The sequence below is a fragment of the Ovis aries genome, chromosome 6 (genome assembly GCF_016772045.2).
Source record: "Ovis aries strain OAR_USU_Benz2616 breed Rambouillet chromosome 6, ARS-UI_Ramb_v3.0, whole genome shotgun sequence".
Lineage (NCBI taxonomy): Eukaryota > Metazoa > Chordata > Mammalia > Artiodactyla > Bovidae > Ovis > Ovis aries.
In genome coordinates, this window is record NC_056059.1 from 106,502,483 (window position 1) to 106,790,840 (window position 288,358).

At 40.9% G+C, this 288,358-nt stretch overlaps 1 long non-coding RNA gene and 1 other non-coding gene across 2 annotated transcripts; one reads left to right on the forward strand and one right to left on the reverse strand.

The window, feature by feature from the left end:
* The first annotated feature begins 21,697 nt into the window (after nt 1–21,697).
* On the forward strand, nt 21,698–30,414 carry LOC121819885 (uncharacterized). The gene is made up of 3 exons (XR_006060268.2): nt 21,698–21,949; nt 27,376–27,495; nt 30,267–30,414. It is a non-coding gene; the product is annotated as an uncharacterized LOC121819885 (long non-coding RNA).
* A 179,274-nt stretch (nt 30,415–209,688) lies between these two features.
* On the reverse strand, nt 209,689–209,760 carry TRNAA-UGC (transfer RNA alanine (anticodon UGC)). Its single transcript has one exon. It is a non-coding gene; the product is annotated as a tRNA-Ala (tRNA).
* Nucleotides 209,761–288,358: the final 78,598 nt, after the last annotated feature.

The window sequence follows — 288,358 nt, forward strand, 5'->3', positions numbered from 1 at the left end:
GGTTTTATGAACACCTACAAGACCTTTTAGAAGTAACACCCAAAAAAGATATCCTTTTGTTTATAGGGGACTGGAATGCAAAAGTAGGAAGTCAAGAAACACCTGGAGTAACAGGCAAATTTGGCCCTGGAACACGGAATGAAGCAGGGCAAAGACTAATAGAGTTTTGCCAAGAAAATGCACTGGTCGTAGCAAACACCCTCGTCCAACAGCACAAGAGAAGACTCTACACATGGACATCACCAGATGGCCAACACCAAAATCAGATTGATTATATTCTTTGTAGCCAAGGATGGAGAAGCTCTATACAATCAGCAAAAACAAGACCAGGAGCTGACTGTGGCTCAGATCATGAACTCCTTATTGCCAAATTCAGACTTAAATTGAAGAAAGTAGGGAAAACCACTAGACCATTCAGATATGACCTAAATCAAATCCCTTATGATTATACAGTGGAAGTGAGAAATAGATTTAAGGGGCTAGATCTGATAGATAAAGCGCCTGATGAACTGATAGATAAAGTGCCTGATGAACTATGGATGGAGGTTCATAACACTGAACAGAAGACAGGGATCAAGACCATCCCCATGGAAAAGAAATGCAAAAAGCAAAATGGCTGTCTGGGGAGGCCTTACAAATAGCTGTGAAAAGAAGGGAAGTGAAAAGCAAAGGAGAAAAGGCAAGATATAAGCATCTGAACACAGAGTTCCAAAGAAGAGCAAGAAGAGATAAGAAAGCCTTCCTCAGCAATCAATGCAAAGAAATAGAGGAAAGCAACAGAATGGGAAAGACTAGAGATCTCTTCAAGAAAATTAGAGACACCAAGGGAACATTTCATGCAATGATGGGCTTGATAAAGGACAGAAATGGTATGGACCTAACAGAAACAGAAGATATTAAGATGTGGCAAGAATATACAGAAGAACTATACAAAAAAGGTCTTCACGACCAAGACAATCACGATGGTGTGATCACTAACCTAGAGCCAGACATCCTGGAATGTGAAGTCAAGTGGACCTTAGAAAGCATCACTACGAACAAAGCTAGTGGAGGTGATGGAATTCCATTTGAGCTGTTTCAAATCCCGAAAGATGATGCTATAAAAGTGCTGCACTCAATATGCCAGCAAATTTGGAAGATTCAGCAGTGGCCACAGGACTGGAAAAGGTCAGTTTTCATTCCAATCCCAAAGAAAGGCAATGCCAAAGAATGCTCAAACTACTGCACAATTGCACTCATTTCACACCCTAGTAAAGTAATGCTCAAAATTCTCCAAGCCAGGCTTCAGCAATATGTGAACCGTGAAATCCCAGATGTTCAAGCTGGCTTTAGAAAAGGCAGAGGAACCAGAGATCAAATTGCCAACATCCACTGGATCATGGAAAATGGAAGAGAGTTCCAGAAAAACATCTGTTTCTGCTTTATTGACTATGCCAAAGCCTTTGATTGTGTGGATCACAATAAACTGTGGAAAATTCTGAAAGACATGGGAATACCAGACCACCCGACCTGCCCCTTGAGAAACCTGTATGCAGGTCAGGAAGCAACAGTTACAACTGGACATGGAAAAATAGACTGGTTCCAAATAGGAAAAGGAGTATGTCAAGGCTGTATATTGTCACCCTGCTTATTTAACTTCTGTGCAGAATACATCAAGAGAAACGCTGGACTGGAAGAAGCGCAAGCTGGAATCAAGATTGCTGGGAGAAATATCAATAACCTCAGATATGCAGTTGACACCACCCTTATGGCAGAAAGTGAAGAGGAATTAAAAAGCCTCTTGAAGAAAGTGAAAGAGGAGAGTGAAAAAGTTGGCTTAAAGCTCAACATTCAGAAAACGAAGATCATGGCATCTGGTCCCATCACTTCATGGGAAATAGATGGGGAAACAGTGGAAACAGTGTCAGACTTTATTTTGGGGGGCTCCAAAATCACTGCAGATGGTGACTGCAGCCATGAAACTAAAAGACACTTGCTCCTTGGAAGAAAAGACACTTGCTCCTATGACCAACCTAGACAGCATATTAAAAAGTAGAGACATTACTTTGCCAACAAAGGTCCTTTTAGTCAAGGCTATGGTTTTTCCAGTGGTCATGTATAGATGTGAGAGTTGGACTGTGAAGAAAGCTGAGCACCGAAGAATTGATGCTTTTGAACTGTAGTGTTGGAGAAGAGTCTTGAGAGTCCCTTGGACTGCAAGGAGATCCAACTAGTCCATTCTGAAGGAGATCAACCCTGGGATTTCTTTGGAGGGAATGATGCTGAAGCTGAAGGTCCAGTACTTTGGCCACCTCATGCAAAGAGTTGACTCACTGGGAACGACTCTGATGCTGGGAGGGATTGGGGGCAGGTGGAGAAAAGGACGACAGAGGATGAGATGGCTGGATGGCATCACTGACTCGATGGACGTGAGTCTGAGTGAACTCCGGGAGATGGTGATGGACAGTGAGGCCTGGCGTGCTGTGATTCATGGGGTCGCAAAGAGTTGGACACCGCTGAGCGACTGAACTGAACTGAACTGCGTTCGAAATATGTCGTTAGGTTGCTCATTCATGACAGGCAATTACCAAAAAAAAAAAAAAAAAAAAGACATTCTACAAACACTCTCTAAAGGAACTTCAAAACTTTCCACAAATCAGATTTATTTGAGCAATGCATTACCTACCCTTTAAAAATAATCCAAATTATTCTCTTTGCAGATTTGTAAGACAGATTATTTCTTCATAAAAGCAGGTACTGTATGTGTGCCATGGTTCTAGAAAAGTGCTTGTGTTTAATCAGAGTCTTCTCCCCAAGTTCAAAACTTAACTTAGGGACATAAAGGGAGATGTGTCCACTGGAGTCACACTGTAATGGGTCTAAGATGAGGTATAAGTTACCTGTGATTTAAATGAGAAGCAAAACATTGACACTTGCAAACTTAATTAAATCTCTTAAAAAAGAAGAGGTGGGATGCTGAATTGGAATTCACTATTTTAAAAAAAAATGAAAATTGTGCTCAGCTCAAGGCTGAAATTTTTCATGTTTGAAATTTAAATTTACATAGGTTCTGGCAAAAACCATCTGATATTTTGAAATTAAATGAACTTTTGTATAAATGGATAAGTTCCAAGACATAAGTGACTGAATGACGTAGTCAAGCATTATCTGTGCTCGCAACCTCCAACACCCAGCTTGGTACTTGGCTTACGAAGTGAAGTTAATCAGTTCAGTTCAGTCACTCAGTCGTGTCTCTTTTCGACACTATGGACTGCGGCCTGCCAGACCTCCCTGTCCATCACCAACTCCAGGAGTTTACTCAGGCTCATGTCCATTGAGTTGGTGATGCCATCCAACCATCTCATCCTCTGTCGTTCCCTTCTCCTCTCACCTTCAATCTTTCCCAGCATCAGGGTCTTTTCCAATGAGTCAACTCTTCGCATCAGGTGGCCAAAATATTGGAGTTTCAGCTTCAGCATCGGTCCTTCCAATGAATATTCAGGACTGATTTCCTTTAGGATTGACTGCTTTGATCTCCTTGCAGTCCTAGGGACTCTTAAGAGTCTTCTTCAGCACCACAGTTCAGAAGCATCAATTCTTTGGCACTCAGTTTTCTTTATGGTCCAACTCTCATATCCATACATGACCACTGGAATACCCATATCTTTGACTAGATGGGCATTTGTTGGCAAAGTAATGTCTCTGCTTTTTAATATGCTGTCTAGGTTGGTCATAGCTTTTCTTCCAAGGAGCAAGCATCTTTTAATTTCATGGCTACAGTCACCATCTTCAGTGATTTTGGAGTCCCCAAAAATAAACTCTATCACTGTTTTCATTGTTTCCCCATGTATTTGTCATGAAGTGATGGGACCAGATGCCATGATCTTAGTTTTCCGAAGTTAATAAAATTTATTGAATAAATGTGAGGTTATATTTAAATGGTTATATACCTTAATACATTGAGTGTCTTAGTCCTTTCAGGTTGCTGTAATGAAGTATCATAGACTGGGTGGTTTATAAGGTCACTAGCTCCATTCATGATGGCTCCACACTCATGACGTAAACACCTATGAAGGCTATCACCTCCAAATACTATCTCATTGGGCATTAGATCTTCAACATGTGAGCCTGGGGAGGACACAGACAATAAGACCATAGCATGGAGTTTTATCTACAATTTCCAACAGAAAACTGTCTTACGAGGAACTATATTTTTACATTGTTTTTCCTCTGAATTAGTAAATGGAAAACCATAGTTCAGAGAAATAAAATGGTGATATGTTCAACAATCTCATTTATAGACAGAAACTCTGAAGAACATCTGAATATCATGTTTATCTCTATAAAGCCCTTTGGAGTCCAGGTTGGATTAAAAATGAATCATTCTAAGTGTGTAACAGTTAATACTCATATAACAGTTGTAATATTCCAGGTACTCTTCTGAGTGTTTCATGCGAACATGTTTAACACACAGCTCCAGTACAACTCTATCTATATCACTTAAAAAGCTAAAAACTGAGGCACAGAAAGTTTTAATTTTCCCAATATCAACAGGAAATGGCAGTTCTGGGCATCAGAACTCACACCATCTGGTTTATAAAGCACTGCTTGTATTGTTTCTCTGAAATCTAGCCCCAGAGTCCCTCTGCCTAACTGCCCTTTAAACAAGTTAAAGCTAATTAATCTCTAAACAGTGGACATTGTTACGTCTATGTTCATTTTTACTGTTGTTAGTTTTATTACTAATTACTCTGTTTCAGGAACTTACCTGAACTCTCTGGAATAATGGTCACCTAATTCTGGGAGATGGTGATGCTAATTCTATTTTATGCAGGACAACACAGAGGCAGTGAAAAGGTACCCAAAATCTCAAAGTGAGTAAGAGGCACAATTTGGATTTAAATCAAGGCAATTTTTTCCTCCCTCTGGCTACCAAGATGAAGGATGGATTTTAATTTTTCCAAACTACCAGCTTGCTGCTACTGCTACTGCTAAGTAGCTTCAGTGGTGTCCGACTCTGTGCGACCCCATAGACGGCAGCCCACGAGGCTCCCCCATCCCTGGGATTCTCCAGGCAAGAACACTGGAGTGGGTTGCCATTTTCTCCTCCAATGCATGAAAGTGAAAAGTGAAAGTGAAGTCGCTCGGTCGTGTCCGGCCCTCAGCGACCCCATGGACTGCAACCTACCAGGCTGCTCCGTCCATGGGATTTTCCAGGCAAGAGTACTGGAGTGGGGTACAATCGCCTTCTCCAATTACACGCTTGCTGATGTTTAACTTACAATTTACTGCAGATCCATCACCTCTCCTAAAATAGGAGGTGACAGCATTCAGAGAAACTGAGCTGCACCCGTGACTCATGGTGGTGGGTCATCCCTTGTTTTTCATTCTCAAAAAGGGCATCCTTCACACGCTTCTCTCTCCAGTCCCTTCCAGGGCTGGAGGTCTGTTCAAACTTGATTCTGTGCTGTTTCTTTTATTCTTCCTTCTCTCTTATTTTTGTAGTTAGTGTGTCAGTGTCTGTGTGTGCGAGTAGGGGTGGGCTGGGGTGAGGTCCCCCGGGCCCAAGTGTGTAGACACACACAGTCCTTATTTTCACAAGCCCTGTGAAATGAAGTGCCTTGGGGCATTTGTGGGCTGTTGCCTTGTTTGGCTTTCTTCTTCCTGCCGACAGCTAAAGCTGTGGTCTTTTGTTTGTGATTCTGTGTTTAGAGCCCCTGAGAAAGACTATAAAGTTGCCTGTGTGTCAAAGGCACATGGAATTGAACTGAAGGACTGCAAAGGGGCCTGGGGTGGTAGTGATTCCCGGGGTGACTCATGGAAGGAGCTTCTGAGGTTAATCAAGGAGGGGGTGGACACTGCCTCCTCCACAGTTTTGTTCAGAGATGGCTGGTGGGTATGTGTTTCTCACAAGTGAGCATTCTTTGATAGACTGAAGTTTCTCTGTTGGCAAAGGAGGAAAGCATCCCTGACTGTGCCTCTCTTACGCTCCTTGGGGCATGATTCACCCTGTCATGACACCCTGGCTGTCAGTCCTGGTCTTCTGATCCGTGAGGGCCAGGAAAGGCCTGCAGGACTCTGAAATCCTCCTCCAACCTGTCTGTAAATTCCCAGGGAGCCCTGCATCTCAAGTTACTTCTAGCTCCAAAATGCTGCCCCTTCCCCGGGCAATGTGTGTGCCTTACTTTTGCTCATTTCAAAAGTGAAACTCAACCTTGTCCTCAAATTCCAAACAAGAAAGCAAGCACTGCAGTAATATAAACAACAAATTATTCCTAAGTGAAGACACTTACCAGGAGGAAGGGTATTTTGAAGAAATGGATTTGTGTTGCAGAAAGGTATGGAAATTATGTTTTTTTCTTTAAAGTTTATTTATTTTTAGTTGGCTTTCTAGGTGGCACTAGTGGTAAAGAACCTGCCTGCCAATGTAGGAGACATAAGAGATGCAGGTTCAATCCCTGGGTCGGGAAGATCCCCTGGAGGAGGGCATGGCAACCCTCCAGAGTTTATTTCTTAAAATCACCACTGTCTCTTTACCTGGGTGACCCAAGGGACCATCTAGAAGATTCTATGGCTCAGAGTAAACACATAGATGGGATTGTGAGACAGGAATTTCATTCTTCCTGTCTTTGCTCTTTACACAGTCAGCAGCTGGCCAGTGTTTCCAGACTGTGGAGGTGTGGTTAACAACAACAAGATGTTCATCTCTACTAGAGAAGGCTTTTCAAGTAACCCCTTATCAGGTAACTTGTTTCAGTGACAATTACACTGGCGGAAAAGTTGGCCATACATTTGGAATTTGATTGCATTTTTGTAGCATGCATTATGGTTTATAGAAGGAAGTTGTGCCTGTAGGGTGATGCCAAGTCCATCTGTGTGCTCTCTTTGGTCTTCTTGGCCCTTCTGACTGGGGGGGGATGCAAGTAGCTTCCCAATCAGCAGGTTCAAATTCCTTTTTGATGACTGGTTGGAGAAAATTATTTTTTGATGACACCATTTGATATAGAAACCTCCATGAACTCAGTATAATGAGGTTAAATACATGAGGGAGCCAACTGACAAAAAGCTCAAATCAGATGCTTCTGACCTAGGTCAGACTACATATTATTGTAATATTGGCATAGACCATCTCTGTTGAGTTCTGTGGTCCAAGGTCTATACAAGCATTTTACTTATTTCATAAGGTAGCTGCCGCTGCTGCTGCTAAGTCACTTCAGTCATGTCCGACTCTGTGTGACCCCATAGACGGCAGTCTACCAGGCTCCTCTGTCCCTGGGATTCTCCAGGCAAGAACAGTGGAGTGGGTTGCCATTTCTTTCTCCAATGCATGAAAGTGAAAAGTGAAAGGGAGGTGGCTCAGTCGTGTCCAACTCTTCGCGAGCCCATGGACCACAGCCTACCAGGCTCCTCTGTCCATGGGATTTTCCAGGCAAGAGTACTGGAGTGGGGTACCATCACCTTCTCCGCATAAGGTAGCTATGAACTTCAATCTTACAGATGAGAACACTGGAGTCAGCAAGGTGAGAAATTTGCCTGGCATCACTGTCTGCTTAAATTTGCCAGAACTAGAACCCGCTCAAAGAATCCTAATGAAAGGCAATGCCAAAGAATGCTCAAACTACTGCACAGTTTCACTCATCTCACATGCTAGTAAAGTAATGCTCAAAATTCTCCAAGCCAGTTTTCAGCAATACATGAACCGTGAATTCCCACATGTTCAAGCTGGTTTTAGAAAAGGCAGAGGAACCAGAGATCAAATTGCCAACATCCACTGGATCATGGAAAATGGAAGAGAGTTCCAGAAAAACATCTATTTCTACTTTATCGACTATGCCAAAGCCTTTGACTGTGTGGATCACAATAAACTGTGGAAAATTCTGAAAGACATGGGAATACCAGACCACCTGACCTGCCTCTTGAGAAACCTGTATGCAGGTCAGGAAGCAACAGTTAGAACTGGACATGGAACAACAGACTGGTTCCAAATAGGACAAGGAGTACGTCAAGGCTGTATATTGTCACCCTGCTTATTTAACTTCTATGCAGATTACATCATGAGAAACGCTGGATTGGAAGAAGCACAAGCTGGAATCAAGATTGCCGGGAGAAATATCAATAACCTCAGATATGCAGTTGACACCACCCTTATGGCAGAAAGTGACGAGAAATTAAAAAGCCTCTTGATGAAAGTGAAAGAGGAGAGTGAAAAAGTTGGCTTAAAGCTCAACATTCAGAAAACTAAGATCATGGTATCTGGTCCCATCACTTCATGGCAAATAGATGGGGAAACAGTGGAAACAATGTCAGACATTATTTTTTGGGGCTCCCAAATCACTGCAGATGGTGATTGCAGCCATGAAATTTAAAAGACGCTTACTCCTTGGAAGGAAAGTTATGACCAACCTAGATAGTATATTCAAAAGCAGAGACATTACTTTGCCAACAAAGGTCCATCTAGTCAAGGCTATGGTTTTTCCAGTGGTCATGTATAGATGTGAGAGTTGGACTGTGAAGAAGGCTGGGTGCCAAAGAATTGATGCTTTTGAACTGTGGTGTTGGAGAAAACTCTTGAGAGTCCCTTGGACTGCAACGAGATCCAACCAGTCCATCCTAAAGGAGATCAGTCCTGGGTGTTCATTGAAGGGACTGATGCTAAAGCTGAAACTCCAGTACTTTGGCCACCTCATGCAAAGATTTGACTCATTGGAAAAGACTCTGATGCTGGGAGGGATTGGGGGCAGGAGGAGAAAGGAATGACAGAGGATGAGATGGCTGGATGGCATCACTGACTCGATGGACATGAGTCTGAATGAACTCTGGGAGTTGATGATGGACAGGTAGGCCTGGCGTGCTGCAATTCATGGGGTTGCAAAGATTCGGACTCGACTGAGCAACTGAATTGAACTGAACTGAACTGAGAACCCTCTCAGCCATTTGATGCTTCAGAGATACCACTCTGTCTCCCTGTAGCTTGGAGCTGTGCTTTATTAACACTAATGATAATGACTTCTATTTGCATTGATTTAAAAGTCAATGAGCTGGGGGTGAACCAGTGGCTTTGAGGGATCCCCTGGTGGCTCAGACAGTGAAGAATCTGCCTGCAATGCAGGAGACCTGGGTTCGGTCTCTGGGTCAAGAAGATCCCCCAGAGAAGGAAATGGCAACTCACTTGAAAATTGATGGTCTACAGTACATGGGTCACCAAGAGTTGGATATAACTAACACAACTAACACACACAGTGACTTTGAGCAAATGGCTGATTGTAGTTGTTTTACTGGAACCAGGTAATACAAGAAGTGAGTACTCGCTCACTCTGCAGTCTGAGGATGTATGGTTCTGGTGGTGGGTGTGATTCAGATTTGGGAAAAACAGGGTTTACTGATATTGGTGTAAGTCAGGTGTCAACCCAGATATGGAACCCTGAAGAAAGATATCTATTTTTCCACTGCAAGTACTTAAAATGCAAGACCATCTCAGGCTGAGAGGACCTTGAACAAGACCCTAATGGAGAGCTCCACTCTGGGTCAGTTGAGGGGCCATCCTTGACATTCATCTCCTCAATGGGAATCCCCACCCTTTAGAACTTCAATAAAAAGAAAATTCACTTCAAGAGTTTCCCCCGGTCAAAATGAAGATGCTCTGTGGTCTACGTACTTCGACTCTTCGCAACACCATGAATTGTAGCCTGTCAGGCTCCTCTGTCCATGGGATTCTCCAGGCAAGAATACTGGAGTGTGGTGCCATTTTCTACCCCAGAGAATATCTGACGCAGGGACTTAACCCATATCTCTTGCATCTCCTGCGCTGGCAAGTGGGCAAATGGGTTCTTTACCACTGAGCCACCTAGGAAGTCCAGGGGAGCTGGTGGAAGGTTGGTGAATGATGTTTAAGGGGGTCCCCTCAGACTAAGACTTGGAAAGTTGGGTAGTAGTGTTTTCTAGAACTGTCCTGTCGGGCACCACCTGGGCATTGGTCTGGAGTCTACAGATGATAAAAGGAAGGAGGTTGAACCTGGATTCACCATCTGCTTTGAGCAAATTACTTAGATTATTTTTTTAATTACATGAAATTGCAAAATGCCTGATGAACAGAAAGGCTCAAGGGCTTTTAGCTCAATGTCTTATTTAGTTTGTGACTATATCAGCTTCAACATTTGGAGAGGAGTGGAGAGGAGTCGCCTTCCAGACCACAACAGAGCAGGTGCTTCCTATCAGAGCTCCATCAAGATGGTTGACTGTGGGCGGGGAGGAGGGTTTGCCCATTTCTCTGATGGTCCCAGGGGAGGAGAGAAAGAGGCGCAGTGATGTCAGAGCTCCAGTGGAGAGGAAATGAGGACTAAAGCACCAGGGAAGACTTCACAGCCCACTTCTGGGGTCATGAGGAGAGAGGGTGGAGGACCGATGGGGACAGCAGAGGTGAAGGAGGTTGGAAGTAGGCTTTAAGGATAATGAGATCAGTCCAGTTCAGTCACTCAGTTGTGTCCGACTCTTTGCAACCCCATGGACTGCAGGACACCAGGCTTCCCTGTCCATCACCAACTCCCAGATCTCACTTAAACTCTTGTCTATCCAGTCAGTGATGCCATCCAAGCATCTCATTCTCTGTTGTCCCCTTCAATATCATTGACTCCAGCCAATATCAGGATTCCAGTCAGGATCTCAGGGCTGAGTTGGTCCCACCTCCAGCCTTCAAGAGAATCTCTTATCTGGGTCTTATCTGGGTCAGGGGATCCTTGAATTCTCCCCACCAGCCTGATAGGGATGAATCCTTCAGAACCAGGGGGATAGGCCCAGCACTTTCCCTTCCTTCTCGGGGAGGTATTGCTGTTATTCAGTCACTAAGTCGTGTCCTACTTTTTTTGATCCCATGGACTGCAGTATGCCAGGCTTCCCTGCCCTTCGCTATCTTCTGGAGTTTGATCAAACTCATGTCCATTGAGTTGGTGATGCCATCTATCCTCTCATCCTCTATGATCCGCTTCTCCTCCTGCCTTCAATCTTTCCCAGTATTAGGGTCTTTTCCAATGAGGGTGCCTGTTCTATTTCCTGTGATCCTCAGCACCACACACAGTGCTTTTCACATTGCAGGTGCTTGAGACATCTTTGTGTGATGAAAGAATCACCACACTTCTATTGTGTAAATACCTTAACACTATGAAGATTATTATTATTGTTTAAGATTATTAATAAATATTAAGATTATTAATTATTATATAATTATAATTATCATGATTATTAATAATAAAAATAATTATTATTGATTAAGATTATTATTATTGTTCAGGTATATGAACACCTATGTGACCTGGTCTATAGGTGATTTTATTTCAATGATTTTATTTCATTGACCTTCATAGCAAATACTATGAGGTTAAGTAGGGAATGGGGACATGAGTTCTACGGTGGGTAGAAATGTGATCTTTCCTCCCCAAAAGATATTCAAGTCATCACCCCTGGGAACATGTGAATGTGACCATCTTTGAAAATAGGGTGTTGACAAATATAATTGCCTTAAGAGGAGGTCATAGAAGTTGGGTGGGTACTAATTCAGTGAATATCATTCTTATAAGAAGAGGAGTGCAAACAGAAACACACAAGGACATCCTCAAATGAAGACAGAGATGGAATGGAGTGGTGCAGCAGGAGGGCAGTCACCAGAAGCAGGGGGAGAGGCCAGATTCTGCCCTGGTGACAAAGAAGGAACGGACCCTGGGCCACCTTGACCTAGGTCCTGAGCAGTGAGAGAACAAACATATGTCTGTCGTTTCAAACCACCTGTTTGAAATTTTCAGCCTCAAGAGATTAATGAAGGCTCAGAAGGGTTAAGAGGCTTGTTTGTCACAGTGAAGTCAGGGGTCTGGTGAGGATTTACAAAGTCACCACATCCAGTCTCAGTCCTATACACGATTTCTGCCTCCTGGTCTAGTTATTTTTTATTGCCCAGGATCCTCTTTAACCCTATATGTAAAACAGCAAAAGAGACGCAGATGTAAAGAACAGACTTTTGGACCCTGTGGGAGAAGGTGAGGTGGGATGATTTGAGAGAATAGCATTGAAACATGTATATTATCATATGTGAAACAGATCACCAGTCCAGGTTTGATGCATGAGACAGGGTACTCAGGGCTGGTGCCCTGGGATGACCCTGAGGGATGGGATGGGGAGGGAGGTGAGAGGGAGGTTCAGGATGGTGAACACATGTACACCCGTGGCTGATTCTTGTCAATGTATAGCAAAACCACTACAATATTGTAAAGTAATTAGCCTCCAATTAAAATCAATTAATTAAAAAAATGCACCCAGCAATGACTTCCTGGAAATCTCTGTGCTGTCCCCTGCAAGAAAGGCTTTCATTCACAAGTGCTGTTTGGCTCTCTCTCTCTTTTTTTTTAATTAGGATAATCTAGATTTTTAAAAAAATGTTTGTTTTATATTGGAGTATAGAGGATCCTGGGTTTCCCTGGTGGCTCAAATGGTAAAGAATCTGCCTGCACTGTAGGAGATCCGGGTTTGATCCCTGGGTCGGGAAGATTCCCTGGAGAAGGGAATGGCAACTCCAGTATTCTTGCCTGGAGAACCCCATGGACAGGGGAGCCTGGCAGGCTACAGTCTATCGGGCTGCAAAAGAGTGGGACACAACTTAGAGAAAGAACAACAACAGACAGTTGCCCAGTGTTGGCTGAAGCTGGCTTGAAGTGCGAAAGATAAATATTTCTGTTGCAGTGTGAGGGCTTGTGTGTGTCTTCTTTTGTCTTGTTTTTCATCTTCCTTTTAAAGAAGAAGAACTAATACAAAGAACTGATAATATGCAGAAAAAAATGTTGAAAGCGGGCCAGAGGTCAAGTCGCGTGAGGTTAACACCCTCATTTAGGCTTCCAGGCCTTTTCCTGTATGTTGTACTGATGTGAGAAGAAAATCCACAGTTTAAACATTTAGTTTAAATGTTTAAATGTTCAGTTTTCCCCAGATCCAAAGAATAATGGAGGCCATGGTAGAGAAAGAAAGCTAGGAGTTCTCAGAAATATTGTAAAATATTCTCAGAAAAATTGTAAAATAAATAGGATTTTAAGAGAAGTCAAGAAAGAAAAAAATGAATCTAATATATGGCTCATGGATAGAGAAAATGAATACGTGTGGAGGAAAATCCCATGAACAGGGGAGCCTGGCAGGCTACAGTCTATGGACTCTGTGGGAGAACTTCTGAGTTGCAGTTTTCTCATCTGTAAAATAGGCTGGTGGCTGCACCTTCCTCACAGATTTTCATGAGTGTTAAGTGAGGCCATAGATGTGACGAGCTGACTCAGCCTTACTTAGTAAGTGCTCAGAGTTAGCCCTTATGGTTATTTGAGGCTGTCTCTTAGGTTTCCTCAAACTTCTGGGAATCCTGGAATGTGGACTGCACTCGGTGAGGAACGAGAGGAAGGTCGGTTGGGTGGTGTGGGTTTCCTCCACACGTATCCATTTTCTCTTTCTCTCCAGTAGAGGAAGAGCAGGGACCCTAAGGGTCAGTGAGAGGGAGATGCAGGTGCTGGCTTCATGGGATGACCTTGGCAGGCACACTGGCACCATTTTGATAGACTAGATGACATTGTACTACCCTGTCAGCTAGGCTCATTCCTACCTTGAATTCTTGGGCAGAGCTGCTTTCATTTTTCTCTTCCCCTCCTAATAATCCCTGCCATATACTTGTCTCTTACGGAGGTTAAGACTTTCCAGGGCTCTGCTCTATTTCTCTCTCTACCTGGGAAGGGCTTCAGGGAGGGATCACTTCCCCATTTACAACTTGGATTCACTTCCTCATTCACCAAACATGTATTGAACACCCTTGCTAGTCCCAATTCTAGGCACCGATGATGTAATAATAAGAGAATTGGTTCTACCCTCGTAGAACTGCTGGTCAAGTGGGCAGGGGAGACAGACAGTAAACAAAGGCAGAAACCTCAGAGAAGGATGCTCTCGACTCTGCTTCGATCTGATGCTTTATTCTGAGTCATGGTAGAAATTCAGTGAAGGAGGGATTAGTGTTTTTTTTTTTTTCCCTGTGAGGACCAGATAAGCAGAACAAAGGTGCAATTGGATGACACCTGCTCCAAGCAAGAAGTAAGGTTTTTGAGCTTCACCTCCAATGAGAACATTTCCTGAGTTCCTTGAAAGGCTGGAGGTGAGCAGGTGGGGTTTCTAAGGTAGAAGTGACAATGCTGAAGAGGTTTCCTCTAATTCTGTGTGCGCCGCAGCAGGTTTCTCAACAGGCTTTGTTTAAGACATTGCTGGACATTTAGGGTGGTGCTGGCGGTAGTTTAGTTGCTAAGTTGTGTCCAACTCTTGCAACCTCATAGATTGTAGCCCACCAGGCTCCTCTGTCTATGGGATTCTCCAGCCAGAATACTGGGGTGAGTTGCTCTTCCCTTCTCCAGGGGATCTTTCTGATCCAGATCGAACCCAGATCTCCTTCACTGCAGGCAGATTCTTTGCCATCTGAGCCAACAGGGAAGCCCATGAAGGAGCAAACTATGTGTTAAATATTGTTCCCAGGCATGTCTGGGAACAAGTCTTTGATTGAGGCTTCTCATCATCTCCATGGAGATGAGGAAAGGAAGACAGAAAAAGGCAGCATCACTTAGCTGGACCAAGCCAGAGTAGGAGTGCAAGTTCACTTGACAGTCAGTCTTTACCTTTTCAAATACACCATCCTAGTTACACGTCTTCTGTTTTAGTCCAGAACTGCCTCTGAGTACAGAACAAAAAGATCACAAAGAAATAATTAAAAACGGACCTAGCCCTGGGAGGAAGAGACAGAGAAGCTGTGAGAAACTTGAACTTGACTTTAGACAAGTGAGCTTACGCATGGAGAGCACCCCAGGCAGGGAGGAGATTGGTTTCATCTGTCCAGAAGGCATCCGTCAATATCACATCCACCCTCCCAGCTCCTTTTCCTCTGCAGGATATGCCATTTTCTGCATATCCATGTTGATCTAAGCTAACACATGAATGTCAAACTTATTCTCATTAATTTTAATTTTATAACATTTTTCTCCATCCTGTATAAAACTTCTCTTTGAATGTTATAATCTGTTCAGCATGGGTACATTCATAGTGATTATTTAACCTTGGCTAATTTTTTGAATACTTCCCTCCAAAGCTCCCTGCACACCGTTCTGCAGTAACACAGCCTTCCAAGTAGAGTAATCAAGATTTCCTGTGATATGATGTCTTTCTTCATTTGTTCCATGTCTCTTCATTATTTGATCCTTTTTTATTTTAGGAAGTGGGAGCAAAAGATTTAAATTGAACATCAGCAATGAAGAAAAACTTAAATTCAGACCAGGGACAAATGTATATAGGCCTGAATGTGCTGTAATCCTTGGAGAACAATGGAAAATATCCTGGATGTTAAAAAGGATATGAATGAACAATGATCAAGAAGGGAAAAAAAAAAATTGGACTTAGTTGGAAATCTCAGATTTTTTTTAAACTTCATTTCTTTTTAACTTTTTATTCAGTTGCTCAGTTGTATCTGACTTTGCCACCTCATGGACTGCAGCATGCCAGGCTTCCCTGTCCTTCACCATCTCCCAGAGCTTTTCAACCTTGGGAAAGTCATTTATGTTCTCTGAAATAGAGTTTCTCTGTTTTTTTGTTTTTGTTTTTGTTTTTTTTTCCTCACATCAGTTCAGTTCAGTTCAGTCCCTCAGTTGTGTCTGACTCTTTGCGACCTCATGCACTGCAGCACGCCAGGCCTCCCTGTCCATCACCAACTCCCGGAGTTCACTCAGACTCACGTCCATTGAGTCAGTGATGCCAAACAGCCATCTCATCCTCTGTCGTCCCCTTCTCCTCCTGCCCCCAATCCCTCCCAGCATCAGAGTCTTTTCCAATGAGTCAACTCTTCACATGAAGTGGCCAAAGTACTGGAGTTTCAGCTTCAGCATCATTCCTTCCAAAGAAATCCCAGAGCTGATCTCCTTCAGAATGGACTGGTTGGATCTCCTTGCAGTCCAAGGGACTCTCAAGAGTCTTCTCCAACACCACAGTTCAAAAACATCAATTCTTCTACAAAAAGAATGCTATATAATTACATAGTCATTATTAAGATTGTAAAAGTGCAAACTCAAGTAAAACCATACACCATAGATTTGGGAAAGCTGGACTTTGGACCCATATTATATCCAGCATCAAAATTATATTCATCCCACAAAATCACAGTCAAGAAGATTACTAGAATGTATAAGGCATCAAGATCAAGGCGGACAGTAGGTCTTAGCCAGGTAAATAGAAATCAGAACAGAAATGCCAATAGGTGCTGATCTCAGGCCACTATGAGCATGGAAACAGGGAGGATAGGGTTAAGTCAATGTTAGGCCTAGATTCAGAGCATCCTGTACTTGCCAGTCTTCAGTCATTGAGATTTCCAATTGCATGAGTCAAAGACTTATTCAATGCTTTCATTAAGAATCCATCCATCCATCTACCCATTCATTCACCTGCCCATCCATCCATCTATCTGCCCACCCATCTACCCTCCACTCATTCATCCATCCATCCATCCATCCGCCCACCCCCCCACCCACCCATCCATCTACCATCCATCAGTCCAATTACTCATCTGATGTATACAGAGCTCTTTTTAAATGGCAGGTGAGTGATACAGGCAAGTGTTACAATTCTGTGCAAACTGGCTCAGTTCCTGTTTGCTTAGAGTTTATAACATGATGAGGTCTCAAAAATTATTAACACAGTGTTGTGTTAGTCACTCAGTCTTGTCCTACTCTTTGCAACCCCAGTGAGTGTTGTCCGTCAGGCTCCTGTGCCCACAGAATTCTCCAGGCAGGAATACTGGGGTGAGCTGCCATTTCCTTCTCCAGGGGATATTACTGACCTAGGGATCAAACCTGCTTGTCCTGCTGGGCAGGCAGATTCTTTACCTCTGAGCCACCTGGGAAGCCCCCCTGTAAGGTGGACTTCTACTTTTAACTTCCTGTGCACTTAGAATATCTCCCACAAAGAGAGATCTTGGGGTGATCACTCATGCATCCAGAGAGTCTTGGATGAGGGTCTTCAGGAGAACAGGTCAATGATCTAGAATTTCTCTCCTGCCATTTTATTAAGCGTAGTTTGCAATTAGCCTTTGAACAATACTACTCTCTGACATATTTTAATTGTTAAAAATTATATAATCAAAATCTCCATTAAAATAAGTAGGCGTCATTAATGGTACAATTAGGTTAACATGACAGAGCTTTAGGGAAATTGAGTTTGCTGTTTTCCTCTCCTTCCATCTCTCTCTCTCTTTCTATTCTTTCTTTTTTCTCCTTCCTTCCTCCCTTTTCATTTCTTCTTTCTTTCTGTCTCCTGTATATGTGAATTGTGGGTGTGAGTTTGTGTTTGTATGTGTGTTTGAGAAGAATAACAAAAATACAACAGGCACTCAGCATTTTACTATAGGTCTGATTCTTGGTCAGGTAATAATACTATGCTTTTCTTTTTTGGGGTCTTATTCATGAGAAGCAAAGACTCCCCATTGCTCTTAAATCAATCTCAAGAAATTACCAAAAGAAACAGAGATTGGACTTCACATTTCCTAGATCTGCACTTCATCGCCGCCTTTGTTCTTTCTTTAAATAATCGTTTTACCTTTAATGAGACAGTGGCACACAGTAGAGAGAGTAAAGGCTTTGAAATCAGAGGCTTAATGCAAATCCTGATTCAGGCACTTTCTAGTGGTTTGATTTCTTGTTTCTCTTTCTCCATCTGGCCCTCAAACTCATTCATTTAATTGAACTTTCACAAACACTTACTGAACACCTTCTTATGCACTATTAGGTACTGAGAATAAAGCAGTGGAGAGGATTGTTTCTCAGTGTACTTACAGTCAAATTTTTCATTTTGTGTATTTTCTGCAATGTTGGAGAACTCTTTTCTCTCAGGTATACGCAATGCATGATGTCATCCAAATCCATAGCCACCACGTAGAGATGAATTCCTGATGTTATTTGTAGTTCTCCTTGAAAAAACACCCTGTGATTTTAATCTCCCTTGGCCTTTTTCATCTGGTTGTCCACAAAAACACATTATGGTGTCACACAGAGTCGGACACGACTGAAGCGACTTAGCAGCAGCAGCAGCAACAGCAGCAGCAGCAGAGCTTCTGACAGACATGCCAGCTCTTTCTTCTCACAACAGGTGAGACCACACTGGTACTTAAAGTTGCTGCTGCTGCTGCTGCTAAGTCGCTTCAGTCGTGTCCGACTCTGTGCGACCCCATAGATGGCAGCCCACCAGGCTTCCCCGTCCCTGGGATTCTCCAGGCAAGAACACTGGAGTGGGCTGCCATTTCCTTCTCCAATGCGTGAAAGTGAAAAGTGAAAGTGAAATTGCTTAGTCGTGTCCGACTCTTAGCGACCCCATGGACTGCAGCCCACCAGGCTCCTCCGTCCATGGGGTTTTCCAAGCAAAAGAGTACTGGAGCGGGGTGCCATTGCCTTCTCCATACTTAAAGTTAGCTGTAGCCATATAACTTCTTTTAGCCTAATAACTGTGTACCTGTTGGGTGGGAGTTATAAGAATCAGTGCAACTAGCAAAGCTCCTGAGATGGACATACAGCATGTGTGGGAAAGGAGTTTTTATTTATAAAGGAAGTGTGTGTGTGTGTGTGCGTGCGCACGTGCGTGCGTCTGATACAGCATAACCTTATCTGTACTGATAATTCTTCCACTCTCCACGTCTCTGCATCTGCTGTTTCTGACTCCTCTATTGCACATGAGGGTGGAAGAAAGAAAAGAAAGTGGTCCAGTTTTATATCTCCTGCACTCTCCCTTAAAGGGCCTTTGACGTGGCAAAAGTCTAAATGCTGAGTGTTCCCTCATGGGGAATTGGAGGAGTTTCTTATAGTGCCATGGCTGTCCTTTTTTAGTAATTTACTAAGAAGGGTGATGCTTGATTCTACTAACGTCTTTTGACTCCACCCTTGTATGTGCTTCTGGTAAAATTCCTCCAGTCATTTTCTGCTGCTGTCTGCTGGCCCCTGCAGGCAGACCTTCTGAAGAAGGTCTACTTGAGGCAAGCCTAATCTAGCTGCTCTCCGAGACCTCCTCCAGACACACAGGAAGCGTGCTCTTGCTGCATTGTTGGGGAGGTGCTGTTCCCACCCAGCTGTCTGTCCTTTTTCTGCTGCTGGAGCAGCTCCAGCTACTCTTCCATGTGGGCGAGGGTCCAGCACCACCCCTGTGCCCTGCCACTCTTTAAGGCATGACTCAGTGCCTTAGAAAGCTCTCATTGCACTTTGTGGATTCCAGTGTCAAGAGTGGACCTCAGGGCCTCCTCACCCACCTGTTCTCACCTCCCCAGAGAGAAGAGGAAAATTGCCTCTACCCTCCATCTAGACTGATGACTTTATTGAAAAAAATTCTCCAATCGAGCTGCTTGCTGACTTTCTGGGCTGTTCTTGTGAACGACTAGGTTGGTAACGAGTTTGGGGTCTCAGGATTTGGTTTGTCCATCTCTCAGAAGAGCTGGCAGAGATGGGCTTATATCCCGTTAATAGTCGCTGTTGCTTAGTCGCTAAGTCGTGTCCAACTCTTTGCGACCCACCAGGCTCCTCTGTCCATGGGATTTCCCAGGCAAGAATACTGGAGCTGGTTGCCATTTCCTTCTTCAGGGGATTTTCCTGACCCAAGGAGCAAACTCATGTCTCCTGCTTGGCAGGCAGATTCTTTACCACTGAGCTATCTGGGAAGCCTCACCCCACCACCCACCTTGATAGTACATATGGACAATTAACCTCTATTTTCCCAGCTTTGGGATCTCAGTAGAAATTACAGAGACACACATATCCATTTACCACTTCACAGAGATTTAAAAGATTACCATATGTCCCAGGAGAGGTAAGAAATTCCGTGTGAACAAAGTCAGTGTTTTTTCAGCTGGAAAAGAGATGGTGTGGGGATGAGCAGGCAGCCTGGACCTAGCAGTAAAACATGTATTGTCCTGTTTTCCTTGATGCCTGGTGCCCTATCTTCTATTCCATCTTGTTCTGAACTTATGGGGGTTCACAGTGCAACTCAGGTCATACCTCTTTCCTCAGTGTCATTTTTATTACCTGTAGTAGGTTAACTAGTGTTCCCCCATTCTCCGAAATCCACACTTACTCAGGACTTCAGATTGTGACTTTATTTTGAAATAGGGTTTTTGAAAATGTAATTAAATTAATATGAAAGCATACTAGATTAAAGTGGGTTTTCCAGGGGCTGGTATTCTTATAAGACAGAATTGGACCCAGAGAAGAGTACCATGTGCAGATGGAGGCAGGGATTGGAGTGATGCTGTTACAAGTCAGTGATCACCAAGGATGTCCAGGAACCAAAAGAAGTTGGAAGAAGCAAAGGGGATTCTCCCATAAGGCCTCTGGACAGACAATAACCCTGCTGATAGCTTCATTTGAGCTTCTGGCCCCTGGAATCATGAGAGAATACATTTCTGTGGTTTGAAGCCACCCAGTTTGTGGAAGCTTGTTATACTAACTGCAGGAAATATATATTGTCATGTATCTATTTTCTATTTCCCCCTCCAACTAGAACAAGTCCTTCAGATGGTAGGAGTCTGGTTCTGATTTCTCTTTGGGTTTCACCAACGTAGTACATTGATATGGAGGTATTTATCATGTTTGCCGCAATAAAAGCATTAATATCCAGTTGATGATTAGCTTTAACTTGAAATCACTTCACAACAAAATGGAAATTTATAACAGACACAGAAGTGTGAATGAAAAGAATGAATCATTACATGTTATTACCTCCTACTATTGTTTCTGCCTCATGATAGATCCCCTCTCCCGTTAATTTCAGATTCTCACTCAATTATCTAGGTCAATTCATATTCTTTAGAAAGAGTTTACATCTCTGGTCAACCCATTTATGATTCATCTGAAGGAGTGAATGGATTTTAAAAAAATGGAGTGAAATACAAATTATTTTGAAACTGCAAGTAAACAGGAACTTATTAAAAATAACTTGGATAATGGATTTAGGAGAATGTAATTTCATTTCAATTTACTTGCAGAGTGCTAATTATTCAATTATTGGAGACACACAAAAGGAAAGATAACGTGGATCTTCAATAACAAGTGCTTTACATACTTTATTTCTGTGACTTTCTCAGAGAAAGGTACTATGCCTAAAACCCTTATTTCATCGCGTTTTTACCTTAAACATATATTTAAAAATATATATCTGCTACTTAGGCAGAAAGGATCTTTTTGAGGTAAAATGGCATACAATAAAAAGGAAATTGTGTTTATCATATGAAGTGGTGTCAATTAAAAATGAGGAAAGGAGGATAAAAATTACCAAAGCAACAGAGATGTGAGAATTTTCTAAAAAGAAATTAAATACATTCATTTTGCCCACTGTTTGCATTGTAGATATTGTCTACATGAACATGTATGAAAACCAAGAAAGAAGTGGAGGAAAACATACCTGATTTGCACTAGAAACTTTAAGGTCCCAAGTTCAATGTCTTGGGTAGAATATTAAGGTCACAAATGTCACCTCTGAATTATCACAAACTCCCTGTTTAGGGGCTCAGATTAATGAGGCCTGGCTGCACGTGTGAAAATGGGAAAATATTACACGGGCAGTGTTTCCTTCTTTCTTTTCTAATAAGTCATTCCCAGATGGTAAGCCGCACCCCCAGAGACTGGAGTTTTCAAGTTGTGTTAATTTTTTTTTCCTTCGTACTTCCTGCTGATCGATAGTGCTACCAAAAGCTGATTTCTGCAATGAATACAGTTTAGCTAATGAGGAAGTAGGCAGCACTTCTCTGTGAATTATGGATCGTGTGCTGAGAAGAAGCCTGCTCCATATGTCACTTTCATCTGAGTGAGTGAAGAGAAGATGCATATTATTATTTTGTTTTAGCCAGAATGGCTTACATGCATAGCTGGCTGTCTAGATTTGGGGCTGGTTATGAGGATGGGTAAGTAATCTTTGTAAATTTATACTTTACGCCCAGAAAATGGTACCAGCTAGTGCAAGTCAGGAAATTAGGGTCCTGCTCCAGTTTCTTCCCTTATTTTCTTTCTCTTATTTCCAAGAGTGACCTTGGGCCAGGTGTTTGATCCTTAGAAGTGGCAAAAGATTCTCTCCTGACCAAATTTTAGCCAGGCTCTGCTGAGCATTCTTCTTGACTATACTGGACCACTCCCCCTATTGCAATGCTATAGTGCTGGTTAGAATCTGCTCTTGCCAGAGACCATAGTTGTTTTTCTGGAAGAGGTGGATAATAACCAAAGTTCTCATCAGCTCTGGTATTTTTTGATTCAATATATTCATTTCCAGGATCAATTCTGTGTGGAATTTGGCACCTGTGTCCTGAGGTTTCCTCAACCCCCTTAGCAAAGAGAGTTGGCCTTTGTGAATCTGCCTCATCTAAAAGTAAAACCCTGCCATTGTCCTTTGCCAAAAACCCATTGAATGAAATTCCTTACATTGCTGCAAATTCTCCAAAGTCCTGGGAGGCAGGAAATAGAACCAGTTGGGAAGGTCAAAGATAGCATTAAGCACTAGCATTAAAAATTTTTTTATTTATTTTTAATTGGAAGATAATTGCTTTATAGTATTATGTTGGTTACTGACATACTTTAACATGAATCAGCCATAGGTAAGCATATATTCCCTCTCTCTTGAACCTCCCTCCCACCTTGCATCCCATCCTACCCCTATAGGTTGTCACATGGATGACTTCTGCTTGGAAAGTAAATATTGGAATAAAAAAGTGGAATAATTCCTCCCACTCCTCATAGGAGAAGCCAGCATACTAGGTGGGCTCACTCAGATTTCACGGGGATAGTAAGAAGCAATATTGTTGTCCTCTGCCTAGTTTTCCTTGTTGTTCAGTCTTTAAGTCATGTCTAACTCTTTGCAACCCGACGGATTGCAGTATTCTGCGCTTCCCTGTCCTTCACTATTTCCTGGAGCTTGCTCAAATTTATGTCCATTGAGTTGATGATGCCATCCAACCATCGTACCTTCTGTTGTCCCCTTTTCCTCCTGCCTCAATCTTTCCAAGCATCAGAGTCTTTTCCAATCAGTTGGCTCTTCACACTGAGTGGCCAAAGTATTGGAGCTTCAGTTTCAGCATTTCTTTCCAATGAATATTCAGGGTTGATTTCCTTTGGGATTGACTGTTTTGATCTCTGTGCAGTCCAAGGGAACCACAAGAGTCTCCTCCTGCACTACAATTTGAAAGCATCAATTCTTTGGTACTGAGCCTGCTTTATAGTCCAACTCTCACATCCATACATGACCTCTGGAAAAACCATAGCTTTGACTAGATGGTCCTTTGTTGGCCAAGTGATGTCTCTGCTTTTTAATATGCTGCCTAGGTTTGTCATAGCTTTTCTTCCAAGGAGCAAGTGTCTCTTAATTTCATGGCTGCAGTCACTATCAACAGTGATTTTGGAGCCTAAGAAAATAAAATCTGTCACTGTGTCCATGTTTCCCCATCTATTTTCCATGAAGTGATGGGACTGGATGCCATGATCTTAGTTTTTTGAAAACTCTTTTAAGTCAGCTTTTTCACTCTCCTCTTTTACCTTCATCAAGAGGTTCTTTAGTTCCTCTTCATTTTCTGCCATAACAGTGGTGTCATCTGCATATCTGAGGTTATAGATATTTCTCCCAGCAATCTTGATTCCAACTTGAGCATCATCCAGCCCTTCACTTTGCATGATGTACTTTGGATATAAGTTAAATAAGCAGGGTGACGATAAACAACCTTGACAGACCCCTTTCCTAATTTTGAACCAGTCCATTGTTCCATGTCCAGTTCTAACTGTTGCTTCTTGACCTGCATACAGGTTTCTCAAGAGGCAGGTAAGGTGCTCTGGTATTCCAATCTCTTTGAGAATTTTCCACAGTTTGTTCTGATCTATACAGTAAAAGGCTTTAGTGTAGTCACTAAAGCAGAAGTAAAAGAAAGTCATAATTTGCAAGTAATGTCTGTATGTGTACAATACTGTGGCTAGTTGTATATTCCAATGCAGCTTCACCAATGATGCCTCATAAAAGCTGCTTAGCAAGTGATTGACACTCCTCCCAGAGAGAGGTGGCATTTATGCTCCCTTTCCTTGAATCTGGGAGGCTATCTGTGACTACCCAGCTCAACACAGTCCAGGAGAAATAGTGCTATGGTTCTCTGTCTCTCAGGACACTTATTTTGGTGCCCAACCACCTTATTGGGAGGAAGTCCAAGACACAAGGAGAGACCTCATGTGAGTGTTTCAGCTGATAGTCTCAGCTAAGGTCTTAACTAAGAGTCAGCATTAATTGCTGGGAAGTGAATAAGACTTTCAGTTCAGTTCAGTTCAGTTCAGTTCAGTTCAGTTTAGTCACTCAGTCATGTTCAACTCTTTGCAACCCCATAAATCACAGCATGCCAGGCCTCCCTGTCCATTGCCAATTCCCAGAGTTTACTCAAACTCATGTCCATCGAGTTGGTGATGCCATCCAGCCATCTCATCCTCTGTCGTCCCCTTCTCCTCCTGCCGCCAATCCCTCCCAGCATCAGAGTCTTTTCCAATGAGTCAACTCTTCATATGAGGTGGCTTTAGCATCAGTCCTTCCAAAGAACATCCAGGACTGATCTCCTTTAGGATGGACTGGTTGGATCTCCTTGCAGTCCAAGGGACTCTCAAGAGTCTTCTCCAACACCACACTTCAAAAGCATCCATTCTTCAGCACTCAGCTTTCTTCACAATCCAACTCTCGCATCCATACATGACCACTGGAAAAACCATAGCCTTGACTAGATGGACCTTTGTTGGCAAAGTAATGTCTCTGCTTTTCAATATGCTATCTAGGTTGGTCATAACTTTCCTTCCAAGGAGTAAGTGTCTTTTAATTTCATGGCTGCAATCACCATCTGCAGTGATTTTGGAGCCCAGAAAAATAAAATCTGACACTGTTTCCACTGTTTTCCCATCTATTTCCCATGAAGTGATGGGACCAGATGCCATGATCTTCGTTTTCTGAATGTTGAGCTTTAAGCCAACTCTTTCACTCTCCTCTTTCACTTTCATCAAGAGGCTTTTTAGTTCCTCTTCACTTTCTGCCATAAGGGTGGTGTCATCTGCATATCTGAGGTTATTGATATTTCTCCCAGCAGTCTTGATTCCAGCTTGTGCTTCCTCCAGCCCAACATTTCTCATGATGTACTCTGCATAGAAGTTAAATAAGCAGGATGACAATATATAGCCTTGACGTACTCCTTTTCCTATTTGGAACCAGTCTGTTGTTCCATGTCCAGTTCTAACTGTTGCTTCCTGACCCGCATACAGATTTCTCAAGAGGCAGGTCAGGTGGTCTGGTATTCCCATGTCTTTCAGAATTTTCCACAGTTTATTGTGATCCACACAGTCAACATCTTTGGCATAGTCAATAAAGCAGAAATAGATGTTTCCAACTCCTAGCTGTCCATCTGGGAACAAGGTGGAGGAGAGACATCTTTCTCTGCTGTATCCCATATGAATTACTGACCCACTGAAAGCATAAATAATAATAAATTATAATTATTGCTTCTGACTGCAAGATTTTGGGGATAATTTATTATGCAGCAATAGAATGCTACAAATATTAAAAGAAACTATAGCTACAATATTAGAATTAAGAAGAATTTAGCACAGCTGCTGGATACAAAATCTATTAAAAAATCAATTGTTTTCTATATACACTAATACAAACTGAAGTCAAATTAAAAAGCTTGCAATAGTATAAAAGCATAATTACCTAACAATAAATACAACAAAAGTCATACCAATCCTTTAAAGAGACAGTTACAGAACACTATTCAAATATTCTAAAGATCTGTGTGTTTTAGTTGCTCAGTCATATCCAACTCTTTGCGACCCCATGGACTGTAGCCCATCAGGCTCCTCTGTCCATGGGGATTCTCCAGGCAAGAATACTAGAGTGGGTTGCTATGCCCTCTCCAGGGGATCTTCCTGACTAAGGATTGAACCCAGGTCTCCCACATCGCAGGCAGATTCTTTGCCGTCTGATCTGACATAGGATTTCTTTGAAGTGCAAATGGAAGTCGCTCAACTGTGTCCGACTCTTTGCGACACCATGAACTATACAGTGCATGGAATTCTCCAGGCCAGAATACTGGAGTGGGTAGCCGGTCCCTTCTCCAGAGGATCTTCCCGACCCGGGGATGGTACCCAGTTCTGCAGTATGGGGTATCTTTTACATCTAGGAAAATTTCAAAAACACATATTATGCACAAGGATACAGAGTCTACACTGTGTACATATCTTATGTCATATAAACCAAAATCACAATTATGTTTTAACATAATGATATGATTCTAGAAAATTATATGGGGATTGCAAAGGCTATGCCTATTGGTGGTTCTCCAAGAGGAGAATGAAGTAACTACTTGTTCCACCTGATTATACAAAAGGAGTTTAAGGACTTAAGACTCTGGATTACCGATACAAGAACTGTGGATTATAAATAAACAGACCATGACTGAAAACTTAGACACCTACATAGATTCAGAGGCTCTAAATATGGCAGACATGGTAGTGTAGATTAATGGCGAAAAGACAGATTTTTCGCTGAATGTCATAGACACAACACTGGTAATCAAATTAAACAAAGATGAAATTAACTCCACCACACCAAAAACCAATTCCAGGTGAATCAAAACCTATACATGAAAAAGTAAAAAATTTAAAAACGTAGAAACAAAATAAAACCTTTTTTTTTTTGGTAAGCTTGTAGTAAGAAAGTTTTTTTATTTTAAGTCATCTAATAGGCTGCATCTTCTCAAATAAGAGTGATTAATGTGATCATTTTAAATTAAGAGTATCTTTTCATCAAAAATATTTTTATAGATTATAGATGGAGTCATATAAGCCTTTAAATTAAGTGGGGCCAGAGTAGGAGGAAGGAGGTAATATTTAGCTCAAGTGCAGCCATGAGAAGGTGGGTGCTGTAGCTGGGAAATGTTCATAATAGTAAAAACTGGCAACAGTGCAAATGCCCACAAATAGCAGGGATCCAAAAAGCAAAAAAAAAAAAAAAAATGAACACCATCACACATGCACACAGCAGGAGGGAGCTAAGATTCAAGAGACCGCTGAGAAGTGACTGGAATTAAGGATTTATTCCCTTGGGTATGGTGGTTATTAAACATTTTGATAGACTTGGCAGATAAAGAAGAGAATGATCTGTGTAAACTGCTCAAAAGGATTACCTGAATTTTTTTTTTTTTCTTTTTACCTTTTAAGTGATTGTGGTTTATTTGTCTCCCTGCAAGAGATCCACAGGTGTCCAGTCTAGGGCTGGGGAAGACGCTGGCTGATGCTGTCAAGAGCTCATAATCTTCTACTCTTGCAGAGCTATCCTAAGCTAGTGGCTCTCCTCATGGTCCCTGGAAAACTGCTATCCCTCTGGACATCACACTTGAGTTCCAGTAAGGAAGAAGAACACAGGGCTATGCATGAAAAGTCACACTAGGTGAGTTTCACTTTCTGTCAAGCAAGTGAGAGCTTTCTTGGAAGTTGCAACCAGAATTTTTCTGCTTGAATCTCATTGGTTGGAATGATGCTACATGACCACCTTGGGATGGGAAGAGGGTAGGGAGAGGATGAATAGGATATAGGGTTGGTCATACACAGTGTCTGACACCCCCAGAAGATAATACCTTCTTTTCAGCCTTTGAAGATGTCAGCTTATGTGTTTTCTAGAATATGTAGCTTACTTAGGGAAAGATTTCTCGTGATAGATTTTAACATGACACCTTGCATAGCATCTCACAGCAGGGCAGGAAAGCTACCTCCTCTGTTGTGAACTCATTTCTTCCTTGTCTTATATATGGTAATTAGAGTGCTGTCTTTGAAGCCAGACCCTGTGGGCCTGTATCTCAGCTCTTCCTCTTATTTTCTGTGTGACTTTGGGCAAGTTACTTGCTCTCAGGGTCTGAATTTCTCCATCTGTAGAAAAAATATTAAAAATGCCTCTCACTTTATCAGAATGTTGTGAGAGTTAAATGAGCGAATCCCTGTGAAACAGAGCAGTGATCAACCCACAGCAAGCACTTGATAAGTGTTGGCAATTATTCTTCAAAGTTTAGAAATTTACATGGTGCCAACTCCTATCAACAGGCTTGCTTGAAATGCCTTTTATTTCCTTTTGACTTATTCAAAGCATCTTATTTTCCATTTTCCCTTTGAGCTTCTTGTTTCTGAAACCCAGAACTGCTCTGTGTGAGCTTCTTCTTTTTTTTTTAATGTGTGTAAAGTGTGTTTTATTTTTTTAAATATAAATTTATTTATTTTAATTGAAGGGTAATTACTTTACAATATTGTATTGGTTTTGCCATATATCAACATGAATCTGCCACAGGTATACATGTGTTCCCCATCCTGAACGCCCCTCTCACCTCCCTCCCCGTACCATCCCTCTGGGTCATCCCAGTGCACTAGCCCCAAGCATCCCGTATCATGCATCGAACCTGGACTGGCAATTCATTTGAGTGACAACAAGGCTATTCTCCCTTAAGCAAGCATTCCTAGCTCTGACAATAAGTTTGTGGTCATGACTTCCCATACCTTCTCTTCATTGTTCAGTTGCTCAGTCATGCCCGATTCCTTTGTGACCCCATGAACTGCAGCATGCCAGGCTTCCTAGTCCTTCACCATCTCCCGGAGTTTCCTAAAACTCATGTCCATTGAGTCGGTGATGCCATCCAACCTTCGCCTCTTCTGTCATCCCTTCTTCTCCTGCCTTCTATCTTTGCCAGCATCGGGGTCTTTTCCAATGAGTTGGCTCTTCCCATCAGGTGGCTAAAGTATTGGAGCTTCAGCATCGGTCTTTCCAGTGAATATTCAGGGTTGATTTCTTTTATGCTTGACTGGCTGATCTCCTTGTAGTCCAAGGGATTCTCAAGAATCTTCTCCAGAACCACAGTTCAAATGCATCAATTATTTGGTGCTCAGTCTTTATGGTCCAACTCTCACATCCATACATGACTACTGGAAAAACCATAGCTTTGACTAGACAGACCTTTGTTGGCAAAGTGATGTCTCTACTTTTTAATACACCATCTAGGCTATCTTCTCTTAGACCTGTAAAATCTGCTTCCTGGAAAAGGTTATTGCTCAGACCCACATTTGTTCAAGCTGGGACTCAAAACACCCCCAGTGGACTGCTGAAGTGAAGGAGTTGATGTTTCTCCAGTGCGTATTTCCTGGAATTCCAAGAGTTCCAATACCTTTATCCTGTGTTCCTCAAGATACAGTCTTTCTTGATCTTTAAACGCTCCATGCTTAAAGTAGCATTTTTATCTTCTTAATTTTCCCTTTCTGTTCCAATGCTCCTTCAGGAGGATTCTATGAGGTTTCCTTGCCTGGAGTTGTATTCCTTTAGAAGGTCAGTTTCCTGCTCAAGCACTGGTTATTGTATCTGTGAGCCTTCTTTAATTTACCTACAGCTTTCTGGCCCAGATATTTACATCACTAATGTTCTCCTATAGATAATCTCTTTAATGTTCACCATAGTAAAAGACTTGAAAAAATCAATGAGTCTTGGACCTACAAAAAAAAAAAAAAACAAAAACAGGAGTCCAGATTTGGATGATCCAAACACAGAGAGATTCAATATCTAGCCCAGACCTGATCTTCCTCCATTATTTTCCTGAATGGTTTCTCTTAAATATTCCAGTCTAAATATATTGTGCTCTATATCCCTAATTCCATAAATTCATCAATCATATCCTTTCAGGCACAAAGAATACCTCCATTGCCATTTCAATAACTAGGGCCTTGAGATATACTCAGTGATTCCTAATCAAGCTAAAAATTAAAAAAATCACCCTGTCTCACTTTTATTCACTGTGATATGATGCCAGTGTATGAAATATAAGCCCTTTTGTCCGGGAAACATCAATCCCCCAAGTTTCAAAGTTAAATTACTTGGAAAAAAAATCATCATCTTCCTTTCAGGTAAACATGGCAAGAACTCCTGGGTTGATTATGTGATCTTTTGTATGAAAATGTCATTATAACATTTCTAGTAAATGTTTGATTAGTTTCCAGCCAACCTATGTAATAGAAAATCTATTTAACATATTAAAAAATGAGACTTTAAGTAAGAAGGTATGCTCAAATCACTTGTTATAAGTTATAGAGGATACTTTAGTTCAATTTTATTCAACTTAACACTCAGTTCTGATTAAAATTTTCAGAAGGGCAGCAAACTTATGCATTGACATTTTTTCTGTTTTTCAGGAAAAAAATAATTGCATTTACAAGAAAAAAGATAGGAAAATGAACACTGATGCCAGTGAATTTCATGGCAAGTTACCAGAATCATATTTACTGTTTAAACCAATTTTCATACCCAATAAACAGAAAATATGTTGCAAGAATTTTATAATCTTTCTATTTTTAGGGGAGGATGCTTACCGTGGGAAAAAATGAAATAATCTAGTAAAAGACTAAAAATAATGTAATCAACTTAAGTAGCATATGACACTTCTTCAAATGCTTATTATTAACATTTCAAAGTACACATAAATTCTCTTGGTATGACAAATCATATATATTCAATTGTCAACAATGTTTTCTATGCATATGTCTTCTCAATACAAATAGAAAACAAAATGTTTAAGGTCAAGTACCAAACTGAATTTATCTTTTTATTTTTGAAAGTAAAACTCTATTGACATCTCTCACACACTGAACGTTTTTTCGAAACAACTAAATTGATGAGACCATGGTTAAAGTTTCTGAAATTCAGAATTCCCTTTTGAGAAAAAAAAAAAAAAACAGCTCTTGACCCTGCTGATCTATAGAGTGGAGGAGAAAACGGTGGACGAATTCTTTACTGCAAAATTAAAAAAAATATGCATGCATAGTATTCCTCTTCGAGCTTGCCAATACTTATATAAAAGAAATATATCATTCATATCTCAATTTTACATGAAAGTAAAATATTATTGGAATTCTCAGGTGGCACTAGTGGTAAAGAACCTGCCTGCCAATGCAGGAGACATAAGAGATGCAAGTTCTATCCCTGGGTCAGGAAGATCAGCTGGAGTAGGTCATGGCTACCCATTCCAATTTTCTTGTCTGGAGAATCCCATGGACAGAGGAGCCTGGTGCGCTATGGTCTGTAAGGTGGCAAAGAGTCAGACACAACTGAAGTGACTGAGCATGCGTGCACACAAAATATTACTGCTGATTGAGAAACTAAGACAAATTTCTTTCTTACATACCTTAATCTTATAAAATGTAACGCATAAATTCCTTACTGAAAATACTTTATTTTCATAAACCACTTCATCGTATTTTATGTAGTTCTTCAATCATTAAATCATGTCTGACTCTTTGTGACCCCATGGACTGTAGCACTCCAGGCTTCCCTATCCTTCACTATCTCCCCGAGTGTGCTTAAACTCATGTCCAATGAGTCGGTGATGCCATCCAACAATTTCATCCTCTGTAATCCCCTTCTCCTCCTGCCTTTGCTCTTTCCCAGCATCAGAGTCTTTTATAATGAGTCAGCTCTTTAGATCAGGTGGCCAAAGTATGGAGCTTCAGCTTCAGTGCTGCACTGAAGAACTGATGCTTTTGAACTATGGTGTTGGAGAAGACTCTAGAGAGTCCCTTGGACTGCAAGGAGATCAACCAGTCAATCATAAAGGAAATCAAGACTGAATATTCACTGGAAGGACTGATGCTTAAGCTGAAGCTCCAGTACTTTGGCCACCTGATGTGAAAAGCCGACTCACTGGAAAGGACCTTGATCTGGGAAAGATTGAAGGCAGGAGGAGGGGACGACTGAGGATGAGATGGTTGGATGGCATCACCGACTCAATGGACTTAAATTTGAATAAGTTCTGGGAGATGATGAAGGTCAGGGAAGCCTGGCATGCTGCAGTTCATGGGGTCACAGAGTTGGACATGGCTGAGCAACTCAACAACAATTTGCCATGAAGTGATGGGACCAAATGACATGCTCTTACTTTTTTGAAGGTTGAATTTTAAGTCATCATTTTTATATCCTCTTTCATCCTCATCAAGAGGTGATTTTTTTCTTTTCGTAGTTACTACTTTGAAGTACTTATTACCAAATATAATGTGATTTAACTACATTCTAAAATTTATTTTTTTGTCTCCAAACAAGAAAAGAATTACTTGTATGAAATACTTAAAATAATACCTTTACTCGTATGTTTTTCTGTAATAGATAATTTCCTATTGCTGGTTTAACAAATCACCACATATCAGCTTCAGACAACACAAAAATGTTGTCTTAGGATTCTAGCTGTAAGAAGTCAGAAATAGCTTTCACTGACTTAAAATCAGGTGTCAGCAGGTTTGCAGTGTGGTTACTTTTTGCAGTTATTAGTGGTTGCCAGCATTCCTTGACTTGCAGCCTCTATCGCTCCAACCTCTGCTTCCATAGTCACATCTCTTTCCCTGACCCTGACACTCTTTCCTTCCTCTTATAAGGACACCTGCGATTATCCTGGTCCCACCCGTCTAATGCACTAAATTCTCTTCGTCTCAAAATCCTCATCTAATCACATCTGTAAAGTCCCTTGCTGCCACGTTACATAGCATGCACACATGTTTTGGGGATTAGCACATGGAGGCCTTTGGAGGTGGAAGGCGTTATTCTGTCAATGGCATTTGTGTTTCAGGTGAAATGTAAAGTGAACTGTTGGAAGCTACTTTTGAGTGAGTGAAGCTATGCGGCATTTTCCCCACTTCTCTGACCTGGATGTAGCAAAAGTTTGCAGGTACAGACACATGAAGGGTCCAGTGGGCTTTGGGGCCTTAGCACATTTAATTTACCCAGCAGGAATAGTTGTCATTTTAGAGACGAAAAGGATTCCCACAAGCTTATTTAACAACTGAAGGCCTGAGTGTGCCAGCTGGTGTGATGCTTATCCACTCTTTTTTCACATATCCTGATTTTTTCTTTTCTTTTTTTTGTTCTTAAAGAGTTTAAATACTCTTGATTTAAAGACAAAAAACAAAAAACAAACAAACAAAAAAAAAACAAAAAAAAACCCATATCCTGAGAATAACTCCAGAACTCCTTTTTAGAGCAGCTAAAGCATTTTCCGTATCCATCTGTTACCTGAAGTTCATGAACATTTGGTGAAATGAAGCATTAGGTTGTTGGAGGGTAAATGCGCAGGAGGAAAACAAGGATCTCAATGTTATAACAAATGCTCTGCCATAGCTTACTCCTTTTAAGATGTAGAGTGAACACCCATGGGGTGTGCAACATCCGTTTCCTTCTTTTGCTCGTGAGTGTATGTATGTTCTTGTGTGCCTGCTTAGTCATGTTCAGCCCTTTGCGGCCACATGGACTGTAACCTGCCAGGCTCCTCTGTCCATGAGATTTGCCAGGCACGAATACTGGAATGGACTACCATTTCATCCTCCATGGGATCTTCTTCCCAAACTAGGGACCTGCCTCTCTTGCATGTCTTGGATTGGCAGGCAGGTTCTTTACCACTGGCACCACGCATCTTTTGCTCAATTGATATAAAATATGGTTTGGCATATGATCATGAAGTAGTATAAAATTCTATAATAAAAATATAATATTTTGTATGCTAAATTGGCCTCCAATGCATAAGCTTTCCAAAGAATTGATGTTCAACTATTAGAGGGAAACCTACAATGAATTATTATATAACATTGCTTTTTTCCCTAATGCTACTTTTGCTGGCTGGCTACTAAATAAAATATACATTCATCTCTTTATCTCCTGAATGATATGGACAATAACATCTATTTTTTTTTGTCTGGAGGGAAGCTAGTTTTTATGTGACTGTTTTCTCTATATGGTCAAACATTTGACAAATATATATGGCCAAAACTATGACAAACATAGTATTATCTTATTGCTTTATCTTCCCAACGTGTGCTGCTTTCATTTACAGTGTTGAAACTGGCTCACAAACTTTGTGTCTATGTTCTAACCCTTGAAGCGAAAAAGGGAAGGTGAAATGCAACCTGATTTGTCTCTGAGGACTTAAGTTTAACCTGCATATGTAATTTCAGATGACATTCTATTGGTCAATGGGTTTTCACAAGATTCAGACAATCTGCCAAGGAAGCTGTGAGTTATATTCAGGTGGGTAACCATGAGCACATCCAACCCCTAGGGGGTGGTAGATAGAGAGAGTGACAGAGACAGAGATAGAGACAGAGAGAAACGGAAGGAGAGAGATCCTGTAACTACAGTGTTCATGCGCGCTCATTCAATCATGTCTGACTTTTTACAACCATGAACTGTAGCCCCCCAGGCTCCTCTGTCCATAGAATTTTCCAGGCAGTTATATTGGAGTGGGTTGCCATTTCCTCCTCTAGGGGATCTTCCTGACCCAGGGATCAAACCCACATTTCTTGTGTCTTCTGCATTGGCAGGCAGATTCTCTACCACTGTGCTACCTGGGGAGCTGTAACTACAAGATAGTAGGCTTTATATCAATACTAGATGCGAAGGCAAACTATTTTACTTAGAGATAGAAGTATAAATGGAAACAGAGGGCCATATATTTTGAAATGTTCATTCATTTCCCTCCCTCCCTTCCTTGTGTCCTTCCCTCCTCCCATTCCTTCCTTAATTAAGCATTACATCAGATACTATTCTAAATATGGGGGCAGGGGTGAGGGATGTTAAGAGATGGGATAAAAAGAAGAGCCTTGCCATCATGTAGCTAACCATCCAGGTATCATGGTGGTTTTCAGTCTTGACTGATTACTAGAATCACCTGAAGAAAGTTTACAAACTGAAGTGCCCAGAGTGTAACCAAATGCATTGCATGGGGCTCTGGGTTGGCACCCAGCACCAGGATATCAGACAGTGCCTCAGGTGACGCCCACACACAGCCAAGCTGAGGGTCGCTGAATGGAGATGAGACTGTCTCCAATGCTGACCCTTCCCATCTCTTGGGAATCGAAGTCAGCAAAGCAACCTGGTAGTGAAGTCAGATGATTGGAGGCTGTGGTCTTCCAGATGGAACCACCCAGTGGATCTTCCAGAGTCATTTTCTGTTACTCTTATAGCCTTCTCCCCTGATGTGTTTTCAGGTTCCTCTCATGCTCATTCTTCCTTCAGGCTTTATATAAGCTTCTTTTCTTTAAATTTAATTTTTATTTTATATTGGATTGTAGTCGATTAAAAATGTTGTGTTCGTTTCAGATGTGCAGCAAGTGACTCCGTTGTACATGCATATATATCCCTTCTTTTTTCAAATTCTTTTCCCATGTAGGCTATTACTGAATACTGAGTAGAGTTCCCTGTGCTATACAGTTGGTCCTTATTGATTGCCTATGTAAATAGTGCGCATATGTTAATCTCAAACTCCCAATTCATCCCCTCCCCCACATTTCCCTTTCAGTAACCATAAGTTTGTTTTCAGGGTCTGTGGGTATGTGCTGGTTTTGTAAGTAAGTTCAGTTACATGAGCTTTCTACCATGAGCTCCCACTCTCTTACCACCTACCTACACCCAGGTAACTCCTGCTCTCATAGGATCTGGTATCAAATGTCGCTTCCTTAGGCAAGGTTTTCCTGACTACTGCCCAGAATAGGTCAGTTGCCCTATTACAATCTCTCAAAGAACCCTGCAGTTACCTTTCACAGCATTTATGACAGTTTCAGATAGAAATCTAGCTCGATAATCATTTCACTTATTTCTAGTCTTGTTAATAGAGTGTAAAAGCTCTATGGAAGCTGATATTTCCATTGCACTCATTTTTAAACCTCATATACCTAGAAAGATGACTCCTGCTTACTAAGCATTAATTTTATTTATTTCTTGAATGAATAAAGCAGGCAAGAAGCTGATCTCAGAAGGGTTGATAGGGTATTTAACACATTGAGGAACTATCGTGACAACACCACAATCGACAGAGGCAGGTACATAAACTTCCTTTGTGGTATCAAGCCTGGGTGACTGAACAAATAGTCATATTATTAACAAAAATCGGTGCGCCAATTCCAAAGGGTGATTAAACAATGTTTGCTTTTTCTGGCATACCAATTTTCGTTAACGATTTGACTATTCGTTCAGTCACCAAGGCTTGATACCACAAATGCAGTTTATATGCCTGCTTATGTCAATTGCAATGTTGTCATGATAGAAAGCAATCATTGTTCAACCAACTGGTAAATGGTTATCTCACTGGAAAATCAGATGTTGAATTCCCAACCCATTTAAAACAAATCTATAAGACTGGGAAGAGGAGATAAATAAGACCACAAATGCGGGATTCTAACATAAAGCAGTATTGCTTCCAGCATTTTCTGGATGTTAGGAATGAGACAGAGACACCAACAGAGGAGCCTTGGGAAAGTTAAGCCTCTTGGGTTCCCCTATCAGACACACTGTACCACTAGGTTCTTCTTGCCAGGCCTCTTCCAACCTGAGTCTCCTACATCAGCAGGCAGATTCTTTCCCGATGCACTGCCTCTGAAGTCTCTGTTACAGGGCACCTGTTAGGTATTGTTGTTCAGTCGGTAAGTTGTGTCCAACTCTTTGCAACCCCATGGACTGCAGCACTCTAGGCTCCTCTCTCCTTCACTATCTCCTGGAGTTTGCTCAAATTCACATCCATTGAGCTGGTGGTACTGTCTAACTATCTCATCTTCTGCCTCCCGATTCTTCTTTTGACTTCCATCTTTTCCAGCATCAGGGTCTGTTCCGATGAGTCTGCTCACAAACACCAGAAGCTAAGAGACAAGGAAGGAGTCTCCAGAGGGAGCACTGCTCTGCTGATGCCTTGATTTTGGACTTCACCTGAGGTGGCCAAAAACTGGGACTTCAACTTCAGCATCAGTCATCCAATGAATATTCAGGGTTGGTTTCTTTTAGGATTGACTGGTTTGAACTCCTTTGAGTCCAAGAGACTCTCAAGGGTCTTCTCCAGCACCACAGTTCAAAATCATCAACTGGAACGCAGCCTTCTTGTGGCAAAAGGGCTTGCATAAGCAACTCAGTAAAGTTACGGGCCATGCTGTGCAGGGCCATCCAAGACAGGCCATAGTGAAGAGCTCTGACAAAACGTGGTCCACTGGAGAAGGAAATGGCCACCCTCTCCAGTATTCTTGCCTGGAGAACCCCATGACTTTTGAGGTAGCCTTCTGCCAAGTTCTCAGAGAAGTTTGGTGAGAGGCCCTCTACTCCTACCCCGGTTACCTGATTTTCCCACATCCTTCAGGCAGAAGCCCAGAGTGGGAAATAAGGACACAGACATTCACCTCTTGCTTTCTTGCTTTCATCCTTTTTTTTGTCATCCATAGTACTTGTATTAATTTCCTAGGGCTCTGCTAAAAAGTTATCATAAATTGGGTTGCTGGAAGCAACAGAGATGAATTGTCTCATAGTTCTGGAGGTCCAAAGTCCAAAATCAAGGTGTCATCAGAGCTGTCCTCCTCCTGGGAGACTCCTTCCTTGTCTCTCTTAGCTTTTGCCGCTGGTGAGCAAGCTTCGGCTTGTAGATAAGCCACATTAGTCTCTGCTTCCACGGTCACATGGCGTCCTCCCTGTGTCTGTGTCTTCACATGGCTTTCTTCTATGTTTGTGTCTTCATATGGCTGTTTGTTTATTTATAAAGACCCAGTCATATGGGATTATGACATCATCTTAACTGGATTAATCTGTAGAGACTATTTCAACATGAAGTCACATTCACATGCTATCCCTGGAGCTGAGAACCTCAGCTTATCTTTTGTGGGGACACAATTCAACTGTACACGGTACTCACATCTTGTCTGTTTCTCAGGAAATGGCTGGCTTCCGACCCTTGCTGCTATAGGTGAAATGATCTCTCTTTGCATTGCTAGAGACCACGATGACAATGGAGCCTATAGACAGTCTTGTTCATAGACCAAAGGAGAAATAAAGATTTGGAAGCTTACTCTCAAGACCATTGCCTGGCTTGCAGAGCCCTCACTTTAGTGCCTAATCCTGTTTTTGCATGACAAAGCTGACATATCGCCTTGCCTTGTTCCTTCTGTTTGCATTCTGTCTGGGACAAGGTCTCATTTTGCCTCCAGCCAAGTGTATGCTAGTGAGGACAAAGTTCATGCATAAAGGCAAAAGAATAAAAATTCTGTTAATGTAATAGTTAATACCTAAACATCTCAGGTCAGTTCAGTCATTCCATCGTGTCCAACTCTTTTTGACCCTATGGACTGCAGCACACCAGGCCTCCCTGTCCATCAATAACTCCTGTTCATTGAGCCGGTGATGCCAGCCAACCATCTCATCCTCTGTCATCCCCTTCTCCTCCCGCCTTCAATCTTTTCCAGCATCACTGTCTTTTCCAATGAGTCATCTCTGTGCATCAGGTGGCAAAGTACTGAAGTTTCAGTTTCAGCATCAGCCCTTCCAATGAATATTCAGAACTGATTTCCTTCAGGATGGACTGGTTGGATCTCCTCGAGAGAGGGACTCTCAAGAGTCTTCTCCAACACCACAGTTCAAAAGCATCAATTCTTCAGGGTTCAGCTTTCTTCACAGTCCAACTTTCACATTCATACATGACCACAGGAAAAACCATAGCTTTGACTAGATGGACCTTTGTTGGCAAAGTAATGTCTCTACTTTTGAATATGCTGTCTAGGTTGGTCATAGGAGCAAGTGTCTTTTCTTCCAAGGAGCAAGTGTCTTTTAATTTCATGGCTGCAGCCACCATCTGCAGTGATTTTGGAGTCCCCCAAAATAAAGTCTGTCACTGTTTCCACTGTTTCCCCATCTATTTGCCATGAAGTGATGGAATTAGATGCCATGATCTTCATTTTCTGAATGCTGAGTTTTAAGCCAACTTTTTCACTCTCCTCTTTCACTTTCATCGAGAGGCTCTTATAGTAAAGAATCCACCTGCAATGTGGGAGACCTGGGTTCGATCCCTGGGTTGGGAAGTTTCCCTGGAGGAGGGCATGGCAACCCACTGTAGCATTCTTGCTTGGAAAATCCCCATGGACAGAGGAGCCTGGCGGGCTACAGTCTATAGTGTTGCAAAGAGTCAGACATGACTGAATGACTAAGCACAGCACATTTCTGAATAATCTCAACTCTGTGCTCCTATAGCCTGGCTCAGTTTTTGTTTGCTTGTTTGTTTACTGAGGTATAGTTGATTGACAATATTGTGTTAGTTTTAGATGTACAGCAAAAGTGGTTTTATATATATATATGTACTGTGCTGTGGTAAGCCACTTCAGTAGCGTCTGACTCTTTGCAACCCTATGGACTATAGCCCACCAGGCCCCTCTGTCCATGGTGTTCGCCAGGCAAGGATACTGGAGGGGTTGCCATGCCCTCCTCTAGGATGCGTATATGTATATATTTGACTATATCTATATTTTTCTATCTATACATATATATATATACATATATATTCTTCTTCATATTCTTTTCCATTATGGTTTATTATAAAATATTGAGTACAATTTCTTATACTATACAATAGGAGTTTGTTGTTTATCTGTTTTATATATAGTAGTTTGCATCAACTAATCCTAAACTCCTAACTTACCTCCCTCCCCATACCCCCACCACTATCCACTTTGATAACTGTCAGTTTGTTTTCTATGTCTGTGAGTATGTTTCTGTGTTATAAATCAGTTCATTTGTATCCCATTTTATTTTGCACATATAAATGATATCATATGATATTTGTCTTTGTTCTAACTTACTTCACCAAGTATAATATTCTCTAGGTCCACTCACGTTGCTAAAAATGGCAAGATTCCATCATTTTGTATGATTCAGTAATATTCCATTATATACATGTTTGTGTGTATGTATACACACCCATGTATATGTATGAGTGAGTGAGTAAGTGAAAGTCTTTCAGTCATGTCTGACTCTTTGCAAGTCCTTGGACTGTAGCCTGTCAGGCTCCTCTGTCCATGGAATTCTCCAGGCAAGAATACTGGAGTGGGTAGACATTCCCTTCTCCAGGGGATCTTCCTGACCCAGGGATCAAACCTCTGGGTCTCTGTATTGCAGGTGGATTCTTACCATCTGAGTTTCCAGGGAAGCCACATGTAAAAACACGATTTCTTAAGCCAGTCATCTGTTGATGTACACTTGGATTGTTTCCACTTCTTCATCATTGTAAATAGTGCTGCTATGGACACTAACTTTTTTTTTCTTTTCTTTTCTTTTTTTTAATTTTTTACCTTACAGTATTGTATTGGTTTTGCCGTACATCAACATGAATCCGCCATGGGTGTACACGTGTTCCCAATCCTGAACCCCTCCCCCTACTTCCCTCCCCATACCATCCCTCTGGGTCATCCCAGTGCACCAGCCCCAAGCTAACTTTTTGAATTGTAGTTTTATCTGGATACATGCCCAGGACTGGGGTGTACTAACTTTACAAATTAGAGTTTTTATTTTTTCCAGATTTATACCCAATCTGAATCATATGGTTCAGTTTTCAAAGTAACTCAGTATTCGTCTTAGATTTAGGTGCTTCTACGAATGACGGCCTCATTTAATAGAACTGACTTTGGTCCCAGATCCTAAGCTGTTTCCATCTGGAAGCCGGAGACTGAGTTCTGCTATAGGGATTAAAGTAAGGAAGAGCCTTCTTATCTGATATGAGGGCTCCTCATCCTTCAAAATCTTCTCCTCCCTGCCTGGGATTCTCACTGCCGTGTCCAGTGAAGACAGGCTCTGTGTCATTAGCTGCTTGTCCTTAGAGGACCAATGCATCTGTTGGATTTGGGAAGACAAATTAAAGCATCTCACCAGCTGCTCACATTGTGTTGACTCAACAACTAATTGAATGGTCAGAAGAGTTCATTTTTAATTTAGCTGTACTCATCTTGGTAGGAGTAGTCACAGCTCAGAGGGAAAAAAGACACTTGAAATAAAAAGCCTTGAGCAAAGGACTTGAATTCCAGACAGCCTTTGACCAGGAGGAGATTAGGCATTTTTTATTTTGTGAATTTGGTGAACTTTGAGTAGCATTTGCAAGCAACATAGAATATAGAAAATCCTTGTTCAGTTTCATGTCTTTTGTCTTTGAATCAGAAACACAAGGAAAACAGCTTCCATATGGTCTCACTTTCAAAATTGTGGGATAATTAGTGCACTTTAAAGAGTCAGTAGCTCTGACTTCTGTACGAGCGTCATATGGTTCATGTAGTAAATTGATAGCTTTCAAGTGTCTCAAGCAAGGCCGGATGTGGGATTGGGGTTCAGGTAGATGGAGGGCTCTGATGATGGGCTATTATTTATTCTTCCTTAATCAGGTGACTGCATTTTGCATGTGCTCATAATAAACAACTCATTATCAAGCTCCTCCCTAAATACTCCAAAAGAATACTCAATAGGAAATACATATTTACTGAATTAACTGACAGCCTTGTTCACAAATATAGCCTAACCTCATGTTTGTGTTTTTTATTTTAACTTTTACTTTTTCTAATGCCCCCTGAAATGTCCATTTTTTCCTATGGATCAATTTTGTTTTAAATCAACTTCTAAATATTCTTTCTATCATGATTGTTATCACTGACTGTTTGGAACCTTATCTCATGAGCAAAGAAGGCTGTCATAGATGGAAATTGCTGAAGAAATTTTTTTTTACAGTGAGAAACAAAACAAAAGCCTTTTATTTGCCAGGCTCATTTGTCATTGTCTATAGGTCTCACTTCATGTTTATCCTGATATTTTTAAACATTTATTTTAGTTACAGAATGAAGGATCTTTTGTTGTAGTGTACAGTCATAGTTGCCCCATAGCAGGTGGGATCTCAGTTCTCTGATCAGGGAACCCATGTCCCTTGCACTGGAGTGGGTTGCCATTTTCTCTTCCAGGGGATCTTCCTGTTGCAGGGATCAAACTCACCTTTCTTGCATTGCAGGCAGATTCTTTACCACTGAGCCACCTTAGAAGAACCATAAAGCCAATCAAAATCATTCATTCCTAGGAAAATTTTAGCCTGCAGTTGTTCTTTGCCTGAATTCTTAACCATCAGGGTAGTCACCCTATCCTGATCTTTAAAGAGGGCAGAGCAGGGATCTTTTCCCTGATTACACATGAGAATGTGAAAGCTTAGTTACATTCATTTCTTTATTTAGTTTGTTTTGTTTCTTATTTTACTCAACCAGGCAATAAATTGAGACCTTGCCTCTGTCTACATTACGCTTATAGAGATAAAACAAGCAAGCATCTAGCATTAGACAGTGTTAGGAATGCGGTGTGATGGGGGTGAGGGGGCTCTCTTATTCAAGAGATCTAGTAGGCTTACCTGAGGAAGAGAGTTTGGAAATGACACTAGGAAGGAAAGAGATGAGTAGGAGAGTTAGGTAGGGGAAGGTAGGCCAGAGGGGAAGGAAGAGTATCAAGGGCAGGGGAAGAGCATGCGTAAGTTCTGGGAGGCAAGAAAGAGATACTAGCTTGAGGAGATGTTTTGGACAAACAACAGCTAGAAATGACTGAGAGAAGGTTGGATGAAGTGTGTTGGGGAGATGAGTGAAATCAGAAATTTAATTCTTTAGAATGAACTAAAGAGATTAGTGAATATCCTTACCATGAAATGATGGGTCATCTAGGGATTATCTGATTCTATCGGGTTGTGTATAAATGTGAAAGTTGTACCATAAAGAAGATTGAGGATGAAAGGATGCTTTTGAATTGTGCTGGAGAAGGCTCCTGAGAGTTCCTTGGACTGCAAGGAAACCAAACCAGTCAATCCTAAAGGAAATCAACCATGAATATTCATTGAAAGGACTGCTGCTGAAGCTGAAGCTCCAATACTTTGGCCCCCTGATGTGAAGAACTGACTCACTGGAAAATATCTTGATGCTGGGAAAGATTGAAGGCCGAAGGAAACGAGGGTGACAGTGGATAAGATGGTTAGATAGCGTCATCAGCAAAATGGACATGAATTTAAGCAAACTCAGGGAGACAGTGAAGGACAGGGAAGCCTGGTGTCCTGTAGTCCATGGGGTCACAAAGAATTGGACACAACTTAGTGACTGAACAAAGCAAACAAACAGAATCATATTGTAATCTTCTGTCTTTGATTAGGTTGCTTTATAATTCTGAAAATAGAAGGTAGTTTGTAGAAAACTGAGAGCAACACAAATAACTTTACCTAGATAAAAGCTGATTACCTGCGTCCAGTGCAATGGCAGCCCACTCCAGTACTCTTGCCTGGAGGATCCTGTGCACAGAGGAGCCTGGTGGGCTGCTGTCCGTGGGGTTGCACAGAGTCGGACATGACTGAAGCGACTTAGCATGCATGCATGCATTGGAGAAGGAAATGGCAACCCACTCTAGTACTCTTGCTGGAGAATCCCAGGGACAGAGGAGTCTGGTTGGCTGCCATCTATGGGGCCGCATAGAGTCGGACACGACTGAAGCGACTTAGCATGCATGCATGCATTGGAGAAGGAAATGGCAACCCACTCTAGTACTCTTGCTGGAGAATCCCAGGGACAGAGGAGTCTGGTTGGCTGCCATCTATGGGGCCGCATAGAGTCGGACACGACTGAAGCGACTTAGCAGCAGCAGCAGCAGGAGCAGCGCAATGAAGTTTGCAAATTCATGTTAACATTTTTTACTCCATGTACATTTGTGGTTCTTTGACTTTCCATCTAAACAGATTATAATTTTTTCCAGTTCCTTTTTCCAGTATTAGATAAAGTCTTTGACTCATGCTAATTTTATATATGTGTACCCAATAATCTTAGTTTCCCACAGAAGTTTAGTTCAGGCTTTGTATAAAAATTGATAGGCTTATGTTTGTATTTTCTTTCTTTTGTCTTCACAGAGTGGTTCACAGAACACATATAGTTTTGTACCTTCAGACACCAGGTAAATGTTTTCCTATAAATGAATGATTTTGATTGACTTTACAGCACTTCCAAAGATGCTCAGTGGAAAAGAATCTGCCTGCAATGCAGGAGATGTGGGTTTGATCAGGAAGATCCCCTGGAAGACAAAATGGCAACCCACTCCGATATACTTGCCTGGAAAATCCCACGGCCAGAGGAGCCTGGTGGGCTACAGTCCATGTGGTCACAAAGAGCTGGGCATGACGGAGGAACTCAGCATGCACACACAGTGCTTCTCCGGTCACTTTCTGTTATCCACGCTAATGCATATTTCTTCTGCCTGTTCTCCTCTTTCTCACCACTACACAAACACACACACACACACACACACACACACACACACACACACACACACACACACACACAGACTGTGCTCTGCAAAGGGCTAGAGTTCTACGGAGGATCCTAAGGGGCAGTTATGGGCTCTAAACCATCCAGGTGAATAGGCTCCAGGCCTTTAGCTGGATATAAGTGATACAAATAGCAAATGCTATACATGTTTATGGGCTTTCCAGGTGTCACTAGTGGTAAAGAAGCTGCCTGCCAAAGCAGATGACTTAAGAGATGCAGCTTCAATCCCTGGGTTGGAAAGATCCCCTGGAGGAGGCTATGGCAACACACTCCAGTATTCTTGCCTGGAGAAGCCCATGGACAGAGGAGCCTGGTGGGCTACAGTCCATAGGGTTACAAAGAGTCGGACATAACTGAAGTGACTTAACACATATACATATGTGTTTATAGAGAAGAGTCCTTCCTGAAGGTTGGTGTTGTCAGACAAAGACTTTTGAAGGAGATAGGGCTAGTTCTTGTGCTGGGACATCAAGGATGAAGAGGATTCCAAAGTGGAAACGAGATTATGTGGCATAGAAAATTAGAACAAAGGAAGAAACATGTGCTTGGGAGGGAGATCTTTGAGTTGATTTAGCTGGTCATACAGAGGGCTCTGATCAAACTGGAGAAAGAGGCTGAGGGGCCCACTGCATTCCTTTAGTGGGATATTCTGGAATTGCACATGGCAATTCTATTTGCAGCTCACCCTCTCCAGACAAAACTGACAGGGGAAGCTGGAAAATGAGTTTTAGATTAGAACTTGTACTTTTAGTTGATTTCGATACTGAGCAATAAGGGAAGACTTGTTGCGAATCAACTATAGTGTCTGCTCTAGTCCAGCCCGAGGACCACCTTGTTATTGCACTTGGCTGTTATGATTATGAAGGATCCAGCTGTGCTGCTTCTGATATTAGAGCTGGCCTTCTCAACGTAACAGGCAGATTATCCTTCCAAAACTCACAGCTTTGAGCCAAGGATCTAACACTTAGAGACACTCTCTTGGCCTTTCTGAGCCTCTGAGTCTTGAAGCTTCTTGTTCTGCATCAGTGAAATGAAGCAGATGTTTTGAAAATTCTTCAGCACCTGTTCCAGATCTCTTGTAATGGTACTTGTCCCTTTTCTTAAACCATAAGATGTTTTAGGACAAAGACTACAACCCTTTCCTCAGGCTTGGTGGTATTTCATGTGGAGAGATACTCAGGAAAGCAATTTCAATATATTCTGGTTGGTTAAAAGTCTAGATGAACGAGTGGATGAATGGGCAAGCCAGATGTGTGTTGTCTACTCTCTCTGTTTTAGTTCTTCATTTATATAGAGGCAGAATTGAGCTTCTCATTGAGTTTCCTAACAAGCATCCATTTATGCAAAAAGCTCTAATAAGCAAAGTAAGTTCTATAAAGGGTTTATGGGAGTGTCAAAGCAGGGAGCTTGGATCACATGCTTGACAGCCAGTGGCTTCAGAACTCATAAGGATATTTCTAGTCTTCAAAGTCGTTGCTTGGCTGTACCAGGGTGGTATGTACCAGGGTGGTATGTCCCCTGTCCCTACCTTGCTATTGCTCCAAGCAGGTCCAGCTTTTCTGGCTCGTCTTTTACCTTTTACTTGGGCTTCCATCCCCAAACTACCTCCAGAGCAAGACGGCAGAACAAAACAGCAAAAAAGAACTGCAACTTTCTTCCAACTAAATAAATCAGTTAGTGAATTATCCCTGCAACATGTTATTTTTCCAAGCAAAATGGAGGGCCAAGTTCACAGAGACACTTTATTTAAAAGGCAGGTGGGGTTATAAACATTTTATTTCTGTTACACTCTAGTGGATAAAGAGATAAAGATGAGGTAATGGAAAGGAGAGCAAGGATGTGTTAGCCATTTTTAACAGTTGACATTTACTGACTGAACACTGTACACCAGGCTTAATCATCTAAAATGTATTATTATCCTCCTCCTGTGCATACAAAATACAGTGGTATCAGAGCAGTTTGGACTTGTTCAAGATGATAGATTGTATTTGCCATAAAAGGAATTAAGCCCAGAGCCATCTGATTCCAGTGCTTATCCTTTCCTTCCTCAAAATATTGCTTTGCTGCCTTCTGTATGAGTTTATTCCATAATCAGGGCAGCCATCTCTCCGAATGCCTGACTTCCCCAGGTAAAGAAAGGGCACCCAGAAGCAGCTAATTATACCTGAGCAGCTATAGTTGCCACCAAATTACTCACACTGTCTTGGCTTATGCTTCACCAATGATCCCCTACAGGACTCTGTAATCTGATAACAATCAGAAACTCAGCAAAGCGCTTATCAGCTATTTCACAATGACAAATGTTTGCCAGCAGAGCAGATGAAAAGGAAGATCACAGAGGCGGTTCTTTATGTGGGAAAGGTAGAGAAAGCATTCTGTTTAGGGGAGGTGATTTCAACAACTGGGATAACTATAATCCGGCAAAAGAGAAAAATAAGAACTGCTGTGAGTGGAGAGCTTTTCTTCTGTTTTGTCAAAATTATCACAGGCAAAGTTCATCCAGCAGTAGAGAAAGATTAACACAAAAGTCTGCGTGTGTGCATGCTTGGCCATTTCTGACTGTTTGCGTCAGACATGGACTGTAGCAGGCAAGACTCCTGTGTCCATGGATTTTCCAGGCAAGAGTACAGGAGAGGATTGCCATTGACTCCTCCAGAGGATCTTTCTGACCCAGGGGTTGAACCCAAGTCTCCTGCATTGGCAGGCAGATTCTTTACCACTGCACCACCTAGGAAATTAAACTAGTATTAATGTAGAAGGCTCTTGTGGCTGCTTGGAACTACTTAAATTTAATTCATGATATTTAGATAAAAAATGTAGATCCTCAGTCACACTAGGCACATTTCAAAGGCTCAGCAGCCATACTACTGGTGGTTACTGCTTTGGACAGCTCGGTTATGTACTAATCCCATCATTGCAGGAGATTCTATTGGACAAGGTCTCCTTGGACTGCAAGGAGATCAAACTAGTCAGTCCTAAAGGAAATTATCCTGAATATTCATTGGAAAGACTGATGCTGAAACTGAAGCTCCAATACTTGGGCCAGGTGATGAGAAGAGCTGACTCATTGCAAAAGACCCTGATGCTGGGAATGGAGGCAGGGGAAGGGACGACAGAAGACAAGATGGTTGGATGGCATCACCAACTCAATGGATATGAGTTTGAACAAGCTCCGGTAGGTGGTGACGAACAGGGAAGCCTGGCGTGCTACAGTCCACAGGGTCAAAAACAGCTGGACATGACTGAGCGGCTGAACAACAACAACTACTGAACAACCCTTGTCCAAAGCATAAAGCACTGCGAATAAAGGAAACTGCTGATGATGGTGCAGAGCTAATCAGTAGAGGGAAGATTTGCTGAGCAGTGAATAGGATTTAAGTCCTGGAATTGCTCCGCTTCACCCATCCTTACATGGCATTGTCCTGGCCACCTTTTTTTTTTTTTTCAATTTTGATGCAGTGCATATAACATAAATTTTATCATCTCAATCATTTTAAGTATACAGTTCTGCATTTTTAAGTTTATTCACAATACTGTGCAAAAAAATCTCCAGAATTTTTCTTCTTGTAAAATCACAACTCTGTACCCTTTAAACAACTCTCATGGTCCTTCCCCAGCTAGTACCTGACAACCTCCATTCTACTTCATGGCTTTATGAATTTGGCTACTCTAAATTCTTCCTCTAATGGAATCATACAGTACTTGTCCTTTCGTGACTGGCTTATTTCACATAGCATACTGTCTTTGAGGTCCATTCATGTCATAGTATGTGTCAGAATTTCATTCCCTTTTAAGGTTAAATCACATTGAATTGCATATACCACATTTTATTTACCCGTTAGTCCTTTAATGGATGCATGGGTGGCTTCTATCTTTTAGCTATTGTGAACAGTGCGTCTGTGCATATCAGTATAGCGATATCTCTTTGGGACTCTGTTTTCAATTCTTTTGGATACTACTCAGAAGAGAAATCGCGGGTTGATACGGTAGTTCTGTTTCCAATTTTTAAGAAGCGCCGTATTGTTTTCCATAGTTGCTGAGCCATTTTACATTCCCATCCACAGTGCACAAAGATTTCAATTTCTCTACATCCTCACCAACAGTTTCATACGTTATTTTCTGGTTTTACTCCTTCCTTTTTGGATAGTAGCCATCTTGATTGGGTGTGGAGAATATCCACCTATTTTTAAGGCTAGTGTATTTTCCATGATGTGAACATTGTTTGGCAAAACATTTTTTTTTCCACATTTTTAGTTAAAATAACTGCATATTTATCATAGAAAATTGAGAAAATATGGTGAAGACTTTGGAAGAGAGTAAAAAAAGTAGGCATAATCTTACCATTGAAAGATAAGCACTACTAATATCTTGATGCAGATTAAAATATATACATTTGTAGTTTTCCATATGGGAACTATATTTTATGTGCTGCTGTGTAATTTATTGTTAAAATAATACTTATTGGTATTTTTATGTCATTAAATAAATTAAATAATTTTAAATGTTTTATAATAATGTGGTATAGATGTTAACATACTACAGCTTAAAATTTTTTGAACATATGTAAAAACCATGTTTTTATTTGTTATTTTAAATATATAAATAATGAATACTCTTAAGCTTAAATCACTACATAACTGTATGAAAACATTCTAGGACACAATTCAGAGATTTTTCTAGTCATGGGGTTTAGGTGTTTAAAAAACTTTTTTTTTTTGAAAAATAATGTACATGGAGAAAACTAAAAATAATAATTGCCCAATAATCTATTCTAAAGTGAACACATCAACATTACCGGCATCCTTCTGGCCCAACTAGCTTCTTCAACAACAGCTGGCTATTGCCTTCTGACTCAGGCTAGGTTTCCCAGAAGGAGATGCCACAGGAGAAATTGTCTGCAAGTGAATTACTAAGGAAATGGTCCCATGGGAGACAGATGAGGGAAGGGGAGGAAGGGGTTCTCAGAGTGAAAGGCCCTCCTCCCCAGGTCGCTTCAGTCTGAGCCGAGAGGAGAACTCAGGGGTGGGAGAACTCAGGGGTGAGTGGCCTCAGCATTGTTCCCTGTGTGTCCTGGGGGCTGAACTTGCTTACTCCCAGTGACAGGAAAGTCTCTGCAGGAACAGAAAGCACAGACTTCAGACCCTTCTAGCCTCTGTGCTTACGGTCAAAGGCTCCACAAGGATGGCTGGTCTAAGAAGCCCCGCAGGTACTGTCCACTGAAAGGCCCGCAGAGGGACAGGGTGAGCTGGGTTGTACCGAAATGATAAATGGAATCTGAGGGGGCTTAGGGGAATCCATCACACTGTCCACCACACACACACATCAGGGGCCCCTCTTGCCAGGAGGAAACTGACCAGCTGGAACCTGGGCTCCTTTGTCGCAATGCTGTGACGTTTGCACCTGGACACACCTCTCCTTGAGCAGCAAAATGCAAAGAAACTGTCAGACTAAAAAGGAACAGTGTGGGTATACAGTTGGGGCAAATTCTGGACAAAAGATACAAAATCACCAAAACAAAACAAAACAAAAGAACCTACTACCACTTCTGAAGAGCCAGGAGCAAAAGCAGGGTACTGAGTAAGCCCCCTGCCCTCAGTACCAGCAGAGAGGTGAGCAAACCAACTAAGCCTCTCTCAACCAGACCCCTGGACATATTCCTTTTCTCATTCCATGTAAGAAACAAACTCACGCTCTCTCAGTGAGGGGGCAAGCAAAGGAGCGTGTTACTTATTCTCACTCCTCCATACTGCAAACAGGACCCTGAAAAAGTCTTGCCTGAATTTCTTGTCTGGGTCTAGTCAATTTCTGCTGATTAGGGAAGACCAAGAACCCTGGTGTGCTGCAGCCCATGGGGTCATAAAGAGTCAGACATGACTTAGCAACTGAGTAACAACAACAAAGAACCCTGGTCAGTATCAAAACCATGATGCTGATTGTTACCAGCATAGGTCAGTGTGGCTTGCTGTTGAGCTCTATGTAATAGAATCACACAGATGGTTCTCCTTTGTGTCAGCCAGTCTTTCCCTACTGTGATGTTTAGGAGACCCCGCCAAGAAGTTGCACACAGCAGCAGCATGTGCATTTCCTCATATTGTGGGATTGTTTACTTATATCACTGTTTATTTATACAGTTTACTCTTGGATATCTGAGTTGTTCCTGCCTGTGAAACATTATTGAATGATGTTGCCATATTGACTGCAAGCTCTCATTTTCATAGAAGTTGCTGGATCATAGGGTAGGCAAGATTTAGCTTTAGTAGGCATGACTGGAAACACTCCTCCAAATTCATTACATCAATTAAAATGTTTACTAGAAGTTTATATTAATTTCAGTTTACAGCCTCATAGTACCTGGTAAGGCCAATTTCTTAAATTTTAGCCATTTTGGTGGGCTGGTTTCTCATTATGATTTAACTCCATACTTTTTAAAAAACAAAAACAAAAATTTCTAGGTTGTCATTGCTTATTGGCGGTTTGGATGTTCTCACATATGGAATCAGTTCAGTTCAGTTCAGTTCAGTCGCTCAGTCATGTCCGACTCTTTGTGATTTCATGAACCACAGCACGCCAGGCCTCCCTGTCCATCATCAACTCCTGAAGTTCACCCAAACCCATGTCCATGTAGTCGGTAATGCCATCCAGCCATCTCAATCCTCTGTCGTCCCATTCTCCACCTGCCCTCAATCTTGCCCAGCATCAGGGTCTTTTCAAATGAGTCAGCTCCTCGCATCAGGTGGCCAAAGTATTGGAGCTTCAGCTTCAGCATCAGTCCTTCCAATGAACACCCAGGACTGATCTCCTTTAGGATGGACTGTCTGGATCTCCTTGCAGTCCAAGGGACTCTCAAGAATCTTCTCCAACACCACAGTTCAAAAGCATCAATTCTTTGGCACTCAGCTTTCTTTACAGTCCAACTCTCACACCCATACATGGCCACTGGAAAAACCATAAACGACTAGATGGACCTTTGTTGGCAAAGTAATGTCTCTGCTTTTGAATATGCTGTCTCGGTTGGTCATAACTTTCCTTCCAAGGAGTCTTTTAATTTCATGGCTGCAATCACCATCTGCAGTGATTTTGGAGCCCAGACAAATAAAGTCAGCCACTGTTTCCACTGTTTCCCCATCTATTAGCCATGAAGTGATGGGACCAGATGCCATGATCTTAGCTTTCTGAATATTGAGCTTTAAGCCAACTTTTTCACTCTCCTCTTTCACTTTCATCAAGAGGCTCTTTAGTTCCTCTTCACTTTCTACCACAAGGGTGGTGTCATACACATATCTGAGGTATTGATATTTCTCCTGGCAATCTTGATTCCAGCTTGTGCTTCCTCCAGCCCAGCATTTCTCATGATGTACTCTGCATATAGGTTAAATAAGCAGGGTGACAATATACAGCCTTGATGTACTCCTTTTCCTATTTGGAACCAAACAACAGTCTGTTGTTCCATGTCCAGTTCTAACTGTTGCTTCCTGACCTGCATACAGGTTTCTCAAGAGGCAGGTCAGGTGGTCTGGTATTCCCATCTCTTTCAGAACTTTCCACAGTTTATTGCGATCCACACAGTCAAAGGCTTTGGCATAGTCAATAAAGCAGAAATAGATATTTTTCTGGAACTCTCTTGCTTTTTCCATGATCCAGCAGATGTCAGCAATTTGATCTCTGGTTCCTCTGCCTTTTCTAAAACCAGCTTGAACATCTGGAAGTTCATGGTTCATGTATTGCTGAAGCCTGGCTTGGAGAATTTTGAGCATTACTTTACTAGCATATGAGATGAGTGTAATTGTGTGGTATTTTGAGCATTCTTTGGCATTGCCTTTCTTTGGGATTGGAATGAAAGCTGACCTTTTCTAGTCCTGTGGCCACTGCTAACTTTCCCAAATTTACTGGCATTTTGAGTGCAGCACTTTCACAGCATCATCTTTCAGGATTTGAAATAGCTCAACTGGTATTCCGTCACCTCCACTAGCTTTATTCATAGTGATGCTTCCTAAGGCCCACTTGACTTCACATTCCAGGATGTCTGTCTTTAGGTGAGTGATCACAACATCGTGATTACACAGGTCGTGAAGATCTTTTTTGTACAGTTCTTCTGTGTATTCTTGCCACCTTTTTTTAATATCTTCTGGTTCTGTTAGGTCCGTACCATTTCTGTCCTTTATTGTTCCCATCTTTGCATGAAATGTTCCCTTGGTATCTCTAATTTTCTTGAAGTGATCTCTAGTCTTTTCCATTTTATTGTTTTCCTCTATTTTTTTGCATTGATCACTGAGGAAGGCTTTCTTATCTCTCCTTGCTATTTTTTGGAACTCTGCATTCAAATGGGAGTATCTTTCTTTTTCTCCTTTGCTTTTCACTTCCCTTCTTTTCAGAGCTATTTGCAAGGCCTCCTCAGACAATCGTTTTGCTCTTTTGCATTTCTTTTTCTTGGAGATGGTCTTGATCCCTGCCTCCTGTACAATGATACATGCTTGTAAGTGTTGTCCATCTGAATTTTGGGGTTTCTGACTTTTTCTTTCTGATTATTAGAATATTTTGTTTTTGAGAGATACCATGGGGGCATGAAATGTCAGGTGATATTCACGAATAAGTCAAACCTGGGGGAAACTGGAGTGTGTTAAGAATTGAGGCAAACTCATTACCTGGATTTTGGCTGGTGTAGTCTCTTCTCATTTCTTTTCATGTGCAGATATCTTAATAAATGGTAGTGCCACATTTTAATGTTTTTGCAGTCCTCTGGGCAGGGTTTGGAGTATTCTGATTTGTAGAACAATGGAAAAGGGCTACAAAGCGACAATCAAGTGGACCCCTTGATGTCTCAAATCTGTGTCTTCTCCTTACCGCTCCTCTGTCACCTAGGGATTGATGATATCATGAGGCTCTATTCTTGAGCTAGTTGATGTTCTGGAAAGCTTTCACTCACATGTAGAAAGCATAAGCTGAGCCTGGCTGTCTGGCTTCCTATTGCTGCCTGACTCTTTCCCCTCTTCAAACTGGAGATTGTTTGTGTGTGTGCGTGCTGCATTTGATTCCTATACAAAATGGATATTTTTTGCATCCTATACAAATTTTTGAGCTATTAAGAACTCTTACACCTCAATTTTTTTGAACTATGGTGGTCCTCTACTCATAATATACATTAAGAGAGAAAACCATCTCCCCACGTGAAGAAATAAAACTGTTAGCTGCTTAGCTCTGTCGACTTTTTGTGGCCCGATGGACTGTAACCCACTAGGTTCCTCTGTCCATGGAATCCTCCAGGCAGGAATACTGGAGTGGGCTGCCATTCCCTTCTCTAGGGGATCTTTCCACCGCAGGGAATGAACCCATGTCTCCTGCATTGCAGCAAGATTCTTTGCCATATGAACTGCCAGAAAATGAATTAAGAGAGGAAACCAGCTCCCCATAGATATCCCTCAATAATGGTTTTCCCTTGTTAGATCCTGAACCATGGGAGAAAAAACCTGGAAAACGTATTCCCTTGTCAAATAGGTATGAAATATCCATTGGAAGATGAGGCTTACAAAAGAAAGATGCCGTTCTGCCTGACCTCCCTCACAACATGCTCTGGAGAGATTTCTGAACATTATTAAGAACCTACAGAGAAAAGGGGAAACTGGAGAAGACTTTCACAAATACCAAAATCCACAAGACCAAACCCTCACATACACTAAGTCCCCTACACACGGGCCTTCGAGTTGTGAACTTTCAAAGCTGTGAACATGCGTTCAGTCACTTGGTTCTATTTGAGGAGTTACTGCTAGTTTTTGAGGTGCAGCACCCAAACAGAGAACTGTGCACAGAGGTTGCAGCAGTCATTCAGAATGCAAATCAGTGATAGCGTGGCATCTATGATGAGAAAAAAAGAGCCACTATCCAGACATCTCTGGCTTGTTTTTTTTTTTTTTTTTTTAAGAGGATAGATAGAACTGAATTCAGCCAGGAGCCAGAACCTGTTCCATCAGCAGCAGGCGTGAGTGAAATTGCAGCCTGCCCTCTGTCTCCTGTTGCTAATGATTCTTCAGCTCCACCATCTCCTACCTCCTCTCCCTCTGTTGGTCAGTAATTCTTCTTGCTTGTTCACTGGATGCCAGCCCCTGTATGCCAGTTATTGTACTGTACTACTGTACTTTTCAAGGCACTCTATTGTGAGGTTTAAAATGTTCCCTTTACAATATTGTGTTGGCTTCTGCTAACAGTAATACGAACTAACCATAATTATAACTAAAATTAACGTAAATATATATGTCCTCCTCCTCCTCTGGCAGCTCAGTTGGTAAAGAATCTGCTTGCAATGTGGGAGATAGGGGTTCGATTCTTGGATCAGGAAGATTCCCTGGAGAAGGAAATGGCAACCAACTCCAGTATTTTTGCCTGGAAAATCCCATCCCTGGTGGGCTACAGTCTATGGGTTTGCAAGAGTCAGTCATGACTTAGCCACTAAACCACCACCACCATATATATCCCCTCCCTCTTAAGGCTTCCTCCCATACTACCCTTCATCCTATGTCTCTGGATCGTGAAAGAGTGCTGGACTGGACTTATTGTGTTATATAACAGCTTCCCACTAGCTATCTATGTTACATGTGGTAGTGGATGTATATAAATGCTACTTTCTTTAAATAAAGGGCATTATGTAATGATAAAGAAGTTGATGATGACTGCAGCCATGAAATTAAAAGACAATTAGAAGAAAAACTATGACAGACCTAGACAGCATATTAGAAAGCAAAGACAACACTTTGCCGACAAAGATCCATATAGTCAAACCTATAGTTTTTCCAGTAGTCACATATTGATGTGAGAGCTGGACCATAAAGAAGGCTGAGTGCTGAAAAATTGATGTTTTTGAATTGTGGTGCTGGAGAAGACTTTTGAGAATACCTTGGACCGCAAGGAGATGAAACCAGTCAATCCTAAAGGAACTCAACCCTGAATATTCATTGGAAGGACTGATGCTGAAGCTGATACTCTTAATACTTTGACCACCTGATGTGAAGAGCTGACTCATTGGAAAAGATCTTGATGCTTGGAAAGATTGAAGGCAGGAGGAGAAAGGGACGACTGAGGATGAGATGGTAGGATGGTATCACTGACTCAATGGACATGAGTTTTAGCAAACTCTGGGAGATAGTGAAGGACAGGGAAGCCTGACATGCTGCAATCCACGGAGTCACAAAGAGTTGGACATGACTTAGCAACTGAACAACAACAACAAAAAGAGTTTATTCTTAAAAAAAAAAAAGAAAACTTAATGTGTATACACCTAATGAAAGTTCAAAACACATGAAGAAATGTTTTTTTGTGTGTGTTTATTCATTTTAAATGTAATTTGTGTGAAAAGCATTATAAAGCTATAGTACAGTACTACATAGCTTATTGTGTTACTTGGGTGCCTAGGTTAACTTTGTTGGACTTATGAATAAATTGGACGTATGAATGTGCTCTTGGAATTGAACTCATTTGTATGTTGGAGACTTATTTTATTTAAAAACTTGATCCATCTATCATGGCAAGTTAGGAAACTGTCACCACTGAAGAATGCAAGCATTGGAACAATGAATGTCCAAATAAAACCCAGTCACCTTCGTGTTTTTCTCATGTGCTTAAAACCATACTTGCACCAAGTGCCTGCACTTCTGTATTTTCCTTTCCAGAAGAAGATAGAATCTCCTTTATGAAATTGTCTGTGTCAACATAAGAATAAGCCTTTCAAGCATCATCACTAAAGTCTCTGAGCCCCTAAGAGTGCTCATTCTAGAAACCATAGCTGGTAGTCCCTCTTCTAACTGTAATAAATGGGCTACAGACTTCTTGCCAGACTGAGTTATTTTACTGAAATGACTTCTTCTATTGTCCAGGCCTTTATCTTTTATTATAACTTTTTACTTTGAAATAGTTTGTCTCTCAAGAAGATTCAAAAATAATACAGAATTCCTGTGTACTTTCATCCAGCTTCTCCCAATTGTTAATATAATAAAAAAAAATCATAGTGCCTTTTCAAAACTATGAAACTGGCATGGATACAGTAATAATAACTCAAGTGCAGACCTAATTCAGATTTTGCAAGTTTTTGCATGAACTCTTTTAAGTTTTATTTTTGGTGTATAGTTCTATGAAATTGTACCACATGCATAAATTCATGTAAACATAACCACAATCTGTTCCACCACTACAAAAACTTTTTCATTGTTGACTTAAATTTTTGAAAGCTACTAGTAGAAATAATTCAAGGTAGAGTGACTTCCTTTGCTTACATTAATTTATTATAAAGATTCAAAGTGAAAGGAAGAATTAGTAAATTTTAAAAGGTCTTAGTGTATCAGGAAGCACTTAGAAGATACTAGAATGTAAATATGTTTAAGAACTTTCATTCAGTTGTAGATTACAAAATTGTAAGTGGTAATATTCTAGCTATTTTTTGCTGCAGAGTAAATTGCCCCAACTATGGATGGAGGTTCATGAGCTTGTATAGGAGACAAGAATCAAGACCATCCCCACAAAAAAGAAATACAAAAAAGCAAAATAGCTGTCTGAGGAGGCCTTGCAAATAGCTGTGAAAAGAAGGGAAGTGAAAAGCAAAGGAGAAAAAGAAAGATATAACCATGTGAATGCAGAGTTCCAAAAAATAGCAAGGAGAGATAAGAAAGCCTTCCTCAGCAATCAATGCAAAGAAATAGAGGAAAAACAACAGAATGTGAAAGACTAGAGATCACTTCAAGAAAATTAGAGATACCAAGGGAAAATTTCATGCAAAGATGGGCACAATAAAAGACAGAAATGGTATGGACCTAACAGAAGCAGAAGATATTAAGAAGAGGTGGCAAGAATACACAGAAGACTACAAAATTAAAAAAAAAGATCTTCATGACCTAGATAATCATGATTGTGTGATCACTCACCTAGAGCCAGACATTATGGAATGTGAAGTCAAGTGGGCCTTAGGAAGCATCACTAAGAACAAAGCTAGTGGAGGTGACGGAATTCCAGTTGAGCTATTTCAAATCCCAATAGATGATACTGTGAAAGTGCCGCACTCAATATGCCAGCAAATTTGGAAAACTCAGCAGTGGCCATAGGACTGGAAATGGTCAGTTTTCATTCCAATCCCAAAGAAAGGCAATGCCAAAGAATGCTCAAAATATCACACAATTGCAGTCATCTCACACGCTAGTAAAGTAATGCTCAAAATTCTCCAAGCCAGGCTTCAGCATTACATGAACCATGAACTTCCAGATGTTCTAGTTGGTTTTAGAAAAGGCAGAGGAGCCAGAGATCAAATTGCCTATATCTGCTGGATCATGGAAAAGCAAGAGAGTTCCAGAAAAACATCTATTTCTGCTTTATTGACTATGCCAAAGCCTTTGACTGTGTGGATCGCAATAAACTGTGGAAAATTGTGAAAGAGATGGGAATACCAGACCACCTGACCTGCCTCTTGAGAAACCTGTATGCAGGTCAGGAAGCAACAGTTAGAACTGGACATGGAACAACAGACTGGTTCCAAATAGGAAAAGGAGTACGTCAAGGCTGTATATTGTCATCCTGCTTATTTAACTTATATGCAGAGGACATCATGAGAAATTCTGGGCTGGAGGAAGCATAAGCTGGAATCACGATTGCCGGAAGAAATATCAATAACCTCAGATATGCAGCTGACACCACCCTTATGGTAGAAATGAAGAAGAACTAAAGAGCTTATTGATGAAAGTGAAAGAGGAGAGTGAAAAAGTTGGCTTAAAGCTCAATATTCAGAAAGCTAAGATCATGGCATCTGGTCCCACCACTTCATGGCTAATAGATGGGAAAACAGTGTAAACAGTAGCTGACTTAAATTTTCTGGGCTCCCAGATCACTGCAGATGGTGATTGCAGCCATGAAATAAAAAGACACTTACTCCTTGGAAGGAAAGTTATGACCAACCGAGACAGCATATTCAAAAGCAGAGACGTTACTTTGTCAACAAAGTCTGTCTAGTCAAGGCTATGGTTTTTCCTGTGGTCATGTATGGATGTGAGAGTTGGACTGTGAAGAAAGCTGCGTGCCGAAGAATTGATGTTTTTGAACTGTGGTGTTGGAGAAGACTTTTGAGAGTCCCTTGGACGGCAAAGAGATCCAACCAGTCCATCCTAAAAGAAACCAGTCTTGGTTGTTCATTGGAACAACTGATGTTGAAGCTGAAGCTCTAATACTTTAGCCACCTGATGTGAAGAATTGACTGATTTGAAAAACCCCTGATGCTGGCAAAGATTGAGGGCAGGAGGAGAAGGGGATTACAGAGGATGAGATGGTTGGATGGCATTACCGACTCGATTGACATGGGTTTGGGTGGACTCTGGGAGTTGGCGATGGACAGGGAGGGCTGGCGTGCTGTGGTTCACGGGGTCACAGAGTCGAACATGCCTGATCGACTGAACTGACTGAACTGAAATTGTCCCCAAATTAAGTGGATGAAATAACAACCACAATTTTTTTGGCTCACAAATTTGTAATTTGGGGAGCAGGGACTGTTTGTCTCTGGTCAATGCTGCGTTAGCTGGTTGGTACAATGGGGACCTGAGGACTCATTTACGAGATTAGCGAGTCACCTGGCTGTCCGTCAGCTTTCTCCCATGAGGTCTCTTCTGTGGAGTGGCTTGCTTGTCCTCACTGTCTGGTGGCAAGATTTTTAAGAGTAAAAGTAGAGACCGGAAATAGTAGCTATCAGTTTGTGAAGGTCTAGGCGCAGAACCTTTCCAGCATCATTTCCATGTATTAGTCAAGAAGACACAGAGACTAGATTCAAGGAGAGAGGACACATATCTGACTGTGGGAAGGGAGGAGAGTCACCATTTTGGGGACCCTGTTTTTAAACCACCATATTAGTTTTTGTATAAAGAAATTTGTCACCTAAAAATGTTTGGAATTTAAGAACATATTACAAATATGTCGCAATGAAAATGAAGTTCAGAAATTGCTTAACCTTGAGATATATTTGTTTGGAAAAGAACCCTTTCCCCAAGAAAATTATTCAGATATACAAGTTGAAACATATGAGACATGTGTTTGTGAAACATGAAATGTGATACATTTGAAGCTGAATATTTTCATTATATGTAGCTAATGATTTTTATCAAAAGCAATGGGATAAGAGTAAATGTCTGAAACCAAAAAATAAAAGAATTAAACATTTTTAAAACTAATAATCTTTTTTTTTTTCTAGTGGTGTTTTAACTTGGAGTGATAAAACAAGCCACAGGGCAATGAATTGACAAAACAATTGGTCCTGATGCCAAGAATCTTAACATCTTGCTTAATAGCAAGGATAGTACCTCCTCTTTCCTTACAAAAGGCCCTTTTTGAATTCTGTATTTTTCAAAACATTAATCCCAAAGTTAAGGACTTTGTATTAAATTCTTTTTAAATATGAAAAGATGATAAAAGTAAATTTAAAAATGAAATAAATTTATTTATTGACTTTTTTTATTTTACAAAGCTGTATTTTGTGTGTTATTCTGTAGTATTAAATGAGTTAACACAGAAGGAAAATCAGAAAAAGGAAAAATCAGTTTTTGGCTTATAGTATATTTGGTTTTACTTCAGAATTTAGATTTCTGCACCCAAACTAAACTAAATAGCTAAAGCTTTATGCAAATAACCTAAAATATGGGACTTCGGTTGAAATAAATTTTTCTATCCCAGAATCCATCCAGGATTCCACATCACAGCTGCTGATCATGTTTCCTTAGCCTCCTCTTGAAAAGTGAGATGTTGTCTGTGAAGTCTTGTCCCTTGTCCTAGCACTTGGAATTCCAAATAAACAACATTAAATATGCATTTATTTATTTATCAATTTTGTGATCTATTTATTTATTTTTCTATTTAACAAACATTTATGTATCCAGAACCTCTATACATGCTGAAGTGACAGACCAGCTCCCTATCGCATAGATTTTGTCTGCTTTGTCACAGACAGTAAAGAATCTGCCTGCAATACAGGAGACCTGGGTTCGATCTCTGAGTTGAGTAGGTCCCCTGCAGAAGGGAATGGCTACCCACACCAGTATTCTTGCCTAGAGAGTTCCATGGACAGAGGAGTCTGGCTGGCTACAGTCCAATGGGTCACAGAGAGCTGGACACGACTAAGCGACTTAACACACACATTTGTTTTTTTCAGCTCTTCAGTAAATTCTACATATATATATATATATGTTTTTACATGAAAAGGCATTTTATTTTTAATACAGCACTGTGTACCTGTCAATTTCAAACTCCCAATGGGCTTCCCCAGTGGTTCAGTGGTAAAAGAATCCACCTGCCCATCAGGAGACATGGGTGGACGCTTGTTCAGTCCCTGGTTCAGGAAGATGCCCTGGAGGAGGAAATGGCAACCCTTTCCAGCATTCTTGCCAGGACAGTCTCACGGACAGAGGAGCCTGGTGGGCTACCGTCCATAGAGCTGCAAAGAGTTGGACAGGTCTGAGCATGCACACGTTCGGTAATCTTTCCCTCCCCACCTTTCTCCCTGACAACCATAAGTTTGTTCTCTATATCTATTTCTGTTTTGTAAGTAAATTCTAATAACATTTTTTAAAATTGAGATTTTTTTGAGGTCCCTTATCTCATACACCCAGGAGGATGCTGGCTTTCTTCTGCTTGGTAGTCTTCCAGCTGCTCTTAAGAAATGATGAATCCAATACACTTTTCTTTTTTTTTTAATATAAATTTATTTATTCTAATTGGAGGTTAATTACTTTACAGTATTGTATTGGTTTTGCCATACATCAACATGAATCCACCACGGGTATACACGTGTTCCCCATCCTGAACCTCCATCCCTCCATCCTCCCCATACCATCCCTCTGGGTCTTCCCAATGCACCAGCCCCAATACACTTTTCAATTCATGAGATGAAAAGTAGCGCCAAATGTCGGGGTCACCTGTATGGACTTTGGGTCAAGTAGTTGCTGCTTTAATAGTGCTTTGATGCTTCAAATATATATATTTTACAGTGTGAATGTCCATCTGCACAAAACTGGTTCACGTTAACAATAATGGGCAAAGGCATTTAAAAACATTTGCCCTATATTCAAACTAGCTTTCCCAAACATTGTGCCTATTTGCATTCTTGCCAAAACTTTATAACAGTAAATATGTCTCCAAACTTCGATGACAATGTGTATAAGAAGTATTGTTTAATCTTTTAAAAAAAAAGAGAATCAGGATTCATTCATTCATTAGTTTATTAAACACATACTTTTGAGTTCTTACTGTGTAGCAGGCATTGTATTTCTTTCCTTTTACTTTGAAAGGAATTTAGACCCTAGAGGAATTTTTTCCATCCCTCTCTCCAGCAGTCTTTAAGCTGCAAGAAGAAGTTACATTCTAAGGAAAAAATCATGTTAATATTTCTCTGAACACCTACTTAATATTCACCAACTAAAGAGTAACCTTAAGGTCTTATAATTGAAAGAACACCATGTACTCCAACTGATACTCTTTCTGTTTAACTAAACACACACACACACTCAGAATAGATGTTCTACTAGCAATCTTTACAAGAAAGTTTCTCTTGCCAAACAAATGAATAAATAAATAAACTATATAAGAGAAGGAAGAGGAGACTATTTGAGATCTCCTATATGGTTTGAGTTGCTTCATTACAGATACATAGCTTGGTGATCTATATGATTTATTTTTAAATAAGGTCATAATAGACATTCACTTAAGCTCTTTAATTAAATAAGGGTATATCAAGATACAGGACATTATGTCTTAATATTCTTTTCTTCACCCTCAACCCATAAATCTTTTATCATGTATCATTTAGACTAACATAAGATAATTTAAAATTATTGATCAACTACTTTTGTGGGCTACACAATGTTCTAAGGGCTTTCATGAATAGCAGCAATGGAACATAATTAAAATAAAAACAGTATTAGTGGCCGCCATGTATTTATCGAGCATCACGTGCAAGGCTCGCTATAAGTACTCTACAATCATGATCTCAGTTAATCCTCACATCAGCCATCTGAATTAAATGTTTCTAGTTTTCACATTTTCTACTGATCAGGGAGCTGTTGCTCACTTAGAGGGAATTTGGATATCAACTGAAGCACCAAAACACTTCAGAGAATAATTGATATGAACACAAATACCAAGTTATAGCTAATTTAATTAAACAATAAATACAACTTTGTGTTCATTACATGATAAAATTTATGAGGCATTCAAGCCTTAGAAACTTGGTTTTAATTAGGCAGGGCTAAATAAATGACTAGTTCCAAAGATAGAAGGGATTTGTTCTTCTCGTATGCCATTCTCTAGAAATTCAATCCTTTTTTTCTTTTCCTCCATAGTAAACGCTTCTGTTACAAGGACAAGCCCTACTGATCCATTTTTTACTTAAATATAGCAATGACATATAGAAAGGGACACCATTTCCACTCCATAATCCCCACTCTATAACTGGGGATTACAACCCTAATAGTCCTCTAATTTATGATCTACCTTAGAAAGCATCACTACGAACAAAGCTAGTGGAGGTGATGGAATTCCAGTTGAGCTCTTTCAAATCCTGAAAGATGATGCTGTGAAAGTGCTGCACTCAATATGCCAGCAAATTTGGAAAACTCAGCAGTGGCCACAGGAATGGAAAAGGGCAGTTTTCATTCCAACCCCAAAGAAAAGCAATGCTAAAGAATGCTCAAACTACTGCACAATTGTACTCATCTCACATGCTAGTAAAGTAATGCTCAAAATTCTCCAAGCCAGGCTTCAGCAATACATGAAACGTGAACTTCCAGATGTTCAAGCTGGTTTTAGAAAAAGCAGAGGAACCAGAGATCAAATTGCCAACATCTGCTGGATCATGGAAAAAGCAAGAGAGTTCCAGAAAAACATCTATTTCTGCTTTATTGACTATGCCAAAGCCTTTGATTGTGTGGATCACAAGAAACTGTGGAAAATTCTGAAAGAGATGGGAATACCAGACCACCTGACCTGCCTCTTGAGAAATCTGCACGCAGGTCAGGAAGCAACAGTTACAACTGGACATGGAAAAATAGAGTGGTTCCAAATAGGAAAAGGAGTACTTCAAGGCTGTATATTGTCACCCTGCTTATTTAACTTTTGTGCAGAGTACATCATGAGAAATGCTGGGCTGGAAGAAGCACAAGCTGGCATCAAGATTGCCGGAAGAAATATCAATAAAATCAGATATGCAGATGAAACCATCCTTAGGGCAGAAAGTGAAGAGGAACTAAAGAGCCTCTTGATGAAAGTGAAAGAGGAGAGTGAAAAAGTTGGCTTAAAGCTCAACATTTAGAAATCTAAGATTATGGCATCTGGTCCCATCACTTCATGGGAAATAGATGGGGAAACAGTGGAAACATTGTCAGACTTTATTTTTTTGGACTCCAAAATCACTGCAGATGGTGATTGCAGCCATGAAATTAAAAGACACTTACTCCTTGGAAGGACGGTTATGACCAGCCTAGATAACATATTCAAAAGCAGAGACATTACTTTGCCAACAAAGGTCCATCTAGTCAAGGCTATGGTTTTTCCAGTGGTCATGTATGGATGTGAGAGTTGGACTGTGAAGAAAGCTGAGTGCCGAAGAATTGATGCTTTTGAAGTGTGGTGTTGGAGAAGACTCTTGAGAGTCCTTTGGACTGCAAGGAGATCCAACCAGTCCATTCTAAAGGAGATCAGCCCTGGGATTTCTTTGGAAGGAATGATGCTAAAGCTGAAACTCTAGTACTTTGGCCACCTCATGCGAAGAGTTGGCTCATTGGAAAAGATTCTGATGCTGGGAGGGATTGGGGGCAGGAAGAGAAGGGGACGACAGAGGATGAGATGGTTGGATGGCATTACTGACTCAATGGACGTGAGTTTGAATGAACTCCGGGAGTTAGTAATGGACAGGGAGGCCTGGAGTGCTGCGATTCATGGGGTCTCAAAGAGTCGTACATGACTGAGCGACTGAATTGAACTGAACTGAACTGAAGAATGAATTAAGGGACACCTGGCTTCGATCCCTTGGTTGGGAAGATCCATTGGATAAGGGCATGGCAACCTACTCCAGCATTCTTGCCTGGAGAATCCCCACGAACAGAGGAGCCTGGCGGGCTTCGGTCTGTGGGGTCACAAAGAGTTGGACATGACTGAGGACTAAGCGCAAGAATGAATTAAGAGCATACGCAAGGTAAAAATATAGTGCTTTTTATAAATACCTTTTCACAAAACTATATTGTTTCTTAAAGGAAAAATAATGCTTTTAATAGGAATATCATATCATCCATGAAAAGAGAATGATTATATCCTTTTTGCAGGTGAGAAAACTAAGGCCTAGTGGAGTTAGGTGAGTAGGCAGTTCTCTAAATTCGAGAATGTAAAGAAATTTTATCTAAAATAGTATTAGTTCTGGTGCATTTGATGTTCATGTGTGAGTTTATAGGGAAGGCATAAAGGAAATAGAAGGAAATGTCTGCTTTATGTGACTGTTGGAATTCTCATATAGTGAATCTGAGTTCTGATTCCAAAGCTATCAACACAGCCACTGTCTTTTGGACAATTTGAATGCCAAGTCATTATCACTTGGCTATCATTTCTTTGAAAAGAGTTCAAAAGTGTGTTTTTAAACGTTTGATTCTGTTGACTACACAGATTTAAAGAAATACAGAAACATTTCCAGTATTGTTTATCATAAGTAAATTAATCAAGTAGGATTCCTGATAGCAAGTCCTTACAATTCTTTTTTCACTCCTTGTTTTTGAATTGCTTTTCTTTGATTGACTTACCTGTGTCTGTATACATAAAATGCAATGCTTCACCAGAGTACAGCCCTTTCCAGTCAAATAAAGCATCATTGTTAGAGTGCTAGGATGACTATCCCCGCACATTTCCTATCTTATTATGGCTTTTGCCCAAATGCTTCGGGAACTCCCCTTATACTCAGTTCAGTTCAGTTCAGTTCAGTCTCTCAGTCATGTCCGACTCTTTGTGATCCCATGAATCACAGCACGCCAGACCTCCCTGTCCACCATCAACTCCTGGAGTTCACTCAAACTCACATCCATTGAGTCAGTGATGCCATCCCCATCTCATCCTCTGTCGCCCCCTTCTCCTCCTGCCCCCAATCCCTCCCAGCATCAGAGTCTTTTCCAGTGAGTCAACTCTTCGCATGAGGTGGCCAAAGTACTGGAGTTTCAGCTTTAGCATCATTCCTTCCAAAGAACACCCAGGGCTGATCTCCTTTAGAGTGGACTGGTTGGATATCCTTGCAGTCCAAGGACTCTCAAGTGTCTTCTCCAACGCCACAGTTCAAAAGCATCAATTCTTCGGTGCTCAGCTTTCTTCACAGTCCAACTCTCACATCCATACATGACCACTAGACAAGATCTAAACTCCTTCTCGTGGCGTATCTCCTGCCTTCTCTCTCCAGCTTTATATTCTGCTACTCTCTCCCTCAAAATTCATGCTTCAGAAAAAATGGATAACCCATAGTTTCCAGAATATGCCTTGTGTTGATGTTACACTCTCTGCAACGCTCCTCCCCTTCTTACCACCTTCCTCTTGTTGGTCTTTGTTCAGAGCTACCCTGAAATGTGTGTAGCAACACATTGTAATAGTTTTTTATCTCTATGTCCCTTTAGACTTTAAGTTCCCATCCATTCATTCCCTCAGTATTCATTCAACACTCATTGGATGTCCAACATTGTGCTTAGGTCTGGAGACAACTGGGGCTCTAGGGTTAAAACAGTTAACAGGAGGCACAGTTCCTGCTCTAAAGCAGCCCCAGTTCTAAAGCAGAGAAAAATACTTAATTCTGTATCTTATAAAAGTGCTTTGATATAGCCATCCACTAGACATTAATGCCCTGTTTCAAATTGATGATCCTTTACATTAAATTTTCCCTGTTTGATTACTCATGTGATTTCTGCCTCCTAACTGGACCTTGAACAATACAATAGGGGAGCCCACGAGCATTGGAAGCACATGTAGGACTTTTAACATAAGACTTGAGGGAGAATACAGCGTTAGGAAAGCTTCTTATTGAAGATACCCTTCAATTACTAGAAAACATAGTGCTAACTAGTATGGTCCACTCCAGTGTTCTTGCCTGGAGAATCCCAAGGACAGAATAGCCTGGTGAGTTACAGTCCAAGGGGTCGTAAAGAGTCAGACACAACTGAGCAGCTAACACACTCATAGTGCTCATAACTGATTAATTGTTTTTGAGTGAATACATAAATAAAAGCTTTTTAATGTTTTTTTGCTACTTACGAGTTCTATAAAGTAGGTAGAGGATCAATCATTATTGTCTAACAAATAAGTATGGTGGAAGCCAAACTGGTCAGGTCAGTTTACCAAGGACACCTAATAATCACCTGACAATTTTACCATTGGATTTAGCAATCCCACTTCTGGACATTGTCAGGAGGAGTTGAAGTCTGGATCTCAAAGAGCTATCTGCACTCCCATGTTCATTACAGTGTTAGGAACAGTAAAGATATGGAAACAACTTAAGTGCCGATTGATAGGTGAATGGAAAAGAAAATACAGACTGTGGAATATTACTAAGAGTTCCAAAAAAAAAAAGAAAAAAAAAAGATCATCTTGCCATTGCAACAACATGTCTGGGTCTGGAGGACATTATACTAAGTGGAATAAGGCAGACCCAGAAAGACAAATTCTGCCAGCTCTCACATGCAGAATCTAGTCAAGTGAGATGGAAATAGTCACATTCATAGAAGCAGAGAATAGCTTCCAGGGGCTACGGGGGTGGAGGAGGAAATGGGGGAGGTGTCAAAGGGTGCCAAGTTTTAGTTATGTAATGTAGGTAAATTCTGGAGATCTACCACACAACATGGCACCTATGGTTAACAATAATTTATTGTACACTTTAAATTTTGCCAAGGTGATAGTTCAGTTCAGGGGCTCAGTCATGTCCAACTCCTTGCAACCTCATGGACTGCAGCATGCCAGGCTTCTCTGTCCATCTCCAACTCTTGGAGCTTGCTCAAACTCATGTTCATCAAGTTGGTGATGCCATCCAACCACCTCATCCTCTGTCATGTTTTTCCCACAAAAGGAGAGAGAGAAAACAAAAACAATAACAGCAACAGCAATAACAGCCAAAAAAAAAAAAAAAATGAAGAGGACAGGCAAATTTTTGGAGGTAATGGATAAGTTTATGCCCCTGATTGTGATAATGGTTTCACTGCTCTGTGTTTAATGCCGAAAAATCAAGTTGTATACATTAAATATCTGCAACTTTTTGTATGTTAAAAAAAAATCATTGTATGGCAATTCTTGGACCAAAGCACTGTTCTCTTCATGTCTGTGCAAGCGATCTTTCCAATTTTTCAAAAGTGTTTAAAAAACTATATTTAATGTATAGGTCTTAAATGTGGAATGAATTTTTCCTTTCATTTAAGGAAGTACGGGAAAACATTTTGGCTCTTCAGAAATCTGATTCAAGGTCTTTGCTTCACTTGACAGCAGTGAGAATACACCCAAGAGTAGAGTGCCAAACCTGATTTTCCTGTCTTCAGACCTAGTTTAGTCTAGCTCTTTTCTGTTTCATATGGAAATAGATTTTGTTCCTTGAAGGCTACATTTTTTTTTTTTTTCTGGCTCCCATGACAGCTGGCTTCCAGCTTGGTTCATCTAATGGGAGGCATTAGTGGAGATTGTGTCCTTGAGAAAAAAAGAAGACAGGTTAAGTCACACTTCCGGTCTGCCTCAAGAAGCATCCACACAGCAGCAGCATTTTCCCTGTGATTCCAGCTTGTGCCCAACATGCTCATTAATGTCCCAGTGTCTGCCAAGGGACCCTGTATCTCTGCTGACACTGCCTCTCCCATTTGAACCTGCCATCCCAGGGCTCCATGGTGCTGGCTGCTGCTAATGCTGGGCTCACTCACCATCAGTTAAACCTTTGTCTATGCAATCCAAATTCTCTCCATTAAAAATAGTTGACAATACCTTTCTCTCTGGTGGAGCTTTGACTGATTCAACCAGGCTAGGGTTATGAAACACCCTTTAAAGTTGAGTTAAATATTCAAATATATTCTTAAGTAGGCAGGTGACAAATGAGTGAAGCAAACCAGGTGTAGAAAAATGCATTCCAAATATAAAAGGACAATAGAGGAAGTGTAATGATAAATGACACCTGTTGTTTAACATTGAGGTTGGAAGACAACAGAGAAGGGAAGAAAAGAGAGTTATAGTGTGCTCAGGCAGTCCAAGCCTTCTCTACTCCAAACAGGCTCCACCCCAACCTGTGTTCATAGTTCAGCTGATAGAAATATACAAGCTGGGGCCCCATACTGGATCATCTGCTTTTAAACAAGGCGCCCGGGTGACAAAGATGTACTTAAAACTTTGAGAGGTCCACAGGCTCTTTTGCTAAAAGTATGCCTCAGTTCCAGGTGACTGTTGCCACGTATAAATGTGTTCTTCACATTGACAAATCTTCCAATATTTTCATGGTAAATTGGAAGTTGCCAAAAACATTGTGGAGGTGGGGGGAAGGGATAGTTAGGGATTTGGGGAAGGTTATGTACACAGTTATATTTAATGTGTACCAGCAAAGACCTATTGTATAACACATGGAACTCTGCTCAATGTTCTGTGCCCCAGCTTGGATGGGAAGGGGTTGGGGGGAGAATTGATACATGTATATGTATGGCTGAGTTCCTTCACTGCTCGCTTGAAACTACCACAATATTGTCAATCAGCTATATCCCAATACAAAATGTTTTTGGTGTTAAAAAATTAAAATTAAACAAACAAACAACAAACAAAAAAAACATGAAATTCTCTGATTTTCAATACTGTACTTATTTTTTAAGGGTGTGCACATCAGGTAGAATTCTCTGGGTCTCAGAGGACAGCAGGGTCAGATGGTCCTATGCTAAAGGAAACAAAGGATGGAGCTTAGAAAACATGCCTGCAAGGCATACTGGCATCTTTTATCTTAGTGAAATTTACCTTCATTTCACAAAGTTTTCTCCCCCTGTGGATAGGGAATCACAAAGAACCTGGCTCCCCCAACAGGGGAGTGGTTCAAAGGCACACAGTGTGTAAAAAGAGGCTTAGCCAGAGCTTCACAAACTCCAAATGCCCCATTTCTTTCACCGCAAAATTGTTTCCAGAGTTAATAGGTCAGTGCCCTGGTGACCTGTGATCTATCCAAGGGCTAAAATCCTGGGCTTTTATCCCTGTTGAATCTCCAGCAAATAGAACAACGGTTAAGTGCAAAGACTTCCTCACCGTTCACAAAGTAGACGTTTAATTACCAGAAGCTTCTGTGTTCCCACAGCAGGATACATAAAAGGAAGTAAGGCATAATTGTGGCAGTGCGTCTGGTTCGGAAATTAGAAGTCAGCAAGGAAGGGCGTGCAGGGAGCCAGATGGTGTGAAGCATAAGGTGGTGTGCAGTGAACCATTTCCCGCTCAGCAGATCTCATTGGGACCTGATTTGTCTGAGGCTGTGCTGCCTCTGGCCAGGCTTCTGGCTCTCTGTTTGGGGATTGTCAGTGCCTGTTTTAACAATCCTTCCCTCTCTGGCAGATTTTTTCCAAAGAGGCTCAGATGTTTTGTTGACAGTTAGGGAGCAAAATTGCCAAGTCTTCAGGAACTCCTGGAAGATGGATGGACAGAGACGTGCTGGGAAATAATAGTTCTGTGTTTCTCATCTTCCTCAGGTGACATATTTAAGACCCCACCTGGGACCTGGAAGGATGTTTAGGGTAAAGGAATTGCTCCACCCTGTGCCCTGTATTTGTGAATTTAGACTCCTGAAGTGTCTGAACTTGCTTGTTCTATATGAGATTCCTTGCTCTTAACCTCTTAGATGTTACACAAAAGCTTCAAAGGATGGAGGAGAATATATCACAGCACATGACAATGGCTTTCAACCTCATCAAGCCTGGTTTGCAACCACAATTTCTCACCACGAACATTAAACATACTTCCTCACTGCAGCCATAGTGTGTATAATTCAGAGGTGTTCCTGCTCCAAAGTTCATCTCCCAATTCCTTTTTCTACCAACTCCAATTTATTCATATATTTATTCTTCCTTTCACCAAGTATTCAATGAGCAACTATTATATGCCAGACATTATTCTCAATGCTGGGAACAATGTTATGGATAAAATACATAATGAACATAGACATGTCAGTTTTGGAAAATAGGAGATTCTGAGCAGACATGCATATCTATGCATACATATGCATGGACGTGCTCACACCTCAGGACCCTGGGATAGAGTGGGGTCATTCATTTAGGTAGGATGGTGAATTCAGGCATCTCTGGGGATGGGACATTTGAGCTGAGGCCACAGTGATGGGGAATCTAGCCATAAAGATGAGACAATGGAAAAAGAGGGAAGAGTTCAATAAAGAGAAAGGACTGAAATGAAAGTTTGGATGGAGAGGTGGGAATGACTCTGCGTGTTCAGGACTTGGGTAGACGTGCTGGTGACTGGAGAGAATGGCAGGAGGTGTGGCTCGAGAGGATGACAGAGGCTGTATTACGTAGGACCTTGTAGTCCAAGGCAAGGATTTTAGTGTCCTCTCAGTGAAAAATGTACACAAAGATCTCATATCCTAATCTAATCTGAGTCTTACAGAGATTGTTCTGGCTGTAGGGATGGTCAACTGTAAGAGGGATAAGAGTGGGAAGAGCAGTTAGGAGGTTATTGCAGAAATCTAGGTGTGAAATGATGGTGGCCTGGCTAGGATGAGAGAAGTCAGGAAGGTGAACAGTATCGGACTTCACTCCAGGAAGCCCTACCTTGGTTATGCCAACCTTATTTTTTGAGTTGCCCAGTTCCAGCAGGTGTTAAATAATATGGGTCCTTTCTATTCTGCATGTAGACCCCTTCACAATTCAAACAAAATGGCAAAAGTGATTACTTGGTATATTAAAGACACGTACTATTCAAGGTCCAGCGCTGGGTGTTGGCTTCAACTTATTGTGTTTTCTGAGGGAAGCACTATTCAAACCCTAAGAAGGACCAATTATCAGAAGTTGAGAGAAGGCAAGCATTCAGAAAGCTTGCATTGATTTATGCGCACAGGCAGAGAAGGGCAGGAGATTGCAGCAGAGAGCAGGTCACACAGCTGGGCGAGCACAGACATTAACCTGGAGAGGAAGAGCCTTCAAGATGGAACAGGTGAGCTGACATCAAGTGTTTGAAAGATCATGTGTGTAGGAAAAGGCAAACTGTTAGGCACCTGAGCAAAAACGACCGGGCTGTATTACTTTTCTAAGGGTGCTCTAATGGTTTCACAAGCTGAGTGGCTCAAACAACAGAAATTTGTCTCACAGTTCTTGAAACTAGAAGCCTGAGATAAAGGTGTTGGCAGGGTTGACTCCTTATGAGTCCATGAGGGCATCTGTAGTAGGTCTGTCTCCTGATTTCTGGTAGCTTGTTGGCCATCTTGTTATTCCTTGGCTTATAGAAATGCCACCCTGCCTTGTATCTTCACATGGCAACTTTCTGTGTGTCAGTTCAGTTCAGTTGCTCAGTCGTGTCCAACTCTTTGCGACCCCATGAATCACAGCATGCCAGGACTCCCTGTCCATCACCAACTCCCAGAGTTCACTCAGACTCACGTCCATCGAGTCAGTGATGCCATCCAGCCATCTCATCCTCTGTTGTCCCCTTCTCCTCCTGCCCTCAATCCCTCCCAGCATCAGAGTCTTTTCCAATGAGCCAACTCTTCGCATGAGGTGGCCAAAGAACTGGAGTTTCAGCTTTAGCATCATTCCTTCCAAAGTATCTGGCTCCAAATTTCCCTTTTGATAAGGATGTCTGTCTTGTTGGGTCATGGTCCACTCTGATGATCTTCTCTTGACCTGAGTACATCTGCAATATGCTGGGTGTCGGGCTCAACATATTGCGTTTCTGCTGCTGCTGCTGCTAAGTCCCTTCAGTCGTGTCTGACTCTGTGCGACCCCATAGATGGCAGCCCACCAGGCTCCCCCATCCCTGGGGGAAGCACAATTCAAACCCTAAGAAGGACTAATTAGTAGAAGTTGAGAGAATGTGGGATCTATTTCATTGTAAAGATTAAATAGTCAGAATCTTATAGCTATAGAGAAGGTCTGCTTTTCTTAATAAGTGAGTTCCTGGTGCCTGCAGATTTTCAAGAAAAAGTTGGAAGATATTCCATCAAGGATATTGAGAGCAGCGATGTCTACACTGCATATCATGATGGGTTGAAATGATCTCTAGGCTTCAAAAGCTAGTTGTCCACAGTTCTATAATATTTATCTTATTAATAATAATAGTTGACATTTACTGATGCCTCACAGAAAGCCAAGCTCTAGATTGAGAGAGGTTTTTTTTTTTTTTTTTTTTAAATTACAAAACCTCATGAAGTTACAACGTGGATGAACTTTGAAAACATTATGCTAAGTGAAAGAAATCAGACACAAAGGGCAGCACATTGTATAATTCCATTTATATAAAATGTCAAGAGTAGAAAAGTCCACAGGGAGTGAAAGAAAATTAGTGGTTGCTAGGAACTGGTGAGGGGCGATGGAGAGTGATTGCTTTTGGGTAAAGAGGATCTTTTGAGGAGGGTGATGAAAATATTCTGAAATTAAATAATGATGATAGCCACACAACTTTATGCATAAAACCAATGAATTGTATACTTTAAAATGGTGAGTATTAAGGCACAAAATTGCATCTCAATAAAAGATGAAAATTTCATGAGATGGGCACTATGGTTCCCATTTTACAGATGAGAAACCTTGGATTTAGAGAGACAAAAGACTAGGCATGCTCAGATGGGAAATGAGAGAGATAGGTTTTCTATTATCTTTATTTGTTTTTATTTACTGGTTGATACTTGATCACTTGCTAGGAGTACCTACTGGTGATAAATGCATCTTTCCTTGAGGAGTTCTATAATCCAAGCTGTCTGGTTCTTTGAGCTATCCCTGGACTTGAGGTTATGGATATTAAAGTTTTCTTTCCTTCATGGTCAAAGAGAGACAGAGATAATATTTTTTCTTTCATCAAGTGTTATGATTCTCTACCAAAAGAAGAAGGAAATTCTGTGATGAGATAAGACTTGATGCTAATAAGACATAATTTCTTAAATATAGTGCATGTGGCTATATGTGAAAGTGTGTCTGTGTGTGGAAGTTGAGTAAGAAAGAAGAGAACCAGCATTCTGGCTTTACATTAGTTTCCTATCTCTGAAGTAACAGATTACCATTAACTTATTAACTTAGCAGTTTTAAGCAACCAGGTTTATTGTCTCAAGATTTCCTTGGGCCAAGAGTCTGAGCCTAGGTTGGCTGAGTCCTCAACTCAGGGTCTTAGGTCAGGTCTGACTGAAATCCAAGTGCTGACCACAGCTTATATCCTATCTGGGGCTCTATGTCCTCTTCCAAGGGCTTCCCCGGCGGCTCAGTGGTAAAGAATCTTCCTGCAATACATGAAATATGGGAGCCATAGGTTCCATCCCTGGGCTGGGAAGATCCTCTGGAGGAAGAAATGGCAACTCACCCAGTTTTCTTGTCTGGGAAATCTTCCAAAGCTATCTGAGCTCTTCAAGAGTTCAGTTCCTTGCCTTTGCAGGACTTGGGTTCCTATTTTCTTTCTGTGTTGCTCTCGGCACCTAGAAGCCAACTCACACCATGATCACATTGTTCCTTCCCAGTGTGGCCACTTGCTCCTTCACAGCTGGAGAAACTTGGTCTTCCAAGTCAGATTCATACATAATATAATACTGTGAGAGTAAGTATTTCATCACTGTTACCATATAACATAACCTAAGGAAATGGCAACCCACTCCTATACCCTTGCCTGGAGAATCCCATGGACAGAGGAGCCTGGCGGGTTACAGTCCATGGGGTTGCAGAGTCGGACATGATTGAGCGACTTAACTTAACTTAACTTAATCAAACCATAGTTCCACTCACTGCCAGAGTGCTCAGCTACTCACTCATGTCCAACTCTTAGTGCCCCAGGCTCCTCTGTCCACGGAATTTTTAAGGCAAGAATACTGGAGCGGGTTGCCATCTCCTCCTCCAGGGAATCTTCCTGATCTGGGGATCAAACTCACGTCTCTTGCATCGGAGGTGGATTCTTTACCGTTAGCACCATCTGGGAAGTCCATACTCTCAGAAATAGGAGATTATACTGGGCATATACACTGGAGTGGTGGAGGGGCCATGGGGGGGCCCTCTTGGAATTCTACTTGCCACAGGCACCTACTTGTGTAGATCCGATGAGCTCAGCTTGCTTTGATCCCATTACCAAAACAGTGGCCTTTGAAAATCCACTATTTAGAACATTGCACATAAAGACCTCACATACAAAGTATATGGAAGGCAGGAGAAAGTAGTGGACATGACTTCTAAAGTGTTCGTTTTGCACTATTGATTCAGAAAACACGAGCATAGAGCATCTGTGTCTGCCAGTCTCATTTGCGGCTGTCAAAAAGGCTCAAGAAGTGTCACTTATGGAGCAGGTGCGCAAAAATGATCACCTGAGGTTCTCAGGTTGTGACTATAGTGGTGGTGCTGGGGCCACCGTAACAAAATATCCCAGGCTAGAGGACTTCAAGGTAGATTTATGTTTTAATAATTCTAGGAAGCTAGAAAGTCAAGATCAAGGCGTCCGCAGGTTTGGTTTCTTCTGAGGTCATGCTCATCTTATGGATATTTGTCTTCTCCGTGCGTCCTCACATGGTCTTCCTTGTGTGTGTCTGTGTCCTGATTTCCTCTTTTATAAAGATAGCAGTCATACCAGATCAGGGTCCACCAATTGCTTTGTCAACTTAAAAAAAAAAAAAGTGCACAATGTGAAAGTTGCAAGATAAGTTTTATTTGGGGGTAAAATGAAGAGAATAGCCTGAGAGACAGCACCACAGAGAGCGCTGAGAAACTGTTCCAAAGAGGCACTGGGGAAAGGTCAGTATATATGTGATTTCACTGAAAGGGGGATAGATACAATCAAGCACATGCTTTTCTAGACGATTTCTGCTGGTTTCGTGAAGATTTCCGCTAGTCATGAGAAAGTCATCACCATGAAGGATTTTAGTGCTTCTCTAGATATGAGGAGATACAAGGATTGGGCTCATAAAATCAGCTTCTGAATATATCTAACTATCTGAAGACCTGTGCTGCCAGTTTTTCCTAGAGCACAGAGTAACTCATTTCTGCTCTCCTTTCTGGACTTCTTTCAGGAGGTGTTGAAAATCAGCAGCTGAACCACCAGCAGCACATGGTTTAGTCCTTGTAGAGGTCCCTGGTAGCTCAGCTGAGAAAGAATCGGCCTGCAATGCAGGAGACCCCAGTTTGATTCCTGGGTCAGGAAGATCCCCTGGAGAAGCGATAGGCTACCCACTCCAGTATCTTGGGCTTCCCTGGTGTCTAAGATTGTAAAGAATCCAGCTGCAATTATGGAGACCTGGGTTTGATCCCTGGGCTGGAAAGATCCCCTTGGCAAGGGCATGGCAACCCACTCCAGTATTCTTGCCTGGAGAATTCCCATGGTCAGAGGAGCCTGGCGGACTACAGTCCATAGGGTCGCAAAGAGTCGGACACGACTGAGTGACTAAGCACAGCACAGCAGAGGTAGGTGGCAAATGCCAATGGCAACTGGCAATTTGTAGCTGACAGCTTCCCTAAAGACCCCAACTCCAAATACCGCTATTCTGAAATACTGTCGGTTAGGACAACAGTGTACGAATTTTGGAGGGAACATAATTCACCCATAACACCATCCAAGGGTGAAGCACACAGAAGAGCTGTTAGTGTCTTCATGCTACTAATGAGAAAGCTAGGGCCCAGATAGAAATGGCTCAAAGTCAAATAAGTAATAAAGGTCTGTACAGGCATTCAAGCACAGGGCAGCACAGCTTCAACCTCTGGGCTCCTTCAAGTGTTCCCAACTGTGTGGCAGCTTGAGATTCACCCCTGAGATATCAGAAGAAAAGCTATTAGGAAGCTGCCTATAAGCACAATGAATTAAATCTCAGAACATTGAGTTAACTCTGTAGCTCTTTTTTGGGATGTGAAATTAGCCTTGCTTTCTATGCTGCATGAATATTTTTCAAAGACTTTTTGTTTTACCCCATCCTCTTGTTTTGTGATGAATTTGTGCGTGAAAAGACTCATTAAAGACATCATTATTCTGCATTTATCAGTAATGAACTGTCTGTGGCACCTATTAGCGGGAAAATGGTCCTAGTCCCTTTTTGTATCTGTCTACATTCTTCTTCATTATTTACTGCTCAACTCTCATCCATTTCAAATGGATTTGGCTGCATGCAATTTTCCCCCCAATTGTTCTTTTATTTGAGAGACAAATATTAATAGAATTCATAAACCTTGAAGAGTCCAGTATGCATGTTCCAATGTTAAAATGACTTTTTAATTTTTAATATCAGAAAGGGGTAGGGGAGACTCACCTGAGGAGCCGACAATTAAGCAGACCCTTCAGATTCCTCAGCCTACTCACTTTTCACAAGAACTCAGAGATGGATATTATCAACCCCATTTTACCAAACGGACACTGGAAAAATAGAGATGCAGGCTGCCTTGTTCTGGTCACCCAACAAACAGTTAAAAGTGAAGCTTGAGGCTGCAGATAATTAAGAAACCCACAGCCAAACTTTCTGTTGCAGGATAAGTTTTCTCCGACTTCTGCATTCATGCTGATTCCAGTGTACCCAGACAGTCTTAAACCTTGAACTTATTAAAATGTGTGAGCATTTCTGCTGACTGCAAGCCCCATGACACCTTTGGCTCAGCCTAGTTCATTTCTGTAGTGTTTTATGATGCAAATGACTCCGTCTGGTATAGTCTGTCACCTTTTATGTAAGAAAAAACATTCTTTTTTTTTTTTAAAGAATTTTTTTTCATTTCTTTAGCTCCTTTGCAGAGTTTTTCTCTTATCTCCCTTTGCAATGATTAGCATTCCTTTTGAAGACACTGGGATAGGAATCACATCTGAGTCCCCATCCTGTGACCTAAAGTAGTAAGAGTTTTTACATAGAACCTCTCCAGCTTCTCCTGCCCTAGGTGGTAATGGTGTGATTCGTCTAGTTTCACTTTGTGTGATTTGCTCAGAATGGAAAAAAAATGCAATCAATTGTTAATAAAGCAACTCGTAAAAATGATTTTAAAATGGTGACAAATTATTATTTATGTGTTTCTGCCCGGCTAGCCTTCAGAGTATGAGAATTTTTGTGGCCATCTGCTGACATGATGATATCATCTGAGGTCCTGAGTCGTCCTGTGCTAGAATTTCAGCCTTACCCTCTCAAAAATGTTTAATTACACATCAATGGATTTCCTTTTTCTTTTGAATCTTGAGATACAGACATCTAATTTGAAATGGCTTCAACAAAGGAGTTTGTCAAATATCGTGTCTACATCTTTCTCAAATTTTGATTTTAAATGCTCCATAGCACCTATATTTCTATGCACAGTAAGATCATAAAAAATATTTAGACTGACCTTCTATATGACATTGATATATTTGTATTTATTTCTGCAAATTGTTATTCAGTAATCTTAATAAAATTCAGCTGAACATTTCTATGACCTCAGGTCATTCAAGGGCCTTTGCAGCACAAATCTGAAGGTTCCAAAATAGCACATGGAAGGGAGGTGGGTTCCATTCCCAGGCACCCTGAGCAACACCCCTGCTCATTCTGATTGTATGACTTTAGGAATGCTGTAGCATCTCAGGTATGGAAGGCAAAAAAGAAAAAAAAATCTTCCTAAAGGAAGAGATTTCAATTAATGTACAGTCCATGGAATTCTCTAGGCCAGAATACAGGAGTGGGTAGCCTTTCCCTTCTCCAGGGGATCTTCCCAACCCAGGAATCGAACCTGGGTCTGCTGCATTACAGGTTGATTCTTTACCAGCTGAGCTACCAGGGAATACCTAATTAACAATATACCTATCTTTAAATGGAAGATCCAGATAAAGAATTTCTGTTGTTCTAACAAATGTGAAGAAAGAACATATGTATATGATTTGGCAAGGAGTTCATTGGATATGAAGTCATATAGAAAAGAGATTCAGAGAGGTCGAGGGTGACTAACAAGTTTGAATTTGAGGACACATACGAAATTGTGAGATGTATGCATATTCAATTGATCCAACCATCCTTGTTCAGATTTTGCACTCTCTGATTCACATACTAATTACTATTTAACTTTTCCTGTAGGTCAGCCCAAAGGTGATAATGGTTGGCCTTATGAATTTAAGCATCTTTACATTTATGATTGGTGCTTCTCATTCAGTTCAGTTCAGTTCAGTTCAGTTGCTCAGTCGTGTCCATCTCTTTGTGACCCAAGAAACGCAGCATGCCAGGCCTCCCTGTCCATCACCAACTCCCGGAGTCCACCCAAACCCATGTACATCGAGTTGATGACGCCATCCAACCATCTCATCCTCGTCATCCCTTTCTCCTCCTGCCCTCAATCTTTCCCAGCATCAGGGTCTTTTCAAATAAGTCAGCTCTTCGCATCAGGTAGCCAAAGTATTGGAGTTTCAGCTTCAGCATCAGACCTTCCAATGAACACTCAGGACTAATCTCCTTTAGGATGTACTGGTTCGATCTCCTTGCAGTCCAAGGGACTCTCAAGAGTCTTCTCCAACACCACAGTTCAAAAGCATTCATTCTTCAGTGCTCAGCTTTCTTTATAGTCCAACTCTCACGTCCATACATGACCACTGGAAAAACCATAGTCTTGACTAGATGGACCTTTGCTGGCAAAGTAATGTCTCTGCTTTTTAATATAATGTCTAGGTTGGTCATAACTTTCCTTCCAAGGAGTAAGCGTCTTTTAATTTCATGGCTGTAGTCACCATCTGCAGTGATTTTGGAGCCCTGAAAAATAAAGTCAGCCACTGTTTTCACTGTTTCCCCATCAATTTGCCATGAAGTGATGGGACCAGATGCGATGATCTTCGTTTTCTGAATGTTGAGCTTTAAGTCTGCTTTTTCACTCCCCTCTTTCACTTTCATCAAGAGGCTTTTTAGCTCCTCTTCACTTTCTGCCATAAGGGTGGTGTCATCTCCATATCTGAGATTATTGATATTTCTCCCAGCAATCTTGATTCCAGCTTGTGCTTCTTCCACCCCAGTATTTCTCATGATGTACTCTGCATAGAAGTTAAATAAGCAGGGTGACAATATACAGCCTTGACGTACTCCTTTTCCTATTTGGAACCAGTCCGTTGTTCCATGTCCAGTTCTAATTGTTGCTTCCTGACCTGAATACAGATTTCTCAAGAGGCAGGTCAGATGGTCTCATATTCCCATCTTTTTCAGAATTGTCCACAGTTTATTTAACCTCTCTGCCTATATGTATTATAACTATGAATGTAGTTAATGTGAGTAATCCACAGAATGGGGAATTTTCACTCAATGTGCTAATATAAATCAAATTTCTAAATCTCTAGGACTCAGTTCATGTTAGTCGCTCAGTTGTGTCCGACTCTTTGTGAGCCCAAGGGTTGTAGCCTGCCAGGCTCCTTTGTCCATGGAATTCTCCAGGTAAGAATACCGGAGTGGAGGACTCAGAGCTCCTTTAACTCTAAAACAGGGCAACCTGAAGACTACCAGAATGCCACTTATCCAAGTGTGTCCTTAGACCAGCAGCAACAACATCACATCCAAAACATGACTAGAGGAAAAACCATGGCCTGGACTAGAAGGACATTTGTTGGCAAAGTAATGTCTCTGCTTTGTAATATGATGTCTTGGTTGGTCATAACTTTCCTTCCAAGGAGTAAGCGTCTTTTTATTTCATGGCTGCAATTACCATCTGCAGTGATTTTGGAACCCAGAAAAATAAAGTCAGCCACTGTTTCCATTGTTTCCCCATCTATTTGCCAAGAAGTGATGGGACCAGATGCCACGATCTTAGTTTTCTGAATGTTGAGTTTTAAGCCCACTTTTTCACTCTCCTCTTTGACTTTCATCAAGAGGCTCTTTAGTTCTTCACTTTTTCTCATAAGGGTGGTGTCATCTACATATCTGAGGTGACTGATATTTCTCCTGGCAATCTTGATTCCAGCTTGTGCTTTCTCCAGCCCAGCATTTCTCATGATGTACTCTGCATAGAAGTTAAATAAGCAGGGTAACAATATACAGCCTTGACATACTCCTTTCCCAATTTGGAACCAGTCCATTTTTCCATGTCCAGTCCTAACTGTTGCTTCTTGACCTGCATACAGATTTCTTAGGAGGCAGGTCAGGTCGTCTATATGTGAAGAAATAGGAATCCTGGGGTTACAGTTTTGAATGTGTAGTTTGATTTGACATCAATTGCCTTAAGGAAGATCACAAGTCATTGGGGGAAGGGGTGCTTTTTATTAAGGCATCAAGGCATCACTAATTATAAGAAAAAGACCAAGATGTTTTCAGATGACAGGAGTAGATGGAGCTATAGCCCACAAAGGAATTTTGCACCTGTTCGTTAGACTAGTTTTACACTGGAAGTGACAACTTCACTCATCCCTGTATCCCTTACAGTGACAGAGAAGCTCGTATGCAGTTGGTTTTCAATTAGGCTGGTTGCATAAATGAATGATAATGACAGTATCTCTTGAGGGATCTTTGTTTTCAGTGTATCACATACATATGTTAAAGTGCAATTCTCTTCATAACCCAACAAAGTCCTGCTCCTTCTCTCCATCTCCTCCCCTAATCTACCTTCCCCTCTTTCTTCCCCCATACTTCTCCCCACCGCCCCCAGCATTGAATAATGAAAGTCAAAATAACATTGAAAGTCACTCAGTTGTGTCCAGCTCTTTGTGACCCCATGGACTATACAGTGCATGGAATTCTCCAGGCCAGAATACTGGAGAGGGTAGCCTTTCCCTTCTCTAGGGGATCTTCCCAATCCAGGTCTCCTACATTGCAGTCAGATTCTTTACCAACTGAGCTATCAGTGGCTAATGTAAAAAGAGTAACTCACCTAAAGCGACGTACCATGTGAATCTCAGAGATAAGTTTCAAACCCAGAGAGTCTGACCTTGTATCTTACTCTATGAGGGAAGAATGAACAAATATGACAGAATGTTTGCATTCAACCACAGATCCAGAGCAAGAAAAGAAAAGAAAGTGAAAGTGAAGCCACTCAGTCATGTCCAATTCTTTGCGATTTAAGGGACTGTAGCCTAACAGGCTCCTCCATCCATGGAATTTTGCAGGCAAGAGTACTGGAGTGGGTTGCCATTTCCTTCTCCAGGGGATCTTCCTGACCCAGGGACTGAACCCGGGTCTCCTGCATTGCAGGCAAAGCTTTACCATCTGAGCCACCAGGGAAGCCCCGGAGCAGAGAGCCATCTTATTCCTTGGTGACAAGCTATGAGCCCACGTTCATGTTTTCTCATGGTGGTGTGAACTTATATGTTGAATCAACTTCTTAATGTCTAGGTGGCTTTGACATGAAATCACTTGACTTTTCTCATTGCAACATACTCATTTGAAGTCACAAGCTGAAGTGGAAATTAAGAATGTGAGATGGCCCTTTCACTAAAATGTATACATGTATCTGTAGAATATATGTTATAAATATAATTAAATATATATATATATATATAATTTAAAAATGTTCCCTTACAGCAATAATGGAGATGGTTGGGGTTCTGTTTTTGTTACATTCTTCATACTTCAAATATCATACTGATTAACCTGACATATTTAAAAATGTACATTTTAAAATGAAAATATATAGTAAAGAAGAAAGGACAATTATTAGAAGAAGAAAGAAAATATGGGAGAATAATTCTACAATATTATAACAAATGAGTATCGATATCCACACCCATTTTTTAAGTGTAAGGTAACCTTTTAACTAGTAACCTTCAGACCTAATAATGTACAGCACACCCTGCAATGTCTGCTGAGCCTGTGATCACTTCTTCCCTGGCACTCACGGCATCGCGTCCCACCCCACCCCCCTCCCCCATAACTGTGTGTGTTCTGAGAGCACAGAAGGGGCTTTTCTCTGCTCTTTGTCCTCAATGCTTACAAATCCTCCATCTACCCTACTCTGATCTTTTTCAAGCTGTCTTGTATATTTTTTATTCCTTTCTGTGTCCTCAAACTACATTTTTCTGATAATGAGCCAGAATACAGAAAAAGTTTGGCCTTAGCATTGAATGATATTGTCCATCTTGGTAATAGCTGTTGCCTTGCTTTGATGTTATGACACTTTAATGGACATCCTAAAGCTTCTCCGAGATCTTTGATAGCTCTGAGATGCAATGTTCTCTTCTAGTCATTTTGGGTTTCAGATGAGTGTGTGTGTGTGTGTGTGTGTGTGTGTGTGTGTGTGTGTAAGAGAGGGAGAGAAAGAAAAGAGAGAGATTTCTCCCTTCTTATTTTTTCTGATGATGTATAAAAAAAGCACATAAAACAGAGTAGGATAAGATAGAGAGCAATAATAAAATAAAAAACATTTGAGAGTGTGTGTGTGTGTGTGTGTGTGTGTGTGTAGGAAATAATTTTGTTCCCTGAAGGAACAAAATTTCCTTTAGACTCCACATTAGCCTCCCCAGCTGTGGTCTTCTGCTGCTTCTTTGGCTTAGCTCTGAGCACTTTGCTGAATGATAAAGCAGTGCTTTTAAGGGCAAAAATCCCCCCTCAGCTTCAGTGATGCTTTTATATTGTTGGTACAGCACCAATGGGAAACTCTCTGCTCCTCTCTGTAGGTCTCAACAGTTGAGCGCCCAAGGCAGGTTCCTGTTTCCTCTCTGAACAATCTACACTCTTCCCCGAATGATTTCATCCACAGCTTTAAATAACATCAACAAGCTGATGACTCCCCACTTTATGCCTTCAGTCTTGAAAACTCCCTTGAGCTCAAGAATAGTTTTCTAACAGCTTACTTGACTGTTGCACTTGGATATCTAAAAGAATTTCAAATCTAACAACATCAAAACAGAAGCTGCTTTCTCTTGTATCCCCAAATGTATTCCTCTTGCTGATCTCTCTGAGTGTGTAACACCAGCACACCTGTTGGCTTAAGGCGGCGAGTGAAGTTATTTTTTATTACTTATCTCGTTAACCTCTTATCTAATCCATCAGCAGATTTTCCCCCAAGATTCGTCCTAAATCTATTCATGTTTCTCCATTTCCACTGACCTACTTCAGCCCATACCATATGACTTACTTCACTTTGTATGAGCTTACCTGGTAAAGAATCCACCTGCAATGCAGGAGACCCTGGTTCAGTTTCTGGGTCAGGAAGCTCCCTTGAAAAAGGGATAGGCTACCCACTCCAGTATTCTTGGGCTTCTCCGGAGGTTCAGACAGTAAAGAATCTGCCTGCAATGCAGGAGGCCAGGGTTCGATCCATGGGTTGGGAAGATCCCCTGGAGGAGGGCATGGCAACCCCCTCCAGTATTCTTGCCTGGAGACTCTCTGTGAACAGAGGAGAGCCTGGTGGGCTACAGTCCATGGGCTCACAAAGAGTCAGACACAACTGAGTGACTAAGCACAGCAGTTTAGTTCCAGCCATGTCTCTACATCCAATTTCATTCATTTTTGTGGCTGAAGAATATTGATACTATGGATAAAATAGGTAACTAATGAGAATATGATGTATGGCACAGGAGACTCCATGTAATGCTCTGTGGTGACCTGGATGGGAAGGGAGTCCAAAAGCGAGGGGATACATGTTTACGTGTGGCTGGTTCATTTTACAATACAGTAGAAACTAACTGCTATAGTAAAATAGCTATGTGCCAATAAAAATTAATTTCAAAAGTGTCTTGCTTATAGTGATTATAATAAAACAGCATCATTTTCTCCCCTACAATCCGTAGCTACAGAGATATTTTAAAAGTAGCTACAGATTATATCACCCCTCTTGCTGTTTAAAGTTTTTCTGTGATTTTCCTTTGTACTCAAAATAAATTCTGACCTCTATATCATAATTCTTAAAATATGACAAGACCTCTGCCTCCTTTTCCTAAAAAGTCATATTATGCTGCCTTAGTTTTACCTAGCAGTTTTTCCTTTGCTCTGTATTCCCAGCTTGGTTTGCCTCCCGAGCACTGGACTTGCTGTTTCCTCTCTCTGCCTGCTCTCATCTGACTAATTACACACAGGCCTCAGCACATGGGATGATCTTTCCAAGTAGGCTTCCATCTTTGAACAACTCATGGAAAGCCACTTCTCTCCACTGGTGGCTTAGCATTTTGCTTTCTTTTTTATGTTTTGATTTCCATGATAGTACTTGGAAATGAATGAAATGAAAGGAAGGGCTTCCCCGGTGGCTCAGACGATCAAGAATCTGCCTGCAGTACAGGGGTCCCAGATTTGATCCCTGGGTTGGGAAGATCCCCTGGAGAAGGGAATAGCAACCCACTCCAGTATTCCTGCCTGGAGAATTCCATGGACAGAGAAGAATGGTGGGCTACAGTCCATGGGGTTGCAAAGAGTCTAATACTTTCATTTTCATAATACTTGAAATTGTCAGAGATAATTTACTTTTAGCCTGTTTCGTGTCTCACTCTTTCAGCTGGAATATTCCTTCCCAAGCCCAGGAGCTCTGCTGCTCTTATGTTTACTTATATCTTAGACGGGACTTGGTATAGAAGAGATGCTCACAAAAGATATACTGGTAATGAATGACTAACTGAATTCTTACTTTAAGTTTAAGCTTTACTCTTACACAGGTGAACTTTGCTGCTCTTGGGAGGGTATATTTCTTCAAAATTTTATTAACATCAATGCTTTCCTACTCAGTGGGAATTTAGAAGTATTTTGAATTATTTTTGCAAGACTCCAGGTATGAGAAATAAAGATATTTTGTCCAAATTTCAAAGCCTGTTGTATATTCACAAGTGTTCATGGCTATAAGACAGCAAAATATGGCTTATGCAACACACATGGCTTATATTATAAGGCAAAATGGCAGGAGTGTGATTGAAAACACTAGTTCTCTGGGTTCATTGCTATGGATAGTGGTCCTTACCTTTATTAATAGATGGTGGCTCATGCATCTAACCTGGCCTTCCCTTTATCCAACCTTTACTTGCTCTAATTTTCATAATTTGATTTTTATGTGCAGGCTCTGTTTCCAGGCTCACTCCATTGGCTTGGACTTTCTGGCCAAGGTGTCTTATCTTTCAACTCCGGCTAGTAATCAGTCTTTTGGTTCACTCCATCATAGCATATGCTGTCATAAGAGGACTTAATGGTCAAGACCGTTGGTTTTCATCAGCATCTCTACCATGTATCAGCTCAGTTCAGTTCAATCGCTCAGTCGTGTCCAACTCTTTGTGACCCCATGAACTGCAGCATGCCAGGCCTCCCTGTCCGTTACCAACTCCCGGAGTTCACTCAAACTCACATCCATCGAGTCCGTGATGCCAACCAGGGATCTCATCCTCGGTCGTCCCCTTCTCCTCCTGCCCCCAATCCCTCCCAGCATCAGAGTCTTTTCCAATGAGTCAACTCTTCGCATGAGGTGGCCAAAGTACTAGATTTTCAGCTTTAGCATCATTCCCTCCAAAGAACACCCAGGGCTGATCTTGTTTAGAATGGACTGGTTGGATCTCCTTGCAGTCCATGACTGTTAATTTCCAGATATTCAAGCTGGATTTAGAAAAGGCAGAGGAAGCAGACAAATTGCCAACATCTGTTGGATCATCAAAAAAGCAAGAGAGTTCCAGAAAAACATCTATTTCTGCTTTATTGACTATACCAAATTCTTTGACTTTGTGAATCAGAACAAACTGTGGGAAATTCTTCAAAAGATGGGAATACCAGACCATCTGACCTGCCTCCTGAGAAATCTGTATGCAGAGCCAAAAGCAACAGTTAGAACTGGACATGGAATAACAGACTGGTTCCAAACCAGGAAAGGAGTACGTCAAGGCTATATATTATTACCCAGCTTATTTAACTTATATGCAGAGTACATCATGCGAAATGCTGGGCTGGATGAAATACAAGCTGGAATTAAGCTTACCAGGAGAAATATCAATCAGCTCAGACATGCAGATGACACTACCCTTATAGCAGAAAGTGAAGAAGAACTAAAGAGCCTCTTGATGAAAGTGAAAGAGGAGAGTGAAAAAGTAGGCTTAAAACTCAACATTCAGAAAACTAAGATCATGGCATCTAGTCCCATCACTTCATGGCAAATTGATGGGGAAACAGTGGAAACAGTGACAGATTTTATTTTTTGGGGCTCCAAAATCATTGAAGATGGTAATTGCAGCCATGAAATTAAAAGACACTTGCTCCTTGGAAGAAAAGGCATGGCCAACCTAGACAGCATATTAAAAAGCAGAGACATTGCTGTCAAAGGTTTGTCTAGTCAAAGATATGGTTTTTCCAGTAGTCATGTATGGATATGAGAGTTGGACTATAAAGAAAGCTGAGCACCAAAGAATTGATGCTTTTGAACTGTGGTGTTGGCGAAGATTCTTGAGAGTCCCTTGGACTGCAAGGAGATCAAAAGGAAATTGGCCCTGAATATTCATTATAAAGACTGATGCTCAAGCTGAAATTCCAATACTTTGGCCACCTAATTCGAAGAACTGACTCATTGGAGAAGACCGTGATGCTAGAAAATACTGAAGGCAGAAAAAGAAAGTGATGACAGAGGATGAGATAGTTGGATGGCATCAGTGACTTGATGGACAAGAGTTTGAGCAAGCTCTGGGAATTGGTGATGGACAGGGAATACCTGGCATGCAGCAGTCCATGGGATCACAAAGAGTCGGCCATGACTGAGTGACTGAACTGAATTGAGACATCCATGGAGGTGAGGCAGGCTGGGGAGAAAGTATGGAGGTGAAACACAAGATTAGATGACAAAAGACACTATCATTTTCTTAGAGAAGCTGGGAACCTTAGTACTGGGTGTCAGTTACATTAAGGATTGATTGGTGGAGGCACAGAGTCTGGGTGAGGGTAGATTATAGCTCTGCCTGATAAAACCCTAAGAGTTTGTGAACCAAAGCTGTCCACCCATCCCCCGGCCCCTCAACCTGAGCCCGGAACTGAAATCACACTTTATTTTCCATAGTAAATTGGCTTTGCTATTTTACTGTCTTCAGGACACCACCTGACTTTACTGGAATTGTTCTGCTCAAGCAAACAACTGGATTGTTCATTTCAGGAACTTCCTGAAAACCCCATTGGCTCTTCAAAGGAAGGCATCAACAGATGGCTTGCACCCTCAAATTCTGAGTCCTGCACCTCAAAGTCCCTGCTTGCAGTCTCCACAAACTGTGGGTTGTTTTATCATGATCCTTAGCCAATCCTTATCCAGTCACTGCATTGAAAGACTTTCTTTCCTTAAGCCAAACTTTCAAGTCTTAATGAATTCTGATCTTACCATCCCTATGCTGAGACACTGCCAAATCTTTGCAAAGATGGTATTCTCCTTTACCTCTGTAAGCAATAAACTCATTCTTGTCTTATCAACAGGTTATGTTGGTGATGTTTGGATAGCCAGGTTTTGACAGGTTCCATGAAGGGTCCAAGAGAGGTTAACTGCAGACATCTGAATCCTACCTTAAACAGAGTAGTTTTGCTCATATGTATTGTTGCCATGTCACATTTCATTAGAATACAAAAATGAAAAATAATAATATAAAATAATTGTTTAGACAATCATTGTTACATTCAAAAGAAACATAGCCTTTAAATGATTCCATCTGAGTCTGGTATATTTCTCCATCATTATCTAAACAGTTTCAAGGAAATTTTGCCCATACAGATCTCCTGTCCCTTTCTCTATGTAATAGAGGTGTTAACCAGAAATCCTCTAAGGTACCTTCCATCTTTAACATTGTCTGGTTCTAAAATGGCTTTGCATGGATGCCGTCTGTCAAAATGACCTCTTATGGCATAAACTTCTGTTCCCAAAATGCTAATTTTCCTCACAGCATCTCATGGAATGCTAGGCACATACCAGTCGCTCAATAACCAGCTGTTGGTAGTTTGTACAATTGGAGCTGGATCCAATTCAATGTCTGGGGTTTTTTTATTTTCACTGCCTGATTCTGTAATGTGCCAAGATAATTTTATATCAGAGACAAAGTTGATTGATGGAGGGAGAGAGAGTGCACATTTCTTGAATGTCTGACAATAGGAGGCCCAGTGTTAAAGTTTTTATGTGCTGGAGGAATCATCTCACTCTATTCCAAAAGTTTGAAAACAGAGGCCAAGGCAGTCTAAGGAAATTTCCCAGGTTACTAATCTATGCAAGGATCAAAACCATGCACCTTTAATTCCCAAGCTCTATTGAGCATCAGAACCAACCGAGTCTTTACTAAATGCACAAGTCCTTGAGCATGAAGGCTAGGTTTTAGGATTTACAGATGACGGAAGGGACCTGCATTTTTTTAAAGATATTTTTTTGATGTGGATCATTTTGAAGTGTTTATTAAATTTGCTACAATATGGTTTCGGTTTTATGTTTTTTGGTTTTGGGGCCATGACGCATATGGGATCTTAGCTTCCCAACCAGGGATTGAACCCACACTCTCTGCATTAGAAGGTGAAGTCTTAACCACTGGATCACCAGGGAAGTCCCAGTGACCTGCTTTTTAACAATTTCAACTCAGATAATGGCTGAGAAATGCATTACTAAAGACTTTTCTATGTGCATTTTAGTAGTGAAAGCATCATAGTTTGTCCTTCTAAAACTGCAAAATGGGCTTAATTATCTTCATTTTATTAAAAGAAAGGGAACTGAGATCCATAGGTGTCTTGAAAAACACTTGTAGTTGATGGAAGTGTTTCCACTTAAACTCAGCCCCCTCCAGATTCTTAAGTTTAGGATACTTTCTTAAAAAAAAAAAAAAAAAAAAGAAGCAGCAGCAGCTTAAAAAAATTATCAGTTATGCAGGCATTTAGTATAAAAAGTAAAACCATTCTACAAGTACAGTTATGGAAGAGATTGTCCTTAAATGCCTTTCAGTTTCTTTTCTCCTCACTAAGAATAGCCACTTCTGTCATTTAGCTCCATGTTTATATAACAAAACTCAATGTCTGCTTATTGCTTTTACAATTTTTAAACTTTATGTAATGTGTTCTTAGTATGGAAAATGAGGATTTTTTCTTTTCTTTTACATCTCCTTTCCCTGCATCAATCATCAGTTCATTTTCTGGCTTTCCTTTGACCTATGGTATATATACCATATTTTGATTTTAATCAGTATTGAGAATTTAAATTATCATGGTCACATAAATCTATTGATTGCTGGGTCACTTAATAAGCTATGGTGATTTTAAATTTTCCCTGTGCAATATTTTGTCTTGTTTGTAATCATCTATGCACTTGTTACTAATGTGTTCCCCATAGTAGTTTCATAGTTCTCTCAACTACGAACACTTTGCTGCGTTGAAATATATAAGGCTTGGTGCTGCCTTGAGATTTCTAACCTGTTCTTATCTGTGCTGATCGATTTCTGGTTTCGTTGTACAGATGAGATCTAGAAAATTTCTTTAGCGATTTTTCTGGGAGTTTCATTGTCTATTATTTGCATCTTCTGTGCTGTGGATCTCATGCCTTCTGCATTTTGTTTTGGTTCCTAATTTTTTTGAAAACAACTTTCAGCAGCCTTCTATGAGAGAGTGCAAAGAAAGTAACATATTAAGAAGATACTTATCTGAATACTCGTCTTTAGTCTATCTTCACTTGCAGTTGATGTCTGAGGTATAGAATCCAAGGTTAAATATTTTATTTTCACAGTTTCAAAGGCATTTTTCACTGCCTCATGGCTGTCAGTTTTTCTTTTTGCAAACATAATTGTCTTTCTGATTCCTGATCCTTTGAATAGTCTGTTTCTTGTTTTCCTTCCTAGAAGCATTTAGAAATTTCTCTCTCTAAAGTTTAAGTGAAACCGGTCAGATGTTAACTAAACATTTTTGGTAGAATGTATTGTTTTGGTAAGAGAGACAAAGATTTCAAACTTGAGTAAAAACAGTATTTCTTTTTTGGTGAAAGATGGTGCTTACAAAAAAATTCTGACATGTTTATGAAATGTTTTTATGAATGCTAAACTTATTTCCTACAAACACACCACAACAAATTCAAGGGCAAGAAAACATTTTGAATAGTGATAGGAAAACATATTTCATATCAGTAATATGAAAATAGATGAACCTCCACCTGTATCTCACTTCATATGGTACTTAAATTCAAGAAAGATCAGAACACAAACTGTAGCTAAAATTATAAAATGTGGGAGTTGGACAAACTTTTCTAGGACACAAAAAGCACTAACTCCAAAAAATCAAAAATTGAATTTAAAATATTAATATGTCTGATTAAAACAAAATATTTGGGTTAAAAGATAACAAGAAAGTTTAAAGTGAAGTCACTCAGTCGTGTCCGACTCTTTGTGACCCCATGGACTGTGGCTTACCAGACTCCTCACTCAGTCCATGGAATTTTCCAGGCAAGAATACTGGAGTGGGTTGCCATTTCCTTCTCAAGGAGATCCTCCCAACCCTGGGATCAAACCTGGGTCTCCCTCACTGCAGGCAGACGCTTTACCTTCTGAGCTACCAGGGAAGCCCTAAGAGGATTAAGAGGACTAAGAGGACTTCCCTGGTGGCTCAGATGGTAAAGCATCTGCCTATGATACGGGAGACCCAGGTTCGATCCCTGGGTCAGGAAGATCCCCTGGAGAAGGAAATGGCAACCTACTCCAGTATTCTTGTCTGGAAAGTCCCATGGGTGGAGGAGCCTGGTGGGCTATATAGTCCGTGGGGTCACAAAGAAGGTTTAAAATAAAGTCACAAAGTGGATGAGGGTGATGTTCACAATAAACACAACTGGGGGGAAAAAAAAACTTGAATAAATAAAGAGTTAGTACAATTCAGAAATAAAGATACAGGTACCTCAAATTTAGTCAATCCATTCAAAAGAGATACAAATGGAAAATAAGCACAGGAAACTGTGCTTCACATCATTTGTCAAAAGGGGATGTTGGGTAAAACCCAAGTGAGATACTATTTCATGTTCACGAAAAAGGTTAAAGGTTTTAAATGACAATACCCAACATTAGCGGGAGGGCAAAATAACCTGAAGTCTTTTGCATTGTTGGCAGGGATATAAGGTATAGACCACTTTTGGAAAAAAATAATTTTGGAATTTTTATAACAGTGAATACATATGTACCTCATGGTCCTGCAAGTCTACTTCTAATACGTACCCAAGAGTGATGGTTACATATGTTGGTAAAAAATCCCTTTGTACAAATAAATGTTCAGAGCAACTTTGTTCTTTTTTTTTTTTAATAATCTACTTTTTTCTTTTTTTAAATTACTTGTTTATATCTTTTGGTTCTGCTGGGCCTTCACTGCCGTGTGCAGGCTTTCTCTAATCGCGGTGAGCAGGGCCTACCCTCCAGTGGTGGCGCTCGGGCTTCCCACTGCAGGGGCTTCTCTCGTTCTGCAGCGCACGCTTCGGGCACGTGGCCTCAGTAGTTTGGCTCACGGGCTCTAGGCTGCAGGCTCACAAGTTGTGGCACTGGCCTCAGTTGCTCTGCCGCATGTGGCATCTTCCCAGACCAGGGATCGGACCTGTGTCTTCTGCATGGGCAGGCGGGTTCTTATTCACTGCACCACCACGGAAGTCCACAAAACAACTTTGTTCGTAATAGCTTCAAAACAGAAAAAAACTAAATGCCCATTATTAGGGAAAAGAATTAAGAGAGAAAAATAAAAGATGGTATAATCTTACACTGGAATACTGCTCAACTGCAAAAAAAAAAAAGGAATTGTTGATCCATAAATAACATGGATGAATATAAATGTGTGTGTGTGTATATATATATATATATATATATATATATATATATATATACACGTTGAGCAAAAGAATCAAGGCCCCAAGAGAATAGCCAATCTTCATATGAATAGCCAATGTTCATATGAATAGCCAATGTTCATCTGTTCATATGAAATGATGAAAATCAAATCAGAGACTGCTAGGGGGAATCACCGGGAAGGAGCATGAGATACATACCTGAGTGACGGGAAACATTCTTGATGTGGTGGGAGGTAAGGATGGTTTGGTTACACATGTCTGTCTAAACTTATTGACCTTTACAACACAGATGAATGTATATCTTTGTATGTAAATTATAACTCAATTGGAATTATTAAAAAATAAGAGTTTTCAGGAATGGCATGACCTTCCACTCAAGTTGCTTTAACCTAGAAGCATAAAAATCGTGTATTAGCAGCAGCAGCAATAGCATTAACACAAAAATTCTGTCCACTTACAACATAGTTTTCCTATATATGTGTGTGTGTGTGTGTGTGTGTGTGTGTGTGTGTGTGTGTATATCTATAGAATGGAACTATTGATCCCTTCTCATCAGGATGCTCTTAGGATTAAATGGTACTCCATAGGTGAAGATTTTCTCTTGTGTTTCCAATGGCATTTGAGTTATTTCGTTGATTTAGTTCTTTTCTCTTCCACTCCTATCCTGAATCTCAAGTTCACACTCTGAGGGGAATTAGTCTGGACTGTCTAGAAGACACAGTGTGTCATTCCTTTAACTGACTGCAGTAAAGTCACAGCTCTCTGTTACCTGAGGTCCTATACCGTGTTTGTTTTTTAATTCGCAGCAGTCAAAAATGCCTCTTAAATGAAGGAAACCCTCAGCCCATCTACTCTTCTTAAGAAGAAGGAGAGTAAAGGGCAAAAGAAAGATCATGGACTAACACTATGCCAAGTAGGCTGGCTGCCCCTCTCCCAGGTCACTTTGGGGCCAGGGGGCTCTGTCCTTCACCACTGTTGATGACCCAGCGGACAGGCAGCTCACCCCAGCTGAACTGTTCTGTCTCCTGGGATTGTCACATGAAAATGGAGAGATATTGGCGCTGAATCATGTTAATGACACCACGGCGCTGGTTTAGAAGACCACCCAGCCCTGTGCTGAGCTCTAGAGAACCCTTGCCAAGTCTGGGACTTAAACTCACCCTCTGAGTCTTCCCAGTATCTTCCCCTCGAGATATTGAGTTCTGTGATTTGTGGCTTACAGAACCAGAAATATGGTAACCATTAAAAGTCGCCTATTCATTAAAACAAACAAACAAACAAACAAACAAACTTTCTTCCTCCTATGTCTTCCAGATTCCAAATTTGTTAACTTCCCTTCCCTCCCCACCCACTTGTAATACCCAGAAAAGGAAGCAGAAAACACCTACCACACCCCCTCATCACAGTGTAGCATCTCAACTTGAAATCCTCCAGAGGGTCTCTTCTTCTCATTACATTATACAATGCACCCTCCCCATCTTCCTGAGGCTATTGAATTGAGAGGAAAACATGGGAGACTCTGGGGCCAAAACCCTATAAATATTTGAAGAGTAGCTCTCTTTTCATCTCCTGCTTGAAGAAAAAAATCTTTTTATGTTTTTTTCTTCCTTCTAATTAGTTTATTTTTTGTGGAGGGCTGGAAAGCAAAGCCATTCTGTTTATATATATATATATATACACTAAAATGTGTCCCTGGTGTTTGAAGACTTATTTTCAATAACATCTGTACTTTTCTGGGTAGTGTGGTGAAAAAATACAAATAAGGAAAAGTCAAGATAATGTCCTTCGGAGTTTTAAGTAGATTTTTGGTATATATACATTTAGATTCAGCAATGTTTGTTAGGCACTCCTGTGTGGAGGCTGTTGTATCACTGCTGCTGCTGCTGCTAAGTTGCTTCAGTCGTGTCCAACTCTGTGCGGCCCCATAGATGGCAGCCCACCAGTCTCCTCTGTCCATGGGATTCTCTAGGCAAAAATACTGGAGTGGGTTGCTATTTCCTTCTCCAGTATCACCCTAAAACTAGCTTAATAATAACAATAATAATGACTTATCATGTAGATGAACTTGGCGGTATACTAATTATATTATTTTATTTAATCCTTACTACAATTCCAAAAGGCACATATTATTCTAATATCCATCTTTTAGGGGAAAATCTGGCTTAGATACATAAGTAGGGTGATTTAAGTTCATATCATGTATGGATGAAACAGGTCTAGTCTTTTCTCCTCACTTTACTGTGATATAATTGACACATAACATCGTGTATGTTTAAGGCATACAGCATGTTGATCTGGTACAGTCATATTTTGCAATCTGATTACCATGGTAGAGTTAGCTAACATATTTATCACATCACATAATTACCATTTCTTGCTTGCAGTGATAACATTTAAGATTTACTCTCTCAGCAACTTCCAACTATATAATGCAGTATTATTAACTATATTCATAATGGTATGCATTAAGTCCTCAGAACTTATTCATCTTCTAACTGGAAGTCTGCACCATGTGATCAGTATCTCCTCATTTTTATGTTGTTGAAAATGGCAGATTTCCTTCTTTCTGCTGACTGACTAATACTCTAGTACGTGTGTATATACACACATATCTCACTTCTTCTTTACCCATTTATCGACTGATGGACACTTAAGTTGTTTCCATATCTTGGTTATTGTGAATGGTTCTATAATAAATATGAGGATACAAATATTTCCTCAAAATCTTGTTTTCATTTCCTTTGGCTATGTGCCACAAAATGAAATTGCTGGATAATATGATAGTTTTATTTTTAATTTTTAGGATCGTCCTATTGTTTTCCATAGTGGCTGCACCAATTTACATTCCCACGAATGATGTATGAGAGTTACCTTCTAATCACCACCAATGCTTTTGATCTCTTGACTTTTAGATGGTCAGCGTTTCTAATAGGTGTGAAGTGATATGTTATTGTGGTTTGATTTGCATTACTGGTCAACATGGAAATCAGATAGATTATAGTCCATGCAGCCAAAAATGGAGAAGCTCTATACAGTCAGCAAAAACAAGACTGGGAACTGACTGTGGCTTAGATCATGAACTCCTTATTGCCAAGAAAGTAGGGAAAACCACTAGACCATTCAGGTATGACCTAAATCAAATCCCTTATGATTATACAGTGGAAGTGAGAAACAGATTTAAGGGACTAGATCTGATAGATAGAGTGCCTGATGAACTATGGAATGAGGTTCGTGACATTGTACAGGAGACAAGGATCCAGACCATCCCCATGGAAAAAAAATGCAACAAAGCAAAATGGTTGTCTGGGGAGGCCTTACAAATAGCTGTGAAAAGAAGAGAAGTGAAAAGCAAAGGAGATAAGGAAAGATATAAGCATCTGAATGCAGAGTTCCAAAGAAGAGCAAGAAGAGATAAGAAAGCCTTCCTCAGCAATAAATGCAAAGAAACAGAGGAAAACAACAGAATGGGAAAGACTAGAGATCTCTTCAAGAAAATTAGAGACACCAAGGGAAAATTTCATATAAAGATAGGCTCGATAAAAGACAGAAATGGTATGGACCTAACAGAAGCAGAAGATATTAAGAAGAGGTGGTAAGAATACACAGAAGAACTGTAGAAAAAAAGATCTTCACGACCCAAATAATCATGATCGTTTGATCACAAACCTAGAGCCAGACATCCTGGAATGTGAAGTCAGGTGGGCCTTAGAAAGCATCACTATGAACAAAGCTAGTGGAGGTGATGGAGTTCCAGTAGAGCTATTTCAAATCCTGAAAGATGATGCTGTGAAAGTGCTGCACGCAATATGCCAGCAAATTTGGAAAACTCAGCAGTGACCACAGGAATGGAAAAGGTTAGTTTTCATTCCAATCCCAAAGAAAGGCAATGCCAAAGAATGCTCAAACTACTGCACAATTGCACTCATCTCACACGCTAGTAAAGTAATGCTCAAAATTCTCCAAGCCAGGCTTCAGCAATATGTGAACCATGAACTTCCAGATGTTCAAGCTGGTTTTAGAAGAGGCAGAGGAACCAGAGATCAAATTGCCAACATCTGCTGGATCATGGAAAAAGCAAGAGAGTTCCAGAAAAATATCTATTTCTGCTTTACTGACTACGCCAAAACCTTTGACTATGTGGATCACAATAAACTGTGGGAAATTCTGAGAGAGATGGGAATACCAGAAGAATATGAAGTAGGGAAAGAATAATCTCTTTATTAAATGGTATTGGGAATACTGGATAACCACATGCAAGAAAATGCAATTGTGTCTTTATCTTATACCACTAGTAAAAAGTAACTTGAAGTAGATTGTAGACTAGAATATAAGATCTGAAACTGAAAAACTCCTAGAAGAAAGCATAAGTAAAAAGTACCTGAACTTTGATATTGGAGGCCATTTTTTCGATATGACACCAAGCAACAAAAGCAAAAATTTGTAAGTGAGACTACATCAAACTAAAACGATTTTGCATCACAAAAGAAACAATCAGTAAAATGAGAAGGCAACTTAGAGAATGGGAGAAATTATTTACAAAGCATTTATCTGATAAGAGGTTAATATCCAAAATACATAAAAAACTCATACAATTTTATAACATAAAGCAAACAACCAACCTGATTAAAAAGTGGTCAGAGAAACTGAATAGACTTTTCCCCAAAGAGTCTAATTTTAATTAATTATAGTTTTACGTTTATAGGGGCTTCTCTAGTAACTCAGCTGGTAAAGAATCCAGCTGGTAAAGAATCCAGCTGGTAAAGAATCCAGCTGTTAAGAATTCAGCCTGCAAAGTGAAAGATCCAGTTTGATTCCTGGGTTGGGTAGATCCACTGGAGAAAGGATAGGCTGCCCACTCCAGTATTCTGGCCTGGAGAATTCCATGGACTGTACCGTCAATGGGGTCACGAAGAGTTGGACATGACTGAGCAACTTGCACTTAATGGCAGAAGCTGTCCTTGCCTCTCTCACAGTCCCTCCCCATGAGTGAACGTATGATAAGGCACTTCAGTCCTGTTTGACTCTTTACAGTTCTATGGACTGTAGCCCACTTCTGTCCCAATGAATTTCTAGTTGCCAGTTTCTGATTCCTGAAAGCCTGAGTTCACTCTGCCTATGATGTGGCTGAATAGAAATACTAGAGAATTCATGCCAACTCGCCAAAAGTCCTCAAGTATGGCAGGAATTTGTATTGAAATATTCCAGCTCACTAATATTGTAAATGGGCTAACTCTTAGAAGCGTCATCTTCATTGTTCTAGAATTCTCCAAAGTGATAACAAACCCTTATTTCTTGCTTTCTGTTCCAGGTTCTAGTGCTTTTTTTTTCTTTTTTTACTTGCACCTGCTTACCTGATACCAAGTCTGCATCTGAGTGAACTCAAACTGAGATGGCTATTGTGCTGAATCCTCATGGAAGACCAGCATCCACTTCCAGGAAGATAACCTGGAGCCAACAGAAGGGGGTGAATGCTTCAGTTTTGTAGAGCTCTGATGAGGATACAGTCCAGGAGAGGTCTTTAGTTCCATATGTAGCACCAGGGATGACTCATTCACAGGAAAACACAAGTCAGTATGAACCAAAAGCTAAAATTCAAGTACTGAATACATGATAGGAAATGAGAGAGTACAAAGAGGGGTCAAGACATATTTCGTGGAGAGGAGAGGCTTGAAGTATAATGTGAGGACAAGAAAGAAAACATTACAGAACCCAAAGACCTTGTGAGCATAAGCACAGAGTAACTGACAGATGTTCATCCACTGATTAATATATTTACTAGAATACACTCATTCATTCACACTGAAAGACATCAAGTTTGTAGAATAGACCTCTTATATATTTGCCACAGAGCTCTGGACATGTCACATAAACCACCAGTCACAGGCCATCCGTCAGTATGGGCCACAGCATTTGAATTGTGTCTTCTGATAAATTCTCTAATTTTAGTAATCCTGTGCTCAGATGCATAGTCATGTCTGACTGTTTGTGATCCTGTGGACTATAGCCCTCTAGGCTCCTCTGTCTATGGGATTCTTTGGGCAAGAATACTGGAGTGCGTTGCCATTCCCTTCTCTGGGGGGTCTTCCCAATCCAGGAATCCAACCCACAGCTCTCACCTCTCCTGCACTGGCAGGAGGATTATTTTACCACTAGTGCTACCTGGGAAGCCCACTTTAGTAACTCTAGTAGGTATTATTCTACCCTTCAGTTTGGAAAAGTGAAGCTTCTAGAGACAAATCCAGAGGTTACACAGCTGGTCTGTAAAGTTATGTTATTGAACCACAATGGAGAAAACCATTATTTGGAACTACATGCCAAGAATTATGGAGAAGGAACTGGCAACCCACTCCTGTACTCTTGCCTGGAAAATCCCATGGACGGAGGAGCCTGGTAGTCTACAGTCCATGGGGTCTCGATGGGTCGGACACAACTGAGTGACTTCACTTTCACTTTTCACTTTCATGCATTGAAGAAGGAAATGGCAACACACTCCAGTATTCTTGCCTGGAGAATCCCAGGGACAGAGGAGCCTGGTGGGCTGCTGTCTATGGGGTTGCATAGAGTTGGACACGACTGAAGTGACTTAGCAGCAGCAGCGGCAGCTAAGACTTAGGGCGAGCTCTCTGCAGTGTGAATTGTATGCCATCCAATTCTCCTGGCAATTATCTCTAGGGCATTGTTATTTCTATTTTTCAGGTGAAAAATCAAGGTCCAGGATGGTTAAGTCATTTACAGAGCTGATGAATGCTGTATATCTGAGTGTGAGAGAAAGAAAGAGAACTTGGAGTCAGTTTAACTTCCCTGGCCCTTTCATTTTTACAGATCACATGATTTTGTACGTTACTTCTGAATTAAAACATTCTCATCTCTTCTGCCAAGGTAGAGATTCCTGTCTCCTTGGCCAAGTGCTTTCTTCAGACTCATCCTGGCCCAAAGAACCAGTGCGGATACTTTGCTGTATAGATCCTGCCAAGGCAGGGCCTTTGGGGCAGGGCCTCTGACCATCTTGGTGGAGAAGATCATCAATCAAAGAACACTGTTTCTGTTGTCACTCACATTGACTGTCCTGTTATCTCCCTGAGAATTTTGTTTCACAATCACGGGACTCCAGTTTCTATTGAATACAGTTGGGCTGTGGGTCGGTAAGAGACTCTGACCTCTCCTTGTCTGTGAGAGGCTCTAAACTCTGTCAGCACTCAATAAAGGCAGAATATCTACCATGTGCCTGACATTATCAATCAACAGAGAGCTGAATAATATCCTCTCCAAAGACGTCCATGTCCTAATCTCCAGATTACCTTACAAAGTGAAAGAAACTTTGCAGACATAAATAAACTAAGGATCTTGAGATGGGGAGATGATGTGGGATTATCTAGATTGATTATCCAGGTTGGCTTACTTATTCAGGATGATTCAGTGTAATCATAAGGTCCTGATAAGGGTAATTCAGATAGACATAAGTAAAAAAGACATGATGACAGAAGCAGAGGGGAATGGTGGGCTTTAAAAAGTGGAAGAAGGGGACATGAGTCACCCGTTTTGTACCTTATGATAAGTGTATATTGGTTTAATCTAACTAGTTAGAGGTGCTTCACTATAGTAGCAACCGAAAGCTAATGCACTAGTTAAAAATGTCACCTGCTCAGTCTCAAGTCAACCATGAATTAGTACCAGGATCAGAAGGGCTGAGTTAAGGGTCAAAATCAGAGTTTAATGGTAAGATGTCTTGAATTTGAATCCTGGCAAGGCCTGCTTGCTAGCTTTATGATTTTGGGCGTATTGATTACACTCTATATATCTTAAATTACTACTTTGTAGCTCAGAGAGCATGCTAGCTTTCTTCAAGTGTTATTATGATTGAGTAGTATAATAGATTAATTCATCTTGGGCAGTGGCATCTGCATTCTGCATTAGCTTTATTTTCATTTCTTTTCTTTCCCTTCTGCAATTCAGTAAGAAGCATCTTTTCCCATTTCACACTATCCAGGCACCAGAATTTTTGCTAAAATTCTCAATAGCCTCACCCCTCTCTTGTTTGTTTGACAACATTCTTGGTTTAGGATTTCACAAAGACAAACCATTTGTTGAGAAAATGCATACCTGTATAATAAACTGTTTCTAAATTTTCTACTGTAATTATGATCTGACAGATACATTCAGCCACCAAACTCTCCTTTCAAGAGCTCTGATGCTCTGCTTCTGTATCATCTCCAACCTCACTGGTCCATCTTGGAAGTGCCGCTTACATTATTTCTGATATCTTAACTGATGAGAGAGTTTTAGAATTTTCTGACTTCTGAGCTACAGGTGCTCAAAGTTCAGCCCTCATGGCCTTGGTGCAGTGGGGTTTCTATGTGGCTTGTGAAGATCCTCCTGTAGCATGTGCCCCGTTTCTCCTGTCCTGTCCTCCTCCCCTGATTACTTCCGTGGTCTCTGCTTCCTTCTTATGTGAGAGTAACTTTATTTGCGTCCTCAGAAAGACAGAAAGATGACACCTTTGGGGATCAGCCCTATCTCCAGAGTGCTCCGTTCCCCCGACTCCAAATTTCTTCCTGCTATAGATTCCTGTCTCTGTTTGCAAAGGTGCTCTGGTAATACTACCCTAGAGCTGAGTTAATTTGGTTTCTGCCTGAGGGTCTCCTGATAAGCCCATTTAGACTCCTAGATGTGGATCTCAAAACAGGTTACTGTCTCAGAACTGAAAGAAGATTCAGTCTCTGATATTTAGCTTTGATTAATCTGACAAACGTGACTTGACACTTCCCAAACACAAAGCAGTCCTGAGCTGAACACTGAAGGCAGAACCAGGAACATGAGGCACGATTACCAAATTCCCAGAAATCCTACCCCTTTCCTTTGCAGGGTGCAGAGGAGAAGAATAAATGTAAACCCACACACCATATGTCTAAATATTTAAAGTGTATAAATAAAAATAATAAGCTGTTAAAATATGCTGTATTCCTTACCTATTTCTTTTCATATCTCCAGTACCGTTAAATAGAACAAAAAGGACTTCTGTTATGACTACAAAACTTTTCTTTATTGTGCAATTTTTTAATGTACTCTTGCCATCTGAAGGGAAAGATGTGATTAACTAATAAATCTGTCTTTTCTTGGTACTTCCTCTGCTCAAATCCTCCTTGGATTCTGAAGGAGCAACCACATTCAAAGTCAGCAGTTGGTTTAACCCACATACCTTCAAGTCTCTGGGGTGTAGTCATCTCTTATTCAAAGATACAGGAGAGAGGATATGGGAAGCATTTTTTCCAGGGGATGACTAGTGTGTTATGAGAGAGGATGTTTAAGGTTAAGGTTCATACTATATCAGCAGGACAAAGGTCCATGTAATCAAAGCTATGGTTTTTCCAGTAGCCATATAGGGATATGAGAGTTCAACCATAAAGAAGATTGAGCACCAAAGAATTGATGCTTTTGAATTGTGGTGCTGGAGAAGACTCTTGAGAGCCCCTTGGACTGCAAGGAGATCAAATTAGTCAGTGCTAAAGGAAATCAACCTTGAATATTCATTGGAAGGACTGATGCTGAAGCTGACGCTCCAATATTTTGGCCACCTGATGTGAAGGACTGACTCATTGGAAAAGACCCTGAGCTGGGAAAGATTGATGGCAGGAGAAGGGAGCAACAGAAGATGAGACGGTTGGATGGTATTATCAACTCAAAGGACACGAGTTTGAACAAACTCCAGGAGATAATGAAGGACAAGAAAGTCTGATGTGCTGCAGTCCACGGGGTTCCAAAAAGTTGAACACGACTGAGTGACTAAACAACAACAATGTACATGAAGGGAAGCACCTGATTCAAAGTAAAAGAGGCATCTCTGTTTCTTTTACTAAATTTGTGTGTGTGCCTGTATGTGTGTGTACTTTAAGGAAAATCCTAAAGCATGGAGACCTGGGCAAAGGCCCAACACTAAGCTTTGAGGAGTATACTTTTTCAATAACTTATATTCTAGTTGAACAAATATGAACTAGGAATATAAAACCATTATGAAGCATCATAAGGCATCATATGATTTAGTTAACAAGTAGTGGCAAGGATGATAGCTTTTATCATAGTGTGGAGTTGCAGGCATGGGTCTCAGGAAAGATCAACTTTTGTATGTGGAAAAAAAATTGGATTGAATTGGAGAAGCAGAGCATAAACATTACAGTGCACAAAATTCCAATAAAGGCATCCTGCCATATTTTATGTTTTGTTATCACATGGGATGAGAATCCAAACCAGAATTGTGACATTACTCATCATAATAGGGTTTATTAATACACAACCAAGAGGTTCTGAGACTGCTGCCAAGTGGAAATGGGAAAGAGGAACCTGGTGGAAAAACAGCATGATGGGTAGCCCAGGAAGATGAGAGATGATGCTGGATCAAGCCCAGAGAGTGAGTAAATCTAACATGGTATTGGGTTAGCACTAAGAAGTGAAGAGAAAATTCAAAAAGCAAGTCAGAGGCAAGCATCCACCATTCAATGCTGAGATAATAGGAGCCTGAGCTAGGGAAGGAAAATTTAGAAATCATTCACAAAGCTGAATAAATATCAAGTGGTTCAGAAGATAGTGTCGTGAAAGCAGTTAGACACATCCTGGTCCATTCATAAAAGAATATCACTGTTATCCAAAGAGCTGATATAAGAGATAAGTTTAAAGATACAAGTATATATGTCAATCCCAATCTCTCAATTCATCCCCTCCCCTGTTCTTCTCTGTCCAGAGGGGTGGGGTAGGGGTAGGTGGGAGGGAGATTCCAGATGGGAGATATATAGTTGATTCACTTTGCTGTACGGCAGAAACTAACACAACATTATAAAGCAAGTATACTCCAATAAAAAATAAAAATAAATACCATGGAGGCAAAAGTACTAAGAGTTTATCATAACCTCTGGGATCTTTTGAGTTCTAAACATTAAGAGTGAGAAACAAAGACGTAAAACATACAGAGATCCAGAGATCTATTTCAATACTGATATGGACTTCCCTGGTTTTCCCTTGTGGCTTAGCTGGTAAAGAATCTGCCTGCAATGCAGGAGCCCTGGGTTTGATCCCTGGCTTGAGAAGATCCCCTGGAGGAGGGAAAAGCCACCCACTCCAGTATTCTAGCCTGGAGAATTCCATGGACTGCATAGTCCATGGGGCCGAAAAGAGTCAGACCCGACTGACACTTTCTTGGCTTCCCCTGAAGTGGCTGGTGGCTCAATGGTAAAGAATCCACCTGCCAGTGAAAGAAACATGGGTTCAAACCGTGATCTGGGAAGAATCCCTGGAGAAGGAAATGGCAACCTGCTCCTGTATTCTTGGCTGGGAAATCCCGTGGACAGAGGAGCCTGGTGGGATACCGTCTATGGGGTCACAAAGGATCAGGCATGACTTAAAGGCTGAACAACAGCAACAAAAAATGGAATGGAAAAAAGTGACATAAATATGCAAGCAAGTGGGCTCCTGACCTTGATCTTGTTAGACTGATTCATTTACCCTAGCATAGTCAATGCCAAATGCTCCTGCCCATGTGGAGGCCGCCCCTGTAAGGACTGTGACACGGAGAAGCAGGGTCAGTCACGTGATCCTAGTGGATGCTTTACCACCAAGCGAAAGGGACTGCATTATATGTATTAGTTCTCTCGCAGCTGCTGTAACAAACTGGGAGGGTAGTTGCTTAAAACAACGGAAATCTCTTCTCCCACAGATTCAGAGTCCAGAAGTCCCAAAACAAGGGGTCAGTAGAATTACATTCTCGGTGAAGGCTCTAGAGAGAAGATCCTTCTTCCTTCCCTCTTACAGCTTCTCCAAACATTCTTGTCTTGTGGCCACATCATTCTAATCTCTGCCTCCATCCTCACGTGGGATGTCACGTTTATCTTATTTTGTATCTCTCTGTCAAAACTCCCTCTGCTTTCCTTTCAAAGGATGCTTGCCATTGGGTTTAAATGGCAACCTTAAATCCAGGATGACCTTATCTCAAGATTGGCAGAAATGTCTTTGCTAAGCAAGGTCACATTCATAGGTTTCTTGGATTAAGACTTGGGCATATCTTTTTTTTTTTTTTTTTCGTAGGGGGCACTATTCAACACACTTTGTTATTGCTCTTCAGTTGCAGTTGTGTCCCCAGGAACTGCAGCAAGCCCAGCTTCCCTGTCCTTCACTGTCTCCCATAGTTTTCTCAAAGTCATGTCCATTGAGTCAGTGATGCCATCCAACAATCTCATCCTCTGTCATTCCCTTCTCCTCCTGCCTTCAATCTTTCCCAGGTCTTTTCCAAGGAGTCAGCTCTTCACACCAGGTAGCCAAAGTATTGGAGCTTCAGCTTCAGCATCAGTCCTTCCAATGAATATTCAGGATTGATTTCCTTTAGGATTGACTGGTTAATCTCCTTGAAATCCAAGTGACTTTCAAGAGTCTTCTCCAGCACCGTAGTTCAAAATCATCAATTCTTCAGGGTTCAGCCTTCTTTATGGTCCAACTCTCACATCTGTACAGGACTACTCAAAAAACCATAGCTTTCACCATACGGACTTCTGTTGGCAAAGTGATGTCTCTGCTTTCTAGTATGCTGTTTAGGTTTGTCATAGGTTTTCTTCTAAGGAGCAAACAGCTTTTAATTTCATGGCTGTAGTCACAATCTGCAGTGATTTTAGAGCCCAGGAAAATAAACTCTGCCACTGTTTCTAGTTTTTCCCCATCTATTTGTGATGAAATAATAGGATTGGATAGCATGGTCTTAGTTTTTTGAATGTTGAGCTTCAAGCCAGCTTAAACCCCACTACACTGCACATGCTCATTGCTTCTTCCAAATTCCCATGAAAGAAGGTCCATCCTCTGAAGGGTAGCAGGAAGGAAAGGCATGGATTAACCAAAGGGGTCCACCAACAAGAAAGTCCATATTAGGCACAAGGATGTCCCCTCCTAACAACCTTGAACTAATAAAAACACCTTAATGCAGCAGAACTATCATAAACCAGCTGCAGATATTAAGTCATTTAATCCTTCCAACAACTCTACTTTTATTATCCCCATTTCAGAGATGAGGAAATTGAAAATCAGCATATTACAGAACTTGCCAGAGGTTATGCACAAATCAAATGGTTCAGGCTGAATTAAATGCAGATGGGGTGGTTGCTAAGGGCACTCTGAGCTCCCGCACCTTCTGACCTCTGACCTCTCATGTCATCTGGTCCACACGCCATCTGTACAGCAATGAGACCCAACCTACGGTATCAACTGTTCTGGAAGAGCTATGACCACTGAAGCACTGATCTAAATAGACAACAACAGAACAATGATTGAGTAAATTATTGTCTTTTCATCAGAGAGGATATTATGCAGCAACTTTAAAAGCATATTTTAGAAGACTTTAATGATAGTCTAAAATATTCATGAGACAATGTTAGAAAATATCAGAATATATATAATACAAAAGCATCAGATTGCATATCTATGAATAATATATTCATGAAAAAATAAGACAGAAAAACAACATATTTTTGATATTGATTGGCTCTGGGCTGGGGATTTTGTTTCTTCTCTGATTTTTTTTTTTTGCATTTTTCAGATCATGTATAATAGACATATATTGATTTTAAGGTAAGTTAAAATCAAGACTGCTATTGATTTGGGATAAAAAAAAAATTTTTGGATTGGTCTTGGGGGCTCCTAGGTGGCACTAGTGGTAAAGAACCAGCCTGCCAATGAAGGTTATGTAAGAGACATGAGTTCAGTCCCTGGGTTGGGAAGATCCCCTGGAGGGCATGACAATCCACTCCAGTATTCTTTCTGGGAAAATTCCATGGACAGAGGAGCCTGGTGGTCTACAGTCTGAAGTGGTTTAGCACAGGAAATGATAGATAAAAAAGCAAAAACAAAACAATGAAAAGTCCCCACTTACGGGCCTATGAAGGAGCATATGGAGGAGAAACTTTAGGTTTGAAGGATCTGGGTTACAAGGAGCCAGAAAGGGGCATTAAGGTGTGGTGGGATTGCAGATGAGGGGATATACCACAAACCACACCAAAGTCTCAGAAGCCTCTCAGCACTGAGACTGTCACTGTTTTTCTGGCTTAAACTCAACAGCTTCAGAGAGGCCAGTAAGATGGCTCAGCATTTTTTGTGACAATAGCCCAAGCTTAATCTTGCTCATGAAGGTTTTATATTTTCCGAATGGGAAGATTGAACTGGGCTAGGTAAATATTTCTCTGTGGCTTCCCTGGATGACTCAGCTGGTAAAGACCTCACCTGCCAATTCAGGAGATGCAAGAGATGTGGGTTCAATCCTTGGGTTGGGAAGATCCGCTGGAGAAGGAAATAACAACCCACTCCAGTACTCTTGCCTGGGAAATCCTATGAACAGAGGAGCCTGGTGGGCTACAGTCCATGGGGTTGCAAAGAGTCGGACACAACTGAGTGACTAAGCTCAGCACAAAGCTTTTACTCGTCATAAGCAGAAATCTTTGACCAGTTCCTGGATTTTTGGTTTAACTGTTTAATAGTCGCAGTGACTTGGACACGCCTGAGCACCCATGCAGACAGGCACACACCTGTCCATCATGCAGCCTCACTGGGGGGCTTCGGAAGAGCATACTTCCTCAAGTCCAGCCCTTAGGAGATCACCTCCAGATCTTACAGCAGTCTCCCTTAAAATTTTTAAGGCTAGGTTCAGGGTGGTTTCCATTCCATAGCACATTGCCAACGTTCCCATAAAGAACCTGACCTCTCTCCAGCTTAAGTGAAAAGCAGGTTGTAAAGATGCACATGGACCGGGACAAAGGTAGGATTCAGAAGACCAAAGGGCCTTCAGGAACCAAGGCTGTGCCAGGGACCTGCGTGGTTTCATTCACTGTCTTGGGGTGACCCCACATTCTACATGGGCTCCTGCCTCCTCTTGCTGCCAGTGGGCTTTTCTCACCCTTCATTCATTTGTCTGTTTTATAGACTCATCGCTTTGCTTCTTTTACTGGAGATCCAGCATGGGCCCTCTAACCTCACACTCTGCTGAGGCTTTGAGCAACTGCTTCTTTGCTCAGGCTGCTTTTGTTCAAAATTTCTTTTTGCATTGCAGAGAGGAAGAGCATTTGATTGGCTCAGCCTGACTTTCCACTTAAATACAAGATAGCCGAGCACTGCTTTGGCCATGGACTGGCTGTCTTGGCCAAAACCCAGTTCTTCAGGTCCTGTGGGTGTCAATTTCTTTTTAAAGGGGCTGTCTGCATAGAAGGAACTGTGATCAAGGTGTGTTCTGTATAGTTCATACAGGAAAGAATATTTTATTTAAGAAATAGCATCATACTGAATGAAGTAACTCAGAGAAGCAGAAACATTGTAAGACATAACTTGTATGTGGAATTTTAAAAGACATGATAAAATGAACTTATTTTGTTCAGGATAAAATGCACAAAACAGATTCACAGACTTAGAGAACAAGTTTGTGGTTGCCAGGGGGAAGGATGAGGGGAAGGGATAGTTAGGGAGTTTGGGATGGACATGTACACATCGCTATATTTAAATGGATAACCAGTAGGGACCTACTGTAAAGCATAAGGAACTCTGTCCAATGTTATGGCAGCCTGGATGGGAAGGGAGTTTGGGAGAACATGGATTCATGTATATGTATGGCTGAATCCCTCTCCTGTCCACCTGAAACTATCACAAAGTTGTTAATCAGCTATTGTTGTTCAGTTGCCCAGTCATATCTGACTCTTTGTGACTCCATGGATTGCAGCACTCCATGCCTCCCTGTCCCTTACCATCTTCTGGAGTTTGTCCAAGTTCAAGTTCATTGCATCGGTGATGCTGTCCAGCGTCTCATCCTCTGATGCCCTCTTTTCCTTCTGCCCTTGGTCTTTCCCAGCATCAGGGACTTTTCCAATGAGTCATCTGTTTGCATCAGATGACCAAAATACTGGAAGTTCAGCTTCAGCATCAGTCCTTCCAGTGAATATTCAGGGTTAATCTCCCTTAAGATTAATTGGTTTGATCTCATTGCTGCTCAAGGGACAATCAAGAGACTCCCTATAATTGGCTATACTCCAATACAAAATAAAAAGTTTAATAAAAATAAAAAATAAGAGGGTGGCATGATTTGGGAGAATGGCATTGAAATATGTATAATATCATATATAAAATGAATCGCCAGTCCAGGTTCAATGCATGATACTGGATGCTTGGGGCTGGTGCACTGGGATGACCCAGAGGGATGGTACAGGGAGGGAGGTGGGAGGGGGGTTCAGGATGGGGAACATGTGTATACCTGTGGCAGATTCATGTTGATATATGGCAAAACCAATACAATATTGTAAAGTAATTAACCTCCAATTAAAATAAATAAATTTGTATTTTAAAAAATGGAATTATACAATGTATTGCCTTTTGTGTCTGATTTCTTTCACTTAGCATAATATTTTCAAAGTTCATCCATGTTGTAAACTCATGAGATTTTGTAATTGAAAAAAAAAGAAAAAACCTCTCTCAATCTAGAGCTTGGCTTTCTGTGAGGCATCAGTAAATGTCAACTATTATTATTAATAATATAAATGTTATAGAACTATGGGTAACTAGCTTTTGAAACCTAGAGATCATTTCAATCCATTATGATATGCAGTATAGACATTGCTGCTTTCAATATCCTTGATGGAATATCTTTCAACTTTTCCTTGAAAGTCTCCAGGCACTAGAACTCACTTATTAAGAAAAGCAGACCTTTTTTGTTTAAAAAAATAAATACATAAAAATATTAAAAAAAGAAATAGCATCTACATGTCAGGTGCTTAAAGCTAAGTGGATTCTTTAGTCAGCAATCCAATAAAGATCTTTTGACCAAAAGGAGAAGAAAAGACAGGAAAGCTCTCATCATCTATGGAAAGTTTATCTCAAAATATGAGAAGAGGGGTCAGACAAGTCAGGGAAACAAAACCTTACAGTGTTTTCTTTAGCTTATAGCATTAAGAGAAATGGCAAGGTTTTTAACACTGATACATCCCTTTCAAGGACTGAATAATTATTTTTCATAATGAATATGAAATATAGATTTTACCCTAGTAAATTATTTTGAAGTGTTGTCTTGAGGGAGCCTCTAAAGAAAATATATCTTGACCTTATGCTAGCTTGGTTACTCTATCTACTGATTACCAAGTTGTGGCTCCAGAAATTTCAGACAGAGCTGGCCTAATTGGGGATACTGCATGTGAAAATGAATTGCACAGCTGGGACCCTCAAAACTGCCTGTGCTAATTAGCAGGAAGTAGCTTTGAACTTTTTGCTCTACTGGGTTTCCTGGTAGTTACTAAATCACTGGATCAGGTCCAAAAGCAGCTAGAAAGACCCAAGAGTTAGAGGACATATCTCCCAGGAGTGTGCCTTATGGAGAGTGGGAGGATGAAGGCTAATGCTATTCCAAGCATAGAGGACTTTGAATTTTTTAAAAAAAAATTATAGCTCATATATAAGTCTGGGGGTTGGGTAGGACTATTTAGCTCAGTGAGGGACACATGGATTATATACTCTTGGCTTCAGCTCAAGTCAGTGAAAAAGGATTTGAGAAAGATTAAGGCTGCTCTGAAGGCCCAACACCTTTTGTTTCTATCTCCTCTCTCTATCTCCTGACTTCCTTTTGATTCTAGGGCTAGATAATCCTTGTTATACCACTTACTGGCTTTCGGCTAACCTCTGTGATTTCAGCTTTTGTCATATGTTAAGTGGGTCCATTCATCCCTACCTTTTATATTTTGTATGTTGTTGTCATTTAGTCATAAATTGTGTCCAAGTTTTCTGGGACCCCATGGACTACAGCCCATCAGACTCCTCTGTCCACAGGTTTGTCTAGGCAAGAATACTGGAGTGGATTATCATTTCCTTTTCCAGGGAAAATTCCTGACCCAGGGATCACTTGGGTCTCCTGCAATGGCAGATGGATTCTTCCACTGCTGAGCCACCAGAGAAACCCTACTCTGCATGACTGTTGTATGTTTCCAACGATGTGGTAAGCTTCTCCACGTGTTGTTTTTCTAGGTGTGCCAGTTAGCCACTGTAATGTAATGAAAAGTTCCAAAACTTAGTGGTTTACAACAGCAGTGTATTATGATCCTCCGTGGCGTGGACCACTGGAGTCAGCGGAACTGTTTTGCTTGAATTCTCTCATGGGGTCACAAACAGATGGCAGCTGGGGCTGGAGGCTCACAGCTGGACTGAGACACTTGAGGCTGGTCAAGTTTCTCTCCTTCCACATGGCCTCTTGACTTGCCTGACTTAAGCTTCTTCCCATCGTGGAGGTCTTACATAGTCAGTTTAACATCGTGGCCTGCTTCTCCAGAATGAGTGCTTTGAGAGCTGTGAGATGATGTTGCAACGTTTTTGAGTCATAGCCTCAGAAGTCTCACAATTTCACCTCTGCCAAGTTACTCTGACAGCCAAGTCACGACAGCCCACCCAGAACACAGAGGATGGAAACTGCTCTGCTTTCAGGCTGTCGCAGATGTCCATAATGGGAGGGAGGGATGGGTGTTATGGCACTGTCTTTGGAGGCTATCAATCACACCATGTTCCTCCTAATTTCTGCTCCATCCATCCATCCACCCATTCATTTATTAAACAAATATTTAAAGTCTATTATGAGTCTATCTCTCCCTGGGTGCCAGTGATACAATGCCAAAAAGACAGATAACTACTATCCCTGTATCTCATAAAGATGATGGATTAGTTGAGGTTGGGGCAAGGACACGAACAAATAATCAAATAATAGATGGTTTCAGACTATGATAGGTGTAACTTGTCAAAACACACTATAGGACTAGCAGACCTCATCTGGGTGGGTGATAGGTAACAAAAATTCTCTTTGAGAGAAGGGCCACTAAGAATGAGTAGAAGCTGGTCAGGAAAGGAGTGAATGCAGAGCTTTCTATGCAGGAAGAGCTGTATGGAACAATTTAGCCTTTGCCCAGTGTCCATGCATGCTTAATTGCTCAGTCGTGTCTGACTCTTCGCAACCCTTTGGACTGTAGCTTGCCAGGCTCCTCTGTCCATAGGATTTTTCAGGCAAGAATACTGAAGTGGGTTGCTATTTCCTTCTTCAAGGGATCTTCCCAACCCAGGGACTGAACCTGCGTCTCCTGTGTCTCCTACATTGCCAGCAGATTATTTACCCACTGAGCCTTTGGGGAAGCCCTTTTTTTTTTTTCCCAGATATTGCTGCATAGGGAAGTGTTTCCTTCTCAAATTATAATTCATATCAATTCTTCATATGTTCCTTACTCCCTTTCTCTGCATGACTTTTCACTGTGGCACTTAACGTAATAGGTACCTTATTTATTTCCAGGCTTATTTATTATCTGTCTCACCCATTAAAACATAAGTTCCATGAAAGTGAAGATATTTTTCTATTTTGCTTCCTGTTTCATATAAAACAGTGTCTAGTACATAATAAGCATTCAAGATATTTATTGAATAAATGCATGACATCATTAGTCTCTCTATTCAATTTTTTATTATGCTTCATGGACTATAGGTCACTTTTATACAAATATTCTCTTTGATGTATACCAAAAGCACTGAACAGATGCTGAGGAAACCTAGATTCTATTCCCTGTTCTGCTGCTAACTTCCTGTTAGACTTTCAGCAAACTGCTGAGATATCTTCTGTTGAGTTCCTCATCTCTAGAATAAAGATGTTAGCTTCTGTTGCCTCCTTCTATTGTAGGCATGCTAAGTTGCTTCAATTGTGTCCCAATTCTTTGTGACCCCATGCACTATAGCCCACCAGGCTCCTCCAGACACGGATACCGGAGTAGGTTGCGATGCCCTCCACCAGGGGACATTCTCAACGCAGGGATGAAACCTATACCTCTTATGTCTCCTGCTTTGGCAGGCAGGTTGTTTACCACTAATATCACCTGGGAAGCCCTTCTTTTCTATGCGACTGTAATTCTTTGACTTTTATACAATGAAATTATCGCACAGGGACCAAAGACTTACTTGATCTAATTCACAAAACAGATGGCTATGGTGGGGGTGAGAGGAGGAAAAAAAAAAGATTCTTGGGGAACTCAGGGTTTACAAGGTGTGTTTTTTTCTTTATAAGAAGAGAAAAAGAACTTCTTTCCTGAGACTTGGGTACTAACATGAGAGTAAAAGTGTTAGTCACTCAGTCGTGTCTGGCTCTTGGCGACCCTATGGACTGTAGCCCGCCAGGGTCCACTGTCCATAGGATGGTTCTTCAAGCAAGAATACTTCAGTGGGTTGCCATTTCCTTCTCCAGGGGATCTTCCTAGCCCAGGGATTGAACCCAGGTCTCCTGCATTTCAAGCAGATTCTTCATCATCTAAGCCACCAACGAAGCCGCTTGGGAACTAAATGCAGTTCAATTCAGTTCAGTCTCTCAGTTGTGTCTGACTTTATGCACCTACATGGATGCCAGCATACCAGGCTTCCCTGTCCATCACCAATTCCCAGAGTTTACTCAAACTCATGTCCATTGCATCGGTGATGCCATGCAACCATCTTATCCTCTGTCATCCCCTTCTCCTCCTGCCTTCACTCTTGCCCAGCATCAGGGTCTTTTCCAATGAGTCCGTTCTTCACATCAGGTGGCCGAAATATTGGAGTGTCAGCTTCAACATCAGTCATTCCAATGAATATTCAGGACTGATCTCCTTTAGAATGGACTGGTTGAATCACCTTGCAGTCCAAGGGACTCTCAAGAGTCTTCTCCAACACCACAGTTCAAAAGCATCAGTTCTTTGGTGCTCAGCTTTCTTTATGGTCCAACTCTCACATCCATACATGACCACTGGAAAAACTAAGGAGCAACCCAAAAGATTCATCAAACACTTTTATGACTGACCAGCAGGCAGTTTGGTGTGAACTGACATGGCCCAGCTAACTCAGAGGCAAGAATTTCTACTAGGGGTTTGGAGGAAACTATTAGGACCTTTAGTCTGGGAGTTGGGAGACACCATCCCAGCAGCTCACTGCTATTTCTGCCTATAAGGAAGCTTAATCAGATGGCCATGCCATGAGCCACATGGTGGGAGGGCCACATCCATGGGCAAGACAGGAGTAAAGCCTCAAATTTCTACAGTGTGCTCTGCAAGCAGTCATGGCAGTACTACTGAGGCAGAGGGAGGTTTCTTGCAGATGTGAAAGCTCCATATCCAATGGTGAGGAGCATCAGGACTATTTTCCAATGAGTTGCAAAGCAAAAGATAGAGGTAAGTCGCTGGAAGGGAACCAAAAGCCACTATTAACTTAGACCCAAGCTGATGGCTGGTAAAACATGAACTCATTCTTAGATGTAAGCCTGACCATATATTCTAATAACAAAGAAATAGCTTCAGTCAGTTCAGTTCAGTTGCTCAGTCATGTCCGACTCTTTGTGACCCCATGAATTGCAGCACGCCAGGCCTCCCTGTCCATCACCAACTCCCAGAGTTCACTCAGACTCAAGTCCATCGAGTCAGTGATGCCATCCAGCCATCTTATCCTCTGTTGTCCCCTTCTCCTCCTGCCCCCAATCCCTCCCAGCATCAGGGTCTTTTCCAATGAGCCAACTCTTTCCATGAGGTGGCCAAAGTACTGGAGTTTCAGCTTTAGCATCATTCCTTCCGAAGAACACCCAGGGCTGATCTCCTTTAGAATGGACTGGTTGGATCTCCTTGCAGTCCAAGGGACTCTCAAGAGTCTTCTCGAACATTACAGTTCAAAAGCATCAATTCTTTGGTGCTCAGCTTTCTTCACAGTCTGACTCTCGCATCCATACATGACCACTGAAAAAAACCATAGCCTTGACTAGACGGACCTTTGTTTGGCAAAGTAATGTCTCTGCTTTTGAATATGCTGTCTAGGTTGGTCATAGCTTTTCTTTCAAGGAGTAAGTGTCTTTTAATTTCATGGCAGCAGTCACCATCTGCAGTGATTTTGGAGCCCCCAAAAATAAAGTCTGACATTATTTCCACTGTTTTCCCATCTATATACCATGAAGTGATGGGACCAGATGTCATGATCTTCGTTTTCTGAATGTTGAGCTTTAAGCCAACTTTTTCACTCTCCTCTTTCACTTTCATCAAGAGGCTTTTAGCTCCTCTTCACTTTCTGCCATAAGGGTGGTGTCATCTGCAAATCTGAGGTTATTGATATTTCTCCGGCAATCTTGATTCCAGCTTGTGCTTCTTCCAGCCCAGCATTTAGCTTATGTATTTGCAAGTCCTTCTTTGGGACTGAAGCATTGGAGATGGTTTTTTAAACGTTACCTGGGTTCTCTCAGAAGCAGATCCTGAGACAAAGATTCAAGTACAAGTTTTTACTTGCGGTTGATTCCAGGTAAATGAGACAGGAAGGAATTCTCACGTGATATCAGAGGGTTAGGACTAAGCCACTGACTACTGAGGCTAATAGAGCTTGAATTTTTCTGGGAAACTCTGGGCATCAGAAGACAGTGTGTGTCTCAGAGCCATCCTAGAAAAAGGGAGGGTGCTGTTGGTTCCTACCAATTTCATCCAATCATTTGCTGAGTTTTACTTCCAGAGAGAGGGTGGACACCCACTTGTAGTATTTTTAGATTGTTATATGTATGGATAGAGTGGGTCTGGAGGCCAGAGGAAACCTTAGATAAAGGCTATGTGGGTGATAATAGCTGGAAATGGTATGAGATTGCCTGGAATGGTAAAGATGGATGGTACAAGGGCAGCACATAGTACTCTCTGCTCCAACTGGCTTGGTGTTAAATGCCATAGACCAGTACCTGTCATTAATAGCTTCTTTAAGATTAATTAACAGAATAACAAAAAATATTTTTAGTTTTTTGTCCATCAGGATTATAAGGGGATGACAGATAAGCTTGGTATATGTTGCTAAGGGGAAGAGAGCACTGTGGAATTACAGCTATACTTTTATGTCAAGAAAAAGCAATAGTGTAGAAGGGACTTTCCTGGTGGTCCAACAGGTATTGGAAAGACTTCATATTTCCACTACAGGCATGGGTTCAAGTCCTAGCTGCATAGTGCAGCCAAAGGAAAAGATAAAAACATTTTTGAATTTAAAAACAAAACAAAACAAAAGTGAGGGGATTCTCTATCAGCAAACATTTAGTGCAATAAATGCCAGAGGATATTTGTATTGGGAGTCCTAGCCAGTACGGCAGGGCAAGAAAAAACAAAGGTGAAAGACATAAAGATTGAGATTAGAGTAACAAAACTACCTTTTGATGACTTGATGGTATACTTACAAATCCCAAACCAAACTATAAAACCCTGAGGCCTAATAAGTGAATTCAGCAAAATCTCAGAATACAAAGTCAGTACACAAAAATCAGGCCTATTTCTTCATATCTGCAAAAATCATCTGGGGAAAAAATGCTTTTAACTATCTTAAACTTTAATTTATTTTTAGATATGATTTTACTTATTTAAGCTGCATAACGGGATTATTTGATATGCATATATGTAGTCAAGTGATTACTACAGTCAAACTAATTAACATATCATCTTCACATAGTTACCATTTGTGTGTATGTGTGTGTGCGGTAAGAAAACATACTTTGAGGAAGGAGAATCATATTTCCTAATTTCAAATTATGTTACAAAGCTATGATAACCAAAATAATACATCACTGGCATAAAAACAGACACGTAGAGTAATGAAATGGAATGAAACAGAACAGAATGCCTAGAAATCAAACAAGCATATATGAGCAACTGATTTTTGTCAAGGATGCTGAGAATACACAATGAGTAAAGGGCAGTCTCTTCAATAAATGCTCTAGGAGTAACAGATATCCACATGCAAAACAATGAAATTGAACCTTTATCCTGTACCATACACAAAAATAAAACCAAAATGGATTAAAAGCTTAAATATAAGACCTGAATCACTAAAACTCCTAGTAGAAAACATAGGGAAAATCTCCCTGACTTTGGTTATGGTAATGACTTTTGAACATGAAATCAAAAGCTCAGAAAACAAAAGCAAAAACAAACAGGTGGCAGTATATAAAACTAAAAAGCTTCTCCATAGCAAAGGAAACAGTTAACAATATGAAAAGACAACTTATGAACTGGGAGAAAATATTTGTAAACTGTATATCTCATAAGGGGTTGATATTTGAAATTTAAAAAGAAATACCACTTAGGTCATCCCTAAAAACATAACATATTTAGGAATAAGATTTATGAGCTTAATCAGAAATTATTGCTAAAAGATAGTTTTAAAGAACTCTCTGTGTTAAGGAGGATAAGTACTATGCTTATGGGGTGGAAGACTCAATACAGATGTCCATCTTCTCAAAATTAATACATAATTCCGTGTAGTTCCAATTCCATTCTCATAGAATTTTTGTAAAGTTGACAAGCTTACACTAAAACTTATCTTGAAAAAGACAAATAAGGTAAGAGAGCACACACTATCTGATTTTAAGACATTATAAAGCAGCAATAATTAAGATGTGTTATGAAAATAAACATAGGCAAATAAATCAAAGGAACATAATATAAAGCACAAAAATAGACCAGACAATGTATCCAGAAATATCCTGCCAAATGGTCTTTTATTAAGATGGCAAATCAGTTCAATGGGGTATGGAAAATATTTTCAATAATAGTGTTAGAAGACATGAACTTCTCTATGAAAAAATATGGGTCTCTAACTATACTTCATAAATCTCTTGCTTTGTCAGCACATGCGTCTCCTCAGACAATTCATTTCCAAGTGTTAGACCAGAGCCCAGTTTCGGGGTCCCCCATCCTGCAACAAATGGTGACTCTGGCGGGGACTCTTCTTCGCCGAGACTGACATCCTAACCACTCGGGGTACTCAGGGGCCAGCTTGCCTGCCAATGGACCAGACCCAGCGGCCGCAACTGGGACCCTTTTGTCCCTGGTCTCCTCCTGATGTGGACAACTGGCCAGAGTGCCCCGACCAGTAAGGAACAAGAGACTTTATTGATCTCTCTTCCCTTCCCTCTCTCTTTCCTGTCCTTAACCCTTCCTATCCTTCCCTGTTTTTCTAGTCTCCTGGTCCTGGACGCAGGAATCTGGTCAAAGGGCCCTCAGCCTGAGCTGAGGATTGGAGACTGATCACCTCCTCTTGGCAGATAACTCGAATTCTGGTTCTGGTCTGGTCTGATTTCTGGTAGGGCCGAGTTCCAGTCCTCCCTTCTCTGGAGGCCCAGGGAAAAGTCCCATAACACCTGGGCATCTGTAGGTGGTAGAAAACATCTGTAAGGCCACCCCTTTCGCCTCCCCCCTCCCACCTCCTCCCCCTTCTTCCTTCAACCTGGCTTCCTTTTCTCCCTTGAAATCTTTGATGTTAGTACTTGGATTCTTGTATTTAAGGGCTTCTCTGGTGGTGCAGAGGTTAAAGTGTCTGCCTGCAATGTGGGAGATCTGGGCTCAATCCCTGGGTTGGGAAGATCCCCTGGAGAAGGAAATGGCAATCCACTCCAGTATTCTTGCCTGGAGAATCCCATGGACGGAGGAGCTTGGTGGGCTACAGTCCATGGGTCACAAAGAGTCGGACACAACTGAGCGACTTCACTTCACTAACTATGCTTCATACTTCCCAGGAGGTACAAGTGGTAAAGAATCCATCTGCCAGTGCAGAAGATGATCCCTGGGTGGAGAAGATCCCCTGGAGTAGGAAATGGCATCCCGCTCTAGGATCCTTGCCTGGAAACTCCATGGAGAGAAGAGCCTGGTGGCTTACAGTTCGTGGGGCCACAAAAAGTTGGACATGGCAGTGGCTGAGTACCACAACTAGCCACACTTCACACCATAAACATAAATCATAGCCCTACGTGTAAAAACAAATAACTCTGAAGTTCATAAAAGAGGATATGGGAAAATATCTCTTAGCTCTTGATGGAGGTAAAGTTTTCTTAGAATTCAAGCAGCAATGCTTTTAGAGAAAATCAATTGACACCTTGGACCTCATGAAGAATGAAAACTTCATTAAAAGTTAACTTTGAAAATGAAAAGGCAGGCCACAGATTGGAAGAAATAATTTATAATCATATATTTGGCAATGATCTTGTATCCTTAATATATAAACTCCTATAGCTCAATTTTATTTTATTATTTTTGTTTGCTTTTTGTTTTTACTTTACAATATTGTATTGGTTTTGCCATACATCTACATGAATATGCCACAGGTATACACATGTTCGCCATCCTGAACACCCCTCCTTCCTCCCTCCCCGTACTGTCCCTCTGGGTCATCTCAGTGGACCAGCCCCGAGCATCCAGTATCATGCATCAAACCTGGACTGGCTATTCATTTCATATAGCTCAATTTAAAACAGATAAAAACCTTGCTTTCCCAGTGGCTCAGTGGTAAAGAACCCGCCTGCCCATGCAGGAGATAGGAGACATGGGCTTGATCCCTGGGTTGGGAAGATACCCTGGAGAAGGAAATGGCATCCCACTCCAATATTCTTGCCTAGAGAATCCCATGGACAGAGGAGTCTGGCAGGCTACAATTCATAGGATCACAAAGAGTTGGACATGACTGAAGAGACAGCATGATTCAGTTCAGTCACTCAGTCATGGCCGACTCTTTGCAACCCCATGGACTGCAGCGCGCCAGACTTCCCTGTCCATCACTAGCTCCTGGAGTTTGCTCAAACTCATGTTCGTTGAGTCAGTGATGCCATTCAACCATTTCATCCTCTGTCATCTGCTTCTCCTCCTGCCTTCAATCTTTCCCAGCATCAGGGTCTTTTCCAATGTGTCAGCATCAGTCCTTCTAATGAATATTCAGGACTGATTTCCTTTAGAATTGACTGGTTGGATCTCCTTGCAGTCCAAGGGACTCTCAAGAGTCTTCTCCAATACTACAGCTCAAAAGCATCAATTCTTTGGTGCTCAGCTTTCTTTATGTTCTAACTCTCACATCCATACATGACTACTGGAAAAACCATAGCTTTGACTAGACAGACCTTTGTTGATAAAGTAATGTCTCTGCTTTTTAATACACTGTCTAGGTTGATCATAGCTTTTCTTCTAAGGAGTAAACATCTTTTAATTTCATGGCAGCAGTCACCATCTGCAGTGATTTTAGAACCCAAGAAAATAAAGTCTGTCACTGTTTCCACTGTTTTCCCATCTATATGCCAGGAAGGGATGGGACCAGATGCCATGATCTTTGTTTTTCGAACGTTGAGTTTTAAGCCATCTTTTTCACTCTCTTCTTTCACATTCATCCAGAGTCGCTTTAGTTTCTCTTTGCTTTCTGCCATAAGGGTGGTGTCATATGCATATCTGAGGTTACTGGTATTTTTCCTGGCAGTGTTGATTCCAGCTTATGTTTCATCCAGCCCAGCATCTTGCATGATGTACTCTGCATATAAGTTAAATAAGCAAGGTTACAATATACAGAGTTGACATACTCCTTTCTCAATTTGGAACCAGTTTGTTGATCCATGTTCAATTCTAACTGTTGCTTCTTGACCTGCATACAGATTTCTCAGGAGGCAGATAAGGTAGTCTGATATTCCCATTTCTTTAAGGATTTTCCACAGTTTGTTGTGATCCATACAATCAAGGGCTTTAGTGTAGTTAATGAAGCAGAAGTAGATGATTTTCTGTAATTTCTCTTGCTTAATCTCTTTCATGATTAAGGAGACAGTATCAGCACAAATTACATTAGTATTAATATATTACTTTCAAACTCTCATCTTGCTTTCATATGATCACATATGAACTGGGTGATCATAGAATTTTATGAGACAAATCTTCATATTTATGAGAGTAAAAGGACATCATCACTTAGGTGAGGCAATGATCTGGGATTGACTTGAGCCACTGGTTTGATACTGGCTATAGGATTACCCCAACTAGGGGCTGAGATCTATCTGAACAAGTATCAGTTTTTCTTAGCAGATGATGAAATTGAATGTCATGTCTTGCTCAATATCATCTGTGAGTGAAAGAGTCAGGATTTAAATACAGATACTCTGAAGCTGAAACCTGTGAATTTTCTAGAATAATACAATTTATTTTAAAAAGAGTCGTGCAAATGTCTACTTTTTGTTCTGCTGGAATTTTGCTCTATTAAATATTGCATTGGCTAGAATTCAAACACTTTTTCATATATAACTTTATGGCTTAAGCTTCATTGTAATTAGACTTAAGAAGCATCATAAGTATCTTTGCCCACTGGGGTACTATTAAGCGTCTTACAACATTATGGAAATGCAAATTTCCATAGCTAGGAGTAATCTTTGCTACTGAGTTGAAGTATAATCGCTTAGCCTGATACTTAAAGTCCATTATTATTAGACCAGAACTCCCTAACTCTTCTCTCCATGCTTTCACAGAGTGGGAACTTCCATAGTCTACTGCAGGGAGACATATAAGGGGGACATTCCTGGTCTTTCTTTTTTCACTCTCTTCCTCACATCTCAAAGGAGTTAACATACCTGGCAAGTTCTGGAGTCTGCCTTACAGAAGCAGGTGTGTGTTTTTGAGTAGACTGCACATCCTGACAGCCTTATGATTTACTGTAATTATCCTACAGGAATGATTTACTGTAGGTAGATCCAGCCTGAAAAGTTCAGGGGCTGGGGTGAATTCCCTGGCACGTCAATGGATAGGATTCAGGGCTTTCACCACCAGGGCCCTGGTTCAATCCCTAGTCAGGGAGCTAAGATCTTGCAAGCCGTGTAACATGGCCAAAAAAAGTAACAAATAACATGCTATTTATTGTATTTAAATGTTAGTTTTGGAAAAGTCTGGGGAAGTGGGGAAGAAAACTTTATTTTGCCCCCATTACAAAATTCCCCAGAGACTACTGGATGAGGGGTTGTAGATAACTTGTGAACATGCCTAGAACTGATATTTATTTCCCTTTTGCATAAATTCTATATGTGTTGGCTTTCTAGGCCAAAAACTTGGAGAAAAGGAAGGATAAAGGGATTGATACCTGAAGCCCATACAGTCACTCTAAGACATCCACCCGAGCTCTTTGTCACTGAGCCCATAAAATAGATCATTATTCTTAAGCACAACATGACTTTTATGTCCCCATAACTAAGTCACTCCTTTTCCTGAAATGGCTATGGATGCCATTAAGGCTAGTTTATTATTTTCCTAGGGGTGCTGAAACAAAGTATCAGAGCCTGAGTGTCTTAAAACAATAGAAGTTTATTTTCTTACATCTCTGGAGACTAGAAGTCTGAGATCAAGATGCTAGCAGAACATTCTCCTTCTGAAGCCTTCAGAGTAGGATCCTTCTTTGTCTCTTGTTGGTTCTGGTGGTGGCTGAGCATCTACGGTGCTTCTTAGCTGGTACATGTATCATTCTACTCTGCTTACATGGACACATGACATTGAGAAACTGTGTCTTCATACAACCTTCTAAGAAGGACACTAGTCATTGGATTTAGGATCTACCCTAAACCAGTGGGACCACATCTTAACTGGATTGCATTGCAAAGATCCTATTTCTAAGTAAAGTCCCTCAGGCACTGGGAGTTAGGCCTTGAACATGTCTTTTTGAGGGACACAATTCAACTTGATACAGCTAGTATTTCTATTTGTATGTCAGATCCAACCTCTTCCCTACTTTCCAAGAGTATCACTCCAGCTATTCTCCCCTGTCTTCCAGTATCATCAGTTCTCTTACCCTCTCTCCAGGGTCTTCTTTATTAGAATAAAACATGTGGTTAACTGCTTGCATATTTAAACAAACAAACAAACCTCTACCTCTGTGCTAGTCAAGATCCTCTAGAAAAGTAGAAGTTATAGGATGAGTGTGTATATATACATATATTATATATATATTAATATTAATATATTAATATAACTGTAACTATTTGGAAAACTCAGCAGTGGCCACAGGACTGGAAAAGGTCAGTTTTCATTCCAATTCCAAAGAAAGGCAATGCCAAAGAATGCTCAAATTACCGCACAATTGCACTCATCTCACATGCTAGTAAAGTAATGCTCAAAATTCTCCAAGCCAGGCCTTAGCAATACGTGAAATGTGAACTCCCTGATGTTCAAGCTCGTTTTAGAAAAGGCAGAGGAACCAGAGATCAAATTGCCAACATCTGCTGGATCATGGAAAAAGCAAGAGAGTTCCAGAAAAACATCTATTTCTGCTTTATTGACTATGCCAAAGCCTTTGACTGTGTGGATCACAAGAAACTGTGGAAAATTCTGAAAGAGATGGGAATACTAGACCCCCTGACCTGCCTCTTGAGAAATCTGTATCAGGTCAGGAAGCCACAGTTAGAACTGGACATGGAACAACAGACTGGTTCCAAATAGGAAAAGGAGTACGTCAAGGCTGCATATTGTCACCCTGCTTCTTTAACTTCTCTGCAGAGTACATCATGAGAAACACTGGACTGGAAGAAACACTGGGCTGGAAGAAACACAAGCTGGAATCAAGATTACCAGGTGAAATATCAATAACCTCAGATATGCAGATGACACCACCCTTATGGCAGAAAGTGAAGAGGAGCTAAAAAGCGTCTTGATGAAAGTGAAAGAGGAGAGTGAAAAAGTTGGCTTAAAGCTCAACATTCAGAAAATGAAGATCATGGCACCTGGTCCCATCACTTCATGGGAAATAGATGGGAAACAGTAGAAACAGTGTTAGACTTTATTTTTTGGGGGCTCCAAAATCACTGCAGATGGTGACTGCAGCCATGAAATTAAAAGACACTTACTCCTTGGAAGAAAAGTTATGACCAACCTAGATAGTATATTCAAAAGCAGAGATGTTACTTTGCCGACTAAGGTCCATCTAGTCAAGGCTATGGTTTTTCCAGTGGTCATGTATGGATGTGAGAGTTGGACTGTGAAGAAGGCTGAGTGCTGAAGAATTGATGAGTTTGAACTGTGGTATTGGAGAAGACTCTTGAGAGTCCCTTGGACTGAAGGAGATCAGCCCTGGGATTTCTTTGGAAGGAATGATGCTAAAGCTGAAGCTCCAGTACTTTGGTCACCTGATGCAAAGAGTTGACTCATTGGAAAAGACTGATGCTGGGAGGGATTGGGGGCAGGAGGAAAAGGGGATGACCGAGGATGAGATGACTGGATGGCATGATGGACTCGATGGACGTGAGTCTGAGTGAACTCTGGGAGATGGTGATGGACAGGGAAGCCTGGCATGCTGCGATTCATGGGGTCGCAAAGAGTCGGACACGACTGAGCGGCTGAACTGAACTGAACTGATATGTTTATCTATATATCCAACTACTATATGGAGACAGAGAGCGAGAGAGAATTAAAGAATTGTCTCACACGATTGGGCTTCCCTTATAGCTCAGTCGGCAAAGAATCTGCCTGCAATGCAGGAAACCTGGCTTCAATTTCTGGGTCAGGAAGATTCCCCTGGAGAATGAAATAGCAATCCACTCCAGTATTCTTGCCTGGAGAATCCCATGGACAGAGGAGCCTGGTGGGCTACAGTCCAAAGAGTCAGAAGAGTCGGACATGACTGAGTGACTAACACACACTCACGGGATTATGGAGGCTGATAAGCCCCAAAATTTGCAGAGTGAATTGTTGGTAAGCTGGAACCCTGGAGAGCTGATAGTGTAGATTCCATTTCAAAGGTCATTATGGAAGTGCCAGTGTTTCAATTCAAGTTCAAAGGCAGGAAAAACCCTAAGTCCTAGTTCAATGGCTGGCATACATAAAAATTATTTAAAATAATTATTAGTTTACTCAGGGCTTCAGCAGTTGCAGCTTGCGGACTCTAGAGCATGAGCTCAGGGGTTGTAGCACATGGGTTTAGTTGCTCCGCGACATGTGGAATCTTCCCAGATAAGGGACCAATTCATATTCCCCGCATTGGCAGGTGGAATCTCATCCACTATCACCAGACAAGTCCCTTTGGGTGTTTTTAACTCAGAGGCTGGGGGAAGAATAGGAAACAATAAAGAAGAATGAAAAAGGACATCCAACAAATTGGGAAGAAAGCCAGATTTAGCTTGGAAAGCTAATGGGAGACACAATTTAAAGAAGGGAAGATCAAATGTGTTGAATGTCAGTGAGAAGAAAAAGTTATTTCTTAATTCAGCAAATACTAACTGAAGACCTACTAGGCACTAATCAGTCTCCTAAGTGATAAAAATAGAACCGTGAAAAAACAGCTCAGTCATGTCTGACTCTTAGCGACCCCATGGACAGCAGCCTACCAGTCTCCTCTGCCCATGGGATTTTCCAGGCAAGAGTACTGGAGTGGGGTGCCATGAATGGGATTAGTGCCCTTATAAAAGAGACTCAAGAGGGTTATCTCATCTCTTCTGCTATGTAAGGTTTCAGGTAGAAGAGCCTAGGAAGCAGATTCTCAGGATACATCAGAAGTACTTTGATCTTAGAATCCCCAGCTTCCAGATCTGTGAGAAATAAATTTCTGTTCTTTATAAGCTGCCCACAACAGGGTGTTGTTTTTGCTTTGGTTCCATCTTTTCATTCTTTCTGGATTTTTTTTTTAATCTACTGATCTCCAGTAGCATGTTGGGCACCTACCAACCTGGGAAGATCATTTCTCAATGTCCTATCTTTTTGCATTTTCATACTGCTCATGGGGTTCTTAAGGGAAGAATACTGAAGTGGTTTGTCATTCCCTTCTCCAGTGGACCATGTTTTGTCAGAACTCTCCACCATGACCAATCCATCTTGGGTGGCCCTATCTGGCATGGCTCATATTTTCATTGAGTTAGACAAGGCTGTGATCCGTGTGATCAGTTTAGTTAGTTTTCTGTGATTGTGGTTTTCATTCTGTCTGCCCTCTGACGGATAAAGATAAGAGGCTTATGGAAGCTTCCTGATGGGAGAGACTGGCTGAGGGGGAAACTGGGTCTTATTCTGATGGGCAGAATAACAAATCTTTAATCCAGTTTTCTGTTGATGGCAGGGCTATGTTCCCTCCCTGTTGTTTGACCTCAAGCCAAACTATGGTGGAGCTAATGAAGATAATGGCAACCTCCTTCAAAGGGTCCCAAGCACGCACTACTGAATTCAGTGCCCTGACCCTGCAGCAGGCCACCGCTGACCCATGACACTGATGGAGACTTCTGGACACTCACGGGCAAATCTGGGTCAGTTTCTTGTGGGGTCACTGCTCCTTTTTCCTGGGTCCTGGTATGCACAAGGTTTTGTTTGTGCCCTCAAAAAGTCTGTTTCCCCAGTTATGGAAGTTCTGGCAGCTCTATGGTGTGGTTAACGGTGATCTCCTCCAAGAGGGTTTAGGCCTTACCTAGGTTTGCTGCACCCAGAGCCCTTGCTCCTGCGACAGGCCGCTGCTGACCCATGCCTCCACAGGAGACACTCAAACTCAGTTCTGGCTCAGTCTCTGTGGGGTTTCTGGGTCTTGGTGTGCACCCGGCTTCTTTGAGTCCTCTGAGCATCTCTGGTGGGTAGAGGGTTTGATTCTAAATTTCACCCCTCCTACCATCGTACTGGGGCTTCTCCTCTGCCCTTGTACGTGGAGTATCTTTTTTTGGTGGGTTGCAACATTCTCTGTCAATGGTTGCTCAGTAGCAAGTTGTAATTTTGGAGTTCTTATAAGGGAAGATGAGATCATGTCCTTCTATTCCACCATCTTGTCAATCTATGTCATCAAACAGGAGAAGGCAAGAGTGTGCATCAACATTTTAGGAATCAGTAAACTAAAATGGACTGGAATGGGTGAATTTAATACAGATGACCATTATATCTACTACTGTGGGCAAGAATCTCTTAGAAGGAATGGAGTAGCCATCATAGTCAACAAAAGAGTCCAAAATGCAATACTTGGATGCAATCTCAAAAACAACAGAATGATCTCTGTTCATTTCCCAGGCAAACCATACAGTATCACAGTAATCCAAGTCTATGCCCTGACCAATAATGCTGAAGAAACTGAAGTTGAATGGTTCTATGAAGACCTATAAGACCTTTTAGAACTAACATCTAAAAAGAATGTCCTTTTCATCATAGGGAACTGGAATGAAAAGGTAGGAAGTCAAAAGATACCTGGAGTAATAGGCAAATTTGGCCTTGGAGTACAAAACAAAGCAGGTCAAAGGCTAACAGAGTTTTGCCAAGAGAATGCACTGGTCATAGCAAACACCCTCTTCCAGCAACACAAGAGAAGACTCTACACATGGGCATCACCAGATGGTCAATACTGAAATCAGATTGATTATATTCTTTTCAGCCAAAGATGGAGAAGCTCTATACAGTCAAAAAAAAAAAAAAAAAAAAAAGCCAGGAACTGACTGTGGCTCAGATCATAAACTCCTGATTGACAAATTCAGACTTAAATTGAAGAAAATAGGGAAAAACCACTAGACCATTCAGATATGACCTAAATCAAAGCCCTTACAATTATACAATTGAAGTGACAAACAGATTCAAGGGATTGCATCTGATGGACAGAATACCTGAAGAGCTATGAACAGAGGTTCATGAAATTTTACAGGAGGCAGTGATCAAGATCATCCCCAAGAAAAAGAAATGCAAAAAGGTAAAATCATTGTCTTAGGAGGCATTAAAAATAGATGAGAAAAGAAGAGAAGTGAAAGGCAAAGGAGAAAAGTAAAGATATACCCAACTGAATGTAGAGTTCCAAAGAATAGCAAGGAGAGACAAGAAAGCCTTCCTCAGTGATCAATGCAAAGAAATAGAGGGAAACAATAGAATGGGAAAGACTGGAGATCTCTTCAAGAAAATTCAAGATACCAAGGGAACATTTCATGCAAAGATGGACACAATAAAGGACAGCAATGTTATGGACATAATAGAACAGAAAATATTAAGAAGAGGTGGCAAGAATACATAGAGGAACTGTACAAAAAAGATCTTAATGACCCAGATAACCACGATGGTGTGATCACTCACCTAAAGCCAGATATCTTCAAATACAAAGTCAAGTTAGCCTTATAAAGCATCACTAAGAACAAAGTTAGTGGAGGTGAAGGAATTCCAGTTGAGCTGTTTCAAATACTGAAAGATGATGCTGTGAAAGTGCAGCCCTCAAATTTGGAAAACTCAGCAGTGGCCACAGGACTGGAAAAGGTCAGTTTTCATTCCAATCCCAAAGAAAGGCGATGTCAAATAATGTTCAAACTACTGTACAATTTCACTCATCTCACATGCTAGCAAAGTAATGTTCAAAATTCTCCAAGTCCGGCTTCAACAGTACATGAATCATGAACTTCCAGATGTTCAAGCTGGATTTAGAAAAGGCAAAGGAACCAGAGATCAAATTGTCAACATCTGTTGGATCATAGACAAAGCAAGAGAGTTCTAGAAAAACATTTACTTCTTGATGGTAAATTTCAATAGGGATTGCATTCTTTTGTTGATGATGATACTCATGGCATCCAGAGCACTGGAACATAGTAATTGCTAAATAAATATGCTTTGAATAAATACATCCCTTCCTATTCCTTTTAGGAAAATTTTTTCCCCATGACTTACTTTAATTTCTTTAATGCTGCTGCTGCTAAGTCGCTTCAGTTGCGTCCAACTCTGTGCGACCCCATAGACGGCAGTCCACCAGACTCTCACGTCCCTGGGATTCTCCAGGCAATAATACTGGAGTGGGTTGCCATTTCCCTCTCCAGTGCATGAAAGTGAAAAATGAAAGTGAAGTCGCTCAGTCGTGTCCGACTCTTAGTGACCCCACGGACTGCAGCCTACCAGGCTCCTCCATCCAAGGACTTTTCCAGGCAAGAGTACTGGAGTGGGGTGCCATTGCAAGATCAATATATTTATTTATCTTTCTTTTTAAAATTTATTTAATTGGAGGTTAATTACCTTATAATATTGTGGTGGCTTTTGCCATACATTGACATGAATCAGCCATGGGTGTACATGAAATTAAAGTCCTATCTCATCTTCCAAGATCCTGTTTATATCACCTTTTCCCTAAAGATATTGTAAGTCTTTTCAACTAGAATTAACTACACATTCCTTGGGCTTTCCCTCCCAAATCTTGCTTTTATATTTTATCAAATGGCTTCTATGCCCTAGACTCACATATGCCCTCTCATTTGATAATTTATTCCAACCAGTAATACAATGCTTATGAACTTTCAACAAATGTTTTGCAAAGGATGAATAAATTCTCACTAAAGCCTTATAAGATGAAACTAATAATGCCTAATAAAATGTATATTGTCACTCTGATTATTTAACTTATATACAGAGTACACATCGTGAGAAATGCCAGGCTGGATGAAGCACAAGCTGGAATCAAGACTGCCAGGTCAAATATGAATTACCTCAGATATGCAGATGACACCACCCTTATGGCAGAAAGTGAAGAAGAACTAAAGAGCCTCTTGATGAAAGTGAAAGAGGAAAGTGAAAAAGTTGGCTTAAAACTCAACTTTCAGAAAACTAAGATCATGACATCTGGTCCCATCACTACATGGCAAGTAGATGGGGAAACAATGGAAACAGTAACAGACTTTATTTTGGGGGGGCTTCAAAATCACTGCAGATGGTAACTGCAGCCATCTGCAGCCATTGCTTGCTCCTTGGAGGAAAAGCTATGACCAATCTAGACAGTGTATTAGAAAGCAGAGACATTACTTTGCCGATATAGGTTCATCTAGTCAAGGCTATGGTTTTTCCAGTAGTCATGTGTGGATGTGACAGTTGGACTATAAAGAAAGCTGAGCGCTGAAGAATTGATGCTTTTGAACTGTGATGTTGGAGAAGACTCTTGAGACTCTTGAGTCCCTTGGACTGCAAGGAGATCAAACTAGTCAATCCTAAAGGAAATCAGTCCTGAATATTCATTATTAAGACTGATGCTGAAGCTGAAACTCCAATACTTTGGCCACCTGATTCGAAGAACTGAGTCATTGGGGAAGACCCTGATGCTGGGAAAGATTGAAGGCAGGAGAAAGGGATGACAGAGGATAAGATAGTTGGATGGCATCAACCAACTCAATGGAAGTGAGTTTGAGTAAGCTGTGGGAGTTGGTGATGTACAGGGAAGCCTGGCGTGCTGCAGTCCATGGGGTCACAAAGAGTGGACGCGACTGAACGACTGAACTGAACTGAATTGAAGAAAATGAGTGTCAATGGCGGTAAGCATCTCATAGAACATTTCGTAGTTGGTGAGTGAGACTCAGGATGGAACTCGAGGTCTCTGACTCTGATTCTAGTGCATCCATCGCTTCTGTATACGCTTTCACCCAGATGGGTCACAGCTCCCTGCCTAGATGTGAATGAACAAGTTTCCCACATGGACTGTAACCCCAGTGTGCTTCATTCTATAGGAGAAATGTTGAGCTACTTTATGACTTGGGAAGAAAAACGCCAAGTTTTGTATTGCTAAATCAAAACCTTATATCACTCACCAGTTTGGTTCTATGACTTTCTTGAAAATCTTTTATTGCTATGAGAAACGATACAATTAGAAGAAGTGAGTGTGGTTGAGAAGGGAAGGCTGGTACTACCAGATGTCAAATCACCAAGAAATGAAAACAAAACAAATAACAATAATAGGAAAAAATAAGTGTAATAAGAGAGGTAAGGAAAAGATCAACATTAAGAAAGTCATAGTAGGAAGAATGTACAGAGAGAGCTAAGTCTTATGTATTTATCTAAAATATGAGAGCAATTGTGCTTAATGAGACAGAGGGCTGTATAGCATAGTTTTTCAAAATAATCTCATTATGTCATCCTTTCGCAGGTACATATGGTTCCTGATTGCTCTCAGTTTGATCTGAACGTGAATCAAATCTCAAGTTTATCGCTAAAATTATATAACTTAATTGTGGCTCAAAATTACTTTGGAGAGACTTTTTTAATATAAATTTATTTATTTTAATTGGAGGTGGATGAAACTGGAGAGATTTTTACATCTGATAAAGATGAAGCTATCTCTCTTAGAAAAACTAATGATTTAAAGAAATACTACAATGGCTTTTGAGACACTAAACTTCAAGCAGAGTAATCACTGAGAGAAAGCAAATGAAGTAAGTGCTAAGCCTCCCTCAGCCTACTGCAGTGGGATAATTTCTATTTAGTAACATGCTCCTAGTGAGTTCAACACTGTGTCTTATCTATCTATCTATACATACATACATATATATATATATATATGTGAAATATACACTGAACTTCTACTGTATAGAAGATACTGTTCTAATTGTTTGAGGAAGAATATACACAAGCCAGAAAGGTAATAGGCTGCATATATGTTTTGGTTATTTGTGTAAGAGTGATCAAGCAAAGGTTCAAGTACAAGCAGAAATTTCACTGGTCTCCATCCAAAATATGCCATTGTCTGTAGGGACCATATCCATTCAGGCAGACCCTTCATTTAATTCACAAAGGACTTATAATCGGATCTTAACAGACATAGGTCATATTCTTATTCAGCTTTCATCCTTGTGGCAGGGATGTGTAATAGATATATGAGGAGGACGATTATAAGCAATAAGTGCTATGCAGATATCATATTCAGGAGTGAGAAAGAGAGTCACTAAAAGGTTACCTTATTTATTTATTTTGTTGTTGTTTAGTCACTACATCATGTCCAACTCTTTCCAACCCCATGGACTGTAGCCCACCAGGCTCCTCTGTCCATGGGATTTCCCAGGCAAGAATACTGGAGTGATTTGCCATTTCCTTCTCCAGGGGATCTTCTCCACCTGGGGATCAAACCACACCTCCTGCTTGGCAGGTGGATTCTTTATTACTGAGTCACCTGGGAAGTATTTATTTACTAATTCCTTTTGATTTTTTTTCTTACAGCACTTATGTTATAGAAGTCAAAGAGATGAAAGAGGATACAAGAAAAACTAATACTGCGTTTTCTCTTCCCTCATGCAAGTTTCAACTCACCATTTCTCCTCTTCAGAGATAACTAAAGTTATCAATTTCCAGTGCAGTGAGTACATATTCTTCTATGCTTATGAAACACATGTGAATGTTTTAAAATTTTCTTAACAGATGGTAATATATAAGACACGTGGTTCTATATCTAGCTTTTTCTCCCTTTTAAATATATATATATATATGTACATATATGAAACATATAAAATAAAGATCATTCCAAATCCGTATACAGAGCTCTCTCAGTCTTTTTAATGGGTGATTAATATAATATAAAGGGAAGAGTCTAGGTTTACTTGGTTGTTTTCATTGTTTGGTCACTAAGTCATGTACAACTCTGTGATTACATGAACTGCAGAACGCCAGGCTTCCCTGTTCTTCACTGTCTCCTGGAGTTCAGTCAGCTTCATGTCCATTGAGTTGGTGATGCTATCGAACAATCTCATCCTCTTAAAGATATTTCTATCTGCTTTTTATCCTCTGCATTTTCACTTTGCACTAGGCCCCACAAATTACATGCATGTATGTGTTATTCATGTCCGACTCTTTGTGATCCTATGGACTGTAACCCACCAGGCTTCTCTGTCCATGGAATTCTCCTGGCAAGAATATCCGAGTGGATAGCCATTCTCTTCTCCAGGGAATCCTCCTCACCCAAGGACTGAACCCATGTCTCCCACATTGCAAGCAGATTCTTTATGATTTGAGCCACCAGGGAAGCCCCAATTTATTTGGCTAGTTTTACCTTAATGGAGTTTTAGGTCATATTCTACTTGCTGCTGTTAAAAAACAAAATAGCATTGAATACTGTTGAACATACATGAAGGCTTACCCATTATTTCCTCAAACTGAAATGCTGAGTCAAATTTTATTTGGACTTCAATTTAATAGAAATTTCTAATTTCCCCCTGAAGTTGTACCAACAGAAACTTTTATCAGCCATCTATAAAAGTGTTCCCCTATATGAGAGTATTATGAAATTTTAGATTTTTCCCTATAAATCAGGTTTAAAAGATCAAGTCAGTTCAGTTCAGTCACTCAGTCGTGTCCGACTCTTTGTGACCCCATGAGCTGCAGCACACCAGGCCTCTCTGTCCATCACCAACTCCCGGAGTCCACCCAAACCCATGTCCATTGAGTCGGTAATGCCATCCAACCATCTCATCCTCTGACATCCCCTTCTCCTCCTGCCCTCAATTTTTCCCAGCATCAGGGTCTTTTCAAATGAGCCAGCTCTTCTCATCAGGTGGCTAAAGTATTGGAGTTTCAGCTTCAACATCAGTCCCTCCAATGAACACCCAGGACTGATCTCCTTTAGTATGGACTGGTTGGGTCTCCTCGCAGTCCAAGGGACTCTCAAGAGTCTTCTCCAACACCACAGTTCAAAAGCATCAATTCTTTGGTGCTCAGCCGTCTTTATAGTCCAACTCTCACATTCATACATGACCACTGGAAAAACCATAGCCTTGACTATATGGACCTTTGTTGGCAAAGTAATGTCTCTGCTTTTTAATATGCTGTCTAGGTTGGTCATAGCTTTTCTTCCAAGGAGTAAGTGTCCTTTAATTTCATGGCTGCAATCACCATCTGCAGTGATTTTGGAGCCCAGAAAAATATAGTTTCACTTTCAGTTATGTACTGAGATAGTTTACTTCTCTATCTTAAACAGCCTGTGCACATCCTTAATTTATTTTTCTGTTAGGTCTTTTTAAAAATTATTTATTTATTACTGAGTTTTAGGAAATCAATGCATGCTTAGGACATTAGACATTATTAAGTCTATGATGCAATCTGTAAATATTTTCCCCAGTGTATCTGTGTGTTTTAGTCAATCAGTCGTGTCTGAGTCTTTGTGACCATATGGACTGTAACACTCCAGGCTCCTCTGTCCATGGGATTCTCCAGGCAAGAGTAACAGTTTGGTTGCCATTTCCTTCTCCAGGGCATCTTCACAACCCACAGATCGAAAGTGAGTCTCCCACATTGCAGGCAGATTCTTTACTACCTGAGCCACCAGGGAAGCCCAGTGTATATACTTCCTCTCGATTTCCATTTGTGGCGTATTTCCAGTCCAACTTTAAGGTATATATTTTTTATGTAGTCAAGTGTTTATACTGAGTAAAATTTGAATCGAGGTCTTGAGAGGACCAATAGTACAGAGGAGTTGGTTAATGGATTGGTGATCCGAGAAGGCACAGGTATTAACTACTGGATAAGGGATCATAAGTTTGAATGAGCTGGTAGATTCAGGTGGAGCACATGGGGTAGGATGATGTCCTATTCATGCTGTCAGAGGAGTATTGGTGATGACTAGCTTAGCCTGTGATCTTGGGGATGGTGGCTGGGAGGAAGTTGATAACTGGAGATACTCGGGGGGAAGAAAACATAGAACTGTGCGTTAGGAAACATTCTTCTACAAACATGGAAGTGACAAGTGTATTGGTGGAAAAGTAGGAAGGAGTAGTGACCTGTAGGATTGAAAGCAACATAACAGGACTTACTAAGTGCTCAACCACAAGAGGTAAGAGGCCAGCATTTTACTTCATGTCATTGTTTAATCCTATCATGGTGTGACAGCATAAGCACTGTGGATCAACGTTTAGATGGAGTCAGAGAATAGGTCTCCTTTGTAGGCTTCTTCGCTTCTCTGAGCCTCAATATTCTCATTTGTAAAGTTGGTCTGTTGGACTAAGTGAATTATGTAATAATGTCTAACTATAATATTCTATGAATTTACAGTGTTCTGAGCAGCATCACTACAGACTGATGCATTTCATACCATACGCATGATGGGAGCAGGCCTGAAACCCCAGCACACTCACCAAACCATCAGATGGGGTAGACCAGTTTTCCTAGTTGGCATGGGGCCATCTTCTAAGTAAGGCTGGCTCCAAGGGAGCTTTTGAAATATTGACAGCCAAGTTGGACTGAGGCCCAGAATTGAAAAGAGATCAAAAGCCTAGCTTTAAATAAAACCAGCTGGAAACACAGCTATTAAAAAAAGGAGAAAAAAAAAAACAACAGATATTGTAGGCAGGGACCTTATTTTAACATGTAAAACACAAACACTGGAGGCTGAGAATCAGACCCTTTGCTGAGCATTTATAGAATAGGTTGAGCGAGCATTTTGATTTGTGTAATGAGAACCGGCTGTTTAAACATGTTTAGTCTCATTAACCATAAGTAGGAAGAGATGTCTTTCTCTTGTGCTTGACAGGACTGTGGCAAATGTGTTTTTGCAAAAAAAGAGAAAAAAGAAAAATGTCTTGGAGGTGAAGTGGATAAAGCTGCCTCCACATTATCTCATTTAATTTTCATAAGACGAAGAAATAAAGCTCAGAGTGGTTGAGTATGCTTCTGAGCAACTGAGGCCCAGAATATTTCATTAACTTTTCCCAGTAAAGGTCCAGGTGGAAGCCCTTAAAACTATAAAACCAGCTGCAAGAATGAGAAGTACAGTTTAGAGTCATGTTAACAGAGAGGCTGGGAGAGGATGTGCTCCCACTGCCAAGCCATGGATCTGGACAGGATGTCTTAGCCTCAGCACTAGTGACTCTGGGTGCTCTGACATTGTAGGGTGTTTAGCAGCAACCATGACTTGGTCAATAACACTCTTTCCCCTTGTGATGACAACGAAAAATGTCTAAATGTCCCCTGAGTAGGGGCAGAATTGTGTCCTGCTACAAACTACTGAGCTGGAGAATGAAACAGCTCTGTGATGAGAAATGGTGGGGACTTGATCACATTAAGAAAGAAGTTTGTTTGCAAGAATAGAGTCCTGAGGGAGCTCTCCTACAGTCCTGGTGTAAATGTAAATTGGTACTGCCACTATGGAGAAGAGCATGGATTTTCCTTAAGAAACTAGAAATACAGCTACCATATGATCTAGTATCCCCAGTCCTGGATATATATCCAGTGAAAAACATGGATCAAAAAGATACCTGGGCCCCATGTTCATTGCAGCACTGTTTACAACAGCCAAGACATGGAAGTAACCTAAATGTCCAACAACGGGTGAATGAATAAAGAAGATGTGGTACATACATACAATGGAATATTACTCAGTCATTAAAAAGACTGAAATACTGCTGTTTGCAGCAACATGGATGGACCTAGAGATTATCATACGAAAAATGGTTGTCTGAGGAGGCCTTACAAATAGGTGAGAAAAGAAGAGACGTGAAAGGCAAAGGAGAAAAGAAAAGATACAATCATCTGTATGCAGAGTTCTAAAGAACAGCAAGGAGAGATAAGAAAGCCTTCCTCAGTGATCAGTGAAAAGAAATAGATGAAACAATAGAATGGAAAAGATTAGTGATTTCTTCAAGAAAATTAGAGATAACAAAGGAATATTTTAAGATGGGACAATAAAAGGCAGAAATGGTATGGACCTAACAGAAGCAGAAGATATTAGGAACTGGCAAGAATACACAGAAGAACTATACAAAAAAGATCTTCATGACCCAGATAACCATAATGGTGTGATCACACACCTAGAGCCAGACATCCTGGAATGAGAAGTCAAGTGGGCCTTAGGAAACATTACTATGAAAAAAGCTAGTGAAAGTGATGGCATTCCAGTTGAGTGCTTTCAAATCCTAAAAGAAGATGCTGTGAAAGTGCTGCACTCAATATGCCAGCAAATTTGGAAAATTCAGCAGTGGCCACAGGACTGGAAAAGGTCAGTTTTCATTCCAATCCCAAAGAAAGGCAATGCCAAAGAATGCTCAAACTGCCACACAATTGCAGTATCTTACACACTAGCAAAGTAATACTCAAAATTCTCCAAACCAGGCTTCAACAGTACTTGAACCATGAAATTCCAGATGTTCAAACTGGATTTAGAAAAGGCAGAGGAACCACTGATCAAATTGCCAACATCCACTGGATCATTGAAAAAGCAAAAGAGTTCCAGAAAAACATCTACTTCTGTTTATTGACTATGTCACAGCCTTTGACTATGTAGAACACAACAAACTGTAGAAAATTCTTCAAGAGATGGGAATACCAGACTACCTGGTCATGGAAAAAGCAAGAGACTTCCAGAAAACATCTATTTCTGCTTTATTGACTATGACAAAGCCTTTGACTGTGTGGATCACACAGTGATAAACTGTGGAAAATTCTGAAAGAGATGGGAATCCCAGACCACCTAACCTGCCTCCTGAGAAATCTGTATGTAGTTCAAAAAGCAACAGTTAGAACTGGACATGGAACAACAGACTGGTTCCAAATAGGGAAATGAGTACGTCAAGGCTGTATATTGTCAACCTGCTTATTTAACTTATACACATAGTACATCATGCAAAATGCCAGGCTGGATGAAGCACAAGATGGAATCAAGATTGCCAGGAGAAATATCAATAACCTCAGATATGCAGATGACAGCCCCTTATGGCAGAAAGCAAAGAAGAACTGAAGAGCCTCTTGATGAAAGTGAAAGAAGAGAGTGAAAAAGTGGGCTTAAAACTCAACATTCAGAAAACTAAGATCATGGCATCTGATCCCATCACTACATGGCAAATAGATGGGGAAACAATGGAAACAGTGACAGACTTTATTTTCCTGGGCTTGAAAATCAGTGCAGATGGTGACTGCAGCCATGAAATTAAAAGATGCTTGCTCCTTGGAAGAAAAGTTATGACCAACCTAGACAGCATATTAAAAAGCAGAGATACTATTTTGCCAACAAAGGTCCATCTAGTCAAAGCTATGGTTTTTCCAGCAGTGCTGTACGGATGTGAGAGTTGGACTAGAAAGAAAGTTGAGCACTGAAGAATTGATGCTTTTGAACTGTGGTGTTAGAGAAGACTCTTGAGAGTCCCTTGGAGTTCAAGGAGATAAAAGCAGTCAATTCTAAAGGAAATCACTCCTGATTATTCACTGAAATGACTGATGCTGAAGCTGAGATTCCAGTACTTTGGCCACCTGATATGAAGAACTGACTCACTGGAAAAGACCCTGATGCTGGGAAAGATTGAAGGCAGGAGGAGCAGGGAATAACAGAGGATGAGATGGTTGGATGACATCACCAACTTGATGGACATGAGTTTGAGCAAGCTCTGGGAGTTGGTGTTGGACAGGGAAGCCTGCCGTGGTGCAGTCCATGGGGTCGCGAAGAGTCAGACACGACTGAGGGACTGAACTGAAATGAAATGAATTAAGTCAGAGAAAGACAAATACCATGTGATGTCACTTCTATGCAAAATCTAAAAACATGACACAAAAGAACTTATTTGCAAGACAGAAAGAGACTCACAGACTTAGAGAATGAAACTTTCTTTATCATTAAGTTTGTAATAGTAGTACGTAGTTTTCAGAGTTGTTGAGAGGTTTAAAAAACAGAAGAGGTTGTATGTAAATGCATCAGCATGTAATAGCCTTTCAATGAATTTCGGAGATGTGAGTGTCTGAGTATGTACATTTGTGTATGTGAGAAATGATGAAATTTTTTAAAATATTTTTTCTTCTACCTTTAGAATATTTAGTTTTCTGATTGAAAGCCAGGTTTTCACAAGTTTTGAATTTTGGAGGTTTTGCTTAATTTTTTACTCATTAAAGCAGACTTTGCTTTTTGAAGATATAAGAGTAGCTGTGACAATAAGTTAACTGGTGCATGCAATAGGTTTCTGAGATGGACCGAACCTGACTTTCCAGTAAAGTCACAAAAGGAGACAGAGAAGCCCTGATGGAGAGCTGATTTTCAAAATCACCCTGGGGCAGCATGAGGCATGGTCTTACCAGAAGGAGCTGTTGTTTTTATCGGTCAGTTGCTAAGTCGTGTCTGACTCTGCAGCCCCATGAACTGCAGCCCATCACGCTCTCCTGTCCTCCACTATCTCCTGGAGTTTTCTTTTTATTTTTTTAAATTATTTTTTTATTATTATTATTTTTTACTTTACAATATTGTATTGGTTTTGCCATACATTAACATGAATCCACCACAGGTATACCTGTGTTCCTTATCCTGAACCCCCCTCCCACCACCCTCCCCGTACCATCCCTCTGGGTCATCCCAGTGCACCAGAGCCAAGCATTCTGTATCGAGTTTGCTCAGATTCATGTCCATTGAGTCAGTGATGCTATTTAAATATCTCATCCTCTATCATCACTTTCTTCTTTTTCCTTCAATCTTTCCCAGCATCAGAGACTTTTCCAAACAGTTGGCTCTTCGCATCAAGCGGCCAAAGTATTACAGCTTCAGTTTTAGCATCCATCCTTCCAATGAGCATTCAGGCTTGATTTCCTTTAGAAATGACTGATTTGATCTCCTTGCTGTCCAAGGCACTCTCAGGAGTCTTCTCCAGCATCACAATTCAAAAGCATCAATTCTTCTGTCTTAGTCTTCTTGATGGGCCAACTCTGACATCCACACATGAACTACTGGAAAAACCATAGCTTTGACTACACAGACCTTTGTTGGCAAAGTGATGTCTCTGTCAGGGTATAAAGGAAAAAAAGAATAGCATAGTGAAATTAGGATAATTGAAACACTGTTACCTATAAGGAGGTTAATTTAAGGTGCGTGTGTGGTATAGGGAACTACAAAAGATTGTGCAAAGATCCTGTTCACAGCAATGACCTTGAAGGGGTGAGGAGAAGGGGATTTACTGAAATCTGGAAGGCCAGAGAGAGTTCATGTACAGAGCTGACTGCCTTGGAGGGGCAGTGAGCTGGAAGGGGACAGAGCTATGTTGAAGTAACCAATGGAAGAAATACCCTGACCTCTCTCTTCCCTTTAGTTTCCTGCTGAGCTTCCCTATTGGCTCAATTCAATCAGAGGTCAAAGGGCACAAGAGACAGCCAAAGTTGCTCAAGAGATCAGCCTCCCAGATGAAGAGCTAAGTGGGTCTTGATGGACAAATGGAAGATACCTGCAGTGACCAGGTCGCAGAATGCACCTGGTAGAGGAGGCATTAGAATAAGTAAGAAGTGAGATTGAATGGGGTGTGTGTGTGTGTGTGTGTGTGTGTGTGTGTGTGTGTGCGTGTGTGTTGAGTCTTGCCTGATTCTTTGCAACCCCATGGGCTATAGCCCACCAGGCTCCTCCGTCTATGGAATTTTCCAGTCAAGAACACTGGAGTCAGTTTCCATTTCTTCCTCCAGGGGAACTGGGGTGGTTTGGGGCTAATATTTACAGTTTGTCAAGCAAGAGTTCAGTACTTGTTTTGACAAGAATGCTGTCAAGGTGAACAGCAACCTGGTCTATTTCATTTTAACTGAAGTTTGTTGTTTAATTTATAAAAATAAGTGCACACCTTAGGTTGGGACTCCAAGTACTGGTTGGTTGGGGATGCATTTGCAGACAGATTCTGAAAATTCTCAAATAACTCTTAGCTGGGTGTTTGTATGTTTGTATTAAACATTTGCATAAAGACCTCACTCATTTAAAAGTAATTATAAGCAAACCTCTAAAGAACACCTACTATATATCGGCCTCTATGACTGGGGTGAGCGGTGTACAAATGCATATTTTGTGGTTATTGTGAAAACGGTCACAGCCCAGTGCAAGACACTTAAACCAACGATGTCCCTGAGTTTAATGCTACTTTAGTAGAGGTTTGTACAAGAGAAAAGACTCAATTATATATGAAACTGCAGAGGTCAAGTATGCTGTTTTCATCTCCAAGAATACTATTAACATGATATTTGAGTGGGTTGTGTGTCCCTTCAGGAATGAATGATCTTACTCCACTAGAGCTTTATCCTTTGGCTTTGGAGAATCGAGTAGGTTTAATAACATATAAAGAGGCTGAGACATTCCCCTTGACCCCAAGAAATGATTTTTCTTTTCGTCTTAAATCATAAGTGTAGACAATCTTGAAAGGCTTGAAAAGGATTATTTCTTTTTATTTATTTACATGGTCATCATCATTATTGCCACATTTAATATTTATTGAATATGGAGCAATCTTGTGCTAAGAATAGAGGAGAATAAAGGAGAAAGCTAGTGGGATGACATACGAAATGAGGCTCCAAAATGGAAACTGTGAGATTCATTTGTGATGAGACCCAGGGTGAGAATTGGCTGGATTCAGGACAAGAGTAGACCATACAAATGGGTGTAGATCCTGTTATGGATGATATTGCTCCAGTTGGATACCTTTGGGGGCTACTTGCATTTCTTCATAAAGAACCAGTTTGTTTTCAGCCAGTCTCTGTTTAACAAAATGGTTATTATATACTTGCACTTTGTTCAGGAACTCAGGCTAGTTTTATACAAGATAAAGCAAATATCTATTTCTCAAAGGGAAAGATAATGATATCGTGAGCAGACACAGAAGGCAGAGAATAAAACAGAGGCTTTGAGTGTGATTTAGTCACTTAGGTTTTAAGTTTCTAAGAAAAAAAAAGAAATAAAGAAAAAAGAAAAGAAGAGAGAAGCAAAAAACAAAGGAAGCTCAGTTCTCACTCACCATGTTGGTAAATGAGAGCTGGTCTGTTTTCACTGAAGATGTTTTATTTCAGTGTGTGCCTGAGTACTAAGTTGTTTCAGTGCTGTCTGACTCTGTGACGCTATGCACTGTAACCCACCAGGCTCCTCTGTCCATGGGATTCTCTAGGCAAGAACACTGGAGTGGGTTGCCATGCCCTCCTCCAATGGGATCTTTCTGATCCAGAGATTGAACTCGTGTCTCTTATATCTCCTGCTTTGGCAGGCAAGTTCTTTACCACTAGCACCACTTGGAGGTTGAGGCAAAGCAGAATGAAATATAGGGGGAAAAAAAAAAAAAAACGACTGTGAGAAATTTCAGGAGATTAAAGCTTAGAAAAAAACAAAACTGCTTAGACTCATTTGCCTTCAGAATGTGCAAAATTGATGACAGTACTCTTCAAACACTATTGGGGTTGCGCTACCTGTAGTAAGTCCCCTGTTGGTTGCCCCATCGGTGTCAATTTCTTCATTGTCTCTATTGGAAATGCCTTGATTTCTATTTGGGGACCCAGGTGGGTTTAGAGAAGCTGACCCCCCACCTGTCTCCAAGACTTGTATTTGGCTGATATTTGATTCAGTAATGGAGACGTAATCTAAACTAGTGTAATTAGGGTTAGAGGTGAATCTCTTTTGAGTGACTTCCCAGATGGGGCCAGTGGTAAACAGTCTGCCCGCCAATGCAGATGATACAAGAAATGAGGGTTCAATCCTTGGGTGGGGAAAATCCCCTGGAGTAGGAAATGGCAACCCACTCCAGTATTCTTGTGTGGAGAATCCCATGGACAGAGGAGCTTGGTGGGCTACAGTCCATGGGGTCACAAAGAGTCAGACATGTCTGAGCTTGTGTGTATGTGATGTGGAACTCTTGCATGAGCTTCTGGGACACAGAGGCCTTCTCTGCCTCTGAGGGTTGTAAGTTGTAGAGATGAGGCTAAAATTGCCCTAGCCAGTACTGATAGGAAGCCGGCCTGAGGATGGTATCACAGCAGAGGGCAGAGTTCAAGGTTCTAGTTAAAATTATTTTTTGTTTTTTAGTCAGTTAAGATGTGGCCTTTATTATTAATAGTAATAAAGTGATTCTAACTGATACATGTTTAGAAAGGACAACTCTTTTTTGCCTGTTGTTGTTTAGTCACAAAGCCATGTCCAACTCTTTGGCAACCTCATGAACTGTAGCCCACCAGGCTCCTCTGTCCATAGGGTTCTCCAGGCAAGAGTACTGGAGTGGATATTCCCTTCTCCAGGGGGATCTTCCTGACCCAGGGAGCGAACCTGCATCTCCTTCATGGCAGGGTTCTTTGTTAATACCACTGAGCCACCTCTTTTGTACTTGCTGCTGCTGCTGCTAAGTCACTTCCATCGTGTCCAACTCTGTGCGACCCCATAGACGGCAGCCCACCAGGCTCCCGCATCCCTGGGATTCTCCAGGCAAGAACACTGGAGTGGGTTGCCATTTCCTTCTCCAATGCATGAAAGTGAAAAGTGAAAGTGAAGTCACTCAGCTGTGTCCGACTCTTCACAACCCCATGGACTGCAGCCTTCCAGCCTCCTCTGTCCACGGGATTTTCCCGGCAAGAGTACTGGAGTGGGGTGCCATCGCCTTCTCTGTGCTTGGCCCTGTGCTAATTCTGGAAGTTACAGGGAATTACAAATACTCTGAGTCCATTCTCCCCTCTTTCCTCAAAAAGTTGAAAAATTCCTAAAAACCCTTTATGGCTTAGTTCAACTTCCTGCTCTTATGTGAATAAGCCCAATCTTGCTCTGATCTTAATAAAACAAGTTATATCCTTTTTACACTCTCATCATTATAATTGCAATTTACAGGAAGCACTCACCACATTGTCTTCTGGTTGGTTGTTTACATGATTACCTTCTCACAGAGGTCTCTCAATCCTGAGGGCCTAGAACAGAACCTTGCCTGTAGTATGTGCCCAGTTTAGTCAACATTGTACGAGGCACTTGCAATTCAAACATGAATGTCCTGGTCTTGGCTTTTAAAGAGACTATAGTCTAAGGATATGAATTTTGGGGGGATTGTACTTTTCTAGTTGTTTATATATTACTTGTTTCTGCATACAATAGTAATTCAAACACAGCTGCAATATTTAACTTTATTTATAAATTATACAGAATACAACTACAAAATCTACTGTGCTATTATGTTGTTCTCATTACAAATTTAAAGTAACACTGTGTGTATTAGTTGCTCAGTTGTGTCCAACTCTTTGCAACCCCAGGGACAGTGGACCAGGCTCCACTGTCCATGGGATTCTCCAGGCAAGAATACTGGAGTGGGTTGCCATTCCTTTCTCCAGGGAAAGTAAACATTAGATGGGCTAAATGAAGCATAAAGCAAAGGCTTACTGATTTAGTGACGCTTTCTAATGAACTGTGTTACATATGCCCTAGATCCCCATTCCATGATGGAGATCACTGGGTCATCAACTCAGAGATCTGTGGGAGACAGACAGGTTGGGTATTCCAGCCTGTGAGGCTTTCCCACTATGGAAGGGAGCACATGGAAGATGCACCCCGAATGCTTTGAGCCTGAGGCTTCTGGGATGGTGGGAAGAGCTATTCAGATGGCTACACTTCTTCACCTTCCTTCTCTCAGTCTTCAAAGAACGGAAAGGCTTGAGTCTCCCCTCCAACCCAGAAAAAAATATCAAGTTTCCCCTCCTCCCAGAACAGTCCACAAAACGCAGGCTTCCTGTGGGGACTAAAGGCAAATGTCCTCCGGTGAAGATTAATCCTGTTGTTTCCGCAGCATTCTGCTTGCATGGTTCCTGGCAATACAGAGTGCAGAATGTGTCTGGAATTCTACACCACCAAAAACAACAGTCTTTTCTAACTTAGCCATTAGCTCTGTGTCTGTCACCCATAGTCAACACAAAGGGCTTGACTTTAACCTTGACGCCAGGAGACCTTTATTAGCTCCCTGACTCCCAATGTCTCCAATCAGGCAGAACTAAGGGGGTTCAGTATTTCATTTGCCATATGCCCGCTGGATATTTTTTAAAAGGACAGAACAAATGAACTAGAATGCAGTGTCTCATGGATTTTTCTCCCCTCACGGAAGTCCCATGAGGGGTTGTATTATCCCATTTTACAAATAAGACAACCGAGGGCAGGAACATTTAATAAATTCCTCTAAAGTCAATTGATGTGCTGGAGAATCCAGATTCAAACCAAGGCTCTCTGGCTTTGGTTTCTTCTTTTCACTACACTACACTGCTCTACTTCATTAATGATGGTGGAATTATTTGTTATAAAAGGATTAGATTCTATTTTATTTGTAAGTGGATAGCAGGTGCATGGAAATCACTCAGGTTCAGAGTCTGAAAGGGCTGTAGAAATAGCGTATTCTTCCTGCAGTAGCATAGTATTCTTTTTGTTTGTTAAGTGAATGTTTAGTTCCCTGGCAAGGGGGAATAGCTGACTCACCTGGCGGTGGCATTGGGAGTACAATCAGAGTCCTTTCTTCATGCCCACCTTTCCTTTTTTGCTCCCTCTATTCTCTATAGGATCTCAGAATTTAGCACATTCTTTCACGTTCACTGAGGCTTCCCTGGTGAATCAGGCAGTAAAGAATTTGCCTACAATACCGGAGACCTGGGTTTGATCCCCGGTTCCAGAAGATTCCCTGGAGAAGGACATGGCTACCCACTCCAGTGTTCTTGCCCGGATAATTCTCTGGACAGAGGAGCCTGGTGAACTATAGTCTATGGGGTTGCAAAGAGTTAAACGCAATTGAGTGGCTAAAACTTTGTGTATATTATTTCCTTTAAATCTTATCACTACTTTGTGAGGTAACTATTGTTCTTCTCCACCCATTGGCAGGTAAGAAAACAGATTTGGAGACCACAAATATGTTCAGTTATATGACTGGGGAGCCAGGACTTAAAAGCCTCAGGATTCTGCTGTCCTCAGCTAAGTTGGTCAAAAGATTCATTTGGGTTTTTCAGTAAGATCTTAGAGAAAAACCCAAGCAAACTTTCTAGCCAACCCAACACACCTAACACTAGTTGTCAGCTTTATATTTTATTATGGAGGCGTTTATCATTCAAGGCATTACTTCACCATTTCATCAGCTATTAATATCAGCTCATGCATAAGGAAGACAGCGACACAGAGGGTCAAACTGACTTGCCCCAGATCATATTGAGTGACTGTTGAGACTGACTTTTTATTTAATTAGGAGACTAAAAGGGATCCTAGTTATCTCTAATAAGACACTTTATTTAATTTCCATATTGAAGCGGCCATTTATCTCTAACTAATAGAAAGTAAAAACATAATAAAAATTATGAACATATAAAAGATGCGGTTGAGGACACGGGAGCATCAGAAGCCAGACTCGTGGGGATGAGCTGCGGCTTCCTTCTTGTATTACTGATGTTAATAGACACATTTGTGGTCTATAAGCATGGTATATATATTGTATCCACACATGCTTACAAAGTCCTGTGAAGTCGTAGGTTGATATTATGGTTATCATTGCTCTAATTTTAGAGGAAAGACAGCCAAGCTGGGCTGGAGCTCCATAGGGTCTGTTTGAGCTCACAGTGTGGATCAGCTAAGTACGGCCCTTTATTGCAATGCTTTTGGCATACTCTCCCTCTTTGGTGATAGGTTCCTACCTTGTGAAGTAAGAGCTTGTACATACCCTCATCTTCTTTATTGTCTCTCAATGTTTATTTATTTGATTGCTCTGGTTCTTAGTTGCAGCATGCAAGATCTTACATTTTCTCTGTGGCATGCAAGATAATTAGTTGCGGCATGTGGGATCTAGTTCCCTGACTGGGGATCCAACCCAGGCCCCTTGCATGGGGAATGCAGAGACTTAGCCACTGGACCACCAGGAAAGTCCCACCTCATCTTCTTTTAAAGATTTCTTTGACATTCCAAGACCCAAAGAACAATAGATGTGAATGCTTTGGGGGATAATATTCTTGCCAACCTAGATAGCATATTGAAAAGCAGAGACATTTCCAACAAAGGTCCATCTAGTCAAGGCTATGGCTTTCCCAGTGGTCATGTATGGATGTGAGAGTTGGACTGTGAAGAAAGCTGAGCGCCAAAGAATTGATGTTTTTGAACTGTAGTGTTGGAGAAGACTCTTGAGAGTCCCTTGGACTGCAAGGAGATCCAACCAGTCCATTCTGAAGGAGATCAGCCCTGGGATTTCTTTGGAGGGAATGATGCTGAAGCTGAAACTCCAGTACTTTGGCCATCTCATGGGAAGAGTTGACTCCTTGGAAAAGACTCTGATGCTGGGAGGGATTGGGGGCAGGAGGAGAAGGGGACGACAGAGGATGAGATGGCTGGATGGCATCACTGACTCGATGGATGTGAGTCTGAATGAACTCCGGGAGTTGGTGATGGACAGGGAGGCCTGGTGTGCTGCAGTTCATGGGGTCACAAAGAGTTGGACACGACTGAGCCACTGAACTGAACTGAATTGATTCTTGCCAAAGAACTGGGAAAATAATGTCTCTTCTGTTATCATGTTTCCAATCAAAATGGAAGCTTAAATCATTTTTATAGGAGTGCTAAGACCAGGTACAGCCCTAGATATTTAATATAAAGCATTACATTTTCGCTATAGCTGTGATATAGACAGGTTCAGAGAGCAATAGTGCTTGTGTGAGAAAAACTAGAAAGAAGCAGAGAATAGTCTGATGTTTAAGCAGAAACTTTCTGAACCCAAGAACTGTGCATGATACAGAGTCAGTGTCATTTCAGTCGGTTTCAGCAAACATTGAACCCCCATTTTATGTGAGAGCAGTGCTTTGAGGAAACAGATGAAGAAGGACCAGGCTGGTTATGCTCAATAGGATTAAACATTTCAAAGGCAAGTATGACTGGTATTGTAAGAGCCACTTTGACAAAGTTTCTGGGTAAGAATGAATGGGGAAATACCACATAATTTGGGTGGAGGACATACTGTGGAGTGAGTTAGAAGAGGCTTTGTAGACCAGGAAGTGATTGAATTGAATGCAGAAAAGGAAACAGGACAGAGATGAAAAATTTCCTTAGCAAACCCAAACATGCAGGAAAGGAAGGGGGCGTATTTAGGTTCCTACAAGTACTAATACAAGTAGTAATAGCCACAGTAGTACGCAATAAGGCTGGACTGGGTTGGTTACAATCAGAGAATATCTTTAGTTTTCATCACCTCTCCTCATCAGTCTCACTCTCTGGACTATTGGTATATCCGGGAGACCCAATGCCTCTCACTTCTCCTCCCTGTGGGAGCTTTGCACAGTTTGAGAAATTAGATGAGAGTAAACACATGGAGACCCATACCCATAGGGTCTCCATGTTACAGAAAGGCTGGTTGTAGGACTTAGCTGAAAGTGAGAGCCAAACGCATCAGATAAGTGAATTTCTGATTTAAACAGATTCCCCAGTTGTCGCTGGTATGCTGTCCCAGCATGGGTATCCGTACGAGGGGTGAGCAAGGTGCTGCCCAGGTAAGACTCACTTCCCAGACCTCAGAAGGTTTGTGCTCTTCAGAGCTTGCTCCCAACTGGAGCAGATAAGCCAAACATAGCCAGTTTAGTCTTGCAAATATATCACTGAGAGAAGCCACTATACCTGCAATAAAGAAGGTGCCAAAAGGTATTAACAGTCTGAAATTTATTAACTCCCTCCTATGTGAGAAAGATCCTTACATGGTTCTATGATTTCTTGCCCTGGATCAAGTCTCAGCTATTCCCGTACTTTCTGGGGTGACGTCACAGTATAGACCCTTTAGAATCATAAATGTCCAGACCAGTGCAAACATCAAAATTTGAGGCTTATTCAAATATACAACCCTTCCCCTGCCTGAATCAGGCCATCTTTAAGTTTGGATGCCTTGGTTGTTACGTGGGCAAGTGAGCATTACTTTTACCTCCTCACTCTGTACTTTTCTCCCTCCTGCTCTCTCTAGTGTAGGTTTCTGATGCCTCCATGATCAAATGCAAGAGGAGAGGGCGACAGGGAAAAAGAGCTTGATGTAACATGTGGCCAATGTGATGGGCAGACACATGGCTGAGTGTGGTTCCCGCAACACGTGAAATAGTCACTCTCTGTCCCTCAAGGCGACACATTTAAGGACTCATTTCAGAGGTCTTCCTGCTAGAGGCTCAGTACAGATGATCCCATACCTCTAGCTGGCCACTTCCAGCTTTTCCTCTGGTGCCCTTGTCTCCCAATAATCCATCCCCCAAAGACACCAGGCTAACTTCCAACCTTGCCGTCATATCTGGTGCCCTAGAAAAGGCTTCTTGCCTCATGGATGGGACTCCATCTCCTTCCCAGGCTGGGAGGCATACTTCTGGCCACAACTCTCCCAACTATGGTCTTCCCCAGGCAAAGGCCACGTGTTCCCCAAATTCCACATCATGTAGGAACATCAGTGCTCCTTTAAAGCCCCTTCACTTGGTTTGAAGTAATGGCCAAACACTCCCCTCTTCCTTATTGTTTTTAGGAGATGGCACATGGCCCCCACAGACACGCTCTTAAAAGGGGGAACCTCTTTCACCTCTTTTCTCACTCAAACCCTTTATTCCTTGGAGTCGGGTGATGGTGTGTTTTGTCTCAAATATGGTGCAGCCTTTACTTAGGATCCAGGTGATTGGTGTCCATTATTATAGTCTTTGGGCAGTCAAGAGAGGCCCCACTTATAGGCCTTTTATGCTAGCATTTATTAAGGGCTTATGACATGCCAACTACTGTGTTAATCTCAGGTTATTCATTTAATCCCCAGAAAAGCCTATTGGGTAGGCATTGTTTTACTGACTAGGAAATGTTGGCACAATAATTCAAGTTAACATAGTAGCTATGAGCACTGGAGCTGGGCATTATTCCAGGCCATCTGATGATTCCCAAATAAACACTGTGTTGGATTCCTACTTTCCCTACAATAGCAGCAGGGTTGGGAATCATGCCAAGGTCAACTTCTTGGAAGGAATTCATGCTTATATTCCACTAGTGCTGAGCACAGAGGTTGATTTAGACAGAATGTAGAGGACTTGAGGGGAAGAAGGTGAAGAGGAAATGGATGGGTGTCCTTAGGAACCACAAGGCCCAGCTTGATCCTGAACTTTGTCTTTACTAGGAGAGTGACTATGACAAATTAGCCATCAGCTTGAGTCTTGCTTTCAATTCCATAAAGCAAGGATAATAGTATAAGTTACAGGAATGATCTGAGAAGTCAAATTTGGGAAATAGTAGATGATCCAGAGCTGTGATGATGGTGATGGCAATGATTATAGTTGCTTACATAATTAACATTTATTAAGCCATGTTTATTTATTAAGCCTTGCATTTATTACATGCCAGGTGCTCAGATACACTTGAATGTATTTACTTGGTTAATCTCCACAGCATAAGAGACAGCACAATTCCTAGCTCCATTTACAGAACAAACCCAGGTATGGGTGAATAATCTGCCTTGTGTTAACACAGACAGTGAGTGGCAATCTTGAGGATGGGCACAAGCAACCTGTGAATGGAGCCTGCTATAGCAATATCTAGAACCTTCTAGGGAAGATCCATGAGTATTCTTAGCCAAAATAAACAATAATGTAATCATTATAATTCTTTTTACACATTTTTTTTTCAGGCAGTAGGAAGTCACTTGAAGTATAGCAGTTTCAAAGTATACCAATATTATCAGAGCATATTTGAAGTATGAGTAGTGAAGAGTGAATTATTAATTGTCTATCACCTGCATATTTTTGTATAAACTACTTGAAAACTATTTGGTGGACACAAAGAAGTTATTTAACATTTTACTTTGGGTATAAGGGGGAAAACCAGACATATTCTGTAATTTTGCAGAGATTCAAAGTTTGTTCTTGATCAATACATTTGGGATATGTTTATCTGAAGAATACCTTGGTTTAAGGTTCATATAGCATAAATGCTTCCAGTAGCAGAAATAGATTTCCCTTTGTTTCCTTGCTCACTAACAGAATCCAATCTGTTTGTAGTGATTTAATCAGCAACTGTGAGTTGTTTACAGGAAAACTCCTACATAAATCAAAAAATCCAGTACATGTTTGCTCCTGATTTTTCTGCTGCCCTCTGACCAAACTAGTTAGCCATTTGTAACTCTATTTGTCTGTGTGTGTGCATGTGTGTGTGTGTGAGAGAGAGAGATTTTACATATATATATATATATATATATATATATACATACACACACACTGAATAATTATAACATCAGAACATATTATTTTTTAAAGTCTGATGATCACTGGCATTTTAGCTGATTCATGTATGCTCTGGTGTTTGAAAAATGCATTTTCCTTTAAATGAAGAGGTCTGAATTTTTTTCTAGAAGATAATTTATTTGAGAGCTGGACATCCTTCTTTCCTCTTTTCCTCCTCTCCATTTTTTCCTTCCTTCCTTCCTTCCTAGTTTGTTTCAGTTAGGTTTCTTCGGTCTCAAGCAACATTGTTGATGTTGTTCAGTTGAGTCTGACTCTTTATGACTCCATGGACTGCAGCACACCAGGCTTCCCTGTCCTTCACCATCTCCTGGAACTTGCTCAAACTCATGTCCATCGAGTTGGTTGGATGCCATCCAACCATCTCATCCTCTGTGATCCCCTTCTCCTTCTGCTCTCAATCTTTCCCAGTATTGGGGTCTTTTCTAATGAATCAGCTCTTTGCATCAGGTGACCAAAGTATTGGACCTTCAGCTTCAGCATCGGTCCGTCCAGTGACTATTTGGGGTTGATTTCCTTTAAGATGGAATGATTTGATCTCTTTGTTGTCCTAGTGACTCTCAATGTACAGCAATTCAGATTATTTTAAGTACGAAAAGAAAGAAACTTTCTGTCGGATGGATTTAGGGAAGCTGTCTGAATGGAAAAAGAAAGGAAAAGCTGAACCCCAAGATGTTTCATCTTTTACCAACAATTTACTTTTTCCAGTCTCTGACTAACACCCAATCTCAGTTATTTCTAAGCACTGATATTAAATCATTATGTTTTAAACCTTAAAGGGGTATACAGTGCTGTATATCAATGAAATCGGGAAAAAAACTCATTGTTGTGTAAGTAACCAATTCAAATCTCAATACCTTAAAACAGTAGGTGTTTGTTATCCCCCATCTGAAGTTTGGCTGGAGAGGTCAGCTCTTCTGAGTCAGGCTCAACTTTGAAGAGTGAACAGAGGTACCATCTATGTCTGTGCATCTGAGGTCAGCTGTAGGTTGGCTAACAGCTGTGAGCCAAGCTCACAGATCTTGCCTAGCTCTTCACTTATTTCTGGGATTTAATAGGGAGAAATGGACAGGCTCTGCCCCACATGGTCTCTCATCCCCAGGGGACGACTGGGGCTTGTTCAAATGAAGGTGGAGGGGGTCCAAGAAAATGAAAAGATGCCTAGGCTCAGACCTGGTCTGATACCACCCTCAACACATCTATTTTCCAAAGTAAGGACGAGGCCAGCCTGGATTCAAGGCAGGGGTGGAGCATTTAGATGTCACCTAATGCACAATCACATTACAGAGGGGCATGTTTGCGGCTATTTTTGGAAACAGTCTACACAGAAACTACAGCCCCTAAAACACTAAGTAACAGAGAATGCATGAACACATGATTTACGCATCACACTGGGATGAATCAACTCCATTCAATGCCCTCCCCCCCTTTTTTTTTCTTATTCCACTCAAGACAACACTCTCCATCCCTGGAATGGCATCTTGACTGGTGGCCTTATCAAAGTTTATGAATATTGGGAAACAAGAGCCCTAAAGAAAAAATCAAAGTCATGTTGCAATAAGAGTGGGAAAGGGATGCTGAGCAGAGACAAAGTAATGTTTTTAGATGCAGCCCTCAAGGACCTGAGGCTTTGAGGAAGGCAGTTCTTGTTTAAGTCTTCCACACACTTTCGGTGGGGCCTATTGGAGGACTCGATTTTAATTTTTAATTGGGGGATAATTGCTTTATTATGTTATGTTGACTTCTACCATACATTCACAGGAATCAGCCCTAAGCATGTGTGTTGTGTGTGTGTGTGTGTGTGTGTGCATGATAAGTAACTTCAGGCAAGTCTGACTCTTTGAGATGCTATGCACTGTAGCCTGCCAGGCTCCTTTGTCCATGGGGATTCTTCAGGCAAGAATACTGGAGTGGGTTGCCATGCCCTCTTCCAGGGGATCTTCCCGACCCAGGGGTGAAACCCATGTCTCTTACGTCTCCTGCATTCCTGCATTGGCAGGCAGGTTCTTTACCACTAGTGCCATGTGGGAAGCCCTCTGTGTGTAATGTGTGTGTGTGTGTGTGTGTGTGTGTGTGTGTGTGTGTGTATGTATAAAACTATGTCTCCTCCCTCTTGAGCCTCCTTCCCACCTTCCCCATCCCGCCCCTCTAGGTTGTCACAGAGCACCAGGCTAGGCTCTCTGTTTTGTATAACAGCTTCCCATTTGTTGATAATGCCTGGGTGAAGACTTGAAGGGTGTTTGCTAAGAGGATAAGAAGCAAGCTCAGCAGTGGTTAGAGAGGAACTCTTCCTCTTCACTTCTAACATTCCCATTCCCTTAAAGAAGCTCAATTAGTATAAATCTCGGCCTTTCTCTGCTCCTTTAGCTTATGAGTGAGATGATTTACCTGGATGAGATATGTAGAAAAAATAATGGGGGATGCTCAGCTCAGCCAAGCTGTCCATGTCGTAAGAGTTTATAGGCAGGGAGGGCTGTCTGGGCCCAGCACTGCTGGATTTCAGTGGGTAGGATTCCTTAGATCCGGAGTTTGCCATTATCATTATCAAATCCACTTAATCCACCTAACAATGTGCGTTCCATCTTGGTCTCCATCAGTAATAAGTATCATACTTGGATCCCATATTTCTTTTTTGCTTTATTCCCTACTCGTTCAAAACCCAGGTGGTGAAGGGGATTATTTTTTGGGGGGGGCAGAATAAAACAATTTGGAGCTTTTTGGAAATTATGGTTCAGATACCTGGACTAGAGATGTGGGATGGAATATAAAGCTTGAAGGGCAATGGGAAAATCAGACAATGAAAGACTTGTGTGCCATACTGAAGAGGGCAGGCTTAACACTAAGGGCCTAAGTTGCTGATGTACCTGGGTCTCTCAAGTCTCCTACACTTGCAGGCAGGTTCTTTACCGCTAGCGCCACCTGGAAAGCCCTTGATGCAGTGGACAGACAAGAAAACCTTACGTTTTTGAAAATCTACTCAAGCACTATTGCTGAGAATGTTCAATCACAGCCTCAAACAGAAGGCAATGGAGGCAAGTCATAAACATCACCTTTCAGAGTCAAAGGCATGTGTTCCTCAGAGCATTAAGCAGCTCAACTCCAGAAAAATAAACGACCCAATCAAAAAATGGGCCAAAGAACTAAATAGACGTTTCTCCAAAGAAGACATACGGATGGCTAACAAACACATGAAAAGATGCTCAACATCACTCATTATCAGAGAAATGCAAATCAAAACCACAATGAGGTACCACTTCACACCAGTCAGAATGGCTGCGATCCAAAAATCTGCAAGCAATAAATGCTGGAGAGGGTGTGGAGAAAAGGGAACCCTCCTACACTGTTGGTGGGAATGCAAACTAGTACAGCCACTATGGAGAACAGTGTGGAGATTCCTTAAAAAATTGCAAATAGAACTACCTTATGACCCAGCAATCCCACTGCTGGGCATATACACCGAGGAAACCAGAATGGAAAGAGACACATGTACCCCAATGTTCATCGCAGCACTGTTTATAATAGCCAGGACATGGAAACAACCTAGATGTCCATCAGCAGATGAATGGATAAGAAAGCTGTGGTACATATACACAATGGAGTATTACTCAGCCGTTAAAAAGAATTCATTTGAATCAGTTCTGATGAGATGGATGAAACTGGAGCCGATTATACAGAGTGAAGTAAGCCAGAAAGAAAAACACCAATACAGTATACTAACACATATATATGGAATTTAGGAAGATGGCAATGACGACCCTGTATGCAAGACAGGGAAAGAGACACAGATGTGTATAACGGACTTTTGGACTCAGAGGGAGAGGGAGAGGGTGGGATGATTTGGGAGAATGACATCCTAACATGTATACTATCATGTGAATTGAATCCCCAGTCTATATCTGACGCAGGATGCAGCATGCTTGGGGCTGGTGCATGGGGATGACCCAGAAAGATGTTATGGGGAGGGAGGTGGGAGGGGGCTTCATGTTTGGGAATGCATGTAAGAATTAAAGATTTTAAAATTTAAAAAATAAAAAAACTAAAAAAAAAAAAGAAAAAAGAAAAAGAGAAAAGAGTCAAAGCGAACTAGAGAGATAAAGAGAGAGTTTTCAAATAGTATAGGTGATCTCACTGTCCTTTCTTAACAATTATCATATTGGGCTTAGTCTGGCTGTTAAGTAACACAGAACCAAAATAACGATGTGCTCCCAATACCAAATTCAATCTGAAATTATTGACTTCTAGATCTAAAGGGACTCAGAGATGATCCATTTCTCACAACAGATTCAGTGGTTTGGCCCAAAGTCCCATAATTCACTTTTGAGTCTTTTTCAGCTCCATAAATTACTAAATTATCTAAATCCTACATTCAATATTCCATATCTATGTCCTATAAGCTGGACGTTTATGTATTATGCTCCATTCAAATTACTTTTCTTGCCTCCAATTAAATCAGTTACCTTATTACTGGTTTTTTCTGCCTTCGGAAAGTTGCCATTGCACTTCCATGGCAGTAAAACACAGTATCATTCATGGGGTCCCTGCTCAAAAGTTGTCATTCAACAAGGATGCCAAGGCATTGAAATGTAAGAGTTCGGAAGTGTCTTTTGTGGCAGTATTCCATGCTTCCTTTCACTGAACATGTCCCAGATGCTCAAGCTTGGAAGACGTGTTTGAAGGATGCCAGAATGGGAGCTTGTTGTTATTGTTCCATTGCTACGTCATGTCAGACTCTTTGTGACCCCATGGACTGCAGCATGCCAGGCTCCTCTGTCCTTCACTATCTTCCAGCATTTGCTCAGATTCCTGTGCACTGAGCCAGAGCTTAGGCTCGAGTAAACACCTGACTTGCTCTAAACCACTCCCAATTCTTGCCTCTGTTTAGGCTTTTTCTTCCACTGCACTTTCCATCTGTCTGCTAAATCCTGTAGTTTCATTAAGTCACTGTTGATTCCTTGTGGTTAAACTTGCTATTACTTTCCATTCAGAACAAGGGTTGGCAAACTATGGCCTGCAGGTTGGCCTCCTGTGCTGATAGATTTATTACAGCACAGCCTCACCCCTTCATGTACACATGGCCTAGGGCTGCTTTTAGGCTACAACAGCAGACCAGAACAGTCACGAGACAGACCCGAGAGCCCACAGAGCGGAAAATATGTGTTCTCCAGTCATCTACAGGAAAAGCATGTCGACTTCTAATTGAGAAGGCTAACCACACAGCACTTTGCTTTTACCACTCTTAATAATAAATAATAGTTATTAGCAATAGTCACCACTGATAAAGTGATTGATTAAGAACTTAGGTAACAGTTGGGTCCTTTTTTAACATTATAGCAGTCAACATTCATGACATATCTGAGCATAATTTTTCACATGATATAGAGAAGCAAAAAAAGGCTAGAGAGGCTAAGGAGTCTGCTCAATACAGCACATGCTAAGTAGCAGAAGAGAGGTTTGAACACAGTTTTTTCTGCTGTTGAAATCTGTGCTTTTGATCTACTCTGCAGCTGATTGTGTGTCTCTTCTTTCCTGGGCTGAGTTTTCTTTTCCTCTTTGTACAGTGCTTAACAGAATGTTTTGCATGGTTATGCCATCAGCCTATTCAATTACTAAATTGATGTAAGGCTGAAGCCACACAAGAAGAGGAAAGAAGTATAGATTGTTTTGAAATTTGTCTTATTAGAATCTAAGACCCTTGAAGGCACAGATTCACATGACCATGGAAACAACCAAGAAATAGCTCATTTCTAGGCTTGGGGACAAAGGTCCATCTAGTCAAAGCTATGGTCTTTCTAATAGTTGTGTATGGATGTGAGAGATGGACCATAAAGAAAACTGAGCTTCAAAGAATTGATGCTTTTGAACTGTGGTGTTGGAGAAGACTCTTGAGAGTCCTTTAGACTGCAAGGAGATCCAACCAGTCCATCCTAAAGGGAATCAGTCCTGAATATTCACTGGAAGGACTGATGCTGAAGCTGAAACTTCAATTCTTTGGCCACCTGATGTGAAGAACTGACTCATTGGAAAAGTCCCTGATGCTGTTCAAGACTGAAGGCGGGAGGAGAAGGGGATGACAGAGGATGAGATGGTTACATGGCATCACTGACTTGATGGACATGAGTTTGAGAAAGCTCTGGGAGTTGCTGATGGACAGGGAAGCCTGGCATGCTGCAGCTTGTAGGGTTGCAAAGAGTTGAACACAGTTGAGCAACTGAACTGAGGCTTGGGGAATGCTTGTGAACTAGAAACCAGGAGACTAAGTCTGTACTCATGTTTCAGCTGCAAATTAAGAGTGACCTTGAGCAAGTCATTCATCATTCTAAGCCTATTTACTAATCATATTTCAAGAGAATTTGATTAGTTGATTTTCAAGGTTGTATTACAAAGCTTATTCAAACCTAAGAGTCTGAGTATAACTGTAACACTCCTTTTGGTATATTTATCATAGAACCACCAGGTCTAAGACAGAATGAGGAAAAGGAAGAGAACTAACTTTTACATTAAAATGTCAACTGTGTGCAGGCACAGGTCTGGGTATATTTCATGCATCATGTCATTTTAACCTCAGAGCAGTCCTGAGATTGCAATAATTACTAAAATGATTTAAATGGAAGTTCAGAGGGATTAGCCAAGTTTTCTAAGCTTAAGCACAAAATGAGAGTTCCAGCAGGAATTTGAACCCAGATCAAGTTCATGACAAATAATATGCTGTTCTCAGTACATCAAGGTTTGTCCAATGAGGTCATTCCACACTGGACAATAACTGAAGGTTGTAATTCATCCCTTTGCTTTTTCAGTTCAAGGCAATTGATCTGACAGCATTGGGAGAAGTTCAAAGAACAACACAAGCACAAAGCATTTTTAGAGTGGGACTTCAATTTTCAGGTCTTCAGAATCATAGGCTGCCTGCTACCAAAGCCCATTGTGTTGCGTGGTAAATCTTATCAAAGCTCTTAAACATAACACATTTTAAAAAATCATCTACCAGTGTCTGAAAGTGGGCCTTGATGGTTCTGATTAAGACAGACCATTAAAACCTCTGCTCATTTCCTTTAAATAAATCTCAGACTTTTCCAAACCAGTTTTTGTAGTTATCATAGTAGATCATGTCAACTCCAAATTGAGGCAAAAGATACAGTCTTAGCATTTATTTTCTGAAAATAAGAAACTATTTTTACATCAAGTTTTCTGCTGATATAGAGAGTGTTACATGTTCCCTTCAACTTTGGTATAAATGCACAGATTGCAAGAAAAAAAATAATAGTACCTAATTGAGAAATATCTCATAATTTCCAAGCATATACATCACTATAATGAATCTATGGCTTCCTAGTGTAAAATGAATCTATAGACTTCCTAGCCTATGAAGTACATTTACTGATCCATATGTTATAGACAAGGAATAGAGAATCAAAAATACTTAATATGGTCCAAATATATGATCTCAGTGCATTTTTATGAGGAAACAGAATCAAACTAGAATCCAGGCTCTTCAAATCAAATTCCACCCTTTTCCTTCACTCATCATCACCTTTCATTGGGTGATACTGGAATAAAATTTTACCCATTTTGCTTATTTTATGAGTTATTTTGTCCTATAATCAGAAACAAACTATAAAGAATACAGTATGATCAACAATTGCATAGTGCTTCACAGCCTATACAACAATTTTGGTAGAAATGTTTTATGTTTTCTTTTTGTCATTATACTCAAGACTGACAGATTTTCTTTTCTTTGGCTTCAAAATCAGTGTAGATGGTGATTTTAGCCATGAAATTAAAAAAAAAAAAAGTTCTCTTCTTAGAAGGAAAGCTATGACAAGCCTAGATAGTGTATTAAGAAGCAGAAAAATCATTTTGCCAACAAAGGTCTGTCTAGTCAAAGCTATGGCTTTTCCAGTAGTCATGTATGGATGTGAGAGCTGCCCTATAAAGAAGGCAGAGCTCCAAAGAATTGATGCTTTCTAATTGTAGTGCTGGAGAAGACTCTTGAGAGTCCCGTGGACAGTAAGGAGATCAAATCAGTCAATCCTAAAGGAAATCAACCCTGAAGATTCACTGGAAAGACTGATGCTGAAGCTGAAGCGCCAATACTTTGGCCACCTGATGCAAAGAGCCAACTCATTGGAAAAGACCCTGATGCTGGGCAAGATTAATGGCAGGAGGGTCAACAGAAGATGAGATGGTTGGATGGCATCACCTACTCAATGGACATGATTTTGAACCAATTCCAGGAGGTGGTGAAAGGCAGGGGAGCCTGACATGCTGCAGTCCATGGGGTTGCAAAGAATCCAACATGACTTAGCAACAAAAACTTATTAAAACAAACAACACCAAGGCTCAGAAAAGTGTCAGCCCAAGGGTTTCCATACCCTCAGTTCTAGTCCATATGTTTTCCTCTCTTCTTGTTGCTATCTCTTTCTTTCCACCTTCTTTAAGTAACTGAGAGTTCATCTTGATTCAGTATTCTCATTCATTTTCAGAAGCTGATTAGGCAAAAGAGAAGAGAGTCACCAAATGAAATAGAACATTTAGCCAACTGCTTCTTTCTTGCCTCTGCTTTGTGTTATACCATCAGGCTACACAGGTTTCTGGAAATTAGAGAGATTAGATTTTATGATGATGAAAACTTCTCTCTGGAGGGTTGCATTTCACCTCGTGTGCACTGCAAGCCTGCTTTGACAGTTCCAATTGTAAGAAATATTCCCCCACTAACTGCTTGGCTATGACTCACCTCCAATAGTCTCTGTCTGCAACATCTGTCCACTTTGTCTTTTCTCTTTCAAATCGTGATTTTAATTTTATACTGAGCATGCTTTACAGCAAAACCCACGTATAGCTGTCCTACTGGGGAACTGATTAAAATAAGTATGGAAGTTGAAACGTGGAAAATATGTCACTCTCCAAAGTTTTCCTAAATAAGCTCTGGTCTTGCACACCATCACCAGTGGAGGGATAGAGCTAAGAGTTGAATTTTATCTCTCAGTAGCTGTGAGCATTTGGTAGACAATGTGCTTACATTCACAAACTGTAGACCTGGCAGAATAATCATTTTCTTTAATATTCAAATGCTAAGTTCCCATAGAGCCCTTAGCATGCAGTCTTCCATCAAGTCTAAGAGCTAGTTTTCCAGTATAGTATTCTTCTTCCTTTCTGTCCACCATGATTTACATGTTGCCTCTGTCATCGGGTGTATTTTCTGCAATTTTTCTCAACAATCCTGGCATGAATTATCTTCTTAAAAATTTAAGAAATACTGCAACTTAATAGGTTTCTTAGAACTCTGACTCTATTTAAAGCTAAAGCCCAGATAAATTTTTATTGCTAAACTCACTGATTTTGCATTGTTGTTTAGTCACTACGACGTGTCTGTCTCTTGTGAACCCATGGACAGTAGTCCACCAGGCTCTTCTGTCAGTGGGATTTCCTAGGCAGGAATATGGAGTGGGTTGCCTTTCACTCTCCAGGGAATTTTCCTGATCCAGGGATGGAACCTGTCTCCTGTGTCTCCTGTATTGACCAGTGGATTCTTTACCAATGAGCCACCAGGGAAGCCCTGATTTGCATAACAACATTACTGTACCAGTGTAGGAGTAGTTACATTCACACTGAACTGTATTTTAGAGGCCATGTGCCTACAGGTGAGTTCAGAAAACGTGCTGTATTCATCTCAGATTCTCTAGCACTTAAACTCAACTATAACCCATCTAGTAATGCATAGACTCAAATAGGTTAGATTTCTTAGAATCAACTTCTAGACTAGTCTCTACATAACTATTTGATCTTAGACAAGTATCTTAACTTTTGGTTTCCTCACATACAAAAAAAAGGGCTGATGGTGGCCCTTTACATAAATATTTTGGTGGCAGATTAAATGAAATTAAATGAGTTAACTTATGTTAAGAGGAGAACACACTGACTGACGAATAGCAAAAGCATAAAAATGGTAGTTGTTATTGTTAGAGAAGGAACTGATTTAAAATCTGCTGAATTAATCTTGAATAAAGTTGGAGAATATATAGTCATATGAAGTCCAAAATTTTCTGTTACTGTAAAATTTCAAAGAAGACACAGAGAAATAGTGGAAAGAATATATATATATTTATGATCGGCATCCTGGCTTGGAGTCTGTGCTCTGTGACTTATTAATGGGCAAGTTTCCCATCCGTCTGTGGTTTGTGGACCTTCGTTAGTAACAATGGATAAGATGAATAACTACTGTATGAGTTTGTCATGAGGATTGTATCTGCGGAAGCATTCCCCAAGGCAGGAATTTTCAAAATTTTAGCCCCCAGAGCTTTTTCTCCAAAGGACTTTTCTTCACAAAGAGGCCCACAGAGTAAGCAAAGAAAGCACATTACAACAGAACTGAATTTGTGGACTTGATCCTGGCATGGATGAGAGTCCCTCGTACTGATCTCACCCACTTCCCTCCCTTCCACCCCTCCCTACCCTTTTTCCAGTTACTACACAATTAGAAAAACGTTTATCTGGGATAAATAAATCCTGAACCAATGAAAGAATTATCATACCACAAAGAATGAGTGGACTGGTAATTTTTTTCTCTGTCTCTCCTTCGACGGTTCCAAATGTTTCTATAATGCATCATATTCTTCCTGGATTGGGGAAGATCCCAATGATCTTAACCAGGCATACTTTTAGGATAGCCAAGATTTTTGTGCATCTCCATGGTGACCAAATTTTGCACTAGGAATCACTATAAAATCAGTAGATATATGGCAGTATGGAAGTTTGGTGTCTGGGTAGTCACTACACTAAGAGTATCCCATAGAATTAGGATTTTGGTGATAGAATCCTGGGTTCATAAAATTACTCTCTCTCTCTTTCTGCCAAGTTCTATCCAACTGATGGAACTTGTTTCACTGAATGCCAATTTATTAATGACTGATGCATTTGATAGAGATGGAAAGATCAATAGAGGATTTAAAACTGGGAGGGACTTTTCATACCACTTCATTCTAAATCCCTCTAAATAGAGATGTTAAGACCCAGAGAATGAAGGCACTTTTTTTTCTAAAACTGTCAAGTGTAATCAAATTACTTGGACCATCTTGAGAATGGGTTGTGGACATTCATTTGAGAATCTCTATGATTATTAAGATGGTGAGGAGATATCTCTGGATGACTCTTACATCTTTAGTGTGAGTCAAAGAGAGGAGAAAACCGGTACACAGCTAATTTGGAAGGTGATGTGATCAGAGAGAGACAGATGGATAGATGGGTAGGTAGATAATTTGCATCGTTCAGAACTTGAACTTCCTACATGCCAAGCACTGTTCTAAGTGCTTTATGTATCTTTTATTTAATCTTCATCACAGCCCTATGTAATTCCTTGCTATTATCTTCATTTCACAAGTGAGGAAATTGAGGCCCTGAGAAGTTAACTACCTAGCATAAGATCACTCATTTAGCAGGGCAGAGTAGGATGGAACTGGGACAGTCTGACTCAAGAACCCGGATTCCTAAGCACTCTGTCATCCTGCTGCAGAGAGAGACCCTTAACCATACAGGGAGGGGTTGAGAGGTTGGGGAAGGTAGAACATTAGCCATGGCCCCTGGGTGTGACGAGCCAATTCTCAGGGTCACCTCCAAGGACTGTCCTCAGGGACATGCCTTCCTATGTGGCCACCAGCCTGGACTTACTGTCTTCCACTCCTTCTTCCTTCTGCACCCTACCTCACCATGCCATGTAGTCCTTGGGTTCTTCGAATCATCCCCTTTGGCCCAAATTTCACCAACTGTCTCCTCCCAGATATCTGCTTTTCTTGTCTTCTCTTGCAGCTCATTCTTGTACATGCTTGAGACCTGATTCTTCTCCCTTTCATTCGTTTTTTTTTTTCAGCTGGGATGTGGAAGACAGAGGCCAGGGGCCCTGAGGCTGACCTTCTCACCAAGTGCTGAGAGTTGGAAGGGACAGCAGTCTTTCCAAACAGGCTATAAAAGAAGTCCCCTCCATATGAACAAATTCTGCTTCAAGAGCGTGTTGGTAAGTCCAATTTGTTTTTAAGTCCAACAAAGTTAGCCCAGGCACCCAACTAACACAATTGGCTGTATAGTACTGTACTGTAATTGGTTTAAAATATTTTCATGCAAATAGTACATTAAAAAAACACAAAAAATAAAGAAAACATTTTATTTTATTTTTTTTTTAAGAAAACATTTTAAATCTTATAGCACAGCACTTTGAAGTGTGCAGTAGTATAGTACAATAGCTTGTATACAGGGGCAGGCATCAAATGAACAGACAGAAGACTGTGAAGGGAGAACAGGTGAGGGATGATAGAGCTGAAAGGTTGTCAGCAATAGGAGATGGAGGAAAAGGTGCAGTTTCATTCCCACCTGGTGTTGATGGAATGCTCATTCATATCTTTGAAAGTCTGCAACTTGAAGATTTACATGTAGGGGACTTGCTGTAGTTAATGTTAGAATCCATCAGGATGACTGCTGTGGCTTCCTGCTGTGTCTTGCTGGGGAGCAGTGGTCATATGGGTGACGTTGTTTCATATGTACCCAAAAAAGAATTGCCACAATCCGGAGAGCAGGGTCTTAGGGGTCCAAGCACATTGACTTGGATGAAGCCTGGCTGAAGAATTTTTCATTAGGGCCTAAGAATGTTTCCTGCTCAGGGAACATTTGTGGAAAAGCCCCCTCACACTGAGGAGTGACTATGAGGATGGAGGACACATTTTTGTGGTCAACCAAATGTCACTGTATAATCTCTCTGCGTCTCTGCCTGTGCTCTTGGTCCTGAGAGTTTCTATTTTGCCTGCAAAGAGATTTTCCACCACGGACTAAGAAACAAACAAAAAGAGTAAATAGGCAATTACATAACTGTGCCATGACTACTAAGATACTGCTGTAGGACTCTGGCTCATGAAAGAATACCTAACATGGGAATCAGGTGAGACTTTTCGATAATTTTAAATCCTGCTGAAGTTTTTATTCACGCCTCACACTGGTCTTCCTCAAGCTACTGTGAGCTTGGTTCTCAGCTCTTATGACCTCTGCTAGACATCCCCTTGCCCCTGTGTTTGCACTACTTGCAGATTCTATTAGGGCCCGTTTATCACCAGTGTTGCTCAGAAGTTTGCTCCATCCAGTGCTCAGCAGAGAGCAGTCTCCTACTTTCTGATGAAACCAAATATGGCTTCTTGTCTTCTGCTTCCTGGGTGCTGTAGCTCTCCCACGTTCTCTTTATCCTGGTCTTACAGATCATTTTTTTCTACAAAACTCTTCTCTGGCATAAAAAGGAAGGATATTTAAAACATATCCTGGCAGTGGAAAGTCACTTTCTACTTAAGCTCCAGTCCCACCCAAGATGGATTGCTCAATTGGCTGCGGATCAGGTTCCCAGGAAACAAACCCTGAGACGGAGTGGAGAATGCAGAATGTTTATTAAAGAGTGACCTTGAGATCAATGTCCTTGGAAAGGACAGGGAAAGCAGAACTTGGCAGTAGGATGCTGAGTTATGGTGCAGCTCATGCAGGGAACATGTAGCTGATCAATATGAGCTGTGGAGCTAGAATGGCCCTTCAGATTTGTCCCACCTTGCACCAAGATGACCAGACCTTATATTTCCACATGGATCAGCCATCAATGGTGAGACAGTGTATGTCTTATTGCAAGGTGACTGTTTACAGATAAAGCAATCCCTAGAGGGGCTGAGAGCTGAAGGTTTTGTGATGACCGCATTTTCTAGCAAATGGAGCAACGTGACCTTCATTGATGGGGACTCTGGCTCATGCACTGTGGTATCCCCCTACTTGTTAAGGTCTCCCATCTCTGAAACTTAGAAGGTATTACTATTTAAACTTCCGTGCCCTACATTGTTTGCTGTATCCTTTGAGCCTCTGGGAAACAGATGTCAAGACGGGAGAAATGGATTAGAAGGACTCTGGAGAAAGGTAAAATGGAGAACACACAAGAGGAGGTGGGAAAAGTCTGTCAACCTCAGTGCAGGTCTAGCACCTATGAAGGTAAAGAAGAAAGAAGGAGCATTAGAGGGGAAGAACCTGAAATGGCAGCGTAGCTCTGAAAGTCAGGGTCAACGACTGGGAGCCCCCGAGTGGCTCCTGCCTCAGGCACAGTGTCCTCTCTCTCTTACACCTGCTGTGCTCAGTCCTTGGTGAAACCCAGCTCAGGAAAGTGTGATGTCTGCAGGTACACTGCGGCAGACCCCAAAGGTGCAGGAGCTGGGGGCTACAACTAAATTCTCCTTGCAGCTGGAGGTTCTCTGTTGAAGGGAGATCTGGGTGCCACACTCCCATGGCTGGTACCAGGACAGACCAAAAAGGGCCTAAGGTGGCACTTGAACGTATTATTTAATAGTGTAGTCGGTCTGCTTTTGGAAATCTGTCTGGCCTACAATTCACTATTAGTCCCTCTTATGATGGGGTGAGTAAGAGGGAACACATCACACATTTTTAGATTGAGGGCAAGAGGAGAACAAGGTGACAGAGGATGAGATGGTTGGATGGCATCACTGACTCAATAGACATGAGTCTGATCAAACTCAGGAAGATGGTAAAGGACAGGAAAGCTTGGCGTGCTGCAGTCCATGGGGTCACAAAGAGTTGGACACGGCTTAGTGACTGAACAACAACAAATATTTTGTCTTTGACCTGTGATTCATAGGACAAGGAATGGAACCGCTGAAACAGTAACTCGAAATTATCCCTCTGTTTGGAAATATGAAAATGGAGATACTAGACAACAGTTCAACATATATTTTTTGTGTCTATTTAGAGTCACTGCAGTTCTGTGGTTAAGGGCACAGAGCCTGGGCAAATCCTGCTTCAGCCACTGTATAATCCAAAGTCTGATGTAACTCCTGTCACCTCTGAATATCCAGTCTACCATCAACAGAATACTTTATGCAACCCTCCGATCTGGCACCATTTCAGTTGACCAGTTGTTGGCAAGTTGTCTACATTTGTCCCTTTTCATCCTGAAAGGGCAATGTTACTCTCACAGTGGTGAGTACTGGGCATTTATTCCTGGCATAGTTTTATGTTGCCTGCCCACAGAATCTCAGTGAGCACCACTCTCAGATGCCTTTTAGAATTTCTGGTCTAGAGTTATGGCATCTTTAATACTGTAGAGTCTGACCAGGGGACACATTTCATAACAAAGGAGCTGTGGGAGTGGCCCCATGACCAAGGACCTGACGTGCATGACACACAAGATACCATTCAGAGTCTTCCATCCAATCACACATGGACAAGACCTCAGCTGAGGTCAGCTCAGAAGTAATCCGTTGAGTAAGGGGCGTCATCTTTCAGAATGCAATACACACACTGACTCAGAAATCTCTGAGCCCTGTTACCCCTAGTAGGAAAAGACATCTGAGTCTGGGTTTCAAGAGATGTGGAAGAGACTGGGACCACTTAACCATCACTCTCAATGATCCATTGGGGGAATTTATACTTCTTGTCTCTGTAACTCTGGACTTGGTAGCTTGAGAGGTCCTGCTCTCAAAGGGGGTGCAGTCCTACATCAAGGGTGCGATTGAACATGCTGTGTCCAGGATCCAGCAGGGGAGAGGAGTCACTATCTAAGTGGGAGGAATTGGACCTGATCAGCGGTGCTTGCTAAGGCTGCTGTAGCGTGATGGAGAAGGGAGGACTATGAGAAGACCTCAGATGCCCAGTTGGCTCTCTCAGGAGGTCCCTGCCCAGTCATGAGTGCAGGTCCTGCAAGCCTGGTCAGAGAAGAGAATGGTTCCCAGGGTTCAGGCCACTCAGGGACTAGGGTCTGGGTCACATTCCTAGCTACGCGGATGATTAATCTTATGTGACAGCTTGGCTTCTGTACTTGGGTTTTTAGCCAAATACTAATCTCAGTGCTGTATTGAAGGTACTTTGTAAATGTGGTTAAAATCTACAATCACTTGACTTTAAGTAAAGAAGGTTATCATTGATTATGTGGGTGGGCCTCGTCCAATCAGTTGAAGGGCTTAAGAACAAACACAGGTTTCTCTGAGAAAGAAGAAATTTTATCTCAAGGCTGATATATCAACTCCTGCCCAAGTTTCCCAACTTCCGTATGCCCTCCAGATTCCAAACTTACCCAGCCAGGCCCCACAATTGTATAACCCGATTATAATCATGTAAGACAATTCATCCAAAGAAATTTCTTTCTCTTGTATATAGATAGGCAGATAGATAATAGATGGGTGGATAGATAGATAGCATTCAAATCAATTTCAGTATCTGCCTCCAAACACATATCCTTCTATCTTTATAAGACCTTTCCCACTTCTGTGTAAGTTAGCTCAGGTTACTGTCTGTTGAATGTGCAAGGCAAACAAGCTTAGCTTGGATGTATAGGACATCCCTTTGCCTTCATTACATTTTTAGATTCCTTTAACATTCACTTGCTCTTTGATCATCTTAAATCTGACCTGACCTGGACTCAACCTTGCAACTGATGCCTATTATCTTATATGTATAGTTCATAATTTACAGCTGCTTTTCTTGCTCCTCTGACAAGGCTCTAAGATTTGAAATAAAACTGAAATAAAAAAATATATATATATAAATTATGAACTATACATATATATTATCTTATATGTATAGTTCATAATTTACAGCTGCTTTTCTGACAAGGCTCCAAGATCTGAAATAAAACTGAAATAAAATCTAGATATAGCTGCTACTTTTTCTATATTTCTTTTAAGTCCTGGACATTGCTATTGTGTGTGTGTGTGTGTGTGTGTGTGTGTCTAAATCAGAGAATGAGATTGAATAGCAAAGGTCATACTGAGGAAAGTATCAAAAAACTTCGTATCCTTGCAGAAAAGAGGCTGCACTCAGATTTGAAGGCGTGTCATTCTGAATCTATTTTTTAAAAAGTGAAGAATTTCTTCCCTTTGAGGAGCATTCCAAAGAACTGTTGCATACATAAACCTTTTAGACTGGATATTGACACTAGCCACTGACAGTAATATACTTCTAAGTGCCAACTGTTCATGCAAAGACACCATGTTATCAGTGCAAATATGTTCTGATTTTAGCTTTTAGAGGCAAACTGCCCACACTTTAGGTCATGCAGACTCAAGCTGAGTTTAGAAACTAGTTATATATATATTCCATACCAGGCATCACCTTTATAAATAGAATTCAAAACATTAAGGACATTTCTGGAGCAATCTAACAGGCTACCTGGATCCTCCACTCAGGAAATTATTTGATCAAACATATTGATCATCTTCTATGCACTAGGCATTCCCCTGGGGATTCTATGGAGATGTAATCACATAGATATACAACCTTACCTTCAAGGAATGGACAGTTTATTAAGACAGTTTTAAAATTAGGTGTATGGTCTCTTTTGGCTAATAAAGTCATTCAGAATTAGAGGCAATAATAAATTCTGTTCTTACCTGTGCTACACTCTTGGAAAGCAAATTAACTTATCTGAGCTTCTTCATCTTTAAAATGCGGATAGAATTACCTGTGTCCTAAGATTGCAGTGAATATAAGATGAGGCAATGCTGTGTATAGTACATGAAAAAATAGCTGAAGAATACTTAATATGCATTTTCTGAATTCTTGTTTCCACTCCTCACCATCCAATAATAATAATAATAAATGCAGATAGGCCAATTATATATAATTGTATATTGTATGTGCATGTACATATATGTGTATGAATGCTTAGTCACTTCTGTCGTGTCTGACTCGGTGACCATGTGGACTGTAGCCTGCCAGGCTCCTCTATCCGTGGGATTCTCCAAGCAAGAATATCAGAGTGGGTTGCTATGCTCTCCTTTAGGGGATCTTACTGACACAGGAATCGAACCCATATCTCATGTCTCCTGCCTTGACAGGTAGGTTCTTTACCACTAGTGCTACCAGGGAAGCCCATGTATATATATATATACATATATATATATATATATACATATACATATATATATATATATATATATATAAAACTGTAAAATTATCATTTTCTCCCATAATCCAGTTTGGTGGGATTTTCCCACAAAGACATAGTCTAGTTGAGAAAATACTTCCTAACACCAAAGGATGAAATTTGAACTACAATTATGGACGCTAAGAGTGTATATCTTTCTAATTCTGGCAAACTGCCAAGACAGGAAAGGTCTAAAAGAAAGGTAGTGGGACTTCCCTGGTGGTACAGTGACTAAGATGTCAGGCTCCCAGTGCAGGGAACCAGTTTGATCTCTGCCCAGAGAACTAGATACCACATCAGCAACTAAGAGGTGGCACAGCTAAATAACAAAATAAATACATAAAAAGAAAAAGGAAGGAAACAAGGCACTGGTTAGCAACATGATGCTCCTAGAAGATGAGCATGTTTGCTCATGTCCCAAACCAAGTGAGATCTCCACGATCCTCTGCCTTCAATTTGGACGCATATCCAAGTGACAGGGAATAAATGTCTCACTAGCATTACTGCTCAGGTTTCTGGAGAATTTGCCTTGCCACCTGCATCTTCTGAGAACTTGAACACATTGACAGGCCTCTCTGAGCTTCACTCCCTCTACTAAGCATAGAGAGACATGGTTAATGAGACATGCTTTCCTTGCATGTTTTATGAGAATCAAATCAGCACTAAAATGGGAGTAACCCGAGGACGAAGACGGCCTCCACCCAGCTTATAGCTCTTGGGAAACAAGTTACTTCTCTTTTTTTCTCTTCATTATTTATTTTTCTTTTTTTCTTTCATGGTCTTATGTTCTTTATCTGTTGCATGACATAATTGCCAAAGCCCTTTCAGCATGGAACAACAAAATAAAATTATATTTCCATTAAATAACCAAATTAGAGGGACTTAAAGCTCTAGTTACCCAAGCAATGGGAACTCAACTTTCCATTTCTTCAGTATTCCAGGATTTCCTTTACTGTATTGTTTAGGAGTCAGTAAGGACCTTGTCTTCTTACTGAAAGCTGTTGCTAAAAGAGAAATTTGAATCTTGCCTTCTGATGTTCATATTTGCACCCACTAACTATGTTGATGTTAATAGGCTTTCCTGCCTTTTTTTTTTTGCACCAGGGTCACCATCGTCAGCTGGTATTGACAACCTGCTGAGTTCTAAACCCTATGGCAATGTACACCCAGTTGAGCTGCTGACTTTGGCACCCTGACACGTTCCCTTCTGTCTGCTTTTCCATTTCCCAGGCCATTGTTAGTCCTTGAGTACTCTCTCAGGGTGCCTCTTAGCCATTCTGCCTAGGCTCCCAAATACATTCTCAATAAGATATTTTATATTTATGCAATCCAATCATTTCCTTCCAAGATACATATGCACAGTGCCAGAGTTTAGATTTGGACAGTTTTAGTACCAGATACACATTGGGGCAATAACTGGGCTTCACAACTGGCTCTGGTCCCATGGCCTAAAACCCTTTGTACTCTTCATAGAGGAGGGCTCCTCTTAGGGTTCCTTTTCTGAATGAAGAAGATACATGGTTTAGATTCCTGCTCTACATTATTCAAGAGAAGTTTTGAGCCCCAAATACCAGTGGACTCACCAGTTTAGGGTGAGAACAGCTCCTCTCCACCAGCCCTAGAGGAGCCAAATTTCCCTGATCTAAATTCAGGTCAACTAATCAAGACTGTTGCAATTAAGAGGGACTTGAAAGGTAAACAGAAGCAGGAAATACTAAGAAAAGCAGCAAGAATGCAGAGAATAACTATACAAAAAAAGATCTTCATGAACCAGATAAGCATGATGGTGTGATCACTCACCCAGAGCTATACATCCTGGAATACCAAGTCAAGTGGGCCTTAGCAAGCATCACTACAAAAAAAGCTAGTGGAGATGATGGAATTTCAGTTGAGCTATTTCAAATCCTAAAAGATGATGCTGTAAAAGTGTTGCACTCAATATGTCAGCAAATTTGGAAAACTCAGCAGTGGCCACAGAACTGGAAATGTCATTTTTCATTCCAATCCCAAAGAAAGGCAATGCCAAAGAATGTTCAAACTACTAGACAATTGCACTCAGCTCACAAGCTAGCAAAGTAAAGCTCAAAATTCTCCAAGCCAAGCTTCAACAGTACATGAACTGAGAACTTTCAGATGGTCCAGCTGGGTTTAGAAAAGGCAGAGGAACCAGAAATCAAATCACCAACTTCTGTTGAATTATAGAAAATGCAAGAGAATTATACAAGAGCATCAAGTTCTGCTTTATTGACTATGCTAAAGCCTTTGACTATGTGGATCACAACAAATTGTGGAAAATTCTTAAAGAGATGGGAATATCAGACCACCTTACCTGCCTCCTGAGAAATCTGTATGCAGGTCAAGAAGCACAGTTAGAACTGGACATGGAACAACAGACTGGTTCCAAACCAGGAAAGGAGTACGTCAAGGCTGTGTACTGTCACCCTGCTTATTTAACTTATATGCAGAGTACATCATGCGAAATTCCAGGCTGGAAGAAGCACAAGCTAGAATCAGGATTACCAAGATAAATATCAATAACCTCTGTTACGCAGATGATAGCACCCTTATGGCAGAAAGTGAAGAAGAACTAAAGTGCTTCTTGATGAAATTGAAAGAGGAAAGTGGAAAAGCTGGCTTAAAACTCAATATTTAGAAAACGAAGATCTTGGCATATGGTCCCATGACTTCATGGCAAATAGATGGGGAAACAATGGAAACAGTGAGAAACTTTTTTTTTTTTTTTTTTGGTTTCCAAATCACTGCAGATGGTGACTGCAGCCATGAAATTAAAAGATACTTGCTCCTTGGAAGAAAAGCTATGACCAACCTAGACAGCATATTAAAAAGCAGAGACATTATTTTGCCAAAAATGGTCTCTCTAGTCAAAGCTATGACTTTTCTAGCAGTCATTTATGAATGTGAGAGTTGGAATATAAAGAAAGCTGAGAGCCAAAGAATTGATGCTTTTGAACTGTGGTGCTGGAGAAAATTCTTGAGAGTCCCTTGGACTGCAAGGGGATCGAGCCAGTCAATCCGGAAGGAAATTAGTCCCGAATAGTCATTGGAAGGACTGATGGTGAGGCTGAAACTATGCGAAGAACTGACTCATTGGAAAATACCCTGATGTTGAGAAAGATTGAAAGCAGGAGGAGAAGAGGACGGCAGAGGACAAGATGGCTGGATGGCATCACTGATTTGATGGACATGAGTTTGAGGAAGCTCTGGGAGTTGGTGATGGACAGGGAGGCCTGTCATGTTGCAGTCCATAGCGTCTCAAAGAGTTGAACACAACTGACTGAACTGCACTGAAAGATAAACAAACCACTAAGTGGAATTAGGTTGGGAAACAATATGGGCAGAAGGAAGGTACAGGGATGAAAACTCACACTGTATTTTAAAAGCAGCACCTATTTCATTATGTGCAGAAAGTAAGTTGGGTAACTGGGTCATTAGCTGATGAGGCTGAAATTGAACTGAACTCTATAGAATTCCACCAGACTTCCCTGGTGGCTCAGATGGTAAAGCGTCTGCCTACAATGTGGGAGACCCGGGTTCAATCCCTGGGTCGGGAAGATCTCCTGGAGAAGGAAATTGCAACCCACTTCAGTATTCTTGCCTGAAAAATTCCATGAAGAGAGAAGCCTGGTAGGCTACAGTCCATGGGTTCGCAAAGAGTTGGACACGACTGAGTGACTTCAGTTTCTATAGAATTCAGAAAGATTGTGAGTGCCACGTTAAGGTATTTGGAGTTTATTCTGCGGCCAGTGGAACCACTGCTAGAGATAACTGTTAGAGATTACTTAGCATATAGCAGTGGAGCTAAGCTCAGAGAATCAACGTAGGCATTGCTAGCACAAAGTCCATTCTGTTGATAACAAGTTTTGTTTTCTGATCATCAGGTCTGTGGACTATTGTGGCCCATGCCTACCAGTAGATATTTTGCTGCAAATTAGCAGACACGAGTCTCTGAAGAGGTAAGCACCACCCCCCACCACTAGCCATAGACTTCTACATTAGTCTCTTTCACAGCCCCAGTTCAGCAACAAGATATGCTAGTTCTGAGATTCCCCAGCAAACACCAGCTGGCTCACCCCTGCCAGGGCTAGCTAGGGTAGACCAGTGGTTTAAAATCTAGTTTGTATCCAGCTGTGATTCCATAATTTTCATAGAGTTTCTTCCCTGATTGAACTTTAATATGCATGTATATCTGGAGTAGGAAATAGCAATCCACTGCAGTATATTTGCCTGGAAAACTCCACAGACAGAGGAATCTGGCAGGCTACAGTCCATGGGGTCACAAAGAGATAGGACCGAACAACTGAGCATACAGCATATGTATCACCTTTTATTTATAATATACCTAAAATACTTTTACGGCATTTTATTAGTCATTAACAGTTATCATTTTCACATTTATGAACTACTTATGATTAACTACATTTCGAAGACAGAAAGCGTAAAGCTCAGAGGGGTGAGGCGAGTGCACACCACGTGATAATGGCAGGTCAGCCCTCACTCTTAGGACTCTCGGTTTTCTTCCATGCAGCAGGTGGCCACACGCAGGTCCATTGGAAGATGGGATCTTGCTGCAGCTATAGGCTACACCTAGAGCTATTTGCCCATTTTTTTTTTTTTATGAAACTGCTTTGGTTCTCAGAGAGCCTGGAGTTTTGGTTGAGGTCATTTCACAAGGAAAGAGTAGATCCTGAAAGATGACCCTCTGACTCAGATCAGGAAAACCACAGCTGAGCACTTCTTGTAAGCTCAAGGCATGTGTTCATTGTGGTTGACCGCAGCAATTGTGTTCACATGGCCTTGTTCACTGAGAAACAGTTGGGGAGATGTGGGGGGTGGGGATGATAGATGTTCAAGAGTTCAGAGTCAGAATTAGATTGCATAATCACCAAGTATGGGTGCCCACACACACGCATGCACACACACACGCACCTGGCAGAGTTCAAACACAAAGTATAAACTCTATGAGTATTATGGAATCAGAACTTTATAGGAATCAGACTTAACACAAGTGGTCTGTACTAGACATCCCCAGGATGGGTGAAAGAGTAGGAGCGTGCAGGAATATCTCAGAGCCAGCATATTCCTGGTTTAGAAGAGTGTGGTAGGTTGTTGGCTAATTGTGGCTCTATCCCTTTGAATTTGCAGCAAAGAAATACACACACACACACACACACACACACACACACACACACTTTACTTAGTCAAATTTAGTGTGAAAAGCTCATGCTTTCTTTATGGGCCTGCCTCTTTGGAGATTTTGACATTAGCTTTTCTGGCATGAAGAGCTAATTTTCTCAGAAACAAGAGGAATGAAAACATATCGCAACAAATATTTCTTAGATTTTAACGACGCTCTAATCTTTCTAAAGCACTTTCACATTTGGTCCTAACCACAATGAATGGGAAGTGCGGCTGCAGTACCGGCCTGAGCGGCACTCCGTTCTCTTTAGCAGAGGGTGAACTGAACTGGTAAAGTGACCTAGCAGATTCGGGACTTACAGGCAGGTTCTGGTAAAGAACCGTCACGTGCGTAGTTGCCCTCACATTCTTTTTAAAAAAGGAAGCAACACGCAAGCAGAAGAGCCATGTGTGAATGTGTGTATGCACATAAAAAATGAGGATATCACAGACTACCAGCTGAGTTCTAAATAAATACAACTGATATTGATCCTGGATAAGGTAGAATCTGAAGAGGGATTTCAATGAAGTGTCTGTATATTTAGAATAAGATTTTTTGACGTGGTGCTCATCCACGCACAGGCTTCTGGGAAATTTAGAATCCCTTTAATTATATGCAACATGTTGACATACATGGACCTAAGAGCGGCTTCCACATAGTAGGTTGTTTCTGTTGAGGCCCTTCTCTAAGAATGTGGCCTGCCAGGGTAGGAGAAAGGAAGTCTGGGTCCACAACTGCTTTCTTTTTCTTAGACAATGTGAGTACTGGACTCTGGACAGCCCTCAGGCCCTGGAGGTTTAATCACTCCATTACATCTGTGTTCAGCTCCCCATCTTTGGAATGCAAGGAACTGCTGGAGAGGAGCCCATTCTAACCACCGCCCCCCACTCCCTCGCTGCCCAAAGGAGCTCCAGCTGCCCGCCTCCTCCTGCTAAAAGAGAGGCAAGCCAAAGCAACCCTCCTACCAAGGGCTCTGAACACAGCCCACACCTCTCCAAGAAGGACTTCTGGCTAAAAAGGAGAAAGTCCTAAGGTGAAAAAAAGTGTGAAGGAATCTGCTATAGGTTTTGTGTAGACTCTTTGAGTTGCATTAGATTGTGTCATTTGCTGTGTATATTTCTAGATTTTCTTTTCACTTTACACATCACTTAATCTTTGTACCAGCTTAGCTCAGGTGATGGTTTTTGTCCTTTTACTGGTGAGAAAAAAGAGGCTCAGAGAGGCAGTTGCTTTCCCTGGACCTAGCAGTTGATGAGGCATGTATCTCCCTGGTTTACAGTCACAGTGGAAAGTCCCTAGGTGGTGCAGTTGGTAAAGAATCCACCTGCCAATGCAGGAGACTCAAAAGATGCAGGTTCGATCCCTCAGTGCAGATTTCCCCGAAGAAGAAAATGGCAACCCACTCCAGCATTCTTGCCTGGAAAATTTCATAGACAGAGCAGCCTGGCAGGCCCCAGTCCATGAGGGTGCAAAGAGTTGGACATGCACACACAGAAGGTCCCACAACCAATAGGACAATGATGGAACTTGCTTTTTATTTCTTATTCTCATAATTTTTCCAAGGAAAAAATTCTAACTGAAGATCAGGCATTATTATCAAAGATGCATGTGGCTGTATGATTTTAAGGAAAAGTAGAAAATGTTATTTATTAAGTAAATGTACTTTGTCCTCTGAACATACATTTGCAAAGCATTTAGTATGACATAGAAACATTTTAAAACTAATAAGAACCATAGATACTGAAATTTCTATATTAAGCTCACTGATCTCAAGAAAAAAAATATGAGAGTCTAAGCTGGAAAAAGTAACCAGATATTTAAAATATTTATATATTAGTTTTCAGTATCTTCCAGACCTTTGGAATAGTCATAGATTAACTTTTTAATGGAAAAAATGAAATGAATTAGGATTCATTCATTCTGTTCATGCTCTTCACCAGTAGCACTGATTTGGGTATCTACCCTGCGCCAGTGTTACAGGCTCAGTATTTGCGTTCCTTCAAAATTTATATGTTGCCGAGAATGGACTTCTGGTTGCCAAGGGGGAGGGCACTAGGGGAAGGATGGAGGGGGAGCTTAGGATTAGTAGAGGCAAACTATTGCATATAGGATGGAAAAACAAGGTTCTACTGTATAGCACAGAGACCTATTTCAGCATCGTGTGCTAAGACATTATGGAAAAGAATACGAAAAAGAAAATGGATATGTACCACAGAATCATTTTAGTGTATAGTAGAAGCTAACACAACATTTTGAAGAAACTCTACTTCAACAAAATATATTTTTAAAAATTAAAAAATCCATATGTTGCAGCCCTAACCCCCACCTTCCACACTGTGTGTTGGTGTATGGAGGTGGGGCCTTTGGAGACTATTCGGTTTAGATGGGCTCATGAGGGTGAGACACCCATGATGGGATTGGTGTCTTCTTAGAAGAAGAAGATGAAGCATCTCTGCCTCCATGTGCAAGCCTAGAAGAAAGTCCTGTGAGCCCACGGTGAAAAAGCAGCCCTCTACAAGCCAGGAAGTGGGTTCTTATGAGGAACCGAATCTTCTGGCACATTAATCTTGGGCTTTGCAGCTTCTAGAACTATGATAATAAATATCTGTTGTTTAAAACACCCAGGCTATGGTGTTTTTTAAATAGCAGCCTGAGCAGACTAAGACAGCCAGATATTGATATAAGCACTTTTACATATCAATTGACAGACTTTTTCCTTGACTGAACTTTAGTCTGACTCCTCTGAGCCTTCTGCCCTTGTTGGGTCTGCATCGTTCAGCATTAGCAAGAATTCAGCAAAGCCAGTTTAGTGAGAATCCCTTCTCGTCCTTGATATATTTAATACGATCACCCTTGAGACCTAATCAAATGCCTCATCTCACACACTTAATATCTGATCATCCTGGCCTGTCTTCAGGAAGAATTCGGTAAGTCGGTTTAGCAAGAATCTCCCTACCATCTGTATTTCCTCTTAGCAATATTCCATCCAGTGATGCCCTACCTCTGATCACTGGCTGTAAATTCCTAGCTGTATTCAGAGTTGAGTCTCATCTCTCTTCCTATGATAGTCTTTACACCTACTGTGATAGACCTAAATAAAGTCTCCTTTAACATTTTAACAAGTGTCAGTATGTTTTAAAGACAATTCCTTTAAGCTTCTAACAACATTTGAAGGTGGACATCATTATCCCATTTTACAGAAGAGAAAACTGAGAGCTAGAAGTATATTGCCACTTTTTAACAGTTAGCAAGTAAGTGATCATGCCAATATTTAAATCTGGACAGACAGCCAGTACAAAAATGTATGCCATCCTGCTTATTTTAGCTGGGTCTTTTCTTGGACCACACTCCTTATTTGCTTAGGGATTTTTTTCTTAAAGTGCCTTTCCATTCACCTGATATTCACAAGATTGTTCGTTGAATGCATTTCTCCTGGGAACTCTGGGTTGGCCCTTTCTATTTTTTTATTTTCTTTTTCTTTCTTTTTTTTATTTTTTTATTTTTACATTTTAAAATCTTTAATTCTTACATGTGTTCCCAAGCATGAACCCCCCTCCCACCTCCCTCCCCATAACATCTCTCTGGGTCATCCCCATGCACCAGCCCCAAGCATGCTGTATCCTGCGTCAGACATAGACTGGCGATTCAATTCTTACATAATAGTATACGTGTTAGAATGTGGGTTGGCCCTTTCTAATTACCTCTGTTTACCAATAACTCAGATATGCAGATGATACCATCCTTATGGCAGAAAGTGAAGAGGAACTAAAAAGCCTCTTGATGAGAGTGAAAGAGGAGAGTGAAAAAGTTGGCTTAAAGTTCAACATTCAGAAAACGAAGATCATGGCATCTGGTCCCATTACTTCATGGGAAATAGATGGGGAAACAGTGGAAACAGTGTCAGACTTTATTTTGGGGGGCTCCAAAATCACTGCAGATGGTGATTGCAGCCATGAAATTAAAAGACACTTACTCCTTGAAAGGAAAATTATGACCAACCTAGATAGCATATTGAAAAGCAGAGACATTACTTTGCCAACAAAGGTCCGTCTAGTCAAGGCTATGGTTTTTCCAGTGGTCACGTATGGATGTGACAGTTGGACTGTGAAGAAAGCTGAGTATTGAAGAATTGATGCTTTTGAAGTGTGGTGTTGAAGAAGACTCTTGAGAGTCCCTTGGACTGCAAGGAGATCCAGCCAGTCCATTCTGAAGGAGATCAGTCCTGGGTGTTCATTGGAAGGACTGATGCTGAAGCTGAAACTCCAATACTTTGGCCACCTCATGCGAAGAGTTGACTCATTGGAAAAGACTTTGATGTTGGGAGGGATTGGGGGCAGGAGGAGAAGGGGACGACAGAGGATGAGATGGCTGGATGGCATCACCCACTCTATGGATATGAGTTTGAGTGAACTCTGGGAGTTGGTGATGGACAGGGAGGCCTTGGCGTGCTATGATTCATGGGGTCGCAAAGAGTCAGGCATGACTGAGTGACTGAACTGAACTGAACCTATTGAGCATGATCCCTGACATGTTGGAAGTCCTCAACAAATATTTGCTAGTTTAATAAAAATGCATATTATCATAGCACTTGGGAAATATCAGGTGACCAAAACATATACCTGTTAAAATTGTTGAACTGATAGTTTAAGCAAAGGGTATAGCAGCTCTAATACAACTCTCTTCCTCAGCCCTAGCTTTCCCTAGTCTTATACTTTTTTTGTACAAAAAAAAAAAAATGTGGTGAGATTGAAAAAAGTGTCAGATTTGTTTAAATTTGCTCCTGACTCACTAATATGTATTAGGAAATGCCCCAGAACTTTTCTGAGGTCAAGACTGCTCTAGAGAAGTTTGTTCATTCCTTTGGCTCATATAAGTAGATGTGTATAAGGTCTGTATAGTCAAAGCTATGGTTTTTCCAATAGTCATGGACATATATGAGAGGTATATATGACCATATAGAAGGCTGAATGCCAGAGAATTGATGCTTTCCAACTGTGGTTCTGGAGAAGACTCTTGAGAATCCCTTGGACTGTAAGGATGTCCAACCAGTCAATCCTAAAGGAAATCAACTCTGAATATTCATTGGAAGGATGGATGCTGAAGCTCTAATACTTTGACCACCTGATGCAAAGAGCCAACTCCTTGCAAAAGAGAGCATCCTTAGATACTGGGAAAGATGGAGGGCAAAAGCTGAAGGAGGTGACAGAGTATGAGATGGTTAGATAGAACACCAGCTCAATGGACATAAACTTGAGCAAGCTCTGGGGGATAATAAAGGACAGGGTAGCCTTGGATGCTGCAGTACATGAGGTCACAAAGAGTTGGACATAATTTAGTGACTGAAAAACTGCAAAAGATTTGTTGAGTAAATGAGTTAAGTGTCCAGCATGAGAGGAAGAGGGAGTGGGCAGAGCCAGCTCCCTGGGAAGGAGTGGAGTTTTGTTATGAGGAACATACTTGATTGTCTCTCCTCCCAATTTTTCCTGCTCTTTAATGAGGCTGCATAGGATGTGGGTGCAGAGAGGACTCTGGGGTCCTGTAATTACCAGAAGACTTTTCTTATCAATCAGCTAATAAGACGTAGGAACAAATCAAACTGAGAGGCAATGGTCCATGATGCTTTCTACTTTTACAAATGCCCTGCTCTCTGCAGATAAATGAATGAAAGAGCTAATTCCAAAAGTAACTTCCAAGGTGAACTATTGTTGTTGTTTAGTCACTAAGCCATGTCTGACTCTTTGTGACCTCATGGACTATAGCCCACCAGGCTCCTCAGTCCATGGGGTTTTCCAGGCAAGAATACCGGAGTGGGTTGCCATGTCCTCCTCCAGGGGATCTTCATGACCCAGGGATGGAACCCGTATCTCCCATGTCTCATACACTGGCAGGTGAATTCTTTATGGCTGAGCCACCTGGGAAGCGCAAAGTGAACTATGCCGCTGCTCTGCTGCTAAGTCGCTTCAGTCGTGTCCGACTCTTCACGACCCCATGGACTGCAGCCTACCAGGCTCCTCCGTCCATGGGGTTTTCCAGGCAAGAATACTGGAGTGGGGTGCCATTGCCTTCTCCGAAGCTGCCAAATGAAATATGGAGAAATTAAGGGAAGCAGGATATCAGAGCAGAGAGGCCTCCAGCTGGACCCAGAGAGAGAAGGTTGGGGGAGTTAACTCAGGTCTTGAAATGCAGCTTCGATTGGTCAGAATTGCAAATGCCTTTTACACTGGCTGCCAGCATCCCAAATCCCTCCAGCCTTATGCTTCTAGAGCTGCACAGACACCAGATACCAATCAGTCAGTGGTCCTCAGATGTGGTTGTGTATTAGGAACCTCATTCTGATCTTAAAAGACCACATGAGGTCAGGAGACAGAGTAACTGGGAGAGGGCTTAACAGTGGGGATAGAGCATGCTGATAGAGGGCTGGTGTGACCAAAGAAACAGCGGCAGGATTCAGATAAAGCTGTCAGGCAGCAGGAAAGAATAGTGAGAAGGGAGCAAAGATTGTTTACAAGACAGAGGTAGGACATGAGACGAGAAAGGTTTCTTTCTTCACGTCACTGGACGTGGACTCCATTTTTAAGCATCAGGTAAATCCCAGACATAGGCACTTTTCACTATGTCTTTTTAATCTTCGTAAGGTATTCATCTATCCATGTAACACATACACACTTAGTGTCTTCTTTAGGAGCTCTTATGAGAAAAATCAAACAGACATACTCCCTCCTTTGTTCCTTTGCGGAAGATAAACCAAAATCAAATAAGCAAAAATTAATTCAAAAATCAAGCAAGTAAACAAAGAGAAGGAAAAAAAAAAACTCCACCAGAAATGAGTGTTATGAATGAGTAAGCGGTGTGATGGAAGAGAGGTTTTCAGTAGTTAAAACCGTGCTTATGATGTGTCTTAATATTCTCTGTTCTTTAGGCGAAGGTCCTTGGTTCTTTCAGAAATTTCCATGACCCTCATAGTGCATAGCAGAGCAGTAACCTGAAGACAGAAAACTCAAGGATGGGAGAGTTTGCTTTCTGGGTTTTGATATGAATCCCAAGTTGTATCCACCAGCTGGGAGATCTTAAGAACACTGTCTGTCTCCTTACCGTAAAAAATGGAGAGAGAAATTTTGTTTCACAAATGCGAATGTCTAGATTTAAAGGTGGCAAGTATGTGCTATTTCTACCATAGTTCTTGCTATATAGAGTGTGCTGCAAAAAGGTCTTTCCTTTATACCCTCCATGTGCATGTCTACAACTGAGCCCCATCATAGACACACAGACACACACACACGCACACACACACACACACACACACACACATCCCCGTTGAGACCCCAAAGGCAGGTCTGTTATTACTTTTAAAATAAAGTGCATCCATGTCCTGGCTATTATAAACAGAAACGAATTGCCAGTCCAGGTTCGATGCATGATACTGGCTCCTTGGGGCTGGTGCACTGAGACGACCCAGAGGGACAGTATGGGGAGGGAGGAGGGAGGGGGGTTCAGGATGGGGAACACGTGTATACCTGTGGCTGATTCATGTTGATGTATGGCAAAACCAATACAATATTGTAATTAGCTTCCAATTAAAATAAATAAATTTATATTTAGAAAAATAAAAGAAAGTGCAACTATTGGGGGCACACAAGGCAGCCCATTGATTTCTGGTTGGCTGTCCAGAAATTTATTTCCAGTAAAGTCACTTACTGAGCATTAATACTGCAGAGGCACCCTTAGGCAATCTCTTCTTCAAACTAGCAAATGTATGAATTTGTGAGACCCCCTGCCTGAGCTGCAGAGAACATAAGCCCTATTAGGAGAGTGGCTCGAAAGACTGCTTCACAGTCTGACGCACTTTTGTGGTTGATCCCCAAAGATTTATCATGAAGAGTAATAGAAGTGTCTGAGGTTACACAGACATTGTTTCTGAGTCCAGGGTTCCTAGCAATGAATGTTCTCTTAGGGAACTATTAGGGTCTTGGGAAAACCAGACCAGCTTACCCACACTCATGCTGGCCTGAACCCCTTGAAAAATGGGTGATGTGACCGCAAAGCAAGTCTGTATTAGGGCACCCCATCAAGACATTCCTTAAGACTGCTTTTCTTCCTACACAAGAAGTAAAGTTAGACGAGAATGAGTTAAGAACAAAAGTCGCCTTTCTCTGTTAGCCATTATTGACCTCTGAGTTTTGAAACACTGACATTTTTCAAATGTCAACTCAATGACAATGCCAATTGTCACTATCTGGGCATGAAATTCTACTGTAATTTTGCAAAGTGCCACCATTAGGAGTGAGTGACTGAAGAGGTACACAGGGTCTCTCTATAATATTCTTACAACTACGTGAGAGCCTATGATTATATCAGAATAAGAAATTTAATTTTTAAAAGTGATTAAGTGATTTAGAAGACTATATAGGGCTTCCCCAGTGATTCAGTGGTTTAAAAAAAAAAAAAATCTGCCTGCAATGCAGGGGATGTGGGTTTGACCCCTGGGTGGGGAAGATCCCCTGGGGCAGGCAACGGCAACCCACTCCAGTATTCTTGCCTGGGAAATTCCATGCCTGGAGGGTTACAGTCCATAGGGTCACAAAGAGTTGAGAAGGACTGAGTGACTGAGCATGCATGCAGGAGAATTATCAACCAGATACAATGTGTAGACCTTGCTTGGATCTTGATTCAAATGCACACTGTAAAAGGCATTTTGGGGTTAATCAGAAAAATATGGAGCCAGAATCAGATGGTATCAGAGAAACATTGTTTATTTTGTTAGAGGTAATGACATGTTACAAAAGTTTCCCTTTTTTTTTTTTTTAATGTCCTTCTCTGTTAGATATGTATGCTGAATTATGGATAGACTAAAAAGGCATTTGATCTGGAATTTGCTTTAAAGGACTTAAGGCGAGAGTGTGGGGTCAGAGAGATGGGTACATGGTGATTTGTTATCCATTCCTCTCTACTTTTGTATATTTTTAAAAAATTCTACGATTTAAAAAGCTAAAAAAATAAATAAACAGTCAGCCCAGGGCCAAGCACAGTGCATAGGTAAATTCAGCTCCAAGGGCTGAGATGAACCTGACTGGCTGGGCCTTCAAGGATGGAGAACAGAGGTTTCTCACAGACCACTGCCAGCAGAGAAGGTGCTGCTGCCCCCAGCATGCAGTACTAAAGAGGACCAGCCAAGTCAATTACATGATGGCGGCTCTAGTGTTGGCAACCAAAGACCTCGGGTGGGGCGTGGTGTCCTTGCGTGAAATGACCCGCAGGGCAGTGGCCTCCTATGTTCTCGGTCTTCCTGATAACAGGGACTACCTGCCTTGTGCAAAGCTAGTTCTCAAAAACCATCCATTAAGTGAATGCGTGGCAAGGAACTGTGGGGGCAACGGGGGAATACAATCTGAGTAAGGAAGACCCACAAGAGTGAGTTTAGATGGACTAGACCTTGCCCGGCAATGAACTCCAGTTAAGCAGGAGAAAAAGTGTGTACCAGAGAGATCGTGAGTGTGACTGACCAGTAGTATGTATGGTATCCTTTCTCATCCTCTCCCCTTTCCCTCCTTGTCCATAAAGTGGGAACCTGCCCTTCTTGTCCATAAAATGGAAACTCCAGTACTTGGTTCACAGTTTTCTGGTGAGCACTAATCGTGTGTGTCTGTGTGTGTTAGTCACTCAGTCATGTCTGATTCTTTGCTACTGCAAGGACTGTAGGCTGCCAGGCTCCTCTGTTCATGGAATTTTCTGAGCAAGAATACTGGAGTGGGTTGCTGTTCCATTTTACAGGGGATCTTCCTGACCCAGGGATTGAACCTGGGTCTCCCACATTGCAGGCAGATCCTTCACTGTTTGAGCCACCAGGGAAGCCCTAATTGGATAACAGCAATTTCCCTGAATGTTCGATTAACTTGCCTTTAATTGCATCTGGATTATTTTGACTCTGGGCAAGTCTCTTAGCATCTGCATACTTCAATTTCCTCATGTGTAAAATGTAGCTCTTAAGAACACCTACCCCAGAGGGTGTCTTAAAGTTAGATATTCCATGCCAAGTGCTTGGCACTGCACTTGACACTTAGGAAGTACCCAATAAGTGAAATAATTACCTTCAATAATTACCACCATTATTGCCATCATTAGCAAGATACCTAATGCTAGAGGAATCGACAAAGGGCAGCTCCCGTTTTTCCTCCCATTTCTTTGCACGCAGGACAGTACAGTAAGGTTTCTGTTTCATGGAATGTGACACCAAGTTTTGAGTTTTTGAAGAATTGAAGAATCCACATGACATGCTTAATCCTTGACTTGGTACAAGATACATATGGAAGCAAAAAAGCAAACAAACCCCAGCCTTATTAGTAATAGTTGTCAGTGCTTTTAATCCCCTGTGCAATGCTCTTCCCTTTATAGTATGTCCTGGATTTGCAGAAACAATTCCAATTTGATATATGCCTTGCCATTGAGAGAGCAAATGTCCAAGGGTTCCTTCCTGAAATCTGACTGCTGCAGTCACAGTTTCCAGTATCCAAGCCAGCTAAGTCACTTCAGCTTTGAATTTCAGTGGTAAAGGAAGGAAATCTGTTTATGTATAAAAACAGATGGCTGTGTTCTGGTCTAACAACTCATCAAGGGGAAAACACACATAGGTACACTCATACACATGAAGAACACATGCACACATATACACACATCCACGCACATGGACACAAACAGTAGAACAGCAAGACTGGCAGGCCTGTTCAGCCTGACAGTTGGGCAAATGGGCCTCCAGAGTTGAGATGGAAAGGAAGTAGTTGGAGGGCACATAAACTTGCAGGGGGTCTCTCCTGAACCCTTTCACTTCTTGTTTAAGAAGAGTAATGCTGACTTACAGGCACCTTTTGCTCCCTGGGGTGGCAAAGCCCTCTCTCTGTAGTTATTCTCAGAGACGCTGATTTTGTTGACTAAGGGAGGCTTGTTGCTCAACAAGCCCTGAGCTGAATATCTGTAAATTCATTGCAGCTAAGAAAGAGCCTCAGGTCTGAGAAGCAAGTGGCCAGAGTCCATGTAGATTGAATGCTTGTACTTGGAGGAAGGTAGGGTATGATGGAATCAGTGTCAGAAGATTTGGGGTCTGACTCTTATGAGCTCTATGGGTTTGGGCAAAACGCTCCCAACTCCCACCTAAAAAGAAATGGTTGAACACCTAGAATGGAGTCATGCTTGAAAAGTGCTTAGAGCAGTCCTCAGAACATGGCAAAAATTCAATAAATAGTGCCCTCGTGACTGCGTGCATGGTGCTATGCTATGTTACTGGGGAACTCGCAGTCTTTGAGGGTAAGGAGTCACTGATCATACAAAAAATAACAAATGCAACCAGAGAAATACAAGAAACACATGGAGCAACGTAGAAAAGGATTGGATCTTTCTTTGCAGAAGTGGGAAAATAAGGGCAGTTTTCCCAAGAATGGCAATATCTAAGCCGAGCTAGAAAACATCAGTAAGAGCTCAGTTGTATAGATTTAGCTTAATTCAGATGGAAGAAAGGGTCTGTTCAAAGCTCAGAAGTTTGAAATAATTTGGTCCCTCTGGGGAGTTCCAATGATGAAGAATGGTGCTGGGGAGAGAAATGGTGGGGAATAATGCTGCAAGGAAGTCAGAGCCAAGCCATGATCTCCATCCTTCCATTCCTCACAATGTATGTGACTCTAAAACTCCCCATCTGGGTCTTCTATTGACCATATCATTAGCTGGTCAGTGTTCATCTTGACCTTGCATGGCAGATGTTTACCGTCTGTCACTGGAGCCTGGGAGCCTGGCCTGGAGAATGCCAACTTCTTCCTTTACCTTTAAAACTGGAGAAGCCTCTGCCTTCTCTCTTCATGAGACTGTTCTCATGAAAACTGCAGAAGTCAAGACGGGAGTAGGGAACAATATTATCAGCCTCCTTCAGCGTGTGATGACCTGCCCTCTTCTCCCTTGAGTGGGTGCTGGTGGAAGCCCCCTCCTCTTCTTCTTCTGTTTGCCAGTTCACTCAGAATGTTCCATGCTGGCTCTTCCTCTCTCCTTGCTCTCTGCTTTCTGATTGAACACTTGAGATTCTCTTCCCCTACAACTGGCTAATTTCTATTCAAGTTTCTGTTTAAAATTTTAGTTTTAATTTGGGTTTGGTAGATGCAAACTATTACATAAGGAATGAATAAACAATAAGGTCTTACTGTATTGCACAGGGAACTATATCCAGTCTCCTGGGATAAGCCATAATGGAAAAGAATATTAAAAAAAAAGAATGTATATGTTTAAAACGGATTCACTTTTCTGTACCACAGAGATTGGCGCAGCACTGTAAATAAACCCTTTCTGTTGTTGTTGTTCAGTTGCTAAGTCATGACTGACTCCTTTGTGACCCCACGGACTGCAGTCCACCAGGCTCTGTTGTCCATGGGATTTCCCAGGCAAGAATATGGGAGAGGGTTCCACTTCCTTCCCCAGAGGATTTTCCAGATTCAGGGATCGAACTTGAGTCTCCTGCATTGCAGGTGGATTCTTTTACCACTAAGCTGCCTGGGAAGCCCCAAGTAAACTATACATCAATTAAAAAGAATGTCAATACAGAAAGCACACAGAAATGAACACTTTTAAAAAAATAACGAAATGAACTTCTCGGTCCTCAGAATACAGCTTACAATTTGGAGCATTACCCTGAGTCTCAGAAGCCACTGGGAGTAAGCTATGAATATAGGAACATCAGTTATATCTGAATATTGTGTTGATGGTCCTGACCAGCATGAAAGTCAAGACCATAAAGCAAAGTGTATAAAGACTGGAAAGGAAGAAACAAAACTCTTTTTATTAACACAGATAATATGATTGTCTACATAGAAAAACTTAAAAATCAAAAGACAGAATTTTTTAGGATTAAAAAGTTAGTAAGTTTCCTGAATACAAAATCCATATGCCAAAATGAGTTGAAGGCCATATACAGAGTTTGAAGATGTAATTTTAAAATCTTAGATTTTTAATAGTCAGACACATACACCATCTCTATCTATCTATCTGTCCATCTAAGCACATAAGACATAAAACACTTGGGAAAAAGTTCAGTAAACTTTATGTAAGCCCATTATGGTGAAATTACAAAAACCTTTTGAAAGATACTAAATAGCCGACCGGATGAATAGGAAGACTCAATATTATAAAGATGTCTTACATCTCCCCCGATTGAGCTATAGCTGTAATGTAATTCCAATGAAAATGTCAATAGGATATATCATAGACTTTGACAAGCTAAAACCCCAAGTCTAATTGGAAGTGCTAAGGTCAATAATAGTCAAGACAAAGAAGAAAAATGGGTTGTGTGGCCTTTCGTCTGCAGATGTTATGAATTACTGTAAAGTTAGGGTAATTAAGTGATGGCGACATTAGACATAGGCAAATTGACAACCATCAGAATAAAGGGATCGCCAACAGCCCTGACGAATATGGAAACCTGATTTACGGGAAACTTGGTGCAGCGAATCAGTGGACAAAGGAGAGACATCTCAAAAAATGGTGCTAGGACTCTGGGTTGTCAATAGGGGGAAATAAATTGAACCCCTAAATCTCCCTATACATGAAAATCAATTCCAGGAGGATCAAATATGAAAGATGAAACTGTAAAACATTTAGACGACAACAAAGGAAAAAGCCTGTATGTTTCTAAGCAGAGAAAGACTTCTTAAACAAGACACAAAATGCAAACACAGGAGTAATGGCACAAGAGACCAACAGAACTAAAATTTTGTAATTTGAGAACTATTTGGATTCTGCCACTCTCTGGGCAAACTTGTGACACTTAGACTGGGGAAGAGGGCTTCTGAGAAGCACATAAACTGCATCTCATACATAGAGATTGTGAAAGCTATTATGCTTTGTTACAAAGCAATTAATCAACACTTACCAATGATTAAATAGTTTGTCAGTTTGCACTGAGAGCATTTTAGTTGCGTAAGAATGTGCGTGCTTAATCGCTCAGTCATGTCCAACTCTTTGTGACCCCATGGACTGAAGCCCACCAAGCTCCTCTGTCCTTGGGGATTCCAGGCAAGAATACTGGAGAGGGTTGCCATGCCCTTCTCCAGGGGATCTTCCCAACCCAGGGGTAGCACCAGGTCTCCTGCATTGCAGGCAGAATCTTTACCAATTGAGCTACCAGGAAGCCCGCATAAGAATAGGAAGAACATTATATTCTTTTTGAGTCTACACATATTTACATTAATTTAATTAACACACAAGGTTAACTGAGATAAGATTATATTACAGCTCCAATGTTTACAAATTGATGCACTGGTAAGCATGCTACTGACCCATCTGCTGCTGCTGCTGCTGCTGCTAAGTCACTTCAGTCGTGTCTAACTCTGTGCGACCCCATAGACAGCAGCAGCCCACCAGGCTCCCCCGTCCCTGGGATTCTCCAGGCAAGAACACTGGAGTGGGTTGCCATTTCCTTCTCCAATGCATGAAAGTGAAAAGTGAAAGTGAAGTCACTCAGTTGTGTCAGACTCTTCACGACCCCATGGACTGCAGCCTACAGGCTCCTCTGTCCATGGGATTTTCCAGGCAAGAGTACTGGAGTGGGGTGCCATTGCCTTCTCCAACTGACCCACCTAGTATGTAATATAAATGTAGATTTATCAATTACTGTATCAAAACTGATTTTCTTTAAATATTTGTGGTCAGTGCACACTGTAGCTAGATTTGTCTATCTTTGCCTTAGTTAATAGTATGTTTCTATTAATTTTTATTTTAAAATATTTATTTCACAGAAAATAATTGATATATATATATATCCTAAAGCTAAGGATAAATTTGGCAAAAATGGATCAATAATACATCCTAGAGATTGCAATACAGTCTGTGCCTTTTGGGACTGATTCTAAAGGCTTGAAAATGTTTCTTCAGTCAAAAATTTGCCAGTGACGTAAGTTTGCCTGCAGTTTACTATAAATTTCAGCATATTTGGTAAAACTTTCAAAGGTATTCTGCAAATATCAGAAAAATGACTGAAGGGTAGAAGACACTTAGACCTTTTCATCCATTGCTTTGAAAGGAGTGTCAGGTCTTGGTGAAAAGGATGCAAGCATTCAAACTTTGTTCTTTACATTATTTTCTGTAAAGCAAGACCAGCATTTTTTGTTATTTCAACCCTGCCATTCTTCTTTAAAATTTGACTCTTTTTCCTATGTAAGTGTTCCTAGTTTGCAATTAGTTTCTATTCTAATTATGTTCATCTAAAAAAAATTTCATATAGCTGTCATTGTCTATTTTATTTAAACTCAATTTTATTTTATTTTATTTATGTTTTTGGTTGCCCTGATTCTTCGTGGAGGCATGGACTCTTCCTTGTGGTGTGAGAGCTTCTCTAGTTGTGATCCACAAGCTCCAGATCATGTGGACTCAGTTCCAATACCTGCCTTTATTGTTCTGCAGCATGTGGGATTTTAGCTCCCCATCCTGGGACTGAATCTGCATCCTCTGCACTGGGAGGCATATTCTCTACCATTAGGCCAAAAGGGAAATCCTTGTGAGTGACTATTTTAAATCTACTGCTCAAACACAGGAATATGTATCAAAGCACCAGTGTTAGAGGTATAAACTTCTCCTAAAACAAGATTGAAAAATTTCAGAACATAACGTCTTATTCTTTTATAGTAACAAATGCATGTAATTGAGTTTGTGTTTTGGGGAGTTTGCTATACAAATGAACAAATGAGAGTTTTCCAAATTAACCTCAATATACATTTATTTTTAATTTATCAGAGGATAGCTAGTAAAAAATGTATTGCTATTAAGCGTATGTATATGTTGTTAAAAACCAGCATTAAATATAACAATTTTTAGAACATAGACCAATAAAATATATTTTTTCAAGAAGAAATATTTTATCACTGACCTTGGTGAGTTGCTGGCATTCAGTGACACAAAAAAAGCAAATGAACTTTAGTTTGCTCTATCATTCTTATAAATTCTCTGTATATAACATGTCATTTTATGCTTTGTCCTCTGAGAGACCACTTTCACTTCCTAAGCTTGGTTTACCAGTCTGCACAATATTAAACAAAATAACCATAAGATATACAGATATTTATATATTGAATTTTTAGCTATTTAATTCAATGTAGGTCGTGAATCTTTCGATTAAAGTCCTGCTTTGGAATTCTTCACATCTGGTGAGCCTGAACCAAAAGCAGAATGTCAATTTTGCCACCTCAAAATTTCACAAGGATTAAAAAAAAAAGTCCCCAAATCATGTATAATATCCATGATAAATCACTTTCAAGTGAGACATAAAAGGAATGTAGAGTAGGAAGAAAAGAAGAAAGTGTGTTTTGCATTTTCTTTTGTTGTTGTTGTTGTTTTAAAGAGGTACCCACAAGGATCTGGCTTCACCACGGGCTTCGGAAGGCTTTCATGTTCTCTAGTTCAGCCCTGGGGCTCTGCAGAGTCCCAGAGGGAGAAACTGCCTTTGTGCCCAGTCACTCCTCAGATTTTTCACTTTCACCTATGCTTTTGACCTCTGCAAATTCCTTACTTTCTTACCAGCTGAGAGAATGATTAAAATTATTTTCAAAATATTTTTCTCTCTTACCCAGCTTTTAAGTTGTTTGCATTTGAAAAGTCATTCAGGGCACCTACTCTGCCATCCCTCTGGACATTGATAGCTTCTGAAGAATGTTCTTTTCTTTACTTCTTCCAGCATGACTCTCTGATGTCCACAAGTGGCTCCTATCACTGCTGTCCTCTGAGCTTTGTGCACTTCCTCTTTCATAGCAGGTCCTTATAATATTTGTCTCTCTTTTCCAACAAACTTGTCAGCTTTCTGAAGCCGTTCTGCATTGCTCTCTGTACTGGCCCCAAAGCTTCACTTGGATATATTCAAGGTGCCTCTTTCTTTCTTGCTTCCTTTCTTTCCCTACTCAATTCTCCTTTCTCAGCCCCTTTTTCTTTATTCATTCTTTCAGTAAATATTTAATGAGAGTCAACTGACCTATTTAAACAAGCAGCTAAAATACAATATCTTAAGTATCATAGTCCCCTTCATGGATCACAGCCTTATTTTGGCGAAGTGGTTCACATAACTCAATGAAGCTATGAGCCAGGCCATGAAGGTCCACATTACTTTGCCAACAAAGGTCCATATATTCAAAGCTATGGTTTTCCAGTAGTCATGTATGAAGAAAGCTGAGTGCTGAAGAACTGATGCTTTTGAACTGTGGTGCCGGAGAAGACTCTTGAGTCCCTTGGACTGCAAGGAGATCCAAGCAGACAATCCTAAAGGAAATCAGTCCTGAGTATTCATTGGAAGGATTGATGTTGAAGCTGAAGCTCCAATACCTTGTCCACCTGATGTGAAGAGCCTGGAAAGCCTGGCTGCAACCCATGGGGCTGCAGAGTCAGACACGACTTAGTGAGTGAACAACAAGAAAGTGTTACGGTATGAGAATTATAAGATGACATAGATGTGTGTGTGGGGTTATCCTGAAGCTAAACTTGAGCAGTTTAGGGAGGATCCAAGAAGACTTTATACATTTCCCACAGCAAATATCCACGCATTAATACTTTTTTTTTTTTTTTCTACCTCTCTCCCTTTCTCACTGTCTTCTTTCCCTTTATATTCTCCCTGGAATCATCTCCCAAAGAAACCACCTAGATCGAACACTTGCCTCAGGCTTTGCTTTTAAAGAAAGCCAGGTGAGTAAATGGATAGACCATTGTTCCAGCCTTCCCAGTCTTTGACTCTAGTGTGACTTTTTAGTCTCAGATCTTACTGTTACCTCCTTCATTTTCACCAAGTTTTTCAAAGTAAACTTCTGAGAGAGAAGCTTATTTTTCCCAAATCCTCTTTCCTAGACCAGACTCTTCTTCCAATCATCATAAGCCTATAGACTGGCTATTTCAGGGTAGGGCCCATTTTCCCACCCCAGTTCAATCCACTGTGGTTGGCCGCAGAGGGTACAGAGGGCTGACCTCAGTATCTACTAGCAGAGAAATGATGTGGCAGGCACTCATGGAATTCTCCAGGCCAGAATACTGGAGTGGATAGCCTTTCCCTTCTCCAGGGGACCTTCCCAACTCAGGGATCAAACCCAGATCTCCCTCATTGCAGGCAGATTCTTTACTAGCTGAGCCACAAGGGAAGCCCAAGAATTCTGAAGTGGGTAGCTTATCCTTTCTGCAGCAGATCTTCCAGATCCAGAAATCAAACCAGGGTCTCTTGCATTGCAGGTGGATTCTTTACCAACTGAGCTATCAGGGAAGCCCCAATAATATCTGAGTTCAGTTCAGTTCAGTCACTCAGTTGTGCCTGACTCTTTGTGACCCTGTGGACTGCAGCACTCCAGGCCTCCCTGTACATCACCAACTCCCGAAGCTTACTCAACTCATGTCCACTGAGTTGGTGATGCCATCCAACCATCTCATCCTCTATCATTCCCTTCTCATGACTTCAATCTTTCCCAGCATCAGGGTCTTCTCAAATGAGTCAGTTCTTCTCATCAGGTGGCCAAAGTATCGGAGTTTCAGCTTCAGCATCAGTCCTTCCAATGAATATTCAGGACTGATCTCCTTGAGGATGGACTGGTTGGACCTCCTTGCAGTCCAAGGGACTCTCAAGAGTCTTCTTCAGCACCACAGTTCAAAATCATCAATTCTTCAGCACTCAGCTTTCTTTACAGTCCAACTCTCACATCCATATGTGACTATTGGAAAAACCATAGCTTTGACTGAACAGATACTTGTTGGCAAATTTATGTCTCTGCTTTTTAATGTCTAGATTGGTCATAACTTTTCTTCCGAGGAGCAAGTATCTTTTAATTTCATGGCTGCAGTCACCATCTGCAGTGATTTTGGAGCCCCCCAAAATAAAGTCTGTCACTTTCCATTGTTTCCCCATCTATTTGTCAAGAAGTTACTGAACCAGATGCCATGATCTTAGTTTTTTAAATGTTGAGTTTTAAGCCAACTTCTCCACTCTCATCTTTCACTTTCATCAAGAGACTCTTTAGTTCTTCTCCACTTTCTGCCATAAGGGTGGTGTCATCTGCATATCTGACGTTATTGATATTTCTCCCTGCCAATCTTCATTCTAGTTTGTGCTTTATTCAACCTGGCATTTCACATGATGTACTTTGCATATAAGTTAAATAATCAGGGTGACAATATACAGCCTTGATGTACTCCTTTTCCTATTTGGAACCAGTCTGTTGTTCCATGTCCAGTTCTAACTGTTGCTTCTTGACCTACATACAGATTTCTCAGGAGGCAGGTCAGGTGGTCTGGTATTCCCATCTTTTTAAGAATGTTCCACAGTTTGTTGTGATCCACACAGTCAAAGGCTTTGGCATAGACAATAAAGCAGAAGTAGATGTTTTTCTGGAACTCTCTTGCTTTTTCAATGATCCAGCAGATGTTGGCAATTTGAACTCTGGTTCCTCTGCCTCTTCTAAATCCAGTTTGAACATCTGGAAGTTCCTAATTTACATACTGTCGAAGCCTGGCTTGGAGAATTTTGAGCACTTCTTTGCTAGTGTGTGAGATGAGGGCAACTGTTCGGTCATTTGAATATTCTTTGGCATTGCCTTTCTTTGGGATTGAAATGCAAACTGATCTTGTCCAGTTTTGTGGCCACTGTTGAGTTTTCCAAATTTGCTGGCATATTGAGTGTAGTGCTTTCACAGCACCATAATACATACCGGCAGAGAAATGAGGGTAGCAGGCAGTCTGAAAATTAGTATGAATTGAATTCTTTCAACAGTACTAAAGTAATATTGTTCCACTATCAGATGAGAAAAGTGAAAGTGAAAGTTAAGTCACTCAGTTGTGTCCAACTCTTTGTGACCCCATGGACTGTAGCCCACCAGGCTCTTCTGTCCATAAGATTCTCCAGGCAAGAATACTGGAGTGGGTTGCTATTTCCTTCTCCAGGGGATCTTCCTGACCCAGGGATCAAACCCAGGTCTCCCATATTAGAGGCACACGCTTTAACCTCTGAGCCACCAGGGAAGCCCCAAACTGAGGTTCAAAGAGGTTAAGTGATCAGTTTAAGATTTCACACACGTTAATGGTGGTGTCTAGGTTTACATCCCAAACTTTCCAACCCCAGCATTGTTTTTACTATACCACAGTGTATATATAGCCTGAATGGTCCAGCATCAGCAGATTAGATGTAAAACCAATATGCCTGTTTTATGTTAATTGTAATATGTGACAAAGTAAATTATTTTCTGAAATAAGCTCATGCCTGTCTTTTACTGTTTTCATTTTGAGAGCATAAAAGTCAAAATATATAAGCAAACAATTGCATCTTTGTAGTGGAAACAGGAAGATTAGGGGCTAAGTGGTGGGCAGTGGATAGTTTGTCTTAGAATTTCATAGGTAATTGGTGACATAGTTGGGCTCTTAACAGGAGATATTATAGTCAGAAGGGGCTATAAATCTAAAGCCTGTCTCACTTAGAGTGGACATTTCATCACATCACTGTGAAAGCTGTAAGCAAAAAGCATGTCTGTAAGATTCCCCCTTGACCCAATATCTATTTTTGTGATGGGAAGCAATGGCTCTTCAAAAATACACAGAATGCCTGGCAGGGCATTTATTGTTTCAAGTGGAAAGGGAATGTATTGCCTCAGTGCAATAGAAGACCCCAGTAGGGTAAATAAACTTCACATTTGTCTCTAGTCAGGATCAAATGAGGCTTCCCTGATGGCTCAGAGAGTAAAGACTCCACTTGCAATGCAGAAGACCTGAGTTTGATCCCTGGGTCAAATAGCACCATCAGGATTCAGCTCTTCTATCTTTTAGCCCTGTCTTTGATTGGTAAAATTTTAGTCTCTATCAGATAGAAGCAGCCATTTCAGTCCCCACCCACTTTCAGGTTTCAAGTCTATAGCATCAGAGCAAAAGGCTATTTGCTAGGAGCCTTAGCACAGGTCTCCGTGAATACTGTTGAGTTCTGGGTAATGGCTTGCCCATCCCTGAACCAATCATTGTGATGAAAGAAATTAGGTTGCCTGATTGGCTGCACCTGATTCCCTGGTTTGGATACAGTGTTGGATTTACCTAAAACACTCCAATGAAGAGTGACAGGAGATGGAACCCCTAACAAAATCAAGATCCTTTTATCACAGGAAAAGAATAAACTCTTGATGGCCCCAATAGATAGGCTTTCCAGGTGGTGCTATTGGTAAAGAACCCTCCTTCCAGTGTAGGAAACATAAGAGACGTGGGTTTGATCTCTGGGTCAGGAAGATCCCCTGGAGGAGGGCATGGCAACCCACTCCAGAATTCTTGCCTGGAGAATCCCATGGACAGAGGAGCGAGGTGGGCTACAGTTCATAGGGTTGCAAAGAGTCTGACACTACTGAAGCGACTTGCCATGCACACATGACCCCAATATATGCACACGCATACATACAACAAGCATCCCTTACATAACTAACTTATGTTATCCTCACAAAGAAAGCTGTGGTTCTGATGCACTCGGATACAAACATGTTCAAAAACTTGTTGGATCTGAGCTGTTTTCAGATACTAAAACTAATTAATGGGCTGACAGATTCTGTAGGTAGAATTTAAAAGGCCAAGGGTTCAAACAACCAAGGGGAATCTGGATTGCTCTTCTAACGCCAATCTGGCAAATTCCTATTCATTCCTCTATCCTAGTTTATTTTCTATCTTCTCTGTGAAGCATTCTCTCATTCTCTAATCAAGGTCCTTTCCTTTCATAATTATAGTGGTTATTGATAGTTCTGCAAAGAAGGTTGTTGCATAACGTTTTCGATCATTCAGTTGTGTCTGACTCTTTGCGACCCCATGGACTGCAGCATGCCAGGCCTCCCTGGCAGATTTAGTTCCAGGCCACCACAATAAAGTGAATATTGCAATCAAGTGAGTCACAGGAATTTTTCTTTCCCAAAACATATTAACATTATGTTTACTATACAGTGTATAAGTGCTATGTAATACATTATGTCTAAAAAAAAATGTGTATACCTTAATTAAAAATACTTTAGTGATAAAAAATACTAACCACCATCTGAGTTTTCAGTGAGTCATAATAGTTTTGCTGGCAGAAGGCCATGATGTCAATGACTGCTGACTGCTCAGTGTGGTGGTTACTAAAGGTTGGGGTAACTATGACAATTTCTTGAGCTAAGACAAAATAAAGTTTACTGTATCAGTTGACTCTTCCTTTTACTATAGCACTTCAGGGCCATTGTAGGGTTATTAATTGGTCTAACTTCATTATTACTGTGTCTCAGGGAATAGAGAGTCCCGAAAGGTAGAGAGAGACAAGGAATAGCAAGTTGGTGAGCAGACAGAACACACACACCGCATTTGTCAATTAAGTTCACGGTCTTCTAAGGGCACATTTTGCACCATCTCAAAACAGTGACAATGGTAACATTAAGAAGACTGATTACAGATTATTATAAAAGTATAGTAAAAATGAAACGTTTGAAATATTGTGAGAATTATCAAAATAAGACAGAGATACTTGGTAAGCAAATGCTATTGGAAAAAATGATGCCAATAGGCTTACTCAATGCAGGGTTCACACAAACTCTCAATTTGTGAAAACAAAACAAACAAACAAACAAAAAAACACGGTGTCTGTGAAGAGGAATAAAATGAGATGTGCCTGTACACATTCTTGTCAAGAAAATGAGGAACATTATCCAGAGGAGATCACATATTAAGCCACAGAATAAGTCTAAACAAACTTAAGAGGAACAAAATTACACCAATTATATTTTTTGACAGTAACTGAATGAAGCCAAAAATTAATAACACTAAGAAAATAGAAGAATTCATTAGCATGTGGAAACTACACAACAGATTCTTGAACGACCATTGGGTCAAAGAGAAAAAAAATGTAAAAGGGAATTTAAGAAATATCTCAAGACAAATAAAAATGAAAACACAACATTCCAAATCTTATGGGATCCAGGGGAAAAAAGTATTAAGAGGGAAGTTTATAGTTGATAGAGATGAACATTTACAGTTAAAAGCAAGAACGGTCTCAAATAAACAACCTATTTTACACCTCAAGGAATCAGAAAAAGAGAAACAAATTAAGCCCCAAAATAGTAGAAGAAATGAAATACTAAAGATTAGAGCAGAAATAAGTGAAATAGAGAACAGGAAAACAATTTTAAAAATCAACAAAACTAACGGTTTCTTGAAAAGATAAAGAAAATCCACAAATCATTAGTTTTCCATACGTATGGATGTTCTTTGTCTTATAGACCTCTGTATGGTCACACTTGCCCAGGATAGGACCCCAACAAAGTCTTCACATGAGTTTACTAAGCAAATTGAATGAGACACAACACCCAGCATAGCCCTGACATGTTGTTAAGTATCCAACATGCTAAATGCATTGAGCACAAATTTCCCTGGAACAAAAGGCTCTGCTTGTTTATTGGTGGAAATATAATGATGTTTATTTTATTTGACATGCAATGATGAAATAGATACATCAATAGTCAAACCTCAGACATCTTGTTTACCTAAAGTTGTCTGTCTGTCTCCACAGCCCCAGAGAATGGTTCTGAGAGATTCTCCTTAGAGAAGAGTGTAGGCTGCTGCACATACTTTATTCTGATTTATTTCACCTTCAAAGACTCATTTATGGCTGATTTCTCACTTCAGTAAGGTTGTCAATGAGCGTGTACAGGATCATACGGAGCCCAGGAATTTCAACCTGAAGTCACACATACAACAAAATGCTTAAAAACACAGTCATTGTCATCACAGACACCCAGGCTAGGTCCTGACATTTCAGCACATTAATGAATGCCCACAGTGTTCATTCCTCTAGGATTGTTTCTTGTCACCCTTGAACTCTAATTTGTTTATGTGTAAAAGAAAGGAAAAAAATCATACCTAAGTCATGGGAAATTTAAGGAAAAGAGCATTAAGCTATGACAAACCTAGATAGCATATTAAAAATCAGAGACATCACTTGGCCAACGAAGTTACATATAGTCAAACTACTGGTTTTTCCAGTAGTTATGTATGGATGTGAGAGTTGGACTGTAAAGAAAGTTGAGCGCCAAAGAATTGATGCTTTTGAACTGTGGTGTTGGAGAAGACTCTTGAGAGTCCCTTGGACTGCAAGGAGGTAAAACCAGCTAATTTTAAAGGAAATCAATTCTGAATATTCATTGGATGGACTGATGCTAAAGCTGAAGCTCCAACACTTTGGCCACCTGATGCAAACAGCTGACTCATTGAAAAAGACCCTGATGCTGAGAAAGATTGAGGGCAAGAGGAACAACAAAGGATTAAGTAGTTGGATGGCATCACTGATTCAATGGACATGAATTTGAGCAAACTCCAAGAGATGATAAAGGACAGGAAAGCCTGGCATGCTGCATTTCACAAAGAATCAGACATGACTTAGCAACTGAACAACAAAGAAACCTCTAATCTGGGCTTAATAAAAGTCACCAAGCTAGGAACACACATATGGTTTCATCCTCATTTGTGTCTGACTCAGTGACCTTATGGACTGTAGCTCACCAGGCTCCTGGGTTCTCTAGGCAATAACACGAAAGTGGTCTGCCATTTCCTCCTCCAGGGTATCTTGCTGACCCCGGTATCTAACCTGCGTGTCTTGTGTCTCCTGCATTAGCAGGCAGGTTCTTTACCGCTTGGGAAGCTAGGAATGCACAAAGTAAGAAAGAAAGAAAAAAACAAAAACTTAAGGAAGATTACCAAGTGAAATTGTCTTAGGTTAAACAGATAATTTGATGTATATCTCTTTTGCAAGGTTTTTTCTTCCCTTTGTCATGTTTAACATTAAAAACCAAGCCCCTGATCCTGGTACACACATCTGTCCACCATTTGGCTTGGTGGCCCCACTTGCCTCATCTCTTACAATAGCTAACTCCTTTTTTTAACAGTGAAAACATTGACATGGTTACATCATGATTAGGTCATGTCATTCCATCTCCCTGGAACTCCTTCCTCCTCCTCTTTGCTAGATGAGAAATTCCTCCTCAGTGCCCAAGTCTCAGCTCAGCCTCCATTTTCTCCACCTTCTCCAACATGAGTTCCAAGACCCTGCTCTGTGCTCCCAGAGCACATTGGATAGGATTCTGGCAAAATGCTCTCAATTTTGTGCATACCTACATATGCTTCCCAGGTGGGAAAGAACCCACCTGTCAATGCAGGAGACTTAAGAGACACAGGTTTGAACCCTGGGTCAGAAGAATCCCCTAGAGAAAGGAAGTGGGAGCCAACACCAGTATTCTTGCCTGGAGAAGCCTATGGACAGTGAGGCCTGGCAATCTGTAGTCCATAGGGTCACAGAGCGTCAGACATGACTGAAGCAACTTAACACTTACACATGTATGTATTATTTCTCAAACTGGATTATAAGATCTTCCAGAGAGGTGCCCAGGGCTGCTTCTTTTTCACATCCCTGGGGCATAGCATACCTGCTGGTGATAACTGGAACAAAAGAGCCTCAGTGACATTGGCTGCTTGAACTTTTGCAAAGGCAAGTTTGGTCTGGCTACCTGATTTTAGTCAAACACCAGGTTTCACCCAGGGCTTTCCTGGTGGCTCAGATGGTAAAGAATCTGCTTGCAATTCAGGAGACTGGGTTGCTAAGATCCCCTGCAGAGGGCATGACTACCTACTCCAGTATTCTTGCCTGGAGAATTCCGTGGACAGAGGAGCCCGGTGGGCTACAGTCAAGGAGGTCGCAAAGAGTTGGACATGACTGAGCCACTAACACTTTCACTTTCTAGTTTTACTCAGGCTTGAGTGATGCCACAGAGCTTGCCGGTCACTTCTCGGATGGACCTTGGATGCTGTTATCCCCACAAGAGAGAACAAGCTCTGGGAACAGAGTCACACTGAAGCAGCTGAGCAGGAAACTACCATGGTAAAGTATTTATTCGCTTGGAGAAAGCATGTGGCCAATATTTCCTGTGGCCAGACTGGAGAGTCTCTTTGGGACCTTGAGCTGAGAGCTGTGGCAGCTTGCTTGGAAGCCAGTAAAGGAAAATGTCATTAATTAATGACATCCCCTTTCCACCCTCGGAAGTGTGGCATTTGGAATCAGACTGACGGGAATTTTAATTTTCATTTCAATCTTCACCTATGTGACCTTGAAAAAATTACTTAACTTTTCTAAGCCTCCATATTATCTTCATCTGTGAAACAGGAATAACTGTACTTTCCCAAGAGGGTATGTTGTGAGAAATCTGGACAGACTACAGTATAGAGTATATAGCGTCTAGAGTTTCAAATATTTAGAATATAGTTTCTGGAGGAGCTTGGCTCACAGGATCCTTGACTCAACAGCAACAGTTGTTACTGAGATAAACCAGCTTATGACGAGTTACTTGAGTCAGGCAGGGCATCTTCTGTGCTGAGATCACAGATTCCATGTAACTAACTCCCTCTTTTCAATACTCTATCACTCTCCAAAACATGAATGCATTGCCAGATTAATACTTCTCAAGACAGCTGTGTCATTACATGTCTGTGTAAGGTCTTCAGTCACATCTGACTCTTTGTGACCCCATGGGCTCTAGCCCCCCAGGCTCCTCTGTCCATGAAATTCTGCAGGCAAGAATGCTACAGTGGATTGCCAATTCCTTCTCCAGGGGATCTTCCCAAGCCAGGGATCAAACCTGGGTCTCCCACACTGCACACAGACACTTTACCATCCGTCATTGCATGGGGTCTCCTTGAAGTTGGCAGACCCAAAAATTATGAGCCCTAAATGCAAGCAGATTATTTCTGGGTTCTTGGCAAATGGCTAACCTCATGCAGCAATGAAATTCTATAACTTCCCACTTGATGATGAGACTTCTTGACTTTCTATCCTTGACAATAATCCTCACTTTTCCTATATTGTCTTCCAGATTTTTTAACATGGTTTATAAAGCCATCTACCTTCCCATCCTTAGGACTTGGTATAATTGTTTCCTCTGCCTGGAGCTTTACCATTTGCTCATCTCAACTCTCATCCTTCAGGTCATGAGTTATCTGCCCTTATGACCACCTCATGGAGGCTTCAGCAACCCTCGGTAGGTATAGGACTCAGCGAACTTGTTTTTTCCATCACTTATCATGCTTTATAGTACTTTTGGATTAAATCCCCAAACGTGGTTTAATCCGAGCCACTCCCCTTGTGCTCCAGGCACCAACACTAATAAAGGGGAAAAAAAAATCCAATTTAATTGACCTAGCCATATTCACACCCTCATAAAGCAGATATTCTTGTTTTTATATTAATTTTCTTGTAGCTCTTTTACCTCTCATGAAAATTGGGATGGTAACACCTTCCAGAGATAATTTCTTTGGCTCTTTGAGAACAAAATATAACCCTACAAAAAGAGAGGATCCCTGCATCCGTGTTATGTTTCTATAACGTTCTAACCAGGTAGGTTGTCTAACATTCAAGTCTCTTGGTTCTTTTGTAAAACACAGAGAGAAATCTTCCCTCCCTATTTCTTGGGCTTTTTAAATGGATCCAAAGAGAACAAATAATATTAGAACATGATGTGCAGAATTCTGATGTAAATGTGAGTAGTGCCTGTAACTAACACACCTTGTCTCGGGGAAAGGAGAAAACTGAGTCCTCATAGCGGATTTTCTAACAAAGTTCAGATTCCCAGGGAAGATTGGGAAGTGGGACATGGATATTTTAGTGAATATATTTATAAATCACCTGGCTAGAGATGTAGTTTGGGTGGGGAGGGTGTGGGGGAGACATTCTGAAAAGCTGATTTGGTCTCAAATCTCAGGTCTAAAGGTGCTGGGATGGGATGAGAAGGAAGGTACAGAGACTTTGTTCTCCCCATGCCAGACTTTGCCTCATTTTTGTAGCTATTTTATTCAGAGTTTAAATCTACAGACTTTAGGCGAATAATAAGCATTATTTTTTGTTCTTTTTTGAAAGTCATAAAGTGCTCATCAAACAGAAATTATCAGTGTGACACCATTTTCTTGGCATCAAATTGCAGTTTAATGGCAGATCTAGGGTAAGGCTGTGCTGATTCTCTGGCAAAGAGATTTGTGCTGTGTTTTCTTTTTTTGTTGTTGTTGTCAATAGCAATTTGGTAGAGTTTTCTTTTTTTTTTTTTTAGTTTTTTATTTTTTAAATTTTAAAATCTTTAATTCTTACATGCGTTCCCAAACATGAACCCCCTCCCACCTCCCTCCCCACAATATCTCTCTAGGTCATCCCCATGCACCAGCCCCAAGCATGCTGCACCCTGAGTCAGACATAGACTGGCGATTCAATTCTTACATGATAGTATACATGTTAGAATGCCATTCTCCCAAATCATCCCACCCTCTCCGTCTCCCTCTGAGTCCAAAAGTCCGTTATACACATCTGTGTCTTTTTTCCTGTTTTGCATACAGGGTCGTCATTGCCATCTTCCTAAATTCCATATATATGTGTTAGTATACTGTATTGGTGTTTTTCTTTCTGGCTTACTTCACTCTGTATAATTGGCTCCAGGTTCATCCATCTCATCAGAACTGATACAAATGAATTCTTTTTAACGGCTGAGTAATACTCCATTGTGTATATGTACCACAGCTTTCTTATCCATTCATCTGCTGATGGACATCTAGGTTGTTTCCATGTCCTGGCTATTATAAACAGTGCTGCAATGAACATTGGGGTACATGTGTCTCTTTCCATTCTGGTTTCCTCGGTGTATATGCCCAGCAGTGGGATTGCTGGGTCATACGGTAGTTCTATTTGCAATTTTTAAGGAATCTCCACACTGTTCTCCATAGTGACTGTACTAGTTTGCATTCCCACCAACAGTGTAGGAGGGTTCCCTTTTCTCCACACCCTCTCCAGCATTTATTGCTTGCAGATTTTTGGATCGCAGCCATTCTGACTGGTGTGAAGTGGTACCTCATTGTGGTTTTGATTTGCATTTCTCTGATAATGAGTGATGTTGAGCATCTTTTCATGTGTTTGTTAGCCATCCGTATGTCTTCTTTGGAGAAATGTCTATTTAGTTCTTTGGCCCATTTTTTGATTGGGTCGTTCATTTTTCTGAAATTGAGCTGCATAAGTTGCTTGTATATTTTTGAGATTAGTTGTTTTTCAGTTGCTTCATTTGCTATTATTTTCTCCCATTCAGAAGGCTGTCTTTTCACCTTGCTTAGCACAGGAGACTGATGCCTTTCGCCAGGTTGTGAAACAGGCCCTTGCTGATCAGTTCACTCACTCGCATGTTTTCAGCTGAATGTGTTTATTTCAATCTAGTCAATACCTACAACCACTGAGCCCTTGACATGTTGGCTTAACCTATCCCTTGGGGGCAAAAAATGACTGTAGTGAACTATATCTGAGCTCCCTTAGGCACCAGCCCTGAACCTTTGTTTTCTAATCTGCGTAAATTTGTATAAAGACATCAACAAGGCCTCTGTTAAAGTCCCAGTCCAACCTCAGTGCATCATTAACTTTGGTTTCTTTTCTATTTGCTTCTAGATCCACGCTGTCTTTTCCTGATATACTACCGCCCGTCCACCCTCTCTTGGGTACCCTCTGAGGTGATGGTAGCAGATCCACCTGTAAGGAGCTGAGATGCTTATCTTTTAACTCCCAACCCTCATTGGGTGGGGGTGCCCCTGTAGGCTGCTCTGCAGGTGGGCTCAGTGAGCACCCATGTGGAGATAGCCTCAGGTGAACTAGCAGAGAGATGCAGATGCTTGGAGAAGAATGCTGTCAGCCTTCAAAAGACCCTGTCCACTTGGGCTGCAGGTGAGCAGGGTGTGGGCCAGGGAGTGTGGGTGAGACACTGGCAGTTTGTGTCTGCTGCAGTGTGTATGCCAGGCTGAGAGGGATCAGGAGATATAAAGAAGAAGCAGTGGGTACAGAATGGAGAACACAAGGCATGATGCTAGGAGGCAAGAGGGCAGCAGACACAGAAAATGGGAGTTAGACTAGAAGACCTAAGCAGTTAGCACGGATCTGCAAGTTTCCCTGCCAAGGTGACTGTGAAGCCCCCAGGGGCCCACACACAGACCCCACCTGCCATGTCTTTGTGGTGAGATCAAATACTACTTTTCATGATACCTGTGAGATTCTGTCCTGTCAACTCATGTGCATCCTTAAACTATCTCATCTCTTCTTCCTTAAATCCACTTGAGCTCGTCTTTCTTTCTTGCCAGCCAAAGAGCCCCAGCTAAATCACTCCTTAAATCTGCAACCCGACCTCAGCTAAACCAGAGTCTCGGGCTTCATCTTAAATGCTGGTTGGTGTTTTGCTAGGCCACATGGTCGGGACATGAAGAAGGCAGACTGTGGAGTCAGACCACCTGGGTTTAATTTCCAGCTCACCTACTTTTTACTGTGTGACTTTAGCAAGTTACCTTAACTTCCTTGTGCCTCAATTTTCTTATTGCTAAAGTGGGGATAATGATACTGATACCTACCTTACTGCAATGGGGCTTCCCAGGTAAGACGAGTGGTAAAGAATGCGCCTGTCAATGCAGGACACATATGAGACATGGGTTCGATCTGTGGGTCGGCGAGATCCCCTGGAGCAGGAAAGAGCAACTCATTCTAGGCTTCTCACCAGTTCAGTTCAGTTCAGTTCAGTCACTCAGTCGTGTCCACTCTTTGCGACCCCATAAATCGCAGCACGCCAGGTCTCCCTGTCCATCACCAACTCCCGGAATCCACCCAAACTCATATCAATCGACTCAGTGATGCCATCCAACCATCTCATCTTCTGTCGTCCCCTTCTCCTCTTGCTCTCAATCTTTCCCAGCATCAGGGCCTTTTCAAATGAGTCAGCTCTTCGCATCAGGTGGCCAAAGTATCGGAGTTTCAGCTTCAATATTAATCCTTCCAATGAACACCCAGGACTGATCTCCTTGAGGATGGACTGGTTGGATCTCCTTGCAGTCCAAGGGACTCTCAAGAGTCTTCTTCAAAACCACAGTTCAAATGCATTGATTCTGCAGTGCTCAGCTTTCTTTATAGTCCAACTTTCACATCCATACATGACCACTGGAAAAACCATAGCCTTGACTAGATGGACCTTTGTTGGCAAAGTAATGTCTCTGCTTTTTAATATGCTATCTAGGTTGGTCATAACTTTCCTTCCGAGGAGTAAGCGTCTTTTAATTTCATGGCTGCAATCACCATCTGCAGTGATTTTGGAGCCCAGAAAAATAAAGTCAGCTACTGTTTCCACTCTTTCCCCATCTATTTGCCATGAAATGATGGGACCGGATGCCATGATCTTAGTTTTCTGAATGTTGAGCTTTAAGCCAACTTTTTCACTCTCCTTTTTCACTTTCCTCAAGAGGCTCTTTAGTTCTTCTTCAGTTTCTGCCATAAGGGTGGTGTCATCTGCAGCTGAGGTTATTGATATTTCTCCCAGCAATCTTGATTCTAGCTTCTGCTTCCTCCAGCCCAGCGTTTCTCATGATGTACTCTGCATATAGGTTAAATAAAGGAAATCCCATAAACAGAGGAGCCTGGTGGTCTACAGTCCATAGGGTCGCAAAGGGTTGGACATGACTTAGCAAGCACATGCATTGTTACTCTAATTTTTTGAATATCTCAATGAATAGGAGGGAAAACTTGAAGACCAAGGTCTGATCTTGAAAGTTGGCATTTTTCCAAGATTGAATGCCTCAAATGTAATCTAGGAATGCCTCACTGTAGCAAGGGACTAAGATGATACTCTTAGAGTCTCTTGGCAGAGACTTCTGTTATTCCCAGATCTTTGGAGCTTCTTTGCACATAAACGAGGGCAGGCAAGCTGGGATCATCTCATTCTCTGCTTCAGGACACCTTGCGTATATGTAGCTGGGAGTTTAGCTAAGTCTCTGCACAGGAAGATGTTAGAGGTAGCTTCGAGTCTGCTCAGTAGGAACCCCCAGCAGCACCTCCACTGAGCAGGGATACCGCTGAGGTTGACTCCCCTGGCAAGTGAGAACTGGCTGGCATTCTGTCACCAAGTCCAGGGACATTTTATTAAACTAGTAGACTTTTCTAGCTCTGTCTACATCTTGCACTGCCCATTAAATTCTGAAAGGACAGAAAAAGTGTGACTAAGGCTGGAACTCTGTCTTGTCCCTTGGTTTCTTCCACTAGGCTGTGATGCTCCTTAGGGCTGAGGCAGGTCCTGGCTCCTCTTTTGGCCCCACTGGGCTATGGTCCCTGAAGACTGGAACAGAACTGAGCTGAGAAAATACACGATACCCAAAAAACACTTGATGCACAAAGACACAGATGAAATAATATTATCACAGTCCTCCTCCAAGGCATTCACGTAGTACTGCCCCCACCCTGCCCACCTATAACACTCTTTCAACATGGCTGCCCATTGAAACCAGTCATCCTTTAGATCTCAGCAAATATATTACCTCTCAAAGGCATTATCCCAGGTTGGCCAATTAGCCAAACCCCCTTGTTATACTCTGATGTCAAACTCGGCAGCCTATCAAGATGGCTATTCAGTGGATAGGAATACGATGGTTAGTCAACTGCACAATTATATATTTAATGTCTGATTATATTTTATATTATGCTCCCCTTCCCCCCACTATAACCTTCATTTTACCTAGAAACACATCAACTTCAGGCACCGTGGCATCTTAGGTGTCCCACAGAGTGACTGGGATATAGAAAAATCACAAAACAATGTTTCCTTAGTCAATGAAAAAATGAACAAATATAAAGACGGCACACACAAAAATATGTTTACTGCAACCCTGAGTCCTAAAATGATTAAAAAGCCAATAGTTGGCTTTTATAGATCCAAGGTTGGCCGAAAACCAGCTGGAGGAGAAGTGGTTAGGAAATATATAAAAGCTTTCTAATCATCTTTGTTATGGGGGTGCTTTTAGCCAGACAATTATGTTCTCTTGTTCTCCTTTCAGTAAACAGGTTTCAGAAGGGAGGTGCATTTCCATGATGTTTGCCAATTCTATAGATTTTTTTTTTCTTGAGCTGATGAGTGAATGGTTATTTAAAAAAAAAATAAAGAAAGAAAGAAAAAAAAAGTGGTTCAAATGGAGAGAGTTTTAGCCCACTGAAGCATTAGTTTAGTGTGGTATTTTTTTTTCTTAATTGCTTTGAGAAAAATAGAGACCTTTAATAATTGGAGTGATGTGCCCTTCAAGTGTTGTATGGTTCCAATCTTTGTAAAACTACGTGCAAATATTTTTGAGATGGAATTTAAACTCATCATAGTTTCCTTTATTTTTATGATTATTTTTAATGTAGCATGAAACCAAATTGCTTGTTTCCACCACCACTGTCATGTTTGATGTTTGAAACACTGTCCATATTCAGCACAAATCCTATATATTAACTGCAATGTTCATATAACACATCCATGGAGGGGTCACTGATTTCTCTGTAAAGAGAAGTTCAAATACCAAAATGGTTATCTTTAAAGAATAGAAAGGGCATTTCCACTCACACATTGGGTATTTCATAGAAACTACCTAACCCAAACATATAGATTTTTCTTTTTTTCTATTTTATTCATGTTATTCTGAGAAACTCAGATTCATTGATTTTTACTAACCTATGCCAGTGTTTTCCAAACAGTGCTTTATCTAAGCTAGTGTCTTATCTCCTGTTTTGAAAGTCTTCATGGTAAAGCAGGAGACTGAGTGAAAATCATTTCTTCCTTCATTTATTCACCTGTTCCTTCATCCACCTATTTGTTCAAATATTTGTTCATGGAGTGAAGACAACTTTATTTGAAATCTACCACCTGTCAGAAATGGCACCAGGCTCAGCGTCATGATAGCATGATTCAAATTACCTCTTCACTCCACCTGTGTGCCCCTGCTGGAGGTCGTCCTCACACCGCCGGCAGATACTGCGGTCCTTGTAGTGTTGGTCATTACCTCAACGCGTCTCTCCTTTTCTCACCAAAGCCTTACCTCTTGGGTGCAGAGATGAATTGATTGGATCATCTGATGTTGGGTAGAAAAGGCAGGCGAGTCAACGGTCACAACTCAACGTGGTATGCGTGAAGATAGGGCTGAGAGTAGGTGTGTGAGAGAGCACAGATAAAGGGTGAATCCACCATGCTGAGGACCTAGGGATGGAAAGGGAAGATGACCTCTGAGCTGAGTGTTGTCAGACATGTACAACTGAGTGTAGCAAAGGGGGAAGGAAGGGAACTTAAGAGAGGGAGCCAGGTGTATCTGGATTTCCACAGGCTCGTTGACAGAGAATTTCATAGTCAATTGACATATTTTTCATTAGTCTAATAAATGGGGAGCCTTAGAGAGACTCAGCATGGCCCTCCTGCCTCTTTGTTTTCCACCCCAGGTTCTTCCTTTCACCTTCCATGTGGTCTCCCCTGCTCAGCTGCTTTGTCTAAGTAGAAACTCACTCGCTGCTGCTGGTGCCTGGAGCACAGATTCCATGCCCGTGTCTTTTCAACTGGCGCAATCCTGGGCTGAGCCCCCTTCCAGCCATCTGCTGATCTTGGCCAGTTGTGCAGACTCACCGCCTCTGGTGGAAGGTGATGGTGAGCCTTCTGCAAACGGGAAGCACCCGGCTAATTCTGCTGATGCTGCAAAATGGGAAAGGAAGATAGGCAGTCACCGTTTTTCAAACTGACAGCTGGAAATAAAAAATAAACAGCCATGAGGCCAAATGTTCACCGGGGCAGAGCATCTTGATGGGAAAGTTGAAACTGAATCAACTTAATGAGGAGAGGAGGTGGCTTTGGGTATATTGCCTATCAGAATGCTGGGCATAGGCAAATAAAACCCTCAAACATTGACTTAATAGACATTAAGGAAGGGGATAAGGCCTCCAGGAAGCCTCCTGTACTTCCTATCTACTATCTACATATAACCTCACTTTATCAACACCAATGCACTTATAAGCCAAAATCTGAAATTCTGAAGCAGAGATTGCCTTTTCAGACAGAGTAATACCACAGGACCCAATTAACTGGGGACGAATAGAGAGTGGGAGATAACATATTGTATAATGAGATCAGCTGGGGGATGCAAATGAAATTCCACAGTCTTGTAATGTGATAGAAAAAATATTTATATAAATCATTATATTTATATGTAGAGCATCAAAGAGTTGCCCAAATCCAGTGCCCATGTGAAATCACCCTCTGGGCAATGGAAAATTCCAGGTAAAGTTAGATTCTGGCCCAGAGATGCTCCATTTAGGAAAACCCGAACTGAATGAATCATCTATTATGAATCTGTGGTTGCACTTGGTTTCCGGAAAAGCATAGACCTGGATTCTCAGAAATGTATTCCTCTACTGCTTCAGGCTTTCATTTTGCATGATGTTACAGAAAGAGGTAACAAAGGGAAAGGAAAACCTCAGTCATTTTCACAAACCTACAATTTACCAGATACTGTTGTGTTTTTTTTTTTTTTCACATACCTTCTTTAATTTACTTCACATTCACGCAAGAAACAGAACATAGTTCTTCATTTTACAAATTTGAACTCAAGGCTGTGTGTGTGCTTAGTCACTCGGTCGTGTTTACAAACAAAAATATTGGAAGGGGTCACCATTCCCCTCCCCCCAGAGGAATCTTCCTGACCCAGGGATCAAACCCACAGTTCCAGGATCTTCTGCATTACAGGTACATTCTTCACCAACTTGAGCCATTGGGAACTCAAGGATAGCAGGTGCTAAATGACTTACTTAAGGCTGAAGAGTGGAAAAGCAGGGTCTGGGCCACCATCTCAGAAATGCTAGAAGCAAAGTGAATGACTCTGTTCTAAACAGGACGAATCACAAGTTGTTCCAAGTACTACCTGGGTACATCTGTGTTTTTAATATCTAGGTCCTAGTAAGTCCTAGTCCCCTCATCTTTATAATCCCACCCATCCTGCTGCTGCTGACTAATAATCAGTCATGTCGAACCCTGCAACCCCATGGACTGTAGCCCACCAGCCTCCTCTGACCACCAATCCTGACAAGCTGAAATAAGGTGCTTGCAGTTCAAGGTGCTAACCTGCCCCATCTCTTATCTTCAAGATTTGTGACCTAAAGGAGAACTTTTCATTCACAGTGAAGATTTTGGAATAGAAGGAGAGGTGGAATTTATGCTGTTGTTTGTGACCCTTTCTCTTTGATATTATTTAATAACCAGATAATCTCAGAAACAGAATCAAACCAATGAATACCCAAGGACACAGCTACCTAACTTTCCGTTAAATCACTCATTTTCTATGGTATGTTGGTCACTCGTCCGGGATCTCAGGTTCACATTAAGAAAGTTCCCATGTATGATCCCCATCACCTAGTGGCAGTCACGAGCTATTACAAGAGCTAACAAAATCCAGCACAAATGCTGTTTCTTGTTTGGCTCCCACAGAAGTTTTCCTTTTTTTTTTTTTTTTTTCTTTCTTTTTTTGATGCTCAAAAACTATTTTTTCTTCCAGTTTATTGTGATAATTGACCTACAGCACTGTATAAGTTTAAGGTGTACAGCACAATGGTTTGACATGCATACATCATAAAATGATGATCACAATAAGTGAATATCCATCATCTCATATGGATATTGTTGTTCAGTTGCTCAGTCTGTCGGACTCTGCAACCCCATGCAATGCAGTACCCTAGGCTTCCCTGTCGAACACCAGCTCCTGGAGTCTACTCAAACTCATGTCCATTGATTTGGTGATGCCATTCAACCAGCTCATCCTCTGTCGTCCCCTTCTCCTTCCGCCTTCAATCATTTCCAGCATCAGAATCTTTTCAAATGAACCAGTTCTTCGCATCAGGTGACCAAGGTATTGAAGCTTCAGCTTCAGCATCAGTCCTTCCAATGAATATTCAGGGTTGGTTTCCTTTAGGATGGACTGGTTGGATCTCCTTACAGTCCAAGGGACTCTCAGAAATCTTCTCTAGCACTGCAATGAGAAAGCATCAGTTGTTTGATGTTTAGCCTTCTTTATGGACATTAAATAAATAGAAAAAAGCAAATATTTTTTTCTTGGATTTACTCTCTTAACCTCATGTATAACATAAAGCAGTGTTAATTATATTTATCTTGATGTAATTTTTTAAAAATTCAAATCTATACATGCACTAGCTATATTTTGCAAGAATTAAACAAGAAGAAATTGGAGATGCTGGGGATTGAACCCAGGACCTCATACATGCAAAGCATGCGCTCTACCACTGAGCTACATCCCCATGTTGATGCAATGCTTTTAAATAAGTTTTGTCAGTGTCTAATCAAAGAAACTTGCCTAAACCAAAGTATTTTACCTTAGGAAAAAGAAGCAGTATTATGTCATGTGGATGTAATTTTGATAACAGAAATTGGAGAATATCACAGTTAGTAGCTCAACTCTGGCTTTATAAGAGATATAATATTTTATCTTCCATAGAGGCAGTAAATCCACAATTTACAAATTATTTTCACAGGAAAAGTGACAGCAGATTATATGGAGTAAGTCAGACCAAGATATAATGATCCAAGGATCTATTCCTTTATGAGGATCCAATTAAATTATATATTATTGAAATGTGTGATTATAAAAGTTATATAAGCTCATTATCAATACTTTTTAATATATATTTATACTATCAGAGATAACTTTCCCATGCAGGGTTACTGTTTCCCAGTCTTTCTTATAAAGTTAGATATAGAGTTCTGTATTCTGATTTATTGTATAATCAACACTTCCCCCACATTCTTCAAAAACCCACAGCAGCAGTTTGTATGTAACTGGCTCCAAATCTTTCAGTTAGCACAATTCAGTCCCTGGCCACCAAAGCTTTAGGTACATTCACAGCAAAGATCAATTCTCTTCTTTGAATCTCTTGTCTCTGTGTTTACATGTTTATGGCTTATTTATTTCATTTACACATAAGACCTAATATCAGTTTTCCATCTTTTACTGTAGATGATACTCAAGAAGTATGCTTGGATATGTATTGCTTCCTGCCTCTAGGATGATTTCTCTTTAGCCACTAAGACTCAGCCTGGTCCACCTCAGCCTTCGTGGGACAGTGTGTTAGTTTCAAGAGTGCCTATCACAGTAATACTGGTTTTATAATCCCTTGCTTACATGTTTATCTCTTGCCCTATGCTGTGGACTCTACCCTAACTGAAGATGGAACCTCATTTATCTTCACTCTTGAATCTTTGTCCTTTAATCGGTACACTTCATACCCAGTTCACAGGTGCTCAATAAGTGTTAACCATGTAAATGAACAAAGATGTAAATATTGAATTGGTTTGCTTTGGTTTTAATCATTAAGTTTTTTCTGATTCTGGAGCCCCATGAACTGTAATCCTCCAGGATCCTCTATCCTAAGATTTTCCAGGCAAGAATACTGGAGTGGGTTGAATATTGAATGGATAGATTCAAGTTACTAGTCAAGAGAGCCAAGAGTGAACACATAGTATTATCTATCTTGGTAGGTTTAGCATATTTGAATCTACAGACCACAGCTTGGATTCAAGATGAAAGGATAAATGGTCCCCATTGTATATGGCAAGGCATCCTTCATGGGTCTCAAAAAATTTTCCATGTTGTGAAAGACCTAAAGACAAGCTGTTAGCTTGTATAATGGTTCATGATTGTAGGAATGGCAATACATAATGTCTCTTCACACACCTTTCTATCTATAATGAAAATGCATCTCTTGAAAGCCAAGACCCTGAAGATGTCTATGGACCAGAAATAGATCTAATATACATTCAGATGACTATTGGGGCAGAATGTCAAGAGCTATCTGGTATCAATTGTTTGTATCATGCTTTCTTAAACAATGTTTTGTTTTAATCTTATAATGCTCCAAAAGCATAAATAGAGCAAGAGTTATTATTTACATTTCAAAGATAAAAAATAGGCTCAAAAAGGGAAAATAAATGACTTATCTAGGACTTAGTATCAACGAATAGGGCAACCAGAACTCAAATTGACATGTTCAATCCACATCTATAATGCTATTGATTAAGAAAAAAAAAAAAAAACAGAAGAAAAAAAAACACAAAAAAACATCCACTTATATTCTTTAGGCATATCAATTGAACTAAACTTTTCTGTTAGATGCTAAAAACTAGAAATGGTGAGTATTTATAATTGGAAATACCAGGCACGTGGAAGTCAAAACAGGTCTATGCTTGGCTCACAGATATACTATCCATTCCATATGACCTCTGGGAAATTGACTCATCTCTGAAGGTCAGTTTTCTCAACATAAAACTAGAAAAATAACACCTCCAACAAACAACTCTTCTGAAGATTGATAAGGTGATATCATTGTGTACAGTGTCTGGAACACAGTAGGTCTGCCAACAACAGTACTGATATTTACTACCCTGATTCCTACAGATAAACCAGACACTAAATATGTGTGCATGCTCAGCTGTGTCTGACTCCTTGCAGCTCCATGGACTGTAGGCAAAGGGCTCCTCTGTCAACGGAATTTTCCAGGCAAAAATATCAGAGTGGGTAACCATTTCCTTCTCCAGGGGATCTTCCCAACCCAGGGATCAAACCAGGGTCTCCTGCATGGTAGGCAGATTCTTTACCATCTGAGCTACCAGAGAGACTGACAATTTCATATGGAAAAACTCTCTTTCTTGTTGTGCAGCTGTATCTCCATGGCCCTCCTCAGCACGAAACCAGCATTCCTGTGTGTGTGTATTAATGGCTGGGAAAATGGGCTCTGCCTGGTCCATAATCTCCAAGATAAACTCTACATTCTGAAGGCTTCTTCTGAGTTCCCAGCCTTGATGCTCAACCTTGCTCCAAGAAAAGGCAGGACTGTGTCTCCAGCCAGGCAGATGCTTTGTGCTCTTTGTACAATCTGAATCAAGTTGAGAGCTTTTCACAAATAAATGGTCAGAAACTGATGTGAAGAGTTGATTAATTGGAAAAGACCCTGATGCTGGGGATTGAAGGCAAAAGGGGAAGGGGGCAGCAGAGGATGAGATGGTTAGATAGTATCACCAACTCAGTGGTCATTAACTTGAGTAAACTCTGGAAGATAATGGAAGACAGAGGAGCCTAGTGTGCTACAGTTCACGCGGTCACAAGGAGCTGGACACAACTTAGCAACTGAACGACAACTGTTTCATTGTTAAATCCCGCTTCCAGAAGACAGACCTCCAAACAATCAAAGGCATATTGTCACTTTTAATCTTTTTTTAAAAAGTGTTTTGATTTTATAATGGAGTAGAGTTGATTAACAATATTGTTAGTTTCAGATGTATAGCAATGTGGTTCAGTTATACATATATTTTTTTCTTTTCCAAATTCTTTTCCCATTTTGATTATTGTAGGGTATTGAGCAGTGGCCCTTGTGCTATGCAGTAGATTCTTGTTGGTTATCTGTGTTATATATGACAGTGTGTAGGTGTCAATCCAAACTTCCAATCTAGCATTTTCCATCCCTTGAGTCATCCCCTAGCAAAATCCTATGCCCCTTAATATCTCTGAACTCTTAGTCCCCTTTTCCATTTGGAACCTCCAAAAGTGGCTGAATCTTTAGGTTAAGGTGAGATCTTTGATTTCTCATAGGAAACAGTCCAGGATTTCTTTCCATCTGTCTGTTTGAGGTCTGTCTCTTGTACAAGGAATAGAGAAATGAGCCTATGGATGCATTTGGGCTCGGAGAGCTCTAAGATGCCTGCTTGTAAGATCTATGAACTAAGCTTCAACACATCTACCTTAGTTGCATCTTCCAGATCAAAGGAGGGATTCCTTCACCAGCAAAATTCTTTGATTTCTGTGTGTCTAAAAATGGGAGCACAGCTACTGATAAAAGCAGAAATTAGCAAAGTCTACATCAGCTGTAAATTATCTACATCAAAGCTGTGTTTTTATCATTTCCAGTGTTTTTTTTTTTTTTTTTTTGGTTTGTTTATTTTGCTTTCCTTTTTTTTCTAAACAGGCTGAGGAAGTGTTTGCAAAGAGGATGCATTCAGTTTAAGCTAAGAACAGTTCTTGCATTAACAGTAATTTCAGGGGTGTGGGCGCCACTTATAACATTCTCTGTGGTGACTTTAAAAATCTTCACAAATTCTTTGATAGTCTTCTGTTGATAGGTGGGATGTATAGCCATTTTCCCAGAATTTTGTCTGGCTTTAGTGCTCTAAAATGTCCTAGCTTTTTTTAATCTTAGCTTCAAGCACAACTAGAAACGTTTAGTTGAGATCAACATTGCACCATGCAGAGCTATAACCTTCATTTTTCTTTTGTTAAAAATGGGAGCACAGCTACTGATAAAAGCAGAAATTTAGCAAAGTCTGACATCAGCTAGTATACATTATGTAAATCAATCTTATCATTTTCATCTGTGTGTTGCCATCTTTTTTTGTGTTTTGTATTTGTTTTTTGCTTTTCACTCTTTTTCAAACAGAACTGATGAAGTGTTTGCAAAGAGGATGCATTCAGTTTAAGCTAAGAACAGTTCTTGCATTAACAGTAATTTCAGCATGTGAAATACTCAGGTCCTTTGATGCTTGCTTGTGTGTAAAGGGTTTTGCAGGGGGTGTGGGCGCCACTTATAACATTCTCTGTGGTGACTTTAAAAATCTTCACAAATTCTTTGATAGTCTTCTGTTGATAGGTGGGATGTATAGCCATTTTCCCAGAATTTTGTCTGGCTTTAGTGCCTCATTCTTAACCGTCGAATTCAGCAGATATGACCTGCCTCTTCTGAGGCTGGGTCATAGAAAGGGCAGAGGCATCCACTGTGTTAGCTGGGATGTGTTCCTTTGGAGAACTGAGCTGGTATGTAGTCAGCTGTTCTGATTTGAAATGGCTATGCCTTGAAGAAACCCAAACTATTGGCAAAGATACCACATTACTGGTATGTGAGCATGTAACTACTATATGCTTTTATCCATGTGAGGAGATGACAAGGGGAGGCCCAATGACTACAATGGACTACAATGGACAACACCCCAAAATCATTTAGCTGAGCTCTTCCCAAGTTCCCAACCGAGACAAATAGCGAATGATAATAAAATGATTGGCATTGCTTTAATTCATTGATTTGGGGCTAATTATTTAAAAAATAGAGCCTTCCCAGGTGGCACTAGTGGTAAAATAAGTAAATAAATAAATAACTGCCTGCCAATGCAGGAGACTAAAAAACACGGGTTTGATCCCCGAGTTAGGAAGATCCCCTGGAGAAGGGCATGGCAACCCACTCCAGTATTCTTGCCTGGAGAATCCCATGGACAGAGGAGCTTGATGGGTTACAGTCCATAGGGTCACAAGAGTTGGATATGACTGAATCAATTTAGCACACATTACAAAAACAATAACTAGAACATTCTCTTTTTTAAATTTACTTACAATTTAGTCAATTAAAAAGCAAACTTCCTACTGTATGCCATGATCTAGAACATCCTAGAAGTGGAATCGACTATGCAGATCACCAGAAATTCATTCTTTAGGGGACTCAAGGCTACCTTATTGAGATAACCAAAACGAAAGCTCATCAAGCAAAGAAGGTAGAGGAGGGCACTCCATCAAAGATGAACTGTGACTGGAAGTGCAGAGTTCGATGAGTGCAATGTGTCACCCAAGACAGGGATGCTCTATGCTACGGTGGAAGCTGAGAGTGAACTGTGAGCATGAATGAATCCACAAAACCAAAGACTAAAATGGGGCATTGAAACAGCTTTGTAAGGGGCTTGAATGTCATGCTAAAGTGTTTAAAATGTATTCTGTAAGTAATGGTGAGTGGAGTATTAATCAGATGCATGTTTCAAAACTATATCCACACAAATATATACACACTCTTAACTTTTTAAATTTTTTTAAATTGAACTATAGTTGATTTACAATATTGTATTAGTTTTAGGTGTACAGAAAAGTGTTTCAGGTTACATATATATATGTAATATTATCATATATTACATATAATGTATCATTATATATTACACATACAATATAATACAGTACCACACAATATATAATATATTCTGAATATATTGAAAATACATAATATATATTCTTTTTCAGATTCATTTTCCTTTTAGATTATTTCAAAATATTGAGTATATTTCCCTCTTTTATATAGTAGATCCTTGATGATTATCTATTTTATATATAGCAATGTGTATATGCTAATCCCATACTCCTAATTTATCCCTCACTCTCCGCTTTCCCTTTGATAAATGTAAGTGTGTTTTCTACATCTATGGGCATGTTTTTGTTTTATATATTAGTTAATTTGCATCCTTTTTCCCTTTGGATTTTACATACTAGTGATATAATGTGACATTTGTCTTTCTTTATCTGGCTTATTTCACTGAGTATGATAACCTCTGGGTCCATCTATGCTGCTGCAAATGGCATTATTTTATTCTTTTTCATGGCTGAGTAATATTCCATTGTGAAGAACGGTATTGATCAGATGCACATTTTAAAACTACACACACCCACACACACTTTCTATATATATTCATATATACCCATGTATACATTTTTATTTATACGTACATATGTGTAAATAAATTAAAAGGGATTCTCATAGTTAAAAACAGAAACTTGTATTTCAGACACAGAATATCACCATTATCATTTCAATACAGAAATACATAAGAAGTATATAAAGAAGAAAGTTTAAAATTACCACAAATTCCAATACTGATATAGCATTGTTAGCATTTCAGAGAATATCTACAAATATTTCTTCATGGGTATTCATTAATTGAAATAATATCTCTTGATCACCTAACATATGCCAGGCAATGATGAATGAAAGATTTTATGGTCCTTGTTTTCATTGTGTCTCAAATATAGACAGAGGTAGAAAATAAAGTCAACTCTACACGGACTCATTGGAAAAGACCCTGATGCTGGGAAAGATTGAAGGCAAAAGGAAAAGGTGGAGACAGAGGATTAGATGGTTAGATATCATCACTGACCCAATGGACATGAGTTTGAGGAGACTCCAAGAGATAGTACAGAACAGGGCAGCCTAGTATCCTATACCCCAGGGGGTTGCAAAGAGTCCAACACCACTTAGCAACTGAACAACAACAGCCCAGATGCAATTGCTGCTGCCGCTGCTAAGTCGCTTCAGTTGTGTCCAACTCTGCACAACCCCATAGACAGCAGCCCACCAGGCTCCCCTATCCCTGGGATTCTCCAGGCAAGAACACTGGAGTGGGTTGCCATTTCCTTCTCCAATGCAGGAAAGTGAAAAGTGAAACTGAAGTTGCTCAGTCGTGTCCGACTCTTAGCGACCTCATGGACTGCAGCCCACCGGGCTCCTCCATCCATAGGATTTTCCAGGCAAGAGGACTGGAATGGGGTGAGTTGTAATAAACGCCATGGAGGGAAGCAAAATGTCTTCACTGACACAGACTGGGGTGATTTACATAGAAATTAAAAAACGATATTTCAACTGAGACATAAAGAATGCCATGAGCTAGATAAGAGCAGCTCAGGCAAAAGAATGAGCAGATAAAGCATACTGGATGAGAAAGAACTTGGTGTGTCCAGAGACCCCAGTGTGGTTGAACAATATTACTTAAGACTGCAGAGACAGAGAGAAGACAGATTTGACCAGAGCAGCCTGGAAGTGGATTGCAGGACACTAGAAAGAGTTTGCATAGATTCCTAGTGAGAAGAAGCTAAATCAGTTTTAAATAGGGGTGGCTGCTTTGAAACATGTGACTACATGTTATGATCTGAATGTTTGTGTCCCCCTCAACGTTCATATGTTGAAGGCTAACCCCCAAGGTGATAGTGTTAAGAGATAGAGTTGTTGAGAGGGAAAGATGTCATCTAGGAAACAGGTCATCAACAGACACCAAAACTGCCAACACCATAATCTTGGACTTTCCAGCATCCAGAACCGTGAGAAAGAAATGTTTGCTGCTTACAAGCCACTCAATTTATGCTATTCTATTACAGCAGCCCAAACAGACTAAGACAGTATATAAATATAAAAATAACTTTAAAGAAATAGGATTATAATAAACATGCTACTTTATTGCTGCATAAAATTTCTGAATGCTTTTATATGTGAAAAAATATATCTCTACATTATTATTTAAATGGCTAGAGAGTATTCTGTTATATGCATGTACTATCATTAATTTAACCAATTTCTTATGGATGGACATTAATTTTTTGCTGTTATAACAGTTTCTGTGTTAACTATCCACTGACCACATGTTATTATGCACTTTCTTGAACAGACGTAGAGAAAAATTAACTGAAAAGGAAGTCTGTGTTAAAGGGATACACACTATAAATTTTGTATCATGTTGCTACATTCTTTACAAAATGTTATACCAGTATTTATTTTCTATAGTATTGAATAAGAGTACCCTTTTCCCTTCACCCCATAGTCACTAGTGTTGCTATTTTTAACCTTTTCCAGTATTATAGGATAACAAAGTATATAATTTCATTTCCATGAAAGTATATCACCTTTCTGTTTTCTGTGGACTTGAATGTCTTGTCATATGGGTCCCTTTTGGGATTAGGCATTTGTATTTGTTGCTCCTTTTTCCATTGATGTAGTTGTCTTTTTTCCTTATTTCTCTGTCAAACCTCTTAGCATAAAGCTATTTATTAAATTTCATATTTCAATTTTTGTTTTTATGTGGTTAAACTCACCAGTCTTTTCTTTATTTCTTTAAAATAAATTTATTTATTTTAATTGGAGGTTAATTACTTTACATTATTGTGTTGGTTTTGCCATACATCAACATGTATCCGCTACAGGTATACATTTTTGACAGAGGTTGGAAATAATAATGTTGTGAAAATGATACAGTTGCATTTTTGGAAAACCTAACAAGATCTATTGACTCATTGATGGGTATAATAAATAAGTTTAACAGTTATTTAAAAATGCAAAAGTCAATAGCTTTCTTGTAATAAAAATAAAAGGAAAATAGAACCAAAAAATCCCAGTCACAATGGTAGTAGCATCAAACAAATATAAGTAACCTTAATAAAAGATATAGCTTTTTTTTTTTTAGTTTTTTATTTTTTAAATTTTAAAATCTTTAATTCTTACATGCGTTCCCAAACATGAACCCCCCTCCTGAAAGAATCAACTTAGACTAACATGAAAAATAAGCAAATAAAGAAACTTACCTAGTCTGAGGTAAGGGAAGACTCATAATGTGAAGATGGCAATTTGCCCATCCTTAATCTATAAATTCAGTGCACTTTTAATTAAGGATCCAATGATTTTTTAAATTCATTCAATTATTCTAAGGTTCATCTTGAAAAATACATATGCGACAATGAGAAAGACAATTTTGAAATGGAGACGTAATGCAAATACAGTTTTAATGTTATAAATTAAAATATGTTTTAAATCTTAATTCCAATTAAAACAGAAATCACTACAGAAATTGGCAAAATGATGAATGAAAGAAATACAAATTAGAGCCAAATATGCATAGGAAGTTAGTCTATGGCCAAGAGAGTATTGAAATCAGTGGAAAAGCATGGATTATTCAATAAATTGTTATAGGAGGATTGGCAAGCCACTAAAAAAAAAAAGTTGAGATCACTTGTTCACTTTTTTACACCAAAATGAGTTCCAAATGAGCAAAGATTTAAATGTGAAAACAGACAAAACAAAAATTCCATATGGATGCTTAAATAAAACAAGGTCACTGTCATGGTTTAAATATCAAATGAGTGCTTTAAATAAGGCTATGGCAGTAGGGATGCGAAAGGAAAGGAAAGCCAGGCTGGTGGGGGGAGGGAGGAGGCAATTAAAAGGTGGTGTTATTGACAGGGTTGGTGATTGACTGGATGCAAAATAGTGTGAAAGGAGGGAGGAAGTAGTGAAAAAAAAAAAAAGTGACTGTTTTTTACCCTTGGAATACACTGAAGGCACACTGAGGTCATTATTGCCTGCAGGTAAATCCCCCTGCCTTTTCCAAAGCCTGATCGAGACTCTAGTTCCTTGACAGGATGTTCACAAAGCACCCCAATTTGAAATAAACTTTTTCTCAATTACAAATCCATAGATCCTTGTTTTGACTTATTTTCGCTTGAGCCAAATGACTCACCTACTTAAATTCTAGATCTTCGAGACATTTCCAATTAAGACTTGCTTGAAAATCTGGATTTGTGACAATGGGCTCATATCTAATATGTAGTGTCAATCAGCATCTCTGGACCTCAACTGATTTCTGTTTATAACTCTTCACCTTAATGGGTTGAATTAGAAAGGTAACACCACCTGATTCTTTGGATCTCAGTTCCTTCGAAGTACCACTCTCCCCATTGAGCTGATGACCCTACAAGAGCTGGGTTTCTAGAAGCTCACTGTCTACTTAGAGGTGCTCTTACAGGTTGAATTATGTTAGTTAAAAAAAAAAGATTGGACCTTTAATTGGAAGTGAATTAAATTTATATATTGAGGATGGGCCAATTGTTATCCCAAGTTGAAGTCTTAACCTCCATTACTTTAGAATGTGACCTTTTATGGAGATAGTGTCTTTACAGAGTAATCAGGTTAATGAAGTCTTCAGCCTGGGCCCTAATGCAATATGACTGGCATCCTTATTAAAAGAGGATTTTGACATAGTTACACAAACACAGGGTAAATGTTGTGTGAAGATGAAAGCAGAGATGAGGGTGATGTTTCTACAAAGGGATACTGACGATCAGTAGAAAATCATCAGAAACTAAGATGTAGGCAAGGAATAAGTTCTCTCTTAAAGCCAAGAAAGGAATCAAATTTGCCAGCATTTTGATTTGAGACTGTCTAAGCTTCTAAAACCTGAGATAATGAATTTCTGTTGTTAAGCTACTCAGTTTATGGTATCTTGTTACAGCAGCCCTAACAAGCAAATATAGGTACCTACATACTTTTCCTTCTTCCTACACTTTTTAAAGGCTAAGTGAAGTCAAAGGAACGATTATCACCGTTTTGCTACTAACCAAACTTTACAAACACCAATTATGTGGTAGAAGTAGATAAAATTAATCATGGGATGATTTTCTGAGAATTCTAGTTTTAATGGTCATAATTTTTACATTCACATGCTAGAATCCCTTAGCTATTTAAATAGAAAATATCGTTATTAAAGGATACTCTAGGGGCTCAATCAATAAAGAATCTGCCTGCAATGCAGGAGACCACACGTTATGCAGGATATTTTGTTTGATCCCTGGATTGAGACGATCCCCTGGAGAAGGAAATAGCATTCCACTCCAGTATTCTTGCCTGGGAAATCACATGGACACAGGAGCCTGGTGGACTACAGTCCATGGGGTTGCAAGAGTCAGACATGACTTAGTGACTAAACCACCGCCAGATAATACCAAGTATCCCAAGATGGTGGGAAAGTGGGTCTTTGATGCTAGACAGTCAGTGAACAATCACATAAGGGCTTCTCTAGGAAAAACCCTACTTGGTACCTGTGAGTGAGTGGATGTCAGAAGTCCCAGTGTCCCCTTGCCTGAAGGAACAGGCAACTGGAGACTATGTCTCCAGAACAGGCAGCTGGAGACTGTGTCTCCAGACCTATTGTTGCTCACACTGTTCATTTTCAAACCCAAGTCCAATCTAAAGAAACCAGGTCACATGTTTGAACCTTAGCTGCAAAGAGTCATGATAGAGATTTTCTGTCTTTCTCTATAAGATAGCTAGACTTATAAAGTTGGAATTACCAAAATAAATGGAAAGATAATCACCAAAGGTTCTAGTGATAATGGATGCAACTCCATCATCAGTCTGCAATAGCATGTGAACAAGACTCTAGTTTGGACCCTGTGTTATCACTAGAAAAATAGATAACCAGAAAACATGATGTGAAATATATCAGCATTTTTGTTTGTGTGTTTATGAAAAAACTTATTGGAAGAATAAGATACTTTAGATAGGATCCTGGAATAGAAAAGCATATCAAGTAAAAACTAAGGGAACATGAATACCAATTCATTGGTTTTGACAAATGTACTCATGTCAACTGTTAATAACAGGAGAAATTGAGTGGGGAGTGTAGAGGAACTCTGTATAATCTTTGCGATTTTTTAAAATAAACTTGAAATAAAATTACAAAATAAAAACTCTTAATTAAAATTGATTAAAGTAATTTTTTCTCTGAAAAGGGAAATAGAAGGCTGTGATAATTTATTTGAGAAAGGAAATGAGTCTTCATACTTACAGGACCTAGAAAGGAAGGGGAAAGGAAAGACTGTCATGTCAGAGAACCAGCCAACCCTTCTAGGCCACCGAAGATAAGGTGTAGGACACAGTAGCATGGGCAAAGCTGGAGGATACGGTGTTAAGCGAAAGAAGCCAGCCACAGAAAGGCAAGTATGGCACTATTCCACTTACACAAAGCATCCAAAATAGTCAAATTCGTAAACTCAGAGAATGGAATGGTAGTCATCAGGAGTTAGGGGAGGAGATGGGTGTGTGCTCGTGCTAAATTACTTCAGTCTGTGTCTGACTCTTCATGACCCTATGAACCATAGCCCTCCAAGCTCCTCTGTCTATGGAATTCTCCAGGCAAGAATACTGGAGTAGGTTGCCATGCCCTCCTCCAGGGGATCTTCCTGACGCAGGGATCAAACCCATGTCTCTTACATCTCTTGCATTGGTAGGGGGTTCTTTACCAGTAGCACCCCCTGGAAAGACCTGGGAGGAGGGGTAACTGGGGAATTACTAATCAACAGGCATAAAGTTTCAGTGAAGTGAGATCTAGAGTTCTGTATAACTTATTACCTATGGTCAACCATAATGTGTTTCACCCTTTAAAGATGTTATATTTCATGATGTGTTGTTACACACAAAAAAATGAAATTAAAAAAAATTTCAAAAAAATGTGGGACACAGATTTGGGGATGCTTAGTTTTAACAAAGCACAGGAGTGAGTTACAGGACATACAATGGTCAATGCAGAACAAAATTATTCTGAATAATAAATCTAGAGAATCTAAGTGGGACAGCCTTCAGGGACAGACAGGCATAGATGAGAGAATTTTGCAAAAATGGACTGTTTTATAATAAATTGAAAGCCCTTTTTGTGCCAAGCTCACTGAAGAGCACAGTGTTACAATGCTGGGTATGATTTTTACTTTTTCAATTCAAAGCAAAGGGGATGATTTCCCAAGCTTGTAAATTTCAGAACAGAATAAAGAGTTTTAAGTGGTTATTCAGAGAGGGAGAGCACATGTCCAGCAGAACAAGAACAGAAATGCGCAAGGAACTGCAAAAGTAAACAGCCTGTGGGACATTTGGGGTGAGCACTGTAAGTCACCCCAAATGACTTGGTTTGAATATTTCCCCTGAAATTCCTAAGTTGAAACTCGAATGCACAATGCCATTACGGGCCCAAGCTCATTCTGCTTATCACACGACAGGCCAATAACGTGGAGATGTGTTGAGGCAAGGAATACGAATTTTGGAGAGCCAGCTAATTGAGAAGATGACAAACTAATGTCTCAAAATAACCATCTTATTGAGATCTGGGTGCCAGTTTCTTTTATAGATCAGAGATGAGGGCAGTAAAGAAGCAAAATAAAAAGGCCACTAATTTTGCAAATATCTCCCAGAATGACAAATCTCAGGTAGGGGGTGTGTTAATTTTTTTCCTTCCTACCATCTACAGATGGGCAGGGTTCTGAACAAAGACACTTTAGTTTAACTGTCATGCAGAGGGGCAGGGTTCTCTGACCCAGGCCATTCTGTATGATTATAATAACAAACGCAACAAAAAGAAAGTTAGAGACACAGTTCCAATAAGGAGTCAGAGTTGACTTCTCCCTGAAACAATATGATAGTACCGGGGAGGCGGGGAATGAGGAGGTGCAGGGACTAACGTAGAAGTCCCACACAATGTGAGACTTCCATATGGATTTTACTTACACTTTAAGGATAGGGTGGCCTTAGCTGACAACTGTATTATGGAAAAAACCAAACTGAAGTCTTGTCACTATAACTGACCCACAGCTTCACGTCAGGCAGGGAAAATTTAAACTTGGCTCAGGGAGGTAGTCTCCTCATCTCTTGACGCCAAGAAGGGATGAGTATCATTTGAAGCCTCTTGGAAAGTGATCATAGCTACAAATGATTTTCTGAAACTAGTTGTTGGTAACCAGAGAACAAATCTTCTGATACTTGGGCTTTTGATTGCCTTGGTTTTCAGACCTGAGAGTGCTGAAAATGGTTTTCTGAGAAAAACAAACAAAAAAAAACAAAAAACAAAAAACCATTCTCATTTACTTTATCTTAGGTATCCCAGCTGCCTCAATGGTAAAGAATCCACCTTTTGATGCAGGAGACACCAGAGACGTGAGTTTGATCCTTGGGTTGGGAAGATCCCCTGGAGGAGGAAATGGCAGCCCACTCCAGTGTTGTTGCCTGGAGAATCTCATAGACAGTGGAGCCTGGCGGGCTACAGATCATGGGGTAGCCGAGTTGGACACGACTGAAGACTCATGCACACTTTGTTTTAAATGTGTGTATGTGTGTGTGTTCTGTCACTCAGTCGTGTCTGAATTTGTAGCCCGCCAGGCTTGTCTGTCCATGGAATTTTCCAGGCAAGACTACTGCAGCAGATTGCCATTTGCTACTCCAGAGGATCTTTCTGACTCCAAGATCGAACTTGCGTCTCTCGTGCCTCCTGCATTGGTAGGCAGATTCTTTACCTCTGAGCTACCTGGGAAGCACCTTATTTTAAATGTATTAATCTCTAAATCATCATTTTTGTAACAAGACTATCTTTCTAATGATAGAAACAACTGGACTGCCCAATAGTCACCAATGAGCCCAAGATGACTTTGTTGATGTAAACACATTCATGAGAGAAATGCATAGAAGATATGATCTTGACATGGTGAACAGAGACTCAAGGTCTCCCGGCTTTAAATAAATTGAATGGAGAAGCATGGTATATAATGGTAGTGATGAATGAAAAGTGCTCTTTCATCCATTATCTACTTGAATTCTAAAAACATTCTGGTAAGGTAAACATTTCTGGGGCAATCCCCCCCACCCCGTGCTTTATTTTGCAAGTAGGATACTGAAGTTCAGAATTCACTGAACTATTCAGGACTAACAGAGTTAGAAAATGAACAACCACATTTATAAAAAGAGAAATTTTCTTCCCTTTGGATTAGAGATGCTGTAAGTAATGCTCAAAATTCTCCAAGCCAGACTTCAGTAATACATGAACTATGAACTTCCAGATGTTTAAGCTGGATTTAGAAAAGGCAGAGGAACCAGAGATCAAATTGCCAGCATCTGCTGGATCATTGAAAAAGCAAGAGTTCCAGAAAACCATCTACTTCTGCTTTATTGACTATACCAAATCCTTTGACTGTGTGGATCACAATAAATGGTGGACATTCTTAAAGAGATGGGAATACCAGACCACCTGACCTGCCTCTTGAGAAACCTATATGCAGGTCAGGAAGCAACAGTTAGAACTGGACATGGAATAACAGACAGGTTCCAAATAGGAAAAGGAGTACGTCAAGGCTGTATATTGTCACCCTGCTTATTTAACTTCTATGCAGAGTACATCATGAGAAACGCTGGGCTGGAAGAAGCACAAGCTGGAATCAAGATTGCCAGAAGAAATATCAATAACCTCAGATATGCAGATGACACCATTCTCATGGCAGAAAGTGAAGAGGAACTAAAAAGCCCCTTGATGAAAGTGAAAGAGGAGAGTGAAAAAGTTGGCTTAAAACTCAACATTCAGAAAACGAAGATCATGGCATCCGGTCCCATCACTTCATGGTAAATAGATGGGGAAACAGTGGAAACAGTGTCAGACTTTATTTTGGGGGGCTCCAAAATCAGTGATGTTGGTGATTGCAGCCATGAAATTAAAAGACACTTACTCCTTGGAAGGAAAGTTTTGACCAACCTAGATAGCATATTGAAAAGTAGAGACATTACTTTGCCAACAAAGGTCTGTCTAGTCAAGGCTGTGGTTTTTCCAGTGGTCATGTAAGGATGTGAGATTTGGACTGTGAAGAAAGCTGAGCATCGAAGAATTGATGCTTTTGAAGTGTGATGTTGGAGAAGACACTTGAGAGTCCCTTGGACTACAAGGAGATCCAACCAGTCCATCCTCAAGGAGATCAGTCCTGGGTGTTCATTGGAAGGACTGATGCTAAAGCTGAAAGTTCAATACTTTGGCCACCTAATGGGAAGAGTTGACTCATTGGAAAAGACCCTGACACTGAGAGGGATTGAGGGCAGGAGGAAAAGGGGATGACAGAGGATGAGATGGCTGGTTGGCATCACTGACTCAATGGACATGAGTTTGTGTGGACTCCAGCAGTTGGTGATGGACAAGGAGGCCTGGCATGCTGTGATTCATGGGGTCACAAAGAGTTGGACACAGCTAAGCAACTGAACTGAAGTACCATCTTCTAAGTTAACTAATAATAGGCATTTCTCTAAAGAATTTATTTATGAGAATGTTTATATTGACCCCTTGTAAAAATTTTTGCTATTAAAATGACTTAAGTCGAAGTTAGACTCAGGGCTAGCATTTGTTTTTAGCTTTTTCAAGAAAATGTAGTTGCTATTAATCTTAGGTAAGATTTGGGAGCATTCTACAAAAGAAGAAAAAACAAAAGATCTGGACTAGTAAGAACTGTGCTTACCACTTCAGTTCAGTTCAGTCACTCAGTCATGACCAACTCTTTGCGAGCCAATGGACTGCAGCATGCCAGGCCTCCCTGTCCATCACCAACTCTCCCAGTTTACTCAAACTTATGTCCATTGAGTCAGTGATGCCATCCAACTATCTTATCCTCTATCGACCCCTTCTCCTCTTGCTTTCAATGTTTCTCAGCATCAGGGTCTTTTCAAATGAGCCAGCTCTTTACATCAGGTGGCCAAAATATTGGAGTTTAACCTTATGAATCCCTTTATTATTTATTTTTTAATTTTATTTATTTATTTATTTTAATTTAAAAATCTTTAATTCTTACAGGCATTTCCAAACATGAACCCCCCTCCCACCTCCCTCCCCATAACATCTCTCTGGGTCATCCCCATGCACCAGCCCCATGCATGCTGCATCCTGCGTCAGACATGGTCTGGCGATTCAATTCTTACATGATAGTCTACATGTTAGAATGCCATTCTCCCAAATCATCCCACCCTCTCCCTCTGAGTCCAAAAGTCCGTTATACACATCTGTGACTTTTTTCCTGTCTTGCATACAGGGTCGTCATTGCCGTCTTTCTAAATTCCATATATATGTGTTAGTATACTGTATTGGTGTTTTTCTTTCTGGCTTACTTCACTCTGTATAATCGGCTCCAGGTTCATCCATCTCATCAGAACTGATTCAAATGAATTCTTTTTAACGGCTGAGTAATACTCCATTGTGTATATGTACCATAGCTTTCTTATCCATTCATCTGCTGATGGACATCTAGGTTGTTTCCATGTCCTGGCTATTATAAACAGTGCTGCGATGAACATTGGGGTACATGTGTCTCTTTCAATTCTGGTTTCCTCAGTGTGTATGTCCAGCAGTGGGATTGCTGGGTCATACGGCAGTTCTATTTGCAATTTTTTAAGGAATCTCCACACTGTTCTCCATAGTGGCTGTACTAGTTTGCATTCCCACCAACAGTGTAGGAGGGTTCCCTTTTCTCCACACCCTCTCCAGCATTTATTGCTTGCAGATTTTTGGATCGCAGCCATTCTGACTGGTGTGAAGTGGTACCTCATTGTGGTTTTGATTTGCATTTCTCTGATAATGAGTGATGTTGAGCATCTTTTCATGTGTTTGTTAGCCATCCGTATGTCTTCTTTGGAGAAATGTCTATTTAGTTCTTTGGCCCATTTTTTGATTGGGTTGTTCATTTTTCTGGAATTGAGCTGCATAAGTTGCTTGTATATTTTTGAGATTAGTTGTTTGTCAGTTGCTTCATTTGCTATTATTTTCTCCCATTCAGAAGGCTGTCTTTTCACCGTGCTTATATTTTCCTTTGTTGTGCAGAAGCTTTTAATTTTAATTAGATCCCATTTGTTTATTTTTGCTTTTATTTCCAGAATTCTGGCAGGTGGATCATAGAGGATCCTGCTGTGATTTATGTCTGAGAGTGTTTTGCCTATGTTCTCCTCTAGGAGTTTTATAGTTTCTGGTCTTACATTTAGATCTTTAATCCATTTTGAGTTTATTTTTGTGTGCGGTGTTAGAAAGTGATCTAGTTTCATTCTTTTACAAGTGGTTGACCAGTTTTCCCAGCACCACTTGTTAAAGAGATTGTCTTTACTCCATTGTATATTCTTGCCTCCTTTGTCAAAGATAAGGTGTCCATAGGTGTGTGGATTTATCTCTGGGCTTTCTATTTTGTTCCACTTTTTAAATTGAAATGTAAAAATGTTATTGGAGAAACACTTCATACGAATTAACTTGTGTCTTTTCTTCTCAAGCAAGATGATATCCAAGCTAAAACAAAGGTTAAAGTAGTACATACTCTTTAATGCAAATACAAATTAATTTAATCTGTCCCTAATAAATGTTATCAACAGTTGTCATCTAATCATTTATTTCTAACTAGAGAAAATATATAATTTTTGTCTTTTTCTTGATTCTGAATTTCCTCAAAGCCATGCTAACATTGGGTATAATTTGAGAAAGAGAAAACAAAACAAAACAGGAAACATTTGTTTACCTTTCAAACTCTGGTTCTTAATCTGTGACCATTAATTATGTTTAATTTATCTTCTCCCAAGTGTTTCTTTTTTGTGCCAAGGTTCTTTTTCCTCCTCATAGAAAGAGGTTCATACCTACTCTCTGCAAATAGACGCACGCAGATCTCACTCGAAGGTTCTAACTCTTTTCATTAAAGTTTGGTCCAGTTTCTAGGGCTTCCCTAATGGTTCACATGGTAAAGAATCTGCCTGCAATGAATGAGACCTGGGTTTTAGCCCTGGGTTAAAAAGACACCCTAGAGAAGGGAATGACAACCCACTCCAGGTTCTAACATTTATTTTATAGAGTCCAAACATTTTCATTTATTTTTACTTGTAACATTCAAAGCAAACTTATATAATAGATTATATTTGTTTAGAGTTGTTTATATTTATGAATTCTGGCATTTCCAAAACTGAAAATATAATCTGTAAAAAAAATATAGGGTGACAAATTTTCTTGCAGAAAATGAAATATAAAAATGACATTATATAGGCATCACCTCACTTTAGAGACTGCACATTATTAAGAAAACAGTGGTAGTTTTCAAGTAAGGCAGGGCCTGGTTTGAAATATGCCTTTTATCACTTATTGGTTATATGAACTCAAAGGATATTCTTAGCATCTTAGAGCCTTCTTGTCCTCATCTGTATTAGGGTTTGGTAATAAATGCTTCAAAGACTCATTCTCTCTAGCATCTTTGTGCTTTCCTTCTGTAGTATTATGTCCATGAGAATATAAGATTCTTTTTTTAAAAATAAATCCTTTAGCATTTGTTGGAGAGCTGGTTTGGTGGTGCTGAATTCTCTCAGCTTTTGCTTGTCTGTAAAGCTTTTGATTTCTCCTTCATATTTGAATGAGATCCTTGCTGGGTACACTAATCTGGGCTGTGGGTTATTTTCTTTCATCACTTAAAGTATGTCTTGCCATTCCCTCCTGGCCTGAAGAGTTTCTATTGAAAGATCAGCCGTTATCCTTATGGGAATCCCCTTGTGTGTGATTTGTTGTTTTTCCCTTGTTGCTTTTATTATTTGTTCTTTGTGTTTGACCTTTGTTAATTTGATTAATATGTGTCTTGGGGTATTTTGCCTTGGGTTTATCCTGTTTGGGACTCTCTGGGTTTCTTGGACTTGGGTGATTATTTCCTTCCCCATTTTAGGGAAGTTTTCAACTATTATCTCCTCAAGTATTTTCTCATGGTCTTTCTTTTTGTCTTCTTCTTCTGGGACTCCTATAATTCGAATGTTTGAGCATTTCATATTGTCCTGGAGGTCTCTGAGATTGTCCTCATTTCTTTTAATTCGTTTTTCTTTTTTCCTCTCTGATTCATTTATTTCTACCATTCTATCTTCTATTTCACTAATCCTATCTTCTGCCTCTGTTATTCTACTATTTGTTGCCTCCAGAGAGTTTCTGATCTCATACATTGCATTATTCATTATATATTGGCTGTTTTTTATTTCTTCTAGGTCCTTGTTAAACCTTTCTTGTATCTTCTCAATCTTTGTCTCCAGGTTATTTATCTGTGATTCCATTTTGATTTCAAGATTTTGGATCATTTTCACTGTCAATATTCAGTTTTCTTTATCAGGTAGATTCCTTATCTCTTCCTCTTTTGTTTGGTTTGGTGGGCATTTCTCCTGTTCCTTTACCTGCTGGGTATTCCTCTGTCTCTTCATCTCGGTTATATTACTCAGCCATTAAAAAGAATACATTTGAATTCATTCTAATAAGGTGTATGAAACTGGAGCCGATTATACAGAGTGAAGTAAGCCAGAAAGAAAAACACCAATACAGTATACTAACACATATATGTGGAATTTAGAAAGATGGTAATGATAACCCTGTATGTGAGACAGCAAAAGAGACACAGATGTATAGAACAGACTTTTGGACTCTGTGGGAGAGGGAGAGGGTGGGATGATTTGGGAGAATGGCATTGAAACCTGTATACTAAAATGTAAGAAATGAATAGTCAGTCTAGGTTCGATACAGGATACAGGATGCTTGGGGCTGGTGCACTGGGATGACCCAGAGAGATGATATGGGGAGAGAGGTGGGAGGGGAGTTCATGATTGGGAACTCATGTACATCCGTGGTGGATTCATGTCAGTGTATGGCAAAACCAATACAGTATTGTAAAGTAAAATAAAAACAAATAAATAAATAAAAAGTCATTAACTGGAAAAAAAATAAAAGTACTTTATCAATTTAAAAAAGAAAAAAAATCCACCCTGACCTCAGTTTCCCTTCCAGTGATTGCTTCTCTTATTGCTTTCTACCCCATGGAACAACTTCAAAGAGCTTCAGTTTTTTATCTTTCAGTTGGTTTCCTCCAGTCTGCCTTTTGTCCCATCACCATGTCAGAGACTCTGCAACCTTCATGTGATTGACCTAGATGGACATTTTCTTATCTCATCTTTTCTTACCTCCCGGTGGTATTTGACACAGCCCATCATTCTATTCCTCAGGAAGCTGTCTTCTCTCTCTACTCATAATATGAGCAAGGAAACTGGTCTTCTTCCCTCTTTAACAACTATTCCTTATGGGTCTCCTATGCGGACTCCTTTTACCTTCCAACTCGTGAATTCTGTAGTGCTTCCAGCCACAGTCTTGGGCTACTTTCCTTATTGATCTTCCATCCCCAGGTATCATCAAAATGCTGAGGCTTTGCTTTCTGTCCATATTTGGTGAATGCAAATTTAGACATTCACCCCTTTTTTTCAAAAAAATTTTAAAGATGTTCACCTCTTTAATCTCTAGACTCATGTGTCCAGCTGCATACATGTTTATCTAAACCTCTCAAAGTCATTTCAAACCACACTTGCTCAAAGAAACGAAAACAAAAACAAAAACAAAAACAAACCCTAAAATCTATACACACAGGTCTGCTTCTACCTTAGACTTTTCCTTCCCAGGGACCACACCATTTTCAAGCCAATTATTTATTCCTCATTACTCACATTGAAGTGACGCCCCAAGCCCCGAATGTCATCCTCCAAACATATATTGGTATTACTCCATCTTTACTCATCCAAGCCATCATACCTTCTGTTATAGGTTGACTTGTGTCCCTTCAGAATTTTATGTTTAAGTCCTAACCCTCAGAACCCCAAAGGTGTCCTATAAGAAGATAGAATTTTACAGAAGTAATTAAACTATAGTGAGTTCATTAGGGTGAGCCCTAATCCAATATGGTCATTTCCTTATAAAAAACGGGCACTTGGAGAAAGACACATATAGGAAAGTGCAGAAGATGAAGACAGAGATCTGGTGATGCTTTTATAAGCCAAGAAATGCCAAAGATGTTCAACAAACAACTAGTAGCTAGGGGACAGGACTGGAACAGACTATTCCTCGGAGGGCCCAGAAGATGCCAATGCTCCCAACACCAGGACCTCAGACTTCCAGCCTCTAGAACTGGGAGACAATCCATTTTTGCTGTTTAAACCAATGAGTTTGTGGTATTTTATTACAGCAGCCCTTGGAAACAAACATATCACCTTACCTACATTCTTGCTCTTAATAGTTTCAGCTTTGTCTGTTTCCATGCTATTCCCTTACAGAGAAAAATGATGGTAAAAAAGGAAAGTAATTTCAGTCATATCACTCCCTGTACAGGTGCCTTCTCATTGTGTTTAGCATAAAGCCCAACTCTGTGTCATAGTTTATGAAAGTTAAACTGTAAAGTGTTAGTTGTTTAATCATGTCCAACTCTTTATGACCCCATGGACTATAGCCCATTAGGTTTCTTATCCATGGAAATCTCCAGGCAAGAATACTGGAGTGGGTTGCCATTCTCATCTCCAGGAGATCCTCTTGACCCAGGGATTGAATCTGGGTCTCCTGCCTTGCAGGCAGATTCTTTACTATCTGAGCCACAGTGCTAATTCAGAGTTTATGAGAAGTCCAGTGTTGACCCCATCTTATGTTTCAACATCATCTCCTAACATTCTCTCCTTCACTTACTACAGTCAGTCATATTCATGCGCAATCACTCCTTAGAATATTAAAAAGTTAATACCTGATTCAGGGCCTTCGCATGTGTTGTTTCTTCTGCCTGAGACATTTATGCCAGCTCTTTTTAAAAATATTTATTTGTTTACTTAGTTTTATTTTGGGCTGCATTGGGTCTTCATTGCTGCCTGGGCTTTCTCTCGTTGTGGCGAGTGAGCGTTACTCTTCGCTTTGGTGTGACAGGCTTCTGATTGTGGTGGCTCCTCTTGCTGTGGATCATGGGCTCAAGGTGTGGTGCATCAGTAGCTGTGTCTCAAGGGCTCTAGAGCACAGACTCAGCACAGTGGTGCTCAGGCTTATTTTCTCTTCAGCATGTGGGATCTTCTCGGACCATTGATGGAACATTGTCCCCTGGGCTGGCAGGCAGATTCTTAACCACTGGATCACCAGGGGAGTCCCTATGCCAGTTCTTTACATGACTGCTTATTTCTCCTAATTAAGTTTTCTGCTTCAGTGCTGAAATATTGTATTGGAGCCTCTCCCTAACCTTGATTCCCTGTCTCAATGCATCTTCTTTACTTTACCTCAATATTGCACAGGACGTCCACTTATTTAGTAATCTACTAGTTCATTTATGTGTATGGTTAAAGCCTATCTCTGTGAAAAATAAAAAGTGTCAGAGTAGAAGATCCTGGCCTTCATATTAACAATTTATTTCCAATATCTGACACATGGTAACTCCCAAATACTTTTTTGAATGAATAAATAAAAGAATGGCCATCAATTACATTTTCAGACTCAATTGATGCAATATGTACTTCATTTACTCAGCATGTGTTTACTGAGTTCCTTTTACATACGGGACACTATTTTAGACACTAGAATGTCAGCATGAACAACACAGACCAACTCTAAGTCTGGGGAAACAGTAAATACAGAAGCCCCAAGAAAGCAGTGTGCCTGGTGTGTGTGAGGAATGGCACGGAGCCTGCTGACATGGGAGCAGATTAGGGTAAGACTTTGAAATAAGTTAGAAGAGAGGCAAAAAAAAAAAAAAAAATTAAACTATTGGCCAGCAAGGGTCAAGGCAGAGGGAACGAACAAGGCTTTTTATACAGTGCAGGAGAGATATGGTGATGACTTGAGCCAATGGTAGTCAGGCAGGACAAGAGAAATGATCAGGTTCTAGGTGATTTTCAAAGTAGAGCCCAAAGGAATAACAGATGAATTGGATGTGGGTAGTATCGATCAAAAGAGAGCCCAGTTATGGATAATTTCCAGGTTCTTGACCTGAGCAACTTAACGAATGGAGTTGTCATTTACGAAATGAGGTCACCTAGGGAGGAGAAGGTTTCAAGGGGAAGATCAGAATCTGAATTTTGGATGTGTTAAATTAGAAATCTCTGCTAGACAACCAGGTGGAAATATGATATAAGTAGTTGCCTGTATGAGTTTAAAGGTCAATACAGGGGTCAGTTCAAATCAAGAAGTGAATTTGAAACCACAGGGTTTTATATCTAGAGACCCTATGAAGACAGTGCCTGCCATAGATTGCTATCAACAAATCATCATTGTCTATGGGTATATTACTAATCCTTCCTTCTGCATTAAATGTGAAATAAAGTTCAGGAGTGATTTTGATTTAAATAGTCTTATTGGCATCCTATGCAACTGGCAGCCATTTATTTGACTGATTAAAACCAACCAGAAAAATGATCCTAAATTTCTATAATAACTCATGTGCTACGGACAGGGAGGCATTCTTTTCCAAATGTTTATTGGATAGCCTTTTAGCCCACAGACATTTATAGAGAACCTAGTAGGTATCAGTGACTGACTGGATCAAGATTATATAATGAAAAATAATAGTCTGTAGACTTAAAGAAATCAAAATCTGTAGAAGAAACAAGTATGAGGTTTGCAGTTACTAGTCCTTGCTGCAATCATCTTAGTGAGTTGTGAGGTTCAAAATACATAATCCATGTGAAGTGTTGAATCACGGCCACATCTGTAATTAGCATCCTTTTCACATAACACAGAATTTAAAGCCAGAAATGTCAAATACTTTCCCCAAAACAAAGCTGGCCTCAGACCCAGATTTTCTTTCTTGTTTTCTTTTCTTCTTATTTCTCAGTTTTGTTGAGATATGATTGTCATACACTGTTATATAAGTTTAAGGAGTACAGCTAGTGACTTGACATATACACTATGAAGTGATTATCACATAAGTTTGCTTAATATCCATCATATCATACAGATACAAAAAACAAAAATGCTTTTTTTTTCTTCTTGATGAGAATTTTCACTATATACTCTCAGAATTTTTCAACTCTACTATACAGCAATGTGAGCGGTATCCATCATATTGTACATTATGTTCTTAATACATATAATCAGAAATCTGTACCTTTTGACCATCATTGTCTAATTCTCCCCAGATTTTCTATTTCTGTATCAGAAACCCACCCACATGACTCCCTCTTAAGACTGGCATTACTTTGGAATGATGATGTCATATGAGTGTTTGGTTCTTTTTTGAAAAACTGAGACTAAAAAGCAAATGCTTTCAAGTGTTCTATATGCATTTTTAATGAATACTATATGAATTGATGTGCAAATATGTGGTATGTTAAATGCTTTTCTTCTGGCTCTTTCTGAGCGGCTTCAGATGAGTAACTGTCACTGAACATTAATTTTCCCATGTATAAAATGAGAAGCATAAATGTAACTATTTTGTGAAGCTAGTGCAGGAATTAAACAAAACGAAGCCCCCTGTGTGGACAGAGTGCTGAGCAGGACTGGACCTAACAGTTATCATTACTATGATGATGCAGAACGAAGTGGAAGATTTCATTACACTCATTTAAATCCTCTTTTCTTTAGTTTTCCATTAGCTAGCTCACTGGTCTGAAAAATGGGAGAATAAAACTTTAGGGATTAAAAAAGAGAGAGAGACCTCTTCTAAAAGGGTTTGTTTTTCCCATTTGTGAAGCATTTTTTTTCATGATACAATCTTCTCTATTTGCTCAGGTTTGTCTTCCTTCATGGAGAAGGAAATGGCAACTTACCCCAGGATTGCCATGAACTTATTGATAAGGATGTTTAAACTGATAAAAAATTGAGTATCAGGAATTAAAACCTGCATTCCCTTTCTAATTTCTATAAACAAATTCTTATGAAAATGAAATGACTAAGGGATTGGGACTAATATCAGCCTAGAAAAAAAATGAGAGCAGCTGCTCAATTTACTCAAAATTAGAAATGGGTGTAGAGTGACTTGTGTTTGAACAACTGGAGTGAATGGGGGGAGGGAGGCTGTGATAAAGAGTATTTGTGGAGTATCCATGCTGTGTCTTACACCACAGGTCTTTCCATTTCATATTTACAGCCAGCATATTTTGACAGAGAGGAAAACTGAGGATCAAAGTGGTCATGCTACAGCCCTAAGTCACATGAGTGAAGTGAAGTGATGTGAAAGTCACTCAGTCGTGTCCAACTCTTTGTGGCCCCATGAACCATACAGTTCATGGAATTTTCCAGGCCAGAATACTGGAGAAGGTAGCCTTTCCCTTCTGCAGGAGATCTTCCCAACCCAAGGTTTGAACCTAGGTCTCCTGCATTGTATATGGATTCTTTACCTGCTGAGCCACAAGGGAAGCCCATGAGAAGTAAGTTAAATGATTAAAAACCAGGGACATCTACCTCCAAGTCCTATTCTCCTTCTATTACATCATATTACCTTGAAGAACACTATTTAACATATGAAACTTGCCATTTATTTAGCATTAAATACATGGTGACTTTGTGCTGAATAATGAGACATCACGGAAAAAGAGATAAGCTTAACTCCTGCTGTTGAAGTATTAAGATCCAGGACCAGTGATTTTCCTCCAGCCTTCAGCCAAAAAGAGAACAGGACCTGGTGGAGGAACCACTGAACTTCCCAAACTTTGGGGTGAGGTGATTCCCAGGGACCTCAAATCCACTGATCCCCAGAGGATCTCATGGGTCACCTGCCCACAAGTGCCCCCTAAGTGACCTCCTTCCCTTCCCTGTCTTACTTCCTCACCCTCTGTATTAGTCATCTAGGGCTGCCATAACAAGGGACCACACACTGGGTAGCTCAAATAACAAATATATACGTTTTTAATTTCTGGAGACTGAAGTTGGAGATCCAGGTGTCTGCAGGGTTGGTTTCTTCCGTGGCCTCTCTGTTTGTCCTGCAGAAACCTGTCTTTGCCTTGTGCCTTCTCTCTGTATTCTTGTATGCCAGTTTGCTTTTCTTAGAAGGACAGCAGTCATACCAGATTAGGACCTACCTTAAAGACCTCATTTTACCATAATTACCTCTTTTTATGAGTACCTATTATTTTATGTATTTATTTATTTAATATAATTACCTCTTTAAAGACCCTGTTTTCAAATATAATCCTATCTGTGGCACTGGGAGTTAGGATTTTAACATATGAATTTGGAGTGGGGAAGGGATGCAGTTCAACCTATAATACCCTCTCATGTATATTTCCTGCTTCATCTCTTAAATATACTTCTTGTTGTCAAATCCCTATCTATTGCTTCTGAGGGAACTCAAACTATTTTGCTGTGGTTTTACTTTTTTAATGTTTTTCAGTTCAGTTCAGCTCAGTTCTGTCTCTCAGTTGTGTCTGACTCTTTGTGACCCCAAGGACTGAAGCATGCCAGGCTTCCTTCTCCATCACCAACTCCCGGAGTTTACTCAAACTCATGTCCATTGAGTCGGTGATGCCATTCAACCAGCTCATCCTCTGTAGTTCCCTTCTCCTCCCACCTTCAATCTTTCCCAGCATCAGGGTCTTTTCAAATGAGTCAGCTCTTTGCATCAGGTGGGCAAAGTATTAAAGTTTCAGCTTCAACATCAGTCCTTCCAGTGAACATTCAGGACTGATTTCCTTTAGGATGCACTGGTTGGATCTCCTTGCAGTCCAAGGGACTCTCAAGAGTCTTCTCCAACATCACAGTTCAAAAGCATCACTTCTTCGATGCTCAGCTTTCTTTATAGTCCAATTCTCACATCCATACATGACTGCTGGAAAACCATAGCCTTGACTAGATGGACCTTTGTTGTTTTTATAAATGACTAATTCTTTAACACACTTCTGCCAGTGTGGAATTATTAACATCTACATTCTACACATTAACTGACAGAGAGGCCATAGATATTCCCAAAAATTTGTAAAGTGTGGCTGGGGGGTGGGGCAGGGGAAGAGGCCTTTGATGAGAACACAGATCTATGTGAGTCAGCAGCTTTACATTCCTTCCTCTTGCCTCTGCCATGGTCTTTAATAATTTCCAGAAAGTCTCTAGAAAACCTCAAGATAACTCATGATACTGTAGATAAAAATCTTAACTCTTCTAAGTTGCTTTTTCTGTTCAAAAAAAGTGTTGGTACTGAGACTGGAACAGAAATGCATTCCTATTTCTCAGATCAGCTTAAACAGCCTCCCTGAGCACAGACTCCAGGGAATGCATTAGTTTGGTCTAAGGGAAATGCAAGATGAATAAGATCCTCTTCCCCTAAACTCTCTTGTGAAAAATATCATGTAGATTTTAGTGCAAAGAAGCACTTCATTTTCAATGTGAAAAGACATGCTTCCTTTTGGAAATTCAGAACTAAATAACAGCTTATATTTCCCTTTCAAGCAGTGCTTCTGGGAAACATTAGGCTTATCCATATTATTATTGTGTTTGCAATTGGTTCCCATTCTCTTTGATGTATTTTATTTATTCACATTCTGATATTTCGCAGTACCAACCACCATAAAACAATGACACCCATCACCAACAATGGCAACTGTTTTTTGTTAATAAAAACACATCATGTCCTAGGCTCCATGATTTACATGCATTTTATTATTTTATGCAACAACTCAATGATGCGATTGACTAAACGAACAACAGTCAACAAGCTGTTTTAGAGAAATGGGATTCCTTTCTCAGGATCATACAACTAACCGATGAGATGCTGGGGATTCAAACTTGTATCTGTATGACTCCAAAGCCTGGGGTTAACCTCAGTGATAAATCTTCCTGCCATAGTTGGGGCCATTTTAAATATCTTGTAAAAAGAGGTGGACTTGGCTTTCCCTGGTGGCTCAGTGGCAAAGAATCTGCCTACCGATGCAGGAGACATGGGCTCAATCCCTGGCCTGGGAAGATCCCACATGTAGCAGAAAAACAAAGCCCAGGTACGGCAACTATTGAGCCTGTGCTCTAGAGCCTGGGGCTTGCAACTGTTGAGGCCATGTGCCACAGCTACTGAACCTCTGAACCTAGAGCCCATGGGAATGCCTCAAGAAAAGCCACTGCAGGGGGAAGTCTAAGCATCGCCGCTGGAGTGTGGCCCCTGATTGCCACAGAGAAAGTCCTTGCAGCAACAAAGACCCAGGATGGTAAAAAAGTAAATTAAAAAAAAAAAAAAGATGTGGACTGTATACCATGGTGGGGGTGTGTGTGTGGGTGATGTGGAGATGCTCTGCTCAGAATCACTTTCCCAGAATTGATGCAGGAAGCATAAATACCCTCAGCCCAAGATGCTACATCTTCATACCCAACACACATGGGGGTAAGAATGCCAAAGTCATGATTTCCCCAGGTTTCTTGTGGCCAATGACTGAATAAGGGGGTGGTTATCAAGCAGGCACACTCCTACTCCTTGAAGGGAAATTCTTCCAAAGGATCACTTTGGCCTAGAGACACTTTGGCTTAACTGAGACTTTCTCCAAATTTCAGAGTGGTCTGAGGCTCTTTGTATTCAACTCTTCTATCCCTCTCTCCTTTCACAAATATCAGATTTAGTCTAAGACTCTCCTTATCTACTCTTCATCCCTCCTTCTTTAGTTTCCACAGAAACTTATTTTTCCCACTATGATTTTTTTTTTAAATTTAATTTTTATTTGGCATCAGAGTATTGCAATGTTGTGTTAATTCCAGGTGTACAGCAAAGTCATTCAGTTATACATATACATATATCCATTCTTTTTCAGATTCTTTTCCCATATTATAGAATATTGAGTAGAGTTCCCTGGGCTACACAGTAGGTTTTTGTTGATTATTTATTTTATGTATGCTGTGTGTGTGTTCAGTCATATCTGACTCTCCATGACCCCATGAACTGTAGCCTACCAGGGTCTTCTGTTCATGAAATTTTCCAGGCAAGAATACTGGAGTAGGTTGCCATTTCCTACTCCAGGAGATCTTCCCTACCCAAGGATTGAACCTGCATCTCTTGCTTCTCCTGCATCTCTTGCATCTCCTGCATCGGCAGACAGATTCTTTACCACCGCACCATCTCAGAAGTCCATTTTATAGTGTGGATATATGAAGCCCAGACTCCCAATTATCCTTCCGCCTGATCTTTCCCCTCTGGTAACCATGATTGTTTTTGAAGTCTATGATTCTGTTTCTGTTTTGCAAGTAAGTTCATTTTTATAATGTTTGAGCCATCTCCCAGTAAACCTCATGTACTTCTAATCTCATCTTTCATCAGAGAGAAGGCTAGAATAAAAGAAACTAAGTGTACTCATTCTTAATTTTTTTTTTTTTTTTTTGCTATAATCTAGAAGGCAGAGCACTGAAGAATTGATGCGTTTGAACTGTGGTGTTGGAGAAGACTCTTGAGAGTCCCTTGGACTGGAAGGAGATGCAACCAGTCCATTCTGAAGGAGATCAACCCTGGGATTTCTTCGGAAGGAATGATGCTAAAGCTGAAGCTCCAGTACTATGGCCACCTCATGAGAAGAGTTGACTCATTGGAAAAGACTCTGATGCTGGGGAGGGATTGGGGGCAGGAGGAGAAGGGGACGACCGAGGATGAGATGGCTGGATGGCATCACTGACTAGATGGATGTGAGTCTAAGTGAACTCCGGGGGTTGGTGATGGACAGGGAAGCCTGGCATGCTGTGATTCATGGGGTCGTAAAGAGTCGGACACGACTGAGTGACTGAACTGAACTGAACTGAAAAGCCTGTGACATACTCAGCACTCAAGAAATAGTAATTGGATAAATGCCTTCTGCATTCCAGTTACCTGTAATATTGGGGTAATGGGTAACAGAGACGGGAGCCATGATGTAAAAAGGATCTGTGAGGAGAGAAGCATAGGTCAAGTTCTTTGGTTGGAGAAGATTATATTGGAGAGACAAGCAGAGAGCTTCATGGAAGGGAAGCATTAAACACAATGAGGTTTCCATGAGTGCAGAAAAATCAAAGATGTTCATTAGTAGAACTACAGAAACAGTGCAAATGAAGTAGAGAGGTCTTTTTCTATTACACAGCGTCTACTGGCCAAGTAAGTGGTGACACATGACTGGAGTAGCTTTACAGAGCATGAATGGGGAGCAGAATGGAGAGGAAGACTGGCGAATGGATTGCGTGTGAAATTGTACTCTTCTATGGTTCCATTTCTTTTCCTCTTTAAATTGCTTTAGACTGTTGTGTTGGTTTCTGTTGCACAACAATAAGAATCAGTCATAAGTTTACGCATACCCTCCCCCTCTTGAGCCTCCCTTCCACCTCCTGCAGTGATCCAGAAAGGACAATGTATGTAGTTTCCTCCAAACAGGGCTGCCCAGTAGAATCACAATGCAAGCTACACATGAGCCACACATTTGTGACTCAAAATTTTCTGCTATGTGCATGAGAAAATGGGTGAAGATAATTTAATAATGTATTTTAAATATCCAAAATATTGTTACTTTATCATGTAATAAATATAAAATTTATTCATGAGATGTTTTACATTATTTTTTTAATTAAGATAGAATAAATTTTCAAAATCTGACATTTTATACTGAACAGCACATGTCAGTTCAAACCAGCCACATTTGAGTGTTCAGTGGCCATCTGTGTCTAGTGAACACCTCTACTGAACACCTCAGTTCTTGTCGTTGTTGTTCAGTTGCTCAGCTGTGTCTGAGTCTTCCTGAACCCATGGACTTTAGTAAGCCACTCTTCCCTGTCCTTCACCATCTCTCCGGGCTTGCTCAAACTCATGTCCATTGAGTCAGTGATGCCATTCAACCATCTCATCCTCTGTAACCCCCTTCTCCTACCTTCAATCTTTCCCAACATTAGGGTTTTTTCTTCACTGAGTAAGTTCTTTGCATCAGGTGGCCAAAATATTGGAGCTTCAGCTTCAGCATCAGTCCTTCCAATGAATATCCAGGGTTAATTTCCTTAGGACTGACTGATATGATCTCCTTGCTGCCCAAGGGGCTCTCAAGAGTGTTCTCCAGCACCACAATTCTAAAGCATCGTTTTGCAGTGCTCAGCTTTCTTTTTGCCCAATTCTCATATCTGTACATGACTACTGTAAAAACTATAGTTTTGACTATACACGGGCTTTTGAGAGGATTGGCTTTGGAGAATCCCACCCTTGCCCTGGCTAAGTGTGTGATTGTGAGCACATTAGGGCATCTCTGAGTCTCAGTGGCCTCAGATGTATAATGATGAAAACTCTATCCAGCTCTTCTTTACCCATGAAGTTATTGTCCGTGCTTTGTTACAGGCACAATTCTATGTGCCTTGCAACACAGATTTAATTTACCTAACAACTCTATGAGGTGGGTGTACTATCACCTCGTGGTACTATTAGAGATAAGGGTTCTGTGAGAAAGAGAGGTAAATGACTCATCCAGGGTCACGCAGTGAGTAAGCCGTAGAGTCAGCATTCAAACCCTGGTCATCCAGCACCAGAATCCATGTTCTTATCGTTCTATCACGCTGTATCCCTAACAGAGCTTTGAGACCCCAAATTATAAACAACAACGGCAATGAAACAACAGCAAAGCAAAGTGCTCAGGAGGCAAGAAATTCTAGACACAACCAGGAGGTGACTCTGTAGATAGCAGAGCTGAGTTCTGTAATGGAATTTGTATAAAACTAACTCTATTATCCCCAACCTAATACGAACTTGTTTCTTGACAGGCTTGGAATTAATTTCTATCCAAATAGAGTTTTAAAAAGTTATAGTCTTTAACATTTTATAGCACTGAGCAGTTTAACAAGCACTTTTATATGCATTCACACATTCAATCACGAAGAGGGAACCATCATTAATTTTCTTTCCAGGAAAGTGAGAGGAAGTTTCAGAGTGGCAGAGAGACTTATCCATTGTCGTAGAGTAGGAGGTCTTGAAACAAGATCTCTGAATTAAAACCTGCCAATCTTCCTTGGCATTTTTAGGCCTGTTTGTAAAGCCCATGTACACTTGAACATTGTTGTACAGATTATCGTTTGAAAGAACTGTATGTCTCTACACAGGTTTTTTGTAATTGCCATTTCTTCTACTTCAACAGTAAATAATACCCATTCTTATAGGTTAAATTATTTCTCACCAAGGGATGTTGAAGTCCTAATCCCCAGTAGGTGTGAATGTGACCTTATTTGGAAATAGATCTTTGCAGGTGAGCAAGTCAAGATGAGGTCATTAGGCTGGAAGCTTTTAATCCAGTGTGACTGACATTCTTACAAAAAGGGGAAATTTGGACAAAGAGACAGACACATACAAAGGACAGATAATGTAAAAACAGACAAAAGATGGCCATCTACACATCCAGGAGCACTTGAGGCTTCCAGAAGCTAGGAAAAAGGAGGAGTAGATTCTCTTTAACAGATCTCAGAAGGAAACAACCCTGCAGTCTTAGCTCAGACTGTTATAATAAATCACCATGGAAGGACTGATGCTGCAGCTGAAACTCCAATACTTTGGCCACCTGGTGCAGAGAGTGACTCATTGGATAAGACACTGATACTGAAGACTGAGAAAAGGAGAAGGGCAGGAGGAGAAGGAGTCGACAGAGGAAAAGATGGGTGGATGGCATCACTGACTCAATGGATAAGTTTGAGCAAACTCCAAAGATAGTGAAGGACGGGGACACCTGGCACACGGTAGTCCATCGCAAAGAGTTAGATATGACTTACTGGCTGCACAACAACAACAATGGCCTCTGTGGCTTATTTACAAGAAAAATGTATTTCTCACAGTTCAAGATGTCTGAGAGCGGAGTGCCAAGGTGGTCAGGTCCTGGTGAAATCCCTCTTTCAGATGTCTGACTTCTCTTTGTGACCCCACATGGTGGAAAAGAACAAGAGAACTCTCTGGGGGTCCTTTTTATAATATAATGTCACTAATATAATATCACTAATTCCATTCATGGGGCTCTATCCTCATGACTGAGTTACCTCTCAAAAAACCTCACCTCCTAATACCATCACACTGGGATGTGGGATGTCAACAAAGGAATTTTGGAGAAACACAAGCATTCAGATCATAACATCTGCCAATAGCTTGTTTGGGTTTCTAGTCTTGAGAGCTGCAAAACACTTAACACCTATTGTTTAAATCATCATGGTCTGTGATTCTTTTCTGTAGCAGCCCTAGGAAATACAAACACTCATGGCCTTTTCGCAACTCTGTGCTGCAGTGTGATCCCTTCAAAGATGCTTTACCTGAACGTCACCTGTCTCATTACTGGGAATCAGTTCACCAGATCATTTACTTCTTTATCAAATTTCCAGAAAAACAACAACAACAACAACAACAACAACAACAACCACCTTGTCTCTCTGAGCCAAACACACCTCTTTAAATTAGAATGCTAGCATTGTGAAAGCAAGTATCACATGTGTCTTGTTCATCGAGCATACTTGACATAAAGTGCAAATAAACTAAATATTTACTGATTGGTAAAGAAGGGGGAGTGGGGAAGAAGGCCAGGTATGAGGGAGGGAAGAAAGGATGAAAGAAAGGAAGGAAGGGAGGAAGGAAGAGAGGGAGGGAGGTGGGTATTAAAGATGGAGTTAGATCTACATTCTGCAAAAGTACTTTGCACATCACAAGGAAATATGTGAATATTAGTGATCCTACCATGATTATTACTGCATTTTCATTGTGTTTGAATCCATTTGTACACCATTAGATCTGGACTTTAGTGGCTGACTTTATTTTTCTGGGCTCCAAAATCACTGCAGATGGTGATTGCAGCAATGAAATTAAAAGACACTTACTCCTTGGAAGGAAAGTTATAACCAATCTAGACAGCATATTGAAAAGCAGAGAAATTACTTTGTCAACAAAGGTCCGTCTAGTCAAGGCTATGGTTTTTCCAGTGGTCATGTATGGATGTGAGAGATGGACTATAAGGAAAGCTGAACGCTGAAGAATTGATGCTTTTGAACTGTGGTGTTGGAAAAGATTCTTGAGAGTCCCTTGGACTGCAAGGAGATCCCACCAGTCCATTGTAAAAGAGATCAGTCCTGGGTGTTCATTGGAGGGACTGATGTTGAAGCTGAAAATCCAATGCTTTGGCCACCTGATGCGAAGAGCTGACTCATTTGAAAAGACCCTGATGTTGGGAAAGATTGAGGGCAGGAGGACAAGGGGACGATGAGAGGATGAGATGGTTGGATGGCATCACCGACTCGATGGACATGGGTTTGGATGGGCTCTGGTAGCTGATGATGGTCAGGGAGGCCTGGAGTGCTGCAAAGAGTTGGATAGGACTAAGCGACTGAACTGAACTGAATGGAAGAAATCTGCTGTTTCCTTGAATGTGTTTGTCCACAGTTTTATTTCATCTTCAACTACTGATCCTTTTGACTTTGAAGTGTAGCAATCCCAAGATTTCCTAAAAATAAGTATTTACTTTATTAATATGCTTGCTCATTTACTAATTGCTTTTTTTAAATACCAGAGCCTCTTCTACAGCTGAGGTTTGTGTAACCTTTATCGATCTTACTTTACTTCTAATTACATGTGTTCCTCATTTGCAGCTAAAAGTAACTCTTGTCACCACTCCTGTCAAATTTGATTCATGACACCTTAATTATTATAATTTCTTTTTCCTGCAATAGCAGCAAAAGTGTCCACATACATTTTTGTTAGGTCAATTCTTCATGAAAAAAAAAATGGCAATTTGATTTTAAGGAAGCAGAGTTTTAGATGGGGTCCTTATGTTTGCTTTTCAATAGGTGAATCCCCTTTATTCTTTTCTCATTGGGGGTTATTTCTTGTGAGGACACTATTATTGTGCAGTAGAAAGCTGAATCAGACACCAGAAACTCAGTTTAATCTCTAGATTTGCAATATGTCCTTGTAATGGGACCTTGAACAAGTTACTTAAGTTTTCTGGCCTGTAGGTTCCTTGCCTTTAAGATGGACTCAGTGACATCACAAGTCTGGGAATAGCCCAACTGGGATGACTTTAAATGCAGATTGACATCCCCCATGAATTGCAGAGTTTTCAGAAAATGACACTGGCTTCCTTTGTGTTGTTTCTTCTTTACCTACATTTGCTTTCACTGTCTCCTAGATTACATCCGGTAAGATTAGACGGGGGCAAGAGAAAAGAAGAAAGAGACAGAGAGAGGCAGAGGCAAAGAGAGACAAAGGCAGAGAAAGCCCTCTGTGTAGCTCATCCATCCTGACATCTCACCCTAGAACAAAGAAGAGGCTTTGGTTGGAAGCAGAAAGTGATTGCACTGCTCACATAGCTGGAGGCACGTGTGCCTGTGAGAAAAAGACAAGGACCTTGCCTCCATACACCGGCTCTGTCACCAACTAATCCAGAAACCTGAAAAAGAATGATTTAACATCTCACGTCCTCTGCTTCCTTATTTGAAAACAGTATTTGTGAGGTGAAAAGAGATTTATGTAACAAGTGTTTGAGGAGTATGCCTGATCCATTCCACTTGACAGTATGCCTTCTCTCATAAATTTTGTTGAACCCTTATGGCTACAGGCTTTGGGAATCTTTGTGGATCTGCAGATTTGCAGGACTCCTTTTCCTTGCTCTTGTTTGGGCCTCCATGTTCCCATTGCTTGGGAAGCACTTTGGATGCTGAAGTTCTGGTGGGACCAGATGGGAACTGAGAGAGAGGGACAGGGAACTGAGAATTCAAGGTGCTTTTGAGCGGAGGTAACAATGCTTCTCTTGTAATTTTGTGTGAGCAATGGGAAAGCACCTTACTCCCTGGAGTCCCTTAATACATACATTAGTCAACACACATTTGGTGCCAGTTCCACAGCTGGTGGGCTTTAACACTATTATCACCTGTTTGCCGCCCATTCTTTCCAGTAAAGAGAGCATAGGGAATTGTTGTTGCTGTTGTTCAGTCACTCAGTCTTGTCCAACTCTTTGCGACCACATGGATTTTGAGACCCCATGCAGTTCCATGGACTGCAACATGCCAGGCTTCTCTGTCCTTCACTGTCTCCTGGAGTTTGCTCAAATTCATGTCCATTGAGTCAGTCATGGGGGCTTTTCTGATAGCTCAGTTAGTAAAGAATCCACCTGCAATGCAGGAGACCTGAGTTTGATCCCTGGGTTGGGAAGATCCTCTGGAGAAGGGAAAGGCTACCCACTCCAGTATTCTGGCCTGGAGAATTCCATGGACTGCATAGTCCCTGGGATTGCAAAGAGTTGGACATGACTGAGAGACTTTCACTTTGAGCCAGTGATAGGGGATAAAAGATAGTAATGGAGCCACCTCAGAAGAACTCCAACAACTTGCATTATAATTTCATTTTATACTGAAGAATATAGCCATTTGTGCTGTGCTGTGTCTCTTCTATTCCCCACTCCACTTTCTCTCTACATTTGTTTAATCTGCCCAGGACCCTGAGGCCACATTGCATGCAATACATCCATGAGCCTCTTTGTGTTCTACCTTCTGGGCAGCCCAGCCAACAGGCAGTGAGGTCCAAGTCTGGATAGAGTCAAGGACTAGGTTGAGGGTTTTTCACTTGGCTTCTCTCTCATGGCTGAGTCTCTGGGCTGAGCACTACTACTCCTGGCAGGCAGCCCCCTCCACACACTTCTCCTCCCTCTAGATCCTGGGATCTTCTTCCTCCTCTGACAACTACAAGCCTGGGAGTGACAATTCCCCTTTCCACTGCCCATGACCTTGCACCTTCCTCAAAACCTGCCCATTTCTTTGTAACTTGTTCCTTTATTAACATTCTGCACACGGCCTACTTTGCGCCATCTGTCACTGCCTAGGCTGGCCCCGACTGATGCAGGTCACAACCCACCTTACCAAGGGTCTGTTCTTCTTTCCCACAATGAAGAATTGTCGCTGGGAAGGGGACTCTAGCCAAGGGATTGCCTTACCACTCTTTCCCTCAGTGTGAGTCATGTGACCAGTTGGGGCCAATAGCAGGCAAGATGCCATGAGGAATGCTTTGTGGTATGGTCCTGCACTCTGGGTTTCTGAGTCAATTTTGGAGGCTGCTGCTTGAGGTGGAGTTCTCACAAGACGTGGAGAAAGTCTCCATTCCCACAGTCACTGAAGAAGGGGAACCCACTAACCTGAAAAATGAGTGAGAAATAAAATTTTAATATATTAAGCCACTGAACCTGCACATTGTTCTACTGGTTAGCCTACCCTGTAATGGAAAGAAGTCATTACTTGTACTTTGAATACATGATTTTTGATTTTCCTGATACACCTTTAATCTGAGGATGAATATTATCATTTCCAGATGTGGAAATGAAGACATAGTGAGTTAATCCTCCAAGGTCACACAGAGAAGCATGTGCTCTAGGCTGAATTGCGTACCTGGCCCCAAAATCAGATGTTGAGGTTCTAACCTCAGCACCTCAGAATGTGACTGGGTTTGAAAATAAAGTCTTTAAAGAGATAATGGAGTCATTAGGGTGGGCTCCAATCCAATGTGGCTGATCTTGTAAGAAGAGATTTGAACACAGACACACACAGAAGGAAGACATTGTAACAACACAGAGGAAAGAGGGTCCTCTACAAGCCAGAGAAACTTCAGAAGAACATGGCTTCAAGGCTCCCTGATCTCACAATTCTAGCCTGCAGAACTGTGAGAAAATAAGCTTTTATAATTTAAACCATCCAGTCTATGATAACTTGTTATTACAGCCCCAGCAAACTAATACAGTATCATTACTGAGGTGGAATATCACATACTCCTTTCACCCTGACTCCTGGGACACAGTTACAGTCTCAGCTCTGGAGCCTGCACATAATCAGACAGATTGGTGTGCAGGAGACAGCTGGGTCAAACTAAGAAGTAACCTGGCATGAATTTTTGAGTGTCCTCGTCTCCTTCCCAGGGCTTCCCAGGTGGTGCAGTGATAAAAGAATCCTCTTGCCAATGCAGAAGAAATAAGAGAGGCGGGTTTGATTCCTGGGTGGAGAAGATCCCTTGGAGTAGAAAATGGCAACCTACTCCAGTATTCTTGCCTGAAAAGGCTACAGTCCAGGGATTACAGAGAGTCGGGCACAACCGAGCGACAACTCATGCACACACATCTCCTTTTATCTACTCCCTCCACTTTCTCTAGCAGCGCTCTTTCCCCTTTTACCTTGGGGCAATATTTTCATGATCTGGTTCAGTCAGTGTTCCCACCCACATTTTGCTGGGTGGAAACTGTAGGTCTGAGAGGAAAAGCAACATTTCTGAGGGATCAGCTTAATGTCCTGCATCTTCACTGTTCTGCAAGGAAACTGGAGCTCACAGAGGCTGAGTGGTTCAGCCAAAGACATCAGACATGAGGTCTTTAGACCTTCATGTCATCTCTCTGTCCTTACAGAGTAGACAGAGGCAAATTGTTCTGCAAAGGATGATACCTCCTTCCAAGTGCTATGAATTATAGAATATTTTCATATTAAAAATGTTTCTGTGCTGTTTAGAAAAGGACGGAATTGATATTGAGTGATGAATGAACCCCTGCCAGATTCCAGCAATGTAAATGAGCATGGTTTTAATATGTCAAACAGTACAATGAGAACCTGAGAACCCACAATCACTTCATCACAGGGGGAGAGACTAACAGTGTGTCAGGAGTCTAACTGCCATTGTTTTTGAAGCAGCTCAGTTTCTGAGTAACATTGGGGTGAGCTCAGTTGCTGAGGAAGTGAAGTGAAAGTTACTCAGTAGTGTCTGACTCTTTGCAATCCCATGGATGGTAGGCTGTGGAATTCTCCAGGCCAGAATACTGGAGTTGATAGCCTTTTAGTTTTGAACTTGATTCATCATTCTGTTGCCTTCCGTTGGCACAGTCACCTACAGCTGGAATGAGACAGTCTGGGAGCTTCCAGTTGCAAGATCTTGGACTGATCCTTTACATTCACCGAGACTCCATTTTCTCTTCAACAAAATTGGAAACAGTAAAAATAACTAGATGGCAGGTTGGTTGGAGTAATTAAACATTTTCAGTGCCTAGTTCAGCTTTTGAGATCTCATACGTGATCCGTCAGTTTTAATTCTGTCTACCCTACACATCAGTTTGTTACTCTCTACAATGTGTGTACATAACACTTGGATTGTTTAACTCTCAAGGCAGTTGTCTGGCTTAAATTAGGTGATGTGTTTGCAGGCAACCAGATCTTAGTTGTTTTCATGTAATGCTGTAGTAGTGATTCTTCCAGCTATTGCATCTCAGATCTTTGTGCATGAAAGTGGTTCAGTAAATGCTTATCAAATTAAATCATATTAAATCAAACTGCCTTGTTTAAATTCTACATTTTAATTGACTAAAGAAATCTACAAGTATTGTTTCTGAATCAAAGCACTAAAGTTGTTAGCATTTGTATATTAAAAAAGGAAAGGAAAAACAACCTGAGTATTGACTTAAAGTTGCAGGGCCTACTACAGATGACAGAAGGACACGTTTGAAGCAAATATACACTACAGACTGCAGACCTACCATTTCCTAACACACAATCATTGCACTGCCGAGGTTCCCAAACAAATAATTTTCATTTCCCGAATCACTCTGCTTTCAGTAAAATTGCAATCATTTTAAGGAACACCCATATGAGAAAATTGTAAAATATATTTCTAAAGATGATCACTGAACGGTCCATGTGAATTCTAGGTACAGATTTCCAATCATTTCACCCTGTGAGATTGCGCAGTAATCAGATGGCAAAGTGCGGCACATCTTCACCTCAAAGCCGCGAAAGAAGCGGTGGAAATGCAATGTCTGCTTCTGCCCCACATTAAGCAACATGGTGCTGGAAAAACGTCAGCTGGATTTTTCAAAATTTTCTGAAAGAATAAAATTGCTCAGTTGGCCAGATGGAATACCTGTCTCACAGGCTCTCAACTTGTGTCTAATCCTTACACTGTTGTTGCAGTGGTTCAGTCTCTCTGTCCTGTCTGACTCTTTGTGACCCCAGTGATTATAGTCTCCCAGGTTCGCTGTCCATGGGATTTCCCAGTCAAGACTACTAGAGTGGGTTGCCATTTCCTTCTCCAGTGGATCTTCCCAACCCAGAGACTGAATCTTTATTTCCCACATTGCAGGCAGATTCTTTACACTGAGCCACCAGCGAAGCCCCAATCCTTGCATACATATATCCATTTAGAGTTTACATAGAATTTTAAAATATATTACCTTAGGCCATTCTTATAATAACTTGATGAATTATTTCAATCCTAAATTAGCAAACTAAAAATCAGATCAATTTGCTACACGAGAGACTAAGTGAGGAGCCTTGACTCTCCATAAGAATCACCTCTGATGTTTATGGGAAAATTAATGGCTTAGTGGGTAAAGAATCTGCCTGCAATGCAGAAGACACAGGAGACGCGAATTTGATTCCTACATTGGGAAGATTCCCCAAAGAAGGAAATGGAAACCCGCTCCAATATTTTTGCCTGCAAAATCCCATTGACAGAAGAGCCTGGTAGACTACAGTCTATGGAGTCTCAAAGAGTTGGGCATGACTGAATGACTAAGTGTGTGAGTCAGAAAATAAGAAACAGAAAATGAACAAACAAAAAAAGTATATTTTTAGCACTCCTCTGTATATTCAAATCACCAAGTCTGGAGGAAATGCCCAAGAACCTGTATGATTTAAATATCTCCAGGAATCTAAAATGGAGCCAAGCTTAAGAGCCACCAGAATAGTGGAAAGAACATGGATTCTGAGCTTGGATCAGAATTCTGATACAGTTTGGTTTCTCTAAAAGCTGAGTCTAAGACAGAAGTTTAAGTGTGTGAGGATTTTATTGGGAATGCGGTTCCAGGGATCAGGCAACAAAAATAGGAGAAGAGAGGAGGGAAGAGAGGAAGGAGAGCCAGTGCAAGGCTGCTCATGGGTTTGGCCTCTGCCATGATGACCAGGTACACAATCCGAGAGGCCACATGGAATGAGCTTTGGGACTGTCCATGTGGGGAGATCCATTTATGCACTGGTTCCATACCTCTTGGTTAAAGATTAGCCACAGCCTCACGTCCAGGCTGCACAGGCAGGACAGTTTAAGAACACAGAGATCTGTAGGCTGAAGGGAAAATGTTCAGGACACAATCGAATGGAGGTGCCATTAGTCTGTGCTACCTTGAAGCTGGTCTGCTTCTGTGCAGAACTGAGGCTGTGGCAGAAATAAAAGAGGATCTGAAGAGATGTCTAAGACGTACCCAACATAACCCCTGTTCCATTCCCTGCCCTTTGGGTGACCTTGGACTTCTTACCCAAGCCTTCCTCAACCTCAGCAACTGCAGGGATGAATGTTGTAGAATTTGGGGGTGGATTCATCTTCCAATGTTTGACATAACACAATCTCCAGCACACAAACCAGGAGTGGAAAACGTGAAATCGCCTTGCCATGTTTCTTTTTAAATTTTTTCTCTAATTTTTTTTCTTTTTATTATCATTATTATTTTTACTTTACAATTATTATATTGGTTTTGCCATACATCAACATGAATCTGCCACAGGTGTACGTGTGTTCCCAATCCTGAACCCCCCTCCCACCTCCCTCCCTATACCATCCCTCTGGGTCATCTCAGTGCACCAGCCCCAAGCATCCTGTATCCTGCATCGAACCTAGACTGGCGATTCATTTCTTATATGATATTATACATGATTCAATGCCATTCTCCCAAATCATCCCACCCTGTCCCTCTCCCACAGAGTCCAAAAGTCTGTTCTACACATCTGTGTCTCTTTTGCCATCTCGCATAAACACAAAGAGTTCTGAATCTCTTTGTGGAGGCTGGCCTCCTCTAGATCTCCATGGGGACCATCTATAGGAATCTCTCACCTCATCCACTGAAGAAAGGAAACAATACTGGAGGTTTGTCAGGAGATGAGGGAGAAGCCTACACTCCAGAGCCAACAACAACACAGAAAGTCACCACGTTTGTTCTTTGGAGCAGAGGGAGAGGCTTCATCTTCAAATACAGATTTTTCAATCAGAAAAACAACATGGGATAAAAGCTGGTATATTTTTTAACATAAAGGGATGGATAAAGCCTCAAACACATGCACTCAAAGAAGAAAAAGTAAAAGAGAGAATAAAAACACACTGTGAGGGCCTCTGGCACACAGATAAACACATTAATTTTAGTTTATATATGTTTAGATTTGCTGTTGTTGTTCAATTGCTAAGTCTTGTTCAACTCTTTGAGACTGCAGGACACTAGGCTTCCCTGTCCACTCTCTCCTGGAGTTTGCTCAAACTCGCATCCATTGATTCAGTGATGCCATCCAACCATCTCATTCTCTGTAGCTCCTAAGGGAAATCAACCATGAATATTCACTGGAAGGACTGATGCTGAAGCTGAAGCTTCAATACTTTGGCCACCTGATGCAAAGAGCTGACTCATTGGAAAAGACCCTTATGCTGGAAAACACTGAGGATAGGAGAAGGATGCAATAGAGAATGAGATGTTTAGATTGGCAAGACAGTAAGATTCTAGAGAGCACTACACAGGTGCACAGTATTTGACCAGCCATGGATGTCCTCCAAAATTTACTGAGAAAAGGAGAGCAATGAGTACATTCACAGGAAGAGTAGGGGGTGATCTTAGGAAGCACAACTTCATTCTGTTCAGTTCATTTCAGTCGCTCAGTCGTGTCTGACTCTTTGCAACCACATGAATCGCAGCACACCAGGCCTCCCTGTCCATCACCATCTCCCAGAGTTCACTCAGACTCACGTCCATTGAGTCAGTGATGCCATCCAGCCATCTCATCCTGGGTTGTCCCCGTCTCCTCCTGCCCCCAATCCCTCCCAGCATCAGAGTCTTTTCCAATGAGTCAACTCTTCGCATGAGGTGGCCAAAGTACTGGAGCTTCAGCTTTAGCATCATTCCTTCCAAAGAAATCCCAGGGCTGATCTCCTTCAGAATGGACTTGTTGGATCTCCTTGCAGTCCAAGGGACTCTCAACAGTCTTCCCCAATACCACAGTTCAAAAGCAGCAATTCTTCGGCACTCAGCCTTCTTCACAGTCCAACTCTCATATCCATACATGACCATAGGAAAAACCATAGCCTTGACTACACGGACCTTAGTCGGCAAAGTAATGACTCTGCTTTTGAATATACTATCTAGGTTGGTCATAACTTTTCTTCCAAGGAGTAAGCGTCTTTTAATTTCATGGCTGCAGTCACCATCTGCAGTGATTTTGGAGCCCAAAAAATAAAGTCTGACACTGTTTCTGGGCTTCCCCATCTATTTCCCATGAAGTGATGGGACCAGATGCCATGATCTTCATTTTCTGAATGTTGAGCTTTAAGCCAACATTTTCACTCTCCTCTTTCACTTTCATCAAGAGGCTTTTAGCTCCTCTTCACTTTCTGCCATAAGGGTGGTGTCATCTGCATATCTGAGGTTATTGATATTTCTCCCAGCAATCTTGATTCCAGCTTGTGTTTCTTCCAGTCCAGTGTTTCTCATGATGTACTCTGCATATAAGTTAAATAAGCAGGGTGACAATATACAGCCTTGATGTACTCCTTTTTCCCATTTGGAACCAGTCTGTTATTCCATGTCCAGTTCTAACTGTTGCTTCCTGACCTGCGTACAGATTTCTCAAGAGGTAGATCAGGTGGTCTGGTATTCCCATCTCTTTCAGAATTTTCCACAGTTTATTGTGATCCACACAGTCAAAGGCTTTGGCATAGTCAATAAAGCAGAAATAGATATATTTCTGGAACTCTCTTGCTTTTTCCACGATCCAGCGGATGTTGGCAATTTGATCTCTGGTTCCTCTGCCTTTTCTAAAACCAGCAATATGGTTCACGTATTGCTGAAGCCTGGCTTCGAGAATTTTGAGCATTACTTTACTAGCATGTGAGATGAGTGCAATTGTGCAGTAGTTTGAGCATTCTTTGGCATTGCCTTTCTTTGGGATTGGAATGAAAACTGACCTTTTCCAGTCCTGTGGCCACTGCTGAGTTTTCCAAATTTGCTGGCATATTGAGCGCAGCACTTTCATAGCATCATCTTTCAGGATTTGAAACAGCTCCACTGGAATTCCATCACCTCCACTAGCTTTGTTCATAGTGATGCTTTCTAAGGCCCCCTTGCCTTCACATTCCAAGATGTCTGGCTCTAGATTAGTGATCACATCATCATGATTATCTGGGTCGTGAAAATCTTTTTTGTACATAGCTTATTCATTCAGGGACTCATTTCATTGAGCCGTCGTTGTTGGACACTTGAAAGAAGATAGGGACAATGAAGTAAATAGGATCCTGTCTATTGACTTCCTAGATGGCTGTTCTTATACACATATTCATGATACTTGAGGATGCAAACAACAGAATTTTATTCTGTAGAAATCACACAAGTCTTCCAGGGGTAGTGATGTTTGAGCTGAATTTCAATGTTCATATGCAATTCACCTGGTGTCCAAGAAGAGAAAGAGCTCAGTCTATCAGTTCAGTTCAGTTCAGTCACTCAGTCATGTCCGAGTCTTTGTGACCCAATGAATCGCAGCACGCCAGGCCTCCCTGTCCATCACCATCTCCCGGAGTTCACCCAGACTCACGTCCATCGAGTCCGTGATGCCATCCAGCCATCTCGTCCTGGGTCGTCCCCTTCTCCTCCTGCCCCTAATCTCTCCCAGGATCAGAGTCTTTTCCAATGAGTCAACTCTTTGTATGAGGTGGCCAAAGTACTGGAGCTTCAACTTTAGCATTATTCCTTCCAAAGAAATCCCAGGGCTGATCTCCTTCAGAATGGACTGGTTGGATCTCCTTGCAGTCCAAGGGACCCTCAAGAGTCTTCTTCAACACCACAGTTCAGAAGCATCAATTCTTTGGTGCTCAGCCTTCTTCACAGTCCAACTCTCACATCCATACATGACCACAGGAAAAACCATAGCCTTGACTAGGTGGACCTTAGTTGGCAAAGTAATGTCTCTGCTTTTGAATATACTATCTAGGTTGGTCATAACTTTTCTTCCAAGGAGTAAGTGTCTTTTAATTTCACGGCTGCATTCACCATCTGCAGTGATTTTGGAGCCCCCCAAAATAAAGTCTGACACTGTCTCTGCTATTTCCCCATCTATTTCCCATGAAGTGATGGGACCAGATGCCATGATCTTCATTTTCTGAATGTTGAGCTTTAAGCTAACTTTTTCACTCTCCTCTTTCACTTTCATCAAGAGGCTTTTTAGCTCCTCTTCACTTTCTGCCATAAGGGTGGTGTCATCTGCATATCTGAGGTTATTGATATTTCTCCCGGCAATCTTGATATGGAGAAGTGGAAAAAATAAAGATCTAGAAGAAATGAAATTAAACTTTTGGTACACTCCAGCCTGTCATACTGGCTCACATACATTAAATATCACAGGTGTTAGAATAAGAGACATCTAACTTCAGTTTCTTGCTTGTTTATTTACTGATTATTTGCCATCTTTGTATCACACTAAAACTTGCAACTTGGAGAGCTTGAGTAACTTGCCCCAAATTGACCTCCCTGGGTAGGTATAGAAGTGAAGAGCGAGCAGACATAAAGCTTACTCAAGGCTTGCAAAGTGTAAGATTTCAATATCCTTGGCTATTATCACTTAGTATGATGGAAGCATGAATGTTAGTCTTCATAGAATCCTGCCAAAGCGTTTTCTATAAATAAGCCCTTTTTCCTATGTATCCATTTCAGCCAACAAATGGGAAGCTCTGGATCTTTCTGGTCTTCAGGGAAGGACTTCCAAGAGTGAAGGTAAAAATGATTTATCCAAATTCTTCATGGCCAAAATACACCTTTGCTCCTTTTTCCGTCTGCTCCCATTCTGCCTACTAACCAAGCTTCCCCAGGGAGCACTGATTTCAGGAAAAGCAAAGTTCTGCTCCATGTCAGCCCCTCAGAGTCCGCTCTATCTAATGTACTCCCAGCTTCATTGTACCATGCCATTCTTCTCTTCTGTGATGCTTAACTTTTCTTCACCACATTTAAACCTTTCTAGTATAATATTTAGTTTTTATTTGTGATTTGTATATGCCTTCACCACTAGAATACAAGCACTACAAAGCAAGGGCTTTATTTCCCCCTGCTATTTTCTTTAAAGTAATAGGTTTTCCAAAAATAATCATGGATATGTTATTATTATACATAGTAATTATGGATGTGTGAATACATGATTAATTAGTAAACATGGGAATACCAGTAATTTGGAAGGGAAATCTTCATAGTACCAGTTCCTCTTTTGTATTCTTTATTTTACTAAATTGCATAAAATTCCTTTCATGTATTCCAGCCTCAAACATGAGTAGTCTCTGATACCTCCCCTGCTCTGAAGCTCTCTCTACAAGTAAGAAAATGTTCGGTTATGTCATTAATTCTACCTTGTAATTATGTATTCCTTTTCCCCATCTTGGCTACTGGGATCATTGCTCACACGGCTCACCTTTATAACACCTGGATTGCTCTCTCTCTCTCTTTTTTTTTTTTTTGCATGTCCATCTTCTTTGGTTTCCAGGCAGTAATCAGAAAAATCTTTCCAAAAAAAGCATCTGACTGTGTTAACCTATTCAAAATCTTGACCATGTTTTAGAGGAATTTTCAGTTTCTCCAGCATTGTTCGGTTCTTTAAATTTGTATCCTAAGGTCTAGCAATAATGAACTCCTTGCAGCAATTTCAAGATTGCTTCTAGGCATTTACGCAAGCATTGCATAGCATCTGGCATTTCTACTCACTTTTCTGAGCCCCTCTTGAGCCTATAAACTTCTTGAATTAGAAGACTGCATCTTGTTGTCACTGTATTTCCACAATCTACTAGAATCCATAGCACATCTAGGTGTCAATAAATATCTAAACAAAATAATTTTTATATACCAATATCTTGTGTGTTGGTTAGAAAATATTAATCTTCTTGGGTTTGATTACCTGGGAGAAAGTAATTTCCAATTAAAATGTTGAGACTCACACCCAGTCTCTCTGTCCTGTCTGACTCTTCCTGGTTTCATGGACTGTAGCCTACAAGGCTCCTCTGTCCATGGGATTTTTCAGGCAGGAATACTGGAGTGGGTTGCCATTTCCTCCTCCAAGGACTCTTCCCAACCCAGGGATAGAACCTCTGTCCATGGGATTCTGCAGACAAGAATATGGAATGGGTTGTCATTTCCTACTCCGGGGGATCTTCCTGACCCAGGGGTCAAACCTGAGTCTCTCATATCTCCTGCATTGGCAGGGAGATTCTTTACCACTGAGCCACTTGGGAAGCCCCCAGATATTGAGGACGACACTAAAATTTTACAATACCTCTAAGGTACGTGTACTCTTCCTCTCTCTAACATCAATATTTGCTACAATTGGAAAACCAACCCTAAGAAAATCTATAGCTTGACAGGATGGCCTAAATGATGCTTTCCCTCTTTAACTAAAAAAACAAAAAGAAAACGTAAAAAATAAATCATTATTTTCTGTACTCTCCATCAGCCCATCTGTTTCTTACAGGCCATCCTGATGACAGCTACAAAAAAGGGTGGCTATGAACCACACTTCCAGCTTCTTGAGAAAGTCACAACTGTATACGCTGGTGTTCAGAAACACACAGGAGTTTGAGTGTATTTTTTCAAAAGAGTGCTGCAGCACACCACATTGAGAATCTGCAAACAAAGCATGTTTGTGTTTATTTTAAAGCATGAGAAAAGAACAAACACTTCATTAATTGGTGGATTGGAAGATATACGAAAGAGATTTATGAAGCAAAGTAAAAACTTAAGCTCAGTGGTTAGAAGCAAATTAATAATAGCCATTATTATATTAAAGAGGAAGAGAATGAACAAGAACAAGAAAAGGATGGTTGTGGGATAGAACCTATATCCCAGGTGGCACTAATTGCAAAGAATCTCCCTGCCAATTCAGGAGATGTGAGAGACTCAGGTTTGATCCCTGGGTCAGGAAGATCCCCCAGAGTAGGAAATCACAACCCATTCCATATTCTTGCCAGGAGAATCCCATGGACAGAGGGGCCTGGCAGGCTACAGTCCATGGGGTCACAAAGCGTCGGACACAACTGAAGTGACATAGCACAGCACACACTGGATTAACTGAGTTTTGTAGCAGAAGGCTAGTCCAGAGATTACTGGGTTCCATGTTTTTTGTTTTGGTTTGTTTTGCTTTTTGTACTTATGGACACAAAACCCAGATCAATGAAGTGAGTTATAAGGTCACATGGTGTAGAACACAAGTGATCAGCCAAATCAATTTTGATTTAGAAAGTGTTCTCATCTAATAACCTCACTGCACATGAGATTTCTTAGCTATTTCAAGGTAACCCAGTTAGAACAGTCAAACCTTATGCTTGATAGTTTCTGAATAATTTTCTTTTCATATTATTTTTCCTCCTGGTGAATCTAAATACTGAAGATGTTCTGAATCATGGAAGAAATACAATTAAGTTTGTATGCTCAATTCTAGAAATGAAAAGAACTTAGATTTGGGGAGTTGGACAATTCAGAACTTAGTGTCCATTCTGTCAAATACTGTCTATAAGCCTGGGACAATTTTAAACTCATAGTCTCGATTTCCTTTTTTGTAAAATAGTGATAACAATCCTCAACATAAAGGCAGTTGGTGAAGTCTAGGTTTAATTATGCACCTTAAGACCATGGTATAGTACTTGGCACAGTGTTGTTGCTCTTTAGTTGCTAAGTCATGTCCGACTCTTTGCAACCCCATGGACTGTAGTCAGTCTCCAGTGTCCATAGGATTCTGCAGGTAAGAATGCTGGAGTGGGTTGCCATTTCCTTTTCCAGGGCATCTTCTCAACCCAGGGACCGAACTTGAGTCTTCTTTGTTTCCTGCATTGCAGGCAGATTCTTTACCACTGAGCACCTGAGAAGTCCCTACAAACTCTCAAACAGCATGTATATCCATCAATATTTCTTAGCCAATGAAAGCAATGAAATTTATGATAAAGAAGTATTTCAAAATACAGCTTTGAGTGCTACTTTTACATTATCAAGTGATAAGAAATTGTTAATTTTAAAAGGATTTAAGTGTATGCTGCCAAGAAACAATACATTAAAAAAAAATCCATAGGAAGCACTTAAAAGTGAATCTGGCAAGTGAGTTACTCTGTGCAGTGCACTGGTGAGAGGTCTCAGTAGGATGGCGGGATCAAAAAGAACACAGTTTCTCAAGGAGCTATAGTACTTTATCCATTGGGAAAGCTCATAGTGATACATATACTATATATATAAACATATATGTAAACACACATATATAATTAGTTTCATGTTTAACTGAGCTAATTACATGTAAAACTGATTACTACAAAGAAAGTTAGAATCTGAGTGATTTTGTATTTTCACATCATGTAAGATGACCAGGTGGTGCAGTGGTAAAAAAAAAAAAAAACAACCCATCTGCCAATGCAGGAGATGCAAGAGACTTGGGTTCGATCCCTGGGTTGGGAAGTTACCTTGGAGAAGGAAATGGCAACTCACTGCAATGTTCTTGCCTGGAAAATTCCACGGACAGAGGAACCTATGGGCTGCAGTCCATGGGGTTGGAAAGAGTCGGCGATGCCTGGGCGTACACACACAGACACACACCTGAGACAACCGTGAAACAATTGAACATGGTTTCTTTCTTTCTTCTCCAAAAGACGATACCATAAATAGCCAGAAATCACAGAAAATCATGTTACAGTTCTGGCTTTATTTCTCAGTGAACTACGAACTCACATCTGCCACTTACACTCTCATTCTCAGTTTCCTCACTTGTGAAATGTGGGTAATGACAACTCTTTCCATCCCCATCAATTCCAGTCCTATCTTAAGTGTTAAGTGAAATGCTTACAAGGCAGACATGAAACACTAAATAGGTGTCAGTTCATTTCTTTGTATAGGCAAGGCCTCATCCTCACAAGGCTAATAAGTTAGTGAGGAAAAGAGGAAAGTGGGGAGGGAAGGACCATATGAGGACCTGAACCAGGAGGAGGGATCCTAGAAGTACCATCAGACTTCAGTTCCGTTCAGGTGCTCAGTCATATCTGACTCTTTGTGACCCCATGGACTGCAGCAGGCCAGCCTGGCTTCCCTGTCCATCATCAATTCCAGGGGGTTTACTCAAACCCATGTCCACTGAGTCGGTGATGCCATCCAACCATATCATCCTCTGTCATCCCCTTCTAACGCCTTCAGTCTTTCCCAGCATCAGGGTCTTTTCCAATGAGTCAGTTCTTCACACCAGGTGGCCAGAGTATTGGAGCTGAAGGTTCAGCTTCAACATCAGTCCTTCCAATGAATATTCAGGATTGATTTCCTTTAGGATTGACTGGTTGGATTTCCTTGCATCCCAAGGGACTCTCAAGAGTTTCAGCACCACAGTTCAAAAGCATCAATTCTTCAGCTTTCTTTATAAAGGTATTCTTTTCTACCTCACCAAAAACTCTGTCTCTAAGAATTAATTTGGTGTTGGGGTACAGAGTTGGGATTCAGCTTCAGGGCTCCAGGTAGAGGCAAGCTGTGTCTACATACCAAAGAAAGACAGAATGCTGTTCAGGGAAGGGAAATAAACTTGGCTCATTTGGATCATAGAATTCAAGGGGAGAATCTTTGAGAGGGATGAGAGTTAGATTGTATACGTCTTACCAGCCACCTTATCTTAGATTTTGGGATCAGAAGGAGTCCTTTAAAAGATTTTATGCAAAGTATTTTTTTATGATTGGTCTCATGAATCATACACGGATTCATTTGGCAACTCGAAAGCTAAAATGTCCCTGAGTCAGGAACAATGAGCTTCTCAGAAATAAAGCTCTTACTCCGAATTCCTTTATCTCTCTCCCTACCCCAAACCCGACACTTCTTCTCTTTGTCTAGACTTTTCAGTTTTGTGAACAGCTCCCATCTCTCCATACCCTTGACACTGCTTCTGCCTTCAAGAGGACTCATCTGAGAGTTCTGTATCTAAGACTGAAGCTTCTATCACAGGCTAAGAACCTTTCTCTTCAGTAAGCGGTTTTAAGATCACGTCCACCTTTTCCTTGACTCAGAGCTCTCATGCTATACCATATCGCTGCTATATCAAACTCAGAATTGCAGAGTCTAGAGATATGTTAGAAACCTGTGTTTACAGGTTCATCTCCTCTCCAGTGCCTCAAGGTGAAGGGATGGACTAAATCCTTTTTACTTCAGTTCTGTTTAATACAGTGGCTGGCCCAAGAGCAATACCATAAATGTGGGAACAAACAACAGATAAAGAAGCTGAGGCCCAGTTGTATATGAGAACTGTGGCTTCCAGCCCTGTGTGCTTTCACTTGAGAAAGTATTTGGGTCATCCTTAATGCTGGGGCATGACCATGCTTCCTCCCAAATGAGATGCTGTAGGCCACAGGCAGGAAGTGCCACGAGTCTGATGTTCTAGTTCATCTCCCCGCCATGGGACTCTATCTCTCCTGGGGAAGTGGAATGACTTAATTCCATTACTGAGTTTAGAAGTTTAGAGCAAGAAGTAAGTTCCAGGCACCCCAGCACAGCCCTGCTCAAGGCCTGGTTGACTTCCATTGTGGAAACTTAGAAGCTGGAGTCCGGTCCTTCCTGGGTTGGCCTGCAGGTCTCCACCTCTCTCTCTCTTTCCCTTCCTCACAGGATTAGTACCAGTAGGGAGGATTCTATCCCCTTGTTCTTCCTGGCAGCAGCAGTTTCTGCCCTGTAGGGAAAAGGCAGCTCTACTGGCCCGGAATCACTTGCGATTATTGAGTGGCTCCTTGGAAGAAAATCTATGACAAAGCTAGACAGTGTGTTAAAAAGCAGGGATAGATATCACTTTGTCAACAAAGGTCTATTTAGTCAAAGCTATGGTTTTTCCAGGAGTCATGTAAGAATGTGACAACTGGACCATAAAGAAGGCTGAGTGCCAAAGAATTGATGCTTTCAAACTGTGGTGCTGGAGAAGATTCTTGAGAGTCCCATGAACTGCCAGGAGATCAAGCCAGTCAATCCTACAGAAAATCAACTCTGAGTATTTGTTGGAAGGACTGTTGCTGAAGCTCCAATACTTTGGCTACCTGATGTGAAGAGGCAACTCTTTGGAAAAGACCCTGGTGTTGGGAAAGAATGAAGGAAAAGAAAAGGAATTGGCCAAGGGTAAGAGGGTTAGCTAACGTTACCAACTCAATGGACATGAATCTGAGCAGTTTCCGGAAGGTTGTGAAGGAGAGGGAAGCCTGGTGTGCTGTAGTCCATAAAGACAGAAGTAGTTGGATATGAGTTACTGATGGAACAACAGCTTGCCTTTTTATCATCTCAAATAGTTTGCAAACATATTGTTATTTCTTCAAATAGCTTTAAAGTACTATTTTCAATGTAAAACAGAGTTGTATGGTTGAAAAGAGTATATCCCATTTTCTTTTACATCATTACTCAGAACTGATGTTATTCTAAATGAATAACTTTTGTGGTAAGATAACCATTCAAAAGAAATAATTAAGCCTAATTCCACAACAAAGTGAGAATTATTTTTTAACATATATCAATAGTATCTACTGTTTTGTTGTCTGCATCCAGAGATGTGTCCAAAACAGTTTGCATGCTATTAAATAATTTTAAAACGTAACTTTTATTGGCTGAACAGTATCCCACTGTACAGGTAAAAATTCTGTCTTCCATTACAGTTTTCTCTTTTTTCCTTCTTTTTAAAGATGACTTGTGAACAAACCATGATTGGCTCCCTTGATCGATAAGGAAAAGGAGGTCTAGACTGATGAGTTTCTTTGCCAGGGTGGCAGACTTATAGTGGTTCTCAGACTAGAACTCAGGGTTCTGGACTAATGGGTTCTGACTCTGGTAGGGCATATTCTCTTCATATCATAAAGCTTAATTGAATTTATTATGCATTTTTCTGAGCACACACACACACACACACACACACACACATTTTTTGGACATAAATCACAAAGGAAATAAGCCAACACCCAAAGATTTGGTTAGCGTTTTCATGAGGGATCAATGAAGTCTGCTGTAAAAACAAACAAAGAGTATGTTGTAGCTTCACTTAGCTATAGTTATGCTGTTAAAACAGTAAAGATGGCCACATAAATCCTTTTATAGTACTCTCATTGAAAAGTTCCCTTTTCAATGAAGAAGATTCATTAGATGGATTTAAGCCTGCCCTGACACAGAGCCACAAGACACAGAGTCACAAGAAATAGACACTTGCTATGGAAACTCACTAAATGTTTGATAACGTTTATGAGGGGTGACAACAGTAAAAGCTGATTAATTTGGAAACTGATTGCAGCCATCTGAATGCTTAATGTGTGCTGGACTGATCTACTTCCAGGATGGCTTGCTCACATGGTTGTTGGCAGGAAGATTCGGTTTCTTGTCATACAGGCTTCTCTGTAGAGCTGCTTATTGGATCTTTACGGCCTGGGAACTGGTTCCTCCGGAGTGAGTAATACAAGAAGACAAGGCAAATGCTACACTAGCTCTTAGGACCCCAGTCTTGAAAGTGACATTGCCATGGCTCCCACAGTGTGCTGTTGGTCACACAGATGAACCCTGTTACAGTGTGGAGGGAAACTATACCAAGGCATAAATATCATAGGGAATTAGCAGAGGACATCTGAAAGGGTTGCTAGCATAGAACCCCCAAATACTGATGGTCAGAAAGCATGCTTAGAAAGCTGTGTAAGCCTTAAGAAGGGCATTGTCTCTATCATTCTCTTTGGATGTGGTCAAAGAGGACAATGGGAAGAGAATGCCTTCTCTAAGTTTGGATTTAAGAGCCAGAGGGCAATGCTGGGAAGCTACTCCCAGAGAGAGGAACCAGGGGATGATCAAAGCATATTTCTTAGCTTGAGACAGTGGGCACTCACTCACAATAAGAACCTAAGAAAATGCACAAATTCTACTGTCTAGTAATATGTACCGTTAATCTTCCCCTTACACATGAGGGTGTTCATTTTGGTTATCCTATCTGAGAAATGGAATATTTGCTGCTCTATCAGTAAACAAAGGATGTCACAGTCATCAGTGACTGCAGCCCTTCAGCAAGAGCCAGTGAGCCCTGAGGGAAATTGGGAAGGAAAGAATGTCTGCCATCTCAGTTCAGTTCAGTTCAGTCGCTCAGTTGTGTCCGACTCTTTGTGACTCCATGGAATCACAGCACGCCAGGCCTCCCTGTCCATGACCAACTCCCAGAGTTTACTCAAACTGATGTCCATCGAGTCAGTGATGCTGTCCATCCAACTCATCCTCTGTTGTTTCCTTCTCCTCCTGCCCCCAATCCCTCCCAGCATCAGAGTCTTTTCCAATGAGTCAACTCTTCGCAGGAGGTGGCCAAAGTATTGGAGTTTCAGCTTTAGCATCAGTCCTTCCAATGAACACCCAGGACTGATCTCCTTTAGAATGGACTGACTGCAGGCCCTACCTTCAGCCCTGCCCTGCTGCTGCTGCTAAGTCGCTTCAGTCATGTCCAACTCTGTGTGACCCCATAGATGGCAGCTCACCAGGCTCCCCCATCCCTGGGATTCTCCAGGCAAGAACACTGGAGTGGGTTGCCATTTCCTTCTCCAATGCATGAAAGTAAAAGTGAAAGTGAAGTCGCGCAGTTGTGTCCGACTCTTTGCGACCCCATGGACTGCAGCCCACCAGGCTCCTCCATCCATGGGATTTTCCAGGCATGAGTACTGGAGTGGGGTGCCATCACCTTCTCCATCAACCCCTCCCTACTTACTGTTAACCCTTACGAAACTCAGGATGTAGAAACACAGGATACTGGTCCCAGATAGTTGATATGCATGCCGAGGGAATGATTTCTGTAAGCCAAGGCTCTTGCATCTTCCCATACATAGAAAAGAGCTAAACCCTTAACCTGAGATACCTGGTTTTCCTTTCATTGTTGTTGTTCAGCCACTAAGTTGTTTCTGACTCTTTGTGACCCCATAGACTGCAGCACACCAGGCTTCCCTGTTCTTCATATTTCCCAAACTTTGCTCAGATTCATGTCCATTGAATCAGGGATGCCATCCAACCACTCCATCCTCTGTCACCCACTTCTCCTCCTGCCTTTAGTCTTTCCCACCAGCAGAGTCTTTTCCAATGAGTTGGCTCTTTGCATCAGGTGGCCAAAGTATTGGAGCTTCAGCTTCAGCATCAGTCCTTCCAATGAATATTCAAGGTTGATTTCTTTTAGGATTGACTGGTTTGATCTCCTTGCAGTCCAAAAGACTCTCAAGAGTCTTCTCCAGCACCACAAGCATCAATTCTTTGGCAGTCAGCCTTTTTATGGTCCAACTCTCACATCTGTAAGTGGCCACTGGAAAAACCATAGATTTGACTATAGGACCTCTCCTTTAATTAGCAATGCTCTTTTGATGTTCATACTACCTGCCCCTTGCTACAAAATTTCTATATAACATGCTCCCCCACCTCGCCTCCTTGATGCAGTTTTCTCAGGGTTACCTGAGATGCTGCTTCCTAGGCTTGAAGTTTAAAAAAAAAAAAAAAAAAAACTCCACCAAAGATAACATAGCTCTTAATTTTTAGGTTGTGAATATTTCCTAAGTTGACATGCCCCCGTTTCACCCAGTATATTTTGGATATGAGAAAATCACTGGTCGTTTTAGCTTATAGTTCTCTGAATCAGAGGAACCATCTTTGAATCTGATGTGGAAAGTATCATGAGATCCTGGATCGTGAGTCTGATGCCATTTTTATAAGAAGTTTTTGTTTCTGTTTTTGTGGAAAGAAAGTGAATATTTGTGACCAGAAGTATAGACTACAGTGTATTTTCTTATTGTAAAGCAAATGATAACTTTGCCTTTCCTACTTCTGTGGGAGAGGTAACTTTCCCTGTCAAGTGGTTGCTAGGTTTGGGCTTGGGCCCAATGTTTTGGTCAATGGAAAAAAAGGAAGAATTGATGTGCCATTTCCAAGCATAAAATCATAATCACTGGGAACTTCCTCCAGATTTACAAACTCTCTTGTACTCCTGCCCTCCACCATAAGAAAATAATATTCAAGATGACTCTCTGTTTTTGAGCCCTGGAATGAGAAGACAGTTCAGGCTTCCTGAACTAATTGATGGCTTAGAGCAGAATCCGAGCATCTTATATGTGTGAGAGGTAAATATTAATTGTAACTCGTTTAAATATTAAAGTTGTTTCTTACACAACACCATTACAGCAAAAACTGGAGGGCACAATGGGCATAAGGAAAGATGTTTGGAAAAGCAAGGACCTTTGTGATCATATAAAGAGCTCTTTCTTATTGTGTCTAAGACATCACTTTGCTGACAAAGTTCAGTTTAGTCAAAGCTGTGGTTTTTCCAGTAGTCGTGTATGTGTGTGAGAGGTGGACTATAAAGAGAGCTGAGTGCTGAAGAATTGATGCTTTTGAACTGTGGTGCTGGAGAAGACTCTTGAGAGTCCCATGGACAGTGAGGAGATCAAGCCAGTCAATCTTAAAAGAAATCAGTCCTGAATATTCTTTGGAAGGACTGATGCTGAAGCTGAAGCTCCACTACTTTGGCCACCTGATGTGAAGGGCTAACTTGTTGGAAAAGACTCTGATGCTGAGCAAGATTGAAGGCAGGAGGAGAAGGGGACAACAGAGGATGAGATGGTTGGATGGCATCACCAACTCAATGGACATGAGTTTGAGCCAACTCTGGGAGATGGTGAAGGACAGGGAAGCCTGGCATGGGGTAGTCCATGGTGTTGCAAAGATTCAGACATAATTGAGCAACTGAACAATAACAAGAAGTCACTGCATGTTTTTTAAAGTTGGTGAAATACATAAAACATAGAGTTTGGTATTAAATTTTAAGTGTTCAGTTCAATGGCATTAGGTGAATTTACATCGCTGTGTAACCATCATCATTATTCATCTCTGTAACATTTTATCATCCCAAACTGAAATTCTGTATCTATCAAATAATTACAATTTTTTTTTAAAAGAAAGGGTTACTCATACATTTTTGAGCTGTCAGCACTTTATGTTTGTGCCAAAGTAAATGACTGGAGTATTTTCATTGATGTTTCTGCTTCCTACATTTCCACTGACCCCAGTTCAAATTGTGGACAGGCCAGCAACCTGTTTTCCCAATGTAAAAACATAAGTTCCCAGAAATTAATGTCGCTTTTTGTTCTTTGTAAAAGTCTACACTCATTGAGAGCTGTCAGTGGAAGAGAAAGGGAAATACAGGTGGAATTTTGAGTAAGGAGGGAAAGTGGGGAAGAGAAAGAGAGAAAAAGGAAGAAAGACAAGTGGTTGTGTGAGCCTGGTAAGGAGGAAACTGCCCTGGAGATGGAGACCTCCATGTCCCTCCCACTGTGGTCAGCTCTACTCTGCAGCAGTCCCCGTCAGACAACTGTCAGCATATCTATCAGCTAAACACTGGATTTCTAGCAAAGCCATCAGACTTCCTTGAGCCACAGGAAGTGAAGACAATGGGGATGTTATGGCCACCAGACGGGCCTGAAGGCCAGAGGCCATGGCTCCTTTCTCTAAGTGCCAATAAAACCTCCAGGCTGGGGACACACTTGACGGATGCCATGGTCCAATATTCACTGAGCTTAAATTTCCTACCAAGCTGGGATAAAGGGGTCCTTTAATTTGACTTAAAGAAAATAGAATTACTATGTCTGAGCTAGTGGACAAAATTTTTATCACCTTCCGTATACATCATGCCATTCTTTGGAGGCTGGTGTTATGAACTTTAATTTTCACCAAAGCAGAAAATCAAAGCTGAAGGACGTTAGGCAATTAGGCAAAAATATTCCTTTCTTACATGGCAGAATCAGGATTAGAACCCCACACACTTGACAGATGCCTAAATGGATGCTCGGTTTCTAGATCCCAGTCAGAAGAGAACTTCAGGACCCAAAGGCCAGCTGTGAGAGTATCATCTAAAAGAATTCAGGAGGAGACACAAATGATTATTGACAGGCAGAAGTGCCCAGTCTCCTGCTTTATGCCATTTCCAATGTCATTTTCCTTGGGCCTAAAGATGAATTATTCTTTGTTTTGGAGGCTTTCTTCAATTAGCACCAGCCAAAGATTTATAAAAAATGAAACACATTGAGTGAAAATAGTGGAAGGAAAGCATGCTAAAAAGCAAAACAATAACAACTCAAACCTTAGGTAAAGTCATAGAGATGAAATGCAAAACACATTAAACACTTGAAAATCCATAGACTTGCAAAAGAACTTCAGCAGTTGGATCTTTAAGTGAAAAAGTAAATATTTGGCAAATGTAATCAGGAGAATAAAATTTTAAAAACTACACGCAAATTAGAGGTTAGAAGAGTAATACAACAAATGTGTGACTTATTATAATAAGAAAATATAAACTAAGCTCACAAAAAAATACGGTGAACCTAATATATTGTGTTGGGATGGCCAAAAAGTTAGTTCAGGTTTTTCCATAAGATGTAATGAAAAAACCCAAATGTACTTTTCTTCGCCAAACTCTATATTATAATTGCCAGTGTATTTGCCCCTCTTTTATTGTACTAAGAATTTGAAGGCAGAGATTCTATACTCAGTTTCTGTCATTGTACCTCCAGTACCAACCAAAACAAAATGATAATAAAAACATGCATTATTCCAGCACACAGAGGTCATTCAATAAATACCCATGAAAAACTTTTTTATACACACATAATTGGCAGTAACTGGAGAAAATGAAAAACATGAGTAAGACAATCAAAAGGAAGCAATTTAAAAAAGTTAGTAGGAATTATATTTTATACTCCATCAGTTATTTAAGACTTAGAAAAAGGAACAAATACATTAATTATTTTGATTTTCCTAAGTAGAAAATCCAGTCAATTATGAATAATAATTTGTTCTTATTTGAAATAGGCATTATTTGATTGGTTCATGCTTTATTCCACTAACCAGGAAATTATAAGGCATGCTTCCAGGCTATGTCAGTGTTAAATATGTAGACCATAAACCCTTAGCTCTTTGCTTTTAAGTAGCATGCATTTTAGTGGAGTGGGCATTTATACTCAGCAGTTAGTCCTTCTTCAGCTAGCTAAAGGACTTTCAGTTTCTTTATCTATTAAGTAAAAGGGAGAAAAACTATTTATTTATGCCATTCAATTTCAAAGTGATATGGAAAATATAAGTAGAATTTATACCTTAAAAAATTACACGGTTTCCATCTCTCAGAAGAAATCATGTTTTTATATTAAAGATTCCAGATATGTTCTGTATATTCTGTAATTGAGAAAAATTGCCTTAGAATGTCAGTCTCATAAACGGAATGTTTTATGCTGTATTAGTCTACTTGGGATGTCATTATGAATGCCATCGACTGGGCGGTTTTCAGCATAGACATTCATTTTCTCACAGTTCGGGAGCTGGGAAGTCTGAGATCAAAGTATTGGCAAATTTGATTCTTCTTTGAGGTTCTTCCTGGCTCATACATAGCTGTCTTCTATAACCATGGGAGAGAGACAGAGAGAGAAAAGAATGAAGCTCTCTGGAGTCTCCTTATAAAGGCACTAAAGAGGGCTTCACCTTCAGGGCCTCATCTCAACCTAATCACTTCCTGCAAACATTAATAAAGAGAACCCTCACTAAAGTGGAGTGGAGTGCCAGAAGGGCAGCTGCCACTCAACATCAATAAAGATCACAGAAGGAAGAGTGGTAACCTCCTCCTCCAGAAGGAAGTAACACTACTTTAGTAACTCCAACAGGAGAAAGAAATATTTATCTCTTTTGCTGGCAACAACTCAGTCAATGAGAGACTGTCCCAATTCAGCCAATGAAAAGCCACTGAACTCTCAGCTTCCTCCAATGTACGTTTTGTTTATAACAACCCCTCCCAACTTCCTTTCCCGTCTATAAAAAAAGTTCCCTTCCTTTTGCTGTACTAGATTTGTCTATGGTTTATCATATTTCATGTCTAGATTGCAATTTTAAGCTGCTCCCAAGTAAACCCTTTTTGCTGGCAGAAATAAATGGCAATTTTGTCATGTTAGGTTAAACACTCAAAGGCCGCCCTCCAAATACCATCACTTTGGGAGCTACCTATGGATATGATGGGACCCAATTTAGTCTATAGCATGTACTTTGCATAAGAAGAGTAGTTCTTCCTAAACATTTTGAATGTATTGAGTCCTTTAAGGAATCCAATAAAATCCATGGATCATTTTCCCAAGAACAGGAAGGAATATGGAATACATGTATAATCTTAGGGACATACACATATATGCATACTGGTGGGCATGACATTTACCTACAGATTTAGGGAATTGCACAAGCCTGGAGCATATTCAAGGCATTCCAGAAGTGCAAGGTAGGAACATTTGCACTAGGCTATCGGAGCTTACTCCTTGGAAGGAAAGTTATGACCAACCTAGATAGCATATTCAAAAGCAGAGACATTACTTTGCCAACAAAGGTCCATCTAGTCAAGGCTATGGTTTTCCAGTAGTCATGTATGGATGTGAGTGTTGGACTGTGAGGAAAGCTGAGCACCAAAGAATGGATGCTTTTGAACTGTGGTGTTGGAGAAGACTCTTGAGAGTCCCATGGACTGCAAGGAGATCCAACCAGTCCATCCTAAAGGAAATCAGTCCTGAATATTCATTGGAAGGACTGATGCTGAAGCTGGAAACTCCAATACGTTGGGCACCTAATGTGAAGAATCAACTCATTGGAAAAGACCCTGATGCTGGGAAAGATTGATGGCGGGAGGAGAAGGCGATGACAGAGGATGAGATGGTTGGATGGCATCACCGACTCAGTGGGCATGAGTTTGAGTAATCTCCATGAGTTCGTAATGGACCTAGAGGCCTGGCATGCTGCAGTCCGTGGGATCACAAAGAAAGAGCCAGACAGTTCAGTTCAGCTGAACTGAACTGAAATTAGAGAGAATGGCTGCAGATACTTCTCTTATAAAGATTCCAAGTATAGCTTCTGACTCACAGCCCTGGTTTGGTTGAGATGAAGTGATTTTTTTGAAGACCTCATGCTCTGCAGAGAGCAAACAGGCACATGAAAAGATGTTCATCATCACTAATTATTAGATAAATGCAATTCAAAACTATAAGAAAGTACTGCCTCCCACCAGTCACAATGGCCATGATTAAAAAACACATGCACACCCATGGCGGATTCATGTCAATGTATAGCAAAACCACTGCAATATTGTAAAGTAATTAGCCTCCAATTAAATAAATTTATATTAAAAAAGTCTAAAATTAAATGTTGTAGAGGTTGTAAAGAAAAGGCAGTGCTCATATACTGTTGGTAGGAATGCAAATTAAGGCAGCCACTATGGAAAACAATATGCAGGTTCCTCAAATAGTTAAAAATAGAGTGGCCACAGGATCCAGCAATCCCACTCCCAGGCATACACCTAGACAAAATTGTAATTGAAAAAGATACATGCACCTCTATGTTCTTAGCAACACTATTTAAAATAGCCAAGGCATGAAAACAACCTAAACATCCATTAACAGATGAATGGATGAAGACGTGGCAGATATACATAATGGAATACTGCTCAGACATAAAAACAGAATGAAATAATGCCATTTGCAGCCACATGGAGAGATCCAGAGATCATCATACTAAACGAAGTAAGTAAGACAGAGAAATGCAAATATAATATCATAGCATATCATGGAGTCTAAAATACAACACAAATGAACTTATCTATGAAACAGAAACAGATTCACAGATATAGAGACCAGACTTGTGTTTGCCAGAGGGTAGGGAGGGAAAGCGAAGGGTTGGAAGTTTGGGATTAGCAGATGCAAACTTGTATATACAGAATGGAACAAGTTCCTCCCTTATCATACAGAGAACTATACTCAACATGCTATGATAAACCACAAAGGAAAAGAATGTGAAAACATCTAAGACTGAGACACTTTCTGCTGTCCAGCAGAAATTAACATTACAATTTCAACTACATGTCAATAATTGTTTTTAAAGTTAGAAAGTCTAAATAAATAAATACCACATGCTCTATTTCCTCTAAAGAATTTCATTCATACAAGGGAAATCATGGCTGTCTCCTTTATCATGTGGATGTTGAACCTGGAAGAGATCTCAGGTCTCCTCTCGTTCAGACTCCCTAGTTGTCTAATAAGGAAAATGAGGCCAAATAAGGAGCAAGAATATGCTCAAGGTCACATGGCTTCATCTTAGCTTTTCTGAATTAACTTGGTTCAAACTCTTTTAAAATAATTGTAAGATTAATGCTCTTATTATTTCTTAAAACTATTTGTTGTTGTTCAGTCATGTCCGATTATTTGCAGTCCTATGAACTACAGCAAGCCAGGCTTCCCTGCTTTTTATTATGCTGTCTAGGTCAGTCATAACTTTCCTTCCAAGGAGTAAGTGTCTTTTAATTTCATGACTGCAGTCACCATCTGCAGTTATTTTGGAGCCACCCAAAATAAAGTCTGCCAGTGTTTCCACTGTTTCTCCATTCATTTGCCATGAAATGATGGGACCAGATGCCATGATCTTTGTTTTCTGAATGCTGAGTTTTAAGCCAACTTTTCCACTCTCCTCTTTCACCTTCATCAAGAGGTTCTTTAGTTCTTCTTCACTTTCTGCCATAAGGGTGGTGTCATCCGCATATCTGAGGTTATTGATTTTTCTCCTGGCAAACTTGATTCCAGCTTGTGCTTCATCCAGCCCAGCACATGATGTACTCTGCATATAAGTTAAATAAGCAGGGTGGCAATATATAGCCTTGACGTACTCCTTTTCCTATTTGAAACCAGTCTGTTGTTCCATGTCCAGTTCTAACTATTGCTTCCTGACCTGCATATAGATTTCTCAAGAGGCAGGTCAGGTGGTCTGGTATTCCCATCTCTTTCAGAATTTTCCACAGTGTATTGTGATCCACAGAATCAAAGGATTTGGCATAGTCAATAAAGCAGAAATAGATGTTTTTCTGGAACTCTCTTGCTTTTTTGATGATCCAGCAAATGTTGGCAATTTGCAGAGGTCACACACTAATTATTCTGTTGGAATTGTGTTGTGTGTCTACTTGCATTGGCCCTTTATTTGGACTTTTAGCAAAAGTGAGTTTTATTTGGTAGAATATATAACAGTATCACAAAATTATTTACTTCTTCCAAACTTTTCTTAGTGATCATCAGCACCTATGTTTAACCCCCAAACTTGTGATTTTCGGTTTCTCTACACTCCATCTTCACTTAGATGGAAGGCCTCATATTTATCCATACATATTCAGCCTTACTAAAATTGTCCTCTCTGATACATCCTTGAATCCCTGAGTTCATGGCAATAAAGGACCTTCTGTCAGCAAAGGGGGAAGAATCTCTAATTTGAAATCAGTGAAATGCAGGTTTCAAGGACCAGAGAAAGGCATAAAAAAATTCTCCTGATTGAAATGGAAATAAAAAGGGATGTTGGAGAAGAAACAGGTCCTGAGGATTATAAATAAATGGAGTAAATGGGGTGCAAATAAATGGAGCCAATGGGATGCAATGAGTATTAATCAGGAGAAAAGGTCCGTCTTGGATTCAGACACTTATTGAACTGAATAGACTTTGACACCTCTTTGAATCACTTGTATTTATTAAATGTGCATGATTTTCATAGGGAGGGCTCATGTACAACACACACACAAAGTAAGATGTAGGCCAAATTGGGCTTTTCCTGACACTGAAAGAGGAAGACTGAGTCAGGAGAGGGAGGTAGACTATCATTGTGTAAAACCCCCCAGGGCCCTAAGTGTTAGTCACTCAGTTGTGTCCAACTCTGTGACCCCGTGGACTGTAGCCTGCTAGGCTTCTCTGTCCATGGAATTCTCCAGGAATGAATACTGGCATGGTTTACCATTCCCTTCTCCAGGGCATTGTCCCAACCCAGGGACTGAGCCAGGTCGTCCTCATTGCAGTCAGATTCTTAACCATCTGAGCCATGAGGGAAGCCCCAGGGCGCAAAACTCTTGCAGAAACCCACTGAGACCCACAAAGAATAACTTCCTAGAATTCCAGCTGCTCTCCTGCCCAATTAGATTATAACTGGTGTTTATTTGTATCAGAACATTAACTCATGTTTTACTCTTTGCTCCTGCTATGTTTTTGCTCACCTTGGTTGAAGCCCGTGGGCCACTCTTTTTTAGATTTTTTGTGTGTGGTGCTGTCAGACTAAAAGCAGAATTGTCTAAAGTTAACCTCAGAGGTTAAAGCGTCTGCCTGCAATGAGGGAGACCTGGGTTCGATCCCTGGGTCGGGAAGATCCCCTGGAGAAGGAAATGGCAACCCACTCCAGTATTCTTGCCTGGAGAATCCCATGGACTGAGGAGCCTGGTGGGCTACAGTCCACAGGGTCACAAAAGAGTTGGACACGATTGAGAGACTTCACTTTCATTTTCACTTTCAAGCTTCAGCCTTTGAACAAAAACAAAAGTATATATCTTCCCTTTGGCCTTGGGAGCATAAAGGATCCTCAGTAAGGATAGACTGAAAATCACCCCCTGTTCCAAGACCTAGAGGCTTGAATGGTCAGGTTTCAATTGATTTGAGTAAGCTATTCCCACTTCTTTTAAGTAGTTGCACTGAAAGATTCCTAGGCACGACGTGTGCTTTCTCCACTCTTTGACTTCACCTCACCCTCTATTCCAACGCCTCCAGTGTCTTCTATGGTCGACTCTGAGCAGACTGGGAACTCTCTCCCCTGCTCCCCACCCCCAGGAACCAGACAGGCTTGTTTCATGGTAATGAAGTTGAAAGGGTCTAGAGGACATCTGATCCACACGCTCAACTCACAGGAAGTGCAGACTCTTGCCCACGTACCCAGGATCACAGGGGATCTCCATCCATGTAGGCTGCTGTAGCAAAATACCAGAGACTTGGAAGCTTGTAAGCAACACAATGGATTTCTCGCAATTCTGGAGGCTGACACTCAGAGATCAGAGTGCCAACAGGTTTGGGCTCTGGTGAAAGCCTGCTTCCGAATTGCAGACTGCATGACATCTCTCTGCATCCTCATGGTGGAAAACAAGCAAGAAAGCCCTCTGATGCCCTTTCATAAAGGCATGAATCCATTCACGAGAGTTCCACCTCCATGACCTAATTATGTCCCAAAGGTCCCACCTCCTAATGTCATTGGGTGTTAGGGTTTCAATGTATGAATTTTAGAGAGACATAAACATCCAATTCATTGCACACAGATACCTACTTACTTGCAGACTTTAGACTTCACTCCAAGTTTGCCAGTTCTCTCCAGAACATATATAATAACTGATGTTCCTGGTGTGAAGTTCTGTTGGTTATCTTCTGCTTAGTGAGACCATGCAGTGGAGAATGGAAAACCACTTCCCCACTTGGAACTGTCAAAGCTCTTTATCCAAGACTGTCCAAATGCCGCCAGCAAGGTCATAATCCACTACTGTCTTATCCACACGGCCGGGTCTCCTTTCCCCCATCCACTCTGTATTATAGATTATCCGTGTGTGCTGTGTGCTAAGTCGCTTCAGTCATGGCCAACTCTTTGCGACCCCATGGGCTGTAGTCCATTAGTCTCCTCTGTCCATGGGATTCTCCAGGCAAGAATACTGGAGTGGGCTGCCATTTCCTTCTCCAAGGGATCTTCATGACCCAGGGATTGAACCCGTATCTCTTACATCACCTGCATTGGCAGGCAAGTTCTTTACCACTATTGCCACCTGCTCACTTAGTCTTACAGAGCTTATGTTTTGTTCATTTTTGTGCTCCATTCTCTGGCCAGTAGAAGTTTCTTCCTAAAGGCTTGGTGAGGTGGATCTAGAGAACTGAATTTCTTCACATCTAAGATTGCATTCCCCGATGATAATCTAGATCATAAACGTCTTAAAGTGTTTGAAAAATTGTCACATGTAACTTAATACTCATAGAAATTCCTAACATTTAGTGAATAAGAATACTTATCTGCTTCAAATCAGATGATAAGTCTTACCTGGATTATCTCATTGTCTTTACAGCCACCCTGTGAAGTAACCACCTTTGTTACCTTCTCCTTATGGAAGAAAAGCCTGATACCCAGGAAGGTGATATAAACTTACTGGCTAGCTAGGAAAGCTAGGAAAGCTCATTCTTGTTCCACATGGAGCTAAATGAAGAGCTAGAACATGAACCCAGGATCGAAAACATCATGGATTAAGATTTTGGTTTCACTCAAAGGAAGCTTCCAGACTGAAGTTAGTGTTGGATTTCATAGATTCTGTGATGATGATGGCTCAGCAGGTAAAGAATCCACCTACAATGCAGGAGACCCAGGAGACATGGGTTCAATCTCTAGGTCAGGAAGATCCCCTGGAGGAGGAAATGGCAACCCACTCCAGAATTCTCACCTGAAAAATCCCATGGACAGAGGAGCCTGGCAGGCTACAGGCATAAGGTTGCAAAGAGTTGGGCACAACTGAGCAGATGTACGCAAACTCTCTTTCCCTGAACATAATTTGTAATTCCAGGAAAATTACTTGACAGGTGCATTATAGAGGAGTTCAAGTGCAAGGATGTTTAAATGTCTAAAAGAATGCCTCTCTGTCACAAAGTGTGATGATTTCTCAACATCCTCATATGTATTTATGCATCTCTCTTATCCATGTTTTGTGCATCTATTTCTTAGCTAGCCTTTCCACCCTGTGTTTATAGGATCTATTTTGTTCACTAGCTCACCAAGGAAAAGGTCAGGCCTGCTTTGTGCTACTGTCTCATATAAACACAGAATGGTTTGTTGTTGCTTTTGCTTTGAGAAACAAAGCTGGGTTTAGTTTAGAAACAGAAAACGCTTTTCAGAGAAGCTAGAGCAAAGGTCTCTGGAAGCCACACAACACAAACTGGAGGCAGGTGAAGAAGCTACATCATACTATTCTTTCAGTCTTGTTGTTTTGGTCCTGTCTTTTCTGTCCACCTGCAGTGCCATCCTGCCCCCTGCTCCCGACAGCAAAAACTGTGTGTGATCAGTGAATGGGCTTCTCATCGTTGGAGTTCTTGGATGTGGCCAGAGCCAATATCTATTCACAGGGGGGCTCTCTGGGCTCCATTCACTTCTGCAGTTGTCCACTATTTTCTCCTTTCGCAGGAAAAAACCAATTAAACAGGACATGATGTGATATTGATGGTGCCACCTAATGAATTCCTGAACTGCCCAAGCCTACCAGGAACAACTGTTAAGCACCCTTTGATGGCAGTAAGCAGGGCAAGTATAGGTGTACACTCTCCTATGGAAGGAAAGCAGGGTTCAGAGAGAGATCCCATTTTTTTGTTTTACAAAACCCCACATCTATTTCAATGAGCAGATTCATATGTTACTGATATGCAGGCTTCTTTATCACTGCAACCCTTTTGTCTGTGTCCTGAAGGAAGCTTATTTCCTGGCCAGAACTTCATTTTGTTTCAGGGAATCAGATGCTGAAGTAGATACGGCTTCTAAGCATGTACCTTTATACACCTACCTTTACTGCAAGCCACTCATAGAAGACATCTCAGCTTCTGCTCTGCGCCTTCTGAGCTGGCTCCTAAATTCTTCTGCTGCCTTTATTGTAATCACTGAAAATGTTGGTAGAACCCATATAATGCATTGCTACTGTGACTAGTACTTGATGCATTTCAAATAATTAACATAATTCTGTTGGTAGGGGCTATTCACTTTTCACTTTCGTGCATTGGAGAAGGAAATGGAAACCCACTCCAGTGTTCTTGCCTGGAGAATCCCAGGGACAGGAGAGCTTGGTAGGCTGCCGTCTATGGGGTCACACAGAGTCGGACATGACTGAAGCGACTTGGCAGGGGTTATCAGCCCCCCCCCTTTTTGGAAAAATTTAATTTTATACTGGAGTGTAGTTGATTCACAACGTTGTGTTAGTTTCTGGTATTCAACAAACTGATTCAGTTATGCATATTTGTAAAAGAATTTTACAAATTCTTTTTCCATTTAGGTTGTCACAGAGTATTGAGTAGACTTCTTTGCTGTATAGAAGGTTCTTGTTGGCTATCTGTTTTAAATATAGCAGTATGTATGTGTCAATCCCAAGCTCTCCATCTATCTATTAGCCCATTTTTAAAATGAGAAATATAAAATATATAGAAAGTAAATTCCATATCTATGTGTTAGTATACTGTATTGGTGTTTTTCTTTCTGGCTTACTTCACTCTGTATAATCGGCTCCAGTTTCATCCATCTCATCAGAACTGATTCAAATGAATTATTTTTAACTGCTGAGTAATACTCCATTGTGTATATGTACCACTGCTTTCTTATCCATTCATCTGCTGATGGACATCTAGGTTGTTTCCATGTCCTGGCTATTATAAACAGTGCTGCGATGAACATTGGGGTACATGTGTCTCTTTCAATTCTGGTTTCCTCAGTGTGTATGCCCAGCGGTGGGATTGCTGGGTCATAAGGCAGTTCTATTTGCAATTTTTTAAGGAATCTCCACACTGTTCTCCATAGTGGCTGTACTAGTTTGCATTCCCACCAACAGTGTAGGAGGGTTCCCTTTTCTCCACACCCTCTCCAGCACCCACAGAGATGTTATGGGGAGGGAGGTGGGAGGGGGTTCATGTTTGGGAACGCATGTAAGAATTAAATATTTTAAAATTAAAAAAATTAAAAACTAAAAATATATATATATATATAGAAAGTATACAACTTTCATGAAGTTACAAAACTGCTTTTGGAATAAGGATTTGAACTCAGGACCATTAGCACCAAAGACTGTGCCCCATCCATACTGTTACCTGATGTTCCACCTCTTGTGATGTGACCTTTCCTAGCCTTAGACAGAGGGATACCTTCTTGTATCTTACTTCATTTCTTATTTGTAGTCTTACCTGAATTCTAGATACTGAACTTGCCAGCAGTTCTGAGTGGATATATTCCAATCCCAAAGGCTGGTATGAAAAGGGCCATAAATATATAAACAGTGCTATTTATTTAGCATCCTTGTAAAAATTATACGACTTCTGCTCAGACAAGGAAATTTCAGCTGCTGAAATAATTTCTACAGAAAAACTTTCCGGACACCTAAGTTCATTTAATCATGTGCTCCTGGACATATATTCACCTTCCTTAATTGTCTGGGTAGTCCTCCCCAAAGTTAATGATTGCTGCATTAGAATGTAGGGTAATACCGGTTGTAATTATGGAGTGCAGAGCGCCAGGTCTTGTCTTAAATAACACCAGATTATTGATGGTTTTAATATTACTACTGTTGCTGATGTCAGAAGTTCTTGTCTCTTATTATCAGTTTTCTATCATCTTCCTAACCTTTGGGCTGGTGTGAGTCCTTCACTACCCTTTGAAATTTTCATGCATTGTTTGTAAGTTTGAGCCAACACCAGGAGGTATGGAAGGACAGGGCATTCTGGTGTGGCACAGTCCATGGGGCCGCAGAGTCAGACACGACTTAGCAACTGAACCACAACAACTATAGGGAAACACGTGCTCACGGAGGTTTGAATTCAGAACATATGCCTATTGCTTGTGGGGAGCACAGGATGCACAGGCCCCCAAGGGACTTTATATTTAGGGTGATGATTGATAAAATATTATGCAAAATACGAATCAAGATGTAATTATTTGCATTAGTAGTTGTAGAAGTTAAACACAATAGGAACAAAGAAACTCATCAGAAGTAGTTCCACACCGCTTTGCTCATTACTAGTGAAATGGCTGATTCTCTTCTAAGACCACATCACACTGAATTTCCAGAGGGTCTGTGCTTCTCTCCTACTAAAAAAATTGGAGACATGGTGCTATCCTCAGATGGAAAAGAGTTTTCTCAACTTACTAAAAACTTTTTTTTATCACCTTGTAGGAGTGGCTCAGGGGTAAAGAATCTACCAGCAATGCAGATCAAAGCCGCCAAGTTTGCTTCCTGGCTCAAGAAAATTCCCTGGAGAAGGAAATGGCAACCCACTCCAATATTATTGCCTAGGAAATCCCATGGACAGAAGAGCCTGGTGGCTATAGACCCTCGGGTCACAAAGAGTTCGATATGAGTTAGCATGCATGCATGCATCCCCTACAGTGGATAATTTGTTGATGAAAAGATAGCACACTTCGTCTGTAACTGTTTCCTCCAGAGAACCAAAAGCTACAGACCACTTTGTAAGAGAAAATATGTTGTGATAGAATGTGTGCTTATTTTAATGCTGTAAGAAACCAGCTCCAGCACTCTGACGACTTTCTGATGTGCCCACTCTGTTACAATCTCAAGGCAGTCAAACAAAAACTAACTTAGGTGCCAATATAAAGGAATTCTTCACGGGTGTTACAATTCCTCCTCAGTTGGTTTAAAAATTCATCAAAAAGGAGATTACCACTGGTGGGTCTGCCCTAGTCAGGTAAATCCAGCCCAGATGTTCAAATAGTTTGTTCCCAAGAGATCCCAGCACACTTGTGGTCTTTCCAGAGATGAACTCTGACTGATACTACTATTGAAATAGTTACAGAAATGATTGCTCAGTTTCCTAATTTATGAGATAGAGGTTTGTGACTATGAGAAATCCTATTTATGGGCTTCCAGGCACTGGGTAGGCTGTAAACAAACAAAAATTGGAATCATAGTAGTTCAGGGTCAGGAAGCCAGGAAGAAGTGAAAGATAATCTGGTTTAAAGTTTACAACTTGCTCAGTGCACATTAAATGTTCATTGTGTACATTTTCCCTGAGGGAATAAAACTAAGTACATAAAGGTCCCATGAGAAAAAACATTTTTCCCCTTAAGAGCAACACTAAATGTCCTGATTTCATTTTGATGTCCAGAGAAGACTATGGACCAAACATATTTGAAGACTTCACTTAGACTCTCGCCTACTGGACTGAAGTTTTAATGAAGAAAGTTTAGATTTTTTTTTCCTATTGATATTGGAAAACTGTCTCAGACTCTCAGATGTAGTAAAAATCAAGGACAGCTGAATAAGGGGCTGAGGGTCACACTCATGGGCAAAAAGCATTGCCTGTGTGCCAGGGTCCAGCCCCGGTGGATCCAGGGTAATTCAAATGGGAGATGGCGTAGGCGAGGAAAACTTATTTATTTAGAAATATAAAAGAAATTAAGAAGAAATAGTATAGTAGGAAAATTTAGTGGAGAAAAGATGCTGAATAATTTGGTTTACGTGGAAAACCAATAAAGTTCCAAGACAAGGACCTTGCACCATCTACGTTAGGCCACCAGCGTCCTCTTGAATAGCGGGGGGTGCCCCACCTTGGGCTCCCTCTTGCGTGGATCTTAAAAGCCGGGGCAAGTAAGTAGACATGGCAAGCTTCCATGCCCCAGATGGGAATTCAGCCAGAAAATAGAGTAAGAAAAGACATGGGGGAAACCAGTCCAGGGATTGGCACCTCCTCTATTGTAAAGGCCTTTTATACCTTTTTTGTACATAGAGATCAACGGATAATATAAAATTATGCAGCGTCAGCAGCCCTGACTCATGGAGACCAGGCTTTCTCTCTGCATACTTAGTCCTATACACAAGTCTTGGGTGATTTACATCACCTTCTGGCCAGAAGGCCAATTAACACTTTACGGCCCTTTTCTGATAAGGGTTTGTCAACCAGAAGACTTATTTGTGTTGTTCTTCCCAAAGTCTGGTGCCACTCTCAGAAAGCACTAAATAAATTTACATTCTTACATAGCAAGGATACAACTATTTATATCAAGTAAAAGGAGTACAGTGATTTATAACAAAGAGAAAATTAATTAACTCAAAAGTCCAGTATTGCTAACATCAAAACTACTATATTCTTATTTCTGCATTCCTATTTCTGCATATTTACATTGATTAATACCTTCCCAGGTGCCTAAAAGATAAAGTATATGGAGGCCTGCCCACAAACAAACTCAACAAACCCAACAAACTCTTCGCCAAACTAATTCTTAACTCTAAAAGGCTCTATATCTTTAAGATGTTTTAAACTTTGTGCCTCTCACAGTTGGGGGCTGTAAACAATCAACGAATTGTGAATTGTAAAGTCCAGGCAGACCAGGCAGACTGGTCAGATAGGTTAGAAAGCCATCAAAGGGGTTAAGCCGAGACATTCTTTTTATATGCAGGAGACTGTTAACTGAGGCTCTGAATTAACTCTTTCCAGAGAAAAGGTGGTAATGTCAGAAGAGTATAGTATAGCAGACAGTAAACAGATTTTGGTTTTGGGGTAGATGCTCAGACAGAGGACCCCTTGAGACCTGACTTGCCTTGCCCATCAGGCCTCTCCACAGGACCTTGTCATGGGTGGGATCTCCCGTGCTGGCTTCCGGCACCTGTGTGAAACTGGCTTTGTTATTTAAACATTTATGAAAACTGTATGCTCAATCCTTGAGTCATTAGGCTAAATGACTTAACTATGTTAAATATCAGTATATTGAAATGATTGGGCCTATAAGTGCCATATATTAACTACTTTATCTAAATATGTTTAAAAAATTAACTAAGGAAAAATTCTCTTTTTAATTAATGATTCACCATGTTATAGGATAAGCAGCAGCTTCAGATTTAAGAGTGGGTTTCATATCAAAGTACTGGAGTTTCAGCTTTAGCATCATTCCTTCCAAAGAACACCCAGGACCAAAGCTCTATTTAGAAGTGTAGTTAACATGAAAAGATGAAGTAGATAAATCTGTTAAATTGTAGCATCCGATATATTCATGCATTCAATTATAAAACAGTTCAGTGCAGAAATAAAGTCCAAAGGAGGCAGCTGACATGTTTATGGCACATGAAGGGAAGACATAAGGTGAGTTTTGGGGCTATCACCAAATAGATGACATCTATCACCAGATAGATGACATCACCTATAAAGGAGGCAATGAAATGCTGAGACTTGAGAGATGTGCTTTCCATAGAGAGAGGTCAGATGAAGGCACTGCATTATGCTTCCTGGCAAGTCTGTTGCTCCTCAAATTGTGACATCCATGCTAGTTCTCCATCACACACACAGAGGCAGAGGCAAGGGAGGATCTAAATGATGGGAGTGCTGGCTCTGGAGCCAACTGCTTGGGTTCAAATTCTGTTCACCCCGACCAGGTGCATCACCTGGGGACCTTCCTGTGCTTTGACATCTTCATCTTTATATTTGGGTACTGACATGTCCCTCATTAGATGGGTTGTTGAGAGAAGTGAATGTTGAAAGTGTTCTGAATAATATTTGGCCCATTACAAGTCCCTAATAAACATGAGTTTATTACAATAGTATTTAACTATTGTATATACATGAGGGCTTCCCTGATAACTCAGTTGGTAAAAAATTCTCCTGCAACACAAGAGACCCCGGTTCAAATCCTGGGTTGGGAAGATCCCCTGGAGAAGGGATAGGGTACCCACTCCAGTATTCTTGGGCTTTCCTTGTGGCTCAGCTGGTAAAGAATCTGCCTGCAATGTGGGAGACCTGGGCTCGATTCCTGGGTTGGGAAGATCCTCTGGAGAAGGGAAATGCTATCACTCCAGTATTCTGGCCTGGAGAATCCCATGGACTCTATAGTCCATGGGGTTGCAAAGAGTCAGACATGAGTGAGTGACTTTCGCTTATTATATATACATATATACGTAGACACACACTACCATATGTAGATAGACAAGGACCTATTGTATAGCACAGGGAAGTATATTCAATATCTTAAAATAACCCGAAGAATAACCTGAAGGAAAAACACCTGAAGAATAATATATGTATTTATATAATATGTATATCATATATATTTATAATATATACTCTTGCAACCCATCAGATTGCAGCTTGCCAGGTTCCTCTGTCCATGGGATTTTATAGGCAAGAATGTTGGATTGGGTCGCCATTTCCTGCTCCAGGGTATCTTCCCAACCCAGGGATCAAACCCATACCTCCTGCATGCGTCTTCTGCATTGCAGGTAGATTCTTTACCTATTGAGCCACCAGGGAAGCCTATGTGTGTATGTGTGTGTGTATACACATATATGCGTATAACCAAATCACTTTTTCGCACACCTGAAAATAATACAACATTGTAAATCAGTTTTACTCAGTAAAAAATAAAATTAAAAGATGGAAATACAATGTTTTATATATACACACCATGTTTTATACATATATACATATATAATTATACTTGCATATTATACCATATAAACAAGAGGAAGCCAACGTGCTTCTCCCTTCTGAGACAAGAGGGGTGAAAAGCATGGAGGTGAGAACAGGTGTCCTAGGCTGGTGCTTTGCAGACAACCACCTGCTATCACCTGCATTAACACCAACAATGAAAAGCCCCACAACAAACAAAAGCAAAAACACATGCTGTCTTACACCCAATCACAAACCATCTTTTGTTCGTGGCCCCTCCGGTGAGCCCTTGGAGAATGGAGAATCCCTGCTGGAGTGGAAGGTTCTCATCCAAAGATCATGGAGCTAAAGCAAACCGTCATCCCTGCCTGGGATGACGGCCACAAACCTGGGTGAGATTTGGGAACAGCTGGAGCGACTTGTAAGTTTGCTTTCATGGCAAGAACCATGGCCTGCAGAAGGCCAGGAAGAGAGCACCATCTGTTTAAGGGTAAACTTCAACTAACGTTTGTCTTGTAAGCAATTCTTGCACATTTGTGCTGTGTCGCCTTCTAATTTTCCCCCATATGTGGTTCAGTACAAAATATGAGACAGATGTGATGACCCCTATACAAGAAGAAACCATGGTGCAGAGAAGAAATGGCTTACCGTGCCCAACCGCTGCTGTACACCCACGTCACCAAATGAAAGAAGACCCCAGTACCGGACACAACGCCTTAGCTCCAGACCACCCATGGGCTAACCCCTAGACCTGGCTATCTTCCTCTCACCTGTGACCCTCAAATATTAATTTTTCAGTCTACGGCCATACCACCCTGGATGCACTCGATCTCATCTCGTCAAATGTTAGTTTTTCAGCTATTATCTTAGTTTTGGTACTTTATTTATATTTTCAGACTAAACACTGAATACCATTTACCTTGGTCCAAATTGATTCCTCAGTTCAGTTCAATCGCTCAGTCATGTCCTACTTTTTGTGACCTCATGGACTGCAGCACATCAGGTTTCCCTGTCCATCACCATCTCCCGTGTCCATTAACTCACATCCATCGAGTCAGTGATGCCATCCAACCATCTCATCCTCTGTCATGCCTTTCTCCTCCTATCTTCAATCTTTCCCAGCATCAGGCTCTTTTAAAATGAGTCAGTTCTTTGCCTCAGGTGGCCAAAGAATTGCTTCCTACTTATATGAATTATGGTTCCAAACCCCTCAGCTTTCATCAAGTAAAACTTCTCCTAGTTACTTTTGAAACCTGGATCTTATTATCACACACCTTGCTGTGTGAATAGAGTGTGAGTGAAGTTTTTTCTGGCCCTGGGATCAGGACTTAATCATTTGCCAATTGTAATGAAGGATTAAAACCCATACCTTTTGATGACTTTAGTTAGAATAGAGAAAATTTTACTGTAAAATGGCAAACAACCCCAGCTGCTTAGATGCTTCGGTTTGATATTATTGTTCAGTTACTAAGTTGTGTCCAACTCTGCAACCCCATGGACTGCAGCACACCAGCCTTTCCTGTCCTCCACTATTTCTGGAGTTTGCTTTAACTCATATCCATTGAGTCAGTGATGCTTTCTAATCATCTCACCCTCTGCCTCTCCCTTCTCCTTTTGCCTTCAATCTTTCCAAGCATCAGGGTCTTTTTCAATGTGTTGGCTCTTTGCATCAAGTGGCCAAAGTATTGGAGCTTCAGCTTCAACAACGAATAAGTGCTTAATTTTTTCTCATCCAATGCTTTCCAAGAGTAGCTTGTGGGCTCAATTCACATGTCATAAGGAATATTTGAACTGGATGATTTGTTTGGCTTATACCAGAGAATATATTCTTAATTGTCTATCTGGAAGAAGAAAGCCAGATAATGTTGGACTCAGGGAGGACACAAATTAAACACCAAAGATAGATTAAAAGTTTGTCATTTGAAAGTAGAGTTAGACATAAGTTAATGTGTTTAGGATATTATAACCAGGATCCAAGGGGTGGGGCATGTATTCCAGGATCATCAATGAGTGGGTAAAAAAGAAACCATGTTGGAGAAACTGGAGAGCCTCTGAAATCTGCTGGGTTCTGGAAGCCTCACTTGACCATAGTATTCTTCTGGGTTAAGGCCTGCCAGTCAGGGTGTCACTACTGCTTAAAAGTCACCACCCTCAGAGAAAAAAGTCTGATTCCTTTCAGCGTTTATATTCTCTGTTATATGAATTGAGAAGGCAAGCAAAAGGGAAGGGATCTATTATTTTCTATATGTTAGATAAACTTCCCATGTAAATTTCATTTAATTCTCACTATAATCTTTCCAGGTGGTCATCTGTAATTATATACATATATTATGTGCATATACATATATTATGTACATAAACATATATTATATATGTGTGTATATGCTCAGAAGCTCAGTCATGCCTGACTTGCAACCCCATGGACTGTAGCCCACCAGGCTCCTCTGTCCATGGAATTTTCCAGGCAGGAATACTGGAGTGGAGTGCCATTTCCTCCTCTAGGGGGTCTTCCCAAACCAGGGGTTGGACCTGTATCTTTTGCGTCTACTGCATTGGAAGGAGGATTCTTTACTAGCGCCATCTGGGAAGCCCATATATTACACACATTTTTAAACAAATTAGCAGTAGTTCATGAAAACCATGTATTAAGTAACAGGAGTTTTGAGCTAGCTGACTAGCTACTACCAGCCTGTCTCAGTAACTTAAGTCCTGCCCCCTTTAACATGCTGCCTCCCACTCTGAGAATTGGGAGGGGGGACTAGGTTAGTAGGAAATGATGTTCAATTACCATCGAGTGGGCTGTGAGGAATCAATGGAAACCTCTGTACACAGCAGTGTAAATACAAGTTCCTCCAATGATACTGATGACACGATTCCAGAAAAGTTGGCAGTGTCTGCCACCACAAGCCTTCCCTAAAATGTGCCCAGCCTTGGCTATAATTACCGAATCCCAGGATGATCTCATAGGCTGTCAGCTCACAGAGTTGTCAGCTCACAGAGTTGTCATCTCCAAATGCCAAGGTATCTTAATTTCAACCTGCGTGGGAGGCAGAATATCCTATGTTCTCTCAGGGGCTCTTTAAGTAAATTAGTCCTCACTACCCTGTGAGAACATGCATTTTGCTCCAATAAATGAATAACGAAATGCTAGGCAGTCTTCTGCCTCCAGGATTTTTCAGGCTGCCCAGCTCCACTGTGTCCAAGCCCATCACGGTCACTCTTGCTTCAATCAAGTTACTTCGTGACTCAGATGCTCCACGTCATGTGTTGTTGACCTTGCTGTTCCCTTCCGCACCTCTTATCTTTATTCCTTTTTTTTTTTTTAATTTCTTCCTGTGTTCTTTCCCGCCTAAGTCTTTTGCTACCTACTGCTTTTATGCAACTGGTCTCTCCATCTGTCTTTCAAATGCATGTCACTCTTTGCTCCATACCTTTGTGTGTGTTGCTGCTGTCTCTCCTCTGATCCAAATCCAATATACTCCTTTTGAAAGATCATGGGGTCTTCTCTCTTCTTGCTCTTACAGTTAGGACAAGTGACTTTAAAATTTACCTTAAACTCTATTGGTATAAAAATAGATAGATATGGACACAGATTCTAGGCCTACATGTGCATATGCAAATAGGAAGCCAGCTATCATGTCTTTCAGACACTCTGTCACCCTCTAAAGAGTTTCCTGTAAGGAGGAGCTGGGTCCTTCACTAACTTTGCCAGCATGAAACTTTGCAGCCATCTTGGAATCATATCCTCCAAGCCCAGCCAAGAATTCGGATGACTGCAGCTTTAGCTGACATCCAACTGGATCTTCATGGGAAACTCTGAGCCGGAACCACCCAGCTAAGTATCTCTAGGTTCCTGACTGTCGGAAGCTATATGATACGATAAATGTGTATCATGTTTTGACACCCTAAGTGTTGTCGTGATGTGTACACAGCACTAGATGATGGATACAATT